This window comes from Echiichthys vipera (assembly GCF_963691815.1).
Source record: "Echiichthys vipera genome assembly, chromosome: 19".
Taxonomy (NCBI): Eukaryota; Metazoa; Chordata; class Actinopteri; order Perciformes; family Trachinidae; genus Echiichthys; species Echiichthys vipera.
Window position 1 is genome coordinate 14,513,620 of NC_139844.1, and position 288,358 is coordinate 14,801,977.

The 288,358-nt window shown below is 40.0% G+C and overlaps 10 protein-coding genes across 10 annotated transcripts; 5 read left to right on the top strand and 5 right to left on the bottom strand.

The window, feature by feature from the left end:
• The first annotated feature begins 76,791 nt into the window (after positions 1 to 76,791).
• Positions 76,792 to 82,962, top strand: katnbl1 (katanin p80 subunit B-like 1). The gene is made up of 10 exons (XM_083934017.1): positions 76,792 to 76,909; positions 77,468 to 77,595; positions 77,753 to 77,790; positions 77,997 to 78,279; positions 78,747 to 78,862; positions 78,959 to 79,009; positions 79,928 to 80,017; positions 80,263 to 80,367; positions 81,759 to 81,852; positions 82,458 to 82,962. Exons 2-10 carry the CDS (start codon positions 77,587 to 77,589, stop codon positions 82,488 to 82,490), a joined length of 819 nt encoding a protein of 272 aa, XP_083790143.1. The 5' UTR covers positions 76,792 to 76,909; positions 77,468 to 77,586; the 3' UTR covers positions 82,491 to 82,962.
• Positions 82,963 to 83,848: 886 nt separating this feature from the next.
• Positions 83,849 to 87,766, top strand: emc7b (ER membrane protein complex subunit 7b). Its single transcript, XM_083933975.1, has 5 exons — positions 83,849 to 84,193; positions 85,715 to 85,834; positions 85,946 to 86,084; positions 86,578 to 86,658; positions 86,990 to 87,766. The coding sequence occupies exons 1-5, from the start codon at positions 83,955 to 83,957 to the stop codon at positions 87,137 to 87,139; spliced, it is 729 nt and encodes a 242-aa protein (XP_083790101.1). The 5' UTR covers positions 83,849 to 83,954; the 3' UTR covers positions 87,140 to 87,766.
• Positions 87,767 to 90,901: 3,135 nt separating this feature from the next.
• Positions 90,902 to 92,437, bottom strand: chrm5b (cholinergic receptor, muscarinic 5b; the record flags this gene model as incomplete). Its single annotated transcript, XM_083934617.1, has 1 exon — positions 90,902 to 92,437. One exon carries the CDS (start codon positions 92,435 to 92,437, stop codon positions 90,902 to 90,904), a length of 1,536 nt encoding a protein of 511 aa, XP_083790743.1.
• An 816-nt stretch (positions 92,438 to 93,253) lies between these two features.
• Positions 93,254 to 122,259, top strand: aven (apoptosis, caspase activation inhibitor; the record flags this gene model as incomplete). Its single annotated transcript, XM_083934085.1, has 6 exons — positions 93,254 to 93,445; positions 96,242 to 96,416; positions 120,477 to 120,547; positions 121,056 to 121,151; positions 121,270 to 121,576; positions 121,823 to 122,259. The coding sequence occupies 6 exons, from the start codon at positions 93,254 to 93,256 to the stop codon at positions 121,975 to 121,977; spliced, it is 996 nt and encodes a 331-aa protein (XP_083790211.1). The 3' UTR covers positions 121,978 to 122,259.
• A 140-nt stretch (positions 122,260 to 122,399) lies between these two features.
• Positions 122,400 to 234,114, bottom strand: ryr3 (ryanodine receptor 3; the record flags this gene model as incomplete). The annotated part of the gene is given in 109 exon segments (XM_083934084.1): positions 122,400 to 123,520; positions 124,543 to 124,594; positions 124,673 to 124,773; positions 125,226 to 125,290; positions 125,422 to 125,578; positions 126,102 to 126,236; positions 128,027 to 128,173; positions 128,682 to 128,742; positions 129,048 to 129,175; positions 129,547 to 129,589; positions 130,209 to 130,339; positions 130,458 to 130,664; positions 131,495 to 131,581; positions 131,760 to 131,922; positions 131,993 to 132,045; positions 132,160 to 133,442; positions 133,587 to 133,668; positions 134,058 to 134,162; positions 134,276 to 134,404; positions 134,500 to 134,588; positions 134,725 to 134,805; positions 135,670 to 135,684; positions 136,651 to 136,724; positions 136,814 to 136,890; positions 137,046 to 137,125; positions 137,540 to 137,639; positions 137,766 to 137,822; positions 137,918 to 137,969; positions 138,189 to 138,301; positions 139,304 to 139,400; positions 140,573 to 140,685; positions 141,247 to 141,381; positions 141,485 to 141,544; positions 142,149 to 142,316; positions 144,319 to 144,411; positions 144,519 to 144,606; positions 144,834 to 144,979; positions 145,135 to 145,229; positions 146,260 to 146,458; positions 147,011 to 147,129; positions 147,261 to 147,391; positions 148,170 to 148,251; positions 149,266 to 149,504; positions 149,609 to 149,669; positions 149,761 to 149,810; positions 150,058 to 150,179; positions 150,292 to 150,359; positions 150,452 to 150,567; positions 150,839 to 150,962; positions 151,073 to 151,148; positions 151,233 to 151,295; positions 152,164 to 152,307; positions 153,183 to 153,272; positions 153,470 to 153,548; positions 153,801 to 153,964; positions 154,476 to 154,616; positions 155,752 to 155,842; positions 156,604 to 156,824; positions 158,077 to 158,246; positions 159,904 to 160,024; positions 160,135 to 160,237; positions 161,765 to 161,948; positions 162,081 to 162,216; positions 162,780 to 162,883; positions 164,333 to 164,465; positions 167,226 to 167,340; positions 167,522 to 167,795; positions 172,309 to 172,443; positions 172,765 to 172,867; positions 174,250 to 174,450; positions 174,873 to 175,482; positions 176,229 to 176,441; positions 176,634 to 176,860; positions 177,409 to 177,495; positions 178,534 to 178,696; positions 179,600 to 179,760; positions 179,875 to 179,923; positions 180,166 to 180,329; positions 181,002 to 181,210; positions 181,720 to 181,894; positions 182,177 to 182,382; positions 182,656 to 182,800; positions 182,936 to 183,095; positions 183,592 to 183,675; positions 184,138 to 184,241; positions 186,191 to 186,295; positions 186,959 to 187,175; positions 187,457 to 187,649; positions 188,697 to 188,938; positions 189,124 to 189,257; positions 190,371 to 190,489; positions 190,580 to 190,675; positions 193,015 to 193,150; positions 195,014 to 195,194; positions 195,340 to 195,461; positions 197,094 to 197,258; positions 199,328 to 199,484; positions 200,271 to 200,345; positions 200,995 to 201,088; positions 201,321 to 201,423; positions 204,011 to 204,123; positions 204,471 to 204,549; positions 204,919 to 204,993; positions 211,153 to 211,257; positions 217,241 to 217,360; positions 233,959 to 234,009; positions 234,012 to 234,034; positions 234,037 to 234,072; positions 234,075 to 234,114. Coding segments are annotated over 109 exon segments (14,655 nt in total). The 3' UTR covers positions 122,400 to 123,424.
• Positions 234,115 to 239,001: 4,887 nt separating this feature from the next.
• fmn1 (formin 1) lies at positions 239,002 to 266,676 on the top strand (the record flags this gene model as incomplete). Its single annotated transcript, XM_083934601.1, has 18 exons — positions 239,002 to 240,688; positions 245,453 to 245,631; positions 250,702 to 250,810; positions 252,221 to 252,282; positions 253,370 to 254,076; positions 254,153 to 254,294; positions 255,274 to 255,361; positions 256,844 to 256,905; positions 256,989 to 257,077; positions 257,234 to 257,363; positions 258,073 to 258,219; positions 258,536 to 258,595; positions 259,191 to 259,311; positions 263,157 to 263,249; positions 264,775 to 264,826; positions 265,871 to 266,020; positions 266,209 to 266,290; positions 266,543 to 266,676. The coding sequence occupies 18 exons, from the start codon at positions 239,002 to 239,004 to the stop codon at positions 266,585 to 266,587; spliced, it is 4,005 nt and encodes a 1,334-aa protein (XP_083790727.1). The 3' UTR covers positions 266,588 to 266,676.
• Positions 266,677 to 267,735: 1,059 nt separating this feature from the next.
• grem1a (gremlin 1a, DAN family BMP antagonist) lies at positions 267,736 to 268,275 on the bottom strand (the record flags this gene model as incomplete). The annotated part of the gene is made up of 1 exon (XM_083934603.1): positions 267,736 to 268,275. The coding sequence occupies one exon, from the start codon at positions 268,273 to 268,275 to the stop codon at positions 267,736 to 267,738; it is 540 nt and encodes a 179-aa protein (XP_083790729.1).
• Positions 268,276 to 268,717: 442 nt separating this feature from the next.
• Positions 268,718 to 273,948, bottom strand: scg5 (secretogranin V). Its single transcript, XM_083934421.1, has 6 exons — positions 273,940 to 273,948; positions 273,328 to 273,553; positions 272,314 to 272,463; positions 271,597 to 271,709; positions 270,839 to 270,892; positions 268,718 to 269,746 (listed from the first exon to the last, which is right to left on the bottom strand). Exons 2-6 carry the CDS (start codon positions 273,551 to 273,553, stop codon positions 269,615 to 269,617), a joined length of 675 nt encoding a protein of 224 aa, XP_083790547.1. The 5' UTR covers positions 273,940 to 273,948; the 3' UTR covers positions 268,718 to 269,614.
• A 929-nt stretch (positions 273,949 to 274,877) lies between these two features.
• Positions 274,878 to 276,203, top strand: LOC310962068 (nuclear factor 7, ovary-like; the record flags this gene model as incomplete). The annotated part of the gene is made up of 1 exon (XM_083934420.1): positions 274,878 to 276,203. One exon carries the CDS (start codon positions 274,878 to 274,880, stop codon positions 276,201 to 276,203), a length of 1,326 nt encoding a protein of 441 aa, XP_083790546.1.
• Positions 276,204 to 280,872: 4,669 nt separating this feature from the next.
• actc1a (actin alpha cardiac muscle 1a) lies at positions 280,873 to 286,245 on the bottom strand. The gene is made up of 8 exons (XM_083933598.1): positions 286,189 to 286,245; positions 284,298 to 284,451; positions 284,069 to 284,197; positions 283,760 to 283,955; positions 283,489 to 283,650; positions 282,080 to 282,271; positions 281,255 to 281,436; positions 280,873 to 281,141 (listed from the first exon to the last, which is right to left on the bottom strand). The coding sequence occupies exons 2-8, from the start codon at positions 284,424 to 284,426 to the stop codon at positions 280,998 to 281,000; spliced, it is 1,134 nt and encodes a 377-aa protein (XP_083789724.1). The 5' UTR covers positions 284,427 to 284,451; positions 286,189 to 286,245; the 3' UTR covers positions 280,873 to 280,997.
• Positions 286,246 to 288,358: the final 2,113 nt, after the last annotated feature.

Below are 288,358 nucleotides of genomic sequence, written 5' to 3' on the forward strand. Positions count from 1 at the left end.
TGCAATTTTATTTATAGTGCCAAATCATAACAAAAGTTATCTCAGGACACTTTACAGAGTATGTACAGGATACGGCTACTTGCTAGCACCAGAAAAACAGTGACCAAAGCAAAGGTTCAGCAGATGTAAGAAAACGAGCCATCACTGTCTCCGTTGGTCTATTCATTTGACGTGTTGTTCTCTTTGTACGTGTACCATTTGTCCCCACGAAGAAATGTGATGGAAAACATATCAGACATATTAGATTGGCAGTACACAGACTGAATACCAACCAAACCAGAGGAAGAAGTTATTTTGAAAATTGGTGTATTTATTGATACAAAGACACGTAGCCTACAGTCCTTTCATTATCATACAGCCATATTATTCACGACATGTTGTCAAGATGAACAGACATCTGCATCACATTGCTATGCAACAACAGAATCACTGTCTTTTATTGTCATATCCTCGCTGCCTGTTAGCCAAAAAGCTTCACTATTATTGCCCACTCTTAATAAATTCCACAACAGCGAAGCAAAGGCCCCTTTGTTCTCTCAGCTGTAACTAAAATATCCACCATCTAAATCATATTTTTTTGTCTTGCATAGATTAACATTTGCAGAGTATGATTTCATTTCGGCAGTAATGGAAAACACTCAACATAGTGATCAGGAAAGTCATCAAATTGGAAAGTGTGCTTTAGTGTACTAAAAATGCATTGATGCTAGTGTTGCATGTTGAAAATCTGCTACCTGACCCGTTCGGTTGAGGTGAGTACTGGTGGAATTATACAGTGCAAATGATACAAGATGCAGCAAAATTCTTCTTCCTAATGAAAGCTTACACCCCTAAAAGTCATGAAGGACAGCACAGCTTTGTTGCTCACGCTATCTGCTCTGTCTCACATTTGCTCTAATTGAAAAATTGAAAGCACTTAGCTGTTACAGCCTCCTGTGATTCTCCGGCGGTTGCACCAACGCAGAACACAAATATTTCTAGCCACACCAGAATTATTTTCCTTTCCATTCTTGTTACTCTTTCATCTTCCTTTCAACTGACGCCTCATCAAAGGCAGTGGACTGAACAGACTGTAAGCTGAGGTTTTAGGTTTGCATGCAACACAAAATGTGATTCATGGTGTGAAAAACAAAAACACAAGATGATTAAAACATGTTCCCCAAATAAACATCTGTTAACCAGACAAGTGTTGAGAGTACCATTTAATCCGTAGTGAAGTAGCTTGAAAAGATTATCTGGATCTGGAGGTCAAAGTGCTGCTGGAGGTTTATTGTGCAACAGCCTCTTTGGCCATAAATGGCGTCTCTAGCAGCTTAATGAAATTTAAGGCCTCTAGGGGTTGGTGTTAGTGGACGTTGAAGTAAATAGGCTGGAGAGGAGAGCAGTCCATCAAGCAAACCAGCTGTTACAGCATTTAAATAAACCACCTGTAACTTTATTGCACTATAAATGTATTCATGGTCCTTCATTTCACACCATTATGAACTTTACTGAATGACTAGCCTCTGCTGCTACTGTAAAAGCTTTTACAACAGCCAGTGGCTCTTACGTAATTGTCCAGCAGTAAAAATGACCCCGTCCCCAACAAGCCAGGCATTAGCCTCACATGCCCCATTATTGGTACGATATTGAAGCAGTAGACGCAGGGTTAAGTCAGTCGTGATCGTATCTCCAGATGAGGTCTCGGAAGCACTGAGGAGCAGCATATTTCAGTGGCAGGCCCGCTGCAGATAAAGCTAATAACACCAGGCACAGAACAAATCACAGCAGCCCCCCGATTAGGCTGCAGACGAGGAAATGTGATGGAATGCGTGCTTTTCAACACACCCAGTGTGATTCCATCAAAACCAAAACAGCTACCAGTGTCGGAGCCGTGACTGAGCCGTGACTGAGCAGTGTTCGCGCTCTCTTGGTCTCCGCCTCCAAGTTCATTATTTAAAAAAAATCTGATGATTCATTTACATCAGAACACCATTGGAGATGTGTTTTTTAATCAAATTTGGAGTTTGTTTTGTTTTAAGAGGAAGATATCTGTTGAGCTTCAAATCTGTCAGCCTACTTCTCTATCTGCTTTTCTGGAGCTGGTCTTGCTCACACTCCTAAAGGAATTTACACTCAGTAGGATTTCTTTTCTTTACAGTCATGCCGAGTTCAAGTTAGTGATTTTATTGTATATCTGAGCAATGCAGATTAATGGGGGGATGTATCAGAAAGTTGCAGCATGACAGATATTGAGTTGATGATATTGGTCAAATCATAAAACATGTCATGGCAGTCATGAAATAACTTTTACTTTCTTCCAAATACAATTTACACATAGTTTTTGTGTCAGGTTGAGCTGTTGAGATACAGCTGCCCTGTCACAGTTTTGCCTGAAGGGTACTTCAGAAAGATTATCCAGGATAAACTTCCGTGCAGAAGTGACTGTGTACGCAGCTGCACAGCACAACAGTGAAGGATGTAGAGCAACACACCCACTCTGAAACAGTCAGAAGGATGTACTCAACCTAATTATTGAAATGCTTTAATTGGGGCAGAGCATGCTGTATTTACAGTTGCAATTTAGTAATATATTGTCACAGGTTCGTAGGATATTGAACAAAATATTCAAATATATATCTCTTAATATATCTCTTCACAAAAATTCTTATGTAATGTTACAAAACGGCAAATAGAAGTGGACCGCATCAGACCGGAAGTGGACCGCAATGGTTGCTTTTGGTGTCATTTAGGTTTTAGCCTACAAAAGGTGGCAGTTAGGCATCATAACGGCTCAGTTAGGATTAGAAAAAAGATTGCGGGTTTGGCTTAGTATGTCTGAGACATGAACGGCAACAGGAAACAAACAACGGGAACAAACCCCGCTCGCCCAAATGAAAGTCCTGTGTTTTGGGATCCATTCTTGCCTTTAACAGCAAAAGGATCTAATCTCACTCTGTATGAACCATAAACCGTATCAAATAGAGATCTATGGGTGATGTCACAGAGACTCCCAATGGGGGGGTTGCTTTTTGGTTTGAACCAGTGCTGTCTGTACTGAGTCTCCAGAAGGTCAACTTTAAACCTTAGTGATGGTGACCTGATGACTTTTCCACTCATCTTTCTTCATGAGCATTAATGTCACAGTGGTCTTTTGGCAACCTCACTTCCATAGACATTGCAGCCGTGAATTAGGGTCTAGCTTTATTATTGCACCATCATTACACATCACAGGATAACTGTAGAATGAAGGTGCCGTCGGCCCTTCTGCACTGATTTTCATGCTGACAGAAACAGAACCCAACAATAACTTTCAACAGCCCAGGTATGCCAGAGATTGAGAAAATAGATAAAAAACCATTTCACTTTTTAATAAATGACTTGCATAACTGTGTCTGTATTATATCATCCTCCTGGAATATCCATGATCCCTAAGCTACAGCTTCAAACTAGACTTACAACTGGCGTAACTTTTGGCCTGTTTTGGTTTTTAAAAAAAGCAGATGTGCCATCTTATAATATCATTAAATCTCTTAATCATATCTGTCGACATGCTTCAAGTACATTTCTAACATAATGATGTTGGAGAATTGACTTAAACATTCATTAATACTGTAGTTTAAAAGCCTCTCCATGAGGAAAAATAATGTGTCCAGCATCTACGTATAAGGAAAGATCTAATGTCAGGTGTAAAAACTTAGCCAAGGCATCCATTAAATTATTTATTTATTCCTCTGCCAGTAATTCAAAGGGTTCAAAGCTTTAAATCAGGTGATTTAAACAAAGCTATAGAGTGTCCACATGCTACCGTATGCATACATTTGCACATTGGATAATAACCAAACACAATACACAAACAGTTGAGTCAAAAAGACATGTTCATTCATCTGCGGAAAGAAGGTGATTGTTATGTAATCTATCACAGTGTGTAAATATTACATAACGAGGAATGGGTGGGGTTTGGTGGACACACTTCTGAGATGAACCAGATGCCCGTCTCATTTCATTTTGGGAACACACTGGGTTCATTGAGAGCCGAGGAGGTTTCACATATCCTGCGTGTGTGTGGTTTACATCTCCACAGAGCGCTAAAGAGATCTTTTAAATCCACCAACTGAGTATTATCTCATGGTGATGTAGTTTGGAATCTCCTGTATCTTATCCATATATCATTTTAGATAGAAGAATAGAAATAGAAGTTAGAAGTTACTATAACCCTCACCCAAACCCTGTCTTTTAGCCTAACCCTTCAGTGCCAGCTAGCTGCTAAGTGTTGACACATCGGCAATTTGCCAGTTTTGTTGGGTAACTGGGGTCGTAGAAATGCGGTCGTACTTCCTCTATTACAGAGGTCTTATCAATAATGGTTGCCCATGAGGAAAGTGCCTTTTTCGGTCCCGGGGGACTTTTTTATGTTGCAAGGCCACAATTGGCCACAGGGACAAAGTCTTATTCTTAATAGATCCACTGTGTTAGTGGAGTACACAAGTGGAGAATCAAAAGAGTGAGACAATGTAGCAAAAGGCTACTTTGAGCCAGAGGGGTTTATATATTTTTATTTGCACTAATGCAGGTCAAGTCTATCTAATATATTTTTTAGGGTGACACATGTTATCTGTGTGTTGATGATTTGGCACCCAGCATGAAACATGTTTGTCCAATTTTTTAGATGTATTCTCCTTGATCCCTTTCTTCTATTGCAACTCACGTCAACAAGTGAAGCACATAAATATAATGAGACATAGCAATGTCAAGCAAAAGGTCAATACTGCAATCTACTTCCAGGTAAATCCTGCTGTCCCTTCATGATTGATTCTCAGTCTGGCACAAAGCCACCTTCAAACTAGAAGCTTTCACATATTCTTCCTTTGGGCAGAATGTCATCTGTTTCAATCTGCGCCAGGACCAACATCAATGATCACTGTAAATCTACTGAGCTTGGCCGCGTTTTGTTTTCTGCCCTTTTCAAAGTTATATCTCTGTAAAGCTTCTTGCTCCAAGACAGGCTCACATATAATGTGACTTTCCCTCCCACTGAGAGGCCCTGTGCTTTGGGGTCTTGGGAAATGGGGAGCAGATGCTGGAGGAAACATCAGGTACTGGACAACCTGAGGGTGGAGGAGAGGATGTCTGCTCACAGCCCTCAGACTGACAACACTTCCTCAAGACCACAGCCTGTCTGCTTTGCTCAGCTGGAGTCTAATCTAAAATGTTTACTACAAACACAGGCAGCTGTTTTCAGCAAACCAGCTCTGATAAAAACCCACTTCACTTCATATCTGCTCTGCACCAGAGAGAGGGAATGATGAAGCCATCGACTAGTGAGCTTACTAAAGACCAAAATATTTTTTTCAGGAAGACCAAACTTAAAGAGAAACTTAACAGAAACATGACTGCAAAGAATGCTAATGTTGTTCAAAGTCTGCAGGATGCTGATGTATCATTTTAGAAGGTGATAATACATCTGGACTTCAGCCTATTATGGAGTTCTTCTGCCTCCAAGTAGCCACAATAATCTATATTAAACTACTCTCATGCCATTAATACAGCAAGTACTTATGGTTTGTATAACATTTTGCTATGAGTGTCAGGTCCTCAGTATGTGTTGGACTTAATGTGACACTCTGTTATCCATTTGATGCTAGCTGAGTTACTTTTTTAGACACTATAGTGCATAGTTAAACTTTTCAAAAACTAATCCTCATACCTGAACAACGTACTAGGATGACTCCCAAGAAGACACATATGACCGCTGTAATTAATGCTGTGAAGCAGCACTACTTGGTTTAGGTTTTAGGCAACGAAACTCCTTGGTTAAATTGGTAAAAGATCATGGATTGGCTTCAGATGAGTCACTGGCGTAAAAAAGTTGGTTACTCTAAAGGAAAAAAAAAGTCACAGTGACTGACTGATTTCACACAGGACGTTAACACCGATCTCCTGGAAACAGGAAAGTCCTGTGTTTTTTTGACTGGTCCACCACCCCGGCCTTCCTCTCTACTCAGAATCTGGCGCTCGTTACACTGCGTCATCTTATACTTCCTCATTTTTTTGGTAAGGGCTGTCTGAGTGTAGAAAAAAAACCCTATCAAGTAGGCTAAAAGAAGAATATTTATATAAGTTATGTTTGAAATTGAACTGTGACCATTCATGTCTACTGTACTTTAATAATGAGTCTAGTCTGCAAAAATATTTTTTCACAATAACAGAAACAAACTCTGAGCATGGAGAGTGTCCTTGTTAGCCACTTTAGGTAACATGATCCATGTTTGTATTTGCATTGTTGGCATTCCTCTGTGATTTTCACTTATGTCTGTTTCACACCACTGGTCACATTGTACACCATCCCAGTCTGATATGAGGCAGCTGTCTGATGCAAGGTTAGCTTCTGTGTACGTCAAGACTGATATGATTTACTTTCGGTGCAGCAGAGGTGGGTGAAGAGTTTGTTTTAGCTGTTAGAGCTTTCAGTAATTGAGTGAACTCCTCAGTCCATTTTTGAGTTATTTTGCGAGAAGCCTCTCCTGGAGTGTCTTTTGCTGAATTGCAGCTGTCTAAATGTTTGTATGTGTTTTTCAAGCATTTGAGATTAGATACACTCAGATCTGCTACTCATCTGCAAGGTTTTTCCTGCCTTGTACGCCAAGGTGTTACACAAATGCTTTCCCACAGAGATTGTTACACTTTATGGGCACACTAAAATATTCCATTAAAAAAGCAACCAATCTACATGTCCACATGCACCTGCAGTATGACTACATGCATTGAAATGGGTACATTTAAACACAGATTTAAATAAAAAACTGAGGTAAAGCCTGGCCTATGCCACTGGGGTCTCAGTGACTCTTCTGGACCCAGAAAGTTGAGAGCAGTGAGGTCATTATTGAACCTTCAGAGCAGCCAAAAGGCCACTTCATTCAGTATCCAGCAGCCTTGGTCCAAACAAAAAGCCTGTCTAAAGCAAATGAAAGGACAACCTGAGTTCTCATCCGATCTTGTTTTTCAGAATTTGTTATACAAGACTGATCTGGAACTATTTTTTTTTTTTTCTTGCTCAAATTCGAAGTGCAGCTGTTTTACTAGCAGGGAGCAAGAATGTAAAAGAGAAAGAGGAGATTACATCACTCTGATTGTTATACAACTCAAAACTCTGGCACCAATTTAAAAGCTCAGCTACTTATTATTAGCTAGATAAAGATGATTAACAAATAAAAAAATATATATAAACGGACATATTAGAGCATCTACTTAACAAAGCTAAAATTTACTTATCGGTATACATCCAAACATGAATTCCAAAAAACAACGTTTAAAATAGAGCTATTAAGTTCTGATAACTTGGAGTGGACCCCGATTCAAAGTACAGCTGTGTTGTAAAAAAGTTCCGACAAAGGACAATCTTTGGAAATGCATTCACACATTGACTCAACAACTTCGGCACCCAGGTCTTGTCCTGTTTTACTCATCTGGTTATTCAGATTAATGGAGATGAAACATCCAAGCCAAAGCAGTTTGAGAGTATGCTGCGCAGACTTCTCCCTTCATGACTTGAACTTCTAAGAGGGCAAAGGTCAATATGTGTTGGGTCCAAACCGAAACCTAATTATCATAAATTCTGCAATCACGCCTTGTTATTGTGGGTTTTCCAATGGAAATCAAGGGACTTCCTGCAGGCAGGCAGGCACAGAAGCTAAAACTAAATCATGCATCATAATAAGGTGCCATTTTCTCTGTCCTCTCTTTATATTTTATGGCAGATGAGTGCAGAGTGGTTTTTGACAGCATGATGGCGGTTGCAGTGTGCCAGGGTAATGAGATGGCGGGTGGTCCACGCCCTCTGCTGTCCCCTGGTTGCTCATTAGTGATCGTTTTCCAATGACTGTAGATAATATAACTACACTGGATGTTTTAATGAAACAAAAGACTGAGCCAAACAGTGACATGATACAAGGAACAGCCAGAGTGACTTTCTTCTCTAGGTAACTGTAAAACGGATGAATGAACGCTTGTTAGTTTGCTCATGTACAGATTCATGTGAACATACAGACAGAAACATCCATATTTATTTAGTGTGGGAACATTTCTGTTTAATGATTGCTCCTATATAAACGTTCTTTGTTAATCACTCTTCATCTTCTCTTTCAGTCTTAATGTTTCTCTGGAAAAAACACTGTTTATTGTTTATAGTTTGGGTTTAGATTAGGAAGTAAAGGCATTCAATGACTCACTAGCACAGTCATAAAAATCTGTGTTTGCATGCTCTGCATGTGTGCGCAGTGTGTTTATGTGTGCACAGTCACACACGGCCATTGACAGAAGAAGAGTGGGCCTCTAAATATTGACAAAGTGTTACGTCAGATTGTGTCAGAGGTCAGACCTCACAAAACCTTGGTGCTCCTTTAAAAACTCAAAATAGCCCACGACTGCATTCCTCTCTCACTCCTGAGACACACACGCTGGGAAGGGCTGCTAGCACCTTATCGGCGTGTGCGTGTTCATGTGTGTGTGTGTGTGTGTATTGTCAAATTGTGTGTCTTTGGCACAACTATTAACATTCTGCCTAGTTTTTTCCCAAGGAATGTAGTGAAAGGTTCGTTAAAATGAAACACAGATAAGGTTGACATTTAAAACTTGTATTTGTCAGTTGCGTTACTGGAATACTGGATATTTTACATACCAAAAAGTCACGCTCAAGTGCTCCTGCTGTGATTTAATGTTGTGTAATTACAATTCACCAAAGGGAAAATCCAATTCAAATTCTGTGGGTTTTTTTACAGGCTTAAATATCTCAAACATCACATCACAAAGTGCAGAGCTCTCGCAACAAAACTTGTAGCAAATCCACCAACGCCACTAGTCTAAGGTATCAAAGATACACCTCGTGATTTTGTTTTAGAGCTCCAAAATCCCCAGATATTCACCCAGCTCATCAGTTATGCTCAACACATCAAGGCTCAAGAAATACAGCAACACATTTGGGATGTACTGTATTTTGAAGGAGTAAAGCATCTAAACAACAGTGAGCATGTATGTGTGAGCAGTACTAATACTAAATTGGCTAAATTAAATTAAATGTGCTGATCAGAGGTATGCATTTCCAGAAAACTGGTAGAACATTGGCACAAGAGTGAACTAAGTGTAATAACTAAATTGTGACTAAATAATAATTAATTTCACCTCCATTTCCAATTTAAATATTTTTAACTGACTGTTCCTTATTGTTTTTTATTACTTTAAAGCTGTGATTACCTATATTTATACAGAAACAATGTATCAAATGCCACTGAGAGGAAAGAGTTTGCAGTAGTACAGTAGCTGCCGAGCGATAAACAGCAGACAGACAAAATAAGTGATTAGCTAGTAGACATAGTAGAGCATAGTTTCCCTCAGGAGTTGGTCAAAACTGAGCTTAAAGAGATTGAATGTTGATGTTAAATCCATCAGGTGGACAGTGAAACAACTCCAAATGAATGATAATGTTGCTCTGTAACTGCTGGATGTGTAAATAACAACTGTTTGAGAACAAGTTCACCGCACTTAAAAGGTGATGGCATGTAATGGTGTCTTCACACCGAACATGAAGCAAATTTTTTATGTGGTGCAATTACATACAAAGTCAATGTGACGGACTTGCTAGAAATTATACACACACACACATATATGAATATATATATATATATATATAACCACACACAACTGTACAATATCCATGAAATAAAGTTCTATCAACCTTCAACTTCAAGGTCCCTTCTACAGCCTTTTAAATACATCTCCAAGGATAGAAAAACATTTTAGGGTTAAGGTAAAAACTATTCAAACTAAATAAAACCAATGGAATGGACAAGAAACAAGTCTGAACCCATTTTTAAGTCACATTTAACTGGATGGCGTGACCTTTAACTTGATAAAACACGATACAAAAATGTTTGGAAACTTTCTTTTTTTAGCCTGTCCATTAAGAGTCAGACCACATCAAAACAGCTGTAGGTGTGATGTGCACTTAAATTCCTCAAGTCTGTGTCACTGTGGTAGGTTGGTATCCACGAAACAAAACATATGTTTCATTCCAACAGTCATCTTGGCTGTCAGCACATCATTATATCTTATTGCTCTGAACTCATCAAAGCATTGCAACAGGAAATTGACAAGCAACAGCAAAAAAAGAAGTAGAAAAATCATTAGTCGGGAAGATAAAACAGCCACATAGAGACTGACGAATCCATGTCTGTGCTCAGTCAGTCACAGAATAAGAAGTACGGGCTTGTCAGATCATGTCCATTGACAGCTTTGCTTTCTCTCAGATGCAAACATAACAAACATGTCCTTAAGTAGTTTTCACCCCAAAATCATTAGCACTTTCCCTGTCTTTGCTTGACTTGGGTTTCCTCTTGCTTTGGGCTTGTGTGAAGCTTGTCACACAATGATGTGATCTTCGTTGGAGTTAAGAGTACAAAAGTATCTACGCCTCCGGGGTTAACATATTTCTGAGATTTTATATCTCCCCCAGCATCAGCGAGATAAAAGGCTATAATGAGGGGTGAAGCAGCTGGAAAATGATCTCCAACACCATCTCTTTGCAAGCTGTTTATCACTGAGGGCATCCCATCTAGGCCGTCACTGAACACACTGTACAAATTGGCACTCTCATTCAGACATTTTGTGCAATTACATATGTTCCCTAGCAACCTCCTATATTACATGAGTGCCTCCGAAGTGCAGCAAGAGCAATTTATTCCCCCTGTGTTAAAAGCAAAGTTGGAAATCCAGTTGAATTAATTTGTTCTGTCTTTCTGACAAACATCAAACATGACCCTGGTGTTTTCTTTACATATTGTGAAATAAATTAACATCAATTTCCACCATACTGTGTCCATTCCACACGGACTCTTCTGTCGAGGTGGTGGTGTTTAAATTGTGGAACAACGGGACTTTAAAACTGACAAAATGTGGATGATGATGAATAGGTTAACTGCATACAATAAGCTGTTGTGTTGTTGAAGTGGTTCTGTCGAGGTGTTGTAAGAACCACTGCTGGTCGATCTGATGAGGCTTTTGCAGTACTGATGGTCTAATTAGGATATACAGTTTTATCCATTATCATCATCAAGTTCCCATCATATTTAGTGATTCACCAATTACCAATCTAGATGAATCAGAAGGAAATTCTCTCTGTAGATGACGCTAATTGAAAAACCCTCCCCTCTTGGATACAAATCAAACAGTTACCAACTGTAAACAAAAAAAATGCAAGACCTTCTCTTTCATATTCAGTTGTATGATTTGTTTGTATTTCACTACAGTAGTTCACTTCACAGATGCTACAAATCTAAGACATGTCACAATGATGGCTATACAGTGGTGTCATCTGAATAGTGATGGCTTCTACATCAAGACTGTGATTTTTAGACGTTAAAGGAGCCGTTCTGGCCCGGTTCACTTTTATCACTGAATTGTCCTTGGCAATCCCCAAACGTTTCCAGCATCTCCTGCAGAGGTCCACGAATGAGCAGCTTTGAAAGCATGCCAACGAAGATGGAAAATATTGTTGCGTAACATTTTGTTTTTCCTTGACCCTTTGAAAAAAATGTAAATTTCCACCTTTCAGATACATGTTCATACTCATATCTGTGTCCTGAACCCATGTCGTCATGACATTACAATCCTCTTCAAGCAAACAAACAAGCTGAAACACAGATGTCATGATTCCACCTCCCTATTTTAAGGTTTTGTTTTGAGGCTGAACCCGTAAACATGTGCACACATCATGGAGCTTCGTTTTATGATTGACAGTAAAAAACAAAACAATAAAAACAGTAGACCAGCACGTGTTCACCTCAGCAGACATTTCTTTTTCTATAAATATTATGTGGTGCACCTGTGGTTTCTTTCTTCATCAACCCATGTACACTATTTGTGTTTTTCTAAGATTTTCTGATCTTTTTTTTTACTCAGTTTGAATTTTCTGAGGGGTTATATGCTTGAATTTTGACTACACCCCCCTGTGAGACTGATACTCTTGGGAATATCGGAGGATCAGATGAAAAGCGCCATGCCCCTGTGGTGTCGCTCAGACTGTCTGGCTCTGTCTTTGTCCCTCTGACTCACTGTCATCACAGTCATCGAGCCTTTCCCCATCCACTGTCCCACTCCAAGCTTCTGTCTGGAGCCATGCACAGCTTAGCCTTGCTTGGGTTTGACTACATCTGGGTTGTCACCAACACGCCAAAGAGAAACTCACTGGAATCCGAGCGCTGACTTCCATTTAACAGTCCTCAAAGTTTTCCCACTACTTGAGCCAATAAACAAACAACAACATGATTCTGTTTCACGCACACAGCCAAACGTTTTCTCTCAAACTGAAATATGATGCAGAATATTCTGGAGCTTTAAAACGTCAGATTTTCAAACCCTCGCAGAGGAAACATGAAGTGTAGACAGTGTATAATCTGAGATGTCATGCTTCATGGAAATATAAGTGAAATCCTGACATTTCCCTAAGATATTTCCATGAAGACTCTCCATTTTGACGCAGTTCTCCTCCATCGCCGTAGTGTTTTGAAGTGGAACTAACGACCGGCGGCTGAAGCTGCGGTGGAAAAGCACTGATGCTGTTGCAGAACGAGCTTCTCCTTTCTGGTTACAATTATGTGATTTATAATCTGGCTGCTCCTCTGCTCAGTGTCTGGGTTTCTTCTTCCTCTTGCCCTTTCCTCTCATTCTTTCCTTCTATTGTGAATTACAAACCCCAATTCCCATGAAGTTGGAAACGTAAATAAAAACAGAATACAATCATTTGCAAATCTTTTCCAACCAATATTCAATTGAATACACTACAAAGACAAGAATGTTCAAACTGATGAACTTTTTTTGCAAATATTCACTGAATTTGATGGCTGTAACACGTTCCAAAAAAGCTGGGACAGGGGCAACAAAAGACTGGGAAAGTTGAGGAATGCTCCAAAAACACTTGTTTGGAACATTCCACAGGTGAACAGGTTCATTGAAACAGGTAAGTCAGATGATGGGATATAAAATGATATATAATGTCTCTGGATGTATAATTGCAATTAATTTAGGGATTTAATCATCTACAGTCCATAATATCACTAAAAGATTAAGAGAATCTGGAGAAATCTCTGCACAGTGGCAAGGCCGCAGCTCAACATTGAATGCCCTTTACCTTCGATCCCTCAGGAGGCACTGCATTAAAAACCGACATCATTCTGTAAAGGATATTACCAAGTGGGCTCAGGAACACTTCAGAAAACTATTGTCAGTTAACACAGTTTGTCGCTACGTATACAAATGCAAGTTAATACTCTACCATGCAAAGGGAAAGGCAAATATCAACAATACCCAGAAAGATCGGCGGCTTCTCTACGATGGACTGACGCAAAACGGAAAAGTGTGCTGTGGTCTGAGGAGTCCACATTTCAAATAGTTTGTGGAAATCATGGACGTCCTCCAGGCCAAAAGGAAAAGGACCATCCAGATTTCTGTCAGTACAAAGTTCAAAAGCCAGAATCTGTGATGGTATGGGGTGTGTGTTAGTGCACATAGCATCATGGGTAACTTGCACATCTATGAAGGCACCACTGATGCTGAAAGGTAAATACAGTTTTTGGAGCAAGATTTGCTGCAATCCAAGCAACATCTTTTTACACGGACGTCCCTGCTTATTTCAGCAGGACGATGCAAAGCTATATTCTGCATGTGTTACAGCAGTGTAGCATCTTAGTAAAAGAGTGTAGGTATTAGACTGGCCTGCCTGCACACCAGACCTGTCTCCCATTGAAGATGTGTGGCAATTATGAAGCGCAAAACATAACAACAGTGACCCCGGACTGTTGAGAAACTGAAGTTGTGCATCAAACTAGAATTGGAAAAAGAATTTCACCTACAAAGCTTCAACAATTAGTGTCCTCACTTCCCAAACGCTTAGTGAGTGTAAAAAGGAAAGGTGATGTAACACAGTGGTAAACATGACCCTGTCTTTTTTGGAATGTGTTGCAGGCATCAAATTCAAAATGAGTGAATATTTGCAAAGAACAAAAGTTTATCAGTTTGAACATTTGATACCTTGTCTTTGTAGTGTATTCAATTGAATATAGGTTGGACAGGATTTATTAATCACAGTATTCTCTTTTTATTTACATTTTACATAACATCCCAACTTTATTAGAGTAGCAGTAGTGTTGATGAGAGTAGATCTGTGTAGTTTCCAGTTCACATACTTGTTTTTCAGTTTCCCAGATGAGCACACTGAAGCACTGTACACTTTTCAGTCCAGTTGTTTGATTTGATAATTAAGGAATGACTTATAATAACAGACATACATCTCTTGCAAGATGGACCTCATTGTTCAGATAACGTTGTTGCAAACCTTAAAACAATCAAATGCAAATTGAAGTGAGTTAGAAGTGAGGAAAATAAATCAATTGCTGCTGTTTGTTTGTCATTCCTGCATATAAATGATTTTGCAGTCGTGCTGGTATTTGTTGAGTAGACTTTTCTTTTCACTGTTGTTTTGGATGCTCTTTCGCAAACTTGTTGCACACATTCATCTGTTTGGACACAAGAAGAGAGTCTCGTTGAGACAATACTGTGGTATGTATTGTATCTGTGTGCTCCTGCTCTTCTCTTCCTGACTTACATAATGCGGAGTTCCTTGCTTGTGTTAACCTGGAGAGGAGTACATTAGACGGTGGTCCAGTGCATTTGGAAAATTCAAAATTCGAGTTCTTGGGCTTATAAGACATGTTGGCAATAAAATGATGTGCTAGTTTATAATGAGCTTTTTTTTAAAGTAAGGAACGCAAGTTTAACTAAACATCCTCAGTCATTTTCTTATCAGAAAAGACCTCTGGACATGTACACTAAATTTAACCCTCAAACGTTAAAAGTAGTTTTCCCTCTATGCTGAGTTACAACCTGTCAATCAACCAACAACGTTGAGGTGAGCAGCAGGAAAAGGGGTCACTTAGATAACCTGTTATCTACTGGAAGAGTCTAGCTGCTGGGCATTTTCTCCGTAAGGCCGCAGATGAGTTGTTTAGCACAGCAGTTCTGCCGTTGAGTCGAAACGGAAGCACTCTTCCTTGATCGTGGCCGGAGTACAGAGTACTTAGAGACTGATAAGACATTCTTGCTCACTATCAGATGTGGCCTAATTGCTCTGAGGTTATTATTGTGTCTGAGGGATAACTGCTTTTCCAAGGTATACCGATGCTGATTTACCCAAGCCCCATGATATGTTCTCAGTAGATTTTGCCCAAGAACTGTGATGGCATGATAGAAATTCAGCCCCAAATGTTCTTGAGGTTTTAAAATAAGGCCAATTTTCATGTCTGAATATCATAAAATTGGCTAAATCTCACATTCTTTTACCTTAGTATCTCTTCCATGCCTGTAATATTTGGTCTTTAGGATGTCCAAAAACACCTTGACCTAATTCTGTCAATTAGGATTAAAACAAGATGAAAAACACAATCTCCAAGGAAGTAAAGATGATGTGGCTCAAAAGTAGGTGAAACTCCCTTGAGCAGTCTAAAGTGTTGTTACATAATGGTCCCTAATGCATCACAGGAGCTGGAGAAAAGCACTGTATTACTGCCCAGATTGGACAAGTATGTCTTTGATCCGGGGAGGCTGCCTCTGAGAAAAACAGAGGCTGCAGGCACAGTCAGCACTTTAACTCGTCTGGCTACTACAGTATTCCTCAGCGGAGATATCCACTTAACTTTCATTACCGTCTGTGAGGTATTAATATTCATTTTATTACAACACAGTGTATAGAGGCTCGTTTTCAAATTCAAAAAAACAGTTTAATGACATAACAAGAAACCATTAAGAGCTTTGTAAGACTTATCCAAAATCAGTCCACTTGGTTCTAAAGGGATTTACGCTCCTTAAATAATGTATTGACCTTGAAACCTAAAGAGCTTAAAGACCCTGTAATTTGTAGCATGACAGTCTGTGCTGGTGGTCTTTCTGGCTCAATTAAAAGCCCCTTAATTATTACAAGCACCAGTACGCACAACCACACCGAGGCCGCAACTGAAGACCTTTCCTTGGTTACTGGATGAATAGTTTGGTCCATGAAATGTGAAAAACTTCCAGACCTTAAATTGATCTCTTTAAATTGCTTGCTTCGGGGACTCAAGTTGCTGATAAAAAGTCTTCAGAAACAGAATGGGCTGTTGTGGTACTCCCTGTTCTCCTTGCACAGAACACAAGGAAGGAACAAATAAACTTGATGCAGCTGTCCTGGTCTCCCTTGTAAATGAGAGCTAACCTTGTTACATAAAGGTTTTTTGAACAAGAATGCTGTAGCTGGGTATAGACATGCAGAGAAAGTTACGTTTTTATTCTAGTTTATGCATTGCATTCTTATATATAGTTGTATTTAGTTGTCTTTGCATATACATAACCCATTCTTTTGTACTTTTTAAAATGTTTCATCTTTTTGCAATCTTATTATTTATGTACAAGGTCAACACGAATCAAACATTGGTTAAACATAATGTCACTCTTTATAATACATGGAAATAAGGTTAACCTGAGACCATCTTGTGATGAGATCACACCTGCCGTGTGCAGCATTGGCCCCTTCCCTACTACCTAACACTCCTTCTTCCCGCAACCTTGCTAAGATCAAGCCCCTTTTTGAAGTTGGACTTTATTTTGATCTCAATGACACCATCTTTAATGTTTTGTGACTGTATCTTGCACAGTTATCAGGTCAGGGCTGTAGAGTGCGGGGGCCCTTCCCTAACTCTGGCCCCCTTGGCTGGACCACACCCATTTTCAAACTTGATTTTGAGCCAATCTACACCTGTTATGTTGCGTGACTGTATCTTACACAGTTGTGATGTTTTTGCGTTGACAAAATCTGTCCACAGACAGACAAACAGACAGCCAGAAAAATATTCACCTGGCAAAACACTCAAAACTACCTCTGTGGAAGTTTCCGATACGGTAGCCATGAGAACACACATGGACTCACAAAGTGAAAACAATAGCAGTGATGCTGTCGCAGCTGTAGTTGAGGTCGGCCTTTAAAGGATCGTTACAGCCTGCAGGGTTGTTAACTTAATAACTTCACTTGGTGGTGCCAAGAATTACCCATTGTGTTCAAAAATGACTCATTATTGTTTCTACAATGTCATGTAATTTCTACGTCACTGAATAATTCTGACAATACTTTATACATTAGATCATTTAAGCAAATATGCCAATAATGGACGGACATTTACTGCGCACATGGCCTCAGTGTGCAAATTTCAAAATAAATCATGTCTCATGTCTCCAAAATGTCAGGGTCACCATGGTGGAAGTCAGCTTGGCCGTCAGCTCTCTGATGGGGGCCACAGCATACCAAAAGTGTCCATCTCCCCGTCACACAACAGACCTTGTAGAGGCCGAAGTGAGCTGCATATGTGGAAACAGGATCGTCATTTTGTGTTCAATTATTTTCAGGACAGCCTGGGCCAACAGCTAACATCTGTGAAAACCATGAAACGGAGGTCCAGACTGCCAGCCAGATAGTTACATTACTGATCCTCCTTTGACAAGAAAGTCAATATCCGATGTGCTAAGCACAAACCTGGAGATGCAAGATTTAGTGATGTGTTACTTTACATTATAGTTTATTGTATATACTATATGCTGTACATTGAGAATAAATGCATAAACATGTTTTAGACTGCAATGTGACCTTTTTCAAAGCATGTACTTTGACTGCAGCAGGAAAGGTACAGGAACAAATAGCAATAACAGTGGCTCTCTTAGTTTAGATTAAGTGTCCCAATAAGTAGTTATTCCAGCATGCTCAATACCAGGATCATTAATATTATTAAAAACAACTGATTTTCCTTTCAACAAGTCCTCTGTGAAAAAGGTCTATTCCACTTTGTTATGTTTGGAGTTTTTACCATCTTTATTACTATTGGCTGTTTAATTGTATAACATTATAACCTACCTCCCTATTTTTGTTTATAATTTTAACAGTTGTATAAATGAATCAGCATCTTTTAAAAACAGTTTCAACATAACCTGAGCCTTCACGAAGGTTGACTTTATTGAGGGACTGTTTTAAACTGCATTAGTTTAAGCAAGGTGTACCTAATAAACTGGCAACAGAGTTGATATTACTTATTACTTACTAATCCATGATGTTTAAAATATTATTTAAATATGTTTGTTAATGTCAGAAGTTTAGCCCTAATTATGTACCGAACAGTTCAATCGCCCATATGGTTTTCTTCTGACATTCTGACTGTTTTGTGCTTTACAAGTTTCCATAAAGTTTTAACTCAGGAAATATAATTTGACCTTTTTATAACTTGCACTTTGCACAGTCAATGGATACAACCTGAATTAGTTATAATTCTTTCCATTTCATTTGTCTCACTGGGACTTTAAACAACTTTTTATTTTGCGCTGTATGAAAAGGATCATATTTTCTGATGAGGAAATCAGAGGGTCTTTTATTGTTTTAAATGGTGTCACCCATTTGAATTATCCATTTTTTTGTGTCTGAGTAGACATGTGGATGTGCAGTGCCACTGGAGCGGCACTGAGCCCCTCTCGTTTTCACTTTGCTTCATAAAAATTACACTGAGGTGAACATCCATACGGAAACTTATTTCTTATTTGCAGATCATCAGCTTTTCTTTTTTTTTTTTAATGTACCTCCCTTTGCATCCAAAGGTTGGACAACTGTAATGGGATTTTCCTTTTCTGGACCATTTGCTACTAATTCATTTTTTTTTTTAGCACTTCCTTTTCCCACTCTCTGCACTCATCCTGCTGTTTATGATGTATGGTAAAAAAAAATCATAATTCTCTGGACCGTGGAGGAAAACCCCAAAGAGGAAGGCATGACTTTATTGTTTATAGACTAAAATTGACTCTTGAAATGCAAAAACAAATTGCCAAACCTGTACCTGAGGCTTGAAGGATATTTTGTTCAATGAAATTAAGCTGCACTAAAACAAATGTGTTTATTGTTACCATGCTGTTGCTGTAAATACTCAGGAATTATTTTCATGCTGGATTATATACACATTTTGTGTCAAATGTTCTTTCCCAGATGTCATAAACACTGGTTTGAGACTCTCATTATTAAGTTTTTCTTTTCCAAAAGTGTTTGTTGTTTGTTTGAGCAGATCCCTCATGATGGATCTGCCCATTTGGCTCTTGTGTTCTGCTTGGCGACTGCGGCCTTTTTTTTATGACCACACCAGGACATTTTGTAGTTCTGCTCTTACTTTGTTATGAAGTGATAATGAGATGGTTAAACATTCTGAGATTGGGGTAAATAGCCATCATAATTATATTCCGATTTCACCAATCTGTAACCCTTTAACAATCCTTCACACATATTCATAGAACAGCTTATAATTGCTGACAAATGCTTTACATAAATAAACAAAAATGTTCTTTTTGGGATATCTGCTATTATTCCGGTGGCAGACCCTCCCTCAGATGAAGGAGGTCTGTGTGAATGTGGAAGTCTCAAAACACTAGTGTGAAGACAGCAAAAAAGGAATTTCTTCTGCCAAACATCAACAGTCTGGAAGTGAAACTATTGTAGAGAGATGCTAAACCCAGCAAGAATCAATAATCAAACTCTATATCTTGCATTGCAGTGAGAAGAAATGTATAATTTTATGAAAATCGTAAGCATACAAGTCTGTTTAGTAGAATTTAAGCCAGGAAACGTAGTACCAAACTAGTAAGAAATGTGTGGAGTGGTGGCTCACCATCAGCCCCATGTTTGAAATTTGAGGATTTGAAGGAGATTATATTTCATGGTACAAAGGCTTTTGGATTTTTGAAAAGATGTTTAGTCGTCAAAACTGGACTAGATTTAGTTGAAACAATTACATTTTGTGATGTGTGATGTTCATTTTCAACATATAACAGGTTCGGGGATCTCCTGGACAGATGTCTTGACACCTGCAGTAATTGCTGTGACTACATACAGTGTTATAAATAAAACCATATAATATAATAAAATCATAAAATCATTATATCAGCGCTGTTTGGTAAAAACATTTATCTCCAAAACATCAGCTTCTCATGAGCTGAAAAAAAACAACTCTGCATTTTCCACTTTATGTATTTATTTTAATGATATGGTTTAAAAATGGTTTATTTTGTAGTAGGAGAATTTCTACAAACTAAAAGGAGACACTCCTATGACTAAAAAAAATCATGGTTTTCATTGGACAACAACAAAATAGTGATTATAATTTTTTTTTAAAAAGCAGGGTTAAATTATAGTGTTTCTTGATCAGTGTACTGTTGTGAGTGGTTTTTCACAAATAGGTGCAACAGTTGACAAATGTTGACGCATCATTAATCTAAAATGAAGATATTATAAACGTTATGTAACACAATGCTACCAGTCTTCCGCAGCCCCCCAACCTAAATCTCCTATTTCTTCATGTCATCTATCTCAATCTGGTGGATTCAATCTCCTGAAGAACAGCCTCAGGTGAAATGGCTCACAGTGTGTACATGTGCCAGACGAGGATGCCTTGGATTACACACAGCTGCTGCTGCGTGAAAGTGTCTGATGTGGAGGAAAACAATGAGCATATGAAGGAGCAGATAGATCTTCTTATTCTTCTCGTTATAGAACATCTTTAAAAGATTTTAGATTTATGGCTTTGAAATGTTGCATTGGTCAGATGTTAGGCAGAATGGGACTGGTATTTTGTTGTGTGTGCGTCAACCTTGCAGTGTAGAGAAAGGCTGTCATTTTTAATGACTAGTTGAAAAGCTAACAAGAATGCTATTAAATCAAATTAAACCTCTTGGATGGATCAAATGACTATGTAGTGACGAACCAGACTGTAAATTATCGTCCAACTCTGCAGTCCCCTTTGCTCTGCTGAGCATTTTTTTAGCTTAAGATGCTGTGCCTCAGGAGGTAGATCTGGTCGTGCACTAACAGAAAGATCAATCTGTTTCAAACCTCTGTATCTCCATTCTACGAGTTTGGGGTTTGCCCAAGTGTCCTTGGGCAAACCCCAAATAGCTCCAGAAGGCTGTTCCATTGGTGTGTGAATGTGCATCTGAATGATTAGTTTAGACCCTGATGAGCCGATGCCATTGCATAGCAGCTTCTGCCATTTATGTATGAATGTGAAAAAAAGCGTGCAAAAGCACTTAAGGCTGTCTGAAGACTGTTTCTGGCAGTAGCAAGCAAAAGTTTTGACAAACCAACTGCTTGCTACAAGACAAACAATAAAGACTAGTTAGCAAATTAAAGAACCAGATCTTTTGTTCTGGATTCGATGGACCAACAAAATTAAACTCCGAAAGACTGCTATTGGAGCTCCATATCTGGTGATATTCATATCTTATGAATTATTATGAATTATGAATTATAAATCTTTATAAATCAACAATAATACTATATTTATTGTTCTTGAACAAATCCCTTTAAATATATTAGTCCGTATCTTTCCGCATTCCCCGGCCTATCTGTGTCTCTCAGCCCATGGATTCCTCCTGAAAACATTCAATACTCCAATAATTTTCTGTAATTTGATCAACACAAATTACTTAAACTGAAGGAAACCGAGCTTTTGTGGGCGATTTTCACTGGAACGGTCGTGAGTACTTATGGCAGCATGTGTGTGTGTGTGTGTGTGTGTGTCCTTGTGTGTGTTAACTGTAATGAAGGAACATGTCACATGCAACGCTGTGTCTCATTTATGTGTTTTTAATAGTTTTGGGACATAATGGAGATATGGCAAAGAGGAATAAGATCAGGTTAGCATGTTCATGAGATTTGTTGGCAATAACACCAATATATCATCACCAGAATAATAAATAGTTTTAAAACTACACTGATTTTTAGATGACATAGCCATGAATGCCCATATCAGATATTGAACAATGGACCAAACTACCAAAACATAATCACAGTCCCTCAGCTTCCTGCTGATCGCAAAGTATACTTAAACTCATCCTGAGAACATAGTTTTCGCTACTTTAAAAACCACCAAACACATCTCTTTCCCCATGCTGAGATAATTGGCTATGGGTTCGCTGCACGGAGCCCAGAGCAGGAAACTGCCAAGCTGCTACCACCATCTGACAGAGTTGGGTTTGTCTGGTGGTATGGTGGGTGGCCTTAGCAGGTCGCCATGGACGCCTGAGCAGGCAGAGCTCTGAGGCATGTGTGCAGGATGAGAGAAGTGCAAAAACAAAACAGACCGGAGATAAGAGTCAAGACAAACTTTGTTTACAAGGTCACAAACAGACCTTAAACCTTCAAGTTTAGGGGCACATTATCAGTGTGTGTCTGTCAGTGTAGGTACTGAATAAGTCATTTTTGCTTTTTAGTGAATCAGTTTGGTTTCAAATGGTCAGTGATTTATAGCTGTGTCTATTAAGCTGAGGCTAGCAGCCAACAACATGATGTAAGCATTAAGGGATTCAAATACAGCAATGCTCTGCAGCAAAACGCATTATTGCTTTTAGGCAGATGTGGTTTCATTGTAGAAAGTTAAGCAACAGTGATAAGAGTTGAGGCAAGATTTTGAGGAGTTAACTTCCTGTGTTATAGGAATGCTCCACTGAGAATTCAGAAGTGGCTGGGTCAAAATCATGACACTCCTCGTTGCTATTTTAAACAGGAGGAGCATGTTGTTTACATTTTGAACTCACATGAAACTACATGGTTAGGTTTGATTAGGAAAAAGATCATGGTGGGGTTAAAATAACTTTGCAACACTTTTGACGCACAGGACGCATAGGACATGAGCAAGACATGAACGGGACATGAACTGTGGCCTCCTGGGTCAAAGTCCATTTGACCCTTCCAACACCCCCGGGATGCTCTGCAAGTTCAATTCTTTGTCAGTAGTGTGTGTGAATGTGTTTCAGATCTGATTTATATCAGATTTTTAGTTGTACTGTTAGTGTGAGTGCTCTCCTCATTAGTTCTGTCGCTACGTATCTGTATGCCCTCAAACTGGATTTTCACCAGTGTCCCCAAATGCTCTTCCAGTGGTGAACCCGCATAGGACTGCTTTCTTTTTGCAAACATCCAGCGAGACCAGGCAGAAAATTGGCAGCACCCTTAATGCTCTCTTCACATTTGATCCGGTTTCTGCTTGCTGCACTTGGCTGCCCCTCACTGACAAGTCGATGGAAAGGTCCAAACTCTTGAGATAGTCAGTGTCTGTCAAAGAGAAAAGAAAACAACAGTGTTTCATACTTCTCCGTCCCACTTACTGTCAGGATAATTTCCTAACTGCGCGTGATGAACTCAAGGAGGATCAGTCCTCTCGGTTGCAGGGACAGAGGAGGCCGTCTGACTGCTGCTACCAAAACAGTTTTCCTCACCCGGAGAAGAGAGAGATCAAAGACACAAGGAGAGAGGAGGCGCAGACTTCCCTTGCTTACTGAGCAAATGCAGGGAGCTCTATCTCTGAAGGGACGATTAGATTGTGCAGGCCTCCGTCATCTGAGTCAACACAAGTTACTATAGTAACCTGCGTGGAATTTACACAACAGACCAAGTGTTTTTTGTGAGACTGAAGTTGTTTTTCAGATGGTTTGAGAATAGGGATTTTGTAGGGGTTTAGCTGTTTATTGAGTTAACCTTTGTTCATAGCGAGATAGTGATCAACAAAGTCTCGTCGGAGAGCTTTGCTTTAGCTATTTTTAGTTCTAGAGATGATATAGAAAAAAGAAAGGCCAAAGCAATATACATGGATCGGGCCTCAGAGATTCATGGTCACTGCAGGACAGCATAAAGCATATTCACTGCACAAGCATATTTTATACTGCACTCAGCGATGCATCAACAAAGGCAGGGAAGAAGACGATCTTCAAACTCTGCCAGTGCATACACTGGTGTAATTTCTTGGAGTATCTTCAAATGCTTTGTATCCCTAAAATGTGTACAATAAGCTATAAAGTTAAGTAGGTCCCTAAATCATAATAATGAATAAAAGTATTGAAATGGTGTCATAAATTTAAAGCTATTCTTACCTTTCTTGCATGTTGCACTCTGATAAAAGTTGAACATGAACAACCCTCTTCCCCTTGTCTGACCTCTGACGCTCCCTCCTGCCATGAGAAAGTAAGCAGCCCAAGTGAAATGGCTGGTTTCTTTACATTACCGTCAAAGAAAGAAATGTATTAAAAACATTTAGTAGAGTTCAAGGATATATTCAATGCAATTTGGTAACTAACACTAAAATAATTCTACAGGGAAACTTCACCTTTAATCCATCCAGAGACATCATTATCATCAGGTTAAGTTTTTAGTTGGTCCAATAAATCAATTCAATTAATTAAAGACAGTTTACATATAGAGTAGGTCTAGACCACACTCTATCAGTGTGTTTACATGCATTTTAAAAACATGATTATATTCGGGTTAAGGGCATACCCAGGTTTCTTAAACACCATGTAAACACCTTACAATTTAGAGTTCTCATACCCCAGTTAACAGACCTAGAGAACTCCTTCAGTCAGTTCTCTGGTATGTAAACATCATCATCATCATCTGCGCATGCTCCCCACTCCGCAGCGGTGGCTTTTGACACCGAAATAGAATAAACCAGTAAGCAACGGCGCCGAAAATAATGTGAAAAACACAACAACAATAGAGCGTTATCTTTAAACAGAGGGAGGACTTTGCAGCTGAAAGTAACATCACTACCAAGATGTCATTATTCCATCCAAAAGTCGTCCATTTGTGATTTGGACAAAGGTGAACCGGGAAAAAAAGCTTCATTCAGTCCAGCTGTATGTTGGCGGAGCGCCACCTACTGTACCGGAGGTCAAGTTTCTCCGTCATTTTCCTACTCAACCCCCTTTCATGTATACGAGGGGAACTTGAATAACCTGATTATTCCTTTAACCGGGGTAAAGCCATTTCCGGGTTACTGATGTGCATGTAAACACACTTTGTGACTTATTTATGATTTACAAAGACCCGACAATTCCTCCATGAGCAAACAGTAACAGTGGCAATGAAAACCTTCCCTCTATGGTGGACAGCCATCTGCCTTGACTGGTAACACAATACTTTGGTTTATGACCAAATATCTGCAAAAGACTTCACTGACTGAAGTGCTTGTAATGTTTGGTCCAGTTTCCATGGCTTATTTTTATGGTTGTTAAAAAATGGGAGTTTGTATGGGTGTGTGTGCATTTATTATAAGATTTAAAGACATGGTTTAGAGTTATGAATCTCATTCAATAGGAAAAGCTGTTAATGCCTTTGGCAATATCACACGCAACATTCTTTCTAAAACAACAAACAATGACTTAGTGCTGCCAGAAAATAAGTAGCACAAAACATTTTTTTACTTGACATCTAAACAATAAACAATAAAGGGCAGCCAAAACATTCATCTTACCCTCTGATGCTATGAAACCCCTAGTCATCATCCGAGCTCTCTTTTCTGACAGCATGATAAGAAGTTTGACATGTGTGCGTGTGCTTGTGGCACATTTCACTGTAAAACAGCATAAACAGGAAATGTTGGTTTCCTAACACATGGAAATGATTGGCAGAGGAAGTTATCCATCACAAGCTGACAAGAGATGCTACTGTTTACTGTTTGCATTCAGTCTAGAAAAGCTGAGTAAAATACAAAATACTGTAAATAAGGATGTCAGTGATGCAACCAAAAGGCCACATCCAAAGATGCTACACTTATTGTGTTTGCTTCACCCTTTCATGACAGTCAAAAACCTACATGAATGCTAACAAGACTCATCTGTTTGTAAAGTGTAAACATGATCATCATGCAGTGGTTGACTGTTTAATTTAGCTGGTTTGTTTGAAATACAGAGAGGAACTGAGTAATCATCATTAAACACTGATAGCTCCCATGACTACACAAAGAAAATTGCTCAGTCTAGAAAAGTCACACAATTTCAATTATTGTAGCCCTATTTAAGTTAGCACAGCACCAAACAGCAGTGTTAGCAGTTAGCAATAACATAGTAGAGCATTTAGCAGCTAAAGAGACATATATTTGTAGTATTTTCAGATAGAAACAGTGTGGCAGTGACTGTGCATGTTCATAAACGCTTTGGGCTACGATAAATAAAGGTATTTATTCATCATCGAAGGGTCTAACACTGTGTGTGAGTAGAAAATGTTTTGTTTTTTTTTTCTCTCTGAACTGTAAAGGCACACACAAGCTGGACGTCGGTTATTTCTCAGAACAGAGTTTTGGTTATAGCTACAAATGGGATTACCATTCGCACCTCTGCCAAGTGTGAAATGAGCTTTGCCTGTATTTATCATACCAAGCTCATCAGTGGCTTTTCCTTTTACGACCTTGGTATTTCTTTGACATGTGGCGGTTTTCTGTGGAAACATGTTACAATTGTTCTGAAGGAGAGATTATAGGATCTGTATAAAACATATGTGGTACTGTATACTAATGCAACTGTGTTTTTTAAACTGTGGTTGTGGCGTATAAACTATAGTGAGTGAAAGAAATATACCAAAGGGATCTTTTTCCAAGATCTTGTTGAATTACATTCAAATGTCATTTTATTCGAGTTGGGCAGAAAATTAAATTATTTCCTTTCATTCACTTTCTCGAAACATATTAGGAGGACCAAGCTTTTGGATTACTTCCCCAACTTGATACTGTGTACATTGATGCTGTGTAGTGCACTTGAAAACTGTGTGTGTTGGTGTTGTTTTTATCCTCCTGTCTGTGTGTTTCCTGGAATGTGTGGGTGGCTCAGACAGAACCACATCTGATTAGTCTGTTAATCAGTCTTCAGACCATTTGATCGTCCTGTGAGGTTTTCCAGGCCCAAATTCATATTGCAGATTGGAATTTTTTGTATTTCATCATTCAGACTGTTCTTGGACTCCCTGATATGGAAACCCAGAGAAGATGTGCTGCTATTCTGTGTAAAGAAAACCATTGCATTAATTAATTATGTCAGAAAATAGGAAAAAAAAATGTCCGTCCCAGTTTCCCAGAATCCAAGGGGACATCTTCAGCTGTCTTGTTTTGCCTTACTAACAGGCTAAAACCCAAAGACATTCAGCATTGTCGAGGAAGATACAAAAAAACATCAAATATTCACACTCGAAAAGAAGCAAAACACAGTGAATTCTTGGTTTCGCTTTAAAAACCTAAAATAGCTGTCTATATATGTTGAATTTAAAATTAGTAATTTCTTTTGTTATTGAAACATGTAATAGAGATTAATTGAATCCTATTGTATTGTAAAAGTCCTTTATTATATAAGAAAAAGCTCAGTGATGTGTTAAAATAGCATTTTACTGCTTGGTAAAGGACTCAGCTCAGAGACATCTGGGCATGTGCAGAACACATTAACGAGAACATCGTTGAGTATCATTTGAGTATAAAGCCAGAGGAACTGCAGGATCTGAGCGAGGACTTTATGGACCAGCCTGTGAAATGTGTCTGCTGTGTCAAATGCATTAGGCTGTAATCCGATTGTGTTTATAACATGCCCACACTTGCAGAATCAGCAAATCTTAGCTGCTAGTTACACTAAAGTAATGTGACACTGATACGTTTCCCTTACATTTCATCCAAAAATGCTGTCATTTATAAAACAGCTGTCAGTTTAATGTTTGTAACATTTCACAGACCAAGTTCCAACATCCTTTTGTCATACTTCAATCCAGTTGATCATTTTACAATTCAGCATTTTTCTGAATCTAATGGGAATACATTTATTTTATATTTATTCCTAACCTTTATATAAATAAATATCTGATATTCTTTACCTGATAACACAAGCACCGGCACAGCAGTTGACCAAACGGTTTCCAACACCTCACCTCATTCTCTCCTCCAGACCAAATTGGAAAGCAAGAAAACTATATAGGCAGTCTGTGAAATTTGGGTGATGAATAGACAGCTGGTTAACGAGTGCAATCAAATCGCAATATCATTTACATATCACCATGTCATACTGGTGCCTATAGTGCAGAATGAAAACTGCCGTTCAGCTCAACAAACATGTCTGATGACGAGAGGTAAGCAGTGTCCAATTCAAATCCATTTATACATCCAACTAGGCTCTCGTGTGTTTGTGAAACTTGGCAAATTGGGTAAGAGGTAAATAATAAAGGAAAAAAAAAGTTGCAGATTAAGGTCCCAGTAGAACTAATCGAGTAATCTTTACACCTCGTCTGAGATCATTTGTGGAGCCCGTTGTCGATATGCCAACAGTCTGGGACAATAATGTCTTGTAGTGTGAGTAGTGCAGCAATTTTTAACACATTGTAGTCTTCATAAGCTTTAAGACATCCTGTATGTCTATGAAAATAAAACTGAAAGTTGGTAAACAGGCCCATGTGCCAGTGCCTCTGTTCAAAGCTGCAGCCGTATACCAACAAAAACAAACTGAGAAGAGCCTTATTCTGTGTACACAACATAGGATCGTATTTTACTGAAAGGCCAGATTCCAGGCCCACTGACCTGTGAGTCCCCAATGCCAGCTGCTAATCAGCCTCGACAGAACCGGCTTGACGGTAGCGACCCGTGTCAGCACATCAGCAAGCGAGCTTTCCACAACGTTCTGTCTAAACGCTTTCAGATGAGAAAGCCCCTGACGTAGGCAAGCTTGTGCAAACGCAAATTAGGCTGCATTCATGCCTCAGGAGCGTTTTCCATGTGTTTTCCTACATGAGTACACCATTCAGTTCCTTTATTTTTCTGTCAGGCTCTTCAGAGGCAAGATTTCCACCCACAGAGAGTGTGTTGCGGTATCCTGTGTGAAATGAAGCTTTTGCTTGGGCTGAATCTGTGAGCTGTCAGCATGGGAATGATACATCAGACTTGTTATTCGATGAATAAATGTGTCTTGAATCAATTTTAGTTGTTGCATTGTGTTCAACAGTCTTGAGAAATGATCTTTTGTTTTTCGTAAATTCGATCAAATGATAACAGATTACAGTTGAGAAGCTTGGACAGATTATTTGTGTTTGTGACCCAGCACGGCGCTCGGAGCCTATCAGTGTGCTCAAATCTTCTGTGTTGGATGGTGATTTAGCATGTTTGTGATTGGTGCTGACATGATAATTAATAATAATTGGGATCATCAGTCGGGACACTCTCACTTCTGAACAAAAACAGTCCTGTTCCATAACAACATGGGGAGTGTGGAAGGCAGCAGCTCGGATCACTGCCAGAGGGAACAATAGTCACTTTGTGGTCCTGTTTAAGCCTGACCAGCTTCACTGTGGGCATTCCTGGCATACTGCAAGTCTCAACTTTGGGTGAGGCATCTTTTATATTTTGACAGTGAACGCAACACTTACTACAAAGTTCTTGAACTCCAGACAGACTTGTAAACAGGTGTGTTGGATCGCATGGTGCCACGATGGAAATTTGCATCGAGGTCCTGAGTTGCATTTGTGGTAAGAAGAAGTTACTAGAGAAAATCTCTGCACACCTGAATGAGTGACAGGTGCGTTGAAGTTATAATCTTGAAAACAACGAGAAACACTTGTGCATACTGTCCGTTTACAGCTATAAATATTAAATAATAATGCAGCGTTTTGGTGTTTCCAACCTTTATCAGGTATAAGGAGCAGCGCATATACTAATAAGTACTCCAAAAGTGAAAAAGGGCAACATAATGGGAAAAATGCAGCTGAATCATACAGCGTCATCAAAATTATTTAAAGGGAAGAAAACAAGAACAGAAGTAACAACTTTGTCACTTTTCAATGTCAAACGTTAAACACACACACACACACACACACACACACACACACACACACACACACACACACACACACTCTCTCTCTCTCTCTCTCTCTCTCTCTCTCTCTCTCTCTCTCTCTCTCTCTCTCTCTCTCTCTCTCTCTCTCTCTCTCTCTCTCTCTCTCTGTGCAGCCTCACTCCTGACCAGCTGTGACATAATTGATGTCTCCCTCTCAGCTCTGTTTGCTTGTTTGTTTGATCACACTGACGCTGCTCTCTGAGCACAGCTAACTGTGAAATAATCCTGGGTAGACTCTTTTCACACGAAGGTCAGCTGAGGTGGCAATGACCCAGTGGAACTCAAACAAACCCTTTGTGTCCCTCTTTGTCTCAGCAGAAAGATTAACTGCTGTACACTTTTGTTTACATTCTCGTGTTGCAGAGTGGTGTTAGTCTTAGTGATTGTTCAGTATTTAGCAGGAGTTTGCAGAGCCAGTAGATGACAACAAGACCAGAGATTAAAGAGGAACTTTCCATATGAGAAAGTCCTATTTCCGTTTGAGTATTTAGTATTTTTACTTAATAATTTTACTTTTACTTTAATTTTACTTTACTGCTCTACATCTCTGCTGCTTAATCGTCTTTATATCATCAGCAGGAGGTTGATTGAACAGTTGATCCACCTGTTTATGTGACTCCACACAAACATGTTTGTCTTATAGCTTATCATCACGACAAATGTAGCTGGTTTTGCATAATTCAGCAGCACATTTCCCACTTCCCTTTGATCACAAGTCCCTTTGTCAGTATATCTTCCATGCACTTGTACTCTCATGCTTTCCCCTCATACACTCTAGAGTTTATTACCCCATTTTTTATAAGTTGTAGCTAGCTAATGGATTTTGTTAATGTTACATTTTTCAAGTTTTGGGTTGCCAAGTTGTGAAATATCTCTGTGGCGGGTGTTTTGAGCCCTCCTCCAGCAGGACCACAGTCACTGTATTATTATCATTATTATCTTTATTATCATTATTATTATTATTATTATTATTATTATTATTATTATTATTATCATTATTATTATTATTATTATTATTAAAGTACTGAAGAAAAACAAAAGTGGACTGCCTCCAAAGAGCTCTCACAGACCATTCTCCAGCTCGTCAAATAACGACACTTTGTCACAGCCCTCTGCGTCTGACACAGAAGCACAAGACGCTGCTGAACCAGCTATCATACCAGAGAAACTCAGATAACAACACACACAGAGGGACTTAATTCTCTTACGCCCCTGTGTCTAATACTGTTCTGCATGTCAAGTACAGCTCCTTTAAACTTTGCTGATGGAGGGCTCAAAACTTTGGACTGCACACATGATGGTTTATTACAAATTAAGAGACTCAAGAGTAGGGATCGAGTGATATGGATTTTTAAGGGCCGATGCCGATACTGATATTTTTTCATCAGCCTTAGCCGATGACCGTTACGGATTGACGATTTTCTTGAGCCAATACTTGGAGCCGATACTACCTTTACTTCCTCAATTTACATAATAAACGGTCTGTAAATAATGGCAGGAAAAAACTATCTCTGAATGCCGCAGCCCCGCCGATATTTGCGTTTTCTTGGTGCATCATATCGGCCGATGTATCGGTCTATCACTCAAGAGCACTGTTGACCTACAATTAATGGTCCATAAGCAAGAGAAATTCATTTACAACCTGGTAACCAAAATGTTATTTAATAGATTATAAGTGGAATGATAATTATTTATCAACCATTAATAAAGCTATTTGTTACACCTTATAAATCTTATAAACTTATAAACTGTTTAAAACTACCTAAATGAACCATATATTAAACATCTGAGTCATTTGCAAGTTGTGATGAGTGAAAAATCAATAAAAATAGACTTTTCCTAACTATTTAACATGAAAATAGCATTTTTATTATTATCGACAGTAACCCTGGTCTTCAGTCTGGTCGAAACCTTTTGCCTACACTTTAACTTTTTATCCCTCTACAACAATTCAGGAGTTACACAACCCCTATATATTTACTGTTTGGGCATTTACATACTGTAAACACAGGAGCAGTTGTGTTACAGCTTAATTTTTTATGATGATTTGTAGGTTTTTAGTCACATTAATCACAAACCTCTTCTCTGGAAACCCATGTGTGTCTGCCTTATATGGAAACACTCTCTCAGGTTATTTGGGTTTCTATTGACAGTTAGTGCCAAAGCACGATCAAGATAAAGTTTAACAAGAAATGAGGAAACACGTGTCCGCAGCAGATAAACCCCACACAGCGTTTATGCCATGCTGCTGTTTCTGCTCCAGCAGGGGTTCGCATTCCTGACGGCTGATTCAGACAAAAACTGATTCCTCAAACAGCCATCATATTTGGAATAAGTCGGTATTTTCCCTGTGAGTCAGCGGTCAAACAATGCTACCTCAAGCATGTCACCAGCTCTAGGGAAATGATTACACTGATGGCTGTCTGAAGCTCTCTTTTTACTGTTTTACCCCGATGAATCATTTGTTTGTAGAAACCTGTGGACCAAATGATTCATACTAACAATAGCATCAAAATCTGCCCACAAACGGACACATTCTTCGTGCTGCCAAATCCAAAATAAATCTGTTCAAGTCCAGATATTGGTTTTCATGATTTACATTTTCTTGTAATATTCAGATGGTTTGACTGATTTCAAGAACTAAACCCAAATGGAATCATTTGCTTTCCTTGAAAAGCATATTAATATATTTCTGGGAAGCAGCAAGCAACTGTCATTCAAACAACAATGTTGTTTGAATATGTCTCAATTTTCAGGCACTTCTGCTTCTGATATGACTTTCAATTGCAAAGCCAAAAGGCAACTATATCTGTACTTAAACATCATTGAGGCCTAACAAACATGCTGAATGGATGTATCTTCCCTGTATGACATTTGCAAGGTCAATTCTTAAAAATATTTTGCATTGCTTACATTCATGTTACATTAGCTATAGCAGTCTTCTTCATCTTCTCTACTTATTGTTGGTTCATAAGTTTCTTAGCATGTTTCCGGCCCAACTGTGCATGGCACTGCTGGTTAAAAACTCCACACAGTATTTTTTATGATGAGTTCTTTCAATCTTATTAGCTGGGAAAGGTCACATGATAAAATCAGGCACCAAACTTCCTTGGAATCTGTTTCATCCAAGATGCTCAGTATATTTCAAGAGTTATGTTTTATCATCAAGTAATTTGACGCTTGTGTCAGTGCTTTTCAGGAGTTTAAATGGAAGCTGTTCTTTTATTTAAGGTCAGTAATTGAGAACAGCTTGAGAAAGTACTTTAAATACTTTTTTTAAAAAGCCTCATGACAAGCTCCCGTACATGTAGATGAAACGTGGATGATTTACCTCGTCTCAGGCTACCCGGAGGTCTTTCTACTGCGTGTAAATTCCAGGAATCAGCAGTCTATATGAGCTCCTTATTGGTTTTTATTAACAGTAAAGCCTTTAACAGTCCTCCCAGACAGACCTCTGCTTCGGCAGATCCTACACTCTTATGTAAATCTGCCGTTGGAGATCGCAGCATGATTTCGATGATGCTGACATGTATTCAGCTGAGATTGAAGAGTTTGTAAATGCATCTCGCTGGGTGCGACTTGAATATATGGCAGCATGTGTAGCATTGTACTGATTGCCAGGCAAAGACATAGTACATGCCTGTGAGTTGAAATTATGTTCATGAGGTAATGTATGGGGCCTACTGTTGAGTTATGCCAGCAAGGTTCAACCTTTTTACAGTAAAAAGGGGTTTTGGGGTGCAATCAACATTAGTTGCATCTCATGAGAAACAGCCAGGCCATTTTATTTGACATATTCCATGAAAAATCACCAAACTTGCCAAATTTAATGCCAACCTAATGACTTAAAGGCAACTTTTCAGAGCCTTTTATTAGGAAGATTTCTCCAGCCAAGCTGAATTTCTGGATGATTAGTTTCACGCCTTCATACCTCACATCACCAGTTTCTGGCCTTCACAACTCCTCAGAGAAAGGAACCTCACCCCGGCTAAGTGATCCTTCATCTCATTAACAAATTAAAGTCAGTATTTTTGGCCATAAAGGGACACTTTATGCAGTTTTAGCTTGCCTACTTGGCCCCCACCCACCCCCTCTCTGACAGTCTTTTTCCTCTCTACCGGGGCAGGGTCACCTACAGTGCCTCCCGTGTTCTCTCCCCTTTGAAGCACTTTTTTGATGAGGAATGGTGTTTTCCGTGTGTTAAACATTTCAAAGACAGGGTGGCGAGGTCGATCAAAGCGAGTTTGTGGGCGCATGAGGTCCCACCTTCTCCAGCCTTGTAAACCTAAGAGGAAGATGATTTGGTCAGACGGTTCCTTCTTTCTTGTTTTTCAGGGGCTGTGGCCTGATCCATTCTTGATGAGACAACGGTGATGACACCTACTCGCCCTGCTGCTGCCTTTTGATAGTAAAGTCAGGGCTTTCCTGAGGAATCTGCCCAGGCAGCGCTCTCTATCCTCGTCTTTGAACATACAGCAGGTTCCCATTAGTGAGAGTTGGAGGGGAAACGACTGGGGGCGATGAGCCTTTAACTTTATGAGGCACACTCCTCATCCTATTGTTTTAAGAGGACGACAAAAAGTAGCGGGCTATAATTTAGCAGATGCAAAGACAGAGCAGATGCATGTAAATCCTCAAGCCTAGAGATGTTTGAACCCTGACATGTGAGGGGAAAGGTAAAGGATGGGAAGAATTTATTACTCACAGAAAGAGACAGGGAGGATCCTTGCAGAGTGTATTACAGTAGAGGAGGATTGTCACTTCATTAAAGGTCCTGCATTCATCCTCATCTCCATGATGTCTTTTTATTTAGAAATATGTGAAAGATACACTTAAGCCCCTTTCACACACGCACTTACTTACTCTAACCTATATATATATCTTGTTTGAAACTTAATTTGTTGGTAGGATATGACATTTTAAAGCGGGTTTATCAAATGCAAGGCAGAACATAACCTTTTCCTCCCGGCTCCCATGTCAATCTGCGCAGCGAAACGGACTTCCAGCTGAAGCTGCGAGCAGATGCGTCAATACCTGGACTACAAGTAAATTATATGATCGCTTTAAAGCAAGTGCTGTCCTGTATTTTTAAGAAACACTCCTGGAAAATTATATCTTAAAAACAGTGGATACTCATTTAATTTCATGTCATTTTAATTATGAATTAATACTGGATGACATTTTGGACTTACAAGCAATTGTTCGACCACCAAAAAGCCTTCCTGTACAGCAATATGCCCCTTAAGTCATTTTTCCAAATATGGTTCAATAGAAAAGCTTTTCAGTGAGCTAAACATCCAAATTTGTGTGCCTTTTCCAAAATGAAACCCTATAAACTGCCTCACAAATGTGGTCAAATTTTGATGTCCCCTTTGACCCTGCAGATGAAATCAAAATGAGACAAAGTCTGCTCTCCTGCGTTGTTGGACAACTCATCTTCCATCAACAGAATCCCTCGAGGACGGGCAGAGAATGTTCTCCAAGAAAGAATTAAGCCTTCAGAACGACCAAAGTCTCCTCACGCAAAAACACTTTGGAGTGTGAGCGTGAAAACAAAAGAAGGCTCAGCCTTGTCTGCATATGATAGAGGTTATCCACCATTCCTCCCACAGCAATAATTACCATCAATAAGAAATTGATGAATGGACTCCAGATGTTGAATAAAACATTCCCAGCCTTCCCTTTGTGTCGGATCCACAGGATTTGTGTTTTGCAACATCACAGTGTCACCCCCATTCACTGTCTCCTGGCCACAGGGACCCTGGCGCTCCTGTTTAGTCACAAAAGAAGAGCAGATGATGCTGCATGAGTCGGACTGATAACACATGCAGTCTGGAACTTTACAGAAATGATCTGCCGTGGTGAAATCAACACTTATACTGCCTGAATGGTCTCAGATGCAAATGATAAGTTAAGAAAATGCAAAAACTGGTTAGCGCCTTTGTACTTGTTTATTCGCTGTCAAGGTGAATATTTCTGTGTGATTGTCTGTGACAGTTGAGTCTGCTGAACAATAGGCATCACAGGATGTCACTGTTAAACAACAGCATGCTGTCAGATGCAATGTCTGAAGCTGTCATGCTAACAAACACACTAGTTGTGATTTTCAGCTGGATCTCATCAAGTCCAAGATGTAGTTAAATCAGCGGTTCCCAACCTGGGGGTCGGACTCTCTGTGGGGTTGCAAGATAGATCATAGGGGTTAAGAAATGATCAAGAAGACCCGAAATAAGGAAAAGAAGCATTTCTGTGAAGCAAATTACGACTATTCTGCAAATTATTGAAATATAAAGACCAAAACAATTTTACCCTTTCGGATAAGAACTGCTCACAGCTTTTAGACAGGCTTTGGCTCAGGGGGTCGTCCTGGAGAGTGTACAATGTGGCCTTTTAACAGGTCAGAGGCTGAAAGCTTTCCCAAAAATAGTTTGGGAATCACTCACTTAAAAATACATTTGAGGTTGGCCATGAATGACATATGGCCAGTGAGCACTTGATGCATCTTTTTTGCTCATTCATTCATCTACAGCAGACCATACCAGTCCAGACAGTATATGTACATTTAAATTACTCCAAACCACCTGATTGAAATGTGGCTTGTTTGTATTTACAGTCCTGTCGATAAGGACAGAACGATCGTTGTGAAATGTGAAAACCTGCTTGGCATTCTCTACTGGAAATAGATGTTTACTTAAAACACTTGCCGAAGGTTAGACAAATACTTTCAGCAAGCTGCAGAGAGGGGCGTCTGTGCATCTGACTCAGTCTGTGAGAGTGGATTTACCTGCCCGACATTAGGCCCGCGGAGGACAGACTTAATAGTGTGTGAATGAGGTTACTGCTGAATAACTTCTCACAGACATCTCCCGCTGGACTTACATCCTATTAAATAATGAGCCATTCATAAACATGCATTAATTACCTCCTGGCATCATGTAAAATGTTTCAATTTCAAATGTCTTCAGTGAAATGAAAACCTCCAGGAATGACTTTATCAACCCGTTCACCTGGCCCTGAGGGGATACTTGGAGCGTTCTGTTGTGTGTCAATATATGGAAGGGAAAATCCACTTCGAGCCATTATGCAGATATTGAAAGGTAATGCATGACATGAGGCCAAGAGCATTATTTTATACGACCACAGAGGTCTGAGTGGGTTATCCCGAATATGTGAGGCCACCTGCCAGCAATGAAACACAAACTACACAAGTATTTGTGTTTCGGGGCAATACATAATTAATACTTGAAACATTGTCATCCAATAAACTTTCCTTTAATACTGAAAATCCTAGTAACAGCAGAAGTGAGTAGCCCTCCAGCCATGAGTATTATTTTACAACAGTAATCTGAAAATAATGAATATCCCCCAGTCATAACAATCAAATACTGGACACTGTGTACAGGATGGATACCAAAGCGCCCCAGGGAAATCAGGACTTCATGTTACAGTCAACACTGTTATTTTTTTTAGTTTCGCCTTGTTTGGCTAATTCCAGTCATCTTCAATGATTCAATATACTGTAGTGGAAGCCAGGAAAACACCTGCCTTCTTTTAGATAGTATTTATTTTTCCCTGTTAAGATTTGTTTGTCTCGACCTTCCCTTTTCTTTATTTTCATTCACTTCATACGCACACTCGATTTATCTTGCTCTTGACTAGTATCAGTACACATAAAAAATATCGGCCGCTCATCCTAATAATGATGATTTCAACAACTACCACTTGTTTACTGTGTGAAAGAACCTGTGAACATCAGCCACGTTTAGCACCACAAATCAGAAAGTACTATTTGAACTAAGGGAACTAAATTTAGACTCTGATTAATCCAGTTGAAACAAAAAGTTACAGAGTTCCTCAAATGGTTCCTGTTCCCCTTAAAAAACACCTTAAGTGGATATTGACTCAGGGAGCTTTAGTGGGTCCTCAGTTTCAGCTTGTTTTACTGAGAAAGAAATAGAGAGTGAGAGGAAAGGGCTGAAAGATAAAAATGAAACAGAGGAGGCAAGAAAAAAACATGATAAAGACAGAAGGTGGGTCGGGAGAGTCAAACAATGCATGAGAGAGCTGTCAAATCTGCCTTTAGCCACCTCAGCCACAGAGTGTGTTTGACTTTACACAGTGTATCTGTACAGCCAATAAATCAATCGCTCTTTCACACTCTTGTTAGGATACAAACCTGTTCCAGCTACAGTGAGTCTGCAGCTTTTCTGTTAAAGCTAACCAAGCTAAACACAACCTCCCTGTATTCAGGTTTCTTTGGCTTCACAGCATTGACTCCGCGCCCACATCCAGCAGCAGTTCCTGTGCGCTCTGCCATGCACATATATTTGTACGTACTGTAGGTGCGGACCTCTGGCTCGGACCTAAAAACCCCTCTCTGTTACGTCTATCTGAGTAAAATTTCCAACCCCCCAGAACCGGATCAGAACCTCTCTGTGGAGCACTACAGGTAGAGTCTGCGATGTTACCTGTGGGAGGTCTTCCTGGGTGTCGGACCGGCGCTGGGAAAGCAACGGACAAATTGAATTTCCATATGGTTATGTGAGGTTTGACCTGCTTCCTGTGAGTGGTCTCACAGAAGTTTTCATTCACAAGTTTGAGTTGCGGTAAACAAGTCTCAAACGGATCCATTCAACAGAACATATTCCTCCTCCTGTCTCCTCCTGTTATCATCCACTGAACAAATTGGCTCATAATCTTCTGAAAACTCTTGCATTTTTATTGGCTGAGATATGGTTAACCGTCCGTTATGTCCTTTCTCTCTTCATTTCTTACCCTCCCATAGAGGACTTTATTTCAAGGATAGCAGCATTTTTTTTGGCTACTATTTCATATTAACTTCTAGCCACTGTGAAGGTAGCGGCCAGCTTCACAGATAAGTCTGTATTTACAGCTGGGGCATGCTGACGCTAGTTACTTTTCCATGCAGTAAAATCCAATAAAACATGATAATGTTATGACACTGAGCGATGCAATCATTTGATCCTGCGGCCTTAAAAAGAACGAGTCACATGTTGGGACATGTTCCGTGTAATGTGTGTGTTTTTGTCTTTATGAGCAATTTAGTTCAGATTTGATTTGCAGAATTAAAACAAAAACAGAACTAGAAAGAAGTCTCTCTCATTTATATAAATTATAGGCAACATTTTGATCCAAGCATTACTGCACAAGCCGCATCGTTAGCACCACTGTGGTTATAAATGACTCATTCAAGCCTGCTACTATCTTAAGGCCTTAGACATTATTTGACAATTTTAACTCCAGTTTGTTGCCACTTGTTGTCTTAACCAAGCAATGCAAGGTGAGGAAAGGTTGAGGACAAAAGTTTAATCTAGTTAACATCATATAAATGTGCATGGTGTTCATGATGCATGAGCCAACTGGTCACTTCCACCTCATGATTTGGCTTGACTCAGTTCAACTCACTTTTGGCATGAGGTACTTTTCTCTTTTTTTAAACAAACTGCACTTTGTCAACTGCACGGCATAGCGTACATAGTGTATATGAGGTAGTATACACTGTAGTGTACGGTGTAATGTATGGTGTTGTTTTGTGGGCTGCCATTTAACAAAAACTTGAGTTAGTGAATTAAAAAATAGACGGTAGTTTGGCTGTTTAAACAATAGCGACTTTGTGCAGGATGTCCCGTTTTGCGCTAGTGACGGTCCTCTCTCACCAGTAAGTGGTCTGCAGTCTTTTAACACCTTCTAGTGTTGGCTCGGTTCGCTTGGAACCTTAGCACCAAAAAAAGTGGCAGGTACATTTGCCGATGGAAAACCAAAAAAGAGCGGGTCAAGTTGAGTTGAGTCGTACTGAACAAATGTTACTCAAACAGTAACAAGAAGTGCATTTGTTGGGGACTCCATTACATTTAGCTATAGGCCACCTGCTTATCCTTGATGATACAGTAGTTAAAAAACATGGCGGCATGGTTCACTAAAGCGGTGTTAATATTTTTCTCACTTCAATGAAGGTTTATGGCACAGAGGAATAAGATATATCATGTTTTGGATACACAGGCGATTCTTGAGACTGTAGTGAGATCAACGTATTGTTGTTTTTGGTCTTTTTATGGGATTTGTTGACAAAAAACTGAACGGAGCCACCCTTGTGCTTAAAATGTGCAGAACTCATTATCTCGTAACCGTAATGTAACAGTTGCAAATTCATTGTTTCCTCCACTTTCTAGCTGTGAATGCATCTTCTAATTTATTTCCAGAACATTTGACCTGGAACTTATCCGTCAATGGATTTCTAAATTCTCTAGATTCAAAATGTTGGACAGAGCTTTCGTTTCATGAGCCAACCAACCTCCAGCGGGTTAGGAAAAACAGAGGAAAGCCTGGAAAGTCGGTTTTAAAAGCCATAAATCTCATGACCTGTTAAAATACTTGAATCACCGATATTGATCAACAACAACCCCGTGTAGAAGAAATATTATGATCTTTTTGAGTTATTGACACTTATTTTTCCTTCGAATATTTCATGTCTGTCAAAAATGATTTGTATATTTTAAATAGCTATTAAAAGAGCAGTGTTGAGTGATAACCTAATTACTTTATCTTCATGTGTGTGTTTTAGACATTTTATTCTGACTTATTTTCTATGAAAATACAAATTGAAGAGGATTTACGGCTAGGAGGACTCAGGGCTGTGCCAGGTCAAATAAACCCTGATCGCTTCATACCTGTTTTTTTAAGCTGCTCTAATGAAGAGGTATTGATTCTGGGAGTAGAGACAGGTCCCTGTCATCTCCTGCAGTGTCACAAGCCCTGAGACACTTCTGGCAATCACTTGATACAGAAACACAGACAGACAGTTAGCTTCTAGCAAGCTAGTTAGCCTTCCGTGGATCCATGTTCCCAGTGTTTTCGGTTCCCCAGCTTAATATCATCTTATTATTACCTATTAATGAGACCTTTCCAAGGATTTTATGTTTTCAGCAATGTGTTTCTCTGGGTCAAATGTTGAATTCACCCACCCACCGTCATCATTTATACTGATGTCATACTCTTTGAAACCTACACCGCCACATTTATGAACAGACTTTTTTTCTTTTCTTTAGATATTGATATCTCCGCAGTGGCTGAACTGATTTTGACCATTCAAACTGCATTTGAAACGTCAATTTCCCTTTGTTCTTTCGCAGTTTAAACCGAGAAGGTAGATTGACCAATCTCCTACAATGCTGGTTTATATCAAGAACAGGACCCTGGGAATTGGGATGACACCCTTGCATGCTAACATTTGCATTGTTACAATTTTGATCTTGTGTTTTTGATTTTTTTGACATCAACCTTTCAAAGTCTTATGCTGCCAAGTCTCAATTTTACGGCATCTCCATCAGTGGCGGCTGCCAGCCTTTCAAGGAGGAGAAGCTCATTTTTCCATTTATATGTCAATTCTACCCTTCATTCCTTTTCAAGAAAATGATCTGTGACTTTGTCGTACCAACTAGGCTTCTTTTCTAGGGACTTGACCAGTGTCCTCTCAATGGCCAGCAGAGCTAGGCTGCTTAAACGGCCTTGGCCCAGCTGGAGCTGCTGCCGCCAGGTGTGACCGCCTATGAGTGATCGTGACGGGGGCAAACTCCGCAGCTGCCGCTGCTCGTTGGGGAAAGAAACCGCAGAGTGACAGAACAGAGTCGCCAAAACACGTTTTCCATTTTTAACAAAGACAAAGTCTCTGGGGATCGGTAAAGTCTTCGGATCAGTTCAGAACAACAGAATGAAAAACTTGGAAAATGCTCTGGCGGATGTTTCTCCTTCCAGATCGCTGACTTGCTCATTTAGCTGTCAATCGAATAAGATTCCGCCTCAGACAGCTCATCCAATCATCATGCAGAAGCCGAGCGTCCCGGCCAGCCCACTGTCCCATAGACCCACAGAGACACTGAGCATCGGTTGGGCTGGACAAAGCCCAGCATTTATCCAATGACGTCTAGTTTCGCTTCAGTGGAACAACCCGCTCTACGCTTCCCCATTGAAGTCAGTAGAAGCTGAGCGTCCGACTGTGTAAAGCGTTGTGGCGCTGTGGGGATAAATGAGAAGGAAGTTGCGCCGGTTACCTGTGATAAGCAGCTGATTCTGACCAAAAGATGAAGGCTGTCTAGCGCGTATTTAGTCAATGAAATGTACACACAGCAGTACATAATTCATCACTTTTTTCCTTTTTTTGGGGGGGTGATATTTTAGGGGCGGCTGAACTTCCCTTGCAGTCTTAGAGCAATCTCCACTGAATTCACATCACCTCAATGTGTGGAGAAATCCACAGCTTGGCAGGCCTTGGTAATGTCGCTTAGCTGTCATTGTTCGGTGGAGGGTTTTTGCAAACGCTCAATTCACCTCATAAACTGAGTAAGTGTTGCCCATCACTGAGCAGCACCTGGGCCTGAACGTACAGTAGACACCCCTGTGTCCTGCAGAGGGGGATACAGGGCCAATGTGGCAGGATGTTGACCCCAGTCTCCTACACTGACTTCCCCTGATGGACAGTATGTCTCCTCTGCAGGTGTGCATCAGCCTCATAAAGAGATGTCTGTGTGATGTCCGTCATGTTTGCCCTCTGCCCGTTTCATCATTAAGGTATCGGAATGAGAAAAAAAGCGCTTTGGGGGGAAAAGCAACCGGCCTTCTAGGTTTACCAATTTATGAAGCAGCTTTCATGAGTGAGGGGGCCCCCGCTGCAGTTCCTGTCGAACACACGGCTGTCTGTTTGCGAAGGGAGCGCTCGCGGTCTGCCCGTGCTGGCTTGTTGCCCCCGGTTCGTGTACCCCCCCTCCCCCCACCATGCAACCCCTTATACATACCACTAACTGCTCTCTCGCTCTTTTTTTCTCTCTCACGCCTCCCCACAGCTCTACAATCCCTTTAATTCTCCCTCTCACAATCTTTCGTCCGCCTTCACCCTCGCTTGGAATGTTTTTACACACAGGGAAAATAAACCGCCATATATACCAACGCCCCGGCGCTCAAATCCCTTCCATTTAAAGCGTGATTGAGGGCATTAGGGATGAAGAGGAGAGGCGAGGAAGAGTGCGTGGCAGCTGACATGCAATTGTAAACTTAGCTGCCTTTGAAATGTTTACCTGGACATCCAGTGTCATACTTTCCTTGGGTGTTGCTGTTCCTCTCTCTGCGCCCACAGAATGGTACCTTTGTGAGTGAGAGTTCAGCACCTCCCTGGCCCCTCGGCTAGTCTTTCAAGCAAATGCTTCATCGTATTCCTGCACGAGAGGAACGGTTCTGACCTGGGCCTCCAAAAGCCCATGTGACCATCACTACCCCTGTACTTATTTGTCCTAACCCCTAGAAAATGTGTTTTTAAATCATGCTAATCCCCTTCCTTGCCTGATGTGTTTTCTCATGTTAAATTAGGAGGAAGTGCATTTCAATTGCATTTACCTGCTCAGAGTACATTAGCTTTGGCACCCACTGAGCTCAGTGTTTCTTTTCATGTGTTACATAATGAAATGGCCGATGAAGGAGTGAAAGCATATTCAGAAAAGGAAAAAGGATTTATCAGTGCCAAAATCATTTCCACCCCATATCCACTGAGTTGGAGGTTCCAGGGGGGTTTCAGTATTTTCGTCACAAGCCTTTGGCTACACCGCTCTCTGTGGTTCACTTTGGCTCCATTCTCATCTCTGTTCTGCTTCCAGCTCTGGGACTGGCATGTATAAATGTAAAACGTCAATGTAAATTTAGTTAAAGTTTTTGTTTTACCTCTAATGTCACCATGTAATCCAAAAAGGCAAATGTGCAGTTCTTTTCTGTTTTGAGGTTCTAGCAGAGGTCGTCTACTTTTGTCTTGGACATTGTACTAGTCTGCAAAGAAAACAGGGACAATAGAATGAATAAAATTGTACAGCCCTCAAAGGATCTTTCTTTTTTTTTTTGACCAAATAACAACTATATAGGGGGATCAAAATGAGCCAAAAACACATGGGTTTGAATACATTCGAATATCTATTTTTTGTGCATTGTCCATAAGAGAATGTACATACCTCTACATTACAGTAAAATTGAATATAAAGACCGTAGACCTCTCTTCCTCTTTAGTGGGTGCAAGAGGCAGGACATGCCGTGGATTTACACCAAGTCAAGTATGCAGGCTCGTAATTTGGTCATAAATAACAGAGTAGCTTGCTCTTCCTTTAATTTGTCTGATGATTTTGTTGGCTTCCTCTTCTTCTGCCACTCTGACTTCTTAAGGAAGGGCCAGCCGTATGACATATATCATATTCAAATGTCTGTAGGAAACAATAGCTTGAAAAGTTCATGGAAAAGTGTGAACTCTGTACCTAGGACCTGATCTGGGTTTTTGGTGAGGACATTTTTCTTCTCATCACAGCTTTACAGCTTTAAAGCTACATTTTTCACATTATTCTGATGGTTTAGTTTTTGTTTGTTGGAAAATGATACAATCACAGTCTTAAATTATATTGATAGTGACGTTATTAGTTTTAGATCTTGTTCACATGCAACCAAGGGGGTTTATGGCACCCCTCTGCCAGAGCCACCTCTGCAGATTATTCTCTGTGTGAATTGTTAAAGTTGTCGAGACCCTCTGATGGCTATTAAACTCTGACTGATACTGAGTCCCAAGGCCTCGGGGCTGCTGAGTCTTCAGGGGCCTTCAGGGGCACAAAATGTCCCTCAGGCAAGGGCCAACTGGGGTCAGTTTACCATGTACCAGTACTACATACCCAGGGCCCATCAGATAAGATATCCCAGGACATTCCTGAGTGGCGGGTCCCCTCCTCCAGGTCCCGGGCAGGGATTCCTCCAGAGCACTGGGGAAACGGCTCCCTCTGGAATACCAGGATTGGATGGATCCATAGGAGAGGAGGGATCACGCTAAAAAGAGGCTGATCTGGACTCTGGTCTAGCTGTCCTACTCTCCAGATACAGAGAGAAAGGTTATGTAATGGTTGCTTATCTTAAAGGTTGTTTTCTGATGTCCAGTTTTGTAGGTGTTGGTTTTAGTGTCTGACTGCAGCCCCCTCCATTATCACTGCTCATGCTTACATGCTGGTTTTTCTGCTTGTTCCTTCCAAATGTTATTCCAAATGATCCCCTGTTGCTGCAGCTTGAAATGCAAAATGCATTATGAGACCTACAGTGGGACTCATCTTCAGCCCACGAGTGTAAGGCTGCAGCCCAGAGAAGTGTGTGTGATGGTAGAGTTTGTTGAAGTAAAGTGTGATACTGGTTTAGTGGCATAAACACATGGATTGACAGGATGACCAGTAATACCATCATGTGCAGCTGTAGGGGACCTCAACAATTAGATTTTTTCTTCTGATAATATTAATATCTTAACTTTGAAGAGTCAACACACTGTTGCACATCTCCTAGAGGTCACATTCATTGCTTTTCAAACAGCTTCCAAGAAGAATTAAGATATAAGACCAGAGAGAGGGCGAGTAAAAATAATGCCACCGCTCAGTTAACACGTCGAGCCAACTTAGACAATTTCCAAAATGAATAACATTTACTGCTTCATCCAGACATGTTGGCTGGATTCTTCTTCTCTCCTTTGCCAGAAAATATATCCACCAATAATGGTAATGAGTTTGCATGTGCTGGAAATGATTAATGTTATGTAATGAGCAATAAAGAGTAAAAATTATATGAAAACGTAACAGATTCTCAGTGAGGCGACGTCAGCTTCCACATACTCCACAGTCAACAGTTTTCCTTTATTGTTTTTTTCTTTCTTTTTTTTTTTTTTTTACAGAATTCAGATGCAACATATTTTCAAGATGAAAGTACCACTTGAACTTGTGCACTAATGTTACCAGACCACTATGTCTGTAGTGACAGGACTCTCTCTGCTGACTGGCCTCTCCTTTTCCCCTGAGCCTGAGAATTTACAGTCTGCATAAAAGTATCTTTGATAGCATGAAACAGACTGATACTGTGTTGTTCTGGACTTCCTTTCTGTTTTTTATATCTTTCTTTTCCATTTTAATTTCATCCTCTTTTGTCTCTTTTCCTCTATTTTGCTGCAGAGAGAAGACAAGAGGCCTTTAAAGTTCCCTGCAAACATTCCTATCAAACTATCCAACCACAGAATGTGTGCTTCAACAGTCTAAATCCCAAAAGGAGACAATGGGCTAGCAAAGTGTTTTTTCCATCACATTTACTGGAAAATCTATAATTCCTGCAACAAAGTCAATTAATGTAAATTGGTAGCGCTACCCAAAGCTGTGGCATCCACCTCCATCCCTCCACAAATTGTCCCCTGCATGTCAACGCACCCACAAATGCCTGCAGGTTCTTTCTCAGCCTTGGTCCATCACATGCAATGGTTAAAACAAAAGGGACACAAACCTCCAAATAGATCGCCATCATTTACACCAGCTTGTGGTTCAACGCCAGGCAACAGTTTTACGGTTCCAGATTGCGAGTCTGCGGACGTTGATGATCATTCATGAACTTCCCTTCTTTCATGAATAACAGAAACTTGAGAGTCATAAGGAGTTTTCCTTATTGATAAATAATTTAGTTCATAAATAAAAGGAGCAACTGTGGGAAAACACCCATCACAAGTTCAGAGAGCCCAGGGTAAATGGTTGGTTTTGTTTTCTGACCAACAGTCTAAATCCCCCAAATAGTAATTTACAGTCATTTAAAAGATCTTTTCAGCAAATTCTACCGTTTGAGTATTTTCTGTTTGATGTAAGTGATGTACTGCATTAAAGCTGAAGAACATTTGGTAAAGTTTTTTACCCTAAAACGAAATAAAATGAACTAACAGAAAGTCAAAGCTGCTTGAATCATCCATGAAAGTATAACAAGTTTTTCAGCACCTCAAAAACAGACAGCTATTGAGGTTTTTAGGAGGCATCATTTTAGATAGAGAGAGCTGTAGAAATCCTTTAATACTACACATGAGACGCGGTGAAAGCCTGTCTGAGGTGGTTTATTATCTTTGCCCGCCAGTGAGCCCAAAAAGCCTGTAGACATAAAGTCATTCTTTGTGTGTTAAGATTAGCATACTTGCATAAGGCAGCATTTGGCTCAAATGGGGAGGTTATTTTAAGTCAAAGGAAGTGGTATTGTTTCTTTTTTATAAAAAACCTCAAACTAACCTGAAACAGCAGAGTCCTGTTTGATGTAACTGCGAGCATTTTGGTTGGCTGAATAACCAAGTTAACAGTAAAATATTAACAAATGTCTGGCCCCAAATGGGCAGCAACATTATCTGTTTGTCTTTAGAAATAAAGAAGAAAGGAATAATGAAACCAATAATGTAAGACACAAACTAATGTCTACTTGTTTTTGTTTGGTAAAGCTAAGCAGTTTTCTCCGAACAATAGACGAATCAGGTCCGCACATTGCTTGAAGTTTCCCTCTCACGACAGGAGACTGTTCATGCTGGATGCGTTCTCACTGCAAATACTCATACTCATACTCTGCTAATACTAATGTTTGGTTTAGGCAAAGCTTGATGGACCTACCATGCTCAGTTGTTGCTAAGCTGAAGGTCCTCGAGGCAGCGGCCGCAGGTTCGACTCTGACCTGTGGCCCTTTGCTGCTTGTCTTCCCCTCTCTCTCACCCCATTTCCTGTCTGTCTTATATAATAACGGCTTTAAAAACTGTCAAAAAATTATCTTTAAAAAAAAAGATCATATTATTTTATTTTTTACCTTCCACAGTTCTCTAGCAGTGACACCAGGTACCAAATATTGCACTGTTGTTGTGGCTTCTATGCAACTGTTGCCTCATATCTCCATAAAGCCATGATGATCATTTACGTATTGAAGACCAGTGTCTGAATCCATTACTATCCATTACATCAGATACATCTCACTTTCTAAAGGACTGACCAACCAATCCTATTGCAGCATCAACTCCAGTGTCTCATTATAATAGGCACATTCACCCCTGTCCTTAATCCCTTCACACTCAAAAACCAGACAGAGGACGGAGGGAGAGTGATCTACTTCATCTCAGAGCTCACAGATGGAAATAAGTGCCAAAAACACTGAAGCTGCCAAAATACTTGCTCTATGCTATCATCATCTCTAATATCCATTCATGTGTTGGATAGTAGAACATTACTTTTAACAGGCGCTGATATAGTTTAAGAGCAGATCCCTTCACCGTATCCTGGAGGGAAATGGGAAACTAGTCGTGCCTGGCTAGAAATGACTTTGATGGAAGATTTTCCACATTAAAGCAAAAGATACAAACTAGGACTGGAGAGTGTAAAATGAACACAGAGACCTTTTATGTCGACCTGCAGGATGTCTTTGTGGATGGCTGCAACAGAAGAATACATGTATTTTCTCCAGCACCTGGAATCTCTACAGTAAAAATTTAATCTTGAAATCAAACGGTGTATAAGAGAAGACAGAGCTCGGCATTCTCCTCAGCCAAACATTCATCTTTGCCAGTGACGTCTGGCCCTCGTGCATCAACAGCAGCTTTGTGCAGTAAAAAACAGCCCTTTGATTTGGCTGATTTCATGTGCAGCCGTCTGTCTATGTGTTCCAGTATACATCAGCCTTTGGATGTGACGGTGTGGTGCTGTAGGACCTGAATTCTCTGTGAAAGGTCAAAGTCCCCATGAAACAAGCTGAGCAGTTGTCAAACAGCAGCAGCTGCTTGCAGCGCGGCACACCAGCATCAGCAAGTCTCAGAGGGTGGTCAGATAACTTAACAGAGTTAGGAGGTCTTCTGATAGAAGAGTGTAAAAGCCAAGTGAACCTTCGCCCTACTGGGAGGTTGAGGTTTGACATGTCACAGGCCACAGAGCTACTACGGTCCAAACATTAGCCTCCAATTAAATATTTTGACCGCTCAGCCTCTCTTCCCCGTTAAATGATCAGCTAAGTGCTACCAGATGTTAATGAGTGGTGAATGATACGGGTTATTATGGCCTCTCACGTGATGTAATCTCATATTATAAATGACCAATTAACACATAAGAGACTGCTGAGTGCACGATCAGGAACAGGAACCACAACATTTCCTACAATAGCTACATCACACTGAAGGCAATTACCGTATTAACTAATGGGATCATGTTGATATTCTAGCTCCTAATTTTTCCTTAATGGGCTTTACTATGTGTTTTTTTGCTAATTGCTTTAATGCAGTGAAACTCTTCTATGTGAGAGAAAGCCATAGCGAAATGTAAGTGTGCACTGATTGATCTACTAGTATAAGGTTTCTCCTCGTGGGCCGAGGTATTTATAGGCTGGTGACCAGTAACACCTTCATGTCCAAGGTCAACTGTTGACATTTTTACATTTCAAACAGAGTTCACACATAAACCAATGAAACCCTGTTTTATGTATCATGGACGTTCTTGCCAGTAAGATCTAGGCCAATGGTTCCCAATTTTTTGGGCTTGTGACCACTTAAAATGAAGCAATGTCTACTTGCAACCCATCGTCACCTGTTGCCTATTAGTTATAACCAGTTCAAACAGTTATTCACCTTATTGTTCACTTTTTATGTGATTTTCTCCCAACAAAATCATCCAGTAATTTGCACAACAAAATCAAAGAGGAAAGTTTGTGTAGCAGAAACACCTTGTACCATTGCACCAGTAATTTAGGCTCACATCCATTAGAGTTTGGAAAGTGCTGATACTAAGGCTGTGTCCAGAGAGATAATAACTGCATTGTCATCCAACAGAAGCTGTTAAACCTGTGACACAGCTTTCACTGATGAAGCCCTTCATTGTCCAGTTATTTCTATTATTTACCTGACGATTGTTTGGGGAAAGATAGCATTATTGCCTATGTTACTTTCCAGAGTATTTCACCGTCATTCCAGCACTTGAAAGAAAACACCTCATTATGGAGGAAAACCTTGTCAGAGTGAAACAGCTTTTAAAATGTAGACCATTGTTTGAAACGAAAACAAAATAAGTTTATTGAATTCTGTTATTTGGGTCACTGATTCCTTGCAGATACATGATCCCCCCCGTGGTTTTTGAACAATCAGATGAATAAAATCTGCAAAACAAAAGTATTATTTTACAGATATTTTTTATCCTTATTATTATTCTATGGTCAGAGAAGAATTTCCATCGTACTGAAGGTGGGCCACATTGTTGAATGGCTAGAACAAAACAGAAAAGGTCGTTAAAAATCAAAATCAGCTACATCAGTCTGATCCAGTGAATTTATTTTTGTTGTAATTAGTAAAATCAAATACGGGTTTTACCTCCTCAGCCAAAATGAAAAGGCATCTTTCATTTGATTAAAGTCAAGTCTATCACATCCTTGTGGTGTGGCGCCGACCCAGTCCTTCATGTCCTCGACCTGCGTTCGCCGTGATTAGCATATGAATTAGATTCAGTGCTTGTGAGGCTTTCTGTCTTTGGATCTGGGTCAGCAGCACCGTTACTGTGGCTCATATCACTCTATTTGCTAACTGGTACTGGGCCATGGCACATACACACTGAAACACACTCAAAGTCCCCTTCTCTATCCTCAGTAAGGGCCAATGTGAAGTCTGGATCACCGGATCTGTGAGTCGTGGTGGAACTAGCACCACTGGGTCAAAGCTTACACCTAATGGTATGTGTTATCTGCTGAAAATCAGCTGCAAATATTAGTTTGTCTTATTATCACAGCAAACGAAGCAATGCAGCCTCCTGAATGCTACGACAGCCCCCCTGCTCCACACAGACACACTCAGTGAGTCGTTCATTTGCTCGCTCACACCCTGCAACTGTTTGGAAAACGTTCCTCTGCCTGCTGACAACCGAAAGCCTGTCTCACAGATCCCCCCCAGCAGCCCTCCCTCCAAATTTGTTGACTTTACCCACTTCATTTGGGAAGGAGGAAAAGAGAGCAGTGGGCCAGGGGGCCTCCAAGGAGAGAGAGAGAGAGACATGACCCTACCAAAGACCTCAATGAGCCAGCCTGAGGGCCAGCCCCTGTTCCCTGAACCCTCACCTCGACAGGAGACGTACAGAGGGACAGCTGATAAAAGAGAGGCAATGGAATCTTATGGAATAATGTTCATTTAACTTTACAATGATGGGCTCAAACCCTATTACTGTAACAGAGTGGCTTTTTCATCTACTTTTTGGGTCAGTGTCTAACATCAGAGAATCATTATTATCACCTCATACAGTTGATGATGCTAGCTCACAGTTGCATAAGACACATTAGCATTTATTTGGAAACGTGTTTGTGTCCATGTGATAAATGTAAGTCCAATATTCACCCTCCTTTTAGCTCTGCATTGGTCTCCACCAACTCCTGCTTAGTTTTTGGAATGGCTAGTAAGTTGTTCTCAACTCCTCATTTTAAAGGAATACTTCACCCTCAAAATGACCACTGGCCTATCAGTTGGCTATACTGTTGCCTTGAATTCTTGAAGAAAACATTGTTTTTGTTGCATGCCTCTTGCCTCCATGCCTACTGATCCTGATAACCGATGAAGCAGAGGAAGCGTTTACTCCACCAAGTTTGTTATTCTCTACATCAGCACACTTTAGAGTGTAGTATCGCTCTTATACCATGGCCACTTCCCATAGAGTTAAAGATCCATATTTATTTTGTCTTTCACAAAGCAGAGGTTATGCAGCCATGGTTACCTGCTTACTTGCTTGTTTCACTTGTTCTTTGTACCCTTTCACCCCTGCCCAATAACTGTGCCACCCAGCGAATGTACGCATCGGTTTTTCACAACTCTGGCACCCTGCACACTAGTCCACCCGTTTAATGGAGCAAGACATTTTCCCTTAGTTAATCAAAAAAGTAGTAGAAAAGAAGATTTACATTTGTAAATTCTAAACAATAACAAAAATATTAAAGCCACTGTGTATGGTTTTGAAATTGCCCTTCTTTGGCGCCACTGGGTGGTAATATCAAGGATAACACTGGAAGACAGCAATGGAAGCAACTAGACACATGCATGATTGCACCAATTTTCAACTTTTTTGCTTCTCTTCCTAACAAACAAAAACTTGCTCATCAGAGTTATTTAAAAGATACAATAATAACTTTCAAATTCTACACATTTTTGAGCTTTCCCAGCACTGATCCTTCATTGTATCCAGTCCTGTGTTTGGGTCTGTCACGTTTGTTTTTCTACTCTTTCAGACGGCCTCCAAAGTCTGTTTTCAGAGCTGCAGGGGTTGAGTGCATATGTGACATACACACACTAACACACACTGGAGGGGTCTGTTTTTTGGAGGTGTAAATTAGGTGAGTGCAGATGCATGAAGTGAGTGGTCTTTGGTGTGCCTGTATGTTGTTAGTCGACATTATTCAGCAGCTTACTGCACCCTGGTGTAAAGTCGTCTCCTCTGTCTTTTATCATGAACATAAACAGTGAATGTGCACATGAATTACAAAGTCCACACACACACCACAGTGCTGAGGGTGATACTTTGCCAACAAAAGCTGTTTACAATAAATCTGCGCAGTTGTATGTCACATTTTATACGGTAGTGATGGCTGTGGCATCTTCACTTAATGAGTTTTGCAGTCGCAGCACTGGAGACGGTCTCTGTCTGGTGAATGATTTCTTTAGAGTGGAGTGCAGAAACATAACAGACATGAGATCTGAGCTGCAAAAATGGACACAAAACTCAAAAGAATATGTTTTTCTGACTTATCCTTGAGCAAAATCTCTCTCCTGCTGTGTATCTGAATTGAACTGAAGTTGGAAATGTCAAATAATTTCCACCTTTAGCCAAACATAAAAAGATTTTTGTAACTTTTTTTCTCACATTTCCTTTCAGGATTTCTTACTGCAGATGTGAAGAAAATTGCCACCATTAAGGGTTTGATACTATTTGTTTGATACAGATAAACAATGCACCCTTGAGCGTTGATTTCAAAAGCACCAGGTTTTCCACTTTAAACCCACCCCATATACAGTATTAGATACCAGAGCAAGTGCTCCAGTTTGGAGACCAGACACACACCTCTGGTATTCCTCCTGTTGAAAGATCTTGTAGTTGGTGTAAAAAACCACAACAACAAGACTCCTGACACAAGACAGCTAGTTGTGTAGTGTAAACAGTACAGCAAACTGAGGACTTTGCAACTTTTATAGTGTCTATAGTACTGAACTGTAAATAGGACGTTTAAGTATGCTGCTTCCCCGGATTTGAATCAGTTACAAAATTACATGTATCTTTGGTGGCTGGTCTCATCGGACGCATTTAAAGTGATTCTAAATGACTTGGATGCAGGCCTGACTGGCTGAAGATGTTTTGAATGTTTTTTTGATATTGTATAATCCTGTAACTTCTTCTTTGAGTCCATTTTAAATGGTTACATGTTTATGTCTGAAGTCACATTATTTGTGCTGCTGTCTGTTTTGGACAGGACAGTCTGAGAAAGAGATTGCCGATTTTTAGTCTTTACTACCGGTTAAATAAAGGTTAATTGAAAAAATATATCCATCCATTGTCAACCGCTTGTCCCTATCGGGGTCACGGGAGGCTGGAGCCGATCCCAGCTGACAGTGGGCGTGAGGCGGGGTACAACCTGGACAGGACGCCAGTCTATTGCAGGGCACATAAAGACAAACATTCACACTCGCATTCAGACCTACGAGCAATTTAGAGTCATCAATTAGCCCATGCATGTGTTTGGACTGTGGGAGGAACCCGGAGAACCCGGAGGGAACCCACGCAGACACCGGGAGAACATGCAAACTCCACACAGAAGGGCCCCAGTCCAGATTCGAACCAGGAACCCTTTTGCTGTGAGGCGACAGTGCTAATGAAAAATATATGGTCCCATTTAATCATAATATGTGCTTCATGAATATCCTAACATCTACACAGCATTAAAAAAAAATACACAAAACCCCAGCAATGGTACTTTAATAGCCATGTTATAGTGTCTTTTGACTGTCTCTCTGTGTTGGACTCTTTCTCACTGACTGCTTGTGACAGCACCCCAGGGAACTGAAACCTGTGCCAGCCAGACACACTGTTATCTCTGCTCTTTGGATGAGCAGACCAACCAAACAGGAAATCTGTCAACACTCAGAGAGGAGGAGAGAGAGCCGGAGCATGAGGAGGGGGGAGATAAAACGGTAATAAAACAGAGAGAGGAGCAAAGAGAAGAATGCTTCGATGTATTCAGAAACCTATGGAAATAGCGTGTCCTTGCACTACGTGTGTGTGTCCTTGTTCATTCGTGCACGTCTGTCACAGAGCGCCACAGAAAGTCACAGAGGCATGTATGACAGGCCAGTACTCCTCCTCCATCCTCAGCACAGCACTGCTCTGTCAGGAGGCCAGTCCCTAAAACCACAGCCTCATTAAAAAGTTATATAACAGCAACAGATGTTCACTGTGATGGTCCTTTTACAGAGCTCTGCTGCCTCTCTAATAGACACTGATGGATGTCCCTGGAACGGCCCAGATCACAAGATCCAGCCCATGTGGGGAATTCACCTAAGACCTGGTGCGTCACCTACGTCTCCACGTTTTCCACTGAGCTGCCTTCATACAAACAAATCTGCACTTTGAATACCTGAGGATTACAATATCTTTAGTATATACCTGACATAATTAGCAGATGGCATACCAAAAGATACATGATACTGAGCAGCTGAGGTGTGTCCAGCTCTGCCTGCCACATTGAGGGAAATTAGCCTTCTAAGCATCAAGCAGCAGCTGTATACCATCCAAGTCTGCAGAAAAGAAAGGTGGCAGGTAAGGAGGAATGATGGGAGCTCACTTGATTTTAGGTTTGCACACCTGCAGATGTAACCCAGTAAACCTCTGTGTAAATCTGGAGTCAAAATAACGTCAAAATAAGGTTGCTTGAAGACACTACCCGCATTATTTTCTTAAATAAAGCTCGAAATAGCTTTCTGATATCAAAACCGTTTTTACAGCTGTTTTAGTAATGTTGCAACCGCCAAAGCTGAGAAGTGAAAGTCGGTGTGGAAGCAGCTGTTTGTCTAATGGTCACCTAATGCTGGTTCCAAGAAAACCAGACCGTACTGAAGTAAAGAGAAAACATCCAGTGTCCACCTTGGAAAAAGAAAGTTCTTTCTTCGTAGGTCTAATAGTTGATTTCACTTCGACTACAAGAGAGTTCATCACACAATTATGTAAGATGATTTATGGACCACGCCATGTGACCGAGGTCAACACAGTCGCCGGAATAAAATGTTGGCATTGTAGGTTTCTGCAAAAACCACAGTTGCATTGAATGTCAACATTTCTGAACTGCTGCAACCGGTTCTCATTTCCCACCTGTCCCGTATACATGCACCGATTGGCCTCACTTTTGGAGCTCCATGGTTTTCAACACATGGAGAAAAAAAAAAACTTAGGTTTAGGCATCAAAATGACGTGGGTAGGTTTAGGAAAAGACCATGATCTGGGTTAAATAAATTAGTACGTCTGTTTAATTAAGACGGGACACAAACGGGACATGAACGGCCATCTTCTTTTTTTTGGTAGCATTGGTGACATATCACCCTTGAGTGGTTGGTTGCTACACCTGAAATTAAGATTTTCTGGCTTCAAGATCATTGCAAGCGATGCAATAATGAGAGATAAATATGATTAAAGATGCCCAGAGCTTGTGACATGTGAATCCAAGTGAGCATCCATGTGCACTGCATGTGGTTTTCTGCACCGAGCACAGGTGGATAATGTTCATTCTTGGAAGGCTATAGCTGTGATTGTCAGAGCAGGAAAGGTAAATGTGACCACAAGGTCACCAGACGGGTCTTTTCTCTGAGGAGTCCAGCTTGAAAAAAAGAAATATGCGGAGGCCTGGCCCCCCCTGATTCTGCAGCCCTGGAGCATATCTGGTGGTAAAAGGGGTGGTGACGGGGTATGTGAGGGAGTATCGGACCATAGCTGGCTGAGCGGTCCAGACAGAGAGGGGCATTGTATGAAGTGGACTCTTACAAACCCACAGCACCCGACACTCTGCTGCTCCCCCTCGTACTGTACCTCAACGTCTGGCTTCTCTTCATTGCACAAGATAACATTAATTCAATATTAAATAAACTTGGAAATGAGGCCTCGTTTGAAACCATTCTCAGTTTTCCTTCATATTGAACCGCGTCTCTTCAACAAACTTCCTTGCATCCTGTCTGTAACTTTCCCCTTTACATTCGTGTATCCACTTCAGTGTGAGTCTGTATCACTTAACTCACCCTCCTGCTACATTTAAATAAACAGCGGCTTCCCTTAGACCACTGACCTGACTGGGGGACACTTTGGTTTAACTGCAACTAATCACTTTAATTGGTTTTGGAAAGATTTCTTTTCCTGTTTTGGAACACCTGAGTGGTGGGTGAGCGATCGACAGTTGAGACGGACAGAGACCTGAGCAATTTACATATTTGTTCAGTTCCATCAGGGGGCTAAACTTTGATCCTTGGAAGTTCAATATTTAGAAGTTAGGCAACCTTTCACAGCACTCTGCCTTAGACAGAGAGCCTGGCCTGCCAATTTTATATTGAGAAGTGCCCCTGCCAGATGATGCAAGACGGCGACAAAGCCGCCTGTCTGATCCCAACAAAGTCACAAACATCACGTTGCCTGGCAATATGTAGACCAGCTTGTGATGCTGAATCAAAAAGCAGCTATTTAAAATCTCATTGCAAAGCTTTGAACCATGAGTCGAGTTTCCTGGTATTAGTCATTTAATTCAACCAATATTGAAATTATCACACAATCTGTTTTCCACAAAAGTTGAAAGCGAGTCCATGGCTAACCATACGCCAGTGGTCATCAAAAACCACTCAGTCATTCAGGTGTCCTTGTAGAAATACTTAGGTGTCCACATAGATGACTTTTTTTTTGCTGGAAAACACATTAATAACCTGTTCAACAGACTGCAGAAGAGACTTTTCTTTCTAAAAACTCATTCATGCTTAGATATGAATACTAACGGAGCCTTCTGTCCATATTCTGCATTCATTTTGTCTATATTTGTGCATGTTTTCTGAAAGCTTACGGAGCAGTCCCACTTGAATTTGTGGGGGCAGTGTAGCCAAAAAGACACGACAAAGAAGTTTTAAAATGTCTGAACAGAATGGCGATGTATGTCAGAGATATAGAAATGTTTTATATGATGCGTTTAATGGCTTAACAGACCATCTTCACTACCACCGTGTTTGTAGTTGTCAGAAACTTTTGACTCTGAGCTGCCCTTTAGTGGATGTTTTGCTTAACATCTATGCCAACGTAAGGATGCATTGTATGTGGGCAGCGATGGTTACATCATTTGACATTAACATATCTATTTCTGTACCAGGATTTGGGTGATTTAAACTTTATAAAGTGAGTTTTATCAGGCAATTCTGGAAAGCATCATTAGATTCACAATTACTGCAGGATTTGGCCCCTAACAGTGCAACTGAAAAGCAGGCTTGCCAGCATGCACAAAAAAGCTATGGAAGTAATGGAGAAGAAAGGATATAAGTCCATACAGAGCGTGTAAGAGCAGGCAGTCATAAAACAAGCAACGAATATCATTGCAACATCTTTTCTGAATACGAATGTCTGCCATCAGGAAGAAGACTCCCTGTGCCAAAGTGCAAATCAAACCCCTTGAAGCTATCGTTTGTTCCAGCATCCATCAAGCTGCTGAACTCTAGTGCTAAATCTTGTGATTTGTGCAATAAGAACACACATAATCTGAAATCACTGTTTAGTAAAGGAAAACTTGGAGTTTTCTAGGTTGTATATTCAACAAATTACCAAAAACTAATGAAGCTTATATAATTACTATGAATGCGCTGACTATGCATAGAACTACTGATCTATATTCATCCTTTTGGGTGTTTCTGTCGAAATGAAGTGTAAACATTGTGGCCTGACCACCATGACTCAGCCCGGACAGTCACTGCTCACATTTCCTTGTGAAAAAACAGACTGTGAACATCTTCTGTAAACCTTTCCCTCTCTCTCTAGTAGAGACGGTGAAAATACGTCACATTTTCCACAATATTCTCTTTCTCAGTTTTCTCTGGTGTGCCCTCACGCTGAAACAAGCTGTGGGATTCAGAAAGGAGAGATGTGGATTCCTTCCCAGCAGCCTCTCTGATGCCGTTTACATTTGCATAAAACAATATTTGAATAACAAATATCATATGAAGCATACATGAATGATGCACGCTAATTCTGCATGAATCGCCTTCGCTATTAATTTATAGCCACACTTGGCCGCTTAAATTGATTACGTTTAGCAGTAGGGTTATTTGATGTGTGGTAACCGGGGGGTGGTAAAGAACTGCAGGTGTGTGAAAATGTTTGATATGTGTCAAAACTTAACTGCTATATTGTAACAAGAAAAATATGGATACTGATAGCTGCTCCTAATGCAAACTGTACCTAAAGTATCTAAAAATTCATTTTTTCCACTCAAAGTTAAGAGCTCTGAATGAATGAAGATGACTTTATTTTTTTGAATAGGTTCCTAAAAGATGATGCAGAATTACAAACTGTATAAAACATGGTCATAGTCTCTGTGACATCACCTATAGGTTTCTGAAGAGCTGCCATCACTTCCATGATTTTGGAGGCCAGTAATTGCGAGTTTAAAAATTGAATACCAATATATCAGCTGCTATATATAAACTTATTATATAATCAGTTTTGGATAAGGATCCTTTACATTTGTTAATTAAGAATTTGTGTACTGATTTGAGAATTATGTAACATACTGAGTGGGATATTTTATCAATTAACTTGTCAGTGCTTTCTGGTGGAAAAAACGCGTAAAACTTTGGCGTTCCTGTGCTAAAATTTGTTGTTACTTTTCCACCTACATGTACACTGATGTCAGTGTATGTCTATGTATATGTATATGTATTAAGCTAATATTGGCCCAGCTACAATATTTATGTGAAAATCAGTGAGAAACATGTCATACTGATTGCATGTTTGTCTCTTTGCCGATGTTCCTAAATCAGCGTGGTCAACAGCGACAAAATAAGTTATAGTAAGTCAGCGTTGAATGGCTGCAGTCAGAGAGAGTTGTGCAAACCACTAAACAACAATGTTTACACAAGAAAAAGCCTTAAAAAGCATCATGTCTGTGTGATCGTCCAGCAGTTTTAAGTGACTCTTTGATGAGACGGTTGTGCAACTTTTGCAGACGCAGGTTGAATCTCTGATGGAAGGTAAACAGCGGAAGCTGACAAGTAAGGCAAAGCTTTGAGTTGATTCAGGCATAGACAGAGAAGATTATACTTGCAGACAGAAAGAGATGAGGGGAAATGTTCTCTCAATTGGCCTCTTCAATATCACAGGGGCCCGGGATCCAACATGTGCTCTATATGAGGATCAGTCAATGTTTGGCTGAGAGGATATCTTGCCACTTTTAAACAAAGTGAGCCAAATTAGTTTAATTATAGAATGTGATACTGAACGAAAGGGGAAACTTTACAGAAAACATCCTCACTTAAACCTTTTTTAAGTCAGCAACACAAATGACAGTGTGCAAGTTGTAAAGGTCTCATGTCGTAAAAAGTGAGATCTCTATGTCTTTTTATTATTATTATTATTATTATTATTATTATTATCAATATTAATATTATTATTATTATAAAGCAGGTGCTATATAAATACTGTGAAAGTATCAAAAGGCTCATTCCACAGACAAATGCACACAGCCCGTATTCAGAGACTGTGCATTTAAACGTGCCGTTTATTAAATGCTTTAGTACAGTCATTCCCCGACTGCAGTGATAGTGCAGATGAGAGTACAGCCGAAGACTTGAAAACACTGACCAATCAGAGCAGACAGGCTTTTTCAAGGCCGGGGCTTTAAGAGACTCAACAGTGCATTTTTGGAACATTAAAGCATGAAAACATGTTCTAGTAGAAAATCAAAATAGTATGAACCTGGATATTAAAATAATAATAATAATTTTAAAAAAAATCATACTAATACAGGTTTAAAATGATACTAGTAAATAGATTACTTTTATTTGCATCAGAATTTTTATATACAGTATAGGCTTTATGTATTTTTTTACTACATCCTGATCTGTACCTATCCTGTAAGTGGGAAAACATCCTCCATGTTTGTAGTTTCCAGTAAACCTTAAAATCAAACTGAATTAAAATTTAGTTTAACTTCAACCTTTCAACCTGACGTGTTCATGTTTGCTGATTTCTTGTTGGGAGGTGGTGTAATTTTGTGCTAACCAGTCAGTAGCGTCTCACATATCCAGCCACATTTTCCAGCATCACATGGCCTCTGGACAGTCACCGTCATCACTTACATCATGTTTAATCATCAAAAAGGTCGACCTCTCATTGGCTCCTGGTCATGAGTTGATAACATGTACAGTATGTGCCACATTCCTTTGGGCCTTACCTGGGTAATGTGATCCCCTCACTCCAAAGATCGCCATGAATGTCACTGATTAAGTCATGTGTGTTTTCAACCCACAGACTGAGAGTAACATGAGACTTGCGACTCACTCTGGGCCCATTCCCCAGTATTTTAAGAGCTTATCAGCAGGACGCTGTCATCTTTATGAGCAGGGAAGTAACTGTTGGGCTGTGGTAGCTGTTATTATGTAGTTTGTCTGATTTTAGTATCCAGGAGTGACAACTGTGGTCTCGTATGTGCATGTGTTTTTATCTGCACGTGTGCAAGTCTGTAGCATCTGGCTGGGGCAACAATAAGGAACTGTCAGTGTGCACAATCATGCTGTCAGTCAATCTTAAGCCAGTTAATTATAATCACTGTAATTAAGGGATGGAGATGATTGCACAGGGAGGAATTTGGAGGCTAAACAAGCTATTAAACATGTTTACTGGTGACTCAAGACATAAAAATATCACAATGCAGGTGTAACATTACTGGAACTTCGATCAAAGTTAACATTTTAACAATGAAATTGAAATTCATTGAGTCGTCGATTGACAGTAAGTAGAGTTTTTCTGTGAATTCATTTCCAGGAAAACAAAGTATTCAGTGAAACCACAAATAACGTTGGTGATCAAATAAACATGTGTTTCATAGCAAAATTAATTCCCAGATTGTTTGACCACAAAGCGTTCCACCAGGCTGCAGAAAAAGTTGTTACTAATAACATTTAAATGATTTATAATTTAATTGCAGCCTGTAAACCACAGAGCAGGAACTGCAGCCTTTCAAGACGCCTGGATGTCCATTCTTCTCATAACTCGGTAATTCACGGCATTAATGTAAAGAACCAAACAGGGGGGAGTGTTTGTGTGAGTGTGTGTGTGTGTGTGGGGGGGGGGGGGGGGGGGGGTCCAGAGGGCAGGAATTCACTGGTGTTTAAGTCTCATGACCTGAGATACTCTTGCAATAATAACAGAGTGAAAAGGCTTAGTGACTGCAGGAATGTAGGACAGCTATAGAGGAGAAGGAGAAAGTGAATATATCCTGCTTCAAGAGGGAGACGATGATGTAAAGGATGGCATATTAATCTATTCTATTTCATCATCAAGATCAGAGCTGTGTGTGTTTAAGCTGTGAACTCACTTCATGCTATTATAACCATATTTCCTATTAGTTGATGGTGTATTTCTAGTGATTTTTATTATGATAAATGCATTAAAAATGCATAAATGAGGAGGCATTTCATTTCTTCATTTTAACATTTCCCTGCAGAGTCTCGCAGGTGATTGTTGTGCTGGTCTTTTTTGTGACAACATGTGATTTGTTGCACAGAGTGTGGTGGAAGAAAATACACTTCTGAAATGTGATTTGATGGGACTGTTTGAATGCACACTTTGTTTATTAATTTACTTTTTGAGACAAACATCCCATCAAGACTGTTTGGATTGGAGGACGGTTGCGTATTCACTAACCAGTGAGAATAACCCTTTACAAACACACATACTGACAAACCCACACATAGTCTGTTTTTTCCTCCTCTGGTTTCTTTTACTCAGAGATTAACTTGTGCAACACTTCAAAGAGTCGGATGTTGGTTATTTCATACTCGGCCCCCAACAATGCAAGAACATTTCCCAGTAACTGAAACATATTTTAGTCTTTAGCTGTCAGGACTGGAGGTCTTTCCACTGGCAATTAAATTTCTCTTTAAAACCTTTTGAAAGTAGTCATTTTTAGCTAACAGTGTCTTGCCACCCACCATCATATTTTTTGTAAATCTTGTCATATATTCAATGATGGTTCATTTATAATTGCTGTTAATACTGGAAGTCTCCATTGTTGTTCCAATTAGTTTATTTAAACAGTTGGAAACAAAGGAAAAATGTCGCAAAAGCTATTTTTGTAGTAATTCTGCACATTTTTCCGCTTCTTTTTCATGTTTACCTGCGGTTCCCCACCTAACCTGCAGTTGCCGTCGGTGTGTCCCCACCAATCTAGGCTGTATTTATGCATTATACACCTACAAAACTGTTAGATGGATTTATTTTATAGTATGCTAAGCCAGGCTCTGGCAGTTTACGGTTTAGGAAAGTGAAAGTAAACACACAGCATTGTGAAAGACAGTAGATGAGGAAGACTGGCCCAATGCATACAGGAGAATTTTCCAGAATTAAACATCTGGGTATTTGGCATACAGCAGATATTGCTTTTGTTTGCACACTGCATACAAAATGCTTTATTTTGGCCAAACCAGTACCTACTGCTAGTAAATTAGCAGTTTCAATTACATCCCCGGTCATCTGATCATCTCACCAGCACACCTGTTCCCCATTCCCTCATTATCGCCCCTGCTTTACCAGTTCGCTTTCTCCAGTCATTTGCCAGATTGGCCAAACAATTGCTTTGCTTATGCTTGTGAATCCACATAGTTTGTGGTTTCCCCCAAATGCCTGTATATGAGCGCCGTAGCTACAAATCCCCCTGAGCAGGAGGGCTTCGAGTGTCGACCTGGTGGCTGCACTATATCTCTTTGTTTTGGACTTTGGAAGGAAATAGAGCAGAGAAAATATGACAAACTTGAGACGAAATATAAACCATAGTTTGTTCTTGGGGCCTGTTATCACTCAATATAGTAGTCCAAAATGACTCTTTCTACTTTCAGAATGACCCATATTATATGGAAAATCTGCTTCAATATATTATTTTGTCCCATTCATGAGTGCAGGGAACCAACAGGAAGTTACCCAGCTCAGCAAGAGGAAGTATCTGAAAAGCAGGAAGCCCACAGATGCATTTTTATTTATCCAGTTCTCTTTAATAAATCCATGGTGTGCTGTCTTACTACGGTGACTTTTACGACACAAGTGCATCTGTCTGGCAAAATCCTGCTATTGTGTCCTCATCAAGAGGACGATCCAGTAGAAACTTTGAATTCTGCTCATGAACAATCAGGCTTTAAAGAAACAGCCAGGTGCTTCCACCACCTCAGCCTCACTTTCTCTCAGCCGACCTTTCCACCCTGTGGAACAGGAGCTCGGCATGCTGCAGAGAACGTGATCGGCAAGTGTTTTTTTTTTTTTCTTCACATGGCCATGTGCTGATGTGCAGAGTGTTATTCCAGTAGCACAGACAGCCACAGGCGGGTTTCTCACATCTGCTCAGCATGTTGCGTTCAGTTCCAGCAGGAGGCTGTCCTCTGACCAGTAGCTGATGCCGAGGATGCACAGAAGCAATCCGGTGTCATTTGTTGACGACCTGGTCAGCTGGAGAGGACACATGTGTTGGCCCACAGGTTTAAATTCTTTTTATTTTTCATCCACACTGGCTTGCCACGCCATCCGACAGAAGTAAAGCTGCAGTCTGCTCCTGATATTTCCTTGTGGCTCATCTACAGAGCTGTTTAGTTTTTCATGGGGAGTTGTATTTGCTGTGTGTGCCCCCTCTCCCCTCAGCTGTTAATCCCCCTTTACCTAAGCCTTTTGGTACGAATGTAGTGAAATATTTTTTGGTTAAGTCGTCCGTGATTCATGCTCTCTCCAGGTGTGTCCAATTAGTTCTCATTGAGAATTGAAGGGTGAGTGAGAGAGCAATGGAAATATTGTTATAGTCCAGCTGCGAGATGGAGGAGGAGGAGGAGGAGAAGGAGGAAGAAGTAGGATGCTGGAATGTTTGTGTGTCTTCATGCATCAAATCAATTTCAAGCAGTTTGTCCCAGTACTATTTAGTTTTATGGGAAACGACTCAGTGAACTACATCTCTTGTCTAGCACAATATTACATCACCTACCGATATGTTTACCTGATGTGTTTTATCCAGCACAAAAAAAGAGGCATCTGCATGATACGTGGTTAAAAAAGAGCAGTGAGGCTGAACCAAATGGCTGTACCACCAAAATACCAAGCCAACAGAGGCTGAATAGCTTTGTAAAGCTTCAGAAATGAGTGATAACTAATTAATTGGCAATTTGTTGTAGGACGCTAACAAGTTTATCTCTTACGTAGGAGATACTATCTCCTTAGGCCTCAAAGTTTATCTCCTTCATAGGAGATAAACTTAGGTTTTGGCCAACAATACCAATTTTCACCTTGCCTTTCAGGGCTTTCCTTATAATATAGTGACAAGTTAGCCAAAATGTTTTGTTGAAAATATAAAATAAAATGTTATTAGCAATTGTGTTTTACTACCACTAACAGTAAGTTTCATTTTCCTTTATGCTATCAAATTGTACAATGCACTCACAGGTAGGTGAAGTATAACGGTCAAGTTGGCATCACTCAATATCAATATGAAATGTTATAAGTGAAGCATATAATGACTGACTTGTCGATCTCTTGCCTTGGGTAAATGAAAAATAAAGCTATAGTTAATGTTTTTAAGAGACTATTAGGATGCAAGTGGCTTCAGTTTTACAGCTTCAACAGATATGTTAAACAAGACAATTATGTAGCATCACATCTTGAAGGTAATGTAAGCTGATCATGAGAAGCGTAAACAGACTGGTTTCGGACTCAGTATATCAGCCTTCCCTGGCTCTGGTTTGGACTCGTGTTTTAAATTGCCATGCAGTTTGAGACTAAACTCCAGCCAAAGAGATTATCAGCAAAACGTGCAGATACTAGCTCCTTCCAGAGACCCCATGGAGCTTTCAAGCAAGGCACGTAAACAGTAGTGAGGGGGTATCCATAAAGTAGCCAAATGGAAACTTTATTCAACTGGCGTGCAATGTTTTGTGAGGGATACAAACACACACACACACACACACACACACACACACACATACACACACACACACACACACACACATACACAAACACACACACACACACACACACACACACACACACACACACACACACACACACACACACACACACACACTTAGACTACATGGTTAGGGGTGTAATGTTTTCATGTAGGTGAAACGTCTTACGCTAAATATGAATCTTCTTTATTGCTTTTGCATACCTACCCTCACAGCAAGCATGTGCATGCCGGTCGTGTATACAAGTCATAGTCTTGCAGTATTTTGTCGAGTTAAACATACACGCGTATATAAATGCAAGTATATTGTTTCTTTTTTTCTTATCCTTTCAGTAATAATTGAGTCGTTTCTGTATGCTTGTCCTGACTGAGCAACTGTTACTGCATCTCCTATAGGGCTGCAACAGTCATTATTTACATCAGTTTATTTCTTGATCAACCTATTAAAGTATTATTTAATATTATAGTTTAAAAGATAGTATAAAATAGATGTTAAAGTTCTAGCCCATCTACATGTTCATAGCCTTCAAATGCCTTGTTTTGTCCAACCAAACAACCAGCTGTACAAGACCCAAATATATTCAATACATGTTAATAAAACAACATGGAAACCAGAAAAGATTAGGCCATAATTTACAAAGTGGCAACCTGTGAATTTCTGGCTCAAAATGATAGGCAGTAACTGATAAAGACAAATGGAGGCTTTGCTGGTGAGAAAAAAGCATGCCCTGGAGAGATATCGAAATGACCTTCTGAGAAACTATTTGAAAAAACTTATCAGAAGCAATTCAAGATTTATTATTTTTTTAATACTTGCATTTTGAGTTCAGACTATTGAGCTCGTGAGTTGTAAGATAACAGATGTTGAGAACTGGTAAAGAAACAGGCATTTTGCAGAAACCTGATACTGCGCCTTCTTCCCCCTTGCCATTCTGTAAAGCTGTAATGTACTGTGTACTGTACCCAGCTTAGGGTACATTTAGTGACTTATTTTTATGGTTTGTTTCAACCTGACTGTAAACATTACCATTTGCAATTCAGTGTGTTCTTCCCATCCTTTTGCTAAAATCCTGACTGAAAAGAGCAGCACTTGCCCATCCCTCATTACCACCCCTGAGGTGCCCTTGAGCAAGGCCCATAACCCCCAAACCGCTCCAGTGGAGCTGCTCAGTGGCCAGCAGAGTAGACTGCGGGTGTACTGGGCAGCTTCCAGGTGTGAATGTGTAACTGTGTGAATGTGATCAGGGCGTTCCTGAAACAGAGAGCATTGCTCTCAGCGTTCTCCCCCTAAATAAATAAAGGTTTAAAAAAAAACACAACAATAAATCATCAGTGTCACACAGCCCGATACCCTCTTCCTGGCTTAATTTTAGAATAAAAGACTGTTTAGTGTAGTCAGTGGTGCGAATCACTCTTTCAGGGGACGCTAGTAATGTTTATTCATCCGTACCTACAGTCAGCTGTATATAGCTGTAAAATGTCGTGCTGGGAATGGGACAACTATCCTCCTGTATAGGGCTGCTCTTGCATGTCTTCTTTGGTGTGTAGATCAGGTGTGGGGGATCCTGGGGTTACCAAGACAGGCAGCTAACAGGGAGCCATCAGGGTAAGGGTTAAGATGGACTAAAAAGATTAAATTGTTCAAATGGCACCTCTTGTCATTTGCTAAAGAATCTAACACAGTTGGTTCAACCTTGAACTTTATCTCATCTCCGTGTGTGAAAAGAGTTGCATACTTGAAAACAGACTGTAGACAGACTTGAAGACAGACTGTATTCAAACTTGAAGGATTTCTGAAGTCTGTACCTAAACTGTGAATTGGAGACAGTTGTCAAGTCTCAGTCTGGTTGGGAGCTTCCTGAAGTGTAAAGCACTTGTGTCAAGTGACAAGTCCAACACTGAAGTTGAGGACAAAGGTGCCCCAGTGACTGTCATGCCGATAGCCAAAAGACCAAATTTGTTGAATTTTAAACATCGTCTTCACATTACATTTTTTTTTTTAAATAAATGTTTTTATTGAAATTCAGCTGCATTATTATATTCCGTGAAGGGTGACATCCATTGCACTTACATCGGGATCTAATTTGGATTGGCTTTAAAGTAATAATCCTGAAGACTTGAATTTAAATGAATGTCTGTTAAGTCACCAAATGAGGTCACACAATGATGATTGAGACTATGGCCCACTGATGAAAGCCCTTGTATTTATAATATTACCAAAGATTATAAACTGGATGTCTGTGGTGACATTTGCAGGAAAGTGTGACACATTCTCCATCATCCTGCAGTGGTTGGTCCGTCAGAGGGTAGGCTGAGCTAATGCAACAGACTCGCTCTCCAACTCACTTTGTGTGAGGCAGCATCCTGTTTTTTCCAGTTTCTACTAGCATTGCAAGTAAACGCATACTATGGCCAAACAAATGACTACAGACGACAAAACAAGTGAAAGTGAGATCTGAAAACACACCTGCAATTATCGCCTATCGCCATAGAGATAATACAGATCTTCAAGATAACTTTAAAGAATTCGGGGCACGTTGCATTTTAATGACAAACACCCACTGTAACAGTTCTGCTTGATGACATGTCCTGTTGTGCTTTCAATTCTAACACATTATTTGCATGTATAACACAAAACTGGTGATACTTGTGGTTTTCATTGCATTTGCAAGGTTTATTTGGTCCTTTGGTAGGTACAGTGTTGTGGTAGCCAATATAACTAATGACAAAGTTATCATAAAAGCCAACTGGTAGTTCTTTAAGCAAAGTGCATGTATGACCTGCTAAACATACTGTATCCTCTCACCCAGCTCAACCCTGGTCACCCTTCAAAACAAGCCAGAGGGTCAGCCTACAATCCAAATATACCTGCCCTTTCCAGACATTCCCGTCTGAGAGGTGCAGCACATAGATGCATCTATTTCCTGTCAATTTCATGCTCTCTGTTATGAACGACCAAAGTACAGATCATTTCCAAAGACCTCAAGCCAAAACATACATTCAACAAATTCAATCTATAAATCTCTGGCGGAAAAAAATAACATAAATATCGGGAGAACCTCAGTGCAGCCATATGTTCCATACACGCTAAGAAATGTAGTCTGCAGCCTAGAGTGTGCGAGCACTTTATCATCATCTGTGCACACGCCATGAAGTCGTATGAAGTGTATTTTTACTGGCCGAGCCTGAGTTTCACATCCTGAATTCAGATGGTTATTGTGACTAATGTAGGCGTTTGATAATATTATACTCCCCAGTAGCACTCAGGCAAGTGTGCAAAGTGAGATGTATTAACAAAGAATAATAAGCAGATATAGTGGCTCCTAAAAATATGGAACATGTGGAAGTTACAGAGGCTTGAATGACAGCCAAGGGTTGAGGGTCAAATGTGAAGGGTGCAGCAGAGATTCAGGGTCACTGTGTGAGAGTCAGGATGCCTGTGATGGTGTGACGCAGGTTAGGCTCTGAGTTATCACTTGTCAGTAGTCCTTGTGTTGTGTTTTGATGTGAGTTTGATTGTTGTGCTGTGGTGTAATTGAAAACCTTTGCGCTTTGCCCTGGTTGTAAATGAAAAAGGCATCCACATCCTAAATCACATTTCACACATGCCTGATTTATAGCGTCTCATTTTTACAAATACTGAGAAGTGTAAATGTAGCCATCAGAGAAATTACACCTGTTTTATGCTTCATGCTCTATTATTAAAGTGGCAGTGATTCTATCTGGGTGCATATTATTTAATTTCAGTGTATATTATATATATATATACAAATAGTATAATCCCGAAGACCTCTCTCTATTTATCGTACATGGGTTGGATGGCCAAAGCGACTTTCCAGTTTGCAACCTCTACTTCTTCTACTCCTTTTACTGGTGGATTAAAGCCATGCGTAGCCTGTAGCGCCAACTTCTGACGAAACTGCGCTGTAGTCTAGTATATTCGCTCCGAACCAGAAAACGTCCCTAATTCACATTTCTTTTTGCAAATCAAAAGGTTGCTTAAAATTCAATTCAAAACAGTTGACTAGAATAACGGCTACTGACCTCATCTCTCTCAGGGTTGGATTATGCTCCAAAAGAAATAATTTGTACAATGTGTTGTCCGCCGAGTATAAAAAGTGTTTATAGTTGTTCTGAAAGGTGAGGAGAAAAATCAACCATCACAGAGAAGGGTGACAACATCCAGTAACTTTGTGTATAATAGCACACATTTTCAGACAGTCCCTCCTGTAAGACCTTCACAGTGTTTCACTTAAAGATTGAGAGAGAAGGTCCAATCCAAACTCACCAATTATGGTATAAATGTATAATTAGTTGGTTTGGAAATTTAGAGAAATTGTCAGAAGCAGCGCCTCTAAGTGGCCCTGGTTTCTCTACATTTCAGTTTGGCACAAGACTTATTTAGAATACTCAACCAGTTTGATTCTTAGTCTCCAGAAAAGATATGTTTAAACCCCATAAAGAATCTCAAAGACCTTTGAGAGAAAAAACACACCACCTTTTCCCTGCCATGTCTTATGAAGCAGTCTAAGTTCACTCTGTACACTGTGTGACTTTCTTTGCGTAATCTTTGTGGCTTCTTGGGGATAGAGACTTTGGCAACCATTGAACTGTGTAAAAATCTTTGTGAGACCATCCGAGGTGGACTGAACGGCTGGATCTCGCAGCTGCTGGCAGCAAATCTTTCTGTCTAGACACCCAGCCAGATGTCCACCACCAGACACACACTGCCATCTAGTGTTGCAATGAGCTCTGAAAATAGAGCAGCATCTGTTTGCTGTAAAGGGCCACCTACATGGAGATCTGTATGCCCTGACTCAATGCAACAAAAGAGATCTGCCACTCATCCAAACGTGCCTCCCAAGCAGACTAGAGGCTTAAATTAATCAGCACTTCAGCCTGAAATTGCAAACAAACTTGGCAGAAAACAGATCTAGATGGACTGGATACAAGTCACTTTCACAGCATGAATAAACACATGACCTGTACTTTATGGCCTTATTATGGATGTTTTGAAACTGAGAGACTCATATGTTTGGTTTCTCTATGCATAACTTTGGTTGGTAGAAACCTTCAGTACACTAGTGACTGGGGTGATGAAAAGAACATATAAATCTGTCAGGGAACCAAACAGTCTTTGTTTTTAACAAACAAATTCAAAATCGATTTGCCAATTAAGCCCAATTGTATGCAGATTTGAGAACATAAGTGCACCAATTTATCTTTTTTCCGAAACAATCTCTCCTCTTTGCGTGAGGAAACAAAACTATGCACAGAATGGAGTAATACTTGAAAAGAAAGCGCTGCTGCTTGAAATTTGTGAGATAAAATCTAAATCTAAACAACTCCCTGAAGTCCTTGATTATTTGACAAAGTATGGAAACATTCCTACAGTCAGATTTAGCTGATGCGTGTTAGACATCATTACTTAAGTGAAATTACATCAGCATGTCTCCTGCTGGTCCACTGTGGAAGGCCTTTGTGCTGTCCCGTGAGAAGATACACATTAAAGGATCTGTAGAGGATGATGTAAATACAGAGTTCTGTAGAGGCTCAGCTGAGATGCAGTTTTATTGGTTGAGAGGGTCATCAGACGATTCCCCAGGGAACTTTACCCCAGGACTTACGAGTCAAAACACTTGCTTGGTTTGAGAAATCCTTGGCCTCTGTCCCTGAATCATATGACAGGAATGCTCAAATTGCTGCCACCTCTCCCTTCCTGACATCTTTGCCATCCCTTTGATTTTATTTGGTTTGCGGTCTGTGGACGAGTACCGCGGATCGTTCGTCGTGGCAGAGAGCCGCCCTGAGAACAGAGATGCTGTGTGTGAAGCACCTCTCAAAACAGTCTTACATAATGTCAACACAATTACCCACATTAAGCTCTAGTGGCTACAAGTAAATTCAAGGGCAACAGGCCAGAGCTTTTTCACTCTCTGATCTGAGGGCTTTTATGAAGAGGAAGGGGCATAGGGGACGGGACAAGACAGATTAGTCAGTAAAGTTGATTGGTCCTCAGCACCCTGTCCTCTCCCCTCTCTTGATTAAAGAAAGCAGCAGATTAGTTTTCTTGTCAGACCCAAAGGAAGGAGCTTTGTGCTTTAACTTGTTAATGTCGTCCACTGTTTCACACTTAATGTTTTAATGTTACCTTATTTCACAGGTCTGGCTGTATGTAGGCGGGACTTTACTCTGCAGGATTTTGAAAGCAGTGAGTTGACAGTATTAATGACTGATGAGGTATTATTTAATTTAATAAAGCATACAATTGCATTTGATAGGTTGCTTGAATAAAAGAGTAAAAGTCAACCATAGCCATAGCAGCTCTGTGAGGTCGTACTCAAAAGACAGAAGTGCTTTGAAGCAAAGCTGTGGAGTCACTGTTCTGACACAAAACTCTGGAAGTTAAAGACTCCTGACTTGACTAAAGACAGTTTTCAGATGAAATATTAAATATAAAATATTAAGTGTCTGTGTAACCTCACCGGGTATGCAAACATACTCTAGGAATGGCATTGTCATGATTGGATGACTATAAGTTAACTAAATTGGACAATGATTTAATCATTAGACAGGTACTAATACCATGGCTGTGTCCGAAATCGCACACTGCAGTGAGTGTGCTGACATTTGTGCACTGTATGTACTGCCATGGTCAGTACACTCAGTTCCCCCAGTAAGTGCTGTCTCAAATCAGTTTGAATTCAGTTCCGCCTCTTCCGCTAAATGGACAAAATGGTGGCGTCGAGTGTTCACCGATTCCACACTCAAGGGTTCGGCCTGTTTGAGTGCACAACTTCGGTGTGTACGCACTTCCACCCTCAAAAAAAAAGTTTGAGGGTGGAAGTGTGTGATTTGGGACACAGCACATGTCTTTTCTCTTTCTAAAGACTGTATACAGTAGAAAAGAGTGCAATATCTCAGGGGGAGGGGGTGAGTGACTTGCCTTAAAGAGATACTACAGATTTTAAACCAGCTCTGTATCATGAGAGTGCTTCCCACTGCCATGACACAGAGCTGGATTAAAATCAGCAAAGATTCCCTTTAACTAAAGAATTGACTTGACTTGACATGGCCGTCTGTACTAACGTGGTGGATAAACAAACAGGTCAAACAGACCGGCATGTCTGGTGCCAAATTTTTTGGACACTTCTATCATGATCCTATGATATCATTAAACATGTTGTATGCTAAAGACTTAGCTAGAGCTCTTGATTTACATGCTAGACCCCCTGAAAGTTGGTTCATAGGCTGGATTGGTTTCATTTTCCCCATTAACATGTTGAAAATAAACCAAAAACAAAAAAGTCTGTCTGAATAACAAAGTCTCATCCATGTTTCACTGTTTTTCTACCAGGAAAAGTCATGCTGCTTCTTAGCATTAAGCACATCCTGCTCCGACTTAACCTTATATGAATATGAAAAGAAATTTCCTTCCAACTCAGAGTAATTCCAGCTTAATTTTTTAACACCCGCCGACTCTAACAAGCACTCAGTTTTTATCTACAGGAAACCTTGTCATATTAATCCTTCCTCACTAATGTAAATCTCGTAATACTCTTACTCCGACTTTGTGGGTGGTTGCTTTTGTGTGAGAAAATCAGATTAAGCGGTCCATGTTTATCTCTGAACTCTCTTTTTTGGAAGGAATGTGTTTATAAAAAATGGCCCAGGGACTGAAATGAACTCAGTTTGTGCCTTCTGTAGATTCTGCAGTGACCAGCACGTAATCTGACTGTACAGAGGGATTGGGGAGTATTTTTAGTATTAGTATTTTTCTTTACAGTTGGGATAGATATAATCAAAATACATAATCCATCTCAAATAGACCATAAAGTATGCATGTTTTGAATGTGCATGTATCTGTGGTCTATGGATGTATTACCCTTTATTGTCTAGTGCTTGCACATAATATTTTTTTTCTCTTAAATACAGAAGGCATGCCCTTCTATGTTGCTGAGGGTTCAACTGAAAATGCATTATGATAATTAAATCTGCCTCAATTTTAACTGCAACCATGCATATTTGTTTTAAAGCAAAGTGCACTCTCTGATGGCTCCCATGTTCTCAAGAGACTGCTATATGGTACAAAGCAACCACTGTACAAGGGATGCACACATTATCATGAACACTCGCTCATCCAGTGCAATTGTGCCTGGTGGGCTTTCTGATGCTGTGTTCATGCTGTGCGAGATGAACGGTAGAGATGGAAAGATTCCAGAGAGAGTAAATCATCAGACGATTCAAGAGAGGTGTATTATTGCAGTGACGGTTGTGTGAGGGTTAAAAAAACTGCATTGACATTAAAGTACTTTATACAAAAAATTTGGGTTTAATTACCTTGGAGGGCGGTTTTGAGAGACATGAGCTGTTTGTTTACTTTTTTAGGCACCAGCGTACTATTAAGCGCCAAGTTGGATATATTTACTTCTTAATTCAATTTCAGCATTAGACTTCAAAGTGTTTATAGCAAGCCTGTGTTTCAAACTATAAGTATGGGGTTTAAAATATGTAGTTGTTTATCAGGTAGGGAGAGTCTAATGAAGACACTTTCAAGTTGCATTGATGGAGTTTGACACACACTGAAGGCTGAAAGTCAGGGTATGTCAGTCCCTTGTTTCTCCGTTTTGACCATTCTTTTTTAAATCTGTCTCAAAATAATGCCATTTTAAGACCACATCGGATATTAAAATCTCACTCGAGACTGATCTTGTTTTCCTAACACGCCTGTAAAAACAGTGTTGTTTCTCTCTGAGCATTTGACGGTGGCTTAAATGTCATTTCAATTCTTCAGTCTGCTGCTGCACAACAGTATTTACCAAAATCTAATTATGCTTCCATCAAGCGACTGGAACATTTTGTTTGGATGTTGTTCATATTCACCAGCAACACAATCATTTAAATTCCTCTAACTTTGGGTGACTTGGTATGTTTGGGTTGGTACGTGCAGGCTGCACTCTAATTCTTGGACATGATCAACAAAAACAGCCAAGAGGCATTTTCATTTTTGTGGCTTTCTGAGGAAAAAGACAACGATTTTCAACAAAGGTAACTGCAGGTAACCGCCAAAATAAAGGAAACACTAACATTAAGTCTTTCAATGGAGAGCTGGAACTCTTTGAGCTCCTGCTCGGTGCTGTGGCGTAGATTCTACAAGTTTCACAATTGCACTAAGAAATCCTGTTTTTTTAGTGTTTCGCTTGTAATTATCAAGCGTATTGCCACACCAAGATGCTGAGATGAGAAGAGAAGACGTGACAGCGCCAGCCGCAGTGAGGAATTCACATTGTTTTCATCTTTATCCTCCCTCTCAATGCAACCTGAAGAGACAGTATATCATCCTGAGAACATTCCACCTTCATCAGGATAGAAACGCTTCACCATAACGTGATGAAGGCAATCATTCAGAATTGCTTTGTATTTTTTGGCATTCGTGTTGCCCGCTAAGTGTTTCAGAATACCTAAAACATGCCAAGATATTTTCCTCCTTCGAAACATAGGAGAGCAGCCAGAAAACATTCCCCCGGCCTGGTGAAATCAGAGATATTGTGAAAGAGATAATCAAAGAAAAATGGCACCATCAAGGGTGCAGCAGCCATCTGTGGTGATTGACAACACTTGCGCTCTAAAGAACAGAACTCTGCTCCTTTTTTAAAGATGATAAACAGACTTCAGAGTTAACACAATAACTTGCATGTTTATTCAGTGTCTTGATGTATCACCTGTAAGCAAAGGAGTAACTATAGTAAACCACAGACCCCACTGGAGGTGATTATGTTATGTTGCTTGATCTGTTGTGTAACTTGTGTTTCCTTTTTAAGGAACCTTGCTTTGGGTGCTGCATCGTGACCAAAGGTCCAGATCATTGTTTATTGTTTATTAAAGGATCTTTCTGGGGGGTCCTGAGCAGTCATTCAATAGTGAGACTCAAAAAATATGAATGATCTGTATGGAAAAACTTTGTCAACAGCAATAATTAAATTTAGAGAAGTGCAAGGAAGTGATTACATACACATAGGCTACACTTAGGGCCCTTATTATTGTGACTGCAATCTACTGTGTATCATGTGTTTTTGATGATTGCTGGAGGGTGACCTTACAGATCTTATTTATCTTGTTTTGACTGTTTGCAGCATGTTTATGACATTTTTTCCTGAACCCACTGTCAAGTTTTATCTCAATTCTGGGTGTATTACAATAAAAAGTGAATGCAGGTGTATGGTTGAAAAGGCAGAGCTCAGGCCAACTTAAAACTAAATATTAATGTAACCTTATAATTCACTGCCAAACAACATAAAAGACAGAGTGCAGGAATCCTCCTCACCAGTTAACAATGACTGAAAACAACATGTTAGAGCATGTTTTGATGTCCTGCGACCCTGCACCTGCTTGACTGCTGGAGCTAACAACCTGCAGATGTACCATAGGACAGCTTGCAGAAGAGAAGACCTATATCCATGTAAAGGCCATGAAATGCACTGAGTCCTGCCTCTGCATGTATGATGGGAAACGCCAGAATTCCCACAGGCAGTGGAGGACACGCTGGAAGACAGCGAGGATGACTGGTGAAAAACCGAGGGCTGACATTACTGGCAGAGTTCAAGAGCAGCTATTGCTTGTATATATTACAGCACAGTAAGTGTCTGATATTAAAAAGACTCTCATATTCGTTTGAAATGTGTAACTATTTGTGATAAGTGCCCTGTGTAAAAGTGGTGTGAATGCTCTTACAGTAGCAATGGTTGTCATGGGAACTGAGGAGTTGCTGCTCAGTAACTCTTTCAAGAGTATGACACAACCATCAAGTGTTTAATTTCGCACATATTTCAGATCTAAAAAAACTAAAAGAACTAAAAAAGTTGGTAAATATAGAGAAATTTCTTCTATTCTAGGAAATGTTATAGTGGGACACAAATTCTCTCAGGCTGTATTTTCTGCAATATTTTAGTCTGCCACAAAATATATCCCCTCTCTATAATACACAGATAATGTACTACCATCAAGTGTTTAATATTGTACATATTTCAGATTGAACTAGTAACTTCAATAGCCTAAATACAGAAAAGTGTCTTCTTTCCTAGCAAAAGTTATAGGGAGACACAAATTATTTCTGTATTTTCTGACATTTTCAGTGTGCTATAACATGTACCCCCTCTCTATAATGATGTCCTAGCATCAAGTGTTTTGCACATGGCCTATTTCAGATCACAGCTAGTAACTTCAAGTCTCTTCTTTCCTAAAAGCAAAAGTTATAGTGCGGGGTAGCTATATACTTTACGGTCGTGAGTGCCATACACCACAACTCTCTGCTGTGAAAAACAAAACAATTAAAGTTAAAAATGGTGTTTAAATCTCTTCTTGTCATACCCCTGGTACTGTGTAAATTATGCCGACAGAGGTACAATTTCCTATGTAAGTTGTTGCGAGGTTTCCTTAGCAACAGTTGTCATGGAAACATAGATATGACTAGCAAGCAAGAGGAGAATAAAGATGTAACCAGTGCTAGTATATTCAGATTTTGATATCGTTGTGTCTATTGCTGTTAGGGTATTATTGACTATTATTTATGGGGACCATCATTTACATATATTTATATCTTTATATTTCAGCCCCTAGGACCGTGATGTCGTGCATCATACTTAAAACTGATCTGCAGACATCAGGCCATCATGTTGGGGGAAACGACTTCAATTTCTCATGGTTTCTCCTACAAGACTACTGGTAGCTATTACAAATTAAAATGTAAATAGTCCCATGGAGGTTGGAGGAAACATTGCGTGGATTTCTTTCTGCATTACAGCCTTTATTACACACGATGGCGCCGTGGGGCACAGCGGGAGCTCACTTAAACTTGTGTCGGGATGTCCAGCAGTCGTCGCTAAATATCCAGCTTTTTCTTTGCCAAAAATCAATCCCAGAATCCCCCACACACACCGGCGCTGTATTCATTTGAATGGTCCGACTCTGAATCGCTAGCGGACCTGCACAGAAAAAGAGTAGTAGCACTGGAGTTTAACCCGTTTTCACGTTTTTGGATTTACACACCTGAGGAGACCTTAATGCGCCTTCACAGAATACATCGGTCGGTATTTAACTTTTGAGATGTTTAAACTGTGGATATAAACTAACCATGTATGAAGCCATATGCTCCCTGGGTTGTAAAGCTAACTATGCTAGCGGCCCAGCTGCTTCCAACGTCTCCGTGTATCCTTACTACTTGAACTACAACAGCTAATGCTAACTGCAGGTCTATGCTAACTCAGCTAGGAGTACAAGCTAACTTTTTTTTAGCTAAGGGACGTATAACGAAATGCTCTTATCCAAACGTCGGCTGTCAAGTTTGTATCGTTAACAGGATATACAAGTTTAGCTCTAATTAACATGTTAGGGACATTTGTTGCTGCTCACCTTAGCTAATGTTTGTGCTTGTATCGCAGCAGCCAACGCCTTTGTAACTCAAATATAGCAAATGTATTTTCTTTATCCCATTTGAATGTTGGCTTTTTAGTCATTTTGCTGCATCTTGGATGACATTTTGCATATTGGTAAACAGTGTGTACGTCGTTAGGCCACAAAGAAGTGACTTTAACTCTTCCACCCCCTGACTTTTCCTGCTTTCCCACAATTGTTTGTCCAACAGTGTCTCATGTTATGGAAGCTGGTAAGCATGTCTGGTATCCAGAGAAATCTTAATGGTCAACCTGAATAAATCCATATGGCTTTCTGCGATCCTGACTGCATTTTTCTGCTGAAAGGAACATGAAGCAGGTAGGGAGACGTGAAAGCCAATACCAATACAATGTCTTTAGTATGAATGTATAAAGATTGTGTTTCTGTTCATCTTGGTGACTGTGAAGTACAGTTCAGTGGTTTTGTAGTAATAGAGATTGTAGTAGTGGCTTCATCCCCTATCCTTTTGTTTTAGGTGGATATTATAAATAAGGAAGAATTAGATAAAGAAAGGTGAGTCTCTGATCCACATGTGTGGATTTCATCTAATTATGATCACTCGCTCACTCGGTGTCCCACAGATCTTCCCCCCTCAGTCACTGGACCATTAAGACACCTTTCCATAACCATTATCACCATGTCTGTGGCTTTTTGAATTATATGGTTTTCCAAACTATGACAGCTTTGCTTCCGGTCCATGTTCACTTTGATCTCGGCAGATTTCAAGTCCATTACGGAGTACACAGCCCAGGCAAAGCGAAGCGATTGTCATCTTGCAAGAGGAAGGGTTGTCCATTAGAGGTGGTGGGCTTAAAGCTGCACCGCAAACCATCAGATGTAGGCTGTGCCCGTGATCCTGGCATGGCCAACAAAGAAAATGAGCTGACGTGCCCAGATGATGTGCGGGGCATGCGTTACAATGACACGTGTGGGCTCCCTGTGAACTCCGCAGAGGCCTCCAAGATGGCAGGGGCCAGCTCCAAGTACAGCGACTTTACCGAGGTGAGAGTTTAAACTGTAACGGCAACTTTCAATGAAAAAGCTGCTAAGAGGCTCAGTGGGCTAAGGTGATGGAAACGATCTAAATGACATGGTCAACAAAAAATATCTCAGGCCTACTCCCCCTCTTTGCCTAAGTAAACCCACCATACAAGTGAATAGTAATATAAAGTGAAACCACACCCAGGCGTCAATTACTGGAAATGGTAGTAACCAAAAGAATGATTGCGCCCTAAATAAATAATAAACATCACAGGCAAAATTCAAAGTTCTCCTCCTACAAAAAAACTATTGCTCTGTTTAAGGAGTAAATACAAATGGAAACACTGTTCAGATTTATATAAAAGCAGGGACAGTGCATATTTATAAACATTTACATGTAAATATGCAAGATTACAGCCTGTGTTTCCATCTTTAGAGACTTTTTACAGACTGAATCCCCTTTGTGCTTTGTTTGTCTTTGCATACAGCTATCAAAGGACCATGAAGCCATGAATCACATCCTTTTCGGAAGAAACCTAAGACTAAAAGTGGCCCAAACACTATGGCGAAAAAACGCCAGTGAATTAGTGGCCTACCTAATAAGGTAAAACAGTTACAACTGATACTGCCTTTTGGTACTTTGTTTTAGTTCTTCAATCACATTACATGCTTCATCTTTAATCATCTGTTGCTTTCACAGAATTGAAGACACAGGGGTGTTGCTTGACTGCTTACCTGTCTTAACAAACAAGTGAGTCTCATCGTTTATTCAGCTTTACCTGTAATTCACCATTAGTGCAAACCTGTATCAAAGAAGATTGTGAGCATTATTAGGGCCACAATAACTTATCTTTAAATTACTGATTATCTGTTTTTTTAATGAATTTGAAGGAGGTGAAGAATGTGCATCACTGTCTTTCATAGTCCAGGTCATGTTTACAAATTTCCTTTTTGGCAGACCAACTGTTCAAAACTTAAAAATGTTCAATTGACGACAATAAAAATTAGTAATTCTTCACTTTTGAGAAACTTGAATTTGCTTGAGAATAAATTCCATCCATCATCTTAAACCACTTGTCCCTATCGGGGTCACAGGGGCTGGAGCCCATCCCAGCTGACATTGGGCGTGAGGTGGAGCACACCCTGGACAGGACGCCAGTCTGTCGCAGGGCAGACAGAGACGGACAAACATTCACACTCACATTCATACCTACGGGCAATTTAGAGTCATCAGTTAACCTCACATGTGCCCGTCTTTGGACTGTGGGAGGAAGCTGAAGAAAACCAACACTACAGGGAGAACATGCAAACTCCACACAGTTTTCTGTTGATCCGCTTTCAAATGTTTAGCTCTGAACATCATAATCTAAGTTGTGTTTTGTCACATCTTCATATAAATATATGGATCATATTAAATACGCTTGACCAGCACAACGGGCCAATTTGAGCACTTAGTTGCAAAAGTGAAGTTCATAGAGAGAAAAGGCCAAATTCCTGAATTGCGTCTCTTCTATTTTTGTGTCCATTTTTGAATATTTTGCGGATAGATGATTTGGGGGAAGTCAACAATCAAGACTGTTATGCCATTTGCTTTTTCTGTGTCTGCCCACTTTATGAACAGTCAGCTCACTTTCTTTGTTTTTTCTTGTGTTTTCTTGTTTCTCGTTAGCCTTCAAACTGAAGCACCATGTTTGTCACTTGGCTGCTGCGTTGACCTCATGCCCCAAGTGAAAGTGATTCTTGCCAGTAACTATGAAGAGTAAGTGCCACTCTAGAATTGTATATATGTTTAAGGATCTCTTTGACATCATATCAAAACGTTCTGAGTTAAAAAGGGAATTCATTTAGTCTCGAAGGTCATCCAAGAGGCTTTAGCCGGTCTGATGAATAACTAATAAACCAAAAATACAATTACTTTAACATTGGCCTTGTATTTTGTGACCTTGAAGTTCTTTGACATTAAGATTTGATAAATGTGTCTTTTTTTTTCTTTTTTTTTTACAGAAACATAATGGTGGGTTTACACTGGGTTCAATCCGTCATCAGGAAATGGTGGCCAGAACTTTCTAAGAATGAGAAAAGACTGCGGGACAGTTGTTCAGAAGACAGGTGGGCAGCGCATGTTTGAATACAGCCAAGACTTAAAGGGTAGTTACAGCTATTTTCAAACATAGACTCATTTTCTGAGGTTTGGATTCTACTGGTGTCCCGATTCTTCAAATCTGATTTAATCCCAGTTTCCCTCTTTAAGTTCTAGGTTCTATTCAATTTAAACTTTTTTTTTTCAGCACTGACGGCTATTTCATTGCTATCAAGTAATTTATGTTTTTAATTCTTCTTTTAAACAGATTAGAGGCCACATGATGTGATATGTGATATTGTGGAATATTCCACATTAAGTACTGCGGAGCACGACTAGCACTCTTGCGTTGTATCCTATACTTTAACAATAAAGGGTTTCTAATTAATTCTAATTCTAAGGCCATGTGGTCAAATTGATTGCTTTGGAATTTGGTAATTGAAGCTCGAACATCATTTAGATTGTTGTTGCTTCAGAATTTAAATTGTGACAGCCCCATTAGATTCTAAACAAATCTTTGACAATGACTTGACCGTAAAAACAATGTACAATATTTCACTGGATATGCTGCTAATCAGAAACTGAGCAGAAGAAACTTGACCACCAAAATGTAACACATTTAGGTATAAGTCAACTCTCTTGATGAACATATGGGTCGGGTTGAAAATAAACAGAACTTTCTTTCGTGGTGTTTCTTAGGGATGAGAAGTGACATTGCTCTCCAAGCCAATTCAATGTATATTATGAAATGTTTGTTTCTTTTTTATTTGACCTTTTACTAATGTGGCTGTTACTTAATATTGCACCATGACACTTGTTTAGTCCTTTTCATTGTCCTAAACATTTGGCTCTGGAGGGGGTCGGTGGTTATGCTTGCATGTTGTTTGTGTTCACGCCAGTACATGACTTTGACAGGTTTTTCAGTTGGCTTTAGTCACATTGCTGTGTCTTTCCAAATATGAAAATTCAACATGGCACCAGAGCTTCAGTTTAGCAGATTTCCACCAGTGTCTTTACATCCTCCCTGATTTGCCTCATGATTTGACCAATGTGCACTTTCTTATAAACAATGGAAGTGTTTTTCCATTCCTACCGTCTGTGAACGTTGAAAAAGTTTTGATTATAATATCATAATGAGTATTAACACAGTCACAGACGCTGTTACTTGTACAGTAGATATTCATTAACTCAAACATCTGTCTGAAGTTTAGCATGTACTTGTTTTGAGTTTCTGGATCAAACTTTTCAAGAAGTGTGAAAAGATATTCATACATACACATTTCTAAATACCATTTTGAACTTGTAGTGGGAGGGCTCCTGGCAGAGAAGGGTTGTGTTGGGATTTCCACGGTCACTGGCAGTGGGGTCCTGTGTGCACTCACCCCATATTGCAATGTTAATGTTTTTATGTCTATTGCAGGAATATTGAAGTCATGAAGCAGCGGCTGAAGGACTTATGGAAGGAAGGAGCCCGGTTGTGTTTGGTTCCAGGATCTACAGGAGAACTGGCAAAGGTGAGAAGGAGGCCATTACTATAGTACTTATCAGGGATAATTCCACAACAATAACAACAGTAGCTGTAAAAGATCAGTCAGGACTGAGAAAGTTACAGAAATTATATTCAAATATGTACAAATGTTCAGTGTCAAGCTTAGTCCGGGTTACTTGTTTGACATGAGGTCACAAAGATATATACCGATAAGTGCTTCTTCAGTTTTTTCCACCTTCTCTTGATTTTGGGTGGACACAGCGAACCACTCCTGTCCTTAAAATAACCTGTGTCCACCAAAAGCTTACTAGCATTCGTAACACATCCTCTTTGATCCTGCCATTTCATGACATGCTTCAAAAGAAATGACTGATTCTAAGTTTTAAGTATTAGCTGCAGAAAGCCAAATACACACTCCACTTTTTATATTCAGTATTTTACAAAGTTATTCAGTATGTTGTGATGTTTTGTAATGTGGAAAATCATGGATTTTTAATGGCAGAAATGTGTTTTGAATTTTGATTTATTTGTTGTGTTGATAAAATGTAAAACAAACATTATTTGAATGTGTGCAGACTGTTTAACTGGCTGTGATGACAACTAACGTGTTATCTCCACTTCATGTTGCAGGCCATCGAGTCTTATCTATCACAGCTGCCCTGACAGTTGTCAATGTAGCACTCTGAGGATGTGACCACTACTGCCGAATCATGGCTGTGTGTTGAACTGATAATGATGCTCGAGAAATGGACTGGTTCATTCTGCCACTTAATCTCAAACCTCATACTGGGGCTGAACTTGACAATTCAGACAACTCTCTCAGTAGAGCTGGTGACCCTTAAGGAGGGCTGCGAGAGCCTTTCTGCGAAAAAGAAGAAACACCGCAAATGACTACTTCACATTGAAGTGGACCTTCTTGTGAAGGGGCATATTTAGTGGACCTCCATGAGACTGGGTGTAACGTCGCTCTATGAAGTGCCAAGCTCTCTGTCTCTCTCTACACCACTCTTTACCATGGAATGCAAATGCACTTGTGGATGTAATGAATGCTCCCCTTTTTTTATGTGTGTGTGTGTTGGCGCCTGAGTTCTCCAGAATCAGGAACTTGAATCTGCAGCAGTCTTAAGTTATTAGAGCTCCTCTTGTTTTCATTTTGCCTCTTCATATGACAATTGACTGTATAATGTAAATTGTAAAAACAAGTGATTCTTTTAATCTTCTTTTAAATAAATTTGATAAAAATCCAAATCAATATTCTTATTGTGTTGCGTGTACTGGGCATGACAATGAGCCCCATCTGTGTCCTACTGTGCGCCTGAATGGTTAAATTAGATCCTGATGAGTAGGTGGCACCTTGCATGGTCGCCTCTGCCATCAGAGTATGAATGTAGCAGATAGTGTAAAAGTGCCCTTGAGTGATCTAAGGCAATAAATGCGCTATATACTGTAGGAATGACGCGTTATAGTGCAGGAGAAATAAGTCTAGCTCAAACAGAATTTTTTAGATATGACAGATTTTGGCAAATAAATCAGTTATTACGTTATGAAAGCATGTAAGTTAAACACAATTGCTGTTCTTGTGAAATCGCTTACCGTAATTGCTAAAGTCATTTGGAGTGGCCAAACAAGTTATTCAGCTGCTCCTGTTTGTAAGTGGTGTACTTTGTTGAAACTTTATTAATCAAAATAACTTTACATTTTTTTTAATATCAAAGCAAAAGTATTTCATCAAAGAAAAAAGGCCAAGGATAAAAGACATAAATATATATACCTTAAGGAAATTAGATAAGCATCACAAAATCGTGTAGATAGAACTGAATTTGTGAATTAAAAAAAAACAATACAATATTTGTCATAAAATATTCTTGTAAATTTACATTCCAAATCTGAGAATTAATAATTTATAATGTTAATATACTTTTTTTATTAAAAGCAACGATCTTTCCATCAGGCATCAGCTGTTACTGTCGGGCTGTGCAATAAAGTTTTTTTTTAAGTGACGTCATTTTCCGCATCGACAGCTGATGTGCCGAGTCTTCCGCTCCTTCACCAAACCGCTCTTGAATACATATTGACGGGCAACACGGTTAGACCTCATTTTAATTTAACACGGTAAAGACAGACAGTATGTTGTTCGGGGAAAGGATGCCGCTGTTGTGGGCCATCCTGCAGGCTGCAGTCGTCGTCGCGTGGTGTTTCACTGACATGGAAACGGGGCCTGGCGCAGGTGTAACGTTATCGACACAGCCGAACGGAGATCGGTTCAAAATCGAGGGAAGAGCGATAGTTCCCGGGGTGAAAACACAAGACTGGGTGTCCACGGCAAGAATCCTAGTGGAAGGTGAAGAATACGTTGGATTTGTGAGGTAAGAAACAGCCAGTTAACACCCGCTTAGCTAAGTTAGCTTGTTAGAGGCTAGGTAGCATTAGCATATCCTGCTGGTGACCGCAGCTGTCGGCAGATGGCAGCTCCTAGCCGTCCTAACTAATTTACAGCTTAATACTTGTTGCCAACCGGGACAACAGCATGCTAATTACATTATAACTCACCTGTATTAAATGAACTGTCGTTAATTTCATTATGAGCTCAGCCAGGCCTCTTGGTTTTCGCAGCAACTGTAACCATAACAACAAACTTTGTTCATGGGAGACGTGTCTGTTGTGGCAGTCATAACCACTGATGTATATGTAGTTTAGCTTTAAATCAAATACTTCCCACAATCATTCACTCCTAATCATTTGTGTACAAATATAGAGCCCAGGCTTTCCTCTCTCAACTCTCATTTATACATTTTAGATTATTTATTAATTGCCCCCACATATGACATATGGCACTGAGGTTCGGGAAACACGTACAGAACAAATACAAATTCTCGTTTTTATTGCAAAAAAGGCCTCAGTAATAAACCTTTCCAACCTTGAGCCAACCGACCCACTATTTAGTCGCTTAATCTGTTTGAATTTCAGGGACTTAGTTGATTACATTACAACACAAACCATGTACAAAGCAAAAAGTAAACTTCTTCCTCAAGATATCCAGAATCTGTTTAAAATGGAGGGTTCCAGTTATATCCTGAGAAGACCACTATTATTTGAGAAACTAAATACTACTGTAAAAAAAACAAATCCCTGTCTTTCTCCTTCTGAGGGGTTAACATCTGGAATAATGGTCATGGAAATATTAAATTATGCTGTACTCTATAGTCGGCTTTAAAAGACAACATAATTTCTTGTTACAGTATGGAAAATTAAGCTTGATGTGTTTGTACTATTTTGGGTTATGTGCTGTGCGCTATTCTTTATTTTGTTGTGATCAGAAATTTAAGTGTACTGATTAGTTTCAAATGTCTGTGATCTGATCCTTTTGTATTTTGCATCCATTTGTAAGGTAAAGGGGTAAGCTTTGGCTTCGACCTACACTCTTTCTGTTATATAAGCTTGATATATACCGAAATAAATAAAATCATTCATTCACTATATGGTGTAGATAGCTGGCAGATATACAAAAATATTTCACAGTAACACTGACATGTTTATATCTGCATGATGGAGCGCATGTCTTACCTTGTAGGTTACTAAACAGTAACCTACAAGGTAAGACATGCGCGCCATCAACAAGGTAGCTGCAATTAAATTATAAAGGGGAAAACCATATATTCCACTTAAGGGGTCCTTGACAGTAATTTTTGGAGATGAGAGGGGTTCTCTCCGTTAACTTGTGCGCATTTCTCAATCTATAATTGATATGAATTGGCTGGTTGTATAACTACATTTAATTCAACCTCTCCACCAACTACAGCCTCAAATGTGACAAAAGTTAAACCAGCACCTCTTTCTCACTAACCTTAATGAACTGTATACATTGATGTAATCCAATTTTGTTACAGAACTGATGGAAGTTTTGCTGTGAACGACGTCCCCTCAGGATCCTACGTTGTGGAAGTCATCACCCCTACCTATAGATTTGAACCAGTCCGTGTTGATATCACATCCAAGGGAAAAATGAGGTAAGTCCTCCCTTGTAGGCTTCGTATTGGTCGAGTCATCCTTGCACGGTGTTCAGCAGACTGTTTAGAGGCATCTCTTACCCGCTAAATTAACCATGTGGCATTTCACAGGGCACGTCTCGTGAACCACATCAAGACTTCAGAAGTAATTCGCCAGCCATATCCTCTTCAAATCAGGGCTAATGGCCCCCACACCTACTTCATGAAGAGAGAAACCTGGGGCTGGACAGACTTTCTCATGAACCCAATGGTAAATAAAAAAATATTATGTGTGATGTACAGTATACAGGGTAAAGAGATTTCCAACAGGTCAAATAAGTTTAGATTTAGGTCAGTGGACGTTCATTTGGGTGAGCAAAATGCAGGGATCTGTCGTGCAAATCACTCCCTTACCTTACTGGGAATAAACATCAAGTTCTTCTACTGTTACCCTGGTTGATGAACAGTTACAATGCGGTGTGCAGTACCCAGAAGGAAAAGTTAACCGCTTTTGCGCACACAAGATCATCAAATATTTTTTCAATAGTCAAACCAAACTGTGCCTATGCTGGGCAGTTGCTGTTGCCCAGACTCTCCTTATTAGCCATCCTTTACTCATTTATTGTAGGTTGCTATGTATATTATTTCAAAATACAGTTGACTTTTCAGTGCAGACAATTGTATACATACTGTATGTAAGTGTAAAAGATAGCCTTTGTGCTTTTGGCTCTCAGTATTAAATGTATTGTTCTATTGTCCTGCAGGTTATGATGATGGTTCTGCCCCTGCTGATCATTGTTCTACTGCCCAAGGTGGTCAACACCAATGACCCAGAGATGAGAAAGGTAAAGAATAGTCTTATGTGTTGTTTTAGATATATTGTATGTACATTTAATTAATCATGCAGTGCCTCTGAATGTTAATGGATGCATTCTGATTAGACTGATTCAGTTTAATAAGGATTTATTGATTGGCACTAATAGTGTATGTCCTGTGTTTGTAATGTCAGTAGTTAAAGGGACATTAAATTCATGATACCGTGTTCTTGCCTCATCTTGAAGTGGGAGTGTAACTTAACTGTGGGAAATGTCCCTGAAACCCATTTTTAAATCAGTGAGGAGCCTGTTTTTCAGTTCTCCTTCTACAGCTGTTGTCATTTCACTGCCGTCTTTACAGGAAATGGAGCAGTCCATGAACATGCTGAACCCCAACCCCGAACTTCCAGACGTCTCTGAGCTCATGACCAAGCTCTTTTCTGGCTCCAAGGGCTCCAGCAAGGCAGGCAGCAGCAGCAAGGGAACAAGGCCTGCTGCCAAGAGGAGGTAGTACTGTACGTGCCCCCTCAAAAAAAAGCTACAAGTTACGCCATGGAAGCAAGATTTTTAAGTGTAATTTCTTTCCCTCGGGGTCTATTGTACAGTTTTCTTTATTATTAGATGTTTTAAGCACATCTTGATTTCTAATATGCTATTGGAAACTGAGAAAAAATAAGATTTTTTTTCATACTGCACTGACAAGAAATTTCCCCGCAAAAGCTGTTATCCTTCATTTGCGCTACACTTTCTACATGTGGCTCTACTACCCATCCATCTTTTCTCTGCTAACCCTCTGGTGTGCATTTTTCCACTGCTGCTAATTCCACTACCTGAAAGGAGAACATATATACAGAGATTTTTTTTTTTTTTTTTTTTCAATATCAGTAATATGACTGTGAATGAAGTTTAATTGAATTTTAAGACTGATAAATTCTTATTTAAAAGCCTAGATAAATAAATTGCAATAGTTATAACAACTGTGTTTTTATTTCAGACCATCTTCCTTTTTAGAGAGTGAACACATGGCCTAATTTGAATAATGGTTGAGTACTGTGTGGCCAGAATTCACATACTGTACGTGCCTAAGGTGTTTAAATTTATCTGGTAATGATTGGCAATTCAAAGGATGTGTGGTTGCTTTAAAGATCTCTAGAGTGTAACTTTACTTGTAATAAAGCGGACCATGAAGTCCATATTAAAGTCATACTAAAATGTGTTTGTGATAACTCACTCATAATTGCTTATAGGATGGAAATTATGATAAATTACTATTCAATCTTAGCTTATGAGAGAACAATCCCAACTCCAGTTTCTAGCTTTTGCCAGATCTTTCAGCCCTATCACATAGTCCACAAAGGGTTGTCAAACCCTATTAGTGCTTTGGATGAAGTTTGTTTAATTAGAGACCTGTAAAGGAGTCTAACTTCACTGCTTTCAAGAATAGTGCTGGTGATTATTATTATTATTTTCTTAGGCTCCAAAAATGAAAACTGACAAACGTTGTTTTTTTTAACGTGTCTTAGCCATAAACCCATTTGATACTTGATGTAAATCTTTTAAAAAACAAAAAAAGCTCATGCATATATAATAAACCACCTATTAAAACACTTCAGCAAACACTAAAATAGTGTATTTATTAGAGACCATTTTTAACTGGTGAATAGTTACGGCAGCAGGAAGGTGTATGTGGGATTGACTCAGAACAAGCTAAGTTGCCCATGTTCATTATAGCAAAATATTAATGACAACGTCACCCAGTTTAACAGTGTGGTTTATTCATGCTTTTCTAAAATAATTCTTGGACAATAATGTAAGTTTCTGACAGAAATACGCTAACCTTTGGCCAAAGTTTGTTAGTTTGATCAATTTGTTTTTGATTTCGGTCTTTTAAAGAGTTTTTTAGTTGCCTGGCATCACCAGACTAATGGAAAATGTGTATTACTCTGGGCCCTCAGTTAATTTTTGATTTTGATGCGTTATCAACGTTGCAGAGCAAAAGGCTTCTGGACACAAATGGCCAGACCTACAACCAATCAGAGCCAATAAACGTGATCTACAATCTCATTGCAGCCAAACATTACACTAAAATGCATTTCTGAAAACATTATTTAGGCAATAGGCAATACAGTAACAGAATAGAGTCACATTTGATCGCACTACCCAGTTTTACACTTTGATCTGAGTTGAAAAAGTGCACTGAAGGGACCTGCAGTCTGGACAGTGATGCTTTCAGTCATCGTCTTTAACCTGCCCAACATGAGATAAACAGTAGGTATTGGTCCGCCCAGCGCCAGGTCTGTATGGGAGAGGGGCCAGACCTATCTGCCAGAACAAATTAAACATGAGTTTGGCAGATTCATCTGGTTTCTGGTTGTCGATAACTATATAGAATATTGCATTGTTGTATCAGACTGAAGGGGCAGAACTTTTGCACTAACATGGAGTCTTGGGACAAAATAGTGACTTCTCCTGAGCGCTGTTCTGTCCTGAGCAACAGTCAGGCTAGTTGTACATGTTATCCATAGCATGTTAGTTCTATTACTCAACTGTTGGGGAAGATAGTGATTAGCACCATTTCTCCCAAAAAAAATCCATATACACGTACAAACCAGATCAGATTCAACACATTCGATGTTGAAAATGTCCATGCTGACGAAAGTATAATTCTGCCTTTGAGTTTTCATTTCACTGTTTATATCAGTACACACTGACTCACTTTCACAAGACTGCACACAAAGACAACGAGCACAGGTTCATTCACAAAGCTATTTTTCCTCTAAGCAGAACAAAAGGCACGGAGTTTAGGGAGATAACATTTGACGTTACATCATTAAAAGACACATAAGTGCAATCATTTACAACGGCATCAATCATTCCAAACATGGTGGCTTCATTATGTTCAAATTCCATGTGTCCAAGGTTTTGTTTTTTTTAGTTACTGAATATTGACAGGAATAGAGATGTGATCCATAAATAATTTCATATTTCATGTTATCACTGAGAAACTACTGCAGCTGTAAATATACTGAAATGTACAGAATAGCCCTTGAACACAAGATCATATATCACAAGATTGCAAAAGCCAAGACACGGATATACAATAGGCAATTTACATTTACCATTTGAGAGGTGTAAAATCCAACAGAACCTGTGAAATATTCTTTACACTATAAATTACTTTGAAATGTGTAAGCCTACAGTATGTCCTTTATATACAATGCAAAGTGAGCAATAGAATAAAGAGGGATTATTTGAGGTTAAAATTACCAGTTCAGAGTTTTTCCCCACATGCTCATACAGCATGTTAAAAGTACTTGGTTACTTCTGGTTTCTGTAATCATTCATCCTGCTCACATTGCCTCTGAAGTGTTTCCTTCATAGTGACTCCAATGTAAGTGAGTGGGGACAGTCTCCATTATAAAAAAAATACATTTTCAGCAAAAGCCAGTATAAGGCTTCAGCAGCCTGATCCTTCCACTGCTCAACGATAACATATCCTGATTATTCAACTCAAAAGGTTGTTGTAATTGATTACCTGTCATCAGTGTTAATACACAGATTCCCTACTGTCCGGCCACGTGTTAAAGCAAACACTGTTCCTTATTACATCTGCATGTCTGGCAGAACAATTGACAGTTTGGGATTACAGAAAAGGGACTGTTTTAGTATAGACGACTGATCCAGTATCGATGAACATGCGGTTGGAAGAGATTGCTTTACCTTCAGTATGGAGAGGAAGAATGATTCCTCCTTCTACGTACATATTGGCATGCGAGTATTGTATTAAAGAAGTACTCCATCAATTTAGGATAACATTATTGTTTTCTTTTATTTTATGCTTCTTCTTTGATGAAACTTGGTGCCTACATTACCCACAATACAATTAGACTGAAACAGATTGGTTAGAGATTTGGGTGCGTTGTGCTAGTAGCGGCTAATTTAGTCTGTTAAATTGAGGTTTTTCACGTGCAGAGGTAATCCTGGCACTCTGTAAACAGACTGAAGTGTAAAATTGTTGGAGTTCATCTTTAAGATTTATAAAGTAATCTGAACTTATTGTTTAACCTTTAGCCTTTGTAAGAATGTGCCCACGCCTTCATGAGGTCTCTTTTCTTTAATTATCCGGACCAGCAATTTAAGTGCTGCATCAGGTCCAACTCATTTTCCACATGTACTTTAACATAATGCTGCACTTCATGCTGAAGATGACCACTGACTACAGTATATATCGAGAAAAAGCAATGAGTCTGCTCTCATGTTGAATTTCACCACATCAAGTCATTTTGTTGTTGACGTTTGGGTTTTGTCCGCACCAGTACAGCTTGTCCTCACCTCTCCTCCTCCTCCTCCACTGGCAGAGCAGAAGCATTCGAAAGGTCTTCTGAAAGGTCTTGTTGCAGAGGGCGTAGCACATGGGGTTGATGGTGCTGTTGACGTAGCACAGCCAGTAGCCCAGGTGCCACAGGGACGTGGGGATGCAGTCGGCACAGAAAGTGGAGATGAGCACCATGATGTTGTATGGCGTCCATGTGAGGATGAAGGCCAGGAGGATGGCACTGAGAGTCTGGGCCGCCTTCTTCTCCTTCACCAGCACCATCCTCTTCCTCTTCGTGATCTGGTTTTTCAGGACGGGGTCAATGGGTTTGGAGGTGGTGGAGGAGGATGAAGGGGAGGCGTTTTTGGGGGGCTGCTCTCTATCAGGCAGGCAGGTTGCAGCAGTTGTAGGTTTACCGTTTTTATCCTTTGAGCCAGGTTTGAATTTATAAGAGATGTGTTTTTTACTGCTCTTCTTTTTTGGAGTGGAAAAGTACAGCTCTTCTGTATAATCATTCACCTGCCCATTCTTATTACTTTGTCCACCTTGCTCTTTGAAAGATCCTTGAGGGGTTTCTATTGAAACATGCTGCTCCTCCTCTTCAGAAGAGGAGCAGCTGTTAAATGAAGTGATCTGATCTGCTTTTGCCCATGCCTCATCTGATCTAGTGGTAGTTTTAGTGGCGTTACTTTGGTTAGATGAGGACCAGGAGGCCTGACTTCGGTCTCTCCTCTCTCTAGTGAAATGAAAGCAAGAATGAATGATAGTTTTCTGTGGTTTAGTCCCCTCTAGAACATTTTCTGTTGCGAGCCCTTGCAGCTCTGCGAGATCTTTAGTCCGTCTCTGCGTCTCCTTGTAGATCCTACAGTAAAGGATGGTCATAACAGAGACAGGGATGTAGAAAGCAGCAATGGCTGTCCCAAATGTGATCACAGGCTCAGTTAAAAACTGAATCTGGCACTGGTCAGGAGGCACGTTTCTCTCTCCTACAAAGTACTGCCAGCACAGAATGGGTGGTGCCCAGAGGACAAAAGACACCAGCCATGCAAGGCCGATCATGATGCCAGCTCTCTTTGGAGTCCTTTTAGCCCTGTACGTCAGCGGCCTTGTGATGGAGAAGTACCTGTCGAAGCTGATGACAAGTAAGTTCATAACTGAAGCATTGCTGGCTACATAATCCACTGCTAGCCAGAGATCACATGCAAGGTTTCCCAACGACCAGTAACCCATCAGGATATATGTGGTGTATAAGTTCATGGACAACACCCCTATGATGAGGTCAGCAAAAGCCAGACTCAGTAGGTAGTAGTTGTTTACAGTCTTCAGTTGGCTGTTGACTTTGAAGGACAACAGCACCAGCACATTACCAACAATGGTGATCAAGCTGACAATGGCCGACACTGTAGTGATTGTTATAACCTCCCAAACATTGTGGGGAGTAGCCTGGACATGTGATGTGTTGGCAAAAGTGCTGTTTGGAGGACCTGCATCCATGTTGTTATCTGTGTGTGTTTCCATTGACAGGTCAGAGAGAGGCACCTGCTTGTGGCTCCATTAAGAGTTTTCCCTGAAATAAAAAGAAAAACATCAATGAAACAATTATCAATAAAAACCCTTGTAGATATACAGTATTCAGTCAGTTTGAAGTGTTCACAAACATGTAATCATATACACTATTAAAACTGTAGTATTTAGTTCACGTCTTATACATATGTTAAATGTATTGTTGCTTTTATAGTTATTATTTTTTTTAAAAACAACACATGAAATTGATCTTGCAATTTCAGCTTGTGGTGCAGTATTGTATGTAACTTTCACATATCAGAAATATTGGGGATTTCTACATTTGCAGACTTTTATAATTCTCAAAACAATTTAAAGTATTGAGTGTATTCAAATTTGATTGATTTTTAATAAACCTCAGATTTATTATAATTTAATCCACTAGAGCCATTGCAAACAATAATGACATCGTTTTTCATATTATGATTTTATTGTTAAGGTTTGTGTTAAAATGTATTTATTTATTTCAATTTAATTCATTCATGTAGGTTTCTTTCCATGTAATACTTGTTTAAACTGTTGTTTGTTTTCCAATAAAATAATCTTATAATGTTGAAATTTGATTCTGAAATGAAAAAATGATTATTGTCTGTACTTTCCATCCACAAATTACATTAATCATTTCTGGTCCAAATGAGAATCGGAACCATCAAAATTAATTTGTGGGCGGACTCAATTCGATGTAACACTCATTCCGTTCAACTTTTAGGCGTCACATGCTAAAGTGGCCGGCCACAGTTGACAGCAATGGAGGGTAGACCAAGCAGAATTAGAGGAGGCAGCTGGAAAAGAGGTGGCCGAGGTGGACACGACGGCGACAGTTTTGGCGGTGAACACCGGGGAAGAGGGAGAGGAGGCCACCACCGCGGCCGGAGTAAAAGAGACCACTACCGCGGTCGTGGACGCGGGGGAGGCGCCCCTGCGGAGCTCCATCACCGGGTGAGAGCATGGAAGTTCCACAGGCTGCCCCATTATCTCGCTCCACCGAATCGCATTGAAAAAAACAGTTATTTTGTAGGTGGGTCACCAGGAAAAGACACACAGTTATTGCAAGATGGTGTCAAACTTAGTATGACCGTCACTTTAAATCGGCATTAATTGCAGTGTAATTGTGTGCTCATTAGCACCAACATGCTCAATAATACACAAGTTAGTCAGTGATATGATGTAAACACGTTGGTACGTGTTTTCCACGCAGTCAAAGCCCAGCCTCTGTAGCAGTTTCAGAGTTGTCCCTGTACTCAACTTAAACTGCCACAGTTTAAGTTGAGTACACGACTCAGACTAAGATAATTCTATATCACCATGTATTGGTGGATCTCCACACCAGTTAGTTGGTCCAGTCCCAGTCCGGTTAGATGAGTACATGAACTGATGAAGCTTTTTGGATCAGAGGGGAAACGTCTTCCTAGACAAATACCCAGGTCCAGTTGCTTTTGACTGAAATTGCTTTGGGGAACACCATATAGTGTATTTCCATGTAATGGTGTCATGATACACATGGATTAAGTCATCTAAATTGATAACAACAACAACCAGATACTAACTCTTTTTTTTTTTTTGAAGAAGAAGAAAATCTAATTGGAACTATTTTAAGTTTGTGTTATGAACTGATGTTCTTCAGAAAATACTAATATTTTTTATTTGTTATGTATTAAATTCACACAGTATAACTTGAAAACACAATTGCCAGAAAACACACATGAAATCACCAATTTAGGGACAGAAGCTTTTGTCTGCATCATCCAGCCGTACATTACAGCACTGGTTTGCTGCTGTTGAAGTGCGTTTGTTTCAGCCTGATGACATCCACACTTATGTACCGTAACATCATGCACATCATGACCTCCTGTCAGCATGTACAGAGTTATCTTTTCATGTTATCATCATGGCGATGAAGCTCTTACACAACACTTAAACATTATCAGTGGGCCTCGGATAAGACTCTAGAGAGTTCAGCTTCATTTCCACTGGGATGTTCTGTCAGTCGATGATCCTGCCATGGTAACGACTGAATTAGGAGGGAAACAATAGGGGCTCCCTGATTGCAATCATACAAATCGGTACATGGGGCGCAATCATAAAATATCTCATTTGATGGATCCATAGAGACCGCGGGGTCTCTGAGATTGTCGGAAGAAAAATGAACTCCATTTTGTTTGTTGTGTGTGTTTTTGAGTTTTGACAGGGCACCAGCAAAACCGATCACGCTTTGACCCTCTGATACACCTGCACATTTCCATGACAACCTTAGAAAAGGATTGTGCAGTCAAATGACAAAGCAGCAAGAAATCTATGACGCAGACAAAATTAATTAGTGCAGTTTTGAACATCTATTCTTTGTCAGACAGACAGTGAGACGCGCCATTTACCTTGACCCCTTTGTTGGGCTTAGCTACCAATCATGAATAAGAGCTATGTGTTAATGACCACTTTACAGAACGCTCTTTTGAATAACACTTTGTGCAGCACCATCACAGGAAGTGTTTTTAAAAAAATCTATAGTCACAGTTTAGTCTTTAGTCAGCTGTCTCCAAATTTTTTGATGTTTGTAAAAATGAAGTCTGAACAACTTTTTTTACACAATCTGCCATCTCTGTATATTGTGATCTACACCAACTGAATGATAGACAGACACCGAAAAACTTAATATCACAAAGAAATATAGCATATTTCAGAGGTTGTGTAATGGTATGCCAGTTGGTGCACTTAAATTTCCCAACCTACAAATCTAATGGAGCATTGTACATGAAAAGAATATGTAAAAATACCAGGCTGCAATTCGACCGTTCATATAGAGTAAATCAGCAGATCATTGTTGCCTGATTATGCCAAAACTCATGATTTGTTGAGTTGTAGTACCGTGGTTATTTAAAAAAATAAAATGCTATTACAGAAGTGGTAAAGCCACAGCAGATATTCTATCAAATTCTGAAAAATAACAGTATTTCAGAAATAAATTAATTATTAATACTTTGTTCTCTAGTTTTGATCTCCAGTGTATATTCAACATATTGCATTCAGTAACTCAGGGAAAAGGAACTAAAGTACTCTGCTGTAAAGGAAAAGGGAGGCGCTGGATTTATAACATAAGACGAAACACGACACGGGCATAATTGTGAAGCAGAATGCTGCACAATAACCATTTTAATCCTAATTTTATCGTTTTCATAAATCCAATAATTCCAAAATCGTAATTCAAAATAAAAATGATTAATTACCCATCCCTAGATCATTTGTGACCCAGTACCTGCACAAAATGGGTATGTGCGTGTTCCTCCTGGTAATTGCAAGAAAGTGCAGTAGTGTTCTGGGGTTTCAACTAACGATTATTATTGATTCATCTGCAGATTAGATTTTCAATTTAATCATTTTGTCCACCTCAGTTCTCCAGAGCTCAAGGTGATTTTTTTTGATAAACAGTCCAAAACCAAAATATATTGAACATCTAATGATATAAAAAGGGAAAAACAATTTCAATTTTTCTGACTAAATTAAAAAAAATCTGACTTTTTCTGACTGAGGTCATCTCTTAGGCTAATTTAACACACCCCACCATAATGTTTCAGTTGGGAAATTATGGATGCAAGACGTTTTTAAAATACAGCTTCTCCTATTTTAGATTTTTATTATCATTAAGTTATTTTCTTTAACCTAGTTACTATAGTTGTCTGAAAATGTGCACAATCATTCTCATTTGTCACAATGACACATTTCCTCCTTGTTTTCTTTCAGGATCAAGATGAAGGGGACAACTTTCAGGAGGAGGACAACCGGGCGGAGGTGTTCTCCAGGAGGAAACTGGAGTCAAACTGGGATCGTTACGAGGCGTCAGAGAGGCAGAAGCCTGATGATGATGACACGCCAGCTCAGAGAGGATCAGACTTCCACGTCCTGCTTCAGTCAGCAGGTAAGATCTCACCACGAAAAGAAAGTGTAGTTTTGCCGACCACACCTGTAGGGCTCTGTGAGCTATTAGCAGGTGAGACAAGTCAGGCATCTGAGCTTCCCTAAAAACTTCAAATATTCCTGTAATGCCTAGTGTTTTGGGCTTATATTTGTGTACATCACAACAAAGAAATAAAGACAATTTGCTCCAAAAGCTTAGGTGATAAATTTACATATTTCATTGATCATTATTGGTTAAAAAAATGAGGCAACATAAAAACTAACATCCCACCAGTAGCAGTTAAAGGAAGAGTACAAAAGTATTAAACTTTTGTGTTGGCTTTTAATCTGTGTAGTAGCCTTTCTGGGATAACGAGACTGAAAGTTCACCCTATGTCAAATACTCCACTGAGACTAATTGTACTGTTTTGAAGTTGTCTCTGTAGCCTAATTAGTTAAAAGAAAAATTTCTGTGTTGGACAATGTTGTCAGACGGCTTAGAACATCCCTGCTTGTCTGTGTTTCCTAATTTCAGCCTCAGTGGTCCGTGTTTTAGCCCCCTGGGCTCTCCACAGTCTCATGCCTGTTTCTGTTAATACCCCCACCCCCCAAAAGGAACACAAGTAGATAGCTCAGTGCTGCCTTATTACAGCAAAGCTCGATATTTCTTCATCTTGAGGACCAATTCCCAGACCCAATGTGTCACATTTAGCTCATTTTAGCAGCTCCCAAGTGTGCAGTAATTTAGCAATATTGCTATGACTGTTGACTTTCTAGCTTCACTGTATTTATTCACTGTGGTTTAAAAGTCTCCAAATGTTTGGTTTTAGCTGGTTTCAGGTGTTTTCTAAGTCAACAGGATCTGATATTGGTATCAAGATTCCATTATTTAGATTATTCAGATGAGGTTTACACCAACACGCTGACCTTGTATTAATTACCAAACATCAACCCGTCATTTTGTGTTCTACTGTAATTATGCGGTGTCCTTTTTTACAAGGATGGCATGCAAATGAACTTGAAAGCATGTAAATGAGATTTTCTTCTTTTTTTTTTGGATCAGCATTCATGTATTGGTAAATTATAAAGGCCTGTTGTGGGATTCCTAGTGGTTAAAAGCTGCACTAAAAGTCACATATTTTGCTCATTTTAAGGTTAATTCTTGTATTTTGGGTTTCTACTCGAACATGTTTACATACTTTATTACATTATTGTCTGTATGTCTGTAATGGCCATGTACTCGCACTTTCTATCAATATATAGTATAGTTGTGGCAGCACAAACATACAAAAGTCCTGACGGCTCGTTTAAAGCCACAGTTTCTGAATACGGTATTTATATAGCACTTCGACCTGCATTATAATAAAAAAAAAGATGGAAATCTCACTTGTCACAATATGGGACATTTAATGTGAACAAAAGGTCAAATGACTGTGTTATTTGAAAGTAGTTGTTGGTACTGGGAACAAATGCACAGAGAATCATCAGCCCAGCGCTAACACCTCAGATCTATAGGGCAAGTTAAGTGTTTTTCAGCTCTTTGTTTTAGTTTCATGGCCCACAGCGTTACTGTTTTGGGTCAGTCTAACAACCCTCATCAGTGTTATTTTCAGCAGCTGCTGAATTGGAGCCTTTAGCACTTAAACAGGAAGATACAACCTCAACAATTAAAGTATAGTTTCAGAGGCTTGGAATAATGTAAACATAATACAATTATGGGGAAAACCATAATTATTACAATTTCTGGTCTTAAAATTAATAAATCTACAAGATATGTCTTTAAGTATTGTATATTTTAGTGTCGGCTTTTAATAAAAACCAACATTTGTCAAGCTCTTAGTTAAGCATCACTGATGGATGTGAAAAGTAAATAAGCCATATTTGGACCAAAAAGGTTACATTTGTTTGTTAAATTGAGTGTGCTCTTAACATGGCTTAATTTCTCAAGCACCATGACTGATTTCAGGTAGAGCCTTTTAAAATTCATTCATCCAATAGTTCATTCAAAACATTGTATACATTTTCTTGTTTTCTTCCCCTGTATTACATACAGTATGTTATTGAGCATAACGATTTATTCTCAGTGTTATCGAGCGTGATCAGATTTATTCAATCAGCCAAGTTAATGTCGTTTAAGCTGAAGTATCTTTGCTCTGATAATCTGTGCAAGGCTTGCTTGTGTTTTTGCAGGACGTTTTTACGCCATTTTTAACTTGGGTCGAGTGTTTAAGCAGCTCACTGTTTTTGTTGGGGTTTTTTCTCACGCCATTAGAGAGTTGGAGAGTGTTGCTGCCGCCGCGTCTCTCTCCCCTTCTCTTGTAGTGTAAAGGCCAAAGGTGGTCCTGTGAGTTGTTTGACTCGTATCTCTCGTCTCTGTGTTTTGCCCACATTGTCAGATTAGTCACGCCGTACAGCAAGAGGCTGCCGCTCTCTAGAGGATACTTAATTGTACGTGGGAGGTGATTCTTTCAAGAGTCGTTTTTCTGGCCAATTAAGGTAGCCGTGAAATATGGAATCTGCCACAGAAACCTCCCTTTTTTCCCTCTTAAGTTGTTATAGAATAATTCTTAACGAGCTTATTTCTCTGTCAATTTTTGTATCCAAGGTGTTGAAGTGTTGGAGTATCCTGGTTGCTTTATTGGCAAGACTGGGCAGAATGTACATGTCAGAAAGATGTGCAGATGTCATGTATTTTTAGGATGAAATGACTTTGAGCAGTGCTTCTCAACCTTTTGTAATAAGAGATCCAGAATCCCGGTGCAGGGAGGTCGAGAGAAGAGCTTTATCCCATGTGTCGGATGCTTTGGATGTGAGTGAGATTATGGGCTGACTGAACAATATTTTAATCAAATAAATACAATCAGCAGTAGGTCATAATCTAACTTTACAGGGATGCTGCCGGTCATAAGAAGACACTTTATCTGATAATGTTGCCATCCACTGTAGTCAGAGCTGAGCACATATGAACAACCTAAAACAAGAACAGTATAAATATATATATGCGTGGGTGGGGATTGTTTTGTTCTACCTGACATTAAGGGGCAGAAAGCATTGAAGTTTAGTTAAAGTCAGCCCATGTAATATTTGAAACAGGATCTTTAAAGCTGAAACAATTATTCGAGTCATTGATTAGCAATCGTTTTGTTACCTCCGCTACATCAGTTTGTTTGTCTGTTTGTCTGTTTGTCAGCTGATTACAGAAATAATCCGGCCAGATTTTTTTAATAAATCTTGGTGAAAGAGTGTAGCGTTGGCCAAGGAAGAACCCATTACATTTTGAATACGCAAATTATTTATCACTTGCTTTAAAATTGTAGGACAGAACGTGGCCTTGGAGGTGGTCTGTGTTCTCCATGTACGGCTTTCAACTTGCTGAAATTTACTGCTTTTCTCTGTTTTATATAATTCCATATGTATCTTTTTAGTTTTGGACTTTAGATCGGAAAAACAACATTTTATAGCAACTACTGTATGACAATTTTGTTATCTGTTTTAGTCATATTTTAAGCCAAATTTACAAAAAATAACACCTTTTCCAGCATCTGAAAAGTATAAATTTGCAGTTTTTCTTTGTTTTCCATGATAGTAAAGCGTGTCAACTGTCAGAAATATATATGAAAAATGTGAAGTAGCACTATGGGAAATGTTATGTGACGTTTTAGAGAAACGCCAAATGACAAATTGAGAAAATTGACGGATGAATTGATAATGAAAATGATCATACGTTTCCTAACTAAAAATCTCCTCCACCACCTGTTTTCAAATGAAAAGTTAGTGCATTCACTCACTCTTCTCTACTTGTTACATTTTAAATAAGGCTTTAACATTATATTGTCACTTGTGGCTTACAAAGACTCACTTTACTAATATGGTAAAACTAATTCCTCTAATTAAATCCAGCAGGATTTCACTCTTTATGCCACTTTTGTCAAAACTTTGCTTTACAGCACAAAGGGAAATTACTTTACTGCACAACATGTCGATGGTGTTGTCCCTCCCGCACACAAATGGATCTGAATCTTCCAGAGTGGAAGTAAGGCTGGACAGATAATTAAACAAATCACTATCATTAGCTCCTCTTCCTGTCCAGGAGAGTGGAAATACACACCATTAAACACTCGCCGGCTTCAAAACCTCTGGATCACTGCCCACAGTTCTGCTTCATTCAGGTATTGAAATGTGAAAATAAAGTATGAAACAAAATTAGGTTTGCATTCTGATTATCAGTCTGCTGTGACGCAGAAAACACCTTCAAGTTCCCTTTTGATTGGGCAGCTGTTGCTTCACATCTCCAGTGTCAGTTATTACAGATGGAGAGAGGCAGTGGATGTCTTAAGAAAATGGCTCCACAGTAGTAGTAGTAGTAGTAGACAGGTTACTGATGCTTTAAAGTGCAGTTTTATGACATTTTCATTCTGATTTTCATTTTTTTTGGCATTGAGGCAGAGGACATGGTTTCATGTTCACTGCTGTTATTTTAATTAATAAGTAAGAAATTGTGACTCCAATTTAGAAATGGTAATATATGAGCCAATATTGTATAGGCTTAACATAATTTAAAGGTTCAGTGTGTAGAATTTAGTGACATCTAGTGGTGAGGTTGCAGATTGCAGCCAGCTGAAACTTTCAGAAGCTTCATGAAGCATTTTCTTTATTTTATGAAGCAGATGGAGCTCTTGCTTTTAAGAAAAAAGGTTAAAGGGCCGGTAATTCTGTGTGCTTTCAACCCTGTTGAACAGTGAGTGCCATCTAGTCGGCTCAGAAAATAAAGAAAATACTTCATAACGCCTCATGAAGCCTTGTTTGGACGTCACTACTATTTCCCCTTCTACATTCACGAAGGCCCGCCCAACTCCGCTCCTGATTTGCGGGTACTATGTTTGGTTGGCGTTGATATAGCACACTGATTTACAAAAAACTGTACAAATGGCAGTTCATATCAAAAAGTTTGCAGACCCCTGCCTAAATCATACACACAGGAGGTCTTCAGTGGAAATATTGATATCCACTAGGTGAAATTTGAATCAAATCTTGATGAAAATCATCATGTTTGTTCATATTTTTGGTGTATTTTCTTTGCCCTGGTACATTCTGCTGCTGTTGATTAATGATATGTATACAAAATATAATCAACAAATAAATTCTAATTAAATAAAGAGTTCATCGGTCACAGGGGAAAAAAACACAAGCTACCTATCCGTAGATAAAGTAATTAAAATTAGCCAATCATAATTATTCTGAAATGGGACGTTCTGCGTAATGAGTATGTTTGCTTTTGGTACTTTAAGTATATTCTGATGCAAAAAAAATGAATACAAATTTTGAATACATGACTTCCATCACTATAATACTGCTGCAGTCTTCCTAAGATGTTTTTACAGAACTTGTCACTGTTGTTTATACAGTAAAACCTCCATTTGTATAACCTCAGTTTGCTTATATTCAAATTTCATGTTTTCTTCTGTTTAATGTATCCAAATTCATTTTCCGCTGCAGTGACTCCAACAACCAGCATTTAAGTTTTCATCTTATCTCTTTATGAAATAATTAATGTATGCACAAAGTAGATGCTCAAAGCACAAGGTTTATAAAGACCTATGCCTGTTTCGTGAATTTTGCCAAGACAATCTATTTAAAATGTAGAAAAATGAGTCATTAGGACATACGGTGGCTGACTTTCTGTTTGCAAAGGCTCGACTGAAAGCTCTACTGTACTCAGTGTGATTCGGAAAAATGGAGCCTGACAAGGAAATTATGTAAACAGACTGTTTGATTTGAATTGAAGGTCACGTTGATTTCTGTTGTCTTGTGGCCTCGTTACGTAGCCCCACTGCTTGTCCAAACATCCCAAGTGCTTGAAGCATTCATGTGCTTTGATTGAGTCTGATTACACCTTCCTTTATTTCATTGAATGCTTAGATTCACCCTGTCAGGACTCAGCAGGCAGTAGACCTGTTTCATAATGTCCAGACTGTTTTCAAGGATGAAACCTTGGCGCTTTTGATACTTGGGCGTTTTGAAGCTGCGTTTGTGCAGAAAGCTTTTTATCAGAGAGGAATTTCAGTCAAAGAATGGATGAGCTCAGTGCATTAAAAGACGTCAAGTTGTTATCAAGCCTTATGAATGAATTGTCTTTTATAACCTCAAGGTGATTTCATTTTGTCAGGTCTTGTCCCTGTCCTCACATTATTGGGGGTTAATTGTTGCCAGGGATAATGCACACTAATGCACACATGGTGCAATCGCCATGTTCTATTTGTGTGCGTGTCCATGTGCCTATATGACTTGGGGGAATTGCTGGGCAGTTATTTACATCCTAACACGGTCATCTATCTGTACACATTAACACAAGGATCAATCCTCCTCCCCCGCAGCCGTAGTTTACCAAGGCTGCTAATGGGCACCTATCAAGGTTCAATCATAATGAGACAAAAGGAAATCACATTAGAGTTTCAGTGATTCAGCTAACTAGATTGACAAACACAAGGACGTTTTCCTAACCGAGATGAATAGTCCCAATCATGCCATTAATTTATATGTTCCGGTGTCGTTATGGATACTTGATTAGCCATTGAGACTGGAGGAGACTGGCGTCAAAGCAGAGGAATGAGGCTGTTCATGTACTATCTGCTTGGTAAAATCAGGAAACAAAGCATTACAGGCGGTTCGTTTCCCTGCAATTGCTGATTATGATGAAGCCAGCGGAGGATGGTGTGAGGTCAAATAAAGCAGCAGGTGGATCATAGACACTTCACTGCGATCATCCCACAGGACGGTCTACCCACTGTCATCCTTAAATACCTGTTCCACTATTCAAGTGTTCATACGTTACCATATGAGAGGTTGTTTTAGGGATGCAATTATTCTCATCATCCATTGAACAACTAACTCTTCAATGAATTGTCTCAACAAATTGTCTGACCAACAATTCAAACCCCCTAAATATTGAATTCAAAATCATGAAACAAGAAACAAAAGCCCCACATCTTCACATTTCTTTTCTGAATGAAAACTATAAAATATTTATTTGTTTGGTCTTTATTATTTCAAGAAATAGACAAAGATGCCCTATAACTGAAACTTGCTTGTTTTTGTCCATTTTTTTGCCCAAACACAAAAAACAAATGTTTACTTTAGAGCTTCAATGATTATTCAATAATCAATAAAAGGAAATGAATGGGCAACTATTGGATTATCATTTAATACATTTTTCATGCAGAAATGCTGAAAAGTTTCAGCTTTTCAAAGTGAGAATTTGCTGCTAATGTCTTACATTTAGTAAAATATTAGATGTATTTCAATATAATATATTTGATGGGGTCACCACCATCCAGGATAGTGATAGTGATCTTCACTGTTTTCTGACGTTTTATACAGCAATCGATTTTAATTGAGAAAATAAAAGCACAACATATTAATCGATGATCAAAACAATCGTCATTTGCAGCTAAGGCAGCAAATCTCAACATTAAACAAGTTTAAACAAGTGCATCTCGTGGCTTTTTGTTTTGGAAAAAAAACCCTGAAATAATTTTGAAGTGCTTAATTTTCCGACAATAGTCAACTAATTGCTAGTTGTTCCTGCTCTAGTTCCGTTTTAAAACTTGTTTGGATGAGGCTCATTGTTTCATACCTCCATGGTACAGTGGTACAAGTGTTAGGATGCCAGTCATGTGACTTGTCATCCCCATGGTTTTTAATGATACCTAAAATCAAATCATCTTACTCCTCGTACCTCCCACTTTCTCCTGAGTGAAAAATAAACACACAACACCCCTTTATGCCCATACCTAAACTTATCAAAGCATATTAAGGATATAGGATCAATTTTAATAACATTTTTGGGTGTCAAAAGCGACAGTTTCAAAACCACATTGTACAAAATGTATTGTCGAGCTCTATAAAAGCACTGGTAACAACTGATAAACCCCAGCAGTAGTTCCACTATTCATCAATGTAGTCACTCAGAAAACATTTAATATTCAGTAATAAAATGTTTATAATGTTAGAATTTATGATGTGATTTCACTGAACAGTAAGGTGACAGCTGCTCCTGTGCACTGTTTAATTTCCTGCCATAATTTCATCAAACAGAATATATGTACTCACCCTGTATGGCCTTGACAAAACACAATCCTCCAGCGTTTAATGGGCGTTTGGCCAGCTCTTTGATACGCTGTTTTTCCTTTTACTCCTTTTTCAGTCTGGTAGAGTTGTCTCAGTTTCTCTCTCTGTCTTTCTCAGCTCTGTCTGTCTTCTCCAGCTCTCTGTTTCACAGCGTTGGCTTCACACCTTCCCTCCCTGGCTCGCTCTTCCCCTCCCCTATTTTCTCTCGCTGACTTTTTTTCCTCTGTGCTCCTCTCTCCAACGAGGTGAAAAACACACTTGTCAAATACAGGTAGGTCATCACACCGTCTCTCATCCTCGTCAGTTGCTAAGTACAAGGTGCTTTGATGCAAACAAGTTTTTCAGCATCGTCGTGTAGTGCCGTATAGCCCCTGAATGGTCCGCTGTCTTTCTCAGACAGTGGTAAATGCAACAGCTGTTCAGTGTCAATGTCCGTGTGACAGGGTAGATTAGGTACCTCGTTGGTGCTGTTCAGACATTTTTCACAGAAGGGTGAATTACTGGAAATGGCTCCTGGTCCTCAGCAGTGAGAATCAAGTGCAGTTCTTATCAAAGCTGTTTCTTTCTCACCAGATAAAGTCTTCTGAACATCTTTTGGGAAATCGATAAAAGCAGCAAAAGTTGTAGTTTTTCCGTTTTTTTGCAAAATTTTGAGCAACTCTCCTGGCAAGGAATGCTGAGAAAAGCTTCTTTGATCCTTAAGGCTGCACAAATTGGATGGCTTTTTTCTCCTACCAGACCTCTCCAAACACACAATGCCCGAACATCCTCACCAAAATACAGATTCAACTGAGAGCCACGATTCAGAGAAATTCCCACATGGCCGGAAGCCTCAACCTGTATCCGAGCACTGAGCAACATGTAAGAGGAGGGAGGAAGAGGTGAGGAGGTGGAGGATTGGGATGAAATAGAGGAGGGGAGGAGCCCGAGGAGGCGTCGATGTGGGTGTCAGCAGCGGTTCAGGAAGGGCCGACTGTTTGCCTTTTTCATCTGAGGTGCTTACAGCTGGATGTCTTCATCGGAGGGAAGATACAGTCACACAACTGCTGTCTACGTACAACTTCATGGTCACTTTGTTAAACCTCAAAGTGTGCGCCCTCTTTAAAAATAGAGTGAGTGACTGTGGCAGCAGTCACAGGTGATTTCCTCTATTGGCCTCACAGTAAGTGCTTTGCAGTCCATGCTTTCAGTTGCTGTTGGTGTGACCTTCCCTGTGCAGATAAGCTTCTTGCTGTAGATGCAACAATAGAGGGTGCAAACAGAGTGAGTCCTTTATTGATAAGCAGCACCACTGAAGTGAGAAATTGATTTGCTCAATGGCTGAAATGTAAATTTAGCGAAAAGCAAAGAGCAAGAGAGGACATCTGTAGTATAGCAGGGCTGTTACTGATATCAGTATTTGGAGAAAAAAAACCTGCGCCAATATATTGGTTGATAGTTATTTTGTAAAACAAAAACATACAGCGATATACATTGGAGATCAAAATTAGAGAACAAATTATAAATACCTGATTTATTCTGAAATGCTGTTATATTTTATTGTTCAGCATTTGATAGAATATCCGCTGGGGCTATATGCTGTCATAGCATGTCTTTTTAACTTACCAAGGCACTTCCACAACATTTTTTTATTTACCATTCAGTATATTTGTTAACCAGGAAAATCTAACTAAAATATGCTATATGTCCATGTGAATTGTAAATATATCGACACTTTATTTCTCATCTGTTCTCAACACCAGCTGGGTTTCTTCCACAATTTAGTCATTTTATCTGTACGGAGGAATTGATTTATCAAACATATAAATGTGACTAAAATAGGTCGGTTAGTGAGTCATGATGTCGGTTTCTGTTACATTTCGATAAATTGCCTTTCTGTACTACTACTCTAAAATACTATACATCCTATGTGTGGTAGAATTACTTATGTGACTGCAGCCTCCCTAGAGCCATGCAGCCATATCATTATAAAGATGAGGATAAACAGGAAAACATTCAATAACAGGAGATTGATCCACCATTGACAAGAGGCTAGTCCAGGTTATTAGCTCTTTAACCTTCCCAGAAAATTCTCAACATGCTTTGAACCAATGCTTTTGGCTATTTGTTGTGTTTAGTGAGTTCCTTAAGAGCACCTTTTAGCCTCTCATCTGTGTCGTACTCGTTGCTGGATTCACGAGCTGCTGTTCATATCAAGTGGAGAACAGCTTGCTGACTGCTGTTGACGTAACGAGACTGACACTCAACATCACGTGTTGTGAACATGCCATCAGCACCCAACAACACACTGACACGAAGCCTCATACAGGAGAGCTGCAGTGAGGAAGATAATACTTGGTGTTATATTCACCAAGTATGTAATATTCAGACCAGGTTTCTCAACATTTTCTGGTCTATCTGAGTCCCAAAATTCTTATGACCCCAAAATATTGCTGAAGTTGTCACATGGATTTGAGTCTGCAATATCTTTTTACACCATTGTCACCAGCTATATCTTCCAATAGAGGATGTATACATTATGTATTTTAAACATAACTAAACCTTTAGCCATACATTTTCTCATGTTATTTAACTGTGCAGTGGTAGTTGCAGGATAGCCTGGTGTTTTAAATCAGCCACTGTAAAACATGAAAAATTGGTCCAGCTAGCACTTCGATTTCAGTGCATGAAAATAAAAACGATGTAAAAATGTGTCGTTTCCAATGCATAGGTTCTGTTTTTAACAGACTTTATTGGCACTATAAATTAGGATGGGCTCGAGTAAATGATTTCCTCAATTTCTTGGCATTATAAGGGAATTTGAGGGGTTAATGAGGAGACTCAACCATTTTTGTTTTTTACATCTACACTGGACATTAAAAAAAAAACAACCAGATAATTAATACTGGATTTATTCTGAAATACTGTTTTTTTATTGTTATTTATATATATATATATATATATATATATATATATATATAATTTGAAAGAATATCCACTGTGATCATACCCCTGCGATACTAGCATGTTTTTAAAATAACCAAGACAATTCAACAAAAACCTTTATTTTGTGAAAAAATGTTTTCTTAGGGCTATAGAACTTTTTCTTATTCAATTATCAAAAAATATGAATTAAAAGTAAGTAGGAAGTGTAGATACATATTGAATTGAATAACATTCAACAAAACAACAGGTTGATTCAGTCTTTCAAACACATCATTTGCAAGAATATTAATATTTAATCTCCTGGAACACTGCAGTAGAAATACAGCTCCTTTTACTCACTAATTCATCTAATTTTGTGCATTGAGAAACTTTATGCATTCAGAAAATCTGTATTTCCATCACAACAAAGATATTACCATTGAAAATTCTTGCTCCATTATGCTATTATTATAGTGGTGGGTTTGGCGACCCTTGCTCATCATCTTCCCATCCTATCAGCCTGTAGGAGGACCCATTGAAGAGCCACCATTTCTCTGTCTTCTTCAGAAATCACTCCTTGCTGAAGCGTCCTGAAAGGACCACATCTAGTCCATCGTCACGCTGTGATCGAACAGATGCAGTACACCAGGCACTGTGTATTTCTTTGAAACAGTTTCGCTTTCATGTGAATACATCATGCAAGTTCCCGTGGACCACAGAGCTTGAGGCTAGCTATTGATTATCAGGAGAATAATACAAAGGATATGAGGCAAGTCTAATGTATCCCTAAGGGAGTCTTTGTAACGAGGCACATAGATATATGGTGACTGCTTTATTTCCGTAGAGTGGGCACATCACAGGCCTCCACCCACACAGTTGACCCCTGTGACACCAGCACTGTGTCACTGTAAAATACCATGGAACTTAAGAACAAGGCCTTCCAGGTTTGGTTTGTCTAGGCCCTAGGGATGTCTAAATCAGCATATTGGTATTAGGAGGCCAGACAAGACTGTAGGTTCTGCGTTGATGGACGCAAAGACTGCATTGTGGGATGAGTTCAGGGAGAGTCCATGGTACAGTATGTTCAGTTGGCCTAAAAGAAGTTCTTCGAGCCCTCAAACATTTCAATGTGAGGCAGGCTCATGTCCAGGTTTTTCAGACGAGAACTGCTGATCTTGATTGAGACTGGTCGCTCAGTGGAAGGAACACTTGGAAGAACTTCTAGCCCAGACTGGTACATCTGAGGAGGAGGCAGGATCAAAAGACTTAAGGGAGCCAAAATAATCTAGTGCAGCAGGTGGTCACGTTACAACTTCATATGCTGAAGACTTTCAATATTTTGGGGCTGTCTAGTTGACATTAATATGATATGGAACAGGCAAGAGATTTGAAGGTTTGAGACAGACAAGAGTGATGGTTCACATTTTTTTTAATTGCAGAGAAAGGGTGTGTTCATTATCACTCTGCTCAGCCCCCAAGCTCATGTTATGCAGCTGTAAAGACGGCATTGATTGACTGTTGAATCTTAGATTCAGCAGGAGAAAAACTGCATTCATAATGTTGTAGAACAGTCAGTGACAAGAACAATGTAGAAAAGTCCTCGTAAACCTCTGTTACCAAAGGTATCGATGAACTCTCGGTTACTCTTATTATCTGTGCACAGCCTTTAAAGCTGTCCAAGTATTGATATTGAAGATGACCATTGATTTTTGTCCACAGATGAGACACAATTGTGTCAGCTACATTTACAAATAACCTTTTATTCCAGAAAGCCAATTACTAAAAAAAAAAAGTGGTTTAGAAAGAAAAATCAAATTAGTCATTTAATGGTGTGATTCTCTGCCTCAATTAAAGATAATTGCTTTGCGTGCTTCACACCTCCCACACTGTGTTGCTTGTCTTGTGGTAAATAACAATAGAAGTGCTGATGATAATGGCACATAAAGCTTTCCACCAGATGCATCCTTGTACTGCCTGAACATTTCTGCATTTAATGTCAACTCAGGCTGCTCATTAGCTGTGACCAACGAAACGTAACATTTGTCATCAGTCAAACGGTCTTTATTCAAACAAACACCAAACAATGTGCGCCCAATTCTCTGTCAAATGGCGTTGCTGTCATTAGCAAATCAAGATGACTCTTGTTTCAGGTAGCATTTGAATGATTTATAACTATTTTAGTACACTGAAGTAATATTCCCTCTAATCTATGTAATAAGGGATCAATAGCATTTAATAGACACACTGCCTTATGTTATGGTTCCAGCTCCAACTGGCCTTGTTACTCACATTTCGGAGTGTCTCCCGTTCTTCCCAAAGAGCCTGCCTATGAATATAAATGTGACCTTGGTCTGCAATTGGGGGAACATAGATGAACCAAGATAAACAAGAGTAATTAGAATAGAGAATATAATATTCAAGTCAGACTAGAATAATATATTCTAGTACTGATTACTATTACTTTAAAGACATGTTCAAGTAAAGTCAAAGTACTTGTGTAAACATCTACTTATATAAGTAACAAACTAGGTCAATTAAAATGTATTAAGAATTTTAAGGGGGTCGTCAATAAGATGATATATGATACCACTGTTGAATTTATTGAACGCCTTTTGGCTAAAAAATACATTTAATTAAATGTCAACATTCAAAGTAGTGGAACAATAGAACGCCACCGTGCCCTGATGTCAAAATCAACTTAAAATTAAATATCTATAGACGGCACTTTATTATTACGTGTAACTGTATTAAGTGTTTAAAATAAAAGCAAAATCACTGATTTTCCCAAGAATGCTTAAAATACAAGAATGCAAAAAATGACTTTATTGCAATAACAAGAATAGATGTAATTCATTAACTCCACCATTGCATTTACCAAATAACCATCCTACAATCCAAAGAAGAAATTTCAGCCAAGAAGTCCTGGAGGATATAAAGTCTCAGAAAGAGATGGAGACCTTGAATAACGGCATTTGGCTTTATTCATCGACCTCGACCTGTTGACCTTTCTGGCTGCCCAGTGTCTGCTTGCACTATGTGGTTGTGTAAACTTGTCAATAGTCCATGAATACACTGATGCATCTAATACTCCCAAAAATCAAAGTGAAATTATTCCTCACATGTTGAGTAGATTTTAAACTGCTTATTGATGTCTTCTTGTTATGGTCTTTAAATGGCAGCTGCTGGACAGTAACGTCAATACCGTAGGTGCAGCGTATGTGTCTCTGGGTCTTGATAATGAGGAGCTGGGTCTTTCTGTACCTCCCTGTGGACCTATTAACTAAAGCTGTTGATTTCCACGATGCAACCTTTCTGCGTATGTTACTTGAGGGGTTTTGACTAATCATCATTTTTATTTGATTGAAGCATGTTAGTCAATGAGTGTATCAGCCTGCCCCATTTTGGTCTTGCTCTAGTTCATGTATAGAGTCTCGTGCTGAAACAATTGGTCCATTAAGTGATCAACAGTTAACTCAACCAATGGGATGATGAAAAAATCACTATATGCAAAGATACCAAACATTTGCTGATTTTCTCTGTTTTACAGCATTGGACATTCAATGTGAGAAGAAACTTTAAAAATTCAGACTTATTCTGAAATACTGTTATTCTTTATTTCTCAGAATTTATTAGAATGTCAGCTGTGGCTATACCATTGCAGTACTAGCATGTTTTTTTATATAACCAAAACACTTAGTAGTAAACAAAATAGTGAGAAAAATTAGTTGTTCAGACTAAACCAGCAATTTGAAGACACCACTATGTTCTGGGAAATTGCACCAGAAGAATGATGGCTTGGGCACAATATTTTGTTCATTAACTACAAAGCAGCCGTGCTGCTGAAAAGAACACATTCACATTGTCTTTGTGTAGCCACAAGAACAATGAATAGTCCCACAAACCGCATTTGTCTTGTAAGTTTGTCTTTACAGAGCGCAGGTGGCGGTGTGTGTTTTGTGTCTTTCAGACTGCAGCATCATGATTCAGTCAGACTCAGACAGTTACAAGTGTCTCCTGATGAATTTACTACACGAACAGAGGAACTCGGGATTTCTGGAGCAAATAGATCAAAATCGGGGTGACTCTTGTTTGGATTTCAGTACTGCGGTGTCCGTCACATTTCATCCGCTCTTCAAAGGATTGAAACATTCACGCTTTCTGGCAGTTCAGTGCTTATTTAAGGCGATCCACACATCTTTATTTAGCCGCCTATGGGTGCATTGTTCTTATCTTCCTGTGCCCTTTGAGGACTTTTTGTAAAGAAAGAAAAACAATGGTAATGGTTCGCTTGAGAACAAAATCACCCTTTTTCCCATCACCAACTTATGGTCACTTTCTCAGCTTACTTCTTCTCTGCTTGCAAGGTGAATAATGAGGGTTAGCTAAACATTTCCATTTCCTGTAGTTCTAATGGATCTGTGTTCTGCTTTTTTCATGATGTTGATCCATTTTTAGCACGGTGTTGATCAGTATTAGTTGTTTACTCATCTGCTCCAATAACCTAATAGCTGAGGCTTCTTGCGTCTGTATAATGAGGGACCCAGACGGCCTGGCACTCTCAAGAACGATGGTTATTTCAGCAATAGGGACCAGTGCCGCAAGGCTATATGTGAGCTTAAAGCAGACACTCGTTCTCACCTTTTTTATCTTCTGTGTAGCGTCTCCTTGTTAGTCTGGAGCTAGACAATGTCAGACAGCATGAAAAGAACAGCTCAAAAATTGTATTTGTTTCCTATAAAGGAGAAATAGCAGACTACCTTGCTCTGACATTGATGTTTGTATTCATTCTGTTAAAAGATCAAATTTGTTGCATGGTTTGCCTCCTCTGAACACGGGCACTGGTACACACTGGGGAATTGTCCTGTTGTCATTGTTGTCATGTCAGCCCAAATCATTCGAGGTGTTTTATTAGGTAGTTGTCATGTACACTTGATGAAGCTCTAGGGGTGGCAATGTTGGTTGGGCCACCACTTTGGACCAGAGTGAAATATTTGGATGCCAGATTCACTTTTCTGTAGCGCCACCACAAGGTTGACCTTTGTGATTATAAGTGAAATGTGTCAGAAACTTTGAATGCCATAAAATGGCGGAACGGTCATGTTCCTTTCATGATGAATTGTAACGACTTGATCGATTCTCTGATTTTTCATCTTGCGACATCCCATCAGCCTCAGCTGTTCCTTCAATTTAATTTAGCAAATCATGCTAACACACACTCAACTATGATGGTGAGTACGGTAATCATTACTAGATCCTCCTCTTAGTTAGTTTTAGTTTTAACTAGTCGACTAATCGGTCATTTTGGTCTAAGCGGAGTTGAGTAGTCGATGACTAAGAATGTTTAAAATCGTACAACCTTAAACATTACCCCTGCTTAGCGTCACCTTGTTAGCATTGTCATTGTGAGCCTGTTAGCATGCTGAGCTGACGCTAGCAGTAGCTAGTGGTAATAGAAGTGCAGTATAAGCACTTAATAAAGATTTTTTTTATTATCACTGGAAGCCTCCAAAGCACTGGTGCAGCCAGTTTGCTTTCAGGAGTTGCATAATGAGGTGAGTGTAATCAGGATGTGACGAGTGACCAAATTTACAAATCACTGCTTTTTTTTAACTGGCGGACGATTTCACCAGAGCCAAAACTAGACTTGGTTGATTCAGAGATGTGCAGTTATGTTGCTAAAATATGCTGTACATTTTTTTTTTATATATTTAAACTTATAAATTAATATTTATAATCATATTATAAGTCTTAAGTCTGTAACTTTTAGAACTGGACACTGGGATTTGTGAAGTCTTGGGAGTATATCCCGGCATCTTTGAGCCAGACCAGAGTTGAAGGGGGAAACATTAACTAAAGTTTTAGATAAAACACTATCTTAAATAACTTTGTTCAGTTACTGTTATAAAGCTTTTATTGCTTGATGTCACATTTTCAATATTAAGCTGATGTATATGTGCATGGTATTACTCAAAATATAAGCTGACTAAAAATGGCAGCCATTTTTTTAGGCAACCGAAAGCCGATGCCTACCTAGCAACCACTTTTAAAAGTTAGGGTTGAGACCTGCTGAGCAGTTTGTAAATGATATTAAATATGAAAAACAATCCAGCAAGGCAGTTAATGGACATGTGTGTTGAATAGGATTGATTGGATTAGAGCCTGAGCTGCTGCCTCTTTACTTCCAAACGCGTTGCACGCCCATAAAACAAATGTCTAATGAGAGCGAGGCCTCGAGTGGATTGGAGCTCTTCTGATACGACTTTGTCATAAACAAAGCCTCACGCAATCACCATTAAAAGTTCAGAGTAAATAGCTTCAGCCCTCTTTATTGTCTCGCCTGGTTTGCTAAGGATTTTAATTGCAATTAGCGCAGACGGTGATTTATCGACGCATAGTGGGTTTCAGCGCTGTGCCGTGTTAGGCTAATTGGTTTGGTTAAAAAGGCGTGACAGGGAGCATGCTGGAGGTACTGTAGCTCTCAAGAAGAGGATTGGCTCCATAGATTGCAACAAGTTTCCTGCAAGTCTTTTCTTTCTTGCTTCATTTCTTCCATCTCTTCCTCTTTTATCTTTCTCTCCACCTTTTTCCATCCTGTCCCCCCCTCTTAGCGCTACCAAACACCTATCAGATGGGATTTGTCACATTAATAATAACACTCGATCAGTTTTCTATGAGCCTCCTTGCTCCAGCTCATCTTATCAAGTGAGGATCTGCCATCCCGACAGCTGGTTTAAAAGAGAAGTAATCATCCTCTGATCACATGCCATTACTCTACTGCTAAATGGAGGGGGGGAGGGAGAGGGGGAATGTGTGTATTCCTCTTCCAGTCAGATAAAATGTCAACATTTCACTGCAGGTGTTAGTGGAGACTGAGCAGGGGTACTGTTGCTCCTTACATGTCCTTCCTGTTCCTATTCAACCAGTCATCGCTCCGAGAAAGAAAACTAATCAAGTTCAGGCTGCAACTCTACACAGCGAGTGGACCGAGTCTGTGCAGTGAGCTATATACTAAAGGTGTGTCTCACTCAACAAGGCTGTGCATCCGTGATGTTTGTGGTGTCCGTGTGGCTCCATCTGCACTGCAACCTGCAGGGCAATATTGACATGCTTTGGCAAACAAAACGCAGGGGTACACAACCCAGGGTACTTTTAGGATTATAAACTGTATAGCTTCTTATACCTCTTCCATACCTCTTATCTAAATGAGGCTACAAAGATTTTCAATTTAAAAAAGACAAAGGGAAAAACTTCTCCCTTTAATTTTGGTAACCGGTAATAATTTCAATCCTCTTTTAAGCAAAAATGTCAGACATTTGCAGGTTAATGCTCCCGTTAGTGGCCCTTAAGAAACGGATAAGTAATAACTGTTGTTCACAGCAAAACGATACACATCCTGCCCGTCTTATCTTCATCCTGACTCTGTGCCAGTGCTCGACCGTCTCACAGAGCAGAACAAGGGGAGAGGGGTTTGAAGATGAACAGCGGCAGCGGCGGGGTGAGAGCAGAGTGGAGTTGAGTGGAGCAGAAACAGAGCAGAGCGGGACAGAAAAGCAGGAGCGAGGCCACAGCACATCCCAAATATAAAAGATGAGAGCGGGACAAGCCATAGATAGCTCAGCGAAGCCGGGGGTCGCAGGCAAAAAGCCACATTTGTTAATGTGGGGTTCAGCCAGCGAGATGTCAAGAGACAGGATACCATAATATACAGAAGTTACACAATGCCAGCCGAGCCACTTAGCACACAGCATGAGTAATGCAGTGTTTATTCACTGTGGAATAACTCGCCGAGGTTCACCGACCCAGCTGACGCACTTACACAATCATTTGAGCAATGAATTGATCTTTAATCAGTTGTGTGTAGAGAGAGTGTCAGCAGTTTATTGGCATAGCACAGCATTATTATTTAACTGAATTCCTCCGCAAGACAGGAAATGTTTCTGAAGTTGAGTTTGATGATTCTGGAATAAGAGAGAAGTTGCTGTTGAGTCCTGATAAACACACAACTATGGCTGTCAAAAGTGTTTATACTTTAATGCTTTTCAATACCATGTGTTTCAAAACGATATGATACCCACATTTGATAGTATCAAAATCACTGAAGCAGATTTAAGAAAAAAAAAACAGATTTATATTCAGATTTTCAAGCCAAGGCTGCACAAATTAAACAGTGCGCAGGTTATTCATTTAAAAACATGGGGGGAAATTATCCTGTTTTTCGCGTCATGGACTTGTTTTCTTTTTGCCCTGGTATCAAACGAGGTATCGTTTTTTAATACTAGTATTATTGTATGTATGTTTGTCGCTGTGAATCTTTCAGTCAGCATGTCTTGCTGACATTAGTGCTGGAATATTCTTATTTAGGTCAGTTATCCAAGCTCAGGGTCTCTGCAGAGACAGACACCGCCACACACTACTAGTGGGTCATAAGTCATTATTAAGATTATTTTATCTACTATATAAATTGTCTATTGTAAGAAAGATGTCATTGTGCCTTTTTTTTTTATCTGCCGGTTGTTTTCATGATTTATCGTTTGGTCTTGTTCCTTTATATGCAATGTTGGAAATACAAAATGCTAAGATGTTGTCAAATGTCTTTTAGCCAACCAACAGTCCAAAACTCAAATATATTATTTATTGTTTAAAATGATATGAAACAGAGAGAAGTCAAAAATCTCTGAGCTGAAACAAGTTGATGGTTGGTATTTTTGCTGCTGATCGATGAATCAACTCATCGTTGTTGTTCCAGTTAGGATCTTCAGATCCCACCAAGATATGAGGGTCATATGTGTGACCTAAGCTCAAGTGCATGTATTTTTTTTAGTGGATTGCAGTTTGATTTCAATGCATCTCAGCTTGGTGACACATGTGAGACTGCAGGACTTAAACAGTGTCAGCTGTGAGCAGACAGGGGATTTAAGTCTCACAGATCTGTTTGGACGAGCAGGAATGAAGAGTCTGCTTTGCTCTCCTTACATTTTCTTCATTCCCTTCTCCTTCTCCTTCTCCTCCTCCAATCCTCTCTCTTTCTCCTTCTGTCTTCTGAAGCTTTGACAGAAGTTGCGCTCATCCTCGTCGGCAGCTGTTGCCATGGTTGTGTCCTTTGCTCTCCGAACTACCTGGGATGGTATTTCCATGGACACAGATCAGTATGACGCTGGGCTGTGAGGTGTAGGAGGGAGGCAGTTCACCAGTGTCAGCAGTTCTGTGTGTTGGAGACAGACTGAAGGAGACAGAGGAGGAGGAAGAGGAGGATTAGGGTCTGGAAGATATTAAACAGAGAGGAGCGGGTGTTGGAAAAAAGAGTGAATATGAGAGTGAGAGGCCCCTGTTGAAGGGGAATTTCTTGATGCAGATTTCCCTTTTTAAACGGATGTTGTGCTCAGTTTAGATCTGTGAACAACAACAACAACAACACAAGATGAAAGAACCCCCGCGGAAGTCACACAACTTAGAGATATTCAGTTTTCTGTCACAGAGAAGGGAATAAACCAGAAAATATTCACATTTAAGAAGCTGGTCTTCGGCGTGTATAGTTGGTCAGTTAAAACATTTCTTAAGAAGATTAATTGATTGTCGAAAAAAGTAAATTTTATAGTTGACAAGTAATTAATGAATGAAGTGTTTCAGCTATATAATGTATATACAGGGTTATACAGGGTTCCTGGGCAGTATAGAAAAGTGTGGAATTTAATTTGAGTAATTTTCAGGTCTGGATAACTTTGGAAAAAGGGAAAAGAGTTTGGAAAAATGTATTGTTTTCAGACTATTACCTCACTTTCTAAGATAAAATATATAAATAAAAAAACAAATCAAAACAAGTTTACTGAAGCAACACAACAGACCTGTAGATGATATGAAACTAATCAAGCTGGCTCTAGAATGGTGTCGGGTTCCCATGGTTACCGTTTGCTGTGCGACTGCGATTCTTATTTATTGAATTGATTTATGATTTCTTTTCATTCATCATTATTTTATTCATTTAGAAGTATGTTTACTCCCTCTCAAGCCGATGAAGCAAAGACTTGTGTTTCCTTTTGTAGTTCCTGGTTAGTTGTTCATCCCTATGTTCCTGTCTGTAGGGGTTTCAGGATCACAGTTATTAATTGCACTCTTTTAGCATTTAGCTTGAATAAGTAATGCTGTGCGTTGAACATGTCTCTGTTTTTGGACATTTTATATTTTGATTCATTTTGAATTTTTCGACATTTTATGACCTTTTTTTGATGATTTTTTTTGGACAAACTTTTCTATAACTTTTCCTGACTTTATTCAAAAGGTTTCAAACGCAGTATTTAAAAGTATGGAATTTAATTTGAGTAATTTTCAGGTCTAGGTACGTATGGAAAAATGTTTGTATTGTTGCAGTTGGGGATTCATACTCAGGCCCAGGAGGTGAACTGGCACCTCTCCAGCTACCAGCTCACACTCTGCACTTGGTCTGTGCTGGACTAGGGCCCGTCACGCTCCGGTTCCTGAGCCACGTCCCCACAGACTGAGCTTCTGCCGTACAAACTTGAGATCTGAATAAAGCTAATTAAAGACATTGATTATTGTAGGACGTGTGGCAGCATGTATGAGTCTCATTTTGCTTAAACCGGCCTCAGCGTGTGAGACTAAATGATTGGCTCTTTCTTGACTCTGTCATTGAGTTCATGGTTCTCTGGTTTCTTTTGTGATCTGCCTTAGATAACAGCAGTCTTGTGAATTAGGTAGAAGATTTCGATTTCATGTCTACCGAATCCAGGTTTTATAAGCTCAGATCTTTTCCCTGTGAGGGTGTAAAATCCGTCGATTTCCCCGATAACAGATGCCTGTTGCGCCACAACATAAAGCATCTCCCCCCTGAGCCGTCACATAAAGCTGACATTCCCATTCCCTGCAGTTATCCGCCTGCCTCGTAGTCATTGTAACCTCGATAACGCTTCTATTCATGAATCATCTTCTCTCGGCCTGTTTGACAGCAGGGACTCTACCCTCCTGCAGCCTCTCCTTCTTGACCTGCTTCACTTTCCGTACAACCAAGCAATCAAGGACAGCCACAGATGGTGCTGAGCTTCTCCACCTGAAAGACTTCAGTGTCTTTTTAATGCAACAAAGCGAGAGGTTGTGCCTGACTGCCTGTCCTTCGTCAGGTCTCCCACTGTGCGTCCATCTGTGTGTGGCAGACTGACTGTGACACAGTGGCCTCACACTGCTCAGCATCAGCGTGCTTTGATTTAGATTCTGTATTTTGTTGGTTTTTGATTATGGGGCTCAGTCTGGGAAGACTTGGCTTGGGGACTGGAGGGTGGCTGGTTCAAGACCTGTATGGATTAACCATAAAACATGCTATATTGTGATTAAATAATGTAATTGAGATATCATGATAGAAGAGTTTGGCCGTATAACCCAGCCCTTATTCGACATTAGACCTGGGTTAGGACTGGGTATCATTTATAAAATTACAATAAAACCAAAACCATTACCCTTAAAGTAATATCGTTAGAATACTTTTTATAAACTGCATTAGTTACACAATTTCAATCTTTTTAAAGAAGAATTTGAAAATGTGAATGACAGTTCTCAGGGCATAAAAACGATGTTCTGTTAATCTTTATCAATCAAGACTCCATAGTCCAAAAATGGTCAGATCCATCAGTGTTGGGAAGGAGAGCTTATATTGAATCGAATCGTGGATTTTGTCCAAATGATTTTTTTTCATGAATACATTTTGAAAGTGTTCAAATGTTTTTTGGTGGCATCTAAACTGCGTGACTGCACCACGGCACAGCTGTATCAGTAGTAGCTGTAGTGGGCCAATCACACGTCGCATTAAATCGAAGAATGCTCGCGGTGATTGGCTGCAAGCAAAAACATCCTGATGTGGGGAAAAAAGGATTGAATGCAGGTGTCGTTTGACTGGAGGATGTTGGACACTTCTTGGTACTGGATTATTAAGGAGCCGATACTCAGCCCTCCCTGGCATGTTGTGATTCCTTATCCTTTTTTGTAGAAGTTTGAAGCCCTTATTTTAAAATCTTTGTAAGTTCCTGTTCAATGTTTTCAAGGCTGTTTAGTCTATTTAACCAGTCATTGATTTGAGCTCAGACCTTTTCGTCTCTTATCTAAATGCATGACACCTAAATGGGATTGTCTTGTAACTTTCTCACAGAGTCATGTTTATCAGATTCTCAAAAGGTGGGAGCTGTGAAGTAACTTTTCTTTGCGCTCATCAGCTGCCATCATTAACATGTTTCCGGCATGCCGCACAAAATGGTTAAATTGCTGCATGAGCATTTCAGGTGCTGGCAAGCTTTTAAATTTGGACTGAGCCAGGCTAGCGGTTTCCCTTTGCTTCCAGTGTTTATGCTTAACTATCCGACTGTCTAACATCATTTAGCATCCAAGTATTTCTTCCTCCCGTGTTTGAACCATGATAACCTTTCTCTACTTCATCTAAAAGCAATCATATTACCCATGTTATTCCACCCAGAATCACAACACTCCTGCGAGGTTGTGGTGAAAGCCACATCCACAACATGAGGAGCTTCAATAGTGGTGCTTCACATCTGACACTGTGCAGCCATGTTGTTGTATTGGATGTGTCTGCACTCCTCCTCATATGTGGTTTCTCTCTGTACCAACAGAAGTTTCATCTAGATCATTTTTCCCCACATTTCCGCATGCGTCCTCATATCTGAGAAAAAACGGCTCCAGCTGAATGTGTGACACGGCTGCTGCTGTTTGTTCTGATAAATAATACAAAAATCAGTGCCTTTGTAGTTACAAGAGCCCTCAGCCAGTTGATGGTTTGGAAGCAGAGTGGTTCTCTCTCTCTCTCTCTCATTTATATATATAATACTGGTCAACAGAGATCATTGAGAAACACTGCTTTAGCATTTCCGACATTTAAGGTGTGAAGGCCACTCGCTCTGCTTACACGAGTCTTTGTACTTGAGATAAATGTGATGTATTTTGATTTGAACTAACAAAGACGGTTCTCATTACCAGCAGTCCCGTACAATGTTGACTGCAGAGGCTATAAGTCAAACTCTTTTTCTGTGTGTCTCAGGGGATTCCTTCACTCAATTCCGGTTTTCAGAAGAAAAAGACTGGGAGATGGACTCATCTGCAGCCAATCAGGTAAATCTATATTCGGTCCAATCTGCAGCTTTCTGCAGTTTCTTTGCCTTTCATGGATTTAACCCACTTTGTGAGGTATGGATTCCTCATACAGACATTACAGCTGGAGTGAAAATGCACAGCAATCAGAAACCAGACAGAACTAAATGTAGCATTGTTAGCTTGGTAGCAGTCCACACTGAACTATTATATATATGCATAATGAGAGGGAATACATATACATAGAGGTGTAAACCATTTGTGTAAACAGTAAGCATATAAGTGACAGTGTGATGGGAGAGCGATGAGCTCAAACATATGTTTCCTTGTGTTGGACAAACAATTTGTGGAGTGTGAAAACAAGATGTTTTCTCTTAACTAAGAGAAAAACACAAGTAAGAACACATTTATAAATCTCAGAAACCAGTGGGTTCTATCAAAAATATGTTCCCTTCTTGAATGAGGCCCATTACATCTGAAGACACAAACATCGAGACGGGTTTTTTTGTTTTTTCTGTTTCCTCTCAAGATGTCTGCAGCGTTTGTCGACCTCCCAGCGCTCGCCCAGATCCTTCAACAGGTGCCGCTCCATCAGAGACTCAACCTGGAGACCGAGCTGCTTCAGGTCGGCTCTTTGACTGTACCACCTGCAATGTTAAAATTAAACTGTACTTTATGTTTTTAATGTTTATGAACTCACTGCACACCCTGTTGCAATCATTTTTACGCCAACTCTGTTTCAGGTCTCGACACCAGTAGAGCTGCCCACTATGACCGTCACACCTAAACATGAGATGCCCAAAATGTCCACATTCAGTCCTCCGTCTGCAGCTTTAAAAGTCCTCAGCACTGACCAGAAAGTCCCCTTGGCTACAAATCCAGCATCGGGCTCAGAGTCACAGGTTCCCTCGAACGCTGCACAGCCGCTGGGGGATGAGGATGGTGACGAGGAGCTGGACCAGCTGCTCAGTTTACAGAAACCAGTCTCGGCTGTTTCAGGAAATCAGTCAGTCAGTGTCAAAGACGAAGAAAGTGTGGTTCCAGAGAGAAGTGAGTATATACATGTTTTATTTGAGCACTCTACTATATTTCGTTTTTTTTGGCACACTCCACTGAGTTTTTTTGTAGCAGTTACACATAATGACATCTGCTCTGGTGAGATTGCACTTCTTTCATTGTCCATCTTCAGAACGTTAACTTAAGCATTAAATGTTTTATGCACAAAATATTGACTATGTTCAAAACATATGAGTGAAAAGTCACATTTTTCCCACCATGTGTTCTATTAATTTTCAGTGTGTGAGGACGTGAAGGAGGTGGTACCAGAGGTGATAGAAGACCAGATGAAGGAAGTGAGAGACAAAGACATCACACCTCCCAAGTCTGCTTCTGTCAGGCAGGAAATGACGGAAGAGGACCTGGAGGACTGGCTCGACAGCATGATCTCTTGACCATCAACCACCAAGGAAAGGACTTGATATAAGACGGTAGATGTATATACAAAAGGAAATTGGACCTTGGTTTTGAATTGAACCATACAAACTAAAGAACTGGCCTGAAAGCTAATTAAAAAGTTGAGATGTTGAACAGCCCTTCATAAAAGCTGGATTTTTCTTTCAATTTGCCCTCCGCTTTTGTGATTGCTAATGTGAGGCAGTCAAGTTACTTAGTTAAGCTAAGTTTATTAGTTTTGGAGGCTGGTGGAGAGACGATATGTTACGGTTAAGAGACAGGACGGTATGTCTCTGTGATAATGTGTCAATATGTTCCAGCTGCATTTGAGAATTCTCTGTTCCTTGTGAAAGTTACACACCGCAGGAGTTTCACCGTCAGGGAGATCTCAGCTAAAAAGAGAGACTAACAGATAGTGAAATGTTGCTTTATTGCGTCAGTTACTTTATTCATTTCCTTCCCCTCATCAGAAGAAATGCAGTTTACCAAAGCTACTACATACATACAAATGGCCATACAATAGCAGTTAACCATATGTCGTCAATAAATCTTTTTTTAATTGTTTTTTTTTTTTTTTCCTGTGTTTGGGGGCTCTTCTACTGTGGAAAGAAGTGCAGGCGGGCAGGACACCACAGCTTAGAAACAAAACCAAACGAAGCAACATTTACACAAGGATCATCTAGATTTTATACAACAAATGTTTTCTCTTTTTATAATTTAAAAGCCACAAAACTATCTTGAGCTAAATCGTCTTGTAACTAATCCAGAGCTAGAACACTGCTTGTGTCAGGAGGGACAAAAATGATACATTTGTTTTGCATAGTTACTCATAAGGCACGTCGGCGCTTGACAAACACCTAAAGTGAGTCGTCTCTGGTCCTGGAAGAACCATCTTCTGTAACTCCTCATTTCATCTGACAGATTTGAAAAAGGCAGATCAGGTCTCAATCATGTCATAAGATGTTAACTGGATCAATACTAGCAGCCCACATCCATTCAGTTGGTTTGGTGATAAGTGACACAAACATCCTGGCGTTCATTAGAAATTGTGCATATTCAGACATTCAGTTGTCATGCTGTAACCCTTCACATGTATCAAATGTCTACACACAACAAATTGTGCAACAGGGGTTAAGCATGTGAAAAGGCAATGTGAATCAGAATTAAAAGAATTTGCATAAAAGAGGCGTCGTGGCAAGTGACTACTTTTCGGTAACAAGGAAGAGGACTTGGATGCACAAACCCGAAATGTCCAATCGTCAGTCATTCGTCTTAAAATCATTTTTAAGAATTCTTTTTGTGTATGAATGATTATTTTTCTCGACACCATGGCAGCAGAGAAAGTCCAGCGAATGTTCAGGTTCTGATAACAGGGTCAAGTCAAGTTCAATGTCTCTTTCAGATAGAAGGAAAGTAGAGAGGTGTGTTTTGGGCACGACACCCTCTCTAACCCAACTGGTCCTCGTACTGCTTACGGAAGCAGTCTCCAGTGGGGAAGAAGTCCCAGCATCTTTCCTGGTACATCTTCCACACAAAGGACTCCTGGAGGGGGAAGAAGAAACGACAACAGATCTGATAATGATCATGGGAAATCCACCAATTTGAGACATTACAATCAGAATAGAAAGCTATCAAAAAAATGTCATATTAAAAAAGAGAATATCTTCTATTACGAAAAAATAATCATTGTATAGTATGTTGAAAAAAGTCAAAATATGTCACAATATATGTCTAAAAATGCTGCGTGTCTAAAGCAGTCATAGCATAATTTGTTGAAAAAAGTCAAGTCATAGAATAGTGTGTCCAAAAAAGGAAAGAAATAAAGTCATAAAAAAGTCATAGTATAGTATGTCCAAAAAAATACATAGTAAAGTATGTGGAAAAAATTCATAAAAAGTCAGAGTTTTGTGTGTCGAAAAAAAGTCATAGTATGTGGAAAAAAGTCAAAGCATATAGTATGTCTTAAAAATGTCATAATATAGTACCTCATAAATGTAAAAAGTTCAGCATGTTTCAGATTTGGTGAAACAGTCACAGCAAACAGGATTTGAAAAAAGAAGACACTGCAGCGTGAACACATCATTTAGTATCCGAACCTAAGTATGATCTACAAAGGCCTGTCTTTATTTTCTGCGGAAACACTAACAACCTAATTGCGTTTACGACATTAAAGCTCGGTTACTTTATTCTCTACAAGCAGCTGAATCCGTTTTTTTTTGCAGCCTGGAGGAGCTGCAACAAACTTAAGTCTTATTTTCCTCCTGCTAGATTTGTGACATAAGAACAGAGCATGCACATCAATAAAAACAACTTGAATCTCAGGTGCACGGCAACAACAAGTTAATATCAAAAAAGCCAAAGTGAACCCACGCATTGCTTCTTCCTCCTGCTGAGCTGCACTTATGCAACATAACAAGTGGGTTGAAATGTTGCACAAGTACAAACCTACGGAAGTTTCTGTAACCTTCACTTGCCGTCTTAAGATTGATCAGACGTGATATCTCACAAAAGAAAATCCTGTAGAAGTGAGGCTAAAACATAGGTTTTGTAAAGTCGTCACATACCTGACCCGTGTGTTCAGTCTCGTCCTTGTTAATCAGGTACATCAGGAAGAACCTGCAAACAACAGGAACATGAGTGGTAGTGGTAATAACTCAGAAATATGCATCGACTTTGTTTCGTTGCTGCACTCACAAGTAGTTAGCTAGGTTGTGCTCTTGTAAAGTGTGGGTTTCAAACCCGTGAGGTGTCCGGTCAAAGTAGTCGTTCCCAATGCCACAGATGAAGCACTTGGTCTGAAAGAGGAACAAGAGGGGAAGTTTACATTGTGTTAAACAGTCAACTTATAGAATACTCCTATTCTCTGGTGTATATAGGAAGATTTCACACCTGCAGTTCACTTTGTTTGGCCCGGAGAAATGACTTTAACTTCTGGTTGACATTCACACTGACTTTTTACAACTTGTCAAGAGCTAGAAGTGTAAAGTCTGAGACTGACGAGCAACTCAACCAGTGAATAGTTTTGGCGGTTGTCATCCTGCATCATAATTGCTACATGAACCCATGTAAATCAAATTACAGCTACTGACAGCAAACCATGCTACACGAAACTGAAACTGATGCGTTTATTACTTATCTTCTCTCTGGTGTCACAAATCACTCCGGAATAAATAGTGAACGAAGCTCTTTTAGTCTCAGTATTTATTTCTCCTAATAAGACAGTTTTATGGCTGCAGCAGAGTCTCACCTCCATGTCCTCCTTCACCTGCTCCTGCTGGTCTCTCAGTTCACCAAAGGCATCAATGATCAAACCTGACAGACGGAGCAAGAGTTGGTCACAACACAGGGCATGACTTATCTTAAACACATTTTTTTTTTGCTGCATTTAAGCTTCGGGATGCAGAACATGGACAAATGACGTGCCAAAGAAAAAGAGTGCGTACCCTGAATGATGGCCAGCAGGATGACAATGACGAAGAAGAAGAAGGTGATGTCAAACAGGATGCGGTAGAGCTCATAGGGGTCTCCAGCTGGGTCCTCCAACTCGTCTCCAATACCACCTCCAGCTCTCACACCCACATACATGTGGAACAAATAGCACTGCCAAGAAAAAAACAAACAGGAAAGTAGCTTAGAGCTTCAATTTTAAAATGAAATCATGTGCAGCTGTTTTTTTATTCTGTGGGAACTGGAGATGGAAGATCATAATTTAATTTTCGACCTTCAGTGTGCGACTGGAAAATTGGCATCGTCTGTTGAAAAAAACATTCTTTGAACACACGAGAAGTTGTACGCTCTTCGTTTAGAGGGGGAAGATACATTTAGTAAAGAACTTATGCAGAAAATAGTTTGTGCACGGTTTTAGTTTTAGAAAATGTATCCTGTACAAAGTTCACTAATGAAAAATCTTTTCTGCTCAGTCTTGCATTCACCCCTTGCTTTCATACCAAGACGAAGGCCAGCAAGCAAAAATGTTCGAATCAAATATTAAAATAAAAGCATCAGGGCTCTTTTTCAAATCCAAACATTTGACCTTGAACAAAGCCGCAGCCATGGAAACCATTTACTTTTTTACACAAATTCTTTCTCCGATAAAAACACACACGGAGACCACCGTGCATACCGTCATCATATCGTCACACTTCATGTCCGGCTCGTCTTCGTCCTCGCTCTTATTGTAGAACTTTCTGAAGAAGTTGAAGGCCACCACGGTGTAGAGATAGACGACCACGGCCAGCAGACCCACAGTCAGCACAAGCTACAAAGTGAGAAAATTCATTAAGATGCAAAACTTGCAAGCGTGGAAACATATAATTTGACCTTATTTTTTAATTATTCCCAGTGACACTTTGGTTGAGACGGCAGCAGGAGGTTCCTTTTCTTGTTTAAATGTAGATTTTGAGAGTAATCTCTGTAGCTTTTGTCAGAATCCACTCCGATATGTCAGTGTAGTTCTCTTTCACTGGGAAAGTGGAGCACAAAAGAACCGCAATGTTTTCAAGGCCTCTACGGCTGAACTGAACATTTCAGGGCAGCTTCCCTCAGTATCCAAAGACCTTAAGCAATTCCAATTCATGCCATTGCAGAACTTCTTAATGGCAACATCAGTGACCTGCGATGTACTTGCTTGTGATTCTGCATTTTGAATATGCATACTGCCTAATGCAAAAACATGATGTTAGAACCTCTTTACTTCACAAATTCATTCAGATGATGCTTTTATCCAAAGCAACTTACAAGTGCATTCATCCATGGAAACGCCACGGAAAAATGGAAAGAATCACAAAAAAGATTGATCGAATAATAAAAAGTAAACTCAAGTTCTACATTTTAGAAACAAGAGACATGACCTTTGCAGTAGCTTTTACTTTGAGTTCTTTGAACCATTTATTCACTACTTTCAAACACGTAGGCACAAGTTTTTAACTGTTTAAACTGTTTATCCATTTCTTTTAAGTAGACTGAATTTATATAACACCTTTATACCTCGCTAATAAATACAATTGTTCTATTGGGTCCAATCAAGAACTAATCTGAATCAAGGTTTCCTAAAAAGAATAATATATTTTTTAAAAAAGCATTGCAAAGTGCATTTCTTTTGGCAAAAAATATTACAAACCGATAAAGTATCAAAAACTACACAACTTATGAAATGGGAAAAAAAGTGGGACTATATACAAAACTTGATACTCTGCCTGTCATATGTATATTTCAGCTTCTGAATGTACTGGCACTGTTAACCTTATTATTGCAATCATTGAAGGAATCCTGCAAAGTTTATTTAGTCTTTTTTCTTTGAATTTTTATTATTATAATTATTTTTGTCCACTTGTTGTTTAATGAGGTGCTATTATCTTGTCAATGACATCATACTGTTATGTGTGTGTGTATTATCAGCCTTTATAGAATTAAAAGACAAAACTAGTTAGACATTATTTGCACTGCACTTAACTATTTTATTTTGGGGGAGAAAGACAGGAAATGTAAAGAAAAGAGTAGGGGATTGAGGTGCAGCACAAGTCCGATCAGTCGGGAACCAAACCAACTGGGACACCACTCGCTGTGGTGTGTCACTACTCACATAAAATAAGTCCCCCCTTGTTTCTCACATCAACCCTGTGCAATCAAGTGGGAATGACCCCAACTTCCTATTAGTTAGAAGAAAATGAAGAAAGTAATGAACTATTCCGGAGGGAGTTGTGGCAAACTGCAAGTCCTGTCGCCTTTTATTTTCATTGATTAATTTATGTTTATTTCTAGAAATCCTGTGAGCTGGACGACTGAGAATCTTCATAGACCGTTTCCTTTTCAAAGCTCCATCCTATATTTTTTTTTATTTAGATAATGTGTTAAATATGTCCACATTCTTATAAACTTGTAACAATTCAAAACCCAATAAATATTTAACTTAACTTCTAATACTGAGTTGAAGGCTCAGGAAAAGAGAAAGGGGGAAGTTAGAAGAAAAAGCTGCTGAGCCTGTGTGAGCACGGAGTTGTTGATGTTGTAAACTGTACTCTGCCTCCCTCTGGTGGTTGAACTACGTACCTGCTTGCCGTTGTGAGTGACGGAGGACAGGATAGTACGAAGGGTCTTGAAGCCCATGGCGATGTCCAGCAGATGGGCAGCAAAGAAGAAGTTGTTGAAATGTCCAAAAATGGACATGGTGGTGTACCAGATCAGATACAGGAAGTACTGCAGGAAACAATGACACTCTATCAGTGACAAATGAAGGTTCTAATGCAAATTTAAAAAAAATCTTCTGCATATTTGTAAATTTGTCTTTGAGCATGTACAAAAATGTTATTGTATAGATTTAAGTAGACTTTACATTATTAATTGCACACAGGTTTCTTAATATTATGCCACCATGCAGTTCTTTACATATACTGTATGGCGTGCTGGGTATGTGAAAAATAAAACCTTTGAAGCCTTTGAAAAATCACGTCTAAGTTGTTTGCTGGGGGTCTCTATGAACACAGTTGTGTTTAACTAAACCAAACTTCAATAACCAGTTGAGCTAAACGCTAATATTACACTAGGAGTAATGCTATTAAAACTACTTTAAAATATTGTCAAACACATTAAAGAATAACCTTTATAACTAAAAACCCTGATCACCATTTAAACATTTAGCTTCCTTCATTATTTTTCCCCTTAACTTTCCCCACAGTGCTGTGAAAAAGGCTTTTTGTAAACTTACATTGTCAGTCAGAACCACGCCCAATTTCCAGATGTGGTACTTTGTATCAATGGAGCTCAGCCTGCCAACGAGTAAACAAAATGTTGAATCACAGTAGTGGCGTTGCTGTACAGATGACATGCACACGTGTCCATGTGATGCTAATGTTAGAAATGTGGAGACGACAGTATTGCTTATGTTTAAACTCAACACTTATACCCAAATCCAACCACAACACCAGCTTTTACGCACTTTGGTCAGATAATACTCAAACTTTCAGGCCTTACTCAAATGTTAATGTAAAAGCCCTTTTCATTTTTAACCACAAATAAACTTCTGCATATTTTCAGTAGTTGTAATTTGAGAAAGTGAGGGTGTAGGTCTCACCATGAGAGCAGGGAAGCTTCCTTCTCTACAGTCTCCACTGTGGGGTCAAAATCCAGCGCGCTCTTATCCAGGCCCAAGAGCTCTGCGATTCGTTCAGCTCCATACAGGTCGCCGTATTTGTTGATCACCTACACATTCAGAGATCAGCTGGGTCACTTAACATCACACTGGGAGAAAGAAGTTTCCGTTTCAGAGACGATGCAGCGACACAGGGCCGGCCCAGCGAAAGAGTTTCGTCTTACCATTATTTCACTACTTATTATCTCAGAGAACATATATGTAAGACATATAAACAGCTACTGAAAACTGTGACACAATAAGAAACATCTAATATGAATTCCTGGAACAAAATCGTATCAAATTAGATGGTCTGGACATGAAACCAAGAGGTGTCTAAGAAATCAGTTGGATGATTTGTCATGACTTCTATCAACTTTAAGGGTTCCTAAAAACACTTAAACACAGTAACTTTGACCTGAAATTCTTCTTACACACTCACCTTGCGCTTGATAAACTTGTCCCAGTAGTTGTAAGGAAAAGACCTATAATAGAAAAGTAGAAGTGAGACTCAGCTGTGGTAATAAAATAGTTTGATAAATTAATAGAATTCCCTCCCAAAGTCTGGTTTAATGCACAATGTGTCAGCTGGGAATGATCATTATTTCTCTTTTTTTTAGTTTCATTAAATCCACTATGTAAAGGTTTGTTATGTGATTAAGATTATTGACATGCTTTTAAAAATTAGAACAACCAGATGAAAATTGGTGCAGTTTTTGATAGAAAATAAGGACAAATGCCCACCAAAGTCCAATGTTTTGTGTGGTAGTTCAGGACATTTTCCTCACCAAACAGTTTAGCTGGAACTTACAAATGTTTGGCGATTTTATTTAATAAAAATAAAATACTTACTTATTCAGTTTTGATGAATTTTCTATCAATTAACTTAATGATTAAGAGACAAATCATTCCCTGTAGTCGCTACTCTGAACTTTCTCAAGCTGACCACCAAGGTGTGACAAGGATAAACTGATTTTTATGATTTAAGCAGGATGAGGTGTTTATCATCAGTTCATTAGAGAATATGTTATGTGTGATACTGTGTGTTGGTGAGAAAAAAAGGATTAAAGTTAATGCAGGTCGTGAACGAGGCCGGCGACTCACGGGGTGTTGATGACGAGTCGATCCCACTGGCCCTTGATGTCATCGTCAGACGGCTGTTCAGTGATGTAAAGGCCATCAAATTCAAGCTTCCTGGCGATCTCCTTCTCCCTCTTGAACACCACCAAAGGAACCTAGCAGCAAAATATTAAGATGGGTGACTTCAGCTTTCATTTTTACACAATGGTATCATCTGCAAAGAAATGATTCCCAGCTCAGAGAAGACGGCCCGTGTATTCTGAGTGTACAGACCTTCAGACAGTAGTACCCGAACAGACAGACGAGTGAGATGACGGTGTGGAATACAGCCAGGAAGCGCAGGGTTGGTAACATGTAGCCAGTGCTCTCCTGCAGGACAAACTCATCCATGTCGAATAGTGTGTTCTCATCATCGTCCTCATCACCACCCCAGGGGTTTTCCTCATCTACATCTTCATCTTCATCAGTTTCACCAGTCACCTAACGGGCATAGGGTATTTACCACACACTGTATATGAATAGTCAATTATATGGACTTTTTTCTCCACTACACATTTCTTACATTTGTTTCTAGTTTGGTTTGACTCTTTGTCCTTCAGTTTCCCCAAAATACTTGCTGGGATTATTAGTGATAATCACATTTCTATGACACATCTGGAGAGGTCAGGGGATATGTTTGGCATCCCCATGTTTGGAAGTTAGGACTGTCAAGAAGTTTGATTGAATGTCTGCTCTTGTGACTTTTATTTTGGACATGATTCTATACAGTATTTTATTTCATTCTTGTACAGCTGCTTCTGTTAAGAAAACATTAAACATTTGAGACGTTTGGCTTCTTTTGTTGAATGATAAAAAAAAGAAATGATGAAACAATCATAACTAAAAACATTTTGGCTTTGATTACTGAAAGTTCAATTTTAGTGGCAATAAATATATAAATAACTACCAAGAAGTGTTGATGCTTGGCTAAGACAAAAAGTCGGTGTATCGGTAAAAACAAAATGTGTGCAATGTGCAAGTGCAATGTAAACAATTAAAGAATGAAACTCAAGCTTCTGTTCCTCTGAAGAGACCAAAAATGGTTGCAAATGAAAAAATCAGATCTGAAGATAAATGCATTATTTACATCATATTTTCTAAAAATTTTTTCCCGTTGTTTGAGACATGACTGGTGCTCTTCTAATTGCTGCACCCTCTTCTTCTGAAGTCATAGAAAGTATCACACAATACTTTGCATTTTCTTTTCCACTTTGTCTGAAAGTTCTGCTAAAACTTGCACTAAAGTACGAAGGAAACTTGACTTGAGTTACCTTGTAAAAGAGAAGAATGAAGTTGATGGCAAAACACACAAACAGAGCCAGGAAACGCAGGTTGTAGAAGTTGCGAGCCAGGTAGTTCTGTTGGAGAAAAGGTTGGATTAATGGCGAGACCAACTGCTGTCAGCTTTGTAGCTACCTGTCCACATTTTGGAAACAATTTATATCATCAACATCTGAAGTCTAAACCAAACAATAATAAAAACTTATATTAGACAGTATAAAACAATTTAAAAGAAAGCCTAGTGTGAGGACTCACCAGCAATTTGGTCAGATAGACGTCCAGGACAGCAAAGATACGCAACATGAAGGCTGGTGAAGCCTCTTTAGGCTGACTTGATCTGGCCTTAGGCTTCTCCTCTGCCACTGGCTCCTTGGCTTCCTCCTCCTTTGGCTTATCCTCCTTCTCCTGGTTCTCTGTGCTGTATTCAAAACAGTTTGTTTTATTTTGTATGATAAGAATTAATTTTCCTCTCACTTAATTTTACTCACTCTGCTTTCTCGGTTTCACTCTCAGGGGTTTCAACAGGCTTGGCAGCAGCTTTCTGTAAGAGGAGTAATACATTTTCATGGGCTGAAAGACTGACCTGGGGAAGATACCTAAAGGGTTTTAAAATCATGAATCACAAAGATGAAGTTACTGAATTGTGACTCAGAACCTTCTTTTGATCAGTAGTGGATGTCTCTGCACACAACTCGGCAACATCGCCCAGGCCTGGCTCCACGTGTTTTCCTCCTTCCTTTTTGGGATTCGACAGCATTTCCATCATTGCATCGACCTCTGTTATGTCGCCTGTTGGCGCCATGGCTGTATCTAAGCTTCGTGACGTCTCTACGGCCTCCACTTTCTCTCCTTCAATCGTATCTCCGTGGATACCGAACTGAGTTGGGTCGGGCATGTTTCCGAGGATGTCCGTCACCTTAATGTTCTTGGCTCCCTCGACCAAGCCACCGCCAAACATGGAGGACCAGATGACGTGGAAGAACCCAAAGATGAGGCTGTAGATTCCCTTGAAGAAGCCGGTGAAGAGCATCCAGAAGAAGGAGAAGAATCCTGTGATAATCTCCTTGATGCTCAGCTTCTTGATTTTCTTGAACTGCTTGTGCACGCTTTTCACAGAAAAGATTTGCCGGACATGGCCGATCTTCTTCTTGACTGATCGGCATGCTGTGGTGAAGGCTGAGGCAGACTCCAGGGAGCCCTCTTCTTCTCCAGACTCGTCCATGATACTGTGTCCATCTTCCTCTTCGTCCTCCTCGTGTTGTTCTACCGCATCTGGCTCAGAGATCTCAGAGGCCAGCTGCATCTCAAAAATAGTGTCCTCGCAGAAATTCACAAACATCTCCATCTTCTCGCTCTCTGTGCCCTCGTTAACCACGTCAAAGATAAACTGACGCTTGGACTCTTTGACCTGCGGCTTCTCCCACTGCTCACGGCTCGACTCGCTGATCTCAAAGTACACCCTCTCTATCCGCTTTGCGCTGCCCATGATTTCAATACGACCAAGATAAGGCTCAAAGTAGCTTAGCACGCTCTCTGCCAAGTCTAAGAAGGTGGCGAGCCTGGAGTCGTGCGGCATGTGTTCAGACAGGTTGGTCAGCAGCACTGCCACGTTGAAGCCGATATCTTTGGCCGGCTCGTGGAACCGCTCCACAAACTCCTTGTAATTGAACATGTCATTCTCGTCGGCCTCTGCACACGACAGCAGGAACTCAATCTCAGACTGGCTGTACTGCATCTGGCTCTCCATTGACTTCTGGAACTCCTTCTTTGAAATAATGCCTTTGCACTCGGGGTCGTACTCTCTGAAGTTATCAGAGGATGTCAGGTCCTTCAGTTTAAGGAACATATCGAAGAACTTCAGGATCATCTCCACGTTGTTAGAAGACTCCACCAGGGTGTCAACCATCTGCTTTCCAATTGTTCCATTTACCACATTACCTAATTAAACACAAACACAAGGTATTATGTACGACATGACTTGTATTAAAAAGGTAATACAGACATGTACTAGCATGTTTGTTACCAATATTTTGAAAGATTTTTTAGTCTTTTGTCATTTCTTCGACAGCGTCAGGTTCTTACCCTCTAGCAGAGACAGCAACATGACAACCATGTCCTTCTGTAAATCCATCAGCTCCTTCAACAGCTCAATCTGACTGGCATCCTACAAGGAGATTAGTCTTTTTGTTAAAGCTTTGCTCTGGAAGAGTTTTCCCAAAGCAAGAACGAAACAAAGTGGTTTAGACTCTTCACCTTCCAGCAATGTATTATTAATGCCTTTACTACAAGCAGTACAACTTTTATTTGTCATGTTGTTCTACGATTTAACAGTGGTTTCCAACCTGTGGGTCAGGACACATCAAGGGGTACCAAGATATAAATTTAAGGGTCATGAAATGATTCAAAGAATAAGAAAGAAAGGAGTACTTCTGTTAAACAAAAATGTGTTTTTTCTCCCCTTAGAATTGCTTGCTTTAGTTGAATCTTGTCAAGCTCAACTTTATTTTAAGAAGAAGATGCTTTACATGTAAAAGAATTAGGTTTTTAATGTACCTGAGACAGCTTCATTTGCATGTTGGCAAATACATGCAAGAAGCCCACAACTGCATCCCACAGTCTGCTGTGAGCTAAACTCTGCTGGTTCCCAATACACGGGCCCTTTAGGAGAGAGAGAGAAAAACAACCCAGAATGAAATGTCTGCTGAATGTAATCTCATTTTAATTTACATTGTGGACATTTAACAGTGTTGACTGAGAGATCACCTTATTACCTGAATATACTCAGTCAGTGAGTTGAATATCTGCTTGGCAACAAATAAAGCTTGGGAGAAGTTGACTTTTCCAGTCTCATCAATGACATCTTTACCAGAGTAGTACCAGTAGAAGTCACTGATAGACTCCTAAAGAACAGAACAATGGTAGACAATCAAAATGGTGGCTCAGTTAATACTGTGTGTGTATTTTGTGGCTTAATATATTTTTTTGTTTTACACACCTGCAGACGGAGCAGGTAGTCCACAGTGCTGATAATGATGTTGACTGTGGTCGTGTTTCCAGTTTGGGTTCTCAAGAAGTTCTGGAAATCTGACAGAAATAAATATTTTCTCAACCCCCTTCTTCCCTTTACTATGGATCACTGTGCCCGCGACAGTGCCGAAACAACTTACACAAAGTTTGTTACCGCTGAGGATGCATGATTTTAAAATAAGTGCGGCCTCACCTCCATTGTGCCCCTCACACAGAAGTTGCAAAAACCGGAACAGATCTTTAGTAAACTCATCATTCTGTAGCACCTTGGAACCTTAGAAGAAAAAACATCTTGGTGACTACAAATGTGACCCTCCACAAAGAAAGACTTTTTTTTATTCAACATGAGAAGGTCTAATAATGTGTGTCACCCCCCTCAGAAGCAGCTTATATGAGGCAAGCAGGACAGGTTTCATGGTCGAAACATGTTTGAAATCCAGGACCTTTAGATTGCAAGTTCAAAAACCGAATCCAAAGTGCTTTTTGTAAAAATGCTTTTACATTAAACAACAGTGAAATACTAGGACATTTCCATAAGCTGGAGGAAGCCTGATAACTTTCACATGAAGGTTAGGATTGGGCGTGATGAAGGGTGTTATTTCAGAAAAAAGACGTGGCTGAAAGACGTGGCTACGTAGTTCTCTTAAAAAAAAACCCAACCAGATAATCCAGTCATCAGAGCTAAACAAAATGAGTACAAATAACACTTCTGTGACATAAATAAAACCATGTGAAAGTTAGACATCTGTATGGAAACCAGCTTTGTGAAATAGGCCCCAAGACCAAAGCAAGACAAAGCTTTGCTTAGGCTGTGGACGAGTCCACAAACCTTCAGTCAAACCCTTGAAAGGTGGCACTGATAGCCTTAGAACAACCGATTCGAGCATCAGTATTAGGATTTGCATTAGTAAATGGTAACATGAAGGGAAATGGAACAAATAACACACGCACAAAAAACAGGCAATGGATTCTGAAGATCCACTTTCTGTGAACACTCTGCATGCACAGTTTGTCCCTACAGGCATCTGGGGAAAGGGAGAGGCTGGGTACCAAATAAAGCAGTGTGGACCACAGCTATGGAGGACACATTCACGGTGGAAGCATAGCCATATCAGCATGATCTAAATTTGCTATTTACCCTGCTGAGAGTGGACTGCCATCGATGGTTTTTTATAAAATGAGAGGAAGGAGACAAACAATACACAAAGACATAAGCAAAAAGAGAAGACATTGAATTACAATACAAGGAATTATGAATATACTGTATATCGGCTACCAGTGAAAAACAGTCATGCAGTTAAAAAGAATAGTTTTAGGCAAAGGGGGAAATCATACACCTGGGTAGTGTCTAGGTTGTGTCTGACTAGATGAGGACTAGTAATAGGCATAGACTCATGGTGAACGATTCATAACAGTAACAGAGACACGAGTAGTAACAGTGAATTGTTAAACACAGAACTTGGTGGAAATGTTTTAGCAGAGGATTGAATGATGAAAAGACAAACATAGTTGAATGTGAAGTGTTGAGTGAAGTGCGTTTCTTTTTGAAAGTTGGAGATAGATTTGCCACTCACTGACCTATATGCTCCAAAACTGATCCATTCCTATCTCAATATCATCATAAAGGATTACAGAAAGAAGGTTTATACTGTACTTATACTAAACCCCATGGTACATATTACACAGACCCATAATATATTTAAAACCCTTGCCTGCTTTTTTTACTGCAAAAGAAGACGTAAAAAGACAACACACTGACGACTTCAGTAACTTCAAGGGTGTAGCGCAAGCAGCAAACTATTTGTATGAATCAAAATTCCCATTGAAAGCAATGTCATTTTGATCGTTTCATCTACAAGGGCCATACAGAAACTACTAATTAGAAACTAGCCTTTATTAACAGCTTTGAATGGACACCAATGGTTATACAGCTACATGGTTCAGCATTAGTTTAGTGAAGGGGAAAAGAGAGGACCGTTTGTCGCTGTGTAATCAAGGGGGAAAGCAGGTGCTCTCTTGAACTTCAAGAGAAAACTATGTCAAAAATGTAATGCTCTAAGGAAGGGAAAACAGGTATAATTAAACAACAGCCCATCTAATAAGACATCTCTGAACTTACTTGAACCTTCTTCTGTCACCATGCCAAGTCCTTCTGCTTTGTTCTGCCTCTCAAATGCATTCAAGTCCAAGACACTAGGGAAAGAAAACTCAGAAATGAACTAGAAGCCCCTTGAGGTCTGCACAGAAGTTCCCTTTTTGTTGTATAGATGATATAACAGTACCTGCAAGACTGCATCAGTCCTGAGAGACTCTTGAAAAAGCCTGCATCTCTTTTCTCTTTCAGGTAATCAAGCATTTTCTGGGATAAAAGATGAAATGCATTAAACCTTCCACCGTCAAAAACAAGTGCTACTCGAAGGTAGTCTCTGAATAGGCTGTGTGTATATATACTGATGGATGGATGTAATAATAATAATAATAATATAGCTTGATATTTTGGCTGTACAATCTAACCTGCTGAACTTGCACATTGCCTCCATTTAAGATGGAGATCCCCAGTTTGAGGGTGCACGACACCATGGGGCCCAGACGACCTGATGGAAAAGGAATTGCAAGTCAACAACATGGAGGGCAGAAGCAGGTTTGACTGATAATACAAGGTTATTTGTCATGGCATCAAAACATACATTATATTTTTAGATTGGAGGCAACAATGAAAAGCCTCTGAAATGCATTTGGACCTCAGATGGAGCTAAAACTCTGTAGGAAACCCCAGAAAAAATCAATCAGCAGGAAGGAATTCTGATTCATTAAAATGCCATCCTTTACAAAAAAAGTAATTATTAAAAGAAACGAAAGAGAAAAATGATGTCTGTTGACTCAAAAATAACCTGTGGATTACAGAAGTGGTTCAATATCGATTATCAACAGCAAAACAGTTACAGAATGATTTCCTTTCAAAGTGCCTGCAAAATGTTGAGCTGCAGGAACGATCAGCTCTTCGTTACCTTTACTGGCGCTGATCATCTGCAGCACCATCTCTGCAGCCCCACGCGCGTGCAGCCTTGCCTGCTGATACAGGATCTTCTGCTTCTCCATCTCTTTTTCCTGAAGGGCCACACGCAAACACACACTCCAGTCATCATCAACACTAATTGAATTGTACCTTTTCTGATTTATTTGTAGGTAACAGCTAGTCTAGTTAAGTCTAACAGATCCCAGATGAGATCATACCTCAAACGTCTTTTCTTTCCCTTCTTCCTCTTCTTCTTCCTCATCCTCTGCACAGCTCTAAAGACACAAAAGGTCAACATTCAAATCTCATTTTTCAGGTTATTAACTCAAGTCTTACTGGAGAAATTAATACAGTACATAAAAAGAACTACCTTTGCCATCATGTCTGCATACGCGATATACAAAGGATCTTCTTCCAAGTGACTGAAAAGAAGTGAAGGCACAATGTATCACTGTGTGTGAACAAGTATCAGAAAATATATATCAATTGAGATAGCTGATAAAATAAACCAAACATGTTAAATATCTTCTCTCCTAACTTTGTCTTCCAAAAGGACACAATGGAGGAAATATGGCAGGATTTAAATGCATGCTCGCTGTTACACAGATTCGCTGTCATGCTCAGTGATTTAACTCTCTCACCTTCTCTCTGTCAGAGCGTTGTGGCTGAAGTGGAGGATGAGTTGGTGGAGAGGGTCCGGTTGGATCTCAGCCACCTCCTCTTCCTCCTCCTCCACAATTTTCATTGGGGTTTTCTGCAGAGTCCACAGGTGTGAACAGTTAGTTCCGCCCAAGTCTCATCCGACCCCTAATCATACCCTCTCATAAAATGTATTTTTTTTTATCTTCACAAACTTACTGACAATTGTGCCCGTTCACACATTTGTCAAAAAGACTGAAATTATTCAGTAACATTCAACTAGCACTGTGCATGCAGATGAGTTTCCGTCATGTCCTGATGATCCGTGGAAAGGACAGGGTGAAGGAAGTTAAGTGTGGGTGATGAACAGCGTTGGAACCAGTTTATAAAAACACATGCATGTTACAGCAAACAGATGCAAGCAGTAAGCCATTTGGTGATATGACTTTGAACATGAAGAATGACCCTGACAGTACAGGAGCTTGACAAAGAGGGACTACACAAAATCTCCACAAGTCCAAACTTATCTGACAGATTTGTAGAATAAAACTGACACTAATCTTCCCCAACAATAAACAACTGAATCTAAGGCTCTTAGTGTCTTGATGAATTTGCTGCACATCTGCGTACAGAGATCTAATATGAAATGTGATCTCCACATGACTACGCGAGCATGCCACTGACTTCACGGCCACAGAACGTACTGTAACGTCACCTTCACACTCACACTACAGACTTACAGAGTACAGCGAACAGACAACTGATGGGTTGGATCCAGATCTGACAGCCAAACAGCTAGTGACTCCTAGTGAAAGGCCCTCCTTACCACTGCTGTCAGAAAGGCATAGCCTGCTTTTCTAGTGCTGTGAGCCCCGGAGCTGGCCCTGTGTCTCCTGAGTTGGTCATGCAGCCTCTGACCCCTGACGGATCTCTGTTTGAAGGTTTTTGCACGCCTAGAGCGGGGGCCGCCCCTGGGTGCTTTGGGCGAGGTCCCCACCCGGGCGCGCTCCCAAGGCTCGACGGGCGCGGAGCTAAAGAAGCATTCGGCAGACAGGACTGGCAGAGGGGTGCCAACGCAGGGCACGTGGGGCAAGGGCAAGGCGAGCCCAGTACTTACTGCCAGATCCTGAACTAGCTTCTCCTCAAAGGAGTACTCCTCTGCCTCTATCCAAAGTCTCTGATAGGCCGGGATGAAGAAGTTGATAGCGCGATGCCTAGGGAGGGGGGGAGGTGGGGAGGAATTGAGGGGAGTGGGGAGGGAGGTACAGTGGCATTAGGGTGGGTTCTGGTGAGTTTTTGGAGGAGACAGGAAGGAGAGATGTAGGGGGAGGAAGGGGTTACAGGAAGTGCATTTCAGGCAGGGTGGTGATTGGTCAATGTGGGACCCACTGACTCTTCTGACTGGTCACATTTGGTCTCTAAAATAACTGCAGTTCCTTCCATCAGGTTGTAAAATTCATTAGAGGAGCATGCACACTTTAGGGGAGATATGCAGTTTTCCAACAAATCGGTGCATCAACAACTTCTTTCCTTTCATTAGATTCCCATCACAAGTGTTCCTCAACAAAGATGCACAGATGGGTTGTAAAACTGCACAACCTTTGGGAAAATGTCAAATAAAAAATAAAACTTTGAATCACCATAAAAGCAGGAAGCAAAATAACATGGAACAAATTTTATACTGTATATTACTGTAACCAAGCATACTTTTGTAAACCAGGTGGCCAACTAATACAAGTCAAAATTGTATTCAATAGATTTCTTTCTGTCTTTCTGTCTTTCTTCTTCTCTCCTTTCTTCATTCCTTCCTTCAGGGTACACCTGAAATGAGACAAAGGCCTGCAAGCTCGCAGTCTGTTTCCACTTTCCAAATAAGTTTGTCTCAGTCAATTCTTGGGCTCATTCTAGCTGACCAATCAGAATCAACAGTGTAGAAACAATTGGTTGCTAGGCAGAGATCGTTCCACAGCCTGGTGGATGAAGGGGGGGTTGAACAGATGAAGCATTCGCCCTGTAGTTTCACTTTACCGTCAGCAGGGAGAACAGGCGGTCAAAGCTGGAGGCTTTAAATGCCCTCTCCAGCCAAACCTCCCGATAGCCATTCAGGAAGTAATTATTATTTTTGTATCTGAGGGAGGATGAGGTAGTGTTATGCAAGAAAACAACACAGAGGAGAGAATGTCATTAGGGAGGTAATGAGGGGTTTAAATGGGCACAATTAAAAAGAAGTCCCACCGCCCCCACGTCTACTTGGTGATTGTTATATACAGTTAGATTAGAGACAAAACAATATCTTAATTGTTTTATTTTAATAGTTCATGTCAATATTTAATTATTGACATTGTAAATCAGTTCCAAAAGCGCGACGGGCGTAACAGAGACTCACCTTGGTAGATTGTAGAGTGGAGCCATGCGGAAACAGGCCACCACAGCACGCTTACGCTGTTTGGACAGCAGCTTATGCCACACACACTTCTTATTTCTCAGAGGCTGCTCCACCTGAGGGACAGAGAAATGACAAGGGTGAAACGCAAAGTGGAAACAGTTGTGTACTAAAAATAAAACCATACACTGAACTTAGATAATTAGGTAAGGGGACAGTATTAAAAATATAGACTAAAATATTCTTCAACCACTTTGATGCTTGGCACTGTATTATGTAGTGTTACTGCAAACAATGGTTAAATCGTCTGTTGGTTTTATTCCGTCTGACCAACAGGGCCGGACCCAAAAATATTACATTTAAAATGATTTATGACACAGCTTTGTTGAATATTTGATTCTGGTCAATTATGACAATCTAAAGACAGTTACTTCTGAAAAACAGACCAAATCCTCTGGGAAGATAAAAAAACAGTGAATCTTTGTAATTGTTTCTTGATTAATGACATCAATAACTAACCCATAATCAAAACTGTCTTTGATGCCTTTTGTGACCTTGCTAATAATGCATCGCCTGGGTAGATAATTTACATCTGTGATCTACGTTTACGTCTAAAAAGCCGTAAATTCTTATATTTCATGTCAAGTGATGTATTGTTGTAAGAACAGTGTTTCTACCTGCTCAAGGTGAAAGACTGCAGCTGAGATGCTCTGCACTCGGTCCACTGTGTGTTCAGTGTTTTCAGGTTCCTCGCTCTTCACCACCACGTCCTTGTACAGGTTCAGCTGCCACTGGACTGCTGGGTCATCAGACTGCGACACAAGAACCAGTCCATAAATAACCAGCAGTGTTATACTTATATTACTTAAACTGCTCTTGCTGCTGGAATAATAACTACACTACACATCATCTCACCTTGTCCTGGAGATGGAAATTCTGACGCAAGTGCTCCTTCACCTCATCATCTGTGTCTTTCTACGAAGGGAAAGGATATTTAATGCAGTGTTAATACAGTATTGCCATCCTTTAAAAGTAAATAGTTAGTGTGTATAAAGCTATCACATTGGACTACATTTGAAACAAAATGTTATGTTGGTAAAGGGATTTAATCAATCAATAAACTTTATTTATATGGCACTTTTCATACTTTTACAGTAGCACAAAGTGCCTCACAGAAAATATAAAATCATAGTAAAAACAAAAACAAAACAAAACATGAACAAAGAAACATCATGAAAACCCAAACCTGAGATGCACAAAGACATACACTCACGCACACCCACACCCACACAAACATACACACACCCACACACTTTGCATCACGACAATGCTCCGTCTTAAATCTTTTACAACTACTTCATGTATTCAAGATAATATATAGAAGCGGAAGTATGTAATGCAAACGTCCAGCCTCATTAATATTAGCTATCAATGAACCAAAGACCAAAAATAACTGCAGATAAGGCAGGATATAAGGACCGTGTAACAAGGGATAGTACATGCCAGACCTCTTGAATAGAAGAAATGAACATAAAAGTATTTCGTTAGTTGGGATCCAGGTCCTGTTTTGTTAGCTTACCAGACTGTAGCGTATCTTGGCGAGGGAGATGAGCTCCTGGTCTCCTGGGGTGCACATGTTGAGGCCAATGGGCAGCAGCTTCTTCAGGGCAGCTACGATCAGAGAGGTCTGGATGGAGTAGTACTCGCCTCTACGGCGCTTGTGTTTCCTCTCCTGGTCCCCCCCTGACTACAGAGAGAAAGGAGACGATGAAATCTTAAAAACATATTTTTGACAGTTATTTTATCTTACTCCATCTTGTATTTTTGATTTAAGTTTGTTCTTGTTCAATTGTTATATTGTAAATATTATAAGTATTTGATTTTACTTACAGCATTTTGCATGATAAACTATTACTACCAATGTGATTTAGAGAGCAAAGAGCTTTCATGTGATGTATATTTTCTACGTTCTACCAGGCAGTAACAATTTATCCTGTCGAGTTTAGCACTCAAAATCAAACGTAGCCACCAAATCTGAGATCCAATTTCCAATGACTGTGCTGTCAGGGCATAAAATTTGTGCTTCACCTTCCTAACCCATCGATTAAGATGAATCACACAAGGTGCCTCAACATAAATCAGTAAACAAGCAGAGTCCTCCAGGATCGAGAGCCTTTTCTTCTTGTCAAAACACCCAAAGAGTACAAATAAATAAAACTGTCTGGCTCTGCCAAAACAAATAAACAACAAACTGTCACAATGACAGCTTGTTAAACGGTTGCTGGACCAAACAATGTCAACATCCAGATATATGACCCGACTTTACTACGACAAACATCTACCAGTAGTCATATGTTGTAAACTCTCGCTGTAGAGGGTTGCAGTCGACTTGTAGAACATCTCACACCTAAACATTCAGCGCGTTCAGCACATGTCAAGGGATATATTGTAACACAGGAAAAGTGCTTCTAAGGACTTTTGTCTTTCATTAGCAAAGCATTTCAAATACAGAAGCAAGAAACGGAGCACTTCGGAATCCCGTCAGGAGAAGTATTCAGCTTTTCCAATGTGCTGACACAGTGAAGAGCACAGCCAAGAGAACTGCGATGTAATCTGCTCCATCTCCTGGGTTCATTATAGGACAGATGTCTTACAGGATCAAGAGATCTCTTCATCCCTGGGATGCCTGTGAGTTACCTCACCTTTACTGAGTAAATATTCTCTGCAATATTTCAAATCTTAATCCTCGCAAGAACCAATGAATTACTGCCGGCTGCACATGTCAGCAGAGGAGACTCCCAGGGTGAGTTTTTTGCATTTGAGACAGGCATCATGGCGGACAATGAAATAGTTGAGTATGCCTCAGATTGTTAGCAGCCAAAAGGTCGCACAGACCTGTCAGGTACTTTAGAGGTTTTCTATTTAGCCTCAGATTCTCTGCAGACCTCCGCTGGTCCGACCCATCGCTGCAGCCACGGAGAAAGCCCCACACAGTTCATTTCACTGCCCACACTGCCGTGACAGAGGCAGGTATCCTCTGGATAGGATAATATAACCAACATGCACAAGCAATTGCAAAGGGGTTTTTATTTTCGGTAACGCAAAAGTACTTGAATCAATTACTTTTCTCACTAGGTAACTCTGTAACGTAACTAGTTACTTTTCAATGGCAGTAATCTTGCGATGCAACAAGTTACTTTTAAAAGTAATTACCCAACACTGCACACAACCCACACCATCAGATCAATACTAAGAACTTTGAGTATTTCTTGGCCGAGCATGACATTTCTGGTTTACAGAGCTCGATGTCCAACCCATATGAAGTTCTCAATAACTGTTCCATTACAGTGTTTTTTGTTTTAATGTCTCAATACTTCTGGACTCCACTGATATTTTGTGGCGCTCAGCCCTGCTACTCGTTTTTACTGAAAACATAATTATTTAAAAAGTAGCCTTTTAAAAAGTCCTTAGTAATTTTATTGCTGGCCATAGAACTTTTTGGCTGTTATTAAAACAGGTGTAAATAGGGACTATTTTGTTTTAGCCGTAAATTATTCCACTGACACATTTTTAATAGTTTCTGCTAAATGTTAAGGAAAGAGTTGCATTACGCTTTGGATGAAGGACAATACTTGTTACTGGGATCAATTCAATGTTGGTTTTGGTCTTTTCATGGGTTTTGTTGGCAATAACCGAAAATGATCATTCTTATGAGCAATATCTATAATTTTGCGTCTCATTATATTTACCTTGGACATCTTCGCCTTTCCCTCTCCAGTCAGGAAGCCCAAGTTGTTGATCTCGTTCTGGACCACAAAGTTTTGCTCTTCACGCTTAAAGTTCTGGTATTAGAGAATAAAGACAGACGGTTAATTAGGAAAGACATCCTCAATCCTAGTATCAGACGTCATATTGTGATATGAGTACTAGCCTGAATTGTGACACTTACATGAGACTTGCACCAGAGGATGAAGATCTCCGCCACCATCCTGAAGAGCTCAGTGGAGTCAGCATCGGGCTGCTTCAGCCACCTGGACCTGGAATAGACAAAGATATGAACCAGGGGTCATTTTATACTGACTTACTCTAAGTTGTGTTATGTCAGTGCAGGACACAGCAATATAAGAACTTAATAAATCAGAAATATAGGTGGATAAAACTCAGGGACTAAAGGAAAACATTTATGATGTTTGACACTGAACACTAATACTTACAAATCAAAAATCTTGAAACACACACTAATATTTCTTTGCTAATAATGTACCTGTTGTTGTCCACGTAACGGATGAGCATGGGGTAGAAGGCATAGAGGTCTCTGCAGAGCACAGCAAACTCATCCAGGATGAGTAACTCCGCCTCCTGGTTGTCACCTTTACCATCAGCCTTCAGCAGCTCCTCTTCAGATACAACCTTTGTTTGCAGCACATCAACAACTCATCTCAGGAAATCACATCGTTCTTATAAATGTCCTCACACACGACCCCTTCAAACACAGTGGTAATAATCTCCTCGCTGTATTGTCATTGAGAAGCGGATACAATGTATGTTAGATATAAATTTCTCACCTTCACTGTCTTCTTCTTCAATTTGTCCAGTGTGGGCAGGAAGTGGGTTCTCAGCAGATCTGCTCCAGCCTTGCAGATGATTGGCTGAGAGTAGACTGGAGTCATGTAAAATAGATGTTAAATATATATTCTGGACACGGGCAACTGTCAAAATGATGCTTAAAAAAAACACAACAGGTTTGAGGGATATGCACCTAAAGATTTTTTTATAACACAGAAAATGTCCCTTGAGATTATTGATACAACTGTCAAAAAATATTTAGCACAACCAGCTTTTTAAATTAGATCAGAAATTGTTGTTTTTACCCTCATCTTTGAAATTAAAATAATACTAAAATCAAAGATATTCACCAGAGTCGATGCACAGCATGGACATTTCCCATGTCAAATTTTTTTGTTTGTTAATGTGTTAGAAGTAAAATATTCAAAATGGTTGTTTTAAAACGTGAGACGGCATCTCAGGCTATTTTCTCCGCAGCAGACCATTACTTTCCTCAACTCAAAAAATGTAGTGTTTATTTTATTAACAGATTCCCACATGGGTTTCCACATTTAAAAAACCTTTCCAGAGTTTTCATTATTATGCTGAAGTTTGACCTTATTTGACTCTTTCTTTGTTTGAGCAGGGTAGTTTCTATTTAGGCTGAGAACACAACTCACCACCTAATGAAATGTAAATGCATATTCCCAAAATAATCTACAAGTGGTCACTTTGCAAGTCCAGGAAAAGACACATCCAGTGGGAATGCATTTAAATATCAAATGTATTCTTTCTCTAAAAGGTATTTGCACAATTTTGTTATTATTTCTGATGCAGCTTGAATCCCTGAAGTGTGATATTCCCTTCGAAATGAGTATTGTGTTTTTACATCTTGGATGATGACATTACATGGACGGTGGCTCTCAGTGGACACACACCTGTGCTTTCCTTTTGACAAATGCGAAATAAATGCAGAAAATTGAACCTTTTCTGAATACTTTGATGAAACAAAAGTTTCGGGGTGGGTGTGTAAACGTGATTGACACTATTGGGAGTCACGTTTATATATATATACGTGCAACAATTTTGGATGAAAAATTGACTCAGTTTGCAAAGACCTTAACAGCCTTGAGCCTGGTACTTACCAGCAATCCTCTTCATCCAGGGGGCGTCATCGATGCCCAGGTTGCTGTTGAGGATCTTGAGGATGTTTCCCAGGATGATGCTAAGGTGTTCAGAGGTCACCATGGTGCAGCACTCGGCATCTGGAGGGGAGTTCTCTGCACCCTTCTCCCACCAGTAGGACAGATAGTTACACAGCATGGGAAGGATGACCTCAATGACCTGCAGGAGACAGGCTGAAGGTGAAATGTCTGGATGATTGATGCCATGTAGGTATAAAAGTTGTCTGATAATAACTCTTTAATCAAACTCTGTGAGGAGTTTTGGATGCTACAGTGATACATTCCAACTTAATGTGCAGAAATGAAATACCTAATTGTGTCTATTCACTGTTAAAGGCAGTTAATATAAATAAGTCTTACACTTGAAAATGTTTGATTTCAATGTAATATTATGTTCAGGAATCGCTCCAAAATTAAAATTATATTTTCTAAAATCATTTGTTTCTTTTAAACATCAAACTAGTAATAAAGAAAGCAAATATAACCTTGATTAAATGGTGAATCTGGAAATTTAGCGTTGCAACCAGTCTGTGGTTGGCAACTCATGAGAGACATATTTAAGGCCTGTAAAGCCCTGTAAACACTGTATCCCACCCATACTACCCATAATGCAACTTGTTAGCATACAAGTAGTGGCCATTGTTTTGTGGGATCAACCACCTAAAAATACAGCTGTTTGTATATATTTAAATATCCCATCAGCCCTTCAGACCTGTGGCATGTCGCTGTAGCGAGCACCAGACTCTGAGACATCGCTGACATCTTTCAGCAGTCTGTCAAGACAAGGCATCTCTGGACTCATCTCCTCCACCGTGTCTGGCATACTTAGGACTAGAAAAGGAAAAAAAAACCCAAGATAATATGAATTTCTTAGACATATTTCAAGAGAGCATATACACAGCAATGCCAAAACATTGCAAATTAATGAAGTAATGTTCAGAATTAATCAGGTGGAGACTGACTGGCTCTCTCTCGGGGCGTCTTGGTGTTGAAGACAGAGAGCGGGTTGTGGGCGTTTAGTTCGGGCTCCAGGAACGCCACAGGCATGGCAGCCACCAGGGTCGCCAGGCTCTCTCCAATCGCTGGGAGATGCCTGCGGATCAACATGTAAACTCATTAAGTGTAATATAAAAAAAACATAGTTGCAACATACAACAGGTCTTCCAATCTTCAAACACTGAGGCTTCACAGAGCACTGTATGATATCAGCATCCATTTTCACAGCTATGGTAAGGTTGTGGTCAAAACTTTTCACTGGTTATTTTACTGCTTGAGTTGTGAGAAACTTTTTCTACAACAATTTTGGGAGGTTTTATTGATGCGTAACAGCCAGTCAGGGAATAATGACATGGAATCGTGTTTTTTTCCTTTCCCATCTTTGCATTGAAACTGTTGCACAATAATTTCCCTCAGGATAAATAAAGCTTCTTGAATCTTGACTCTTTAATAAAAGATATTTCGCAGCGCAGGAGTGTTATGTTGTCCCAACTGAGCCATGACTTCTTTTTTCGTTTGACAGATTTTCATAACAATGATTGTTATCTTGTCTGGCCAAAGTCCAAACCTCAAAAATAAACAACAAACCTAACAAACCTTGTATCATAAAAACTGTGTCCTGGATGTATTAGTCACAAATATGAGTTAATCAAAAAGCTTAACAGACAAATCCTAATGAACGGTGACTAGCTTAATGTAGTTTATAATTTGCCATTTCACAGTTCCTTGATACCAGTTCTCACAGATGACAGGAATGATAGCAAGCATTCAACATTACCAAGGGTTCTTAAACTTAATGATCAAATATACAGTACTGCTCATGTGTGAAACCAAAATTAGTTTTTTAATCCTGCTGCACTCCTACAGTATTGTACCTTTCCACAAAGACATTCTTTCCTGTTCCCAGAGAGTAGAAACAGGTCAGGATTCGGTAGCAAGAGAGCTGCACATCATCCACTGAAACAAACAAAAACATTCATCAAGCACACATTTATTTTTTAAATGAACATTAAAACTCATACTTGCTCAAAAACTGAAGACAGATAGAAAAAGAAAGAAAATAATAACGTTTATTATTTTTATTTTAGATACCTCTATTGTGTAAATGTATTACCTGAATGCATAATGTGCATGTAAAGGCTGGGTGTTTATACAAGCCCAGTTCGGGACTATGTAATAGACAGTGTCCCTAACTCAACACCCATCCCCTTTGTTATCTTGTTTTATGAAATGGATAGTTCCAGTCCTTGATTGTGATTGTGATGCAATTAGTCAGCCAGGAGGAAAACTTTTGAACACAGTTGAACAAAAATCACATCATTGCCAAGTGACCACAGCTAAGGGAAATTGAGCATAATAGTTGATGAGATGATGAGTATAATGATGAATATATACATTGCTTGGTGGAAGAATGATCATTTGTTATCAATACATTGTTACTATGTGTTTATTTAATTAACATTGACAGGTGTATTTAGTAACTATTTTATAAAAGTGATAAGCCACTTGAGGCTGTGATTTACAGTAATTTAATAATGGCTGAGGGGCTTATTGCTTGATTACTTGCATTAGATTTTATTCCATTTGTATTATCCTCTAGGAAACTATGCAGTGTAACCAAAGCATGCATTTTATTTAGCAGTGAATGTCTGAGAAGAGGAGAACCACAACACTTTGTGTGTGTGTGTGTGTGTACACAAGAAGGAAGATGCCTTATCAATAAAATGTAAATCCATTTATTTTGTAAAATTTGAAAATATAACCTATATATATATATATACATACATATACAGTAAAGCCCTTATATGAATGAAGGGTTGTCCCTGGTGATCCAATCTGTTCAGTTAGAATTTGACCTATTAATTTGGTTGTGTTCTTTTTTAGTATTTTTTTTTATTTATTAAAAAAGCAATACAGATACACTTAAAAAAAATGAAAATGAAAATGGTGAGTGTGGAAACAAAAGCTCACATAGCAGGTCCACTCCAAACTGATATGTCGTGATGTGCTCAAACAGGGCACTGAGGATGGGCAGCAGCGCCACAGTCACATAGTTGATGCTTTGGGTGACGCTCTTCATCTGGGCACGCGACTGCATGAACTTCCCCAGTTTTAGCATCTCCAGCAACTTCTCCAGGTCCTCCGACGCATTCTCAAAGAAAGTCCGAAATCCAGCTTTGACCAGCTCTGAGCCAGACTTCATCACTGTTCTGAGAGAGGGGAGGGAACACAAGGGCTAACGTGCGTCCAAAAGACTAGTTTAAACCCTCTATTTGATGGATCACTGAACATATACACACTGACGTGTGCTTACCTGGTGTCAAGCGTGTGACTGAGGATATCCAGACAGCTCACCATCATTGCAGAGTCGCTTCCTGTGAGAGAGAAACAAGTTACTGTAGATACTGTGAGAGATCTGAAGCAAAGAGGCACACGAGCATACAGACAGAGGCAGTGCCACCTTACCAAAGAGAGAAATCCTGTGTCTGACAAGAGCTGCCAGCTTACAGAACAGGCTGGAAAAGAAAGATGGTAAGAACAGAATTGAACAAAAAGCTTCAGAGAAAAGACATAGAAGAGCTGGAAAAAAGCAAAGTAAGCAAGGAAAGGAGAAAGGTCTGATGAAAATATGAAAAAAAACTTCTGTATTCTTCTCACTGACATAAAAGAGAGGACTTTATGGCAAAAAAAAACCTCTGAACAACATAAACCTGACAATAGAAATACTGATTACACAGATTCTCCATTGCCTGTACACAGTACCTGGTGACCATCTCCTTCTCTTTGTTGGAGGCACAGCCACAGCTGCTCAGGCTCTGGCTGGGCGTGGACAGGAAGTAAAGACAGTGGTTCTTAAAAGTTTGATCTATCAGAGGAAGCAACACCTGGAGAGAAAAACAATGCAGCTGTGAGACTAAAACCTCAATAAATAAAAGCCTCATTAAAAGTAAATTCAACAACATATCAGTGGTTCTGTTGCAAAAAGGTTTTCCAGACCTTGGCGAAGAACTTGATTTCCTGGTCATGAGGTGATTTGTCAGTCTTCCCGCTGGTGGCCATGGCCTCTGGATGAACAACAACGTTGAGTGGCGTGGTCAGTGTCACAGAAGAGTTCTGACGCAGTGTAAAGCACGCGTTTAAAATGCCACACACTCACCAAGATGGGCGATGAACTCCTGTGCAGAGTCGACGTACTTCAGCAGCCTTTTGAGGAACTTGTAGGCAAAACGCTTCTCCATGGATGATGAGTCCTGCTCCATGTCCTTTAGACCTCTGTCAGATAAAATAATTACCAAGAGCAGAGTCAGTCAATATGAAAAATGTCTTGCACTCATAGTGGTGCTAACTGATTGCTTCATTAAGCACAGCCTAATAGTCAGGTGAACTCACTGAAGACGTATTGTGATTAGAAAGATAAAAGTAATGGTCAACTTTTGCCTGTAAACTTTTAAAACTGGTTCGAGCTGTTGTGACAGTATGCTAATTATTTTTTACTTATTTCTTCAGTTCAATGAAGGATAAACCGGAGTGAGAGGAGGTTAACCTTGTGATGGCATAGCCACTGATCTGCAGAAACTTGAAGAGCTCCTGGGCCTTCTCTCTATCTCTGTACTTCTCTTTAGCTGTCAGGGTGTCATAGGGAACCAGTAGTGGGTGGGTCCCTCCTCCTGCCAAAAGTCAAAGCAAATTAAAAAAAGATTTCAAATACATTTTACACAAATCACCAGTCAGAATTACCACAGCTCAAGTGTTTTTTTAAACATGTACATTTACACACCTTTGCTGACAAGTTCACTTTTCTTCTTCTTGGCCCAGATGCTGTGGTAGTTTTCTGCAACCACCTCCACCATGCCCTGCAGACAGAATAAAAATGTCAAATCTGAACACGTTGGTTTTGTGTTACGGAGATTATAGAAAACAAAACAACAAAAACAAACCTGTAACTCTCTAGACAAAGTTACATTGTGTAAGTCCATCGGCGCAGGACTGAATCCATTAATCTACAGTCAGAAAGAGACAAAACAAGCACAAAACCAGATGTGAATATTACAAACAATAAATGCATCAAAGTTTTTCAACAATATTTCTCTTTAAATCAATGCGTAGCACTGCCTATCACCAGTTGACACAATATAGCTGTGATTTGATTGATATCTGACTCAGCAGTTTTCAATATTTTGGTAGTTCTGGTGTATAGGAAGTGATTTACTGTATGTCTCTAAATTGCTCCTCTGTTGAAGTGAAGCCAAACCAGTGACCAGTATGAGCGCTGACTGCCAACATGGCTAAACAAACAGAAGATAAAATGAAACTGATACTAAATTGATATTGTTGGACAAATATGATCATACGATAGCTACAACAAACACAACAGTATGTAACATTAGTAAATTCAGCAGTGAACATATTTCTTTCTGACAGAAATAAAGTTAACGTTATTATTTCAAAAATGAAGAATTACTTTTACAGCAAGTCAACATGTGAAGGTAAAGCTGTCTAAATACTGTTTTCCATGGTGCTGAAAAACTCTCCCATAAAACACTCTGCAGCAGCCATTTCTTAGCCTCAGGCAACATACATTTCTTTCTTCAAACTTTTCAGTATCTGTGTTGCCCAATAACTTACATGTTTGAGAAAAAAAAAATCAAGCAGGACATTAAAGCGATACAAGCCATTAGATCTGTTGCTTTGTGCGTCTCCCATTTAATTTTCCAATGGGGCCTTATTATAAATTACCTCTGCCAAACACAGTGCAGAAATGCTACAGCAAAAGGCGAGGCTATTTAAAAAGGTAGTAGCTAATAACGTTGCTGTCTAATGTGATGAAAAGTATGATTACAAAATGTGGCTCAAATGTCAGGATGTTACCTGAGACTCGGAGCTCTTTCTTTGCTTTTCACTCTCTCGTTGTTGGAACATGGCGTCTCCTTCCTTGGTCCTCTCAATGTTCCAGCCCATAGCCAGCATGCTCTTCAATGACTCTCTCACTGGCCAGCGGTATGTTTCTCTCTCCTACATAATAAACACACCCAAAAATCAGTTCAACACATCTCATCTGGAAATTAAACTACTTCTAAAAATTTCTAAAAAGGAAAGTATTTTGCTTTGAGTTTCATGTTCATGAATAGTTTGGCACTAGGCCTGTGTTGCTCTTTTATGCATGTTTGAGGTTCACTCTAGTCAGAGGTGAAAAGGGCCATTAATTCAGTCAGACTAATGTGGTCAATAAAAACCTTTAAATTGCCTTCATTTGATTTAGGTAGCAAAGAAAAAATTACCAGTCAAGTTTTGCATGTTGGCCAACATTCATTTCAATTAATAAAAACCTTATATCTGTATCAGTTTTCATGCAAAAGTGCTTTACAATTAATACTAAAAGTTAAAAATAATAATACTAGTAAAATACAAATAAAAAATATATATAGCAGGAGGCCTAATAGGTTAAAAATGAATTAATAAAAATCTAGCTAAACTTTAATAATAAAATACTAATAAATAATTAGTAAGTAAATAAACAATAATATATAAATAAATAAAGTAAATACATTTAGTAAAAAAATAATAGGATTGTGAAACAAGTAAAAGAAAATATAATAAAATAGAAATATTGTAAAACACATAAAATCAAATATAATTAAGGTCCGTGAGTCGGGTCATGAATCTGTTTTTTTTTTTTTACACTCTGGCTTTCCCCTTTGATGTAACCACAACCATTATTTCTATCTTCACAACAGCTTTGCCACTGATTCTTTACAAAAATTAACATACAGAAGCTGGCCAAGCCAAAATTTCCTCATTAAAAAAATAACTTATTTGATATACAATCAGCAGTTAAGGGACTGCTACTCAGCAGCAGCTGTGTATTTTCAGTACCAGTGTGCATGTACCTTCTCACTCAGCGCTTTGTAAGGCTTCAACAGTGGATGACTTTTGGCCTGTTCATCTAGGCTGTCTCCATGTTTCCAGCCTGCTGACACCTGTAGAAACAGGTATATGAACTCAGTATTATCAATACTAATAACTGTGAGTGCTTGCTGGGCATGCATGCTACTGTACCAAACAATGTAAAATGCAATTAAAACAAAATTAAGTTATCTACTGTATGAGAGATGAGAGATGGTATAAATTAAATGTCAGCACGAGGGAGAAAAACATTGAACCCACAGGGACTAACCTTCTCTGAGGACCACTTGTCATGGGAATGCTCTGCATATTTGTTGGCAATGTACTCGAGTTTTTCAGGAAGGGAGATACTAGAGAGTGAAGAAACATTTTACATATATATTTTAATCCAGCGTCAATTTAACTTTTATATTAAGCAGGTGAAAGAATTGTTTTTTATTTGTAGACAAACACACATTTGTATTAAAAACACAGCTTTGATTTAAACTGCTGTATTGGCAATACAGTAAATCCATTTTAGATATTAGATTTCATTGCTACATTGCGCCTTTAATCTTCTAAAGTCATAAAAACATAGGTCTGTGCATTTATAGACCACTCACTTGGCAGTGTTGATGGGTTTGGGATCAAAGTTGCCCTGTGCATCCACCGATGCCTGTTTTTCCAGTGTTGCTCCAAGAGTGCCATCCACAAAGTCTGGAGGCAAAGCTCCGCCGATGGCACACAGGCATGACATGGCTGTTTTGAAAAGGTCAGCATCATATTTCTACAGAGAGACAGACACAGCAGAATGAGGACATGTCTGCTGAGCGTTTAGTTGGACAGGCTGAGTAAAAAAAGACTGGGAAAGAAAAAAGGAAAAAAATGAAAGACAGAGAGATGGAAACTTCTGCACTAAGTGACAGCTTGTCACGGACTCATACATGATTAATCTGTTTTGGCTTTGCCTCAGCTCCACTGCTCAGAAGCACTTCTTTGTGCTTTCATTTTACCACCTCTGACTATCAAGACTGTAACTCTCTGAGAGGCACATTCGGATGTTGAATACATAAAATGAAAAAGCAAAAACAAAGAGGAAAGCTTTAGAAGAGCAAACACCACGAGACTGAGACAACAGAGATGGAATGAAGGACAATATTGCTCCTGATACTTCTGGTTTATTCTAAGAGATGGAAAATGAGCAAGAAGAAGAATGGATAAAGAATATACAGAGTGGTAACAGTCTGTGCACATACTGTCTGCCTAGCTTAAGGAATATTCAGGGTTTCTGGTCGTACCTTGTGAGAAAGGGAGTCAAAGATTCCCCAGAATAGTTTCTTGGTTAGAAGGAGCTCCTCCTCGGAGGCTGTGCCAAAGCTGCCCATACCAGAAGGCAGGCAGTAGTACTTCCAGTTCTGCTCGTAGTGGTTTGTCATAAGCTAGAGATCAGAGATACAAGAAAACATAAAGAGTTGAGGTCAAATGTTTTATATTCTGCACATCAATGGCCACTGTTTCATAGAGCAACATCAACATTATACTGTATTATACGTATGTTTACAGGGTAAAAACCTTGGAGGAAACACTCATACGTCTGAGTGCTCAACACACACCAAGTTTGTAAGGAGGATAAATGGCTGGGACATACATGGTGCCTCTGATTGCTTGTTTTAATATTCTCATAACTCTTTCAACAAATAAACTCTGTCCAGTGTAATTTTCTGGAAGGATTTCATAAAATGTTTGTCGGAACTGTTTATTTTCAAAGTTCCTTTAAATGCCAAACTTTGTCGCGCGCGCGCGCGCACACACACACACACACACACACACACACACACACACACACACACACACACACACACACACACACACACACACACACACACACACACACACACACACACACACACACACACACACACACACACACACACACACACACACACACACACACACACACACACACACACACACACACACACACACACACACACACACACACACACACACACACACACACACACACACACACACAACTAGAGATCGAAATGTAGGCTTTTACTTTATTGCAAGGAGAAGGCATTCAAAACTCCCCTAACTCTTGGCTAAATGATCTAATGTCATTTCTACATTTAGAAAGACAGTATTAGGGGGTGCTCTGACTAATTTTATAAAACTTTGAATCCCATTCCTTCCTTTATTAATTCCATTCCCTCCCTCGATGATTAAGACATATGGTTCTAATTAAGATAAACTGATGTAACCTTTTATTTTTTATTATTTTCCAGTCATGATTCTGAAAGAGGCCAGTAATTGTCTTTGGTGCGATGATATGGTGGTTTAACTCCAGGCACAAAATACATATTGTTATAGTTTTTTTTTCCCCCAAGCATTTTGATTCCCTCCTCTAAATGTCCATTTTTACTTGTTTTTTGTTGGTATAATTACTGTTCACCACCCCTTCTTTTGTTCTGGGGGGAGGGAGAAAATGGGTGTAATGTATCCTTACTGATTGAATATGTTTTGCATTTTGATAACCCGATAAAAAAAAATTAAAAAAATCCAGTGTCTCACCCTGAGAGGTATCTTGCAGTATTCCGTGAGCATGGGAACATCGAACACCAGCCGTCTGAGCAGCTGCTGCATCATGGAGGGACGCAGGTGCCTGTGAAATATAAGAACAACATGATTTAAACCAAAACTACAAATGCAGTGAGTACTACCTAGATATCATTAGTTACAATACACTAGCTGCATGATTCATTCAAGATCAACAGAGTTCAAACTCTGCCAAAGATGTTCAAAATGGCTGCCAACGCTATGCGGCCAAAATCCTTATTCATCAGTGTGATCATTGTTTCTGTACGACCAAATAGGCTGTCTATAAAGTATAATGTTGCAGATATAAAATTTGGCCCAGATAAAGCTGAAATTGTTAAAATAGTACGACAATATTACTCTTTGTCATTAACTACACATCTATGTGCCATAACAACCTAATGTCATTTCTTAGAATGAATTCCCATTTAAATGTAATATATATAATTATATATATATAATTTGAGTTTAAAAGAAGATTAAATTTACATTGCCTTTATACTAGAATACTAATCTAATAATAATCATAATCAGAATTAATGTCATTGTTTCCTGCAGTTTGTCGATTTCACTTGTTTGCTTCTTCTTTCTCTGTTTTGTTTCTTTGTTTTGTGTCTTATGCACAACTATCTTATCTACAATGACCTTATGTGCCCTTCAATTGCCCCCCATAGACAGATAAAGCTTCATGAATTAAATTGAATATGTGTTACACTAGAGCCTGAGACAAGCCATTCTAAAAATAACAAGGTGCAGTCTCTGTAAATCTCCAGCTCCACTCTACTTTTTTCCCTCAGCTGACTCCGAACAAAGCTCGGCGGGCCTTACTTGCAGATAGCCAGCAGACACTCCTCGATTGCATCCCTCTGAGCTTTGGTGAGCGAGCGTCCTTTGGACAGGCGGTAGATAGTCTGAAGTGTGGAGTCAATCAGCTGGGCGTAGTGCTCTGTGCCGCTAAAGAGGGCGGCACAGCGAGTGAGCAGAGGCAGCAGGGCCGAACCGATGTACCTGTTCATGGCCAGTGCCGTCTCAGTGGTGCTCAGCACCTCCTGTGGAACAGAGAACAGGACAGTCAGGTGAAGGATGGAGAGGCACGGTAGACATAATCTCACTTGTGAAGATTGAGACATTGGGAGTGAATATAGGCTCCTAGAAAAAGCAGAAAGAAACATTCTGTGGTTCTTGGGTAGAAAAAAAGTTAAGGGTAGAAGGAGCAGGAAGGAGGAAGGAGGAAAAGACTTTATTTTCCCAGGTGCCACAGTTGGGAAGAGAAGTTTTAAAAGGGCATTGACTAAATAAAAGGTATTTTAAAACCCATTTCTTTTCATCCAGTTTTTAATTTAATTCAGCTGATATTAATGTCAACGGTGCTTATTATTCCCAGAGAATGGTGAAAAAGTAGTTCAATGGTGATTCACATATTGCCGTAGTAAGGAGTATTATACTGTAGTACAAGACATACAGGACTGTTTGAATCTGTTTGAAATCTCAAGCTTTATGTATTCTGGATATACTACAGGACAATATCATTGTGAATATTGGTCCATCAGCCTATGACATAGGGATGTAGAATAATACTAAGACACCGGAAATCACCCGGCCCTTGTTGTTTTAAGGAATGGACTGAATTGATCTCAAAAAAGGCTACATTTGAACAGGTCACATATAGAGTAACAGGGAGACAGAGAGTCTCCTTTCTGGGCCTAATAGAAAGAAAATTCAAACTGAATTGGTACAGTACTGGTACCTGGTTTAATGAATTGATCAGGGGTAAATGGTACACATATTACTCAAGTCTGGGTTCATTATTTAGTTTTATTATACTCCCATTGTTTGATAGGGAATTGTTTTCTTAAGAGGCAGCGGTGAACATATTTTTACAACGTTGCTCAACGTTGCGTAACACTTGTTTTTATTCTGTTGCCTGTCAAAATATCATAAAAAAGGACTGTCTGAATGCTGATCATGTGAAAATGAGAAGACGTCTAACCTGATGATTTTAGATCATCTGCCTCTGTCACACATCTAATGAGCAAACTAGAAACTCAAACTCAACTGTGTGTACTGGGATTATCACCAGATGACAAAAACACCATTTGAGTTAGAGATGAAACAGAGATTGAAAGAACAAATATTCAACTTTACACCTGCTAGCAGCAAGCACTTCATTTGTGCAACTACAGGCTAAAGAGACTAAAAAGTACTTTTTTAAGAAACACAGACAACTGTTTTGGTGAGATCAAAATGTTGAAGGTTAAAGAAGATGTGGCAAAAGTTTTTTTCGGGGTTCCTCTCACTCACCGTGTCCAGAGACGCAGAGGCTCGGAGGTCCGGCAGGAAGCCGACCTCCAACATCTGGAGCAGGAAGCTCTGGTCCTCAATGCCGTACACTCGTTCCAGGAAGAGCACCATGGGGGCCTTGTGGTCCGGACAGAAACAGGCTGACATGTCAGGTTCTGTCACTGTGCCATCTGAAGGTTAAATATGAAACATATTCAGGTCGTGGTGCCATTTGTCAACAATGTATTTATTATTTCTATTTAGTCTGATACTTGTCCTTGTACTCCCTGACTCTCTCTTAAAGTCTATTTCACTTACAGAAGCGAATTTTTAATAAAGTCTCAAATGATACATAGGGTATGAAACAAAACATATGAACAGTGTGAATAAGCATTACGGGTGTTTTTAAGGTAAAAGTGATTCCAGGCATGAGAAACTGTGGAAAGTTATTACAAAACCAAAATGGGTTCAGTCATTTAAGACTTTCCTATTAGAAGATGTCAAAAGAAAATTGGATATGGAGTTCATTTTCTGGTGTGAAGATGCATGGTTGGTAGGACACAGTCAGTTTCATAATATACCTCCTGCTCGCAGAGCGGAGATTTTCAAAGTGCAGAGATATTAATTTACTCAGTTGCCTAAGTGCTCTGGCTGCTTGACTCACAGTACAGCCTAGCCACCTATTTTTTTCATATTACAAGGCAGTTACGTAACGCGGCATATTAGTTCAGTTGAAAAATTTGGATTATTATATACTGGGGATGAACTCACGATTCGATACACAATACTGGGTTCACGATATGATTTTCTCACAATTATTTTTTAACAAAATGAGATTGAAGACCAATTAAAAACTGAATAATTATTTTATCTGAGGTATAAACTGCAAAACAGTGCATATTTCCTTTTCTCTCTAAAAGTGACGCTGAACAGACAACATATTTAGTTTTAAATAACAAAAGCAATGATTGAATTTAAAACACAACCTAAGGCTCGGCCTGTGTTCCTAGTTTGGAATTTCAAGAAGAGGAAGAAGAAGAAGAAGAATCAGCTGAGATCTCTGAGGCTGAAATCCTGTATAGTCAACTACAGAAAAGAGCCTCATATAAACACCAGTGTACACACTGTGTACTCGTTTTGGTGAGCGAGGTTGCAAATTGGCTTGTCAGAGTGGTTTGGCCTTTTTTTCGCTGCATCATGTCGGTTGAGCTGTTTGTGTAGTTCAACGCTCTTGTACAATATTTGCACACTTCTTTTGTCTGGTGTGTTGTCTTCTCACTTTCACACGTCAGGAAGAACTTATGTTGCCACAGCTCTGATTTCAAAACAGGCTGCTTCATCCTCCATTTCTCTTAATACATTTATGATCTCCGTCAGCTTCGGCGGCTGCGTAGGATGTCAACAAGCAAAGTCAAAAGTAGATATGGCTATCTACTGTTTAAATAGATGTCTATGTCACAGATGAATGGTTACATACAGTATTTGTATGACAGATTTACTGTCTTACGGAGTAGCTTTTCATTCCTATTATATACACAGCAGCTTATGTTTGTATACTGGGTTTAAATCAAAATGTTTTATCAGTGTTCTGTGTGTGAGACCAATTTCAGCCTTGAATCGAGTTCAAAGACCATTTTCCTGAATCAGTTTTATGCTTTTCTGGGCCATTGTATTTGATATCTTCCCCACTAGATTTGCAAAATTAACATTGCTTGTTTTACTTGCTGCACATGGTTCAACTTAGTTTAGTTAGTTCAACTTTTAAATCTGTTTTCTATTCAACCATCAACATCTACATGCATGACTTCATGAAGCAAGCAAATAAATCTGTCGCCCAGACAAACATACCTTTATTAAGCACAGGCATTTTGAGGGGGATGCTGATGACTCCCACCAGGTCTGTCGTGGGAACCAGAGAGCGCAAGATGGCTCGGATACGCAGTGCCTCACCTTTACCCGCATTGATAAGCTGTAATATGGGAAATATTCATCTCACTATTTCATTCAGGTCATTGTAGTGGCCTCTCTTATAGAGGATCTTGATAGCTGAGTATGTGCATGATGAAAAAAGCTCCTCACATGCATCTCTGGAGCGCAGCGTCCCAGCAGGTCGATAAGAGCTGAGTAGAAGGACATGATGGCGTTGCCCATGTGAATAACTTCTCCTTCTTCCTCACCAGACCTGAAAAACACAAAAACATTACTATGTCACTGTGACAACATATTTTGGGAAACTGGAAAACAGATATTCTACAAGGTAGTTTAAGAAGAAAATGAGCACCAGAGGAGCAATAAATGGACACATTTGTGGCCTTTATGACAATGCTTTGGTACAAATCATGGTCTCCTTACAGAGCTAGACACAATGATTTTGACAAGCTTCACAGTCCCTCTGCTCACTTCATGTAATAATAACCTTCCCCATTAAAATGCAGCCAGTGGATTACAGCCCCTGCATATTGATGAGAGCAGACGAGGCCTCAACACGTTCTACACAGCTTAACACATCACATTAGTGTCAGGGCTGCTATATTATTTTCTCCTAAATCTCTAACCAGACAACTATCTCCATATCATCTGTTTATATTAGAGTTATGATTTAGGAAGGCAATTCAAGACTATGGCTGAGTATCAAAAAACAGAAAACATTTTCTCTACCGATTCCGACAGCTTGAATTCAACACCGATGGCATGATACTTTGAGTGAATGGAAACCTCATAGCCTAATTAGTAGACCAATAAGTCATATGAACATTCAACCCTCTTGAAATGACAGTTCATTAAGTACACTGTCTGCCACTATGAAAGTCAAACATAAACTCTTAAGACAACATAGAAAATCCAACAATGCAAGCATTATGTCAATTTACGAACTCACCTATACTAATAATGCCTACAAGTGTAATGAGTGGATGCTGGGTGTGTGTGTGTGTGTGTGTGTGTGTGTGTGTGTGTGTGTGTGTGTGTTCATAGCTTTAGGTGCTGCTTAGATGGATGAAAAAGAAAAAGATCTGTTTACGCAACTTGCATAAGTGTGACATAAAAACTTAAAACCTCCAGTGAACATACACTGACAATATTTTTCAGTTAAATATATTAAAGTTTTGAAAGGAATCACATTTGCATTCTCATGTTTGTACGTAAGGAGAATGAATAGATGTCTTTTGAAAAGTATTTATAAGAACTTTGTTTTGTGTTAAAACCATATCAGACTTATTATAATTCAATCAGAGTATTTTTGTCACAACATGTCTGGAGGAAAACTTTAACTAACCTGCTTCAATAAAAAGGTATTTTGCACAGTGTTTAAATAAAGAAAGTAAATGAGGGTTTCCTGGTTTTGGTAGGAGACCTTTCATTAATCAGATGATAAAACTTCTCATTCAAACCAAGAGCATTACACTTTTTTCCATTCCAGGTTTAGACAAAGAAGTCTTCGGTGTATTCTCAATAATGTGAATGAACAATATATTAAATTCAACCTGAGAAAACACTATTAACAAGTGTTATAGGTATGAATAACGCTGATTTGGCTGAGCCCAGAAACACACAGGCAAATCTAATTAAATGCCACAATTCACCGCAGGGACAGAGTTAATAGGAGATTTTATCACTAGATTAGTGTCTCTCAATGACACAGTGGCTGATTCACAGGCTGTTTGACCCAGACTAGAACAAAATAGTTTAAGAAACTGGTGTGGGTTCGTACCCAGTAGGGACCACAGCGGAGGTCTTGGGTAGGTCCAGGGCAGGATCATCAGAGATCTTGATGGCCTCCTTCATGGCGGCCAGCAGACCCTGACCTCCCTCTCCCCTTAAGGCAGGGCCAAAACACTCTGGACGTCTGATCAGCAGCTTTACCACCACATTGGCATTTTCCTCCACACTCTCACCTGGTAAACAAATACAGCAGGGCAGGGGATAGGTATTTACAGGAGGTGATTTGAGTTAAACTCAGAAGGACAGGTCAGAGTCTACTGTATTTACTGTATTACATCATGCGCTCAGTATGAAAGTTGACATACCATTGCAGAAGACGACGAACCTCAGGAAGGACAGGTAGCGCTCTCCCTCTATAGGGTTCCAGCCGAGGTCTGGGTAACCCTTTGCAAGCAGCATGGCACAACTCTGAAGACCACAGCCTGCCAGGTATGTTACCACCTACACACCCACAAACACACATGCAATTCTGTTTCACTCCTGGGTATTATAACTACACACTCTGTCTTTTTGACAGTCAGACAGTGTCAGTGTCAGTGACAGCTTGAAAGCATTTGCTGAGCAAGCTTATTTGAATGGCACAAAATCGTACTTCATTTTTCACTGAGAACACTTGGGTGGCATGAGGTTTCCATAGTCTGACTCACTTTCACCATTAGTCAGCAGAAGTAATAAAACAAGCACTTCAGTTATTTAGAATGCAAATTCATCTGCAAATATCACAGAAAATACTAATCATCATTTCTTCATTTAGATGATATAACACAATCAAGTGTTCATCAAAATCTCAGTTATATATAATCTGTAGTAGCTGAAATAGTCATATGATAGACTTAAGTGAGTGTTAAATACTAATGAATCTGCTACAACAACAAATACCTTGAGTGCATACTGTAAAACCACCGGTGGATGCACTTCATAGTAATGGTTTAAGGATCAATAATGGCATGAATACAGAAAATTGCAGTCTCAATTGTGTTTGTTTGTGTGCTAAAGTAACAAACCTTCTCCAGATCAGGCTCCTCCAGGGCCAGAGCCAGGCCGTTGTTATCCATCACTGACGATGCTGCAACATCCAGCGGAGTGGAGCCCCGCATAGCTTCAGAGGCTACACACACACACACACGCGCAGACACACACACACACACACACACACACACACACACACACACACACACACACACACACACACACACACACACACACACACACACACACACACACACACACACACACACACACACACACACACACACACACACACACACACACACACACACACACACACACACACACACACACACACACACACACACACACACACACACACACACACACACAGAGAAAACTTTTCAAACGTCCTGTACTAAACAACAGGGGGCAGTCAATCTACATTATGCTATTGTGATATTTTCTACTTTCTCTCTAGCAGTTCAGAGTAGGAGGTAATGGGAAGGGATCATCAGAAATTACATTCTGATTTTTCTGTTTTGAATTATTCAAAATGCTTTATCACATCAAAGCTATATTACTTGAGTAGTATTTGACACTAAATTAGAGTTGCAAACCTAATGATGCCTGTGTCTCCTATCTACTACAAGTCACTTTTCAGTAAGTAACTTGGCAAAAAAATGTCACAGAAATACACTGATGTGCAGTCAATTAATTATAAGTTAATTAATCCTCTGCGACTCAATGTGCAAAAACACTCACTGCCTACATTAATTGTTACATTCCCACTTGGCAAATACTGTGAAATTACATCAAAAGCGATACCAGCGATTGGTTTATAATTTTTTACTATGTCCTTCATGCAGGCAAGTTTTAAACAGAACCAGAAAACAACAAAACACATCTCCCTGAACCTTCACATTGACATATGTGATTTATCAGTGAGCAAATATCAAATGTTTCATGTTAGGCATAACAAACCGGTGTGTTTGCATTCATATGTCCTCTCCTCACCATGAGAACCTCTCCTCTCTCACAGGCAGGAGCTTTAGTTTACAGCAGCAGCCGGAGCCCAGTGACTCAACAGTCCTGCCCTGCATGACAAAATAACCCCCATTTTCCTGCCTCCCTCTCTGCTATTCTTCTCTCTCCATCAGCTGCCTTCTTCTCTGCCCCTTTCACTCTTTAACTGATAGCCTGGCATAGTGTGGGCGATACGCTTGTGTCTGCACTTCAAATATTGTAGCTGAAAAAACTTCCACCCAGAGGCACCTACTGGTTTTTCAGTGAACATTTTGAATAATTCAGAGCAGCAAAGGGGCATTTTTTTAAATACTTGAAGATTTCAAAATGTCAAGGAAACCATTTTATGTATTCTCTCTCTATGTCTCCCTTCCATTATACCCTTTTAACTTTATCTCACCCCCAACCTTCTGCTCATCCTTTATGTACATGTTTCCATACATTTCTAAACCTGTCTTCCTCTCCCAGAATATACACTGACTGTAAAAGAAGAGCATGCTGTAAGGGAACTGTCAGGAGAATAAGAGGAATAGGGGAGTAGATTGTATTTCATCTTTCATTTTGTGAACCCATCAGTTCTTACCTAGCCCGACACTGCTGTTCTCTAGCAGGTAGCTCAGGTGGTCAAACATGGCTTTCTGGTTCTGGCGGCTAATACGACAGAAGTAGCACAAGAAACGACAACAGCTGGCCACCATCTTGGGGAAGGCGATCTCCTGTGGACAAGAAGGAAAAACTAATGTAGAGACGTGTTAAATTCCAAACAGACCATCAGTTGTATTTATTTTGTTCCATTTTCAGGCAAAAAGAAGGGCTTGACATGGGCAACATTATACTTGTAACCCACTACATTTGACATTTTTCCTGGACATCATATGGGCACGTATATATATAATCCATCCATTTCAGATACTGGTCATGTCATGGTCTTAAAGAGATAGTTGATGGATCGAATGAGGTACTTATCTAGCCAAAAAAGTAAATGTCGCTTTATTTTGAATATTTTCAAAGTTTTATCTTTCTGTCAGACAGTCCTTTACAGCGGGAAACTGAAGTCATTATATCCATGTACAGTACTGTATGTTCTCTTCAAAGCAACCAGACAAAAATGCTAATTTTACCTTGCAGGACACATGAGTTTCTGGTCTAATGCAGTCTCGATCAGTTAGTTTGTGCTATCGTGTGACTTTGGAGAACCCAAATTAACACTTTAAAACACCAAAGTCAAAGGTGTCAATCTCTTTCATACTGTTTATTCCATTGACAGGGTTACAGTTCAGTCGTCCTCTGTCGGAGGTTATGGCTACAGCAATTTCCATTCCAGTAGCTGTCTTGCTTGCAGCCAAGAGTTTTTAAAGACATATTCATCCTTAGACATGAGTTTGTCTGGGATTTTGGCCAGGTATAATGCGACTATAAGAAATGCATCCTGTCCCTAATAACCCTTTGGGATACATTTCAATTATCAGAATATGTTCTTCCAACAGAACTCGTTCCAGGACTAATTATTCGTATAATCTTCAGATATCTCCAGGCCTGATTCTAATTCGACAGCAGCATACTTTTGGGAGTTTCAGCCCCTCAGTTTTTAATATGAATCTGAAACGCTTAAATATTCTCCAAAATCTATACTGTATGAGCCAACATTTTTGAAGATGAGAACAAGCCTTTCCTCAAATAAACTTTTGCAGGAGCTCAGGGAAATCGTAATCTATTTTGATATGTCTGGAGGATGCTTGGTTCTTAAAGTGCAGTCAATAAATTAAATAGATTTTCTGTTCAGAACACAACAAGTGGAAAATCATTTCACATCCAAGCCTTTTTGCATATTACCTCTGCATCATCCTCATTCTAGAGTGGGTTCATTCGTAGGTTCATCATAATTCATAAATCTAATGGGGAAGTAATTTTTGTCCCCGCCGGAGATTAAAGTAAATTGCCAGAGGAATGGAAATATACCAGAGGGAGTAAAATCCACACCTTATCTCCGGCAACTTATATTCTGCAAATATTACCCAGACAGAAAATCACACTCATTATCAGACAAGTTGGCTTTTATAACTGTTAAACTTCCCAAGTGTTAAAGCCATGTGAAAAGTCTAATGCTACTGTAGCACTAATGCTAGCTGTGTGCTAACGATGAGCACATTTTATTAAAAGGTGAAAAGTATAAAACTCATTCTCAAACTCTATTTTCGGTAGTGTGTTGCTTTTAAATCTTGATTATATATCACAGAATTGTAACATATTATCAACATGTTATTGTAAGAGTAAACTGTATACACTTACAAGCTGTGGTAATGCCACTTTATAAGGCCACACAAAGTGAAGTGCACGTATCAAGTGGCGGTAAACTGGTCTGGAATTTATGTCCGAGGCTTCGTGATAAGACTGCCAGAGTCAGATGTGAAGGCCTGAATGTCCCCCTGAGGTGTTTCTGTCTGGAGGTTTAATTCATGCTTGGCACTGGACGTGTCATTAAATCACAACCATCTCTTCCAGCTTCTGTCAGCAATGCCCAAAAAGGACAGGCGCAAGAGGTCTCTTTCTCACCCCTCTCTTGCCCTCCTATGCCCCCTCCGTTACCCTTGGGGTTTTTCTGAGTATTAGGTTGTTGGTCTTGGCTTACTTTGCCTGCTTAGGATACAATGGTTTACTGAGATCAGTATACAACCTATTCATTCTGAACTGAAAGGTTAGCCTCTGCCAGGGCTTTTCAGTCAAACAGTTGCAGGTAAAAAACTCTACATCTCGAGTCCCTGACATCTAAAAGAACAAAGTATCTTAGGTTTATGATTAAGAAAATGTGACTTATAACAAATTTGTGACTGATTTGATGACTTGTTTGAGATCGGTTCAGTACTGGATGCTCGGGGCCCATCAGATCTTACTAACTTGGGAGTCAGATCTTTTTGAGGTGACAGGTATTAAGGTTTAGGAACATACACTGAAAGTGGATTCCTCAGTTCGAACCATTGGCAGAGATGTGTATCATGTCACCTACATGCATGAGTGAATTAATGCATAATAACAAGGTCCCACTGGTTTAAAAAAAGTCTCCATAGTGCTCCAAGAGGTGAAAAATTCCACATGTGAACCTTTAAGTGTCTAAGTAGTGACACAGTTCCTTGACTCCTCAATAAGTTAAAGGGGGATAAGGCTTAAAGGTGAAGACCAACCAGCTGCCATTTGTGACGTCTTTAAAAAGACTACGGACATGAATAGGAGGTCCTGGAGGTCTCTTATAAAAGGTTTGAACATCAACAGTCCCATGGCAAGTGAGCAAACTCAGTCTGTCAATGACGATTGTGTAAAAGCTCCAGATCAACCATGTAAGTGGACCTTGGAGTTGCGAGGGTTTGTCAACTATTTACTTGATGGCAACAACTTGACAGCACTGGGTTGTACTGACCCCAGCTAATACAGAAAGTCCCGGCGGGGCATAAAAATGTCAACATGTGATCCCGCCCTCGTACCTGTGACTTGTCTCCTCCCAGCACGTTGACCATGACCTCCATGACAGTCTCGTGCATGCCCAGCACTCTCATCAGGTTGGGATGTTGGTAGAACACCTTGTTGTTCATGATATCGCTGAGAACACGAGAAAACGATTTGTGAAGGTCATGAAGTATTGTACATCCCAAGCCAACCAACCGAGGCAAATTATGTGCAACAAGGTACAATTGTGTAGTGATATATATAATTATTTTTCAATACAGTTACATCGCATTAAATTTGAGAGCAAAGGCACTGTGTTTATTGCAACTCTTACCCGAGTCCATCAATCATGAGTTTCTCCTCCTCCTTGCCCATGCGTACTGACAGCAGTGACCTGATCTGACCCAGAGATACCAACAGGTTTATAGCATCCTGCACAGACGCCGCACTGATGGTGTAGGATTTCTTCATGGCCCGGAGCAGCTCCCCAATGCCGTCATACTGCCTCCTTAGCAGGCTGAACATCACTCTGACTAGCTCTGGGTCCTGGATGTGAGACTCCTGGGCCCAGCTGGTTATGGTCTGGGAGATCAGCTCCTTTAGGTTGGCTGGAGAAATGAGAATTCGACATCCACACTGTTAGTAATGGTATAGAGGCAGTAAGTAAGTGCAGCTTTTCAATCAGAGGCTTAAGGCTTAAGTGGTGTGGAGATCACCACTACAGATCACACTAACTCTAATCATGCAATGCCATTTGGAAATACTGACATTAAAAGTTGTTTAATGCAGTTAAAAAATGCATGTGAATAAAGCAGCATCAATAAACAGCATTGTTCTTCGATTTTGAACAAACTAATCGGAGCTTGGAAGGGGATTAACAAAGAGCCAAGAGCAGACAGCAGCTCTTGTCAATTGTTCTCTGTGCTTTATGCTATGCCTTATAATAACATGCTGTGCAAAAATGTGCCAGATTTACAGTTGTTGGGTAGTTCTTTTATTTTATGTATGAATCAAGGAAATTCACAAAAAGATACTCTCACACACGTATATAAGGGGAAAAAAGGACTATAAAAGTGTGGATATGGAATATAGAATCACTGTGTTGAAGTACAGTCTCTCTCTTAAAAACACCACATTAGGTGGTTTATACAGTACCTATTAGAATGGAAAGTCCAATAATCAGAAAAAAACATTATTTCTATGGAAGACAACAAAATGCTGAGGCTGGCTCATAAGATCTGCTCCAGGTCAGTGGACGTTTCTCTCACACTCTCAGCATTGAGTTAGGGTCTAAAGACAGGGTTAAAGCTGCTCATAATCAAACTTATATGATTTGATCAGAGGGCAGCTTGTTGGCTGCCAGCAGCACTGTGCTTATTAAATTTATACTTTCACATTTAAGGCATCTAGTGAGTCAGTACAATCAAAAATGATATGTGTGGTGTGTTTGAAAGGTGGAAGAGCTAATGAGTGGTCATCCACATGAAGAGAGCATCTAATAAGGAGCTCAAGAGGTGCAGAGGTGCCAGAAAACTTTTGTATAATCAGCATTAAAAAATCCACAGCCAAGCAAAAAGTGCTTACTTCGGAAATAAAGTCAAGCATAAGTACAGTGTATATGTTTCTTTACTCATGTCAGAAGAAAAGACATAAGTGTAAGTCTATAGTGTGCCGTCAAACAATGTCGACAATTTGCGGCTTTCCTCGGATTTGACTGCTAAAACTGGACTTTTTCGAAGAAGTTTAGCCTGGACTCTGGTTACAAAATACTCCGGTTTCAGGAGCCAATTACCGTGGTTATGTGTGGATGAAAGGCCAAACCCTGCAGAGAAACACAAATACCCCCATTCGTATGGACGCCCCCTCAATGTGTAAAACAAGATTGTATTGCTCCCTTTCACCCCTGTTCCCAACAATACAAAACTCATTGTTGATTTTTGCAGGAAGTTAACATATAAAAGGTTAGTAATGATTTACTTTTGCCTATCCTTCAGACAATTGATTCTGAAAAATGTCTGAAACTGTTTCCAGGGACTGTTGAGAAACAGCTATGGGCTCTTTTCCCCAGGCACAACGTAGGCACGACTCTTGCCAGATGAATTTCGTTCCGCCTTGCTTCACTCATCCATCTGGGATCACTCCATAGGAAAGCGATTTCAGGAGGCTGAGCCCCATCAACAATCCTTGCATACATTTGGATGAACCACTTGTCCGTCCGTGCTACATCAACCACTCACATCAAAACCAACCCGTGACGCTGATGAGAACGACGCAGGGAAAAGCCAAACAGAACAGCCAACATTGTTTCCACTAACAAAAGCCTTCAGAACTGTTCTCTCGTGTTCTTAATACAAAATAAATATTCGCTAGATTGGACAACACAGATGAAATAGCAGCATTGGTGTTGACGTCTGCTTCCTTGATGCGGGCCGCCACAGTTGTTTCTCTGCTACGTCACATCTATAAAACCTCGCCCGGCGGTCCTGATTGGTCTGACCATTTTTTGTGGACCCAGAAATCACTTTCCTATGGAGCGAATCCAGAGGGTTGAGTGGAGCTAGGCGGAGTCAAGGCAGAAGCAAGGCGGCACAAAAGTCATCTGGCAAGAGTCTGGTTACCACAAATAGGTTTAACAATAAAAAAAGGAATAACATTTCTCTTCCTCGTGCATTTATAGAAGAACAAAAATGCCAGGAAAGATTTATAGAGAGATGAAAAGGAAACTGAAGTTTAGGTCTGAGTGATCCTTTGAAACTTTGTTTAATGGTCTCATCAAACTCTAATCTCACAGACAAGTTACAATAAAATCGGGCATAACTATGGAGGAACTCAGTGAACTGTTGTGATAAATGAAGAGGCCGTAGCCCAATCTTGCACCTCTCCAAATGATAACATTGTTATTCCAAAGCTGTCGCTGAACTTTGAGTGTTTAAGTCAAACAGCCAAACATCAGTGGCAAACAAAGGGTCGGAGTCAAGCTGAATCTTAATGAGAGACAAGAGATAAAAAGAGTGAGAGATGGAGGGAGCCAGCTGCCCTGGAAGGGAATGTCTTGCAGATTCACATCTCCTCTGCATCGTCTAAAACATGGGGACAAGTGGCATGGGAGTCATCACTAACAACTCAAAAAACTACCCTGTCTGCAAGCTAGCCTGCAAATGGCTGCACACAGTCAACATAGAGCTTTTTATAAAGACATTTCATAGCTGATCCAAGATGTGTTTTCAGCAAAGACCAAACATCAAATTGGCTGTACTGTTAATTGTAGCTTCTTCAAAATATCAAAGCTGTCAATTGGGAAGTCATGGTCATGAAAATCAAGATGGGAGTAACAGGCAACTAGTTTATGGATTACATCTCATCTCATCTTCATCCGCTTATCCGGGGTCGGGTCGCGGGGGCAGCAGCTTTAGCAGGGGACCCCAAACTTCCCTTTCCCGGGCCACATTAACCAGCTCTAACTGGGGGATCCCAAGGCGTTCCCAGGCCAGTGTGGAGATATAATCTCTCCACCTAGTCCTGGGTCTTCCCCGAGGCCTCCTTCCAGCTGGACGTGCCTCGAACACCTCCCTAGGGAGGCGCCCAGGGGGCATCCTTACTAGATTTCCGAACCACCTCAACTGGCTCCTTTCAAAGCAAAGGAGCAGCGGCTCTACTCCAAGTTCCTCACGGATGGCTGAACTTCTCATCCTATCTCTAAGGCAGACTCCAGCCATCCTCCTGAGAAAACCCATTTGGATTACAGATTTATATAATTGACATGAATATAACATTTATATGTTTAAAAATATATAGTATAATATAATAGACTTGACGAGGAACAGCTTGTTCCCTCACTCATTATTTTATTTGCCTACTTCAATATGATCTTAATCTGATGTAGAAAAGGTCTGATGCTTGTTGAATCAAATCATCTGTCCACTTATGAAGCTTTTCAATAATGCAGGCTAGGTGTGGGAGGCTGGAGTAAAGCATTAAAATTCAAACAGAGTGTCTTGCAGTGGCTGTCCATTAGTTGATCTATTATTTGAAATAGGACATAACCGTGCCTAAAGCAAAGTGCAGCAGAAAAGAATACCACTGACCGCAGGTTGAAGCAAAGAACTTGTTAAACTAGTAGCCGTGCCGTGTCTTATGTTCCGTATAATTTATGATGGATAAATCTCAATTCCCAATACCAATTGGATGTTTAAAAAAAATGGTACAGTATATGCATATCATTTCTAGTCTACTGGCCACTCAAAGTGCCAACATTCAACCATTCACACACGATCATACACTGATGGCAGAGGCTGCCATGCAAGGGGACAACCTGCTCATCAGTCATTGGTTAGGAGGTCAGCATCTCTGTCGAGCCAGTTTTGAAATGTCCTTATACTTTACAGGTTAGTCTTTCTGTAGTCAACAGATATACAGTACTGGGAAAAAGCCTGACATCTGATGCATGGCCGAATGTCTGGCTTTATACCTCCCCTTGCTCCCCTTCTTCTATCTGCATGTTACCACTCTCGAAACCCCTTCTCTACTAGGAAACAATAACAACAACCTACAAGCTAGCATCCTATATTTAGCTAGTCTGTACTGAATCTGAGTTTGCAGTTGCAGGACCAAAACGACATGTGAATGCACCAAGGAAAAGGGCAGGCTCTGTCTCGCAGGACTCTCATGCCCGGTGTTTATCCATTTTCTGGCACGGTCGGTGCTGATTTACCACGTCATAACTCTAGCAGCGGCATGGCAGTGACACTTGACACAAGCTTCTATGATAACGGTTTTCATACATTAATACTTCTGCAAGAGCGACCTATAGCTAGCTAATCGCTTTACCAACGATCAAATGATGTCTTTTCTTTTAGTAAAAGATTCACCTATTCATATTTTGTGCAGCGTTTTGCGCGGAATTAGCCATTATAATACCAGGCCCCATCGCTGCTCTGAAGCTTAAACGACTGTGAGACACGTCTTGTCAGCATCTTTTTTGGAGATTTTTATTGACTGTGAACTCATTAATCTTTTTAGATTTCCAGTGCTTCTCAATAAATTACAATTTCACAAAAACAAGTAAGTACGCTTAGTCAGGTTAGTTGGCAGTTTTACTCTTTGGTCTTTAGAGGTACATACTTGGAACAGCCTGTTCCTTCTCTGTGGGCTCCTGCTCAGTCTTCTGAGGTGGACCTTTGATCTTGTAGAGTAAAGCCAGGAGCCGACCTTTTATAGAAGTGTCCTGCTCTTCCTCCTCCTCCTCGATGGGGATTCCTGTGAGGGGAACACATTTCTGTCAGACAGAAATTCAAGTACGCTTAAATTTCAAGTGCAAATACATCAAAGGAACCAAGTGTTGTATGTGGACACTTCATTATTTAGACCAGATCAGGTCAAGGGTCAATGTGACCTGTAGCTTCCATTTAACACCGGGCATATGATGAGTGCTTATGACGCCCCCAAACTACTTCTTTGCTTTTTTCAGTCAAAGATCAAGAATGTATTTATGCAGCTCAGTGAGGAAACCTTCTCACACAAAGTATATTGTAAGTATATATATAATGTAAAACAATTGAAGGAGCAACTGGACTCTACCACAGTGAAGTCGCAGTTCTTCATGGAAGGAGTTGAGTTCCTCCTGGATCTCCTCGGGACAGGGGCAGTCCTCCCCTGCACTGAAATTCAACAGAATGTTGATCTGCAGGAAACAAAACAATAGGGTTAGAAGCAAAGGGGGGGAGTTTTATATATATATATAAAATAATTTAGGAAGCAGCAACTAGGAAGAGGGAGGGAGAAAAGGGCAACTGTGTGGGGGACTAAAAGTTGGATGATATACAGATAGGATATGGCATTATTATTCTTGAATCATGACTCAACAGCAGAATTTTGTGTAGTCTCCTGTGGTGAGTGCCCACATGGGCTGCTCAGATAGTTTATGTCTGATATGTTCAGAGGAAACATAGATCAAGTCTAGTGACAAGTACAAATTTAAACCTTTAGAGTAATCTTTAATAGCATGACTTAGAAATAGCTTTAATGGTAAATTATTCTGAATAGCTATAAAACTGCTGTGTTTGCTGTATGTTTAAATAGAGTAAATATACATGAGCTGCTTCTTCAGGCTAACAAATACAGTTCAGCGTTCAGCTTAGGCTATTCTGATGTCTATTTTTGGCAGGGCTTTTTAATAAACCATGGGAGGAACATACAGCGATCTTAGAGAATGTCGCCTACAGTCTACACCTGCTGCTGACCACTAAACTACTTTATTTTCAGGGATCAGAGCATAGTTATAGGCATGTGCTTATTTGCAAGGTTTTACAGTTCAGAGGAATTACATATTTTCAACATGAAAGCTTTGCAGTGGTACAGATCTAAACTTTTGGCTTGCTACTTTAAGGCACCTATGTGTTAGATGCGAGAACTCTACTCAGCACAAATGCAAGTGATCTGAACACAGCAAAAAAAAAACGACTTTCTGGCTAACGGGCAGGAAGAATAATGTTGTACCCCTCTCTTCCTCTCTACTCTGGCTCTGAGACAAAGCTGAAAGAGATATGGATGTTAAATGGGGCCTACTCGTTATCTGCAAAGATCCGAGCCCCTGGCACTCCGGTGTGCTGACGCAGTTTTTCACACAAGCATGTGGTGTAAGGGCGAACTGAAACCTGCACTGAACCTTGCCAATTATTTAAAAAGTAACTTATAAATTGGTGGATGGATGCTGTTTCTACGGATTTAACTATGCATCAAGGCCTGTAAACTTGAAAACAATGCAAACTCACCCACTACCTATTCTTATAAAGGAAGCTATCCACTCAATCAAAGTTCACTTTAGCCTTACTTATAGCCCAATTTACCCTGTGGGAATACCAGCTGAAAATAAAATTAAGGAACAACTGAAAACTAAAAGGCACTCAGAACTACAACCCTGTGTCTTTGATTCTGTTCTAGTCAAAGGCTCAAGTAATCATTTAAGGGGTTTTGATCCATAATAATACCTCAAACCACCTTGAACACCAATTACATCTCAAACTGTATGTCAACACTTTCTCATCCACTGTTCAAATATTGCACCTGCTCATGTGGAGGTGAACGAAACTCTTTCGTCTTCTTGGCAGTGACGGCGGCAGACATGTTGAGCGCCAGCATCAGCTCATTGTAGCGGAACTTCTGGTTGAACTGCAGCTTGGACACGAAGCTGTCGGAGAATGAGACGATGGCCTCAATGCGGTGCTTCAGCTCACAGTCACAGAAGTAGTGCAGCAGCTCACACATCTGAAAAGAAGACATTAATTGAGCAAGAATGGCAATCTAGGGTAAATGTTTCTCTTTCTGTCTGTTTGAAATAGTTGTGAATAAGATCATTTTTATATAAGCTTGTGTTTCTGTGTGAGAACCTCACAGATGACTGCCATTTCCAACAGATTATCTCCATAATGCAAAGATTAAAGCAGTGTTTCTTAAGTTTGAATGTTTACAGCATGGTGGGCTTTTTGTCATTAATAGGAACATTTGTATTCACCCACTGCCTTCCTATGCACTCATGCAGTCACTTCTCAGTGAGAGATAAATCCTAAAAGCCTCGAATTGCTGATGGATTGGTGAACCAAATCGAATGAAGGCAAATATGATGGGGAACTGAATTAAAACCTTGGAATATTAATTCATGAACTTAGTTTTATCTAAATTTTCATCACCTGGCGTTTGACAGACTCGGGTAGTGACTTCTCCAGCAGTCCTTTAACTGGCGGCTTACTCTCCTTTGTCTCCTCCTCTCCCGCCTCCACGGCCTTTTCCTCGTTCTTGCTCACTTCCTCCTTCTCACCCGCCACGACCATCTCATCCCCCTTGGCTTCCTCACCCTCCTTGGCCTCTCCGAACACGTTGGGGTCAATCAGGAGGAGAATCAGTCTCACCTCCTCACTCGTTAGGACTCCCATGATTAACAGCGTTCCAATAAGCTTCAGGATGGGTACGAACTGATACTCCACGCTACCGCCAACAGGGTCTCTTATGTGCGTGCCTCCGCCCTGCACTGCCTCTGTGAGCATGCTGATGGCTTTCTCTTTAAGGCTGCCTAGAGGAATCTGGGGACTGTAGAGGTACTGGTGACGCTTGGTGTTGATGATGCCGACGGCAGAGAAGTTGACCCGAGGTTTGAGGGAGGTGCTCAGGCCCACGCCGGGCAGCGAGTGCCTTTTGGACTCATCAGAGAACAGCTTGATGGAGCGAGTCTCGTCCGTCACAGGGATGATAAACTCGTTGTTCATCATTAGACGGGCTTCCTTTGCCGTCTCAAGATGGATGCTGGCAATGAGAAGAAGAATCAGTCGTTCACATTTGGAGGCACTGGACATTATACTCAGGAAATATTCACTCAGGGTTTTAGGTTTAAAAATATCTTTCCCTAACTGGTATAAATGTGGAACTGGTACGATTTGTACAGCCTCACAGCACAACATTACCATAATATATCTGTGGGAAGTGACAGGGTTGTTGATCAATACCAGTGAGTCAGCAATTGCCTGTCTAGCTGCTGAGATGATGAGTTTTCAAACACTCCCCACCCACAGGGATGTTAAAACCATCAGAATTGCATTTTCAGTGATAATGGAAGCAGGATGTTTTAAAGTTAACATGTGAAATTCAATGTTTGATTTATTCCAATTATGTGTGTGTGTAGTTAACTTCTTGACCCTGTGTGAAGGAAAGAGACTCAATTACACTAAAGCATTATTAAGATTTATTATGAAAAGTTTACCTTGTGGTCTTGTGTGGGTCTTTATTATTTAAACAGCTAATGGTGCTGCAGCTGATGTCGTACTAAGTTATAATTATTAAATAATCATTGATTCTCTGATTAGTAAAAATGTTGTTTTTTGTGCATAAAAGTTAAGGTTAAATGTAGTTGCAGCATTGTACACTCTCATTTATTGTATTTCCCATTACATTTTCTACTCTCATTTCTCAAAATAAGACAAAAAGCCAATTTTCCAAATTGCAGGAATAAGTAAAAAAAAAGGTTATTCTTAAGCAGAGTGCAGGTACCACACCTGATAAGAACATTGTAGAAACCCTCTCTCAGCATGCCAGATAGGTACTGGTTGTCAATAGTGTAGAGGAGCTGTGATTGGTCCAAGTGACTGCAGAGGGCGTGAGCAACGCGGGTGTTTCCCAGGGCACAGAGGGCACCGTACAGCTTCAGAGTGTGGTAGTGGAACTTTCTCAAGTCTTCATGCTCAGATAACTCCAGGATGTCCAAACACCTGGAAGAGAGCCGGAAAAGAAGGGGTTAATGGAGAGCCATTCACTCTGCATCAATAAAACACCTGTCATGGAGTTTCCCTTTAGATGATGTAAAGACACAATAAAATTGTAGGACTGAACCAGCCTACACACAGCATGAAAAGGTGTTTACAGTTAATGTTCTCAGACGACATCACGTCCTTGTTGCACACCTGTTCTCCTCAGGTATATGTACCGCCAACATCTCCAGCGGTTCCAGGCACTGGACCACCCAGCCGTGCCTCTCGCTGACTCGAGCAGTCTCCACGTGGAGGAAGGTGTTTGGCATCCGGCTCCACAGTACGGCCACGATGGTCTGCACATCCAAACGTGGCGGGCACTGCGGCACCGGGTTCCTTTGCTCGCTGTTAAATATGGCAGATGAGAGCGGCATTGCATCCTGGGAGCAGAGGGTGAAGGAAAAACTATTTTAAATAATGAAGCAACCATGTGCTTTTGGTTTTAATATTATACTTTCTTGAATCAATATTTTGATTCCAAAAACAGGATCCTTCAGTAAAAATAAAGAAAGGTTTAAATTAATTAATATTTCATCCTCACATGAATCCAAATAGTGTGTGTGTGTGTGTGTCTATATATATATATATATATATATATATATATATATAAACAGTATATATATATATTTATATTTCTATATATAGATGTATTTTACAATGGTGTAATTCTAGTTGCTACTATTTCAAGCGCAGAGAGAACTAAATACTTCATTAATGACACCTCCAATATGGGTCAGTTGACTAGTGTGTGATTATTTGATAACGAGCATTAAAGATGAAAAACGCTCAATGCCGAATTGTTCTACATAGGGATATAGTGTAAATTGGGATGATTACAATTTTTTTTAAACTTTCTATTTGCTGTCAGTGCCAACATCCACAACTACACACCAGAACATCATACTGTTAGATCTGAGAAGAGACAAACCTTGATCTTGACAAATTCAAACTGGAAGAGGTTTGCACTGGTGGGGCGTACAAACACAGCTGGGAACAGCTTGGTATTTGGCTCCACCTTAAAGAAAAAAAAAAAACAACGCAAACACCAACATCATAGAGTTAATCACCTTGAATCAAAGGATTTAATAATGCACCAAAATGAAACAAAAGTCCCAGACTAACCCCTTATTAGTATTCAAATCCTTATTTCAGCTTGTTGCAGAGCTGATGCTCAGCATTCTGCTCTTTCTAGTTTCTGTTTTGGTGGCAAATTCAACAAATGTCAGACCCTCTAAGCCCGTGGATTAGCTGGCGTTTTAAATCCAAGTTCAATGAGTGTCAGATGGTGTACTGATCGCAACAATCGTACAAAGAGAAGAGAAAAACAATTGAAGCCATAACAGGACAAAAGGCTTCATCAAGTTAAAAAGCCTCTCGATTCCCTCAGAAGGCTTCTCCTCTTAAAAATGCCAATTCACAACATCCTCAAGGCGTGAATAGAAAATACAAAAACAGGAGACAATAACAGAGATAAAGAAGAGGAGAAGACTTGGGTTATAGCAGCTTCTGGAGGTCTCATTTCGTGGTCTAGTCAGGTATTCAATATGATGCGTTAAAAACCTGAAATCATTGATGCAAGAGGAGGATTACTGAGCAAATGTTTGTCTTTGTTAAGACTCTGGTATTAAAAAACAGATGAGAGTTCAACTATTTAATTTCCTAACTGCATCTCTACAGGTCTAATTTATTGCAGAGCAAATTTGTTTACGTTACCTGAGGGAAAGATAGAAGAGAAGATAATTTGAGCATGTGCAGGTAATACAAATATGTGCCCTCATACCCAAAAATGCATTACAACAAAAACCTTCAAAGGTCTGTGAATGTAATGGTTATAGGGCTGAGTGTTGAGAAGTAACAACCTGAATGTAAACAACATTCAGATCTTTTTCTCCAGATGGATTGGACAATAAAAACTGTATGCCAACTCTTATGAATACAGAGTAGAACCACAGGAGAGAGATTCAATCGCTGCACATACTGAAGTTTTACGAGGTAGACTGTCCTTGTGCATTAGTCCTCTGCACCCCTCTACTGTGCTGTTATCCTTAATTACCTGATATGTTGTAGGCAGCTCCTTGCCGTTGGCAGTGAAAGACACAAGACCAGTGGCCAGGTCGATCAGACAGCCGATCTCCAGGTCAGAGTTGGAGCGGCTGGCGGCAGACGGGCAGACTGCGTCCGCTCCACACACCATATAACAGTTACTCCTCTGGACACTGTAGCAACAGCACAAAATGAGCTCGGCATGCATAAATCTTTTTTGAATATGAACAACCACGGGACAACAAAGATAAAAAAAAATAACTAACTTGTGCACAATATTTTTTCATTATGTGCCACATTCATCGATCTGTCTCGGCTGTTGCCTCATTCACATTCAGTCTGTTACACACATTTACTCCCCTGAATACTGAAGGAGGATAAACAAAGGATGATAAAAGATAAGGCAAAACAAAGTCTTTGGTTCTCCAGCCGAAGATGCTGTGCCACTCCAATTAGGGCTTATGGGTAACTTTGTCTAAGCTCACCATGCTGGTTAGAATATGTAAAGAATTTATATAGGTTTGATTGGGAACAAATGTAATAATGATGATATACGTATTGTGTTGATTTTTATTATCTTTATTACTATCTTAAACCTCTTATTGTATAGTATAGTACTTTATTTTTTATATTATATTGTGTATAGATGTGTGCTTATGATGTCATCTTACTTGTGATGTCTAACAGAGTACAACAGTGCAAATCACTGGTCTTTTGTTGACAACAACCATTTTAACATCAAGGATGAAATCATTTTATTAACCTGAACTTGTCTGTTTTGTTGTTTTAAATGTTGTCATTAGCAATGTTTAACATACTATTAACAAAATGAGAAAAGTGTTGAATGTTGCTAATGAATGGACAATGTACTGCAAGAAAACAAACGGATCAAAATGACATTCATTTCTGAAAATATTTCACAGTGTCCTTAAACAATATTCTATGACCTTACCTAAAATGACTGTAAGGTGAAACGTTTTTTATATTCCCAGATAATCCCTGGTTCCCTCAGAGAACCCAGAACCCTTCTTTCTATGTTTCATATTATCCTAGAAAACAGAAAACAGGAAGCTTACCTCTCATGGACCCGCCCCCTTTCGTCTCCCAGGGTGACGTTGACTGTCCGCGTCTTGCTGAGGCTGAAGTTCTTGCTATAGTAGTGATAGTCCGGTGTGACCCAGCCCACCCACACTGACGCGGGGTCCTGTCCAGCAAAAACTCTCACTGAGTGGTAGTACTGCCATGAAAAACACACAATCGGCACAATAAGTGACGTGTAGCGAGTAGAGAGCAGTCACCCATAACAATATTGTTTCAGATTTGCATCTTTAAAGAAATTGGGTTGATTTACAGTTGTGATGCTTCCATAGTCAACTGTTCCATCTTCTTTGGGAGGATGGCTGCAAAGACAGAAATACAGCAGCAGGTTTTAAGAGCAACAAAGTGATCTTGGAAAAACATCTCTTTTTTGCCCGTTAAAGCAAATAAACTCCAGCTGAGACTCAGATCAAACTGATCAATCTGACCTGCTACTAGAACAGTTGAACAATTTCATTCTTTTTCCTTCTTAAACATATTTTATTTTTCTGCATCTCAACTCAATACTCTTTGCTATTGTTCCAGTGTAGCGCTGATGTCTGACCTGAGTTTCAGTGATTCGTCCAGTATCTTGTCTGCAGAGTAGAACTCCACAGGCATGCTCAGCCTACAGTAAGTCATATCATTGTTGCTGGTCTGTGTGCCAAACGTCTTGTGGGTGACCTTGAGGCAGGGAGGGCTGTCAACCGTTCCGTCGATCCTCGTCACCTGTGACAAAGAAAAGAGATCCATACACGTCACAACATGTCTGTCAACTCCATTGGCACTTTTCTTAATAACTATGTGTGTATGCATAGAGTAAACTAGAAATTGGCCCTTTTAAAAGTCACTGGTCCGTTTCACACATGTACTTTAAACTTGAAATCATCTATACATTACCCACCGGAGCTGTAAGTTAGAACACATATGCCTGAATCAGTTGGATCTGACGATATCAGACTTTATTCTCCCAGCTCCCTAATACAAAGACCGTTCACTGTGCAGACTATTCACGTTTAGCGAGTGGGTGTGTTGATGTAATTTCATCAAGTTTAAATCAGGGAACAAACCGTTATGTGACTGCAGTTAAATATCTGTGTCATGTCCTGCCTCCTGCACACTCTACCCAGGCGCCACCTCTCGCTTAAACCGAACTGAGTATTTCAATTAAGTGAAAATGCATGTGACAAACGTCTGTTGTGTGCTACATGTACGAAAGGGAAACTCAAAACTTTGTCCGCACCTGATTCTCTTGTCATTGTCTAGAGTTCATGTGACAAGATGGCTATTAGTTGCATGCAAAGCTGCATGTTCGCACCAGTATGATCTGAATGAGAATCCCTGTTGCCACAAACATAACAGGACAATGCCAAGAGCAACATAATGAAAATGCTTGCTCACCTCGATGTGCATGTGGTTTTTGGGTATAATGACAAAGGTAGGAAGGCGCTTGCTGAACCACATGGTGATCTCTCTGTTCATGTTGACACCGAAGGGCTCAAAGCCTTCCTGGAGACCGCACATGGTGTAGTACTTAAAAGTGCTGGCGTCCTTGCCCAGGTTCATGTGTCCGATCTGCGACATGCCAATACTGCACACAGGGATGAAACCTGAAGGACAATTAGGAGCATTGGTGGGTTTGCAAGACAATTGTTTGGTTGGTCTATTCTGAACAACAAAATGTCATCCAGTTGTGCCATCCCTTGTTGCACTGTGAGAGATTCCTGCCCTGAAGAAAGCTGGAAAACCATTGCGCATTTAACGATGTGATCGGTCTCTGTGCCCTCAAGAGTTACTAATTTAATTAGTCATGTATGTAAACTCTCTGTACAGCAGAATCCATCAGGCCATCAACTTTAACAATAAATTTGAATCAATTAACTTTATTCTAGTGTAACTGACTGTGTCTTCTCCTGAAGGATGATTCATTTACAGAGTAATGGGCCAATGCCACAATGGTTTCATTAAATTGCAACTCATTAGCTTTTTTGAATTGTTGGTTTTGTTTTGCCTCATGCCAGACAAACCCAGCTCTACCTCTGCAGCTACTGTGGGTCAAACAAACACTGAATAAATGAATGAATTAGCACTTAAATTCAGTGGATTACACAACCCTTACCGTCCTCTGTCTCAAAATCAGTGAAGCAAAGCTCAGAGCCCTTGCTGGTGATCAGGAGCTCTCCGTTTAGGGTGAAAGTCATGGATTTGTCCTCCATGTTGATCATGCAACCGACCACGTCGCCCTTTTTCCAAGGTTGTCCAAAGTAGCGGCTGCCTGCGTGCATACGTCGACCCTTAAGAAAAATGTTTTTTTAGCATTTATTATATGATCTTATATGATATTACGACAGCTCTATTAATAAAATGTTTTACAAGAAAGCAAAACATTGGTCAGTAATAATGTATGTTTTTATACTAAACTATTTATTTACTCCACCAAGATCTAAAATGTATCTCATCATTATACTGATTCATAATCAGTATCGCAGTGAAATTGAGCTGTAAAACAGCAAGGATGGAAAAATAATGGTTGCTGCTGAAGTAAAACAGTACAGTATGTAACAGAGCTGGTTTACCTTGTATCCATCGAAGACGAAGGCCTGGTCATCCGCTCCCAGCTCCACATCGGGCCTGGAGCCTGGTCTGGCCCAGCCAACCCTCATATCGCCTCCACTCAGGGCCTCAAACTCATAGTACCACTTTCCAGTCTTCACTGCATATGTCTGCTCCACACGGAAGAAGCGGATGGTCTCAATGCTCTGATCATCCACCACATGGTCGGCTAGGGATGGGCAGAAATGATGAAGAAAAATTCATGATTTCACTTGTTGGGTCCACAGAAGACAACTGACTACAACAGGATATTAAGCTAATCTTAGGCATCATTGACAGTATCAATCTCAAATTATACAATTACAGGGCAACGGGTTCCAGCTGTTTTAATGAAAACATTATTAGCCTGATTAGTACCTGTTCCTCTAAATGTTTAACTTGACAGAAACAATTAAACTCATAGGAGTTTTGTGTGTCAGCTGTGTCAGTAACATGGTCGTACCCTCCTGGTCTGGGGGATCAATGTTATATCCATATCCAACCATGGTCCTGATGGCCTCTCTCAGACTGTCTCTGTTAGATTTCTTAGTGCGCTCATCCAGTAAAGCGTACGGCACCAGGCGAGGATTACGCCTGCTCTTCAAATCCTGACACACACAAGAAAAACATGCTTTCCATTACAAAGGAAACATGCAAGTGGGATAAAGACAAATGTTTAATACAAATAAATGTATCAACCAAAATATCTAATAAAATACATTCTGTATAAGTAACTATATTACCTGCTGGATGCCATAGGTCCATCCTTGTTTAATTCTGTCTTTGGCCCACACGTTGTGTGCATTCTCGGCCAGTTTATCAACTAGAACCTCCTGACCTGCAGTCAGTTTCACGTCAGAGAGGTCCAGTGGTGCAGGCTTATAACCATTAGACATCACGTAGCTGCAGAATAAACATTACGCAGGTAACAGCACTTTAGCAGTTTATGCAAATCATGTTTCCATTTCCCAAATGGCAAGGGAATAATATATAGGACTATTTTCAAAAAAATAAGTACAACCAATACAGTACAAAATAAATAACAAAAAAGCTGCAGAGACTTTATGTGATGTTTGGTAGCGTACTGTATATTCCCTGTGGTTCATACACTCAACAAAAAAAAAGTTTTTTTAAAAGAATCCTTATGATGAGATAATTCAAACAAAAAGCTCGGAAACTATGTGAAATTTGACTAGTGGTATAATTAATTGTGTCTTCTAGAGTGGAGAGACTACAATCAAAGTATGCAACAATCCTACAGTTATAGGAGGAAGTGTTACTGAGTACAACTGTTATCCATGCCAGTCAATATGATAATCATATTGGTACAGGGATATACCTTAACTATATGACTTTAAGAGGATGATAAAGTGTAACATACAGTAAAGTTTTAACTTACTCTTTGGGCAGTTTGATTTTCTTCAGATCGTCCTCAGCGTTAACATAGACCTGGGCAACATGGCATCCAAGAGCCAACAGGGTCCTGAGGATAAAAGACGAAGATAAAGACCATAACTGATAACATCTCTCAAACCCTGTCACACTTGATGTTTCAACCTTACCCCAGCAGAATCTATTTACTGAATTCAATATTTTTAGCAAAGCTCATAAGCCATTGATAAATCTCAGTCGATCAAGCGTTGACACTGTGAATAGTAGCCGGATATAGCTGTGTGGATACATGGCAGTAATTGAGCATTTGGCTTGGCTCAATAAAGCCAAGCCAAAAGTTTTTACAGTAAGATGACTCAGTAGTTTGCTCAAATAAGGTTGGGACCCAAGATGTCTTAAAAAAATCAATACTGGAATCCACTCAGAAGATTCAAGTCATTACAAGCACTGCTTTAATCCGAGCCTTAATCTGCTCTCGTGCAGCATTCAGCAAGGAGCAGAGGCAGTTCCATGAATAGGTAATTGGATTATTTTGAGAACTTCCCAGCCTTACTTAAGTGTTTCACTAGACATCTGCACGTTGTAGTTCCTTTCAGTTTCGGGCAGCTTGCTGAAATCCACGAGGCAAGGGTGCTGCCTTTTGTTGTCATCACGAACCTGAGAAGAAAGCAGTTAGGGGTCATTACAGTACGTTTCGCCTGTCCATCCTTAACTACAAAAACACCCCAGTGGAAAATAGGATTAGGCGTGGCTCAGTGTTTAAGAAATTGAAAAAAGAAATTGGACTGCAGCCGGATTTATCGGCAGCAGATATTGGCAGGTTTTTGTTTGTTTCTCACTTCTAGACTAATTAGAGTCTGAGGTGTTTTTAATGATATAAGTCTTAATAGATCTGAAAGAGACAGGCACAGTGGCAAGAGACTCAGCTCCAGAGGGCGTGATCACTGAGGCTTGTTACAGCAAAATATATGCCAAGCAGCTGTTAAGGATCTAAATGTTGTCCTTAATAAACTGTAAGACCGGAGTTACCCCCCTGAGCGGAGCTTCCACCCAGTCTTAATTAATGTTGATGCCATACACTTTGGAGGTGAGACTCGTATTTAAGTTGTTAAATGGCCGGTGTGGTGACGGCCTCAGTGGGAAATGATTCTGTGATAACCACTACAAGACAAAAGAGGCAGTGTTTGCATCAGACTTCTAACAGACTGGAGTCTGCAGAGAGCAGGAAGGATGACTAAAACCTCTTCCAATCCCTATTCCATATGAATACAAATCTTCAATACATCAATCACATAAACCAACTCTCCACCGGTGTCCATCCTACCACTAAACAGCTCTATTTCTCCTTTATACATAACTGCACAACCAAAGATTCCCCTTCCTCCTTTCTATACCTCCTGAGAATGATTGTTTTATACATCTGTTTAAACTGTCTGATATTTTTACTTTGTTTGATTTCTTCCAACCAGTGCGTTCCACAAAGTCACCCCACGTATTGTTATGCACATACTTTTAAGTAGAAAACACATTCCACTATCTATTGTTCCTTAAATGTAGCACTTGAAGCACCATTGGTTATTTGATGAATTTTATGTACTTGCTTGATTCTTGCCTCTCGGCACTATCTTCATGGTTTGAATACACTTATTATAAGTTGCTTTGAACAAAAGTGTCAGCTGAATCCATTCAAAAAAATGACTGAGAACCAACCAGACTGTTTTAAGTAGATCTGTCACCAAAAGTGGCCAATTCTGAGCCTTTTCAGTGTCTTTAAATTCATAATGTAGTTTTAAATTTAAAAAGGGCATACCTGAAGTGTCTTGTGTTTTAGCCCATTAAGAGAGGTGATTCGTTTTTTCTTTAAAGAATATATGTAAGATATTAACAATAGAACTTGACAATAGAACTTGTAAAACAAACACTCTAGTTAGCAGCAGGTAGTAGTACAATCATTTACTATCCTTTTTTAATCAGCTTATTTGGTGCAACCTTTTATTATCCTTGGATTTTCTTTTTCTCAGACTTTTACCTCTCTTTTTATTGAGTATTTTACATTTTCTGAGTCGGACTTGCTACACTATGACCATGTCCACTATGAATTGTGCTTATTAGTTTTTTCTTACAGCGGGAACACATCTACTTTTTGGTCTGTGGGACCTTAAATCGATATTTCAGTATTTTTGATAAACGTTGCTAAGATGAAAACATTTTCTTGCGTCCTTCCTGTATTTCTTCACGTGACCTGAAGTCATGCCTAAAATAAAGATTTGATGTTTTCAGCAAAACTAAACTGCGATCTAATTCTTCGTCACAATGAGTAATTTCACTTTGAATATTTAAGTACATAATGTTCATTCTTGTTTACTCTTACTTAGTAACGGATTTAATATTTTATCCTCTGTTTACTAACAGGCCAATATCAATAAACTGAAGCAGCAGCCAATCCCAAACTGCTGTGGTGAACTTCAGAAAGGACAGACACATCAGAGGTAATGGTCCATTAACATGCATTTTACTGGAGAGACTCAAGTTGACCTTAGGCACCCACGCTTTCCAAATATATCCAGGGTGTTTTGTGTTGAATGAGATGATGGATAGCAACTTACCTTGCCATAAGTCCAGCCCAGTTCGATCTTGTTCATCCCCCACAGTTCGTGGATGTTTTCTGCCAGCTTGTCCCGGACATTGTCCAGGTGAGGGGGAAGAACAATCTGCAGAGAGAGAGAGAGAGAGAGAGAGAGAGAGAGAGAGAGAGAGAGAGAGAGAGAGAGAGAGAGAGAGAGAGAGAGAGACAGAGAGAGAGAGAGAGAGAGAGAGAGAGAGAGAGAGAGAGAACAGATGGTCCCGTTGGATGATAAGAAGAAGACGACGGGCCAGCAAAGGAAAACTTGTAATTTTTTTCTCCTGACTATGCAATTGTTAGATTCCTGGGGATTTTACTGTAGAAACATTTTAATTATTTTGGCTTTGATATACTTTGGTATCAAGTCTATATTTGTTTTGCATTAGTGCTTCAGAGCCACTGCAGAACTAAATATATTATAACAGAACTGATTTGATCTCACATGAGACAATCCTGAAACCTCCTGAAGGCTTCAAAAACAAGTATTTTTGTACAAGAAAGTTATGTCTTTGATCTAAATATTAACCACAGATGAATGCTCTGTCATAATCACAAAAATACATCTGATAGTATTTTGAATATTTAATATAAAAAAAAGCAAACATTAACCTCTAAAATAACTTCTCTTGCATTTCATTACTTCTCATTTTTATACATTATTTATGTATAACTAAAATATATGTTTTTTTTGTTGTTGTGTCTTGAAGTTATTGATGCAAAAGTAATATTTCCCTGATGGTTCTGTCCTCACCTGGCTGGTGTCAACAGGAGTTGGGATGTAGGAGGCCTGAGAGAGGAACTTGGTCGTTCCCAGCAGGTCACGGACCCCGTCATGGTCCCTCTTGTAGTCCTTCACAGGCTCTACATGCATCTTCTCTTTTGGCAACAGTGCCTCATAGCACGGAGAGTAACTAGCGGGTGGAAGGAACTTGAAATCTCCATGGCGTCCCCCCAACAGGAAACGGACCCTGAGAAGAGCAGTTACATAACATTGCAGGACGTTATGTAATAATATTCTGAATTATAACTTCACCACAGGTATTTTTAGAGTTGATCCAGGAGGCCAACTTAGTAACTTTTTTAATTTAAAACTACATCGTTGCTTTATATTTAAAGCGGTCATAAGCGGACAGTCTGTAAATGCATCTCAAGTATAAAAACAGCTTCAGCAAAGAAAAACAACAAGCCATTCTATTTGGATTGCTTCATCATCTCATCTCATTTCCCGATTATAAATGTGGGGCCTTACTTGACACCTGCAGAGAAGCTGACGACGGGGAAGAAGAACCCTTCGGTGTTGAAGTCCTCGAACATGCCCTGCACAGGCTGCCCGTTGATCCTGAAGGACATGCTGGGAGCGCCCAAATCCAGACAGCAGCTGACCACATCGTCTGAGTTCAGCAGGTGCATGTTAATGGAGGCCACGGCCCTCGGGACTCGGCCTAGACAACATCGGGGCAGAAACAGAGAGGGAGGATGGATGGCTGGCTGTTACAGTCGTAAAGTCATTGCAAATGTAGGGCGGGATGATGGGTGTGGAGGAGAGAGGGCAGCAGAGAGATGGAGGGATGCGTGACGAGTGCTTTTTAAGATGACATGAAACGGACGGGTCTTTTAGTAGATTTGGAAGGGAAGAGAGGTGAAGTAGATGCTATGCTTTGAGGGTGAGAGCAGAGGAGAGAGGGCATTCAAGGACTCAAAGCCCTAAAGCACCAAACTAACAGCTGGCAATAGGAATGCAATACAGTTATTTCCTGGAATGTAGGCTTAGAACGCACAGCAACTGTACATCTGAAATAAGCTGGCCTTCACTTTTGCAGTCCATTTAGTGTAATTATTAAGTGTGTAAAAAGTCCTTAGGGGAGGTCTTAGGTGGAGATTTTATGGTGAATATTTATTTCTCTGTCAGTGCTGTGACTTTGTCCTTCACTATGTGGAAAACGAAAAGAGCAACCTAGAGAATGAACAGCAGGCTCCTGCATTATTCACAGTAAGTTATGTCGAGGCAAAGTTCTTCAAAATCCAAAAGACTTCCTTTTTGTACAACGCAACTACCTTGGAATTACTTCACTGCAATTGTATAGAAAGATATTTTTTATCAGTTTTTAATATAGAAAGTAGACTAAATAGATCATTGTCAAAAGAAACAGAGCACACCTTTTTCACCTTTATTTGAATTGTATTTGCTGGTTTGACACAGAAAACTTAAAAAAGTGCCAGTTTAGATATTCAAATCTTACATATTTCTGTACTTACTGTAACATTAAGGGTTTAACACATGTGAAGGACCTGATCTGATCTCAAAAATATAAAGTTAAAGCAGTAAGACCCACTCACACATTGCATACTCCATAGAGGTAAAACAAACACTTAGCATTCTAACTCAGCTCCATGTGAACAGCAGGGTTTCTATGTATCCATATAGGTTTCCAATCCCAATCCCCCTTACATAAAACTAGCCTGTGGTGCTGGTCTTAAAAGAGGCCTACCTGACCAGAGATGCAGTCCATCAAAGCTGTATGAGTACAGGTCATCTCCGACACCGTTGCCGCCCCATCCTTCTCCTCCGCCGGGGTATGGGGCGTAGCCTTTAGTGTTGGCCCAGCCGACCCTGAGGTGGGTCGGCTCGCCGGTTACAAAGTGGTCCACCTGGTCGATCACCAGCTCAAAATACCACTTCTTATACTGAGCTGAACCTTCAGCCACGCCCAGGAAGATGTTTGGCCTCATGCTGGAGGTGTTAAGAGAGGGAAGAGGCTTCTATGATGTAAAGCATGTTTAATAGTTGAATACCAGTTAACCTGGGAATAAAAGTCATTCAGTATATTCTGTTGGACCCACAAATTAAAATTTCAATCAATTTATTATACATAAGCTGTTGAATAAAACCATAAAGAGGTTTTTCTCTTCCTGTACCTCTGAACATCATTGACCAGTCGAGTCTGAAGCAGCAGGTCCCTTTTGGGGAGCAGGTTGTCACAGATCAGATTCTGATTGGCTCTCACTGCCACCCCGTTACAAACACAGAGGGAACACAGGACATCCAGAATCTAAGAGAGAGAAACAATCGGACATTTTTTAATAGCATTTTTCTTGTTTCATAAAAGTGTTGCACAACCTCTCATCTCACTGTGATGAGATTCCACACATTTTTTTCAGTTAAATAATTAATTCAGTCAGATTATGCACGCTGCAATGCTTGTAACATATGCACACTGTGTAAAAGGCCTTCGAGGCAACACGGTCATAGACTTGCACCTGCCACTTGTGAAATGACAGCTGTTGTTTACAAGGATGCCCTTTCATTCCTGGTACAAATTACAGGATAAATATTAAGATACTGTGACATTTGACCACTGCATGTAAACACATGGTAGGGAACAATAATATCGTAAGTTATCGGTCCTTGTGACAAAGATTTTTAATACAATTTTCTAGTTCGGACTTGTTAACTTTTATTCAACAGTTATTGTTATTATTATTAATGAACTGATGTAAGCAGAAAGGATTTGGAGGCTAGGATAAAGATTATGCCCACTACTAAAGGCTTCACAGTCAAATAGGGTTTTGTCTGCTAAGAGGACATGTGGATTTTTGAGAAACTCAAAAGAGGAATAAAGAGAAAATAATCCACACACACACACACACACACACACACACACACACACACACACACACACACACACACACACACACACACACACACACACACACACACACACACACACACACACACACACACACACACACACACACACACACACACACACACACACACACACACACACACACACACACACACACACACACACACACACACACACACACACACACACACACACACACACACACACACACACACACACACACACACACACACACACACACTTGAACAATATACTTGTATTTTACAGCTTGGAATTGTTTCTCTACATTTACCAAGTTTCATCTAAGGCTAGCATCAACTCAACATTTCACCTGCAACAATGTATGCTAACATAGTAAACCATGTTTCACAGCATGTGACTAAGTCAAGCTAACATTTGATATTAACATTATCATTATTATCATTAGCATATAAACACCCCCGTTTGATGGGTTTCAACCGGGAGTCGAAGCCAATCACCTTTCAGACTAAACTGACCCCCTATATTTCTGCCCACCTTGTGATTGCGTCCATGTTTGTAGAGCAACGAGATGATGGATTTAATGTGACCTTTCTGAATGATGTTCAGAGCCTCCGGACTTTCTACCAAGATACAGTGGAGGACTTCCAGGATCCCTGAGGGGTCAGGCAAAAATTGTCATTAATCAGAAGAAATGTGTTTTTATGACACTCAGTGTAACCAGGGTTTTGTGTTTCCCAAAATACCTGATGAAGACTCCAGTCTCTCCAGTTTGCTGACCAACCAGTCCAAGTTGCGGGAAAACTGGGTGCAGTTGTTCCTGTTCCCACGAATCAGTGCAGCTGAAGAAAGGACACAAGGTTTAGCAAAGACATAAATTCAATAGATCCAAGCAGCAGAGTTTTAGATGAGTGGATGTTCCAGACAGTATGAATTTTAATGAAAAACATTTTCCTGTGAACATAAAGTTGTTGTCTGACATCCCCGGTCCAGGGGCACGTATTAAAATTCATTAAATCTGCCACAAAGGACGGATTTTGAAGACACAGTGGAGTCAGTCACGCAGTTCTATAGAAAGTTGAGAGGTATTCCCTTGTGCCCTTTCTCTGCCACCATGGTGACATTAAGAAGTCTCCTTATTACTTTAGCATCTCATTTTTCACCATTAGGATTCAGGGACACTAGACTGATAATGCCCATGAAGTCATTTAACGACACTTTGTGCCAAAGGGATACTGATGGGTGGCTAATCGCTTTTAATTCCGTCTTTTCAAGAAAACTATTGTTCAATGTGAACACATGGATAGAGCCACACCGCAGAGCAAGTGGCGAGGGTGATCACTGTGCATGATGTGAATGTGAAATTAAAATTCAGAGAAAGAGAGGAGGACCTGAGGCTAACATTAGCATACGCAAAATTAAGTGATAAAGAAAGTCAACCCTAATTACCACCTCAAGTAGAACAGACTGAGCTTTTAGTGATAATAGTGCTGGCAACATTTCAATGAAGAGAACTGTAAAAGGGTTTGAGCGTTGAATCCAGCATCGACAGTCACATTTGGCACATGGAGTTAATTGATATCAGGAAGTGATGCAGCAGTAAGATTGTCGATAACAATCAGAAACAAATGTCCTTGAGCAGAAATGAATAAAGATGCTCTTTTGAATGAAAAGTTCAGCTTCAAAGCCCTGCCAGATGGTTCTCTCCAACAAAGTTATCTGCATTTACGATCGACCACAGGACTAAGTTGAGGCCCAAATACCAGAGAGCCCTCCCCCTCTTGCTACAAACTTTCAACAGCAATAGCTAAATGGGTGGCTACAGCTTGCAGGTCGATTAACAGTGTGGAGGATGAGGGTCTGCTTGAAATAATTTGCATCGCATCCAACTGCCCGGATGAATTGCCTTGAAACGGCATATTTTTTGAGAATGCAGTACCTTTGAGGTTCTTCTGGAGAATATTCTGGACAGTAGTTGTTTTTGTTTAGGATTGTTGCAATAATAATAAACATACATTTGCATAAAGCAAGCATATTTATCCACTACAATGTCGATAAGAGTATTAAAAACTTTTTTTTAAATCCCTTTAAAAAAGTACATTTAGAACAGATAAAATGTGCAATAAATTTGCAATCGATCACAAGTTAACTTTGGACAATCATGCGATTAAATATTTAAACTGATTGACAGCTCTCATTATAACCATTACTATTAACTTGACACCTGAAAATCTTGTTTTATCTGAGCTGAATAGATTGAGATTTCTGAAGAGATTTCATAAAGAGGTACAAGTGCATGTAAAGTACAAGGTATTACTATAGGAGCTAAACTAATGATTTAGCATGATTAAACAGATAGAATAACCAATTAGATGGTAAAAGATGTATTCCCTGAGATAAGACTGACAGTCTTACTATGGAAAGGAGAGGAGGTCAGGACATGCACAATTAATCATGCAAATCCCGCTTCACCAGACTGCCTTCGCATCCTTGGGGGTGACCCCTCTGTAGGCGAGACTGGAGCGTACCCAGACGAGTGCATTTGTGGGTTTTGAGCGTGTGAGTTTAATGTGCGTGCATGTGGGAGTACATGCTGGGGAGGTGATGAATATAAGGGCAGGCAAGGTGAGCTGAAGGGAAGCTGTTGAAGAAAAAAGCTATGACAGAAAAACAAACAACCCCAAAAAAAGTCGTAATAAAACTTCTCAGGGTCACAGCTTTAAGCTACGGGATAATGCCAGCACCTGTGACAGCTGGCATTTTGCTAATGACGCTATCATTTCTTCAAATGTGCAGCTTAACGCTTCGTAATGTGCCCACACTGATCTCAGAGAATGACATAAAGGCAGGGCAGCTTATCAAAGACGTAAACAAGAGGCATACTGTCTTTGCTTCACTCTCCACTCCCTTGTCATAAATAGGTACAAATGAATGTCACACATAGGCCGTCACCAGCTGTGAACTCCAAATGTAGCATGGAGGAAAACAGGGAGGGAGTTTATGGAAGAGAAAGGAAGAAAGGAGAAGAACAGAGGTGAGATTAAAAAGAGTGAAGTGTGAAGGAGAGATGGAGGATTCGCTAAAGACACCATGAGAAGATTAAAACTGCATTTCTACCCAGGGTCAACAGCTAAGAGAAGATGTGGATATTTCACATGAATTATGACTCAGGCCCACTTACCCAGGAGTTCATAGAGGAGGTTGAGAATGTCTTTCCATGCTGCGCCTGACTCCTCCCCAGCCACCTCTCCAAAGTGGGCAGCACTGTTGTACAGGTTCATCCGGTCGATGCATTTGGACAGGAGTGCCAGCATACCCTAAGAAAATGCACGATTATTGCCATGAACAATCTAATTTCTCACGCCCAGGCACGGCATGCTTGCTGGCCGCAGCCCGGTTGAGAGAGGTAGGCTTTTGTAAAGCACGGATGCACATGTATGGGCACGAGCGTGAGCATTGACGGTGGTCCTGATGTCTATTTATATGCGTCTGTTTCCTGCGACGGACATTAAAAGATGCTGCCCAATGGTTCGCGGTGGTTCGATGTGGAAGTGGAGAGTTTACTACCGAATTTGTCAGATGAAAATCTTTTTAAAAGGTCAGACAAAACTAAATCTCCGAGGGGCGACGACGTATAAGCAAGAAGCATTCTATCCGCGGCCCAGATGATTTCAAGTAATGTGAGTACAAGCAGGCCTGGGCCGCATGGGGGGGGGGGGGGTCACCCTAAAGCACGGTACGAATGGACAGTGTGAGTGCGCCCTAAGATCTTCTTCACACGACGGACACATTTTCTTGCATATATTCCCATATGAGTGTTTTGGGGGTCCACGGAGGTCAACGGAGGTCTGCTTCATGGAGTGCTCCATGTAAAGTATGCAGAACTAAACATTAAGCTTCTGAAATAATCACTAAAAGCTGCTTTTCCTGGTGCGTAAATGCGTACACAGTCTCTCTTAGAGCGTGATCACACTATCCTTTTGGCCGCGGCCAAAACCGGTTTTTCAGCTAAAGTCTAGTACCTTTAAGTAGTGTGAGCGCACCCGCTCCGCGCTCAACTGGGGCCAGCTGGCCCTCCACGGCCCGCTTGAAAGAGGTGGGCTTTAGCGGAGCCGTTTGCACATGTACGAGCACGAGCGTGCGCACGTGCACGCGCACGAGCCCTACAGCAGTAGCGTTATGTCCGCCTGTTCGGACATGTAAATAGAAGGACGGACCATGCGCGGACATTTAACAACAACAACAATGGTGGTGAAAGGTTCATGTTGGTGTGGTGCGGAGGTGGAGTGTTTACTGCAGATTTGGTCGGATGAAAATATTCAAAAACAGTCGACAAGACGCACAAAAACTCCGAGGTCTATGGAAAGATTTGTAAACAAAGCCACACACACGCGATCAATGCGTGTGACGAGTTACGACTTGAAGGCGTATGGACAGCAAGAAGCATTGGCCGAGGCCCTGGTAGTGTGAGTACAAACGGGGCTTGGGCGCGGGGGGGAGAGGGAGGGGGGACAAGTACCCTAAAGTCCGGGTCTCGGTCCGGGAGGATAGTGTGAGCGCGCCCTTAATGGGACGCCAACGCACTTGCCTGAAATAAAATGATCAGTTGTCCGCTGCAGCAGTAGGCAGCAGCTCTGCTCTGCTTTTTGCTAGATTTTTAGAATGTAATTAATATTTTCCTTAACGATGTTTTATTTCACCCATTCGGTGTCAAACAGAATGTTACTTTTTATGAACCCACCCAACCAATTGACGGATTAATTCCGGTGCCCGTGAACACGACTTGTTTTAACAACAATAATAATTATTTGTTCACCACTACACATCTCTACTGTCAAAATCTCTAATAAAAAGGCATTCGAATATGAATTACATCTTTTCTTTTTGGGCCAACTAATTGGTATGTCACTATGCATTAAAGATGCATAGCGACATCCCAAAATAGTTTGCTCATTTTTGTTCTTATCAAAAGCGTTCCAAATAAAAGCTATATAGAGGACTATATAATAAAACTGTCATCTTGATATAAACAGTATCTGTAACTGAAGTTGCTCCAGTGGGTAAAATAAGTATTTTGCTTTACCAAAGATTCATATTACTCTCACATAGCAACTCCACAATCAGCATTTTGTCAGAGCTTCTGAATCAGAAGTTGACCGCTCCACATCGTCCACTCTCACCTCCTCTTTGAAGAGGTCCTGACGTTTGATGAGTGAACGGAGGAGACACTGTTTCTCCTCGTGCTCCAGCTCTGAATCGGGCTGTTTGAAGTACTCGATCAGGTCGTTCAGTGTCTGCAGAACCTCTTCAACATACTCGGTCACCGCCGTGGACTCTCCCTCTGCAATGCTGTCCAGAGCCCTGGGGGAAGACAGGAAAGACAGAGAAGGAGAATAAAGCTGTGAAACTTGAAATGAACCCAGCAGGGATTAACATTGTGTGGGTGTTTTGTGATGTTGTGACAGAGAAGACGGATGAAAGTGTTTGTGAATAATCTTGTCATTACTTGATGAAGTTGGTGAAGAGGATGGTGGTGTTGCGGATGATGCGAGCAGCCCGAGACTCCTCATGCTGACAGCGCTGCAGGATAAGCCCATCGTCCATGTGGCCCTCAGAATGCAGGCAGGCCTACACAAGGACAAACAGATAAAAATATGTATTTCATCATTACCTCAGGACCAACACTATGGGAACAACCAGGCATCACTTACACCATGTACAGAAGATGGATAAAGGAGGCCATAGAAATAAGAAGGTGTGAGGGCAACACCATGAACAGAGACACCATTCTCTGCCAGCGGCACCAGGGCGAGGAAAGGACACAACCGGGTGGGGAACTTTATTTTGAAGTTTTACGGCCCGGTCAGCTGTTTTCATAAAACACGTCATGCCCGCAAGAAAACAGCAGCTCTGAGGAAGGCTGGAGTACAGCCGAAACTGTCAGGTAAGAAAGGGTAAGAAAACATCCTTACCATATAACTAATTTGTCTGACTAGAAGAAACTTTAACTTTCAAATGGATAATGAAGACATTAGGAATACAATCGATCTAATGACTTAATGTCACGTTTCATCTGATCAGACTTTTCAAAAGATCTCCATATTTTTAATTATTTCGTTACAAATTCTGGATCTTTTAACAGATATTAGAGTTAATGAAAGATACAAAGTTTTAGCACATATTTGCAAAAGAGAAAGCCAAAGAAGTATGTCACGTTTCTCCTACAGCTATGAGGTCTACACCACTACAGCTCAGTGAAACCTGACTCACTGTAATCAAAAAGCATAATCAAGAACAGGGACAAGGTGGGGTGGTGGTGGGGGGTGTCTAAGTGTAGACTGATCATCACCTCCAACATATCAGGTACTCACTGGCATGCTGCCAAGGCTGAGGGGACTGCCTGGCGCCAACTCAAGCTGGCGTTGAGATGCCACCTTAATCCCCTCTGTCTCACCCAAAACTAACTGTCACCCTCCACATGGCCCATTATCACATTTAAAATCGGTTGCCACATCATGTGTGTGGGACGGGAGAGTGTCAGGGGACGGGGGTTGTGTAAAGAGTATCTGGGGTAGACAATAACTTTAAATAGAGTGGAAAATAAATATTCGCATTGGGTTGGCTGAGTATTTAAATAGTCATACAGCCCACTGGTTTGATTAGGTGTGATTTGCTACTGTGCACACGGACTTCAAGGTGTTGGGAATTAACAATGGCTGAAATTTAGGCTCTTCCTGTAAATACATAGGTAGATGCATGCCAGATACCACATACAGTACACAGTTTTTTGTATCACTATGCAACAGTGCAACGACTGGTTCATATTTATGCAACAGGCTTTTCCACCTATGAAGTATGACTTGCCTGAATATGTTCCTATAGGTCCAAGAGACCACAACTAATTGTTAACTAAGGGGATAAAAACCAGGACTGGAATTTCCAGTATTCATATACTACAGTACACATCACAGTATGGTAAATATATGCTAAATCACAGCAAAAATAATGGACATAATGTTTGACAGAGGTGAGATTGTTCCGTCAGATTTTCTTTGTCTAATTTAAACTCTTATAGAGCGAAAAACTTATTTGTGTCAGTTTTTGATCAAAATTGCTTGAAATCAACTGACATTTTGACTTGACCATTTTGTCCCAATGCAATCTCACTGGAAATCAACAAACGATAACTTTTTGATATCTTAATTAATAATCCAGTTCCAAAATTATTCAGTAAAATGCTAAAAGTTTTATCCAATTTACCCTTCTTTTCAGGGGTCCTAGGCGAGACGATTTGGCATCAGGCGCCAGGTAAGACAGCCACAGTCCTGTTGCCACATGCATGACGAAGCAGACAGAGTCTCCGTACTTGACCTCCGGCACTCCCATGCCGTCGATGTCCCTCTTTTGGCCCGAGTCGCCCTTTTCCTGTTGTGTTCACAGTTAAAGGCACACACCCACATTACCAAACATAGACACAGAGAAAAGGCAGCACACACACACACAACCCATTGGCATGAAAATATGATAAATGAAGATGTATTGTTATTCGATGGTAATCATAGAGGCAGGTTGATGAGAGTGCATTCATTGGCCTGCCAGGAGGTTTCTGCTGGCCTCATTAGCTCGGCTACATTTCTGGCTCAGCAGAGATGGAGCGATGCAGCTGATTGCAGTAGACAGCAAGTAGCGGGGAACATATTAATGCCAGTGTTTGACATCACAAAATCATTGACCTTTTTAGATACAGGAACCAACTGGCACTGGGTTGGGTGTGCAATGGGTGGAGGAAGAAGAGGTTAGGAAATAAAAGTTTATGAGTTTAAGAAGCATGAATCCCCAATAATCCCAAAGCAACTGCAGGAATAATGATTACTGAGGGTAATTAAACTGTTGTCAGGAAAATTAAAGCCTCCCTAGTGGACAGCACTCAGGAGGATTTCACAGTATTCCTATGCAACGTGGTGGTACTCTGTGAAGGTGACTTGTGGCATTGAGCTGTTTATGTATTACAGCATGCTCATGTAGGAAATCCCTCAAGGTAAAGCGGTTCAACTCAAAAATGTACAAGCATTAGACAATTGCATTAGGATCTACAGCACCCAACTCTAATTGAAACTGTTAAAAGGGAAATAATTGCATTATTTAGCTTTAAAACAAGATTGGGAATCAAAGGACCCCTATGAGACAGTAAGAAATAAAATTGAGAAGTGCGACAATCTTTCTCCTGTGACAATTTCAACATCTCACAAATAAAGTAAACACCTCACTGAACAACATCTCTAAAGTTCCCTTTCTCAATTTGAATTTCAAGCCAGCCATGATCTCCTTTCTCACGGTTATTTTTGGCAGTGGGATCTTATTCTGGGAATACACATGCTATTAAAACAAAAGATCTGAAGAGCCCTCTGATTAAGAGAGAGTTCAAAACAGAGTGTGGGATAAAAAAGGGTGAGTGACATATACAAACATAAGCAGAGGCAAATGAAAGTATACTGGAATCCCACAATGCATCCCAGTGACTCTTAGTAATAGAATAGAATTACTTTAATGATCCCAGGCTGGGACATTATTTAATGGGGGTGATGGTTAATTAAAATTATAATAAATTGTTTGCTCCAATATTTACTAGGAGTCAGAAACAGTATAGCAATTGTTTATGTATGATTTTTAAAATCAATTATTTAATGCCTGAATTGATTAAATTGCTTAATTTTAGTCTGTTTGGAAGTAGAAGGAGGTTACATTTATTGTTGTAGTTTATGAGTGAGGTGACGTCACATGTGCTTCCCCCTGCTCCCTCACTTTTTAAATCTAAAGTGTGGTAAACTCCAAACATACAGTAAAGTATGGAAAGACTTTGGGTTTCACACAGTGATATGAAAAGTAGAGCTAGACACTAAAGCTGTAAACTCTGTGCAATACAATTCTATAGTTACACTAATACAGCCGAGTGCCTTTCTTTCTCGACTGCGGTCAAACCAGCCATCACATGAATCTCAATGGTCAAATCAGTCAATGCTACAACTATGGGGCATCCATATCTATACTGACGCTTACATGAAAGTCATTCAAACAACCCAGATTGAGAAGTTACAGACTTGGTGAAGTTTGCAGAACGATACACGTGTGACTGTGCTGGTTTTCAAAATGAGTTACATACTGTATATTGAAATGAATGAATCATTAGTATTATATCTACCTGCGTCCCTTGAATGAATAAGAAAGTACCTCTAAGTTGTGAGTGATAAATAATTCCGGACAATGACTGCTATATTTGAGCTGAGGTCCTCACTGAGGACATCTCTAAGTACAGACAGAATTCTAGCATTTTTACTGTATCAACTGTATGAATTGGGTGAAAAGCATATCGCAGAGTCCTCTTTTAATGAGTTAGGTTGACAGAGAACATTTATTTACATCAACAGCCAAGGCACAGCAGAGCCAGTTGTAAAAATAGAATTAGTTATGATTATAAAGGGACAGTGAGCACTGACCTTGGAGGACCTGAAGCAGAAGGCAGTGGACGTGGTGTCGCACTTCTGCCTGTCCTGCAGGACCAGTCCGCGGTCCTCAGTCAGGGCCAGGTAGTGGCCAGTAGAGAGGTGGCGTAGTCGGAAGGCCTGACCCCAACGAATGTGGCTACCGCTCCAGCTAAACACAGAGTACTGGTGTCATAAACCTGGAACACTGGAGTGTCTGCATTCTTCCAAACTGGAAACCTCACTTGGTTGATTTTACCTTTATTTTTCAAATGACAAGTGACCAGAACATTAACAATGACAAGAATATCAGACTTTTCTGAACTTTCTGGAGGAAAATGAGAATATGCCGTTATTGTTGTCCTTCATGCAAAGCATGAAGCATTTATAGTTTATTTTGCAAAATTCTGGATTTTGACGGCTCTGGAGTAGAACTGGATATTATAATAGCAATATAACATATAATACCACGTCATTGGATTTAATTTAAATGTGTCTGCAGCGCAGAGTAACGAAAACTCTTAAGTATTGAAAGATGCCACCAATTGTCTGGTCGAAAATCCTGACTAAATCCTGACTTTATGATTTCATGAGGGAAAAAAACGCCACTGACATATTTAGTGTTGAAGTGTGAAGTGTTTCACCCTTCATTGAAGATTAAATAATTTCGGAAAATTTGAAAGAGAGGAAGAAGAGGGAGGGTGAAGAGAAGTAGATTGAAAAGGATAGTGAACAGAACCTCACCTGCTAAAGGACTTTGCCATGTCATTGGTAGTGACAGTTCAAAGTAGAGAGTTTATTTATAACCTACAGTACAGTAGATGTGACATTCTTCAGGAAGAGATCCCATTAAATTAGACAACACCTCCATGCATGTCTTAGAGATATCTGTGTCAGGGTGTTATGTTATTTGTTTATTTATTTTATTCATTATGTGTGTGTGCATGTCTGATCTCACCTGATCCTGAGAGGCTCCAGTCTCCAAAGTGAGCGGGCCCTTGACGCTCCTTTACCTGCTTCATAGTTGACTATCCTGAGAGCACAAAGACACAAGTGAGGGCTTTTATTATTTATGAGTCTTTCACACAGTGGGAATAAAATAAAGTGTAGATGAGTTGGTGCCACTGCTACAGTTCTGGCACTGAGCACCAGTGATGCTGATTAAGTGTCTCACTGCTAAAAAACATCCAGACAAGAAATTCAACCAGACCATCACTTTACTTGATCTTTTAGTCTGATACAAATAAATATTTTGCTTTTTTTGTGATACAGATTCTGGAAGGAGAAAATATCAACAGAGGTCACTGTTTCTCGGCTGGGAACCGGAGGGTCGCCGGTTCGAGTCCCTGTGTGGACCATGAATCTAGCGTGGACTGGTGGCTGGTGAGGTGCCAGGTCATCTCCTGGGCACTGCCGAGGTGCTGTTGAACAAGGCACCGAACCCCCAACTGCTCTGGGGCGCTGAGCTATTGGCAGCCCCCTCGCTCTGACATCTCTCCATTAATTGCATGTGTGTATTTTGGGCCTGTGTGTGTGTAACCTGTATAATAATGATAACTAATAAAAATAATGATAGTGAAAAAATAGAATTTCCCTTGCGGGATAAATAAATCTTCTTCTTCTAAAAACTACTCACACGACAACTGAATGTAGTTGGATTACCGAGCTAATTATCTACCAACCTCTGCTCCTCCTGACTCTTGTCTGCTCCGGGGATGGTTAAGCTCTCATCATGCCCATGACAAAGACGCATCACATGTCCACCAGTCAAATACCCTGATAATAACAAAAGCAAAGTTGTGGTACAAGACATTCAACATTTTCCTCTCTGATCATTATGGTTGTATGGCGTTTTACTTATTGCTTACAGGCATAACATGGCCAGACGAATATTAGACATTAGCAAGTTATACCATTTAAAATCATCTTACAAATGTATTTAACTGTCTTGGATGAGAGACAGTTTTTTAAGTGTCTGCTGCTATTGTTGCTGTGGTCATGAACTTGCCTACAGCCACGTTGCCGGATGAGCAGGTAGGCTGAACGTTCCACAGGGTCTGCATGAAGGAGGCATCCACCTGGATGTTGCTGCCATTGGAGATAGACAGGTGCTGCAAGGGAGAAGGATGTATGCAGGGCTTTAGACATAAGGGTGGAGACTGCCAGTAAAGTAGTTGTGTTAGCAAGAGGGAAACATACAAAAATAGTGAGATTCAGCAAAACTGCACAAATGGAGGGAAATGTCCCAGCGTTGGGATTTGAAAAAAAGATTAAAGAACCAACTTTGCGAGCTGCCCAAAAAGGTTTATAATGCTGTGGGCTAAAAAGCACTGCAGCAGTGTTTCTCTATGCAGCAATGTCCAGATAATACTCTTTGATAATTCCTCCCAGCAGAAACACTTGGAGTGGCTCCCATTTCCCTAAGGGCAGGTTTCAGAGATGAGTGAAAAGCTGGAAATGGTCCTAGCCTTCGGGTACATCCACGCAAGAGTTGATGTGTTGGCTGACAAAAACTTTTAAATGTGGTACATCTTGTTCCATGTCACTGAATTTCCCTGAAAAGTATGTACCTTTATATCATTGTTAGTGCAAATATTAAACATCTATTAAGTGTTGTTATTATAGGTGTTTCAAAAGTGTACAGTATACAGTCTATTTCAGTGCAACCATTCCTACATGTTGAAAATAAATACGGTGTGCTATGCGTAATAATATTGTAAACCAGTGTGTGAAGTCAAACTATTTGTGCACCAGCTCTGCCTAATGATTTTATTAATTGTCTTGACATTTAGGCACCAGGCTTGAACACTTCATGCAGAGCAAACTGCTGTCACAATTCAGTCCATCTAGACACAAAGCAACAAACGTATCCTAAAGAAACTGTCACAACCGCTATGATTGTTCACAGTAATGGAGCACTGACTGATTTTCCCTGGATTTCTGAAGTGTCCCACTCTTCAAAAGCTGAGCTTCTGTCGGGCCAAATCAGGTGAAGATTTCCCATCGGATGAGCAACAAATCTGGATCCTTGCCAGTTTTGCTTTAATTGCATATTTAACTCCCTGAAGGGCCAAAGCAGCCACAAGAAGCGTGCAATGCTCCTTCTCATATGCGAGGCACGTCGCTGTAACTCCTTTTCCATTTCTCTCTCAGCTTCTTCCTCTCCTTCTTCAAATCTCCCTCTCCTCTCTCTTTACCAGGTAAGTTAATTGAGGTCGGGTGTATAACTCGGCATAAGGGAGACAACAGTAGCACCAAGCTCATCAGTCAGATGGGTGCCTTTCCTAGAAAAAAAAAATGTTTTAAAAAGAAAATTGCACAGGATACTTTTTTCCGTAGTATCCTGTGCAGTAATCAGAATTCCATTACAGATAGCAGTGCAAAGTTTTCCCCTTGAAGTGCCTTGTCACTCTGAAGTTGGATGGAGCGAGACAGGTATCAGAGCGATCCCATGGCTATGAAACTTACCAAAGTGCGGTTTCCAGACAGACGGTGAACAAAAGCAGATAACTCCAAATATGCGGGGCGCATAATCTCAAATAAAAAATAAAAAAAACATCTCTCTCTGCATTTGGTGCATTGTCTGCCTCTAAGCTCTGTGTAGAGGCAGACAATTCTGTCTGACATAAAAACATTTGGCAGAGAAATAAGGTAGCCCCGAAAAACAACAGCAGGGAAAATCTGAATTATGTGAGATCTGACAAGCAAACCAGACAAAGGAAAATGAGAGATGATAAACTGTGTTTCAGAAACAAGACTGATTATGAGACAAGCAGCTGATGCATCCAGAATGTATGAAAAATTGTAAATATTCATGAGAGAAAAGCCTCTTTCCTGGAAATCAGAAAATGAGAGGAGGCATGCTGATTTAATGAGAATTGCTTGAGCAGTAATTAACCCATCATCTTTTAAAACTGCACCATCTTTCAAGTGTGTGATGGTGCGTTTAAGACAGATGATAGATCTAGTGATGATACTCAACTATACCACTTTCTGCTAGTTTTGAAGAGGACTGCTTTGGATCATGGCGTCAAAATCAAATGCTTACTGTCCTTTTGAATCGCTTTCAGCAAGCTGGTAAATCACACTTTAATAATGGAAGCTACACATAAAACATAGCTGCATGTGCAGTGCAATTTGTGCTTGAGAAAAAAATAGTTTTTCTGCAAGTAATTAGTACAATAAAATTAACAATAAACAGCATTAGCAACTTTCTTCAGACTTATTAATTAAGGCTTTAATTAAGGCTTTAATTAAGAAGTGTGCAAGTTTTCTTTAGATAATTTTGGATCTTTATATTATTTATTTATGTAATAACTACCAATTCCACACAGCGTTTTTCCATCTTATACCCTCGCCTTTAATAACTTTAGCTTTATAGTAAACAGCGAAGGTTTTTCTCCTTAACTAATCTTTATTGGTGTATTTGCTGACCTGGGTAGAAGACCTCTACCCAGTCTTTGTGCCATATATATATATATATATATATATATATATATATATATATATATATATATGGCACAAAGACTTATTTTATTTTAATTTAATTTTACTTTTATTTATACAGGTAATAATCTCGATGAGACACAGGATCTCATCCTCAAGAGTGACCTGGTCAATATTTCAGTGACCTTCTCGTTGTCTTTTCAGTTACAAATTTAAAAATATCTATTGTTATAGATACTGAACTTGACCTACCAGGTATCTCTCTGTCGACACGCTGACTAGGATCAGATCGTCTCCGATGCGAACTTTCTCTCCCTCTGATCTCTGCTTGGACGCAGGGTGAATAGTCCACCAGCAGGCCTCTCCTGTTGACATAAATACACAAAAACATAAATATATTGGTGATCATCAAGTACATGCATACATTTGAGCAGGTCATATTGACTGAATCCTCTCTCTTCGTAAAGAGAGTGGCAAAAAGCATAAAAACAGCAATCATCTGAGGAATACTGAAGAAGCAGTTGAAGTATTGTTTCCATAATTTCTGTAGTTCAGATGTCAAATGCATCAATGTAACTGGGTTTTACAGTATTTCTTCAATAGGTATTGATTCCATCTCAAGGTTGAGATGACTACTCACAAGGACTGAATTCAATTTAAAGCAATGAAAACCCATGTGAACTCCGTAAAGTGATTGTTAGTCATACTGTACCTATTGAATCTTCTTGTAGTCCGACATCAAATGACAGTTTGTCTGTCAGAGACCTCGATGTCTTCAAACAGGTCAGGTACTAGGGAGTGACAAATGAATTAGTGCTAGGTAAACGGGAACATTAAGACAAGCTGAAAGTTGAAGTCAGCTCTTGTTAAAATGTCTAATCCAAATATGACTTAAAATCATTTATTTATGGATCAAATACAAATATTGTAGGACTTAGAAATGTATACATTTAATGCTAAAACAATTAGTCAATTATCTGATTAGTTGATTGAATCAACAATTCGATTTCACCAGTTTATCTTGTCAAGGGAACATACCAAACATTTCTGTTTCTCAAATGTGAACATTTGAAGCTATTCTTCTCTTGAGTTTGGCTGTTATTCTGACAAATAAGTGTCAAATATATGAGTGTTTTTGTTTACTTGATGTTGATACTTACCATATCACTGAAGGAGTGGCGGAGGAGGATGGCATGACCGTAGAGCAGTGTCCGGTGTCCACCTCCATGACCGGCCTGCCAGGAAATATACAGGTAACAGATTACAATCACATCCTAGTATCCTTGACCTCTTGACCCTGTCTGGTTTGATTTATCGCATCTATAGTCGACGTTAGTAACCTCCTCCTCACATCTATATCAGAAATGAAGTCAAGAGTTTCCTCTGCTTTTGACACTGTGTGGGTAAACTGCACAGGACTAAACGGATACAAGTATCTTCAATGTCGGACCTCCACTACAAGTGCAAGCAGGAAAACAGACGAAGAAAGAGGGACACAAACACACAACTACACACACAATCAATCAAACAAACCGACAAACATGTACAGTACTGCACTCATCAGACAGCTTGCCCATTCTTGTGATAAACAAGAATGATTGTGATACACTGAAGCACAGTGGCAGAGGAAATGTGAGGAAATAGTTGAGGAAAAAAAGAACCACCACTGGAGGTGAATAAAGACAAACGTACTTACCCTTTTAATCAACCTCTAGCAGCAGAAAAAAGAAAAGCTGCCATAAGCAGTGATATCTAAATATTTTCTGCATGAACACACATATTGGGTTTTAGCAGGGACTGTGAGCTGAATAAACACACATTTGGAAGAAGCCTACAGCAGGAATGGCATCAGTAAACTTTAAATGGAGTTTGAGTCAGAACTCATACACAAAGTAAAAAGGATTTTCCATTAGAGTTCTAATACATTTCCTAAAGTTTTTTGTTCTTCATTTTAAAAATGAAATGACAATTTAGTCCAGTCACACCTGATAGTATTGTTCATACATTATTTCATATTCTATACTGTGTTTCATTGTCGCATTGGAAATTTCTATTTTTCAGTCCAGATTTGACTTCCAGATGACACATAATATTTAAACTCTTGTGGCATAAAAACAGCTGGGATCAAGCCCAGGACTGGGACTGTGCTAACCAGTGTGATGCACACTGCAGTGTTTATTCAATATAGCAATACATGGAGGCTATACTCTTTCTTGTCAAGTTGTTAGTGTTAATTTGTGTGTTTGCTCGCAGGGTCACATTTAAACTGACCTAAAGGGAACTCTCAACTGTCCCCTGAATTTGACCCGTCCAAGCTAATTCTCTTTTTGGCTACCACGTTTCTCCCAGATGGCTTGTACAAGACAGACAAAAAAGGAAACAAAGTTTGATCAAAAGAAAATGGAGTATCCAGCAACAGCTGGGAGGGAGGGAGGGGGCACAGAGAGAGAGGGAGCCAGCCTGTATTTCAGGCCTGCTGTCCTGCTGACACATCAATGCCAGGAACTGTGACCTTTGGTTTGGTGCCCCTCCAGTTGTGAGTACTGTATCCTTAACAGCTTTCTGGTGTACCATTTGTGTTGGGTACAAAGACAGATGTATATGTGTGGATGTTTGTTTTTTCGCATAAAATGTGTGTTGGAGGCATTTTGCATTTAAGAGAAGGGTTGAAGAGAAGGCCACTAAAACAGGGTCATTAACGCTTTTTAGGCCAAGGACCCCTTGGCTGGAAGAGAGACGAAGCAGGGACCCCCTACTACAACTATTGTATTAAATTTGGTTTCATATTAAGTTAGGCCTAACAGCTAGGGTGGCCTATAGCCTACACACAGCTTTTTAATGGTGCATACAATACTAAGATATTATTGACATATTCATATATGTATACACCATGTTAATGTTAAACATACATTTGAAAGACACATTGAATCCTTCAGCTCATTTGTATAGGTGCATGGCTACCTTGGTGGCTACCTTGCCTTTATAACTTTTCAACGGAATTCTATTGCTAGGCAACAGCCTTGGTCCTTGGTAACTTCCTGTCAGCTCATGTCATTCACATACGCTGCAACAGGAAATAAACTAGGACTGTTTATATTTACATCTTTGAAAAGGTCAGTAAGCCAGTAAGCCTATCTATCATCAAGGTTGTGGAAAATGTATTTTTTTCCCCAAAATGTATCTTTGCTAGTAATACGTTGCATTCATTTTGTTACTGTAAACATAACATAAAACATAACTCCTCTTATACTTGTTTTTATGGTGTGATTTGCCGGAGGGGACGGGTTCAAACAGGTTCAAACAGACTCCGGTCTCCTGTAGGCTACTGGGCCCGGGTCTGAAGAACCTGGAAACCCAACTGCTGCACTTATTTTTTGTTGTTGCGACTACTATCTTGAGATACTAGATGGCAGTGTTCTGCTCATTCTACATATTCAACCTTTAAGTAAAAATATATGCCTCTCTACGAGAGTGAATGTCCCATTTTAGAATAATGTGATTAATGTCATTGTATTATAATTATTGATGCATTACATCACTTCAGTATTGCAGCTAGTAAAGTTGAGGCTAATATTAATTACTTTACATGCAGCCGGGTAGCTTGTACATTTAATTCATTTGGTTATATTTTGAATTATTAATCACAATACGCAAGTAGTTAAGATTATCAAATAATAGTGGATTAAAAAGAACAATATTTGCCTCTGAAGTGTTGTTGAGTAGACATATCAAGAAAGTATCAAGAAATTAAAATGTTTTGTAACATGAGAAATATTTTGGGGTCTGGTAGTAGTGTCAAAAGTGTCAAAGCTATCAAAATTACAATAATAAAGGCTTAGAGCAAGAAATGTTTTATACTGTACTAACTATAATTCTTAACCATTGCCAATATAATTCATTATTTTTCTGTTGATTACTTTTGGCAGTGTGGGCCACTGTCAGTGATTTTGGTGGCTTTGTTATGATCACTGCTGCTGAGCCAACATCCTGAACACTGATTTTTTCATTTCCTGCCTACTTGGCATTACGAGAATGAAACACTATGTGCTTTCTCTTTGTTAAAGCCTGACACAGCCATTACACCAAACCATGACTAAGTAATTTACCTAAATGTTCACTTCATATATCAATCCTATCTCATATGCCTGCCCAAGCATGGAAAATTGCACACTAATCACCTTTCAAAGGCTGTGAAGAAGGGAGTCATGCCAGACTCATTTGCTAAGTACCATCTGATGTATTGATTCTCATGTACATATTCAATGCCCTGTCCTTCAAATCATCTGGATAATGAGACAGTGATTGTGCTACATTTGCCTATATTTACTTCCTAACAGTCCATCAAAACATGATTGATTACTAGATTTGCTCAACAGTGTGAACACTCTGAAATCCAAACCGATTTCAGGACATTTACTCGTGTCAATACTTTTAAAAATGTTAGAGTCCAAACCCAGAGAAAACAGAGTAGCACACCCAAACCACAATGTGAGTTTTCTGCAAACGTGGGGGTTTTCAGATCCTTTCATTTAGATTCAGTAAATTAAATAAATACAGGAGCTTATCATTACTTGCTTTGGTAAGCAAATTATATGTACTGTATATGCATCTATCGTTTAGCAACACAAACACTGTAAACGGTATATGGCTCGGATCTTAATGCATTGAAAGAAAAAAAAGGAATGATGAATAGCTGAAGCAAATGAGAGGCAGACTATCACTTGAAAGTGCTCGCACACTTGCACACTTTAGTCTTCAGCTATGAGGCAAAACATTTGACTCCTGTGCAGCAAGTGACAGCACCAACGGACGTCTATTTCAAGATTGCCATAATTTAAAGTTCAGAGACATCTGTGACAACCTGATTGATTGTCTCCAGACTGGCTGAGGGAAAGAGAATACGCTGAGCTATGGTGAGGTGAAAACTTAATTTACTATCTACACAGAAATTAATGTATTTTGATATCCATTTGCACAATATGTGCTGAGATGCAAAGTTTGAAAGGTTTATCTCCCTACATTTCAATACCTGCCATGGACATTTAAACCATAATGCTTTACAAGCTATGAATGCGGCTTTTATGGCAATCGAGAAATGGGCGTCACTTCAACTGAAAGTGCCGGAAATGCAACCCTTTCGTTTGGCAGTCTGTCATGCACACTGACAACATGATGGATGAAGGGACTGATGGACCTACCCATTTTTCATGGTCAGCGCTCTAGTAACACACAAATACAGATGAAAAAGAATGTTATTGGGTTGTATGGCAGTCAATTAAACGAATCTGAGAGCAACAGTAGAGAGAAATGGGCCCTTATAGTGGAAAGGAAAGAGCAGGGTGATTTATTAGCCTTGCTACCAGGGAGTTTGTATTCCAGCCAACATAATGTTGTCTTGCCAAACTAAGGCCAGCCAACAATGTTGCACTGCTGAGCACAAAACAAATCTGCTACCCAGGCTAATGACAATGCAGGCCTGATTCACCAGTGGAGTCGGAAGGTATACAACTTAAGACACTTAAAGAACAATCTGTGCCAGAAGGCTATGCTGTGCATGAAATTACAGTGGTAGTCAGAGCCAACCCCAGCACAACACATCATTTGGGCTATCTTGCATTAGTATTTTGAGATTTTGTACTTAATTCAACTTGCAAATAGAACCGTAAGGCTGTGTGGTACTCAGGTTTCCTGTAATTGCTGCAGCTGTACAGCACAATGATTCATGCAACAATAGCTTTGTCATCTCTGCTCCTACAAACCAGTGGTCTGTCCTGAGTATTAACTAATAATAATAATAATTATAATAATAATTGGGCTCATGAACTGAGGATGCTTTCAAAATCAACACAGACCATGTGCATCCAGTAGGAACAGGGATGAAGAAAAAAAAAAAAACGCCACCACTAACAAGCAGTTTCCTGTATGTTTTTTTATCTCCAAATGTAAGGCTGGGATCTATTTGAGAATGGTAAGCACTGTTTTCTCTTTGTTTTTCCCCAAAACATATTAGCATTTCATCCAAACGTGATGCCATCCCTTCCCATCTCTTGACTCCCCCCCTCTTGATCTAGAAGGGCTGGGTGATGAGATTAAATGACACATGAAATGACTGTTGAAGCCAGCAGCATGAGTGAATATGAGCATCTGAAAGGGGTTTACAAACCGCACGTAGCCCACCCGTGTGCTTTATTGCCTGTTAATGACGGCCCCTGTGCCACTGCAGAACCTCTGCCCGATCACAGATTACTTACCTGCTCTTATAAACATGCCAAGTGAGCTGGAACGGAGCCGGGAGGAAGGGGCTCGCGCGGTTTTGCGTAAATCAAGAGAGCAGAGGTTGACGAGAAAGGAGGCTGTGGATGCAGCACTCTATCAGACACAATTTCTCCCTGAGCCCAATGGCCTTTCATTATCATTGCCTTCTGATCTCTTCTTGCAAAACAGGAATGTGTTACAGAGAATGAAAAGAGACATCTTCTATTTAAAATTCAATCGAAGTTCCTGGTGTTAAAGTAGTTCAGAGTGTTTACTAGAAGTGGTTTGCCTGCTTTGCATTTAACACAACCTGCTCATTGATTTTTTTTATTTTTAGGAAAAATATGTAGAAGTATGTGCAAAATACTATATTTGTGTATAAACTTAGACCTGGAAACGACATTCAGTTCAGCACTTATTGGAAGCCTGTTCTGGTTTGTAGATTTTCGTCCATTTATACACTTGTTACGCATTAGAGTATTCAGCTTTTACAATTATCCAATGAACCAGTTACTTTCTTAGACTAAAATGTTTGACAATTAACACTTGAAAGCCTACTACGTGGAGATACTATCTTGTTACTAAATGAATAAAAACTTGCTCCTGGCTATCTAGAGCAAGTCCATCATACATACTGCAGAGGACTATACCTTCAAAACACCTGTATGTAGTGGGGATTGGGCTTCCGTTGCAAAGGGTATTTTGATGTTCTCTTCTCAAACCTGTACACTTGCTGTAACTTTAAAGTGTCTAACAGTTACGTTTACGGGCGGACAGTGTGAGTGCCCCTCAAGAAGTCTCCTCTAAGCAGATCTAGAGTAATTGTGCCGGCACTCTGGCTGTTCTCCAGTGAGGGATTCTTCTCAAGTTCAATCAAAAAAGATCCAGTTACCTAAACTAGTTTTGAAGATCATTATTCTTTTACAGTCATCTCAGACCACAGTACGGTACATAAAAAAAGCAATATCACAGAAATAGAGTATGAGACTTCTAACTGAAACCTATACCGTAAAAAAATAACAAAAAAAAAGCAAGGGGATTTGGCAACAGAGTGCTACTGGTAGACTACAGATTGATTTGTTTGTGTGCATGAGACAGAGAGCAGCAGGGTATCAGTGAAAAAGATGGGAACTACTCACCCCTTCGCTGTTCTGCCCACTCTTAGCCAGCATCTCCTGCAGGGCCCGCACCGACAGGGACTGCTCCAACACAAAGTTACAAACACACAAGTCTGGAGGAACATACTGTGGGATGGAAGGAAGAGGGGACAAGGGCAGGAAGGAGGGGAGGACAGAGGGAAAGAAATATTAGTTGAAGAGGCATGACAAGGTGTTTTGAGCAAAAACAAGCTCATCTCCTGGGTACAAATACATAGTGCCTGAAGTTTATCCTCCTTGACTTGAACTGTACTGCACCCAACTTCTTTTATCCACAGAACTTTTTGACATGTGATAGAAAATTTCAAACCACTATAATACTATAATGTGTGAACTCTGGCTGCATATTGTTTTGTGTTCCACTCTGAGAAAAGGGACCTTTTCTCATATATACACAAAAAGGGACCTTTTCTCACAGTGCATGTTGACGAGAATCAGCACGAGAATTGGCAGGAGAATTGGCAGGGGAGTCGGCAAGACTACGGCCTGTTTTGGTAACTCTGGAGATCATGTTTGAGACACTAATGTTGAACTGCACTATATGTTCTCTTATACAATACACTTTATTTTTATTCTAACTTAATTCTGATTCCCAACTGGTCCTTATGATAAGAGTTTTTCTAACATGACAGGGGCATAATGTGAGACTCAATATTTTTATATATATTTATATTTAAATTATATATTTTTCATCATATTGTTAATTATGATGCTCATTGACATTGTAAATGTTGATACACGTAGTGTCCAAGCTGTCTGATGGACTGTGGCATGCCTAAACAAATTGCAATGTCAGTCTAAAGTAGCTCCAAACTGTAAATAAATAGACATTTTAACATTTTTTGAAACCATTTCTTGAACTAACATCAGAAAGACATTTAAGTTCTCATTTACCAAAGCCAGCTGCCTTTCCATTTTTCTACTTGTAGCATATGTTTGGGATCTGTAATCACCAGTGGTATAGTGGAGGGTGTATGCAGGTATACCACCCCTGTTTCCTGCAGTTTCATCAGCCAAAAAGCTATTCAAATATATAGGGGAGTATACTCGTTTCCTCCTCGGTATCCTACCCATCTACAGCGTAGTCACTTTCATTCTGGGGACAAACATTATTAATTACTTTATATTCATCTGTATGCGTCTAAAATGTGTTGAATAATTAGACACATACACACATAAGCAACAAATTGTAGTCGGTTACTAAATGAATTGCAGGCCCTGATCTGAGACAAGAGACCAACTGAAAGGATTAAATTGCTCAGTGAGGAATGGTGCTCATAAATAATTCTGATAACTTCTTTGCCATCCTGGTGTCCTTCTGGGGAGTATGAGGAGGGCTTTTAAAGGTGCGTGAAGCCTGCAGCTGCAATGACCAATAATTAGTTTGCCTTAAACCTATTCCTCAGCACACAGCGTCTCCTGCAACAACAGGCTTCAGATCTGTTGAATACATCTGAGATCACATATGCTGGTACATAATGCATCCCAGAATACATAATGCAATGGGCTACTCAAAGGCAGATTCAGACACAGACCTGTGGACATGATCATTATCTGTGTCTGCTTGTAAAAGTATGAAACATTTCATTTACCTTACAGTATGATGTGCTAGATGGCACTGTTGATTAACATTAGAGTGCCAACATGACGTAATCAGGAACATAAACAAACACTAGCCCATATATCCATATTAGTTCATATCTCCACCTTCATGTCTTTGAATAATCATAATATTATTTACTTTATACTTTGTATCTCCATTTCCTTACAATAGCCAGCTTCACATAACATGCTATCCATCCCTCTCCAAACACAGAAAAGGACAAGTAATGATTTAAAAGTGCTGGTTGCATGCACTGACTCAGTAACACAACCAGCTGACCCTTGACCTCTGCAGTGAAGTGAGAAATGTGAGCACAGGGGAGAGCTGCTGGGTGATAATGAGCATGGCGCTGCCCTGTAACTCAACACAAACATGCAGGGGAACCTCCAACACCGCTGTCTGTGCATGTGTCCAGTTCTGTGAGCCACAACCAACAGCGTGCACATAAATGTTGTCTACACAGATGATGTATCATCTAATTGCATTTACACCCAGATAAGATGTTTTAAGTGACAAACAATCCAAAAATTATCATAGAAAAGAATATTTGTAATAGACTAGCAGCCCAATAACATGACACAGGGTCAGTACCTGCAAGAGGACATGACATGACACAGCTATGACACCTGTGGCGACATACGACCTCCTACAGTGATAACTCTCAACCTGCTGAAGACCTTACACCTCTTATGAATTATTCACCGTCAATATATTCCAATTATCCTACTTTCACAGGATTCAGGCTTTAACATTCTCGCTTGTCTGGAAATAGCAGAGACTGTCTCAACGGTCAAAGCGACCTTTAGAAAGTCTGCAGGGAGCTTAAGATAATGCAATAATATAAACCATGAAAATTAGTAAAGCGGTCCTTCAGAAAATCACACAGCACTAAACAAACTAGACTCTCGCATCATATGCAAGCTATTCAAAAGAGATAAAATGCAGTGAAATTATATAGGTAATAATTATATTTCGTCTACTGTTGTAAATCCCACTAACTTGTTCTTGTTCCCCAGCAAAGGCATGTCAAATGAAATTAGTCATTTTAACGTTCAATAGAACTTTTTCACGTTAAATGATAAATCACGGCATATTCTTTCTTTATATATTTTGTTTTTGTAACCAACAATGAACTGATCCTACTGACATGTATATTCTGTATAGCCTTAATTATCAAAGAACACTTTCATTATGATGAACACAGGCACTGTGGTTTATTTTCAGTTGGTCCCACATACACCATGCTAAAAATAACCACTGGTGCATCAAGTGAGTATTAATCCATGACTGAAAATAGCCCCCAGCAAATTCCTTGTTTCATGTTTGATTAACAGTGCCCAGCTGTTTTAGGGTATGTTTAGCCTTTTTTTTAAATGAAAAAATAAAACTATGTTTTTATAATCCACAAACAGCTTTGGTCTTTTCATGGGATTTGTTGATAGTAGTTTAAATGCAGCACCAGTCTTGTCCATTCTAACCCGTGGCTAAGTATATTTACTCAAGTGCTGTACTTAAAGACATTTTGAGATACTTTTACCTAAGCCAAACCTCAGAGTACTTCTTCCACCACTGAGTCGATGAAAAATGTATTAAAGGTTGCCTAAGGAAGAGGATTTTAGGAGTTCACTGAATTCTAAGATAGTAATTTTCCTCCTGAATATTCAAATTTATGATGTAAAGCTGGGAGATAATTCAAAATAATTTATAATTTTTTTCAATGGAATAGTATCTTGATGAGTCATATCGTAATATTATGATACACACACAAAAGAAATTCACTAATTCACTCTGGCCTCATTTCTCCATACCACCAGCAGCAGGCAGCCAGGCTTCGTCAGAGTCTAGGAAACTAGGTGTCAACACCTGAGATCCGCCAGCACATGACAGCCCCTCCCCTCACGCCAAACCACAGCCGTCACATTTGACACCCAAGGGGGCCTGAAGCATTGTCACCGCTACCCAAGGTGAGAGGAGATGTGTTTGTGATGGGCTGCCTGGAGCTTCGCAGGTGTTGCCTTTGGCTCAACAACAGTGTCAGGGGGGTGAGCAGAAACATGTCCCCGAATGTTATTCAGAGTTTTACTACTCAGTGGTTCGATTAAATCAGGCTTCACTTAATATGCACAGCTGCTCATAAACATCCTGACATTGGAGAGTTTTTCGCTTAGGATCCTGGTAAGTCACAATTAAAACAGTAAGAACATCATCAGTATGTATATATACTGTATGTACATACACTGCATTGTCAGTCCCATGTACCAATGAAATGTCTCAGAAAGTTCACTAAGAAACGTTGTGACTACTGAGGCACATAATAATATACAACAATTATGTTCCTATTAAAAGGCATATTCTCCAGAGCCAACACGATCTGCTTCATTTCAACATGTTCGCATAGTACGTCTTGTCAAAAAGAAGATTAATGAGCCATGTAACAGAGTAGTGACAGCTCTGTTGTTTTGCTAAAATAGCCCAAGCAGTACTAAATTTTACCACAATAAGAAACTTTACTCTTCAAACAACAAAAGTGGTTAAAAACATTCTCTATATATATAAAACAATATATGTATATATATATATATATATATATATATATATATATATATACACACACACACATTGTTGTTGTTTTGTCAGCCTGGGCCTAATCACTGGGATGCACCATTGAAACAAGTACATGATCTATAACCGGCCCCACATACACTGTCAGTTGTGTTTGTTGGGCTTCTGGCCAAGCTGGAAGCAACACAGCCAGGAACTGAACCTGGATTATTGCAGTGGTGGGGGGATATTTTTCATCCACACCACAAAGGCACCCATTTTGAGATTGTTTTTATTTTTTTAAGTAGTTATACTTTGCACTGTAGGGCCTTTTACTTCATCCCCATTATTTGACAGAAAAGCTAATTTCAATAAGAGTGGGCGGAGGGGACTGAGAGGATTTAACACATGCGTTTTAGTAAAATAACTCACAAGTGTCTCTTTGATTTACAATCAATCAGGAAGAAAGACTGCCAAGGGAAAAAACTGGACTACAAATCTTTTTTCTTTGGATGCAACACCATTTTGTGCATCTGTTAAACTATGCAGGAGAAAGCATTTTTCAAAAGGAGAATAGGTCATTTAACTGTTGAGGGATAAAATAACTTGAAGATATAATTTTTTTTTTTTGAAAGGGCCACAATCATGACAAGAAAACAGAGATACTTATCCAACATTTTATGTTGTTACATTTCATCAGAATCGCCATCCAGATCGAGAAAATGCATCCACTGATCGTTTGGATTAAACAGTGAATGAGACAAAATGTCTAGTTTCCACAAGATTAAATGTCTGAATATTCATGTCTGAGCCAATTTCAGGAAGTTGACTAAGCTGCACTCAGTTAATTACATTTTAGGAGTGTCTCTGCTGTATATTAGATTTTGTAAATCCCCATTCTGCCGTTTCCTCAACAGAGCAGCTTTCCTCTTTTCAACCCGCTGGGTGTCCACTAACCAGTTATTCACACTTGGACCTCTGCTGTTGGTAGGGGTAACACGGTGATGTTGTGGGAAACATAAATATATATATAAATGACGACTTTATTTTAAAAAGAAATATATCCACAAAGATTCCTGTTACACCTGAACACGATGTGTTGCGATGGTAACTGGCCTAGTTATCTTAGCAAATGAGAAGGTAAAAAAGTCCTACAGTAGAAGTAGTAGAAGTTATAAAGATAAAAGGATAAATGCATGAAACAGTTGGCTTAAAGGGAACATTTGAAATGGCTTTCCATTTCAAATGTAAACAAGAATGGTAAAGTTAACTGTTCAAGTGAACAGTTGAAATAACTTAGTTAGCTAAAAGTCATGGGTAGGCTAAATTCTTGAAACAGTAAGCTTAAAATTGTTTAATTAGTAAGGGTAAATTGATAAATTGGTTAGCTTTAAGGAACAGATAAACGGGTTAGCTAATATAGGTTAAAATGGTTAGCTAAGAAACAGATAAACGAGTTAGCTAAAAGTAAGTTAAAATGGTTAGCTAAGAAACAGATAAACGGGTTAGCTAAAAGTAAGTTAAAATGGTTAGATAAAAGTAATGGATAAATATTTTAAATAGTTAGCTAACAGTGGGCTAATGGATTGGTTAAAACACGCCTCTCCAAGTGATAGTAGTAAAAAGCAACTTGACAAAACTAAGCAGTAAATAACATCCACTTTAAAATCTCAGGTTTAAATGAACACGTCTAATCGGGCAGCCGGTTTTAAAAAGAAATAAGGTTGGCAACCACTGTACTAACATATAGAGTTTAAATAATGAAAAATCTATGCAACTTGATAGATGTTGGTTAGTACTAGTTTTCAGAAGTAGATGAATTCAGAGCACAGGCTGAGCTTAAAAGGTAATTTGTAGATAGCTGCCTGATGTTCTCATTTCTCCATAATATCTACGGCACAAAACACAGCAGTTTGGCATCCTCACCTTAGCTTCAGATGTGGATTCCAGGTAACACAACCGGTTTCCGAGCCCCTCAGCGGCCAGGCAGAACTTGCGATGCTCCTTCTGGATGTTGGCCACACACTGGAGAACCACCTCGTCATCCTGCCAGAGGATAGAAAAGAGTTTAAAAGTCAAAAAATGTTTTTTAACAGTGACGTAAATGTACGAGACACGTAGGAAATAACCTTTATTGGCTTGATTGTGTTGCTTCTCATGCCACCCTTAATTGGAATAAGGTTTCTAAACTGACAACCAGAAATGCATCTTTGACTTATGGAGGTCAATGCTGCTTGTGAAGCTTTCAGATAAAAAAGCGGCATGAAGGAAGCTCTTATTTTGTGTTATGGGGCGGAGACTGATCCATCATATCACAAAACTGTAGAGACAAGTATGAGAATAGCATTTTTATATAACAATACAAAAAAATATGCTTTTTTATATTTAGAATGTTTTGGTAGTAGTAGAATAAGAAACCGAGAATATGAAGGTAATGACATGCAAGGGGCAATTTTTTAATTTAATAGATTATCTTAGGGAAATCAGATAAAAGGAAATATCTTGTCAAACTGGAACAAAGCAAAAAAAGAGCAAAAACTATATTTATCAATAGCAGCAACAGCAAAGCAGCTCTTTGAGTAATATCATTTCTAAACCTGTTACGCAGCCTTTGCTATCTCCGTGGGAGAGAGGAAACCCTCGATTCAATCAGTGCAGCCAATAAATGAACATCTGTATCTGTCAGGGTCGAGAGGGTCTGGCCCTTTTTGGCAACACACACAAACACGCAAAGATATCGATTTGTTTGTGTACATTGTGTGTATGTGAGAGTGTGTACATGTCTCCTGCCAGCTCGTGTCCCACACTAATCTGAGCTGATGGTTGCCATGGTTCTGGCTCCCACCTCCCTCCTTCACAGCAGTATTAATTCAATAGATTTAGATACAGGCTGTAGAGCACCCACAGACTCGGGAGGCGAGATAACAGACCCTGACAGTATTTCAAATTCAAAACAATGGACCAAACTACAACATTTAGTGCGGTTGGAAAGTCCCCCTGCATGGTCAGACTTTTGTTTGAAGAGACTCATTTTAAAAGGGGTTTTCAGTTTTTTTAATGCTCCTCATTACACTGTCACATCCTACATTAGAAAGCATTCCCCACCATCTCCTGAATCCAACAATAAAGTATTCTTTGTTGTAATTTCACACTGGTGTACGGATGGAATTTAATTTGTAACAAAGAGAAGAGAAGAGAAAAGAAAAGAAAAGGGAAAACCCAGAACAATTTTCTGGGATTTTACATCTCTGTATCTCAGATGTAAGTTCAAATAGACATCGTAGGAGACCATATTCAGTGCTATATGAATTATAGGTGTAAATTAGATCCTCTGTCTTTGTGGTATTTTTAAACGGTAGGCGTTTGCAATCAAAAGGTACTGACTAGACTCTCTTCGCCCTGAATAATAACACACTTGGAATTCATTAACCAAGCAGAATAAAGATGTTTTGGTGAAATCTTACACTAAAAATGTTTTTATACCTTCTTTTACTCATGCTTAACAAAAACACTATAACCACCTGTTCAGATTTCTGGTTTCTTCACAGAAATTAAGCTTAAAAGAGAAAAATGTGATTGAGATTGACTAGTACTAGTAGTCTAATTTGAGCAGAAGCTAATTAAAGCAGATCCAACAAAAAGACAAATAGCCCCTAGTCTTTTAGATTTACCTTTACAAAAGATATGCTTTGGTCAGTTTGTGTTGCAGGGCAATAACAATCTTCAAGCACTTTTAATAGATAAAGTGAAGCAAATTTAGAGTGAATTGTCACACTGAAGTGAATGAGGGGCTGAGCTGGCATAGCAGTCCGTACCAGTAGGATTTTAAATACTCCATGACCCAACTTTGGGCTTCAGGGAGGTGATTACTGGTAGCAGAAAGCACCAGCGTTTGCTCTGACAGCGTGCTCACACTATCCTTTTGGCCGCGGCCAAAACCGGTTTTTCAGCTAAAGTCTAGTACCTTTAAGTAGTGTGAGCGCACCCGCTCCGCGCTCAACTGGGGCCAGCTGGCCCTCCAAGGCCCGCTTGAAATAGGTGGGCTTTAGCGGAGCCGTTTGCACATGTACGAGCACGAGCGTGCGCACGTGTACGCGCACGAGCACGAGCCCTACGGCAGTAGCGTTATGTCCGCCTGTTCGGACATGTAAATAGAAGGACTGACCATGCGCGGACATTTAATAACAACAACAATGGCGGTGAAAGGTTCACGTTGGTGTGATGCGGAGGTGGAGTGTTTACTGCAGATTTGGTCGATGAAAAGATTCAAAAACAGTCGACAAGACGCACAAAAACTCCGAGGTCTATGGAAAGATTTGGAAACAAAGCCACACACACGCGATCAATGCGTGTGACGTGTTACGGCTTGATGGCGTATGGACAGCAAGAAGCATTGGCCGAGGCCCAGGCAGTGTGAGTACAAACGGGGCTGGGGCGCGGGGGGGAGAGGGAGGGGGGACAAGTACCCTAAAGTCCGGGTCTCGGTCCGGGAGGATAGTGTGAGCGCGCCCTAAGTCACTGCTGCAGCTTTCCCGTGGTGTGATGGAGAAAACTCAGCTTGTTGTTTCAGGCTACAGATAGGGAAACTCAGTATGGCCACGGAATGACCGAAGACTTTAAAATCGAGCAAATACACCTCTTTCTTTTCAGCTGTTTGGAAGTGTGGTGGCCTTATAATACCAGCAGGGCCTGGCTAGATCTGTGTGTATGTAGCACGGCTTTTATGAAACTGCTGACAGGTGATTTTATAGTGAAATCCTCTAAAGCAGCAGTTAGATCACTGAAATGCCACAATGAAAACCTGGCAAGGACACATTCATACATACTTGATCAAAACTTGCAACCACACTGAAAGGCTCAGACGCACAGAAACTGATTTTTCGCTCATTTTGAAAGTGCCGCTTTAGAAAAAGACGTGGCCGTGTTAGCCTGGGAACCAGGAGAATCTCCAAGCTCTTGTTTTTTTTATGCTCTGGTAGATGGATCTGATTCACCCCCTGTTCAAACAGATATAGAGAAGACCAGATACTGGTCAGGCCAATCACAACTGTTTAGCTCATATGGGACTTGCTTTATACGATGCACGACAACTTGGGGAATATTTGCCGTTTACACAAAATACATGACGTCATTTTTGGTTCCCCCACCCTTGTGTCGGGGACACTCAGCGCTACGTCACGATTTAGGTTTATAATTGTGTGCAGAGGCATTTTGGTCCACAGCGGTTACAACTATGACACTGCTTGGAAATCAAAAATGAACAGAGAGGTTCCAGATTAATTCGCATTTGCGATTTTGTCTGTCGATGTCAGGCTAGGTCAGAGTCATCTGAGTAGTTAAGTAATGGGAAGAAGGGCAAAATGGATGATCATACTGACCTCAGTCTAAAAAAATACAACCACAAGCAACACTGTAAATGGGAGGGTTTAATGCCAAGAATGAATACATGCATAGTGGTGTTCTCTAATAAAAATCCAATCGCTATGATCAGGTCTCAACTACTTATGAAATAGCTGCGTGCACCCATAGTCAAGATACTTATGAGGAAACTGTCTATCTCCCTCTGTACCCCTGACTTGATCCCAAGCCAGAGAATCTGGTGAATCTGAGGCAAAGTGATCCTCCCAGCAGCAGTGTGACCATCTGCTAGACAGCTAAAGAGCAGCATCAGTACTATGTATAGGGCCCTGGCCTGCAGCAGGAGGAGGTTGGGTGGCTGCTGTACCCAGCTTCCAAGTGTAGAGCAGGAATTTGACCCTGCCCTCTCCCAGCCCGACCCCACCTGTCCTCACTACCCCTCGATATGCCTCTGGATCCTGCAGGTCCTCCGGATAAAAACTTAAGAGTGTCACTCTGGTTAGAGCTTCCGGTGAATGACCACTGTCACTGTCGGGTGTGTCTTGAACAGACCCTCAATGTTTCCCACTCTTCTTCCGCTCTCTTTTTTCCTGCGTCTTCTACTTCGTTCACTTAGTTGCCAGAGTCCTTTAATAGACAGCAACAGGTGTGTCTGTGTGTGTGTGTGCCCGCCCAGCCCGATGCATCCACCAGCGGAAACCCGAGAGCTACAGATGCTCCGGTGTGCCAAATAAACTCCCACAACTCACCCGCTTGCTGCCACCAATGTGAACTTGAGAAAAGGTGAATCTGTTCAATCCCTCAGCGCTGCTATTTTGACACACATGCTTTGCACATGCTCAGTAGAGATAGACACACAGTCTTTCAGAAGGAAATACAGAAAAAAAAAACAGGCAGACGGGAGGTCAAAGACTGAAGGGAATTACGGAAATTCCAGCGAGTTTTGCCTGCTTGTTCACACTGTGTCAGTGTGTAGTCTGTCTGAATTGCTCTAACCACTCAGGCGTCATGTTTCTCATAAATGTCAGGCAGGGTGCTAAGTGCAGGATGAGCTATGTGTTTTTTAGTGAAGCTTAGCTCACAACACGGAGAGCAAAGCAGATACAGTGTAGATGTGTCAGAACAAACTACCTGATAAGCCGGATAAAGGTTGTTGATGATGATCATCATGATCATAATGATCATGATGATCATGATAAGAGTGTTCTCTCTTCAAGTGAGATTCAAATGTTAGTTGTGAAATAAAGAAACTTTTTTTCCCCCTGTCTGTGAAGGTGCCATGAGCAGCTGACTATAAATAATAAAGTTGTTATTTCCATTGTTACAACCTTACAGCATGTTGTATTTTTAAATCCTCATAGAGCCGTAAATGGGAGAAATAGTGAGTGTTTGAAAAAATGATTAAAGGCAGCGAAGAACCTGACTAAGTGCAGTGACGGTGAAAAATAGGACAAAAACAGGGAGATAGACAGATGAGGATTGATGAACTGGCTTTTGTGCAGTTTGACATTTTTAGCTCTACAATCATATATTTGTATAGCCAAAGATTCTTAGTGTTTCTGTTTCATGGGAAAGCCATACTGTAGCAGATTTGGCCCCTGATTGTCATGGTCACAGTCAGTACAGGCGGTTACACTGGTTGCGTCTACTTCGGCTACTTCATACATCTCAAACAGAAACAGGGATGCAAACGGACATAATCACTAGCTAAAATAAAGATCTGAGTGGCTCAATAATTAAGATTAACTCATTTATCTCTGAGGTTAAACAAAATGATCCAATTAGGGACAAATCTGTTTAAGAAAAAAGGTTCAAGACTGTGTTGTGTTCAGGTCTACAAAGCTGTTTGACTACATATATTTGGAGTTCCTTAGCTCCAAATCCAAATCAACCCTGATACTGACTACTCCTTATCATAGAGTGACAGACATTGAGTCATGCAGCTTCCAAGTCTTTGTAAATGTCATAAATACATGTGTTCCATGTAATGTAGTACATGAATAAATGCTAAGGAGACAGGTGACCTAAGGTGTTAATCTTTGTTTTAATCATTTTCTATGGGCACAGAAAGTAATGACTATTTATATTAAAGGGATGTGTAATATCAGGCATTCAAAAAGAAAAGCCTTCATGTCACTATTCAGTGATCAAGCTCAGTTTTGGTAGACGTGGAAAGCTCAAAATGTTCCGACAACATACTGTCTTGGGCATTAAATAAAGGAAAGAGACAGACATGACCAAAAGGAGACACAGAAAGAGATATTATGTCCTTTCATAGGAACAGTTAATCTGCTCACTTCTGTGTTTAAACAGCAGTAGCAGTTCCACTGAGCCACGTTTTCAGTCATTTTCTACAAAAGACAGACAGCTTTCTGTCATAACGGATTTATTAGAGGCCTAAATGAATGAGATTTAGTCTCTTAACTAAAAAGCTATTTAGCTCCAGAGAGGACACACAGAATAAAGTTAACATGAAGTTACAGTGTGTACTGCCTCAGCAGGAAATGTCTTGATTAGTGTTTTTCCTGAATGCAGATGAAACACATTACAGACCGCTCAGATAGAACAACACTAGAACACAGGACATAAGCAGTCGTGTTCGGAGATGATAAAGCCACATGGTTCTTTTGGAGGTTATCACCCTGGCTTCTAGATGTTTGTGTAGTCACTTACTCCACGCACAAGGTGTGGCACTTCCTGACCTTATAACCAAGTGTGATTTAGGTCTAGATTTAATATCTAACTTATTTTATGACTAGATATATTCAGTAAAAGTCACTCAACACAAAAGTCCTACCTGCAATGTTTTGATTGCTTGTTCAAGGACAGAGTTGTCCGTCATTAGATCATTAAGTAAACTGGGAGCACAGTGCCAGATGTTGACCGTATTGCTTTCACCTTGTGAGCCTGTGTGTCTGTGCGCAGTTTTTGAGTATTTTGCTAGGTGTCTATATGTCCTATTTTGTCAATACGATAGGGTCGCAACCGTGCAAGATGCAGACACCAAACGTTATGTAGGTATGTAGTTAAGATCAAAATAAAGGGCGAGTTCAAAGACGGGTGTGGTCCAAGCAAGGGTGCTGAAAGTAGGGGGTAGAAAAGAGGAAAGAGACCATTGCACTACCGGTTAATGCCCAGGGCAGATTCGGCATTGCGGCTGGTGTGATCCTATCTCTTGTCCTGTTTTTATCAATAATTTTTGCCCTCAAAATATTTCAAATATATCTTGACCTGCAAGAAATGCATCACAAATGCAGGCAATCAGAGCCGTCACAGCCTCAGAGAATCCTCTAAGATCTTTTGAAAAAATGTCTTCAAGACTAGAAATCTATCTGATCTCAGGATTTACAGATAGAGAGATTTGTCATTGAAGATGCCTTTAACATTATAACATCACTCTCAGGCGTCGTGAAGACATATTCAGAATGTGTGGAGGTGTGCGTGTATGCAAGTGTGTGTGTGCATGTCTGAGAGGGCGACATGGGTTTAAAATTAATGACGCACTGCACATTTGATCTGTATATTTTAAAAAAAGAAATGGAACTCAACAGTCACCAACGTTTTGCCCCGCAGTACACTGCCATGGATCACAGACTGCAAGATTTATATGGTGTTCCTATAACAAATTGGATTTTCTTGGCTTAGTCTGAATGCATGCAAGAGTTCCCCTCCAGCCCCCAAGTGTGCAAGGCTAAGGCATCCACCTCTGCAGTGTGCTAAAAAGTGGAGGGCCTCCGATCAGGGACGAAGCTCGAGCCTCTCTAAAGTCCATCATCCTGTCTGATGAGACAGAGTGGACACAGGCAAGATGTAGTGCGGTGTGAAGAGCTAGAGTGGACTGTGTATGTGTGTGTCTGTGAGGTGAAAAAGAAGTGCAGATCAGGTGAAGTGAAAACATTCCCTAGAAGCCAACTTAATTATTCTTTTCTCCCTCTAAACTCTCAGCTCATGACCCAGGCTGACATTTGTTTTTTCCCCGCCCTCCATCCTCTCCATTTCCGCAGGTATCAAATTTGATGCAAACTTTAGATTATTTGAGCTCCCAGGACAGCGACATGATAAGCCAAGCACTTTTTCCAATGGAATAGATTCCACACAGAGGTCAGACTTTCATTCCTCAGACAGACCGAATACTTAAGAGTCAATAAGAGGATGTGACACAAGATAAATTCAATAAGCATTTAAGTGTTTCACGATACATCAGTGGCAGTCTGTGGCAAGGTAAACCTCCCTCCTTACAGGGGCTGGAAATGGTTTCCGGATCCATCAAGTGACAAGATGTCATCTCTAGACTGCAGCTGTCATGGTCGGTTGCACACAGCAAATAGAAAATGGTGTTTCTCAGATGTTCGAGGGTTTGCTGAGAAACTAAAGATGGATGAATTATTAGCAAAATGACAAACAGAACCGTGTTTTCTCAAAGTGAAACATCCCTAAATCCTGTCTTGTCAGAAAATAATTTAAAGAGATCAGTAATTCAAACGATGGATCACTTCTTAGCTGCAAGAAAACTGCTTTTAAAAGTAATTGGGTGCTCAATCCTCCCCATCTTTACTATGTGGTGTCCTTGAGCAAGGCACTAAGCACCCAACTGCACCAGCAGAGCTCTTCTGTGACTGTAAAGCAAGGCGTCCCTGTTAAGATGCTGTCAGGCATAGCAAACCTGACGCCCCTGAATAAAAAACCTTGGCGTCCAATTTTAAAGCACCTATAATCAATATTATTATAACAGCAGTGTTTCAAACAACAATGTCCTCATTGGTTATGTAATCGGCCCACAACTTTATAGTTTCGGTTCACTCTCAACTGCAAAAAAAGCTCTAAAGCCCCACCGTACACCACCTGCTCAGCACCAAACACCAGACAGTCCCAGGTAGCGATTAGCTGGTGAACATCGTGGAGCATTTAGCAGCTAAAAAGTCCGATATTTTCCTCAGGACTTGGTGGAGACCAAAATCAGAACTAAAAGAGAGGGACTATACATTCATCAGATGGACACAACACGACCCCGACTGAAATAAAATGTTGCTCCATAACTACTGGATGTGTAAAAAGTTCACTATATTGACTTAAAAGTTTGATAAATTTATGTTTGCTCACAACTTGTTTCCCGCTGATCCCAAGTGGCCAAAAAGATACTGCCGACTTAATTTATTTTTTATGTATTTTGAGCATGTCCGAAAGGAAAAGTGGGAGAAGCAAAGCTTATCTAGTCCCGTCCACAGAATACATTATCTTCATCATACTATTTTTCTAATGACTTTTGACATAACATGTTTCAACAGCAGGTAGTGATCAGAGCTGCAGTCTAGCTGCTATTGTTTGGGTACAAGTGCTTTTTGTTTTTTCTCTAAACCGTCTCCACACAGTGTCTGCTGACCCAGGATGAGGGTTCATAAAGGTCAACCCTCATCCTGGGTCAGCAAACACTGTATTGAGACAGTATTTTTGTGCATTCTGTAACGATTAACAGTCCTATTTACATACTTCTTTTTGAAGGCACTCACTTTTGCTGATTTTTTTACCTGCTCATCGAGTTGGCAGCTGTGGCTCAAGAAGAAGAGCAAGTGTCCTTTAACCACAAGGTTGTTGGTTTGATCCCGTCCTTAGGATGGGTTAAATGCAGTGGTCAAATTTCACTATGTTGTGCTTTACGGTTGTATCTGACCATTGATCAGTAAAGTTTAAAAGAAAAAATTTCAGAATGCAACCAACTAAACTTTGCAAGTGTGCCAAGTGTTTAGAAGTATGTCGGCCAACACCAAAACTTTAAAAAAAGCTTTCAGTGTTTTGTTTGGTTTGTCCATTCTAGGCTACTGTAAAAACATGGAGATGTAACATGGTGGAAAGAGGAGCTGTTCCGTATGTAAACAGCTCTTCTAATAATGTAACAATTCTTATTTTCACGGCATATTATATTTCATTTCTGCCAATAGATTCTCTAAATCCTAATACACTGGGCTTATTAAGTCAATATTTAATGGTGTATGAATGGTGAATTACTTAAACACATCTGCATACTCAGGACTGTGTAGGTGTGCTCTAGTCAGATTTGATTAAAAGCAACCACGCCCACTTCAAATTAACAGAAAGATCTCAAAAGAAGAAAAAAGCTGTTTTTTTATGTAAATAAACCAAGACTGTGGCAGAAAGTAATGTGATCATCTAGGATCCCATTACACACAGTGAGAGGCTGACTGACAAAAACACTTCCAAGAGCATTTAAAGGTGGATTAATAGAGGCTGCATCAACACCAACTGGTCTTTAGAAGAAAACCATTAAAGCTCACAGAGCTGACATCAAACTCAACAGTGTAGGTGAAAATGAACCCAGTGACCCTAGGGACACTCACAACAGTAAGAGCCTCACTGTCTGCACCTTTTTCAGTCCTGTGTTGATTAATGAAGGTAATTATTTCTGTTGAGAGTCACCCCACTGCTGCTGCTGCTGATGATGATGATTGTACTGCCAGCTCTGCCTCGACCACAACAACATACTGCACTACTGTTCCTTTAAATTAAAGTGAAATCAATTTGTATTTTGGATTATGGAATGAAACTCGGTGCACACAGTATGGAATAATATTGTTGAGTAAGTGCATTTAGACTCATCCCGCATTAAATATTTAAAACAGATGATGTCATCTTAAATTATCAATTAGTCTGTTATTTAACTAAACAGGGCCAAACCCCTCACATCTGATTTACACATTAAAAGCATAAAGGAGAGTAAGTGACGTTAGGTCCTGCCACTTTTGCATCCAGGTTGTTAAAATGATGGGGGATGGCAGCAGCCTTGCTGTCCTTCAGCGCTGACGACGGCAAAGAGCCGGAGCTGCCAAAGAACACACTGTTGCTTTGCCATCGCAGCGTGCTCAATCAATACAGAGGAAATCCTTCCCTTTCAATTTAAATCAGTCTGAGGGAGGTTCACCTGAGGCCGTGAGACAACGCTGCCTCTCGCTGCCTCTCGCTGTCTCTCTAACCGACTCTCATTGAAGAGGCAAACTTTACAAGGGCATCAACCGATGCAGTGTAGCAAATGCTGCATACTGTGCTGGAATAAGATGGTATAGATTTTCTTTGCACAAACAAATTACATAGTGTACATACTATAGTGCCTTTTTCCATTATTATAAGTTGTGTCAACACAGTGGAGCTATCTGAAGAAGCCATATGCTCACATTTACTATTCTTCAGTATAATTTCTCCTTTGACTTCTTGATATGAAACTACTTTTTAATAGATTTTTGGAAGGTATACAAGGCACATCCAAGGTTATAGTTTTGTAATCATACCCAACATTATCAGCCAAAACTTTACGGTTGTCAAATGTCATGTACTACAACCAAACATCATATTTTCATCAACAGGTTGGTATGATATCCTACGAAATTTGACGTTAATTTTAATGCCGCAAAAATGTGACCCTGAGGGCTAAGTTTAAGCACCAAACCAACTTGGTTGAGAATAAAGAAAAAGGTGGTGGTTTGGCTTAATAATTCCAGGACACGAACATTGGCGGGACACAAACGCCAGCCTCCTGTGTTTTGGGACCCATCCACCGCTCTGACCTGTCTCCCTACTATGATTTTTGCACTCTTGTACTAGGTCACCTGATTTCCTTCTTGGTCATGTACATAATATCTACAGTAATAAATTAAAAAAATGTATATATAAAAGACTGAACTTGAATGTTGAAGTTTTAAGCCATTATGGACGACAAGTCTTGAAGTGCTCAGAAGAAAAAGTAACTTAACATTTACAATTCCATGACAACTCGGAAAACAGTCTGCTGACAAATAAGAAAAACAACTAAAGAAATTGACCTTTATGTGAGAAAATTTTCAAAAAATCTTTCTTCACAATTTTCCTAAAATATAATCAGGTGGAAACTAAGCATCACTATCTGTAGGCAAATACAAATGGTTGAAAAATAGTATGAGTAAAAGTTACACACCACTGCCTTTGGGGTCAAAATAAAATGTACTGTTCACTCATCCACTAAATTTGCAGGAAATAAAATAGCAAATGTGTACAGTAGCATATACAATAGGCTATTAGCATAACCAGTGGGAGACAAGGTTGGCCGTAGGGATAAATGATCAAACATTAGGCTCCATTTGGTCTTGTTTTTCGGTTTCTTACATTATTTCATTTTACCACTTTAAACTTAGTGTCATATATTTCCTCAAGAAAATAATAATTAATAACTAATTCATAATAACAATTCTAAAAAGGCATATTGCCATATAAACTAACTTATTGGGAAATTCTTTGTTAGCTGTTTGACACTGTAATGTTAGTATCTACACCTCTTCATTTTCACTGATACTTGACCCCACTCTTGTCAAACTCTGACAACTGTTACATCAGCCAATCCTGCCATCATCACAACATTCACCAGAGCATAAGATCAACTCACCATCATGCATGTACAGTAATAAGAATCTAAGGAAAACATTTCAACCAACACAGCTGTGCCAAGCTCAATAGAAATCTACCAGGTTGCACCATAATCAATACAAGTATATTTGTAGATTTAGTGCAACGCTCACAGAGTTCCACTTGAAAGCTCACTACAACTGTCCATCACTTTGACCTATTAAGCTTAAGAAAATGCTGTATATTACTGTGTGGTATTAAGTATTTGATTTCTAAATGCTACTTTATCCCTATAAACATGGTGTTAAGGAGTCATTGGTCTTGTGCTGCCATGAGTCAAGCACTTCCCCTGCTGTGGTTGAGTGTCAGGGGAGCAGAGCTGTATGTGCTGTGGAAGCATCATCTTTAAAAAGGCTAAATTTAAACCCCCAGAGTCCTCGCCTTGGTATGCAGAAGGCTTCCAGAACAACATAAACTCCAAATAAGCCCTGAGGAGCTACTGGGTATCGCAAACCTCGATCTCCTGGGTTTTTTGTTGTCGTTTTTTTAAAAAAAAAAGGTGTAACAGCAGCCTGGAAAAATATGGTTACCTCAAAGTTCAATTCTTTTAAGAGTTCAGGAAAAAATAAAATAAGTCCTGATTGACCTTTAGTTTAACCCCACTTAGTAACTGTAGCTGTCTGTCAAGCTTTCCATTCAAACATATTTAGTTTGATGATAACGTTGGAAGAGTCACCAAACAATATTCTCAATTTTTTTTTAGAAACAATGGTTTTCTTATTTCAGACAGAAGTAAAGAAAATCAGGCTTATCATTTCCAGTTCACTAAAATAAAAAATATAAAAAATAAAATCTAAATGAAGGCGTTTATCTAAATCAGCGATACAAATGTACCCTTCTTTTTCATTCAACTACATTCACATCAACAATATTATTTCCAATATAAAAAGCCTGCAACCATCCTGACTCGTCTTCAGTCTATGAACTTCACAAGTATTTTAGCATCCTAGCATTGAAGTTTTATTGGTCTCCAATTTTGGGTCCTTAAAGGATAAGTTTACCCTTGAAATTATGTTTTAAAGATTATTATTTTGGCAGTTTTGGGAAGGATTGGGAAATCCTCTGTTCTGCTCTAACCACTGTTCCACCGGCCGCCCTAGTTATTATCATTTTTATATCAGTTTTTTACTCTGTGTTACCTTGAATACTAAGAAATTTTTGTTTTTCTCACATGCCTCCACAGTGAATGAAGAATTTTCTCTTAATTTGTATTCTCTGTTTACAGTGGAGACCTGTGAGAAAACCCTTTTTTTCTTCAATAACTCAAGGTAACACATCTGAGTAACTGATATACAAATGATCATTTTGAGGGTGAAGTACTTTATACTGGCCACTTCCTGCTTAAGTATCAAGGAGATAGATTTCTGATAATAAAGACAAATACACAACACTGCAGAAGAAATAAAAACAAGGATGCCATGTTATTCTAACTAAATCAAAGAAAGTTTTATAAATCTCTTCCTGGTGTTTTGTCTGGTTTAAAAACTCATTACAGCAGAAACCATTCTTACACTTAGATGTTGCATTTTTGATTTTAAGTCACCTCTCTGACTCCTTATTCGCCAAATATCGCTGTCACTAATATAACACAACTTCAGCATGTGGAGATATCCAAAGCTTAGTATGCCTAGATACGGTTGCTTAGCTACGATTGGATGATGGCTCTTCAGGGGAGAGCAGTCCGTTTTAGCTCGACCACATTTTACAATTTCTAATAAAACATGAGTCCACCTGGTTACAAAGTATTCACCTAACAATGACAATGTACCCTAGTGTCATTTCACTGAAGGAGCAGGTTAATATGTATTCTTGGTTTAGTATAATAGCATTGTTTCATACAGGGCACAACCAATAAGCAGCAATAAAAACAATCAGCACAGGTGATGGCAAATCACTAAGTGTTCTTATAGCAGACTGAAAATGACTTGCAGATTTTCTGATTCCTGCATGAATTAAAGTTTGAAGTAAGCTGAATATGGATATATGGATCATTTTATAAACCAAAACAACCAAAGAAAGTAGTATTTTGTTCTGTGTGTGACATCTTTCCATTCCATATTAAATTTCTGAAGAGTTAATGAGCTGTCACAAAAAAAGTCATTTCTAACCAGTGAGCAAAGAATGTCAATGCGCTGCGAGTTGCATTTCATTTAAACCTTTGTATCTCCATTATAAGCTTCAGTGTGGGTCTATAAAGTTACAGAAGGGACTGCTGGCTTCATCTTGCAGTAGAGGTGTAACAATTTCCTCAGTTTCCTTTGACAGAGAAGCTCTCATCACTGCCAGCTTTCCCAGCGTTACACATCAACAGCAAGGTGAGACTGCGTCCGCGCTGAAACTGAATCACAATGTCTGGACCTCTGTCAACACCTGACAGTCGTATCCAATGACAGGACACTTTGAAATTGCACTTCTTATATATACATCTGACTTGGAAAAAAACAACTGCAACAGTGTTCCTTCAAAACTGAAACAAAACAACAGCACAAATGCAATCAATTAAAGAAACAAAATACCAGTTTTACCATAATCTTCAACAGATTGTAATTCATTGTATTTCAATTAGCGCTCTTTATTTCAGGGCTTCCCGTGGGGACACGTTTTTCTCACCTCCGAGGTTTGATAACAAGGCTCTGCGGACCTCAAGGGAAACCCCCACACTCAAACCGCTGTTGTCATCAAATAACCAAGATGCCATTGTGACAGTAGAATCTGAGAGGCATGGGTCAGCATATCTCTGGCATCACAAATAGTAGGAGCTGTTAAGTACAGGGTCCCGTCAGCCACTTATAACCAGCAAAGCCTTCCCAGGGATCACATATAGATTACTGTGTATGTCAACATCTCACATGAGATAGGAGAACACTGGGGTAGGCTTTCAGCCAAAATGGACATCAATGTCAAACTAAAACAAAAAGAATTGCTTATATTAAAAAGGACCAAGACAGCATGTTTGCATGTTTTACTTCCTTTGAGGATGACATTTTATCAATGATGATTGGATACCTTGGAACCAGTCATGTCTAGATGATGACCCAAGATTTGCGAAACTTTCGTGAGATGGTTGAGGTTAGGCTTTGGCCTGGAATATTTAAGGTTAGATGGTTGAGGTTAGGCTTTGGCCTGGAATATTTAAGGTTAGATGGTTGAGGTTAGGCTTTGGCCTGGAATATTTAAGGTTAGATGGTTGAGGTTAGGCTTTGGCCTGGAATATTTAAGGTTAGATGGTTGAGGTTAGGCTTTGGCCTGGAATATTTAAGGTTAGATGGTTAAGGTTAGGCATTGACCTGGAATATTTAAGGTTTGGATAGGGCAACGAGTCTCTGCAGTGTTTTCGCAAATCCGGTTACCACATCCATTGGCTAATCTGGGGCTACTGCTCAAACCCCCCATCCCAAACTATATTGAAGTGCTGCACCATATTACTTGATTTCTTCTACAGATCAAGGCAGACATTGGTTTCCATTTAATTCTGCATAGAAATCTATTAATGCGCTCTCAAAACTTGAGTTATGTAGCCCATCACAGTTAACCCATACTTTTTTACATCCATACGTCCATCTTAATTCATCGTGCTATGCAGTTTAAGTACAAGTCTGCGATGCATGACCTCAATGCAACAATGCAACCTGATGTTAACTGTGATGGATGACACTTCAAGCTCAAGTTCAAGTTCCAATAGTGGAATAGTGTAGGTTTTTTATATTGTGCAGAAATGAATGGAAGCCAATGTTGCCTGAGCTAAATACTGCAAATAGACATTTTATAAAGCAGCATTATTTGTAAAAGAGATTACTTGTGATGATTTGTAGTAAATTGGCTAAAATTGTGCAAAACCACCAGTAAAGTCCTTGTAATGCTGACTCACTTAATTTCTTATACAGACAGCAACAGTATTCAACCAACAACAAACAAACTGCTATGACAAGACCCCTTGAAAGTAAAGGCTATCAATTACAGGGTAGGCTTATTTGACATTCAAACTCAAACTACAAATGTGCAAATAATGTGCGGAGTTGAACTCAACAAAATGAGAAGTCTGACACAATCAATGCAGAAGTCTATGGCATGAAAACAGGTAGACATCCCTGCCAACATGTTGCATATGGCATAATATCTGAGTCTTATTGCTCTTAATGCAACACTTGGGTCACAAAGCTTTATGAGGCAGAGAAGAATACGTGCGCGACACATATTCCCACCACACCAACACACAAGCTGTCATATCATCTACAAGGATAACTGCTGTGCATAACCACGCAGAGCAGGGGCAGCGTAACCAATCTGCGTCAAACAACTAAAATAGTAGTCAGCAGAGGGTGGCTTGCTTGTGTGAGCACAACTTATTGAAACTCTTCTCCCCGAGGAGGAGAAGAGGAGGAGTCGTGAGAAAAGACAAGGGTTGTTTTTTTTGTACAAGGCGTTCCCGGAAAACCAAGACGGATCAGAAAGCGAAGAAGGGTGGAAAATAAGAAGGGGGCATGTGTTATGAAATGGCAAGAGAGTGTGAAGTCATTTTTGCCCTTGCACCAGCAGACGGGAGTCTCATTGAGATTCCCCACATCAAGAGTCCTGTCGACAGGTGCGCCGTACAGTGGGGGTGCAACGCGCAACCTGCGGCAACTTCCATAAAAAAACAAACATCCTTCATGCACAAGCAAAGTCAAAATGAACCACTGACGATGCGTTTTCTTTCCCAAACTTCCACCATAATGCAACTTGCATCGGTGATTTACTTAATTGGCGTGCTGTGTGCCGCCCGAAGGCGCTAATTGGAAAGGAAACTGAAGTGCATGCTATGAAACAGCTCAGCACGCGCCCATGAAATTATCTTTACTTACAGTTCTCAAGAACTGGATCTCGTCTTCCCCTTCTCCGCCCTCAGCCATGGCTGTGAAGGAGCCTGCTCAGACTCTGGAAGCCACCACTGACTGCCGGCAGAAACGCGATGCTGTGCCTCTCGAGCCGATATTAGCATACAGCTCATCCACAGCCATATAGGGCAGCCCGGCGGAGCCCCCCTCCTCCTCCTCTCCTCTCCTCTCCCACCTAGCTACCCCCTCTTCTTCCTCCTCCCTCCCTCCTCTGCCGCCCCCTCCTCCCTGCGCCCAGACGCCAGCAGCCAGCAGTGCGGACCAGCGGGCGCACGGAGCCGGGGCATCAGAGGACGAACCCCCGGTGGAGATGCTGCTGCTGCTGCTGCTGATGCTCAGGGGCCAAAATACTGAAATGTTTGCGGTGAAACCCCCTTTTGCCAAACTGAGTCTGCAGTTTTAACGACTCCCTGCCTGAGAGACAATGACGCATGGTGGTCAGAGGGGGACTTGAATGGCAGCACTGGGGTTGAATGTAAAATCATGAATGGCTCACCCACCACCTCACCCATGCCATGCACACACATATTCACACGTCTGCCACTTCACACTTGTGTCCAAAGTCTGCAGACATGTAATTTGAGTTTACAGGAATAGGTTTCCATCTGTTTGTTTTTAATCTTGGGAGGGATCTCACACACTTGCTTGTTTGTTGCTTATTAAGCTTAATTAAGCATATTTATATCTATGCACATGCTACATTATCCTCACTTTGTTGGCCAGCTTGCTTGCTTACTTGCTCCCTTTGCAGAAAGAGTGATAAACAGACTCTGAATCCAGACTCAGATCATTTTCATGTTTAATTGGCTCAAATGTCAGTTTGTATAACACTACAGAAAAGTCTAATATGGTCATCATAAGCTGCAGCTGTATATGCCGTTTGAAATGAGCAGCAAAAAATATATATAGTGGCTTTTTGGTTAAAGCACTGTGCTGCTGAGAAAACAGGGACATTTCACCTCCCTGCCCACACAGACTGCATTCATTTAATTCTGAAACATTTGTTAGATTTAGAACTGATGTTAGTTAGATGTCAGATATATTTTTCTTCTCATTTTCAATTTATTAAAAATAGATTTTCAATGAGAGTCAAATCTCACAATATTATGATCATATAAAGATCATCTAAAAATATTTCAATCACTCGAACTCTGATGATACAAGTCACAGATAAACCATCCTTCCAAAGTATCTGGTTTAATTATACCTTTAACAACAGTTTCTAAACTGAGCAAAGCCCAATTACAATCAGTCAGGTGTCCGGCCATATGTGCACTTCATATGGTCTCATCCACTGATCACAGACACGCCACAAAAACCTCCAGATCAGGTATCATTGCTGACATCTAGTGGTCATATAGTGATCCTCCAGTGTCATACAAGACCAAAAAACAGTAACTAAAACCACAGTCGGACCTTTTATTCATGTTTTTCCAGTTACCACTAAATGTATTTCAATATCTTATACTTTACTTCACTTATTTTACTAATTATAGGCTTATAGCTTACGTGCTATCTTACTGGTGTTACCATTTGTCTGACACTTGACATTCATTACTCTGTTTTTATTCTTAATTTGTTAATTTTTTCTTACCATATATGAAATATTGTACCTTACAAATGTGTCCATTTTAATAAAAACAACATGTACATGTTGCTGTTTTGTTACTAGTAACCGAACAACTAAATACCAAACCACAGTGAGTGAATGCAGTCACAGCTAGCTATAGCATGAGCTAATTTGCAGAATTGTTGCCTGTAATTTAATTCATTATTGGCTTCCACATAGACACAAAACCATGTCTGAATGGCACTTGCTAAATCAAACCATCAGATACAAAATAAGGTAACAACAGATTAACCAGTCCTGCTAAAAGCTAACTAGCCTAGCTAAGATGCCCTTTGGATTGCCTAAACATTTGATTTTATCTGATAGTTTCTTCTTTTACTTTTTAGCCTATAAGGACATAACATTGACTTTTTACATCTTAGCTGTTCCAAACTTTGGTAAGTTACCCCCTTTTCTCAACATTGCTCTTTCTGTATTTCCTTTCAGCCTTTGTAAGTCATACTGTACCTTAGATCAGTGGTTCTCAAACTTTGTACATGACTTACCACCTCAGAAAATATCAGGCTCTCTCAAGTCCCACCACTAAGACCAAAAATACAGCAGCTTAGGCCGACACTATTCAGCTACGGACAGGAAGGTTTATTCCTAATCAGAAGATTTTTTTTATTGTTGACTGTCTTCAGCCACAGCCACGCTGTAGAAAGGGGAGCATCAGAACTGACATGTCGGTGTTTTCAAACCAATCATTTGACCTCTGCTTACTCTCTTCCACCACAGTTTAGTCATAAACGTGACTACAGAGCGGGCTGATACTGAAGCAAAAATATGTCAGGAAATGCTAAACTTGTTTTAAATTAAAATTTCACACATATTAAAAGTTTAAGTATTTTCTTAGTATTATATTAATTTAGTAACTAATGTTTCCTTTTTTTATTTTGGAGATTCCTTTATGTAGCCTACCATTAGAGAAAACTTCAGTAGCCTACCACCAGTAGTACAAGTACCACTGTTTGAGAACCAGTGCCTTGTATAATGTAGACTATATGACGTGACGGCCTGTCTTTATGTCTTTATGTGAATGCCTCAACAGTTTCGCGCAACATACTTTTCAAACGACCAAAAATAATCTAGGTGTTTCGCCACTTTTAAACTGAACTGCATTAAACTGGGCATTGTTAGTGCCATCTACAGTCAAGTCTTGATGCTTTTTTGCAGTTTTGTAACATTAACTGTATAAATCAGGTCAGTTGTCCAGTTCAGTGTCCTTTTCACTCCTTCCTTCAAAGCTATAAGTAAATATGTTGTCATTGTGGTTTCAGTGAAGGTAACAGCTGTTTGTTTTCTTTAAACGTCTGTAATCCATCATAGACAGCTTGCCAGTAAAGGTGAGATTAGCCCGGTGCACGCACTGATCAGAGTGCAGCTCAGCTTGGTGCACGGTTGACCCAAATAGAGCACATGGTCAGGAGGGCAGATGTGACTTCCATGTTTCAGGTTATCATAACAGCCTTTGGCCTTAAATCACAAGGAGAAACATTATTTATTCCTGTTTATCTCATTCAGTTCTATACACTGGAGTACAATTTTGAGATACTTTATCTGAGCATTTCCATTTTCCGTTACTTCTTACTCCAAATTCACAACATTTCAGTGGAAAATATTATACATCGTACTCCCCTACATTTATTTGACTTTGCCCATTAAGATAGTTTTTAAAATAAGCTATACCTCCACCAGCTACAACATTAACATCGTGCTTAAATAGTGATCAACCAGTAATAATAACACACTAACTTAAAGATGAGAGGGGCCATTCTGCTTTATAATGGGCAGGCTACTTTTACTTTTGATACTTAATTATCTGTAATTAAGAAAGATTTTGGATGCAGGACTTTCACTTTTAATTATTTTCTTCTTTTTTTTTAACTTTTCCTTAACACAAGATCTGGATACTTACTTCTACATGACCTACAAATGACAAAATCCTAGAGACCGTTAATACTGGTTTAGTGTTCATTCAGTAGATCGATGTCAACAGGATTAGATTGATAAGAGTAAAATCCCCACTGAGCCTCCCGTCTGTTTGTTTGTGTGCTCCTCCTGAGTACCTGAAAGTCCTCAGAGGTTTCATTGTAGTGAGTCTTATCTGAGGAGCCAATAGGAGCCGTTCGAATTCTCACAAACAGCGCTGATTGGATGGAACCTGTGCGTGGCACGTCAGTGGGCGGGAGTTGATTTGTGTCACAGTGTCGCGTCCTCAGAGGAGAAACCTGCTGCTGCAAGAAGAGATGCGACTGAGACGAGTAGGTGCATGCTTAAATACATTTGTTTCTGTTGTTTTTTCACTGGTTCTGATGCATTTAAAAAAAAAGGTGAATATTTATCTATCTAAACATATACAAGCATTGTCAATAAGGCGTTTTCGAAAGGGTTCTCGACTTGTTTCAAGTATTTTTATTTTATTTTTTTATTTAGGTTTGTGGCCAGGTAGTTTAATTTACCAAATGAAAACAATTTAAAAACTGTAGTAATATAGTCAGTGGTGGTAAAAGTACTCATATTTTACTGAAGTAAAAGTAGCAATGCCACAATTAAAATACTCTGTTACAAGTAAAAGCCCTACCTTCAAAATCTTACTTAAGCAAAACTGTAAGTTTTAGCAAATACCTTTAAATTATCAAAAGTAAAAGTTTATGATCATATTTAGTGATGCATTAATGTGCATGTATCACTATACTGCAGTTCGTAAATGTTTATATTCTGCCTGGTATTAATCCATAATAGAGCATTATTCTATTAGTTGATTATGTTTTGCATTAATAATCTGCATATACAGAATAACTGGTGACTGTCAAATACATGTAGTTGAGTAGAAAGAATAATATTGGCTTCCAAAATGTAGTAGAATATGAGTATAAATGGAAATACTCAAGTGAAATAACTATACAGAAATAACTGTATAGTATAGTACTTGATTACATTTACTTATGTATGTAAGTTTATTCTTGTGAAGTAGTCAGGAGTTGCATGTGCTTTTGCAGTGAATTGATTATTCCGTAAAATTACTTTTCAACTGGTCAACAGGCATTTGTTTCACATACTATCTTTTCACAAACCTGTTCTGTGTGTCTGTTTGTGATGCCTCACTGTAAAGCTGTAACAGTTAATCTGCTTATCATTTTCTCCATTCATCGTTTGGGGCATAAAATGTTGAAGAAGCGAACACAATTGCATTTGTCTTTAAAAAGTTAGCAGTTAATATTCAGTTCATTGTGTTATGAAATGTCCAATGTAGACACATGCATGCATTTAAAACAAGTGTGAGATAAAAGTTCTTTCTTTCTGTGTCAGGCTTCGTGTTGTTGTCCAGTGGTCTAACAGCTCCGCAGAATCCATTCATGAATCGTCTCCTGCTTTATCTGTGGTAATCGCATAACATCATGGAGAGCACTCGTGCTACCTTAAACCTCTACACCCCGATCAGTGAGAGGAGCTGTGTGAGTCCATCCTTCTCTCACTGCAAGGGCCCAGCTTCCCCCTTTAAAGCCCCTCTGAAGCACCAAGAAGGACTAACCTCTGACTACAAGGGGGAGGGTCCAGCTGGTCAAACAGACACATTTGACCTTTCAGACTTGAAAGAAACCCTCAAAGTGTTGGATGACTCATCTGAGTTCTGGCTGACAGAGCTGTTCCCGTTGTGTTTGGAGTGCCAGACTTTCATGAGCATGGGCAACCAACAGGGCGCGAAGACTAAGCTGGGCCTTCACGGGTGTACAGCGAGTCTGGGTGCTTTACCGAAAGCCCCCAGACTACAAATCCCTCGGAAGAGAAGGAGAAGAGTGGAGGGGCTTGTTTACACTGATGGCTTTCAGCATAAACTCAAGATGACAACCGGGACTCCACGAGCGCCTCCGAAGGCGAGGAGGCTGACAAAGTTCCGGAAAACAAGCTCCCCTACCTTAGAGGACTGGAACTCGGATGAAGACGGGCCGATCATGTGCACTACTGCAGCCCGGAGAAAGAGAGTTATCGGGAAAGAAAGAGTTTCCGAAGGAAGAGAGGAGAGGAACATGAGTCCACAGGAGCTAAAGCCAGCATGGAGAGTGAAGCCGTCTGATGCTTTGTCTGCAAATGTTCCACGATCTTTCAACAAGAAAAGAAAGGATTTATCTGTAAATGAAGAATGTGCTCTCCCTGACTCGGACACAGACCTCTCTGAATATGACAATGATATGTACTCAACGTATATCTCTCCCACTGGGAAGGCAGAAGACAGTACCAGGAATACTCAAAAAGCCCAGATCTTCCAGGCAGCAAGAGATACAGATGAGGAAATGGAGATGGAAAGCGTTGATGAGAAGTCCTCTCAATGGTGGTACGAGAAGATGGGAAAGAAGGCTGCAGCACAGCGAGTAATTGGCAAGATTGAGGAGGTGGAAGGGATTATTCGTCGGGTGAGTCTCACCAGTTCGGACTGGATCAAAGAAGGCAGCGGCGGGAGAGATGAAGCTCAGTTTCTCTCCGATGGATGCTTCAGGGAGACCCAAAACAAGGGGTGCAATGAAGATGAGCCACTGCTGATTGAGGAGCTCCAAGCTCTGGGTGAAGCTCTGAGTCAGAGTCTGCGTCAGGTCCTGAAGATGGAGGGAGCAAAAGCAGAGAGTGATCCTGTCACAGAGGCCAAGAAAACATCTTATAAGCCAAACCTTGAGGGATCGTCAAGAAGGCCTCTGAATCAACCATCATATTCTCACCACTTCACCTCAACTCTGCCAAATAATTCATCACCCTCTCTTTCACCCTCGCCGTCTCTGTCTGCAATCTTGGATGTTTCTTCGAGAAGATCTAGCAGCTTTGAAGGCATGTCTCCCATCCTGTCGCCTGTATTTATGTCCAGTCTGTCCAGCCAGTCCTTTCTGCCTCTGAGCCAGACCGACCAGCATGAAAAAGATATTTCAGAGTGTCACATACGGTGGAGAAGCTCAGCGGAAGACAGTCCAATCCCCCAGGTGGCTGGAGGCTCTGACTGGACAACAAATGATGAGAAGAATAGCAGGAAGCGTGAGCAGAAGACACAGTGGTACAGATGCACGAGTGAGACAGAGGCCAATCAAGATTATCTCTCAGGTAATAATTCTACTACAACAAGCTATATGTATGTAATTAAATATGTAATAAATGAAGTTCAGTCTTGAACTTGGAAACAGCAGTTGAGAAGACAGTCTCACCCCAAGGTCCATTAAGTAACTGCTCTAGAGCTTTAGATTAAATCACATGGTCTTCGTCAGCATACACAACAGATCATACTTTGAAAACCACACCCACAGGAGAGGAACTGTAACTAACTAAAAACATTAGAATTTTACATGTCAAACAATCATTTTATCACAATATGTCTTCCAGAGAGGACAAGTGAGCTGCTAGTAAGCTAATGTTAACTTTGTGTCAATCTCAGAAGACATTGTCTATCTGTATGACAGCAATTTAGCCTCTTGTGAGCAATGGCGAATATTTCAGGCTTTCCTATGAAGCCAGCAGATATCTGGGCCAAGACTTCCTCTTCTGAGTGGCGGCCATTATTTACAGGCCGATTAGCAACTTAAGATGCAAGAATGGAGTCGAGAAGCGGTGTCTCTAAACAGATATCTGCATGTGAATGCATTTTGGCAGATGCATTCCGCCCTTTTTGATTCACACGGACTGCTTACGTGCATGTAACCAAAAGCTGTTCAAACATGATTAGTAAATATAACTCTCACTACAAACAGAAACCAGACTGCTTCCACTTACCAAGACTGGTCCTGTTGCCTACAGATGCTACATTCTTATGCAGAAGCTGTTTAGAGAGTTTGGCTTGGTTAGAAAGCTAAAGGCACTTGCAAACGTTGCTTATTGTCAAAATGCTTTAGTTTGACCTACAAAACATAGTTATCTTAAAACTGACAAAAAAGTCCAGTCGTACTTGAAACCAGTTTGAATCATTTTGTTAAAGAATTGTAGAGTAAAAGTATAGTTCATTGAGCCTTTTAGGTGTTACATGACATCTGCTTTTTTCCGTAATTGACTCTTGGTTCAGTTCAGATTAAGTTTTGAAAATATTCTGAAGTATTTTAAAGGATTTCATAGCTGTAATTATAGCTCTAGTTTGTATCATATGTGTTTCATTATATGCTTCATGGTCAGTCAGCACACGGTTGATTGAAGAGGACAGAATACCTTTAGCCCTAAAAGAAAGATGTGTGCATAACAGCATGGCGCTGACTTTTAGCTGTTGGTTAGTGAAGTGAACAGAAGAGGATGAAGAGCAGACGGCTTTAAAGGTGGTGCATGTGGAGTCCTGACTGTCAGACTGAAACATTGACTAAGATGCACTGATTTTAATGCTCTGAAAACACACGCACACACACACACACACACACACACACACACACACACACACACACACACACACACACACACACACACACACACACACACACACACACACACACACAATCTCTCTCACCGCAGCTGCTGAAGCAGTCCTGAAGGATGTTTCGTAGCCTGTAAATAATGACCCCTTGCTGGTTTGACATATCACCAGACCGTGTGTGTATGTGTATGTGTATGTGTGTGTGTGTGTGTGTGTGTGTGTGTGTGTGTGTGTGTGTGTGTGTGTGTGTCTGTGTGTCTGTGTGTCTGTGTGTGTGTGTGTGTGTGTGTGTGTGTGTGTGTGTGTGTGTGTGTGTGTGTGTGTGTGTGTGTGTGTGTGTGTGAGTGTGTGTGTGTGTGTGTGTGTGTGTGTGTTCACTTAAGCATGAAGTACTACTGAGCACCTGATGTGGATATAGCCTCGTAGCCATTCACTGGTATTGACCTTTGATGGCCAGAGTTTCCATTTAAATAGCAGTAAGAGAGATTGTGGTGTGTGTGTGTGTGTGTGTGTGTGTGTGTAGAATGTTTCTTTGGTGCTATCCATGTGTCTATCTCTCCATAAACACACTAATTCAAGAGGAATGCATGGTTGAGCATCTTTCTGCTTGAATTTTCAGTGAGGTGCAAAAGGAGGCTTTGTACTAAAATGTGACCATTTATACTTATATAGAGGGAATAAGAAATAAAGGCCTACCTCCGATAAAGGCCTATTACTTTTTTCACTCAAGGTAAATAAAGGCGCCAGTCATTATTTGAGTACAAACGATAGGTTTAAAGCTACTACAAAAGTACCAAAGATGTCACACGGGATGCTTTTGGAAAGTTGTTCAAAATGATGCACAATCCTTTTTTAACCTATTTGATAAATGGTCTTTGGTTGTAATATCAGTTTAAACATCATGCAGCTTCAAAGAATAGCTGGAAGCTGATATTCAGTACGCGGTATATTCAGACACAGTCCTCCTTCACTTTTCAGGGAATGAGACCTCGAACAGACTGTGCAGCAGGACGCCCGGCTGTCCAGATAGGATTATTGCTCTGAGCTTTGTGAAATACAACACATCTTTAGAGGATGATGATTAGAGCAAGAGGAAAAAAGACATGCAGGGCCTTCTGAGTCTTCTCAGTGTGGTCAAATGGAGGACAGATAACACATTTCAGTAAGCTGTTTAATCGGCCTTTGAGGATGGTTGTGTGTCCACTGAAAGTTACACAACTGGCATCACTGTTGGCACTCTGATCTGAAATGATACGGATGGGTTTTTAGAATGGCGTCCTCTCTGTACGATAACAATAGAGTGAGGACTATGTGACCAGCTCTGTGAAAATCTGGATACAGGAAGTGAAAAAAAAACAACACAGTCCTCTCCTCAAGGTTGAGTTGCCTTTGACCACATCTGGTATTAGCTTGAGGTTTTTATCCAAATTGCCCGACAGGACCATGGCCATTTTTAGCTTCACCCAGTGGGAATTGAACCCCTAACTGTTCTTGAGTCTTTCTGTGGCAACTGCAGAAGGTGACTGCTGTACAGAAAGAGATAAGTTGCTTACTCAAATATGTATCCAAATTCATTAGAACATGTTTAGTGGGACAATTATTATCGCAACCTCCAATCGTAGAGTATATCTGCAGTCTGTAGGTGGGGATTGATTATGATCAAGCTTGTAACGCCCCCACATCATTCGTCCAGCTGATACTGTTTAAGTATAAAACATACTGTAGACTGTAAAGATGGACTCACCAAAAGGGAAGCCTAGGCATACTGATCGCCCCCTATTGGCTGGATGTAGTATAGATCATAAGTCCCACCCCCTCCATTTTAGTAGACGGACCTGGGCCGAACTAAAAAGTCAATGTACACCTCAAATACATTTTTTCCAAATATTATTTCTGTCATTTAGGCATTTTTTTTAAAGAGCTAATGTCTGTCATGTGTTCATTTTCCGGTTGCGTTTGGTTTTAATTAGTTATTTGATGCTTTTTTTTAAAAACGGGGCGGAACATTATGAGTGACACACTGTTGGTCAGACAGTGAGACATTGATGATGTGACTACCGCTCATCACTACTGCGCAGACTCTGGTTTCAAAATTACAACATGGCAGCGCCTGTATCTGGGATATTTTGGCTTCACTTTTGTACAGAAGAAGAATGGGAACAAAATCATCCCATGGTCTTTTTCGGCACTTCCTTACATCAAATAAGCCATCAAGAGTTTTTTTCATGTAACAACTATAAACAGAGAAATCTGCGAGAGTCGCTAACAGCCGGAGTAGCATTATAAGAGTCCTTGCACATAAAACAAAGCACCAAGAACTTAGTTAGCGAGCCTAGAGTTTATTAAAAGAGTGTTTTGAAAGACTTACCAACTGGCCCCGGTACCAGCTCCTCTCATAGTAAAGTCATTTTTAAGTCGATAAGCAAATTAATCCAAAAGGAAGGAACCCATTGGTGCTTCTGTTAATGTGTAGGGACTCTTATCATGCTACTGCAGAGGTTTGGTGTTATTTTGAGAAGTATTAGTGGTTAAAAAAGCCATTTTAATGCCATCCCCGTAATGCCCTGAGCTAATCAGTGTTAATAATTCATACACAGGAAAAACTCTTGATGGCTTATTTGATGTACAGTATGTAAGTGTTGAAAAAGACCATGAGATGATTTTGCTGTGGAATGACACTTTAATTTGCACATCTTTGGAGCAGCTTTTAGAGAGCAGACTCTGTTTCTGTTTTTTTAAACTCTATATTAAAGATTATGGATGTTTTCCTCTGCTTTCCAAAAAAATAAAGTTGCAGCTGCAAAACTGAATCTCATTTGGAACATTTGCAAAAAACTGAGAGTCATTCAGAAATTAAAGAATTTTATACACTGGTATACTAATCACATTATCTCACGCTTAAAGAAGTAGATTACAATTAATGAGGAGCATCACATTTACATAGCGACATCTCAAAATGATGACATTAAGCAACAGGCGTACACTGATAATGGCCCATAGCTGTGGGCTGGTAATGTCTTCCTTTTGGAATGCAGCATTTTAAGGAAGAAAGGGGTTTTGCTATTTAATTTTAGCTGAAGTTCTGTCTTATATCCTCATGGTGACACTATACATACACTGTAGCATAGTACACACGATTTACTACAGGGCTGGAAAATCAGTCAAAGAAGTCTTAGCTCTGTGGAAAGCTTTTTGACTGTCTCCATTATTAGAGGAAGAATATAAGGCAATTTTCCTCAGGCATCTACTGTCTATTTGTGTTTCCATCTGTTGTTTAGAGGATATACTGTTTGTGTTCATATTTGACATGCTGGACTGTAAAGTTGTCCAAATCAGAACGAAAAAAAAGATTTGTGATTTTTTTTTTTTTTTTTCCCGTTTATGCAGCCTTTGAAGAAACAGAACAGAACAGAAGGGGAAAAAACTGATTTGGCTACTTTTAATAATAATGACTCTGTTCTTGACTCCTTTTCCTCCAGATGAGGCTCTGCAGAGACAGGAGAAGATCTGGCAGCAGGAGGTGGAGGAGTCTCTCTCCTTCTGCAGCGCACTTTCTCATCCCTCCAGACCCAAACACATCGACTTCCTGCGCATCACTGCCCCTGAAGATGACATTGTCGATACACCAACATCCACGCCTCTCCCACAGGAGTTTTGGGTGAGTGTCTATAAAGACTTGATCCGTTACACTGTCTAGCCTCAGTTGTAAAGCTTGTACTACCACAAAGTAAAAATCGGCAGTTTACGGACTTAATCACTTAAATTAGCTGCTGTAGCGTTTGATTAAAATGATAATATGCAGATTATTGGCACATGATGGAGTTTTTTTTACTTGGGACAGACTCCAACTTAGCCAACACTAGTTTTAAGTAAATTAACGTTTTTTAAAAGATGTAAGACCTGTTCATATGACCTGAAAGATGTATCATGGATGGAAACGTTTTAGTCAAGAAAAAACATTGCTGTTGTCTTCTTGTTGTGAGTTCAGATTATGGCTTGTGGTGCCTTCTGTCTCATTTCAATGAAAATAGTCTCTTAATGACTTTGTAAGACCAAGAAAAATATTCCTCATGTGAATAATGCTGCATTATCATGATCTACATTTTCATACTATAGTGAGACACAGTTTGGTTTTTGCTTCACAATCCTGTAGACCTCATACAGAGAGAATGAGAGTGTGTGTGAGTAAGTGAGTGAGTGAGTGTGTCAAAGAGTTCCTTGTAGTTTTACATAGCAGAAGGGATTTAACACAACTCTGTAGGTGCATTGTATAAGCACTTGTATCTGTATTAGTGTAAAATGGTTTACAAACTCTTAAGACCTGCCCCTTTCCCTCTGTACACATGCACGTGTGGAGCTGAACGTTGATACTAATTACTTTTTTATTATCACACTATAGGATAACACACTGCATGAGAAATAGACAATAATAATAATAATAATAATAATAATAATAATAATAATAATAATAATAATAATAATAATAACATTTCATACAAAGATGCAATCCAAAACACTTCTTAAAACAGGACACAAAGAGCAGAACACAAAGCAATATATATGCATATATATATATATATATATATATATATATATAAACTTAACCATTAAAACTATAAAACATTTAGAAATGACTTTAGAAATAACACACAATAAAAACATGACAGCTGTGGATTGATGGCAAATTAAGTTTGAAGTTTAATATAAATTGGAGTAATACATAATTGAGAATGAAGTGGAAAGTTCATTATTTGAATGCCATATCCAGACTAAAACTACTCTTAACCCAAACAAGCTTTAAGCCATAATTTAATTCATACAAAGCAAAGTTACTAAGTGCTTTTCATGGTTGAACATGAGTAAAACAAGAAGATAACTGAACTTAATGAAATACTGTTATTAAAGCAGTACAAAAAAAATAAAAAATACCCAACAATAACAAGATAGGAATTTAGAAAATAGCATCCCTAGCATCAATAAAATATAACTTATTTCTATCTTTATGGAGTTGTGAACTTCCCAAACACCATGTCAGATGTATGAGACAGTATTAAATGTTTTTTAATGTGAAACACATCTGTAACCATTCAGCAAAGGTCAGATTTGACTACAGCTACACTATATTTGTGTTATGATCTTCTGTATAAAGCACATTAGGCACACACTGCATTTCCTCCGGATAGGGTCCAGCGTGTTTGTTCAGCAGTGTGTGTGTGTTTGCTCCATCTTTTCACAATACACTCTCCACTGATGACTCACTAATGGTTTCTAGTGGTGAGGTGGTAATGGTAACTCTGTGTGTGTGTGTGTGTGTGTGTGTGTGTGTGTGTGTGTGTGTGTGTGTGTGTGTGTGTGTGTTTTCTGATTCTAATGCTATTTCATGGGATTATCTGGATTCATTCCTATTACATAAACACAGCTCACATAAAGGCCCCACTGTCCCTCTCTGGGAATGCAAAAAAACAACAATAAGTATAGTTAAGACGTCACTGCAGGTTTTTGAGTAAAGTAACTGAAGAAAGTTTCACAACGTAATGACATGCTGTAAGAATGTCACTCTCCTCCTGCCAGCTGTGATAATGTAACAAAAGCAAACAAGGGTGGAACCTGAGAACTAAGAATAACCCAAACATGAACCGCTGAAGTTTTTCTAAAATGCAGTTCAATCCATAAGAAACAGTAGAATAGGTTCTTCCTCATGCAGCTTGAGATCGGTTCAAAACTCTGTGTCCTTCATCCATCAAATGCCTGTATTTGTGCTTATATTAAGCATATATATATATATATATATATATATATATATATATATATATATATATATATATATATATATATATATATATATATATATAAAATGTTCTCACTTCTCTGCATTGAATGGCTCCCCTCTTGTTTTTCAATGGGATATTATTAAAGTCTTTTCATGTGGTCCAACTTTTAATTGCCATTTTAAAATATTAGTTATATTTTCTTTTTATGGGATTGTTTTTTTTCTACTGTTACATGTAGTTTGCTTGTTAAGGTTGTTTATTTTTAACTTTGACACTTTTCCATGAAATTCCTTTTCCACTATTTGAACTATTTGAATTTACTTACATGATTTGTTTGATTGTGTTTAAAATATATATTCATAATTTAAAATCACTTTTTCACATCATTTTCTTTTCAATACACACTTTTTATTACCAAACGTTCCCTCTTTTGTACTGACACAGTGTGTATCAGATTTAATGTGAGCTGATTTAGAGTACATTGTAGGTAGGGTTACACCCACTAAGACGCCCAGATTAGCCGGGTGTTGCTCAGTTCCTGCAGGGGAGCCGAGAGACCTCCCTGTCACTGTGGATTTACAGGCCATAACGTTAAACAAGTGATCCCTCACAGTCCTATTTACCCTCCTTCAGCTCTGGGTGTGGTGTCCCTCCATCTGTTCAGGGTGGCTCACGGATCTGTCTCTGTGTTGTCAGAAACAGTGGCTGAAGTCACCATCTGTTTCCAATTACACTATGACAATCTGCAGGATGGGGTCCAAGATGCTGCTGGGTAAACTACAACAAGTATAGAGGAGTCAGAGGGGAAAAGGAGGCAGAACTTGGAAGCTTACACCGGGACTTGGAGCAGACTTTTAATTGTGGTTGAGCTGAGTAACTCTTACCAGCAGAGCCATGGAGGCTTGGAAACCTCCACTTTTCCATTACTCTGTGGATTTTGTTCCTGTTATACAGTGACCAAGTGCTGTTTCCAGTTTTAGGTTTGGAAATTTAGTGCTCCGGTAAGACATGAAGGAGCTGTTGTAGCACAGAAAGGATCATTTCTTTTCAACAAACTGGAGCGGAAACAGGTTGGACTTTCACAAGTGGTGATATGAAGTTATTGACTTAAGCCTAGCTTGCATTATTATTGATAAGTTGCATGACTCTGGAAGTGGTTGTACAAATGAATGCATGCTGAAAACCACTTTGACTGCATTTTTCTGATGTGAGATAGCACAATGCTGCACTCAAGTCTCATATGAGCAGTTTAAATGATAGCGACAATGTTGACGTTGTGAAGAAAGCTCTTAAACAATGTCCTGCTTGCTTTTCTGTGGAAACGTCACCAGTATCCCTATAAGCGACTTATGAATGATGGAGGCGCAAAAAGCCATCTTAAAATCTTTCAGGACCCTCTCAGAGGAGGAGAATGAGGACACAATGCAAGGAGACGCTGAGCTGAGTCTTAATGAAAGGAAAAGTGGGGATATGAGTTTTGAGGATGCTGTATGGCTTCATGAGGGGGAGAAAATTACCTCTAAATCAGTGGGACATGAAACTATGAGAGAAGCAGGAAATGACTCAGACGTGTCAGAATGGGAGAGGAATGATGTGAACCTAACAGAGCAGCAAAGGGCGGCAGTAAATGGCAAAGAGAAACACACTTTTGCAACAAATCAAGACCAGAAAAAGATGCCAGACGACAGCTGTGACAAAGTTAACAGCTGCAGCAAAGACGGTTGCCAAATATCAAGGAACTCGCTGGATGAATATGCCTTGAAAGAATCTCTGCACCTAAAATGTGAACACATTTGCACCAATATAGGTTGTGATTGTGTTGCAACAGTAGGCGTCAGGCAGGATGACACAGAAGACGCTAATCACAGACGAAGAAAAGACTATGAAGACGTTCACTGCCAGGCAGATTTTGTCACATGTACCTCCACTTCGGATGTTGGTTTTGACCACGGGGAATCTGCGAAAAGTAGATCTGAAAGCAAACATCTAGTGATAACGGTGACTCGGACAGGACCTGCAGTTGAGGAAGATGTAGAGCCGATAGCAACACCAACATTGGAGCAGACCGGTGGCCCTTCCTGCTTTAAAAATGACTATGAACAGGAGAGAACAGGTTCAGAGGAAGACGAAGACGAGAGAAGAGATGTATTTCCGTGCTTTTCCACCCAGCTTCACCATCCTTCTAGCCCAAATATTTTCATAACATCTGCAGCCAATAACCCTCCACCTGGAGCCACCTTCACTAGAGCCACCTTCACCCCGGGCTCCCCCACGGACAAGCAGATCCAGCTCCCGGCCCTTTTCAGCGGCCTGAGGGTCCTGAGGAAGGGGGTGGTTGGGCCCGAGCACGACACGGTGGCCCAGATCAAGCCTTCATCTCAAGGGGCAAGGGGGGACATTTTCTCTGAGAAGCAAGAGGATGCTAAAGTTCAGGGGAGCTTCCTGGATCAGATCTCCCAGCTCCTGAACCGAGAAAAGAGAGGAGACGAGAAAGAGGAGAGGGCAGAAATGGAGGTGGAGGGAGACCAGGATGAGAATGAGCTTGAAAACAGTCAAGAGGATGAGAGGGAAGAAGTTGAAACAGAGGATGCAGATGTTTCATTTGAGTCTAGGAAACCCTCTGTGTCTGGTGCAGAAGCTGCGTTCGATGCCTTCAAAGCTTTTTTCACGCCAAAGCCTTTGAGGAAGGACCCAGCAGAGAAGGTGGACCTGGAGGCGTTGAGGAAGAAGATAAAAGCAGATAAAGACACGCTGAGAGCGCTTTTTGAGAGATCCTCCAATAAGATGCAAGAGAAGAACGAGTCACCTGATGGCAAAGTATGAGTTGTGTATGAATCAACCTCGAGCATCAGCTAGCTTTACCTCCTTAGCCATGATTGGAATGTTGTCCTGTTTGTAAAGAAGCTCTATTTTCTATTTTGATTATGTTATAAATCTTGTTTTTTTTCTCCTCCTAGTCTGAAGCATCCACCCAAGGAGAGGGAGAGGAAAGAACTCCCGGTCGCCTACAAGCAGTCTGGCCGCCACTTAAGGAGGAAAAAGTTGGGCTGAAATACACAGAAGCAGGTGCTTACAAATTAATACACATTAATATACATGTTTGCCTTAAAAAAAGTCCACGTCTGCATGTAAAAATAAAGCAGCAACCTCCGAGTCTGAAAACTGAAGCCACTGCAGAAGCGCTTTAAACTTGCATTCTTTCTAGCCAGCAGGGGGCGACTCCACCGGCTGCAGAAGAAGTCCCTGCCTGACCCTATGTCTTACCTCAGTAAACATTTTCCTAATGACTTTAATTGCTAGTTTTAAGTCTTCTTCACTAAAAATGATTAATACATCACCACCCTGTAAAATGAAAAAAAAAATTCCACACAGTTAAACACTATGTTGTCAATATTATTGACTGACAGATCATTCAAGACAGGCCAGTAGAAGGAGTAAGGGTGTTTGCTCTGTGTATCATGTGATGGATGTAATATCAAGCTACTGCTTTGGTAAACACAACTCCACCCTGTGTGTCTCCACAGCAAACCAGTCTGTAGGACAGCACCTTCATGTGAAGGGATCTACTGCACTGCACACTTTTGTTTTGTTTTTTTGCCAGAAGCCACTGGGTGTACAGTCATTTTTAAAACCCCTGTCCAGTGTAACACCATCACTAATTAAGACCTCAAGGCTAAAACATACAGTATATTTTAAATGTACTGCTCTGTGTGACACAGCTTCCTTCTGCTTGTTCTTTAAAAGCAACTTTAGACGCCATGTAGATAAAGACACCTCCAACAGTCTATTGGCTTGCTTTACTCACGCCCGTGGTGACTTGTTTGGCTTGCTGAATGGCTTGTTGTCAAATGGCTCGTGTGGTTAATCAAAAATAAATCAATGTTGCTCCAGTTAAAAAAAAAGACCTTTGCAATAATCAAATCAAAAGAGGCACAAATAAGATAACTTATATTATGTAGATGCTAAACAGTTGAAGCTTCAAACAACAGAGACCCACACCTCCAACTGGCTGGAGCACTGTGGGAATTGTAGTCCTTTCGTTTTCTATAGCCTACACACAAACACTGAAAAATATACTTCCCGCAAATATTGTTCATTGTTGTTGTATTGTTCAATTCATAACTGACCGTTTAAGAGACACTATTACATCCACAAGCAGATCAATGTCTAATAGTTTGACTAAGAAGCTGTGGAGCGTCTATATATTCTTACATTTGAATCTTTGCTGCCCTCACTTGGTCAAGTCTAGAATTGTTAGTGTTCTCAAACACAATAAAAACTGCAAGATGAATTTGATCTGTCACATTTCTCAAGTGTCCCACAGTTGTTGTAATTTGTTGTTCTTCAGCTTGTACCCCGCCACATCACTTTGATAAACTCTCGGGCACCACAGCCGTAATAATAAACAACTGTTTGTGTTAAAAGAAGGGAGACGTAGCTGTTGTAAAAATGTTCTTCTGCTCTGTTTCCTCTCAGAGCACCAGGCGGCTCTCCTGCAGCTGAAGAGAGAATGTAAGGAGGAGCTGGAGAAGTTACAGGTCAGAATAAAGGATGTGGGGATGTGCTTGTTTATATAAAGGAAATTGTTTCGGGATATACACTTATGTCTTTCTTGCAGAGAGTTAGATAAAAAGCATCAGTTTTCTCATCTTGCTCTCCACAAGCAAGCTAATAAGTGTATTTCCCAAAATGGAGATTCTGGAAATACATTTAAAAGCGTCTGTTGGCCGGCAATCTCTGCCGACGTTACTGTCTTTAAGATGCTGCCGCTGGCTCCGTTTTGAAGCTATGCTTAGTTTGGGAAGAACTGGCATAGCAGATTTCAAAGGGGTCCCTCGACCTCTAACCTCAAGATATCTGAATGAAAATGGGTTATATCTGTACCCACAAATCTCCCCTTCTCAGACATACACACTTTATGCTAATCCCATGTAGTAGGGGGGGGAACACACATTTCTTCATGTAGTACAAATGTGTTGCCTTCCCCTATTGTAAAATGATATGAATGTTTCTGCATACCTTACAATACTAGTGTTGCTGTCAGGGCTGGTAAATAGTACATCAATTGGGTCTGACTAGAAAGCAGAGACTAATGCAGATTCAGTGAGTCCAGTTGTATTCATGCGTGAGGATGTAAGTCGACATAGCAGCCATTTCATTGTAGTGAGAACACTTTTTATGTATAAAATGAGCTGTTGGGACCTCTATGATAATCACAGCCTTGTGAAACTTTCCAGAACACAAGTGCTCGCCATCCAATCGCAATTTTCATGCCGAAAATTCCCAAATCCCAGCACGGATTCTTCTGTAGTGTTCCCCAAAGTCTTGGTGTGTTAATATGGTATTATGGAGGGATTTTGACCATTTGTATCAATGGTCACAGCTTTTAGATGATGTACACCATCTCTATGAAGCATCCACTGTTGACCTGCTTCCTCCCCCAATGATCCCCATCCAATTAAAAATGGATCTTAAAAATTCAGTAGGGCCTAAGTGTAAATGAAATATAACTAGAGATTTGCAGTTTAATTATGGAAAAAAGGTACTTAGTTCTGTGACTTAGCTGAAATGATAAAACCCAAGAGGCACAAAGTTGGGCTGAGTCTGAACAGATATTATTTTCAGGAGGACTTCAGTCAGGAAGTCTCCAGACTGAGGGTGGAGAACGAGGACAATGTGGCCCGTCTGGAGCTCACTGTGGCAGAGCTGCAGGCCGAACTCTCCCAGGTTGGGAACCGCCATCGTGGGGAGCTCAAAGATGTCGCTGTATCAACTGCAAACGACTTTTTGCAAAAATCTTTCCGCACAGTGTGCATCCAGACCGACCGGGAGACGTTCGTTAAGACTCCAGAGGATGGAGAAGCTGTGGGGAGAGCCTGCGGGAGCCCTCTGCAGCAGAAGGTCACCCCAAAAAAGCTGGACCTGGCTTCTATCTGCCACAGCCTGGCAGGTCAGAGGGATGATTCTTCCTCTTCATCACATGACCGTCCATCCCAAACTCTTCCTCCACATGGAGCTGCACAGCCTCCATTAGAACAACCAGCCGCTCCCCAGACAACCAAAACAGATAATCTGCCTCTGCCTCCTCCTCCACCCCCGCCATGTTTAACTTCACCCATAAACCACATGCATCCATCAAATGGCGCTCCACCACCACCTCTACTACCACCGCCACCTCCCCCTCCTCCATCCATGCAAGGCTTAGCTCCCCCACCACCTCCTCCTCCAGCTGGGGGGGTCATTTTTGAAACACCTCCCAGGAAACCGACAGTGGAGCCTTCCAGACCCATGAAGCCTCTTTACTGGAGCAGAATCCAGATCCAGGAAAACAAGTAGGTAGAGTACAATCTGTAATTGTTAGTTACACGGACAGAGGCCTGTTGAACATTATGGTTCTCTCTCCCTCAGGAGCAACACTCTGTGGAACATTTTACAGGAACCAAATATAATTAACACCAGTGAGTTTGAGGATCTTTTTGCCAAAACCACCACACAGACGAAGAGGAAGCCGCTGTCAGAGGCTTACGAGAAGAAAGCCAAAGCCAGGAAGGTAAAATAACATTTATTATTAGATTTTGGGATATTAAAATTATGTCTTCTTTCAGACGAGTGAAAAGAGAACGTTCAAAATACACTTTTAGGTGTTTATTTTACTACATTTCACTGTCTATTTGTCTCTGTAGAATCCTCCTAATTTCACTGAAAGTAAGCATTAGATAATGCATTATTTGCATGTTCAAACACAACATTTTTGAAAACTTGTAATACAAAAAACAATTGTCTTCAGTAATCAACTGGGGAAGCTCTATGGTGATATCTAAAATATTTACCTTAATCACCTGTAGTGTCTCCCATATTATTTGCAATTATGTCGCTTTTCCACTAGAGGGGGCTGGTGCCCTTGAGTCTACAGATGCCAATTAATCTATATTGACACGTCACTCTCCAACATAATTGCCTGTCAAATCAAGTCTTTCATTTTCACCTCAGAGTTGTTATTTACACAAGAGGTATATTTTTCCACTGTTTCTATGTCTCTGCAATAATTTCAAGATTCACTACAAGATTCAACCATTTCTTACCATTTTTAACCGCAGTTCATTGGAATTTGTTTCAGTGCAAGCAGGAAGTTCACCAGTGCTACAGTTTTATCTGCGTAGCACCTCTACAACACAAGACTGTGTTGAAACCTTTAAGAGACAATGAGAAGGAAACACTTAAATAAAAAGGCAAAAGAAGATCCTATTCGTTCAAACTTCAGGTTGCAAATTAGGATGAAGCATAATATGACATTTGTTTGTTTGCTCCATCTTTTCACAATAAACTCTCCACTGATGACTCACTAATGGTTTCTAGTGGTGAGGTGGTAATGGTAACTCTGTGTGTGTTTGTGTGTGTGTGTGTGTGTGTGTGTGTGTGTGTGTGTGTGTGTGTGTGTGTGTGTGTGTGTGTGTGTGTGTGTGTGTGTGTGTGTGTGTGTGTGTGTGTGTGTGTGTGTGTGTGTGTGTGTGTTTGTGTGTGTGTGTCAGATCATTAAGCTGTTGGATGGGAAGCGCTCTCAGGCCGTGGGCATCCTCATATCAAGCCTCCACCTGGAGATGAAAGACATCCAACAAGGTGAGTTATAGATTTATCTCATTGGTTTAATGGTGACGCTACAAAACCGCTTGAGTCAGAGTTTATTCCCTATCGGCTGCTGATATTAGGAATGACTGCAACAGGGTAAAACTTAATGTGCAGTGTGGTAATATAATGCAGAACATCCGATTTCATATACTAGCTCATTTCATCCTCCAGTGACTCAAGTAGAGGTTTATTTTTTGTTTTAACTTTAAAACATTCAGCTGAATAGAATAGTTTGAAAAAAGTTTAAATTTAGATAAAGTTCAGTTTTCCTTTGTTAAAGTATTTTGTCAAAATAAAAGTGTTTGGTGGTATGTGGATGGAGAACATTTTGGGCATCAAACACTTAATTTGTTGCATTCAGGTGGATTTTTATGCACCAGTTTAAGGTGGAAATGTTTTTACCTATGTGAAGGAAACTACAGGTGATCATTTAAAATATAAAAATAATATGACTCGACGCAACCTATTCTATTATGACTTCTTAATGGCCCCAATACTCCATAATAGTTGACAGACTATAATTCAGCCTTTTAGTTATTATTCTCACCCTTTTTTGCAGCGTTTATTTCATCCATCAAAGCAGAGCGTCACCACTTTCTCTTTCTGTTTTATGGCAGATTGTAATTGTTGCTGTTGATGTTGCATACTGCCCCTTACTGTACCAGGGGCTTTGTTGCGTGCATGAGTCGCGTTCTAGAGATTTTTCAAAATAAAAGTCCTCTACTTCCATGTTTTTATTGGGGAGACAATACTACAAAAACTGTAGTATGGGTACTTTTGCTAAAGATTTGAAAACATCTTCCACCATTGGTCAGTAATGACAAAAAAAAAAAATTCAAGCTGCTGCAGCTTCGTCGCAGTAGTGCATTTTTCCGTTTTTATGCACCCATGTTTCCCCATATTTTCCTCATATTTCGCTCCAGATATATATCCTCAACGTGGTGGAAATAGCATTTGGACTATAAAAACCTCTAGCTGTCCTGTAATCAAGCTAACATCATCATGTTTATGACATAAAATTATAGTAAACTTAGTGTATTTTCCAGCCAGTCTGGGAACTCTAACCTGCAGCCTTCATCTGTAAACATTCAGGTCACCGCAGCTCCCTGAACATCACCCTTGTTTAAGTTAAAGCCCGGCATGACATTGAAGTTACCCTGTATTTCACTCTGAATATGAGCTGTTGGTGAATTTTAAGTAGGATTAAATGTTGAAACGCTCACCACAATGTCAGCAAGACAGTTACACAGAGACAATCTGCATTGCTAATCCCAAACTCCCAAAAATCTTTGTTGCAAACAGCAGACTGAGAGGAATGCGTTCAAATTCCCCTGGAGATCTGCAGCTCTCTGTTTGGCCCCTTCACTTTTTCTTTTTTTGTTTTTTTCTGTATATATTCATAGTGTCCTGTTAACCGTTTAATCTCTTATCAAAATTTGATATCCATACTTTTTTTTACATTCCCTCTTTTAGCTGTAATGGCAGTGGATCCCTCTGTGGTGGACTTGGAGACCATTGAAGCACTGTATGAAAATGTATGTATTACAGCACACTTTACTGCAGTTTAAGCGCGGTTTAGTATAATTATGTAATATATATTTTCTTGTCAATGTGTCAGAGAGCACAGCCAGAGGAACTGGAGAGAATCAAGAAACACTACGAGACATCAGAGGAAGAGGACGTTAAACTGCTGGACAAACCTGAACAGTCAGTGTCTCACCTGCATGCTAACACAAATGTTTAGAGACCACACCTGTAATTAATGGTGGACGTGTGTGTGTGTGTGTGTGTGTGTGTGTGTGTGTGTGTGTGTGTGTGTGTGTGTGTGTGTGTGTGTGTGTGTATACTCTAACTGGTGACCAGGTTCCTGTATGAGCTGTCTCAGATCCCAGACTTTGCAGGCAGAGCTCACTGCATCATCTTCCAGTCGGCCTTCGTCGACGGGGTCACGTCCATCCAACGCAAGCTCAACACCGTCTCATCCGTCTGTAAGGTAGGAAGAAAAGCCCCTGACCGTAACCTGCTACACATGACATCATTTTCTTGTCATCGTATATAATATAGAATTTACTGTACTGTATAACTTTTACCATCTTCCCCCAATATATTAATATCCCAACAAGAATTCAAGCTGCCTGTTTACATATGTTTCACTGGCCATTTCTATAATTAAAAGGTTTAAATGTAGTAATTCACAATAAGTATTTAGTAAACATTCAATATCATTCTAATATGATACGGCATTTTTATTTATAAAGCATGTTTCATACACAGAGGTAAGTTCAGGAGCAAAAAAAAAGAGATAAATCTATATAGAAATAAAAGAGTAACACATATAAATAAATAAATATAATAATAAATAAAGTATACATTAATGAATGAATAATAATAATAAAATAATAAATATTAATACAACACATTAATAAATAATAAATAATTAAAGTAAATATGAATATGTTTAATACTAATACTGCTGCTACTACTAATAAAAAAAATATAATTATAATTATAAGTCCTTGGGTTTTGTTTAAGCAACATTTAGTTAAAAGGAGTTGAGAACAATAAAGTTTTCAGTCTGGATTTAAAAGCTGCCGTGGTTGTGGCATTTCATTTATATGTGTCATGCCATGTATCTGTGTGGAATAATGAGGATCTGAGGCGCCGGCTGCCTGTAGTTGACTCTGTGTGTTTCCTGTCTTGAGGCTCTGCTGGAGGGTGATGGTGTGACAGAGGTGATGGGACTGGTGTTGGCTCTGGGGAACCACATGAACGGAGGCAACAGGACCAGAGGTCAGGCCGACGGCTTTGGTCTGGAGATTCTGCCCAAACTGAAGGACGTGAAGAGCAGAGTAAGACCTCGATAACCGTCGGAAGACTGCAGTGGCTCCTTCACTGGCTTCATTACCTTTCACTGTGCTTTATTACTGCAAAGTTTACTTCGATATAAACTAAGAAATAAACATAAGTGCAATCTTCCTTCAGTCTTAAACACAAATCAAATCCGTCTGAGTGATCCCATTTACACATTGCTTGCAGTCTGAATATCATACAATGAACGGATCAGGATGTGACAGTGTTTCTGACAGTGTGAAAATACCAATCCGCACAAAAAGGTTTTTATTTGTGCTGATGCAGTTTTGACGCGTGTCCTACTTCTCCTCTCAGGACAATCGTATCAGCCTGGTGGACTACGTGGTGTCGTACTACCTGCACAATGTGGACAAGGTAAAAGCTGCTCTGTTACTGACATATTGGTGTTCCTTTGTATGTTTTACTCTACATGAAGCTGCTTTATTTATATTGTCTTTATATGAGTATTTGAACATAGTATTTATCATTTTCAAGGGAGAAGCATGGTTGAGGGTGCTTTTAAAACCAATAAATGCAACACAAAAGAGAGTTTCAAGGCCTATTTTGGGATTCATCATCCAATAGATTTGAGATCCTGTTCAACCAATTATCCACTGATATTGTACACATTTTGTATGCTGACCTTATGTTGTGTTTACCTTATGTAAACCTCAGCATTTCCAAGATTAAAGTTGTAAATTTATGAAGAAAAAAGATTTGGAACAAACTTGAGACCACAAGAAAACAGATATTCTGTTTTTTTAATACTGCTTTTTTGTCAAGGAACCACATTGACTTCCTTTGTAAGGTTGTATCAACCTCATCACAGCAACACCACTTGAGTTTTCTCAATAAATATTCCCTCCCTCCCATGTCTCTGTAATTTTTATTTATTATTTTTTACCTACAATGTAGTTCTTGGTTCCTCTGTGACATTTTTCTTTGCTTTGTTCTGATTGTATTCCACCAGAACGCCGGCACAGACAAGAGTGTGTTCCCACTTCCTGAGCCTCAGGACGTCTTCCTGGCCGCGCAGGTCAAGTTCGATGACCTCAGCAGAGACCTGAGACAGCTCGGACGAGATCTCACAAGTATGTGACTTCACCGCTGCGACCTTTATCTATTCCAGCTCTCTCTCTTCAAAAAAAAAGAACAAAAAACCCTCTGGAATAATAATATTAGATGGTAATCCCCAAAACATTTGCTCCACTTTGAGCCTCAGCGTCCGTGTGACTGGGTGAGTGGAATACTCTTGCCTTGTGGTCATTTTGTTGTGTGTTTTTGTTTGAAAACCTCAGCCAGCGTGTGTAACTCTATCGCCCTGATTTTGAGAGGTTCCCACAGACCAAACCTTGGCCCAGTCTGGCATCGTTTTTCCCCAGACACCCCCCTTACACACACACAAACACACACTCACCACCCTGGTCTCCCATCACTGGCCCCAGCCATTGAGTAACTGTTTATACTTAGGGGTAAAGGCCTGCTTCTTTTACCAAACTTAGCCCCAGAACAAAAGATTTCCTCTCGTCTTTCTTATCCTTCTAGCCTCTGTAAGTGTGCCTGTATGACGCCATTCAGCAACACCGGCCGGTTAAAGTCACGTTGAGGACAATGCTGACTCTTACATGTGTACGATTGTGAGTGAGTGCATTGTTTTACTCCTATGTATACATGTGTTTTTGCCTGAATTCCCGTTGCGTGTATTCATAGACTAGTAGGAGTCTTGCTGCTGATACAGGCCTGGCGCCTTTCAGATCCAGCTTCTAATCCTCCTGCCCATCAGATCTCCCATCGCTGTGCCTTTGTGCCCCTGTCGCCAGCGCAGGGAGACCGTAGCTTCCCACTTATGTAATCTCCAGACCTCCAGTATCTGTAGTATCTCTGCACGAGCCTCTGCAGCGATGCACGGATCCTTAACCTGCTCGGCTGTATCACCTGGGCTCCAGTGTGGCCCCCAGATGTGTGCCGCAGATAGCTTTCTTTACCTCTCAACACAGCTTTGTCTTATCGTGCCGTCTACCCAAACCGCCGTGCAATCTGGATGGCCCGCCGCAGGTTCCCCTTTGTTCTGCCTGTTTCAACCGCCCTCATGCCTGTTTTGTCATTCTTCACTCTCCCTGTGTTTTCTGTTTGGTCGGTATGAAATAATTCCCAACAAAGTTACAGGGAGATTAGTTTCTCTTAAGTCATCCATGTGGACTGTTTAAGGAAATGAGATCCACAGACTGTTGCATTAAAATTGACTTCATTCTGTTAGTTTATTCACTTGAAAAGGTTTGAAGTTCATCCATATAACTACAGAAAACACATTTTCTCACTCATCTGTCGTGATGTGATTTGGTTTTATTTGAAATTCTTCCTACAACCCAAAACAATGGAGGTGAATAGAATTTCCTCTGTTAAAACAATTACATTTAAAAGTTCACCAGCAGTGTATTTATCCAGAAACTCAGCCCTGTTTTCTCTCAATTATCCACAGACCTCACTGTCAACAGTTTTCATTGCAACTATTTATTAGCCAGACTGGAGCATAAAGGACTTTAGAGGCCCAGTACTGATATTTGAGAATTTAAAAAAAATCTGAAAAAGATGTTTCAGCGCAGACTTGACATGAACATGAATAAGGATCCCCATTTTTTGTTAATAGCCATTTGACTCTATGGTTGGATGTCTAGGCAACTATCAGATGAATTGTCCTGAAATTTGGTTCAAATTCTCCTCAAGATGATTTGTAATAAATGTTGTTACTTTTCCTTTAGCAACATCCTCAGATTAAAATGACAATTTTATTTGGGTAAAACTTTGGTTTATGACTTAGTTTATGTATTTAGTGCTAATTAACACTAGAGCTAAAAGTGCTAAAACTAAAATGGTGGACATGGTACCAATACCAGAAGTTGGAGTTAAAACGCTGCAGACCTTTGATTGGTCGGACACAGGACTTCCTCCACAAACCCTCCATTTTTGAATAGCCAGTTTTCAGTCAGTAGCAACCGCAATTTTTTTAGTCACTCAACCCAGGCACTATGCTGTACACTCTGTAGGTGTACAAGTGCATACCTGTGCATAAGTGCGTACCTCTGTTTGGCTGCAGATGAAAACAGGATTTAGCGATGCGACAGTCGCTTCTTTATTCTGCAGAATATTGTTTGTTAAGTTTGCAGATTTTGTGTTTGGTTTCTTCGGTATGATATTGTTGTGATCGACAAGGCGACTGACTTAAACTTATCATCATCCTTAAAATGTTAAAACCGACTCACTATGGAACCAAGTCACAGCTTCAGTCTCCCATCTGAAAGCACCACACTCCTCAGGAGCCAGCTCTGTTTACGCAAGGGTCCGCAACCCTCTTTGGTCTGAAATAAGCAAACTTCTGTCCAACACAAAAAGCAGACGAGAGAGAGAGAGAGAGAGAGAGAGAGAGAGAGAGAGAGAGAGAGAGACAGAGAGAGAGAGACAGAGAGAGAGAGAGAGAGAGACCCGCCTCCATAGTTTACACAAATCCAGAATGAAAACAGTATTCTTTTGTAATCTTATCTGGGAGATGTTGATCGAGCGTCAGGGTGGTGGTGGTGGTGGTGGGGTGCAGGGGCTCGGCTCCCGCTGCAGCCTCTATTATGACTGGCTCCGCAGACTGGCTCCTCTGATCCACTGATTGGACACAGAGCAACATAGGGCCGCAGAGGAAGAGAGAGAGAGAGTGAGTGAGAGAGAGAGAGAGAGAGAGAGAGAGAGAGAGAGAGAGAGAGAGAGAGAGAGAGAGAGAGTGAAAGAGAGTTTGCAGTCGCCATCTCTGGGTGAATCTCAACCAGTGAGATCTAAAAGAGGAAGCTGTGTTGATAAGCTCCTGCTGGGGCACAGGTGGAGCTAGTTTAACCCAGAACTCTCTCCGTCTCCTTTCTCTCTTTTCCCGTCCATCGTGTTGTAGTTATGGGTTAAAGCTGAAGCATAGTAAGAACTAAAAGTCTGCTTCAGCAAATATGATCAATCTTTTTAAAGTTGTCCCTTAAGTTTATGAAAAAGTAATATTAAACCACTTTAGTACTCTTATTTATGCAACTTAGTACATTAGTATAGTAGTATAGTATAGTAAATAGTATATAGTATAGTTTCATCATTTTCACAAAATATAGATCAACTAATAAATGACAATGTTTTATTATGGATTTAAGCTAGCCTTTACTTCCAACTTACAGCTGCAACAATGTACTCTAAATGTGCTTTTCTGCATAATGAGTACCTTTACTTTTAAGTATATTTTTATGCTTATACATGTGCTTTTACTTGAAGTTGGCAACTCTCTGTAAAAAATATGTTTTTCACATTTGCTGAAATTGTCACTATATCCTGATAGCATGAGAGAGATGGTCTGTGAACAAGTAATGTAACTATACCTCCACCTCTCCGTGTGCTCCTAATGTCATCTGCTAGTTTCCACAGCCACTCAGGGCTGAGCAGTCTCGTACGCAGTTCTCATGTACTCCAATCAACTGTGAAACAGATATCAAAATGAAGCAAGATTCAGTTACTGTATTGCATATTTCTCGCATAAAGTGTTTTCAGTAAAATAATTTAGTGCACTGTTTAGCTGTAAAATGAGGACGTTTGTCTGGCTGGTGGGCGGGGCTTGGTTTTGGCTCAACCTGGTCACAAATTTTCACATTTTACCGCTAAACAGTACACTAAAATATGATTTATATTTGATCAGCGCTGCCTAGTGTCACAGTTTGATCGTAGCTCAGAGCACTTATTGACACTGGGTTGGAGACTCCTCGGCTCTGAGTGGCTGCTTTTCTTTGAGTGCGGTGGAATGTGGCAGATGACATTAGGAGCACCCAGACAGGGCTCTCTGAGCAGACAGAACTGACGATGGAGGTAATGAAACATGACTTTACCCCCTTTTTCTGAACCGTTCTCTTTTTTCTTTTTTTATTAGAATGTGAGAAAGATGTACAAAAGGTTTGCTCAGATTCTCCTGAAGAAAGCCTGCAGCCGTTTAAGGACAAGATGGAAGCTTTTGTTCTCTGCGGTGAGTGTCGCATATTGTTCAACTGAGTGTTACTTTAAAAGTACAAGCATGTCTATAATGACACACTGTCATTGTTTTACTGTGTTCCATAAAGTAGATTTCTTTCTGGAGGTTATAATCCTTAGAGAAGAAAAACACCACAATTAATTTAAATACAAATAGCCAGTCTAACTTTTCATCTAAACTATTCTTTAACAGTCAGTTACTGACCTAAATCTCTCTGTGCCTCTTCCTATTTCCTAGTGTCTTTGGTATCTGTGTGTGTTTGTAAAGGAGATAGGATGGATTCAGAGAGTAAAGGCTAGACACTCAGATAGGGATCAGACAGATTTGGCAATGACTGAGAGACTCCTGCCAGAGACACAGCGGCTCTGGGCAATATTCATCCAACTAACCAATATTGTAAGATATTTACTTCTGACCCATCTCAAGAGGTCTCACGTTAAAGAGCATCCCGGTATTTGACATGGCACATATGACATGCATGTCTTGTTTTTTAATATGATCCTTTTTCTGCCTGTGATGAAAAGTGACGCATCAAAACTTCAAAGTAAAGCGAGCAAAGAGAGAAATGCTGGACTTTATGTTAGATATTTTATCCGTTGTATCACTTGTTGCATTTGTACATTCAGAAAGTATTCTTCTGTTTTTTCACATTCATTTTCCATTCATTAATCTATGATTAATATAGTCCATAAAGACAAAGTTAAAACAGGATTTTATTAATCTATACCTCAAAAACAATCCCGTCTCTGAGCTCTGCAGGCAGGTCCAACCTCACGGCTTGGATTTTACTCTGCGTTGATAGCTGTGAGACCTTTGGACATGATTTGGTAAAGGCCCACACCTGTCTAATCAGTCTGATTTACCCCAGTTGGACTCCTATCAAGGTATAGAAACGTGTTCAAAGATGATCAGGAGAAAGGCAGTTTGATCCCCAGCTTCCCCGGTCCGCATGTCGAAGGGTCCTTGGGCAAGACACTGAACCCCAAATTGCTCCTTGTGCTGCACATGGATGTGTGAATGTGGTGTGAATGGTTAGATTACATGAGATGATATGTAGATGTCCACTGCCATCTGTGTGAATGTGACAAGTAGTGTGAAAGCGCCTTTAGTAGTCAGAAAGTCCATTTTACCTTTTTTTTTAATTTATAAAACAACAAAAGAAAGTTTTTATAAGAGAATATGTCTTTAGTAAAGTTGCACTGAAATAAAACAAAATTATCTTTTTTGCTTTCAAATCAAAGGGAGCAAATGGTTGTCAGGCTCCATTTTACAAGGTCATCATCATACAAATATCTATTTTTTTAGACTTCATTTGGGGTTTTTGAATTAAGTTTCAAAGGTTAAATTAACAGAATGATATGAGAAAAATGCTCCAAAGAAGCACACCTGCTATATTTGACGATATACGTTATGTTTCTACAACTATATACGGTATATAAAAGGAACTCCAAAGAGTTTTTAATTGTTTCAAATGTTGGGAGTCTTTAACTAACCTGTTTCCTCTTCTGTTTCTCTGCAGCACGAAAAGAACACGCAGAAGCTTCCTATCAGCTGACGACTGTACAGAAAAGGTTGGAGAATTATATCATGGTGTTATTTTGTGTGCATCATACTGGTCTTTTTCTGAATTTGGCTGCTAAATTCATAAGCTTTTCTTCGCTTTACTCCAATACCAGTAAAATTACAGTTGTACATATCCTTAATGATATATTTTTATTTTGGATAGTCAAAACTACATTATGGATATCTGGAATGGTTTGGTCATTTGGGGTATCTGAAATTAAAATTATGACTATTAACATTTAAATTGTAGATATCTGAAATGGGAGTTTTTCCTGGTAAGAATTACATTACAGATATCTAAAATGTAATTGTGGATATCTAGAATTGAAAGCCCAATACACATGAATGGCAAAAGGGACTCATTTCTTTACTAGTAAGAATGACGTTGTGGATATCTGAAATGTTCTTTTTGACCAGGAAAAATGTAATTACAGATATATGTAATACATCCAGTCTAGCTATTAAATATTAAAACCGCTTGCTACAGATGGAACCAATAAGGGGTTTCTTTAGCAAGAGAGTGTTGAACTGAAACCAACTGCTGGAGGCAGAATGAGACCTCTTGTTCAATGTAACCGATGTGGCTAGTGTTGGCGGTTTCTCTGTGCAGTGTTGTGTAAATGATTCCCCAAGGCCAACAGGGTGTCTTTGGAGGCGATCTCTGACACACTGACACGTAAAATCACACATAAACATGAATCTAGAAAAGTTAAATAACACAAAAAGAGTTAGCATAAAGTTCAATATGTTGAAGCTAATGTTTAAATCGGGGCACCAACTAAAAAATTCTGCTTACTTCTTCATTAGTCCATAACAATGGGCAGAGGCAACGGCAGGAAAAGTAATTTATACACGTAGGGTGACCCCAGGAGTGACGAAGAAGCTTTGTTGACACTCACACAAAAACACATCAGGTATCAATATTTTGTGTGAATATAATATGTAACCAGTAAATAACTGACCCTGTTACATGAGAAGCAAATTAACACCTCGATCTTGTTTTAGTGTTTTTTAAATCAACTCTCTTTTTTAAAATAATATTTGCTCTTCAGTTTTCAGGACTTAGTTCTGTACTTTGGCCTGAAGCCCAAGATGGGAGAGAACGAGGTGACCACCGGTCATTTCTTAATGCTCTGGTTTGAGTTTTGTGCCGACTTCAAGGCCAGGTGGAAGAGGGAGAACAAGAACATCTCTAATGAGAGGTATCCGACAGCTCTGTGCATGTGCATCTCTGAAACCAACAGTGTAAAAGTTTGTGTAAAATTACATGAATGGTGACAGAAAAGAGACGTCTGACACTAATTCATAGTTCTGGTTGAGAACATTGAATGTACTTCATACTGTAAAGAACTTGATTTTGAATGTGAACTTGACACGTTTTCTTCTGCAGATTAAAAGAGGCTCAACTGTCAGTGAAGAGGATCACAGCAGAGAAAAAGGTGGAGACCAGAAAGATCAACCCCAACAGCCTGGTAAGTTGGGGTTCACGACAGTAGAGTTGATTTCTGAAGAGATTCTCCTCTAAAAACGTGTTTCCCAAACCAGGTCTTGAAAATTGCAATACAGATAAATACACACACATTCACAAATACACTCATTCTATGTCTCCATAAAAATATTACCCATAACACATACTACAAAACACTTGTTCATTATAAAATTGCTGCAATGATAATGCACAGTGTTTTTGTCTCCACTGATACCACTGATCTTATTCCCAACAGAAAGAGAGACTGCGTCAGAAAGAAGCCAACATGTCTTCAACTTGAGAGAAGGTGTATAAAACGGATATATTGGGATTATTACAGCCACACAACCATCTTCACCATGTTGGATCAGACTGGATGTGGACTACAACACCAAACCAACTGAAATTAGTAAACACAGGATCAACTTTGATTGTTTTGGTACTTTTACCTTATGTAGAATCATCATTCACTGGGTTTTGTTGCAGAATTTGCTACCTAAAACTACTTTACTTTAAAGCTAAAGTTATAAATGTGCAATATTTAGAGTTTAATATTATAAACTTAAGCCCTGTATTTATATTATTGTATCGAACTTTGTACGCAAATTATTTGCATTGATTTTTACTGATTTTAATCCCCCCCTAGAATATGTTTTTCTACGAATAAAATCACTGATCAGAAAATATGTGAATTCATAGCTTGTTTTTATTCACAGGCAACAGTATACACAGTCATGAAATGAAGTGGCATTTAGCAGTGCAGGTGATAAAAAAGAAAAAAGAAAAAATCTCTATAATCATGATAAGTGTCACATCCCACACAGTGGAAACAATACAACCATCCCAGTCCTTCGCAGATGTCCTCATACTTTTGCCCACAACAAATATGACATTAGAATTTGTTACAAACCAGCCTTCCTTCATCTTAAACACTCGTGTTTCAGATCAGTTCACCTGCATCCCTGCATCTAAAAGCATTTGACAACAAATCATCCAAGTCTGTTAGCAAACAAAAAAACTGACTTTGTGGAAGCAATGACTGATATTTGACAAGATATTTGGACAGTGTGGTGAATTAACAATTAAATAAAGCATTATCTTAGTAGAGTGGTGTAAGCAGATATATGTAGTAGGCTTTCCCTGGCAGCTTACCCATCTATCAGCCAAAACTACATTGGGATCTTTGGGAGAGTAAACCCACTTCCTCCACACTAACTACTGCAGTACACCACTGATGTTAGAGGGGAAATGGCACCCGAATCAACCACTTGTGTGGTATGATCAGCATCTTCTCTCCAATATAAAAATAAAACCGAGCGCAGGTACGTTCCAATTCCCACTTTTTCCTCCTTTAAATACAAATACACTCCGTTTTTTTATCTTTGCAAAACTGCACTTTTCCTCCAATGGAAACAGATATCATCAACCTGGAGTTCAGTCAGTTTGCGTCTAATCCACATCTATTGTTGTGCAGCGGCACTGCTTCACGCGCTGGATCCGTTTCTTCCGGGTGCTGGGTATCTGACCCGGGCAGAAGAGGGTGTAAGTGACGGTGCTGAAGGTTTTGGGTTTGCAGGCAGAGCAGGATTGAAAGGCGTCCCCGTCCTGGTAATTATGCCTCGGGATGTAGAAGGAGTTGCACTGTCCGTAGCAAAAGCGGTTCATGATGGTGCGGCTCAGGCAGCCCTCCTCCTGGATGGTCTGCTTGAGCGGCTGCGTCTTGCACCAGTCCAGCCGCAGGTACCGGCGCTCCGTGACGTGCAGCGCTTCCTGACTGGACTCCAGCACTTCATCGGTTGAGGTTACAGGCCCCAACCCACGGGAAATTAATCCACTGATAGCGGGTTGTGGACATCTTTCCGATTCGTTTGGGTTGTATTTGTTTGGGTGTGGGAAAGCGCCCTGGAAGGTGGCAGCGTCTATGCTCCTCAGCGGGCTGAGCAGCAGCGCCAAAACTGCCGCAGAGATCAGCACTGATGTGGTCTTCATCATTGAAACTGAAGGGAAACGACACAAAAGTCAGTCACAGATGGAGATAATTTTACGCGTGTATTTGTGAGGATTTAACGCACAGCTTTTACGCGCGAGTTACGCATCAAACAGTAACAAATAAACAGTCAAATAAATGATAATTTAGTAGTTAAACACCAAAATAAAAATCAGTAGTTTCTTAATTGAGTTACCTGATGTTTATTTAAGCTTCACACGAGAAAATCTTATCCCGTCAGTCAGTTTACAGCACGCGTACCTTCTTCAGGTCCTTCCTCCTCAGTGGCTTTATAAATGACATGCTGAGGGGTTTTCTAAACTGTGTCGGGCTTCAACAGAACACGCCCCCCCCCCCCCAAAAAAAAAAAAAAAAAAAAAAAAAACCCTGATCCTTTTATCTGTCTGAAAGGATGAAAAAAACTCCAAACTTTTGTCATTGCAGATAAATCGTTTATTTGACTTTACAGAAAAAAACAAACACAAACATTTTTTGGCAAGATCAAATGACAGGAGAAATTCAGTGCTGCCCGTAGAGTCTCCTTGCTGCAGTATTTTGATGAGAATACATATTGATCAGAATAGGAGCTACAATAATTGCCATGCTACAGTGACGCAGTTCATCCTTTACATGACAAAGCAAAAGCCGAGAGTCTATAATTAACTTTGAAGAATGTGATCTTGGTTGAATGTGTTTACTGCTGAAGACACACAGGTGATTAACTGGTTATATCAAGACATAGAAAAAATAAAGTTTGGAAACTTGTGAGAGTAAATTAATTTCTGTACAGCCATGAATAATAACTTTCTTAGTCCTCCAAATCATATCTTTATACAGCGATACTGTACACTGCCATCAAGATTTTAACACACTGTATTTTAGCATTTTGGATTAAATGGTTGAATTTTAAGCATCTGATAATGACTTGTTTTCCTCTTATAATAATATTCCAATTGGTTCATTCTTGACCGTCAGAAATGCCAGGGTCAAAAGAACTCTCAACACAAAATCTACATGCCTTTCAAGAAGATTTGCACTTCAGAAACAAATAATTTTACATTTTCTCTGCCTTGAGCCAGCTATCAGATCTTGATGCTTTAATAAAGGCTGATGCACTGTAAAGGTCTACCAATTAATGCTAAAACAATAAAGGCACCAATTGTAAGACAGATACAGTAAGGCTAATTACCATTATGGCAATACAATGAAAATAAACATATTTTCTTGCACTGAAGTCACAAATCCATTTCTTGTTAACCAAAATGCTTAAATATGAAGTGTTACAAACTCATATCTGAGAGTATACTTTAATATTACAGTGAGTTTTGCAGGCGCACAAGTTTAGGCGGTGGATTTTCCTGCAGCAGAGACTGCCGGCGCCTCTTCCTCCTGCTCCTCCTCAGAAAAGTGAGGGACAGATTTCTTGGCGACCACATTGTCCAGCCTCTGGCCCATTAGATACGGGTTGACACTCTGCAGGGAGGCAGGGAAATATATTACTATACAGACTGTCAACGTGTACATGAAGACTTAAAGTTTGGATATTTTAAAGTGTGGTTTAATGAGGTACTGATATGGACGGGGGAAGCAGCTCAGGGGACCGACGTTTGTGCGCCGGGAGTACTAAGCCAAACCACGACAATTTTTTCTAATCCTAACCAAGTTGTTTCTAACGCCTATAACCATAATCGTCTGCTTTTGTTGCCTAAACGTAACCGTCACTCTACACTTCCAGTCGCCGTTTAATGCCGTTGAATAGAACGTCATATCTCGTAAGATATCATACACACCTGTTGATATTTTGTCTATAAAAAGAGAAAATCTGTTTAAGTGTACGCTATATTTAGAATATTTTCACCGTTTTACTTTACCGTCAGACAACCCTTCCCGGTCATAGCCATCTATGCTCTCTTCAAAGCCACCAGACTCCTTTGACAATAACGGTCATTTTAATTCGCAGAGCATGAGAGTTGCTGGTTTAACGCTGCCTAGATCGGTTAGTTCATTTGTAAGTTAGTTCATAACCCTTTTTAAAACACCAAAGTCACACAATAACACAAATGAACTAGCCGATGGCATGACAGCAGTCGACCAGCGACTCCTGTGTTCCGCAAGGTCAAAGGAGTCTTGTGGCTTTGAAGAGAGCTTCAGTTCCCTGCCAAAAAAAGGCTGTCTGACAGCAAAGTAAAGTTGGGAAAATATTCTAAATATACACTTAAACATATTAACAATATCCATTATTATAGGTTAGCACCGCCCACAGCAGTAAACAGTTTAGCTTCCATGACTGTCCTCCTGCCTCCTTCAAACTGGGGATGTGCGGTCCCCCATCTACTGTCGGTAATACACAGATAAGTACCTCGTTTAAGTCCACTTCAAAAGATCCGAACTACCCCTTCAAAATCTGAGTGACTAGAACAAAATCCAGAATGAGCTTCTTAGCTTGGAGCAGAAAATATCACTTGAGTTTAAGAGTACATCGCTCCCTTCAGGGGTAGATATGGTGCTGCTGATGTGGTTTCTCAGACACAATACTACAAAGGGAGAAGACAACAAACACGATACCCTTTTTCTTCTCTTGGGTCCTCCCTTCAGTTTCTGGTACAAAAGCTCCTTGTTCTGAAAGGAAACACACATGTCATATCATGAATCTGTTATTTTACAGCCAGGCGATCCCTTTGTTGCTAAATTACAGTCAACAAATTGCTTGAATGCCCTTTCACGGAATGAAAACACTCAAAGGGGTGATTTCTCCAAACCAGATCCAAGAATAAATTATTGTTATGTTTGATCTTTTAAATGGAAAAAAAATCTTGTCTTCATTTGGTTGTTAAGGCGTCACCAGCATGAGCAGACCATGAGAAACCAAAGCTGTAACGGCTGGGTCCCAGCATGCTTTTGTCTTTTTCAAATGTTAGACAATGACACTAAAATACTTTCTTATCATGCTGCTACAACACTTCATGGTATAGCACTCAGAACACACTCTCTTAGTTTGTGTGAGAGGGTTGCTTTTCCAATATTTGATGACATGTAGCTCTTAGTCTCAATGCCTGTTAAAAAAAGCATGTGCAGTGATACAGGCCTACTTTATTTACAGGTGAAGAACTTTAAATGAGGCTTTTGTGTATGGTTTTAATCAAGATTCTCTGCTTTTCTCTGGTTCATATTATTGTAATTTCAATACCTTTGGACTGTTTTTGGGAGTAACAATCTATTTGGAGTTCTGGTAACTACTGTCGTAACGAGCATGTTTCACCTTTTGATTGATCTGTGATAAAAAAAAATAAAAAAATAGTTATAAGTCTCTGCTCCGTACTCACCCACTTCGCCAGGGCCGGGTAGTCGTGCTCTGGGTCAAATAGGTGCTGGTGTTTTTGAAACTCTCTGCTGAACTCGGCTGTGTCCGGAGCGTTTTCCAAACAGCCGTCTGCTGCTGGGGATGCGATGAGACGCAGGAAATAAATGTCCAAACAGCAATGAAACAGTGGTGGAGGAAGTATTCAGATCCTGAATTAACACTGCACTGTTAAAACACTGTTACACGTAAGTACTGCATTGAGTATGAAGTGAAAAAGTATTAGACGAAAAAAATACGGCAGAAAAATGGTAAATTAAAAGATAAATTAGAAAATGACATTTATCAAACTAGTTGTAAATTAACTGGTTTGTCATCATTTCATCAGTACTCATATAATCTATTGGTAGTTTGATTTATAATAAAAAGCATTTTTCATAAACACTTGTTTTTTACTGCAAGAATCTCATTTTTTAAAGGAATAGTTAAAGTTGTAGGATAAAAGTAAACATACAATATTGCCCTCTGAAATGTAGACTCAAATAAGTAAAAGAACCTCAAAGTTGTACCCATCAAAGTGCAGTTTTTGAGTAAATTTACTTTACATCCCCCTCTGCAAATAAATACAATAAAAAACAAAGAAGAATCAGCTTTGTGGCATCACTGATAGCAACATTTGCCCTGATATTCATACTGAGACATAATACTTAATAAATAATGTGTTAAAAACAAGGGGCTCTACCTGTCTTCCCCAGGGGACAGGGGTTTGGAGGGTCTGGGTATCCGTGGTCATCACTGAAGTCTTTGGGGACGTTGTCTCCGGTCAGCTCGGCCACAATGTTGGGGATGTTGCCAAAGGGGCCGAGGTGCTGCAGCCCCTCGTGGGCACCACCTTGTGGAGAAAAACAAATTTCCCAATCACTGCAATAAATAACAGCAAGTGCGCTGGCAGGTAGAGAAAAAAGCTTCATAATACAGACATGAATGAAGCATTTACAGTTTTGTAAATGTCATTTATTTTATCTTTTAGTTGTTCGCAGGGTGAAGCCCCATCAATGATCCTTGAATTCAACATTTAAATAAGTTCATTATGAATTAATCTGCAACTATTTAGACCATGGATGTCAAACTGATCCAGTAAAGGGCCGTGTGGCTGCAGGTTTTCATTCCAACCAATCAAAAACACACCTGGTCCAACAAATCAACTGTGTGAAGACAGTTCAGGTGATTGAGTAAGTCGAGTCAGGTGTGTTCTTGCTTGGTTGGAATGAAAACCTGCAGCCACACGGCCCTTTACTGGATCAGTTTGACACCCATGATTTAGATATTCTATTTTTTCATCCATTTTCAAAGTAAAAATACAAATAATAATTATAATAAATCTCTGTTTTGAGGATATGTTTGTCTTTGTCATGTATGATAGTAAATGGGTCTTTTTTATTTATAGTTGTGGCTTGTTAGTCAGATAAACTTGTGTCAAATAAAATAATCTGAGTATATCTGTACATTGCTCTCCAGTCCTGACACTTTTTGTTATTACATAATAAAACACTTAGTGAAATAAGTAATAAAGACAGAATATACACACTGGGACAGACAGGAGAGAATATATCACTGGGTACATTTAATGGTAGAAAACCAGTGGGTCAAAATGGGTTGATTTGATCCAGTGTTATATTTTACATGACTGTTGGGGTTATTTAAGAATGAGAAGAGGAATGATTACATAAAACAAAAACAACATCAGTATCATCACCCTGAATGCTCTGGGGCCCAACAATGTTGGTGGCCTGATGTGCGGGATACTCCACCCTGGGCCGAGCGATGCCCAGCTGCTCCATAACGCCGTGCAGGAGCCGCTGTATGTCGGCCTCAGACACCTGGTCCGCCGTGCGGGGGCTGCGGGCTGGAGCTCTGCCGACCTGCAGGCACAGGAGGAAGCCGAGCAACGACAACCGCACCGCCGAGCACATTTCTGTCATCTGGGGAGAGAAAAACACATTATAGGCCACCACACAAAAGATGGACAGTCATTATGTGCAAACACAGCTGCGTTTTTAGAAACACCACAGGCTAATTAGATTTTTTTAGAGGAATATAATATGGAAAAGAGGTGTTTTTATGGTAGGCCTATCTGTCGGTTTAATGGTTAGGTTAATACTAAAGCCTTGGTGCGCCACTCTGTAAACAGAGCCGATATAACTATTCTATAAATAGCCTTTATGATGTCTATTAAACACAAAAACACCATCATTCATAAATAAACGTGTATTTAATTACATTTAATTAAGGACGTGTATGATTTTATTAATAGAAAACATCACAAATGACCCAACAAAAATAATAGATTCAGTGTATTTGTTCTTACCGTGTCCGCTGATGGTTGGACCTGCTGAGCAGAAAAAAAATACGTGCATTTCCGGTTTCAAGAATAAAATCCGGTTTTACAAACACGATGAAAAACATTTAAAAAAATCTGTTTCTAGGCGAAATTCATCCGGATTAAAGTTGACTGGGCAAAAGCAGAGACTAATGCGTTTTTGTTGTTCTAAAATAATTGTTTTTTTTTAACTTGTTGCTTTCCCAGGTTCATTCTCTTTAACACTTTATTTTGAAGGGATAACACATTATTTCCACTGTAACCATAAGTGGCCATTACGCAACCTTTGGAGGAGGATGCGATCCGCCGCACTTCACGGTTCAGATGCAGTTGCTAAGAAACCAAAAATCCTCTCTTCCCATTGGCTGTTACACTGTGGCCACTTATTTCACAGGGCCCACAAACACACCGCACTGAGAAGGAAAATCTCTGCAGCTGAGATCAGAAAACACCATCAAAACAGACATTTTTGAATCACTTTATGAGCCCATTTTCTCTGTAATCATCTTCAACGAGCCTCATTAAAAATGTCATTTCATGTTCTGGTTGCATTTCACATGAATCGACATGCTATTTCCCGAAACAATATTTAAAGTAGTAATAGTAGTTAAATTTGTTTCAACCTAAAGGTGATTCTGTCGTTTCGAAAGCACCTCATGTAATCGGTGATGTTGAATCAAATAGCTCCATCTGCTGGTTAAAATAAATAAATAAATAAAAGTCAGCTGGATACTATTGGTCAGTTTATTAAGGATTGAAAGTGAAACTTAAAGCTGATTTCTACATTACTGAACGGAGGTGAGAAGCCATTACAGGGTGAACTAAAACTACTCTAAATACAAATCAGGAGGATGTCTGCAATTCAAAACGAGACACAGTTTTGGTGAGTTTTGCTTTTTGAAAGAAAAGTCACGTTTCCGGGGCTAATGGCTGAGAAAATTCTTCTTGAAAGTTTCCTGAACTGCCACGTGTGTTCAGAGACTTTCAGGGACCCTGCGTCTCTGAGCTGCAACCACAGCTTCTGTTCGAGCTGCCTGCAGAAATTCTGGGTACAAGCTAAGAACAAAAACTGTCCCATTTGTAAAGCAAAGTCTTCAACAGACAAACCAGCGGTGAACTTGACACTGAAGGAACTGGCTGACTCTTTTGCTGAGAGGCAGAATAAGGCCTCGCCTGAGAGGGAAACAGAAAAGAACAAAGAGGAGGTTGTGTGTGATAAACATCCAGAAGTCCCTTATTGGTTCTGTGAGGATGAGCAGAGAGCTGTGTGTCCTGTCTGTGACTTCCCTCTCCACCAGGGTCACAAGGTGGTTCCTCTAGAACAAGCAGTCAGTGACCTGAAGGAGCAGCTGAACTATGACTTAAAGTCTCTTCAGAACAAGAGGGACAAACACAAACAAGTGGAGGAAATGTACGGTGAAATGGTGAAACACTCCAAGAAGCAGGTGCTGTCCACAGAGAGGCGGATCAGAGCGGAGTTCAACGAGCTCCACCACTTCCTGAAAGTGGAAGAGGAGTCCAGACTGGCAGCTCTGAGGGACGAGGAGGAGCAGAAAGGGAAGACTGTGAGCAGAGAGATAAGGATGATTCAGTGGCAGATCTCCGCTCTGTCAAAAAGTATCTCTGCTGTCGAAGAAGACCTGCAGAAACACAACGTGTCGTTCCTCAGCAGTTATAAAGACACTCAGATCAGAGCCAGAGTCCAGCGCTCACTGTCAGATCCACAGCTGGGCTCAGGAGCGCTGATAGATGTGGCCAAACACCTGGGTAACCTGTCCTTCAGAGTCTGGGAGAAGATGAAGGAGAAGGTCCACTTTAGTCCTGTCATTCTGGACCCAAACACTGCTAACCCCTGTCTCCATCTGTCTGATGATCTGACCAGTGTGAGACATGGAGACTTAAAGCAGCAGCTTCCTGACAATCCAGAGAGATTCACTAAGTATGCAAATGTTTTGGGCTCTGAGGGCTTCAGCTCAGGGAAGCACAGCTGGGAGGTGGAGGTAGGAGACCATCCTGAATGGACTGTGGGTTTGACTGAAGAGTCAGTTAACAGGAAGGGACGGTTTAATGCTACACAACCATATGGAATCTGGTACCACGGTGGAAAATACACTAAAATATCTGGTAAGACTGTCACAGTGAAGAAGCGTCTCCAGAGGATCAGAGTCCGGCTGGACTGTGACAGGGGGGAGGTGTCCTTCTATGATTCCAAAGACATGACTCATCTGCACGCACAGACCCTTTTTCCCTGAGAAACTCTTCCCATATATCGGTATTGGACATGCTAAAACCACTGATATCAAAATAATGTTTCCCTGATGTTCAGTGAGCGTTGTGAGGTCCAAGTGATTTATTAGGATTCTTATAACTGGTGGGGGTTTTTTTTGTCAGTTACATACAATTCCTGTTAGCGTTTGCACCAGATTTGGACTTTAATTTGAAACTTCAGATTCATTAATTTTGTTGTTGTTGACGTTTTTATAATTCACAATAGATAGAAGACCAGAATGAGAAGCTACAGCATAAATATCTATACGCTGAATTAAGCATGTGAAGCATTCTTGCCAGGATGGTGTTTGGTCATCATTTTATTTTTATTTTCCATGGGAGGAGAATTAACCTTAAGTTTGCATTTTTTAAAGTAGGGTTTTATTTTAAATCATAGATCTTACTTTGTTTATTTCTGACATTTTAGAAAAACTTTTCATCTTTTGTCAAGATCCTTTATGAAGATCTTTTTTTCATTTTCATACATCCTGTTTTATTGTGCAGAACGGACCCAACAGTGAATGTTGATGTGATAATTTACCTGTTTGTTTACCATGTGTGACAGTCAAAAATGGATGAATCAGTTTAATCCATAAGAAAAAACTTCTTCCTCATTTCTGCTTCTTTGACAGAAGAAATTCTGCAGTAATCCAATCCCAGTCAGATAAGATTCAAGAACTTTGTCATTGCGTAAACACAAGGAAACCGCAAGCTGGAAGAAAATCAAAAAGGTCCATCAAATATTGTCATAAGATTCTGTGAAATGACTTGTTTTTTATCATTGATTAAACTGTTACTTTACAGGACAAAAAAAAAAAAAAAGTGAAAAATGCCAAATATAACATGCAAAGCTTAGAATTTGAGTGAATGTTTGGAATTGTTGCTTAATAAATGTTTATTGATTATTGTTCACTTTGGCACTGCCATTGATTCGGCCTATCTGTTCAGTGTGATACAATATTCATCAGCATGCATAGTGCGGACATGTTAAATGAAGACAAATCAGACTATAAACTAGTCTTTTTGTCCTTTTTATTTGTCTTTTTCTGGGTCTGTACTTTGATTTTTCTTGTTTTTGCTGACTTATTGACTTCTTATGTGTTCTTTAATGGTTCTCTGTGTTCATGGCACCTCTGAATGTCACTACTAGAAACAGTATGTTTAAATAAAAATAATTCAACTGCTGGTTTTTATTGTTCTTGATCATCCACCGTTGTGAAATGCTTCTTCCTAGTTTCCTGCCATTTTGAGTTTGGACCTTTGGTTTTTGCATCAAAGATAATCAGTTATAATAATCATCAGTTTAACACTTTTAATTCAAAAGTATAACACGCACAGGTAAAAGAGAACAGAAGTTGAACAAAAAATATTCACTTAATATAGAAGTATGGTGAAAGTGCATCCATATAACAGTCAGTCAAACTCACTAAAAGGTTAAAATGTAACTTCTTTAAGATCTACTTTAAGACACTGACCCACCTAATAAATATAAACTGATCTATCAGACATCAGAACCTATAATGCTGCAGTAACATGGGGCGACCCACATAACCGCTTCTTAATATTTAAAACATTATAGTGAAATACGTCTTCTCCAAGGAGTGAGCTGCAGTTTCCCGACACCAGTGAGCACAGGAGAGCCGTCTGCAACTTGTCCTCTGATGAACCTCGGGAAATGACCCAAACGCAGATCTCTGAAAACAAAACAAACAAATATAAAACATTAGATTATGTAGATAAGAATTGAGATGTTGTTGTTTGAGACATGAAGCCACTCAAAAAAGCTATCAACAGTCCTTCACAGTTTTACTTGTATGGTTTGATATTTGTTGAATTCATGCATCATAACACAATGTGAACATCCCAGGGTTATCATTCACTTTGGTATTATACTTTATTATTTTAGTTCTAACAGGAAACAGATGTAGAAATCACATTGTCGGTCTTAAATCTCTCATTTCCCTTCTATCTAATTACATAATTGGTTTTACATTGTAAAGTTATCCTGAGAAATGAATTACCTTGCTTTTATAATTTACCTTTTTAGTCTGTCTTGTGGCGTCTTGAATGCTTCTTTGGCAGCAGGGCTGTGACTGTGCAACAAAGCTGCTGCAGGTGTGAAACTTTGGTCTATAAACAATTTTAAATATCATTACATTCTGTACAAAACAAATAGAGAAATTCAAATCTGTTACAGCCTCATATTGTGTAGGGATGCAAAACCGAACAATAAAAAATAAGAAAACATGGCCCAGCTAGCACATTTTTCGGGTCCATAAGGAAACGAGTTGTTAAGGGAAAGGGAAGAGAAAGTCCTACATGTGCATAACCCAGTGTGGAGATGGAAACTGTAACGTCTGAGGATGCACCATCATCCTCTAAGTCAGGTTTAGACAGGCTGAGGAACACTTTTGCTTTTAAAAGAACGTGTTGATCTTATATTTTATCAAATCTCTGGAAAAGTACAAACAATAAAATGTAGAATACATTCACCCAAAACCATGATGAAAACCGCCGGGCCCCTACCTGCAGAAGGCATACAGGTCCTAAACAGCAGGACGTTGGGGAAAGTCTCCAGGCCGAGGCTTCTCCTGAGCGGTGGTCTGTCTCCTGAGGAGGACTCTTGGCTCTGCTCAGTCACTGGAGGCCTGACCTTCGACCTCGCTTGAATCCACGGCATCGTCTTCACAGACCGTACTACTGCCAAGTTTTTGAGAAAATGTAATGAAAGAGGCTTTGAGTCGAGACAAATCGAGTGGCACAACTTTTCTAAGGCTTTATGTTTTACCTTTCAAACTGTGTCTTTTTCTATATCCTCTCTTTGCGTCTTTCAGAGGATGGAAATTAATCAGAAACTCCATACTGTCCATTACAGCTTTAGGAATCACACCTAGAGCAAATATAGCAGAGACCTCCAGTCTGTAAATATACCATTAATTAAATCAAAGCGTATCATTATCTTAGTTTTGTTACCGAATAGGTGGGGATTTTCAATGAAGCTGTGCAGGACGAGAACTCTGAGTTCAAGTCGCCCCTCGGACATCTCTGCCTTGTTGGGGGGCGGTAAAAGACACGGAGCGAAGACTGTAGCGAGGTTGGAGGTGGTCATCAAGTTTTCGGCGCATCTGACAGCAGCATCGAGAGGAAAACACATGAAGTAAATCATTAGTATATAGCAGTTTGTGTAAACTGTCAAGGGAACAAGAAAAGACAAGAAACACCCCATCGTTTTTAGACGATTTGCCATCACCTCACTGTAGACCAGGTTATAAATCAGAGGTCTACAATGGTTTCATTTCCCCACATTATTAGTTTTCTTTCAAACCTCTGGGAGACTTTGGAGAGGAAGTCAAACAGGTAATGAAGACAGGAGGAGTTTCTGGCGGGTAGCAAACAGGACAGCAGCTGGAGGGCTGCGGTCCTGTCCTGCAGGTCGGACAGCGCCTGGGCTTTGAGCAGAGCTGCGTGGAGCTCAGAGGGGAACAAAGGCTCCGGGAGCTCCCTGCAAAACTGTTTGATGAGCGTCGCCATGTCGTAGGGGAGGGCTGCGGACAGACATCCCTCTCCTCTATTCAGCTTGGCCTGAAACACCAACAAGAAGGGAAACATTATTTACAGTAATCAGATCCAGAACCAGTGTTTGCTCAAACCACCAGACGACGCTGTTGCTCCAGTAGAACTTTTTTAGTCAGAAAGGTCAAAAGGTTAAAATCTCACCCTGATGTTCTTAATGCGAGGAAGAGAGCCTGGTTTTCTGAACAGGCCTACAGTCCCAGCACGCTCCAGAAGATATGAACAAGCATCCACCAAAAAGCTGAGACGCAACATGTTTAAATACAAGGTTATTCTGTGACCTGTTGTCCCGGTTTAATGCCATAAACTTCCTGCTCCTGTTACTCACCAGGGCACCAGTCCAAACTCAGGGATGTATCTCCTGGGTAAATTCTCCAGAGGAACACCAAAGATCTTTGCACCGCCGATGAACAGCCTCTCCTTTTTCTTCTCAAAGCCCTTCACAGTTATCCCATAAGCAACTTGAAGGTGAAACCGTATCACATTACTGTCTGTCACCTTCATGGTTTAAACGTCACTTTTTAAAAAAAGTTCAACAGCCTCTGACTGAGACACCTCACAGTTATCTCTACTCACTTAGGAAAAACACTGCTGATGGGAGGAGGCCACATTATGCTCATCCATATCACCTGTGGCACAGGTGACAAGGAAGTGAAGGGGAAGAGGTGTGTTTAGGGCACATGGGGGGGTGGTAGATAGGAGCTTTCAACTTGAAACTTCATCTTCTTTGAGTTTTTTTAAGGTGCATTACTGCCACCTGCTGGACTGGAGTGTTGAGCAGTAGAACAGCAAAATGCTCTCTATTGTTCCTGTTAAGTATGATTAGAAAATTGCATACTTTTTTTGGGGTAGTATATTCATGGTTGAATGCACTTATTTTATGTTGTTTTGTACAATATAACACCTTATACAACACATTTAGGAGTAAGGTATGTTACGTACATAAATCCATTTCTGGGTCAGATAGAATAAAAAGATAAAATAAAAACATATGCTGAATTAACAGCTATACTGACATCTTCATGCTCATATGTTCGTGGATGATAACCAACTCTCCAGACTGTTACTGTTAGAAAGCAACTATTTTTATTACAACAGAACATGTATATACAGCAAAAGGCACAGTAGAAATACAAATATGGATGGAAAGCTGGTGCAGTTGGTGGGGGAGGGGGGTTTCTTCTTTTTCCGTGCTGGTTGGAGATTTAGAAGCACTTCCTGTGGACGATGGAGGGGCCCGCCTCATCGTACTCCTGCTTGCTGATCCACATCTGCTGGAAGGTGGACAGGGAGGCCAGGATGGAGCCGCCAATCCAGACGGAGTATTTCCTCTCAGGGGGAGCGATGATCTGCAGGGGAAGGAGCAGAGGCACAGGTTGGTATGAGGACATTTTATACTGAACTACAGGCACTTCCTGTCAGCTGGTCTGAACCGGTGAGTGCTGGTGGATGAAGGGCTCACCTTAATCTTCATGGTGCTGGGGGCCAGGGCGGTGATCTCCTTCTGCATACGGTCAGCAATACCAGGGTACATGGTGGTTCCACCGGAAAGAACGTTGTTGGCGTAAAGGTCCTTACGAATGTCAATGTCACACTTCATGATGCTGTTGTAGGCGGTCTCATGGATACCAGCAGACTCCATACCTGAGCAGGTAAGGGGAGAGATATGAGTGTTTAAATGGCTGACAGTAAATTCAATTCAATTCAATTCAATTTTATTATAGTGCCAAATCATAACAAAAGTTATCTCAGGACACTTTACAGACAAAGTATAGACCATACTCTATGACTTATTTATGATTTACATAGACCCAACAATTCCCCCGTAGAGTACGGTGGCAACGAAAACCTTCCCTTTAACAGGCAGGAACGTCAGACAGACCCAGCTCTGTGGAGGACGGACATAAATGTGTGCTTTTTATAGAAAAAATAATGAGATTTATCAGATCAGAATCAGAAATACTTCAATTATCCCACGGGGAAATTGTTTTTTTTCCTATAACTTTATTCATATAGTTATATATGAATAAATATATATAAATAAATATACAAAGTAAGTAAATAAATAAAGGCTATATCTAATAACATATATGTCTATGAGTCATTTTTTTATTGATGCTTTATCTTAATTGTTTATGTGAAAATTCAGTTTTGGGTGTTGTAAAAAAATATTATTGCTAATGTCAATGTGAAATTGTACTAATTATTATGCCTATCTGGTGCCATTAACTGAACATACAGTATGAAACATAATCAGATATAAATATGACTTGCTGTCAAGACTCACCGATAAAGGAGGGCTGGAACAGGGTCTCCGGGCAGCGGAAACGCTCGTTGCCGATGGTGATGACCTGACCGTCGGGCAGCTCGTAGCTCTTCTCCAGGGAGGAGGAGGAGGCGGCAGTGGCCATCTCATTCTCGAAGTCCAGAGCTACGTAACACAGCTTCTCCTTGATGTCACGCACGATCTCACGCTCAGCTGGAGGGAGGAATTGAAATGAGTGTGGTCAATCAATCACACGTTATTCATAAATAATCTACAGACAGCTCTCTGAATGAAGAAATAACACAGTCTGTCTCTTAGAAATAAAACGTTTGATTCATGAGCAAAACAATGGGTTAGGCATGGATTAATGCACAGGCTGAGCTACTCTGCAGCACAGGCGCCCCATTTGTGAGGGCCCTGTATTGGCCAGACTACTTTTAAATATTCAACTGTACCCAACTACACATAAGGCCCATAAGGAACTTTTAAAAAATGAAGCAGCTGATTCCAGCTACATTTATAAGGTGAAGTGAGTTTTCAGATGGTACATCACTGATACTGGACAGCATAGCGACAAAAAAGAAATATGAAAATATGATCTACTAAATAAATTCCCTATATTGACAAGAAAACAGGGTGTTTTTTGCTGCTGTTACTATTCATCGCTGTTTACAGTAAAATAGGTCTCTGTGTGTCTACAATTTCACAATTGTAGTAACCAAAATGATAATGGTTATCGTTTTTATCATGGTATTGTTAAGATGTGATGAAAATGTTCAAAAAGTCCTGATTACACCAAGTTTTATACGGTATTAAAAGATCACAAACACGTGCAACTTTTGTTTGCATGCATTTGTTTGTTTGGTTCAACTTTGGTTGATACTGGATGGTATTTATCATGAGTGTGGCAATCAAATTAGTTTTTAATGATAATAGTTACTGTCTGGAATGAAACCGTTTCTTTCCTGGTGTACATGTCAGTGCACCTCTAGTGCGCCTATTTTTCTGGTAAAGCATGATGAGACCCTGCACAAAGAATACCCCGTAAGGACTTAATCTTTACTTTCCTGAAATGTATAGACGGATACAAAAGTAATCCCTCCATTTTCTTGTTTTCTTTTCATTTTGCTGTGTTCAGGATGTTTCTAGAGACCTTTGGACACTGGGTGTGTAGCCCGAACAACTTTTAATGTTGAGTTGACAAACTGCACTGGACAAATCCTACTCAATCTGACTTCTGGACATTTGCTGCCACAGTGTGTTGTGTTGTTTAATTTCAAATCATATAAAATTTTGAAAGGGTGTTACGTCAGACTTAAAAGCCGGATAGTCTCTCTAGTTTCCGAGTGTAAACAAACCTCCAGAAAACCCCTTTGAACATCAAGAATCATCCAATTTTTGCTTCCTGTTAGTTGTTCTGGCATTCTCACCAGTTGTGACGAAGGAGTATCCACGCTCAGTCAAGATCTTCATCAGGTAGTCAGTCAGGTCGCGACCGGCCAGATCCAGACGCATGATGGCGTGGGGCAGAGCGTAACCCTCATAGATGGGCACGTTGTGGGTCACACCATCACCGGAGTCCAGCACAATACCTGTCCAGAAGAATCAGCACTTGGTCAGAAGGCAACTCATAGTGTGGTTTTTTTTATCGACCTGTGATGTCGCACAGTCACAGAGTTAAAGTCCTCGGTCAAGACTCACCGGTGGTACGACCAGAGGCGTACAGGGACAGCACAGCCTGAATGGCCACATACATGGCAGGGACGTTGAAGGTCTCAAACATGATCTGGGTCATCTTCTCCCTGTTGGCCTTGGGGTTGAGGGGGGCCTCAGTCAGAAGGGTGGGGTGCTCCTCTGGGGCCACACGGAGCTCATTGTAGAAGGTGTGATGCCAGATCTGTAAAGAAACAGGAGCAGGACGGAACATGTCAGAGACTCAGGTGCGTACAGTCGGTAAAAAATGACTCATTTAGGCTCCAATCATGAATAAAAACGAAAAACACCCTTCACCTTCTCCATGTCGTCCCAGTTTGTGATGATGCCGTGCTCGATGGGGTACTTCAGAGTCAGGATACCCCTCTTGCTCTGGGCCTCGTCTCCCACATAACTGTCCTTCTGACCCATACCAACCATCACACCCTGAGAACGGAGCAAACTCATGTTAGGAACAACACAGACAACACAGACCGCCTGTGATGAGTCTTTCAGGTTTCTTTCATGGCTCTTTCAGTGTTCCTACCTGATGACGGGGGCGTCCAACGATAGATGGGAAGACGGCACGGGGGGCGTCATCACCGGCGAACCCAGCCTTGACCAGGCCAGAGCCATTGTCGCACACGAGGGCGGTGGTCTCGTCGTCGTCACACATGTTTGGTCTTTTCTGGGCTGGCCTTCTGTACGAGACAGAGGATGGAAAAACAGCCGGAACATGAATTTGTGATATCCAGAGGAAAGTTTAATGTCTAGATCGGGAGCTGTTTACATCAAAACGCTGAAAATTTTTGGATTATCTGCAGGAATAATTCCTCTATCATCTTTAAATGTGCAGTATTTCTATTTAAAGTTGAAAACAAAACTAAACATCTATGAGAACAATGTAGCACTATGTTTAGTATGAAGACACCTCTGAGTGCTCTAATCTCCTCTCAGCTGCCTGCAAAGCCTAAACGGGACATGGCTCAGCCCCCTCGCACACACAAGCGCGCGCACACACACACACACACACACACACACACACTCGCAGGTCTATTTTCAGCCTCGGGACCCTCGTCACCCTCCTCTGCCCCCACAACCAGTCCTCTGTATCTCATCTTTAAGCCGGAGCCAGTTAACAGCTGAGGCGGCGTGTCTTTGGACAAGTGGCAGGACGCAACCTGTGTCTCTCCTCAGCTGTCGCCACATATAGTGGTCTCCTCTGTTTGGAGTCCAGACCATGTGCTCTGGTCCTCACAGGGCCTCTGGACACAGCCTGCATCCCAAGTGCATCCTGCATCCCTCCCTCTTCATACAGTCCTGTCTTCCCCACTCAAATAAACAAGTTCAATTTAAATGGCCGCTGATGCATTCTATGTTTTCATGCAAATCAGCCTCAGAGCTGCGAATGAGATCAATAAAACAACACAATTGCACTTTGGCAAAACTCCAAATTAGCTAAAAATTGAAGTTACTGTGTGAAATAGCTTGTAATCAAACATGTTTCATCTTCTGTCCTCTCTTTAATTCCTCATCTGACGTTGTTTTACAAGACTGACTCGGATACATGGGACCAATATACTTTAACTTTCTATAAACCTTTGCAAAGCAATGCCATTCAACACAGATACAAGTTAAGTTTTTCTTCTGACCAAAGTTAAAGTACAAGAAAAACAACCAACAAAATATGACCTTGTATAAAGACCTTTGTAAACACAGCCTTGTTAATCCAGGGTAAAAAATATATATTATAGACAAGTTTAAAATAAACCACTATTAAGATATGTGCAAAACTATTGAACAAGCCTGTGGTTTCCTTAGTGTACCACTCAGCATTTAATTAGCTACTCTCATTAAGTTTTAACAAAGTTTTTCATTTTCATTTAACATGGAAAGCCCCAATGAGATTAAGAACAAGAAAGCAGACAGACTTGGATTATTGTAGGTTTCAGGGGGGCTAAACTTGTTTTCTAACGCACTGAATCGTTTGGTTCTCTTTGGTATTTAAACTGTCTAGCCTAATATTATCTATTGAATCTAAAAATGTTTCACTATTGATGGCTAACCTCATAGGTTTTCTCAGGTTGTATCTAAGTTGAGTTTGCACTCCATGCCTGCCTCTCCACAGCAGCATCCCATCCCTGCATCCTAAACCCCAGAGTGTTTCCAAGTCTGCACAGTGCATGTCTCTATTCCATACAGTATTTTTTGCTTTCTAAACCACCAATTTTCCTTTTTGCCTCTTTTTCTTTCAACTTCTCTCTTATGCTCAGCTCTCATCCTCCCTTCCAACAACGTATTAGCTTTAATCACAGAAACTATAATAAAGAAAAATAAATCCATCGTGGTGGCAGCAAAATGTCCTACAGCAGCAAGTCTCCCCCCAAAAAGCAGAAAAGCAACAGCTGAAATTTACTAAGACTGCAAAAGGGACTCACCAAGTTGTATCCACAAGACTGGAGTTTCTACTGGGACAAAGGGCCATGGGTGCGAGGGGGTCCTTAAATATGTCCCATCGTCTGAGGCTGGGGGGGGGGGGGGGGGGGGGCGGTGGGCGGGCTCAGGAGTTCACACAAGCCCAAATTAAGTGCTGCTTAGCAAAATGGTTCAATAGTGGATCCTGTGTCAGGGACGCCATCAAACTGGAGGGATGTTGCCTTGGAGATGAAAGGCAAAGGATTCATGAAGACTTTAAGCCTGTATGGAAAATTTGATTTTTCCATCTTAATATGCACATTTGAGACAAATGTAAATGGTTTGTACATTAGTATGCCGTATCTTAATTGTGTTATAGGTGTATGTTATTTGTATTTATTCTTAATTAATAAGTTTATCCTTTAAATTCAATATGACAGAGGGACTGGGACACTCAAACTCTTCAACTGCAATATTATCACACTGATAAGTTCAGCTTATTGCCTCACAACAGCATCTTTCTCCCACTCATGCTTTGCTTAGCTTCCCTTAAGGTCCCCAAGGATGTGTTAATATGACTAAGCTGGAGCAGAGTACTGGGGATGTGGGTGCGATGGTCAAGGAGCCATCTAGGGGGGGGCCTGCCTGCCACAGTTTGCCATGCCAGTATAGTGGCATGTGTGAGGAAGGAGCAAAAACATGCCAGACAGCTGAGAGGCAATAGTGTAAGAAGAGGGGGGAGGTGGGGGTGGGTCCCAGACCTCCAGCAGACGACAGATCCCTGGGACGGCCTGTGCAGGGAGCGACGAGCTGCATCTCTGAGCTCTGATTGGCTCCAGTGTCTCCTTTTAGGGAAATGGAGTGTAACAGGTGCCAGCGGCCGCATGTCGCCTCACACCGCGGCCGGAGCTCAGGCTCCTTATTCGTCACCTCGCACTGCCCCCACAGTGACTACATCCCCACGCTGGAGCCCCTATCAGGCCAGTGTGAGTGCAATAGGAATGTAAATACCCCCCAACACCATCAACACTTGGAGATCTACCATTTCTAGCCGTAGAGGGAGATGCTACTAACCTACTTGTCTATTTCTATTCCAAGCTTTTGAATAAGAGAGACAGGAGTTACCTTCACATCATGTTTCTCTGCTGATGCATATTCATAACGTTTCGGGTGAATTTTCTGGTGAGTCACCAGAAACCAAAGGGTTTTTCATCTTGTAAACAGGGTTCATCCATCCATCTTCAACCGCTTGTCCCTATCCCTATTTATTAAGAGCAAAATCAAAGACAGACAATATACAACTATATGAAACATAAGTCAATAGAGCATAAAACAAAGTATTATTTACATATGGGACATGATGCCTATATGTTCTGTGGTGATGACATTACCCAGAAATCAGTACAATTAGCCCAAGAAAAGAGAAAAAAAGTGTGATTTGGGATTACAACTAAAGAAATAAAGACATGTTAGGATCCTTCTGCTGAAGCTGGACACATAATATGTCAACATATCAATCAGTGGTGGAAGGAGCATTCAGATAATTTACTTGAGTAAAAGTAGCAGTCTCACACTATAAAACACATTCAAACATGTAATTAAATGTCCCATATTGTAGAGACATTTCCTTTTCTTTTTTAATTATAAAGCAGGTGGAGGTGCTGTGTAAATATGCTCAATAAAACGCTCGCTCAGCCCACAGAGAAATGCACACAGCCTGTATTCAGAAACTTTAAAGCAATCTGTAGGTAGACAGCGATGTTACAGTCATTCCCCACCTGAAGTGCCTGTGCAAAGACGTCGAGAGCGCGGATGTGGAAGACCCAGTAACACTGACCAATCAGAGCAGGTTGGGCTTTTTGCAGAGCATTTCATGAATACAGGTATATTCACACAGTCAGTTTGAGAACAATAATGTGTTTTTTTTTTATATTCAAGCATATAAAAGAGTTTAATTACAAAGGTATCATATGGGAAGATCAGCTTAAAGTATTAAGAGAAAAAGCACTTGGTCGCTGTCTGTAATATAAATATATGAGCGGATCATTATTCATTATTAATGCATGTCACACCTTAAATAGTCTGGATGTTGGAACTGCTTCCTATGCTGTTCTATCTTGTACAATATTCAGTCACTTCAGCTGTTAAATAAATGTAGTGGAGAGCAATGAACAATATCTCCCTTTGAGATGT

Bases quoted from the DNA above. Each gene is read 5' to 3' on its own strand.
- katnbl1 (XM_083934017.1), top strand. The intron at 79,010-79,927 runs GTGAGTCTCATC...GTTTCTCGTTAG, and splicing joins TTACCTGTCTTAACAAACAA to CCTTCAAACTGAAGCACCAT. The intron at 80,018-80,262 runs GTAAGTGCCACT...TTTTTTTTACAG, and splicing joins CTTGCCAGTAACTATGAAGA to AAACATAATGGTGGGTTTAC.
- emc7b (XM_083933975.1), top strand. From the start codon at position 83,955: ATGTTGTTCGGGGAAAGGATGCCGCTGTTGTGGGCCATCCTGCAGGCT. The intron at 86,085-86,577 runs GTAAATAAAAAA...ATTGTCCTGCAG, and splicing joins ACTTTCTCATGAACCCAATG to GTTATGATGATGGTTCTGCC. The intron at 86,659-86,989 runs GTAAAGAATAGT...CCGTCTTTACAG, and splicing joins ATGACCCAGAGATGAGAAAG to GAAATGGAGCAGTCCATGAA.
- scg5 (XM_083934421.1), bottom strand. From the start codon at position 273,553: ATGACAGAAATGTGCTCGGCGGTGCGGTTGTCGTTGCTCGGCTTCCTC. The intron at 271,710-272,313 runs GTAGAGCCCCTT...TCGCATCCCCAG, and splicing joins CTGTCCCCTGGGGAAGACAG to CAGCAGACGGCTGTTTGGAA. The intron at 270,893-271,596 runs GTGAGTACGGAG...GTTTCCTTTCAG, and splicing joins ACCCGGCCCTGGCGAAGTGG to AACAAGGAGCTTTTGTACCA.
- actc1a (XM_083933598.1), bottom strand. From the start codon at position 284,426: ATGTGTGACGACGACGAGACCACCGCCCTCGTGTGCGACAATGGCTCT. The intron at 284,198-284,297 runs GTAGGAACACTG...CTCCGTTCTCAG, and splicing joins TTGGACGCCCCCGTCATCAG to GGTGTGATGGTTGGTATGGG. The intron at 283,956-284,068 runs GTGAAGGGTGTT...GTTTCTTTACAG, and splicing joins ACTGGGACGACATGGAGAAG to ATCTGGCATCACACCTTCTA.